The sequence below is a fragment of the Choloepus didactylus genome, chromosome 8, assembly GCF_015220235.1.
Source record: "Choloepus didactylus isolate mChoDid1 chromosome 8, mChoDid1.pri, whole genome shotgun sequence".
Classification (NCBI taxonomy): domain Eukaryota; kingdom Metazoa; phylum Chordata; class Mammalia; order Pilosa; family Megalonychidae; genus Choloepus; species Choloepus didactylus.
Window position 1 is genome coordinate 75,485,372 of NC_051314.1, and position 272,819 is coordinate 75,758,190.

At 41.0% G+C, this 272,819-nt stretch overlaps 7 protein-coding genes, 2 non-coding genes and 5 pseudogenes across 22 annotated transcripts; 8 read left to right on the top strand and 6 right to left on the bottom strand.

Annotated features, from left to right (window-relative positions):
• Positions 1-7,768: 7,768 nt before the first annotated feature.
• Positions 7,769-15,285, bottom strand: LOC119542691 (annotated as a pseudogene).
• Positions 15,286-23,784: 8,499 nt separating this feature from the next.
• LOC119541799 (PRELI domain containing protein 3B-like) lies at positions 23,785-30,681 on the bottom strand. Of its 2 annotated transcripts, XM_037846065.1 has the most exons (3): positions 30,187-30,681; positions 28,336-28,393; positions 23,785-25,534 (listed from the first exon to the last, which is right to left on the bottom strand). In XM_037846065.1, the coding sequence occupies exon 3, from the start codon at positions 25,469-25,471 to the stop codon at positions 24,887-24,889; it is 585 nt and encodes a 194-aa protein (XP_037701993.1). In that variant the 5' UTR covers positions 25,472-25,534; positions 28,336-28,393; positions 30,187-30,681; the 3' UTR covers positions 23,785-24,886. The 2 variants fall into 2 exon arrangements, with proteins under 2 accessions (XP_037701993.1, XP_037701994.1); XM_037846066.1 differs by lacking the exon at positions 30,187-30,681 and having other exon boundaries at positions 28,336-28,820.
• PTGES3 (prostaglandin E synthase 3) lies at positions 30,231-56,136 on the top strand. Its single transcript, XM_037847388.1, has 8 exons — positions 30,231-31,021; positions 50,041-50,154; positions 50,271-50,340; positions 50,836-50,934; positions 51,677-51,766; positions 53,799-53,861; positions 54,693-54,717; positions 54,982-56,136. Exons 1-8 carry the CDS (start codon positions 30,231-30,233, stop codon positions 54,999-55,001), a joined length of 1,272 nt encoding a protein of 423 aa, XP_037703316.1. The 3' UTR covers positions 55,002-56,136.
• A 6,611-nt stretch (positions 56,137-62,747) lies between these two features.
• ATP5F1B (ATP synthase F1 subunit beta) lies at positions 62,748-68,389 on the top strand. The gene is made up of 10 exons (XM_037847975.1): positions 62,748-62,909; positions 63,327-63,512; positions 63,740-63,914; positions 64,475-64,596; positions 64,838-65,022; positions 65,567-65,725; positions 65,868-65,990; positions 66,667-66,879; positions 67,296-67,497; positions 68,125-68,389. Exons 1-10 carry the CDS (start codon positions 62,783-62,785, stop codon positions 68,220-68,222), a joined length of 1,590 nt encoding a protein of 529 aa, XP_037703903.1. The 5' UTR covers positions 62,748-62,782; the 3' UTR covers positions 68,223-68,389.
• On the top strand, positions 63,573-63,647 carry LOC119543541. Its single transcript, XR_005218610.1, has one exon. It is a non-coding gene; the product is annotated as a small nucleolar RNA SNORD59 (small nucleolar RNA).
• On the top strand, positions 64,670-64,740 carry LOC119543540. The gene has a single exon (XR_005218609.1). It is a non-coding gene; the product is annotated as a small nucleolar RNA SNORD59 (small nucleolar RNA).
• A 1,702-nt stretch (positions 68,390-70,091) lies between the features above and the next one.
• On the top strand, positions 70,092-102,741 carry BAZ2A (bromodomain adjacent to zinc finger domain 2A). 8 transcript variants are annotated; one of them, XM_037848390.1, is made up of 30 exons: positions 70,092-70,252; positions 74,795-74,879; positions 83,469-83,606; positions 85,146-85,736; positions 86,611-86,796; positions 87,458-87,676; positions 88,147-88,587; positions 88,730-88,790; positions 89,862-89,970; positions 90,139-90,240; positions 90,399-90,609; positions 92,120-92,220; positions 92,524-92,589; positions 92,778-93,011; positions 93,145-93,399; positions 93,800-94,014; positions 94,337-94,411; positions 94,629-94,809; positions 94,919-94,978; positions 95,172-95,316; positions 95,790-96,511; positions 96,621-96,843; positions 96,943-97,098; positions 97,211-97,362; positions 97,535-97,824; positions 97,931-98,063; positions 98,186-98,332; positions 99,320-99,546; positions 99,659-99,802; positions 99,891-100,056. In XM_037848390.1, exons 3-30 carry the CDS (start codon positions 83,471-83,473, stop codon positions 100,054-100,056), a joined length of 5,748 nt encoding a protein of 1,915 aa, XP_037704318.1. In that variant the 5' UTR covers positions 70,092-70,252; positions 74,795-74,879; positions 83,469-83,470. The 8 variants fall into 8 exon arrangements, 7 of the variants coding, with proteins under 7 accessions (XP_037704318.1, XP_037704321.1, XP_037704316.1 ...); XM_037848391.1 differs by lacking the exon at positions 70,092-70,252 and adding an exon at positions 71,390-71,495; XM_037848388.1 differs by lacking the exon at positions 74,795-74,879 and having other exon boundaries at positions 70,093-70,252; positions 99,891-102,741.
• Positions 102,742-103,101: 360 nt separating this feature from the next.
• RBMS2 (RNA binding motif single stranded interacting protein 2) lies at positions 103,102-188,122 on the bottom strand. 5 transcript variants are annotated; one of them, XM_037848395.1, is made up of 16 exons: positions 187,854-188,121; positions 187,667-187,734; positions 186,790-186,976; positions 132,607-132,773; positions 128,456-128,514; positions 127,516-127,607; positions 125,983-126,140; positions 121,832-121,911; positions 121,586-121,695; positions 121,264-121,310; positions 120,994-121,087; positions 109,393-109,482; positions 108,970-109,080; positions 108,233-108,313; positions 107,726-107,812; positions 103,102-106,985 (listed from the first exon to the last, which is right to left on the bottom strand). In XM_037848395.1, the coding sequence occupies exons 3-15, from the start codon at positions 186,853-186,855 to the stop codon at positions 107,732-107,734; spliced, it is 1,236 nt and encodes a 411-aa protein (XP_037704323.1). In that variant the 5' UTR covers positions 186,856-186,976; positions 187,667-187,734; positions 187,854-188,121; the 3' UTR covers positions 103,102-106,985; positions 107,726-107,731. The 5 variants fall into 5 exon arrangements, with proteins under 5 accessions (XP_037704323.1, XP_037704326.1, XP_037704328.1 ...); XM_037848398.1 differs by having other exon boundaries at positions 109,405-109,482; positions 187,854-188,120; XM_037848396.1 differs by lacking the exon at positions 103,102-106,985 and adding an exon at positions 106,992-107,480.
• On the top strand, positions 110,365-111,287 carry LOC119541565 (annotated as a pseudogene).
• On the top strand, positions 160,590-161,382 carry LOC119543519 (annotated as a pseudogene).
• A 6,036-nt stretch (positions 188,123-194,158) lies between the features above and the next one.
• On the bottom strand, positions 194,159-195,178 carry LOC119542693 (annotated as a pseudogene).
• Positions 195,179-224,041: 28,863 nt separating this feature from the next.
• Positions 224,042-230,121, bottom strand: LOC119542694 (annotated as a pseudogene).
• A 1,815-nt stretch (positions 230,122-231,936) lies between these two features.
• Positions 231,937-245,475, top strand: GLS2 (glutaminase 2). Of its 2 annotated transcripts, none has more exons than XM_037847192.1 (18): positions 231,937-232,118; positions 236,582-236,681; positions 237,125-237,246; positions 237,864-237,993; positions 238,534-238,613; positions 238,700-238,863; positions 239,086-239,144; positions 240,443-240,475; positions 240,768-240,826; positions 241,321-241,387; positions 241,523-241,573; positions 241,793-241,969; positions 242,648-242,779; positions 242,896-242,988; positions 243,156-243,217; positions 243,730-243,806; positions 244,132-244,195; positions 244,323-245,475. In XM_037847192.1, the coding sequence occupies exons 1-18, from the start codon at positions 231,937-231,939 to the stop codon at positions 244,477-244,479; spliced, it is 1,809 nt and encodes a 602-aa protein (XP_037703120.1). In that variant the 3' UTR covers positions 244,480-245,475. The 2 variants fall into 2 exon arrangements, with proteins under 2 accessions (XP_037703120.1, XP_037703121.1); XM_037847193.1 differs by lacking the exon at positions 231,937-232,118 and adding an exon at positions 232,125-232,365 and having other exon boundaries at positions 244,323-244,479.
• On the bottom strand, positions 244,980-246,993 carry SPRYD4 (SPRY domain containing 4). Its single transcript, XM_037847194.1, has 2 exons — positions 246,902-246,993; positions 244,980-246,538 (listed from the first exon to the last, which is right to left on the bottom strand). The coding sequence occupies exons 1-2, from the start codon at positions 246,984-246,986 to the stop codon at positions 246,000-246,002; spliced, it is 624 nt and encodes a 207-aa protein (XP_037703122.1). The 5' UTR covers positions 246,987-246,993; the 3' UTR covers positions 244,980-245,999.
• Positions 246,994-272,819: the final 25,826 nt, after the last annotated feature.

Consider the following 272,819-nt stretch of genomic DNA (forward strand, 5'->3'; position numbering starts at 1 on the left):
ACTTAGGTTCTATTTAGTTGATCAGAATTTTTCCCCTCTTGTTTTTTCTGTTTCTTGCTCTGCCTCTATGTAACCTTTTTGTGAGTGGGTCTCCTCAGATATGGTCGACCCTAGTCAGATTTTCCCAGTCTAGTGAGGCCCAGGTCTCATTGGGAGGGTATGGAGTTTTCCTGAGAATGAGACCCTCCTATGAGGCCTTTAGAATTGGTGCTTTTCCTCTCCTGTCCAGCAGGTGGCGCTGGCCAGCCCGCAGCTCCCCCACCAGTGTAAGGAGGTGTGGAGCCTTTAGTTCTCCTGGTGACTCTGATCCTGTCGGGGGCGTGGCTGACTGAAGCAATGTTCGCTGCGATCTCAGCTTTTCCTCCAATTCCAAACTTGTGTCCAATGTGTGACTGGTTACTGGAGACCCCGAAAACACTGTTTCATATAGTTCTTGGGTAATTGCCAGCTGCTCTAGGGGAGAGACGAAATTCTGCTCCTCACCACTCCGCCATCTTGCCCCACCTCCCATATATGCTCTTTATCATATTGAGGAAGTTTCCTTCAATTCCTACCTTTTGAAGTATTTTTATCAAAAACAGATGTTGGATTTTGTCAAATGCTTTTTCAACATCTATTGAGATGATCATTTGATTTTTCCCTTTCGAATTGTTAATGTGTTGTAATACACTGATTGATTTTCTTATGTTGAACCATCCTTGCATGCCTGGAATGAACCCCACTTGGTCATGGTGTATGATTTTTTTAATGTGTCTTTGGATTCGATTTGCAAGTATTTTGTTGAGGATTTTTGCATCTATATTCATTAGGGAGATTGGCCGGTAGTTTTCCTTTTTTGTAGCATCTTTGCCTGGTTTTGGTATTAGATTGAAGTTAGCTTCATAAAATGAGTTAGGTAGTGTTCCAATTTCTTCAATGTTTTGAAAGAATTTAAGTAAGATTAGTGTCAGTTCTTTTTGGAAAGTTTGGTAGAATTCCCCTGTGAAGCCATCTGGCCCTGGGCATTTATTTGTGGGAAGATTTTTGATGACTGTTTGGATCTCTTTGCTTGTGATGGGTTGGTTGAGGTCTTCTATTTCTTCTCTGGTCAGTCTAGGTTGTTCATATGTTTCCAGGAAATTGTCCATTTCCTCTACATTATCCAGTTTGTTGGCATACAGTTGTTCATAGTATCCTCTTATAATTTTTTTAATTTCTTCGGGATCTGCAGTTATGTCACCTTTTTCATTCATTATTTTGTTTATATGGATCTTCTCTCTTTGATTTGTTCAGTCTAGCTAGGGGCTTGTCAATCTTGTTGATCTTCTCAAAGAACCAACTTTTGGTGATATTTATCCTCTCTATTGTTTTTTTGTTCTCTATGTCATTTATTTCTGCTTTAATCCTTGTTATTTCTTTTCTTCTTCTTGGTTTAGGATTGGTTTGCTGTTCATTTTGTAGCTTCTTCAGTTGATCCATTAGTTCTTTGATTTTGGGTCTTTCTTCCTTTTTAATAAATGCATTTAGTGCTATAAATTTCTCCCTCAGTACTGCTTTTGCTGCATCTCATAGGTTTTGGTATGTTGTGTTCTCATTTTCATTCGTCTCTATATATTTAGCAATTTCTCTTGCTATTTCTTCTTTAACCCACTGATTGTTTAGGAGTGTGTTGTTTAACCTCCAGGTATTTGTGAATTTTCTAAGTCTCTGATGGTTTTTGACTTCTAATTGTATTCCATTGTGGTCAGAGAATGTGCTTTGAATAATTTCAATCTTTTTAAGTTTATTGAGCCTTGTTTTATGTCCCAGCATATGATCTATTCTGGAGAAAGTTCCATGAGCACTAGAGAAGTATGTGTATCCTGGTGATTTGGGATGTAATATTCTATATATGTCTATTAAATGTAATTAATTTATCAGATTGTTTAGGTTTTCAATTTCCTTACTGGTCTTCTGTCTGGTTGATCTATCTGTAGGAGAGAGTGATTATTGTGGAAACATCAGTTGCTTCCTTTAGTTTTGCCAGTGTTTCTCTCATGTATTTTGTGGCACCTTGATTGGGTGCATAAACATTCATGATTGTTATTTCTTCTTGTTGAATTGCCCCTTTTATTAGTATGTAGTGGCCTTCTTTGTCTCTCAAAACATCCCTGCATTTAAAGTCTATTTTATCTGAGATTAATATTGCTACACCTGCTTACTTTTGGCTGTAGCTTGCATGAAATATTTTTTCCATCCTTTCACTTTCAATTTCTTTGTGTCCCTGTGTCAAAGATGAGTCTCTTGTATGCAACATACTGATGGTTCATTTTTTCTAATCCATTCTGTGAATCTATATCTTTTAATTGGGGAGTTTAATCCATTTACATTCAGTGTTATAACCATGAAGGCATTTCTTGAATCAGCCATCTTATCCTTTGGTTTATGTTTGTCATATATATTTTTCCCTCTCTCTATTAATATCCTTTAATGTACCCATACCGAATCTCTTTAGTATAACCTTTCTCGAAGTCTCTCTGTCCTTTCTTTGTTTCTCTGTCTGTAGGGCTCCCTTTAGTATCTCCAGTAGGGCAAGTCTCTTGTTAGCAAATTCTCTCAGCATTTGTTTGTCTGTGAAACATTTAAGCTCTCCCTCAAATTTGAAGGAGAGCTTTGCTGGATAAAGTATTCTTGGCTGGAAATTTTTCTCACTCAGAATTTTAAATATATTGTGCCACTGCCTTCTCGCCTCCATGGTGGCCACTGAGTAGTCGCTACTTAGTCTTATGCTGTTTCCTTTGTATGTGGTGAATTGCTTTTCTCTTGCTGCTTTCAGAACTTGCTCCTTCTCTTCCGTGTGTGACAGTGTGATCAGAATATGTCTCAGAGTGGGTTTATTTGGATTTATTCTATTTGGAGTTCGCTGGGCATTTATGATTTGTGTATTTGTGTTGTTTAGAAGATTTGGGAAGTTTTCCCCAACAATTTCTTTGAATACTCTTTCTAGACCTTTACCCTTTTCTTCCCCTTCTGGAACACCAATGAGTCTTATATTTGGACGTTTCATATTATCTATCATATCTCTGAGGTCCAGTTCGATTTTTTTTATTTTTTCCCCCATTCTTTCTTTTGTGCTTTCATTTTCCATTCTGTCATCTTCCAGGTCACTGATTCATTGCTCAGCTTCCTCTAGTCTTGTACTATGAGTATCCAGACTCTTTTTAATTTGGTCAACAGTTTCTTTAATTACCATAAGATCATCTATTTTTTTATTTAGTCTTGCAATGTCTTCTTTATGCTCTTCTAGGGTCTTCTTGATATCTTTTGTATCCCGTACTGTGGTCTCATTGTTCATCTTTAGTTCTTTGATTAGTTGCTCTAGGTACTGTGTCTCTTCTGGTCTTTTGATTTGGGTGCTTGGTCTTGGGTTATCCATAGCGTCTGTTTTTTTCATATGCTTTATAATTTTCTGTTGTTTTTGGCCTCTTGGCATTTGCTTAACTTGATAGGGTTCTTTTAGGATTTGTAGACCAATTGAAATCCTTATCTCTAATTTATCAGATCTATAGCTTCATGGAGTACACTTTCTCTGACTAACCAGCAGGTGGCATCCACGAGCCACCTGTTCTCCACAAGCCAGTTCTCCCCTGCTTTGCCTTTGTGGTAAGTGGGGGAGTGAGTCTTGTGGGGTCCAATTGGTGTACCAAGCTTGTGTGTGTACTTGGTGTTGCCTGTCCTGTATATGGGGCATATGTCTGGGCGGTCAGGGAGGGGGGGTGGCTCTAACAATCAAATCTCCCTGGTGTTCCTGGAGTTTTAAAGCTGCTGCAATAGTCTAATCCTTCAGTTCAGTCCTGCCACAGTTTGTCTCTGTCCCTGACCCACAAGTCCTTGGTATTGGCATATGGCCCCTGAGACTTGCAGGTGGGTCCCTCTTCCAGGCCGTGCACCCCCTGGTCCTCTGTTGAGGGATGACTGTGCTATGTCACAGGTGAGTGCCATCCCCCCAGGGTGGTTCTGGGCTGCTGGGCTGTGTAGGGAGGCTCCCAGTCTGCTGAAATGATGGCTGAATGGGGCTTTGTTATTCACACTGCTTCACCTTCCCAACTCTGGGACAACCAGCTGAGGGTGCAGGGAAGGCTAATGTCCACGCCCAGTTTTGTGGTGTGTGTGTGTTATTTGAAGCACTTGCGTCACACTTGGTTGTCTGGGGCAGCTCTGGGCTATGGGTTGGCGACAGGCAGGAGTGTTTCCTGTCCACCAGGATGATGGCTGTGAGCAGACACCCCCATTTTCTTGGGAAGTTGTGGTGTTTAGTGAATTTTCTCAGCCACTGGATTATTGCCTTTTGTTTCAGAGCTCTCTTTGTTCTGCTCTTGTCTTGACCTGCCCAAATTGCAAGTCTTTGAGGCTTTCTGTATTGGGCTTCTCAGAGTAATTGTTTTAGAAACAGAAAAAAAAAAAAAAAAGATTAAAAAAAAAGATAAAAAAAAAAAAAAGGCCCTCCTCACAGATCTAATGGGTTATTGAAATGCTAAGAGACAAAGCAATTAGGGCCATTAAGGAAAGATCCAGGGGGCAGAGAGATCAGTTTTTCTTTGGGATTTGCATATTAGCCTCAGGGCCTGAGCTCTGCCCTTCCCCTTTCTATGTTCACCAGAACTCCAAAAAGCCTCCGCTTTTATTTTGGAGTTTTTCTTTGCTTTTTTTTTTGCTATGCCTGTCTCCTCTCTGCTGGGCTGACTGCTCTCAGATTCTCTGGTGTCTGGTCTCAGTCTATCTACGGTTGGAGTTTGGATCAGTAGAATGAGTTTCTGATAAGAGCCGACACTGCAGTTCTCCCTTCTCCTTCCCAGAGCTGACAGCCCCTCCTCCCATGGGACTGAGCCTGGCAGGGAGGGGCACGGGTCCCCTGGCCACAAAAACTCACAGATTTCGCTGATCTCAGCAGTTTGACATGTTCATGAGTGTTGTATGAAGTATGCCCAAAGTCAAATTGCTCTGCGGTGTCCAGTCCACGCAGTTCCTGGCTTTCTACCTACTTTCCTGGAGGAGTAACTAAAACATACAGCTCACCAATCTGCCATCTTCTCCCCTACTAGATTTTGAGGCTGGACTGGATGTCCCCATTGTGCCTACTGCGAGTGTATTGTGGGAATCGGCCATGTTCTTTTAATTGAATTTTATGGGAACAGACCTATTGTGGGTGGGACCTTTTAATTAGATTGTTACCATGGAGATGTGACCCCACCTATTCAGGGTGGGTCTTCATTAGTTTACTGGAGTCCTTAAGAGAGCTCACGGAGAGAGAGATTGCTGAGAGCCAACAGAGACCAAGAGGCTTGGAAATGCAGACAGAAAGATGTTTGGAGATGCTAAGCTAAGAGATGAAACCCAGAGTTTGCCCTGGAAAAGTTTAGTGAGAACCCACAGATGCTTAAAGAGAAAGCCACTGGAATCAGAATGTGAAAGAAATGCAACCTGGGAGCAAAGTCAACAGACACCAACCCCGTGCCTTCCCAGCTGACAGAGATGTTCCAGATGCCATTGGTCTTTCTTTAGTGAAGGTATCCTCTTTTGATGCCTTAGTTTGGACACTTTTATGGCCTTAGAACCTAATGAATTTGTAACCTAATAAATCCCCTTTATAAAATTCAATCCCTTTTTGGTATAATGCATTGCAGCAGCCTTAGCAAACCAAAACAGGGTATATAGTTTGAAGTGGGATTGCCGGTTCGTATGACAATTGTATATTTAATTTTCTGAGGAACCACCAGACTGTCTTCCACAGTGGCTGCATCATTGTACATTCCCACCAACAATGCCCAAGAGTTCCTATTTCTCCACATCTTCTCCAACACTTATTTTCTGGTTTGTTTGTTTGTTTTAACAGTTTGTAACCATTCTCATGGTGTGTGTGGTAGTAGCTCATTGTGGTTTTCATTTGCGTTTTCCTAAAAGCTATTGATGTTGACAATTTTTTCATGTGCTTATTGACCATTTGTATATCTTCTTTGGTGGAATGTCTACTCAAGTTGTTTGCCCATTTTTTTTTCCTTTTGTTTCTGGTTTGTTTCGCTTAACATAATGTCCTCAAGTTTCACTCACGTGGTTGCATGCATCACGATTTCATTCCTTTCTGCAGCCACATAACATTCCATTGTATGTATACACCACAGTTCACCCTTCCACACAGCAATGGATAGACCCTTGGGCTGCCTCCTTCCATTGGCAATTGTGAAAAATGCTGCCATAAACATCAGTGTGCAAATGTCTATTCATGTCCCTGCTTTCAGTTCTTCCAAATATATACCACATAATGGGATTGCTGGATCATATGGCAAATTTATCCTTGCTTTCTGAGGAACCACCACACTGCCCTCCAGAGCACTTTGCCCATTTTTTAATTAGATTGCTTGTCTTTTTGTGTTGAGTTGTAGGAATCCTTTATATATTCTGGATATTAAATCCTTATCAGATATAGTTATAAATCAAATTCTTATACATACTCAGATTTTTCAAAATTGCCCTTCTGTTCCACTGACTTAATTGCTTATTACTAAATTAAGTCTATATTGATTTAATTACTAGAGTTTTATACTTTTGATATTTGGTTAGGCAAGTCCTTTAAAACTCATTTTTTATTTTTCATTCTTTCCTATTCCATATAGTTTTTAATCATTTCATCCAATTCCATCCCCCCAAAAAATTCTATTGGAATGTTAATCCAAATTTCCTGAATTGATGTATTATTTGGGTTGGAGGTTAACATTTTAATAATATTAAGTCTTCTCAACCCAAGAATGTGGCTTGTTTCTCCATTTTTTCAGATCTTATTTTATGTCCTTCAATAATATTTCCCTATTTTCTTTATTTGGTTTCTGTAAACTTTCTTGTTAATTTCTAAATATTTTATATGTTTGGCACTATTGGGAATGGAATATTTCTATTTGTTTTCCAGATACTTATTGCTAAAATACAGAAAAGCTATTGGTTTTTGTATGTTTTCCTTTATAATAGGTAATCCCTGAGAAAGGGAAAGAGGGTGTTCTAGTTTGCTAATGCTGCTAGAATGCAAAACACAAGAAATGGATTGGCTTTTATAAAAGGGGGTTTATTTGGTTACACAGTTACAGTCTCAAGGCCATAAAGTGTCCATGGTAACGCATCGGCAATTGGGTACCTTCACTGGAAGATGGCCAATGGCATCCAGAAAACCTCTGTTAGCTGGGAAGGCACATGGCTGGTATCTGCTTGTTCCCAGGTTGTGTTTCAAAATGGTGTTCTCCAAAATGTCTGCATCAGCTTCCAATGGCATCTTCAAAATATCTGTCTCAGCTACCACTACTCTCTCAGCTACTGTGCTTTCTTCAAACTGTCTGTCTTGACTGTAGCAAGCTCGCACCTTCTGTCTAAGCTTATATAATGCCCTAGGAAACCAATCAAGGCCCATGCTGAATGGGCGGGGCCACACCTCCATGGAAACCATTCAACCAGAGTTATCACTCACAGTTAGGTGGGGTGCATCTCCATGAAACAACCCAATCCAAACATTCCAACCTAATCAACACCAATATGTCTGACAAGACTGCAACAAGGAACATGGCTTTTTCTGGGGGACACAATACATACAAACCAGCAGAGAGGGGAATAAGGGGGACTGCTTTCTACATAACAAACTATTTAGAATTACTTGACACTTTAAACCATGTGCCTGTGTATTTTTTTTTTTTTTTTTTGACGTTCGCAAATTCTTTATATTTCCAGCTGTTAGCTGTGAGGCAAATATTTTTGAAAGCTGAATTTACCTCTAGCAGAGAAACCAGAGCCAATTATTAAGCAGCCAAAATTCTACAGTATTTGAATACATGACTCTTTCTCTTTTAGCACATTCTTTGTTCTCCTCTTCTAGAAATTGTAGATGTCTTTAGTTTGATTATCTGTCACCTTAACACAGCGGCATCTGCAACAGTCATGTCATCTGAAGTTCCTTCAATTGACATATCTATATTTGAAATGTCACACCTGATGCCAACTTGATGGGGATTACAAATGGCAGCAGCAGACCCACTGGCAACACACATATGGAATTTTTTCTGACCAGCTGTCCATTTTGGCTAACAGCATTTTCAGTCCTAGAGTGCTCTCTTCTTAGCCTGCCAGCTGCATGGATTTCTTCATTTTGAGAGACTGGAAGAGATTTTTCTAAATCCAGAAAATCTATAGGTCTTTCACTTAGCCTAAGTACAGGAGGTGGTGTTTTTGGTGTCAGAGGTTTAAAGACAGTTGACTGAATAAGGTCAAGACCTTGAAAATGGAATCTCTTCATTATTTCCTGCTCCAACAATCCCCTCTGGAATCTGCATTCTTACACACTAGCATTTGGAACTCCTTCTTGGAATCTTGTTCCAAGTCAGCATTTGGTGTTGCTACCTTCAGTTTTTCCAGGACCCTCATTTGCTAATACCTTCTGCGAATTCCTTTTCATACTGAATTTGACAAATTTCTGCCCTCTCAGCAGCAGTGGAAGAAGGAAATGCCTCACTCACCAAATGTATACCAACTACTGCTTGTTATTTGGCATCATCTGCTTCTGTGCTTCATATTAGTACTCTTAACTTGCTTCAACGTGTATGCGATGGATTTAGAGACATTTTCCTCTCCCTGGGTCACTAGAGGGTCCCAGGTGACAGCCACTAACCACCAGCTGCCGGCTCGCAGATGCTTCCGAAGGCAGTTGACTTACCGCTCCAAGGAACCCGAGCAAAGCACTGGCTGGAGCAGCTGCAGCAGCGCGTGTGTAATAGTAATGAAAATTTAAAAATATATATATATAATAATAAATGGTAAATAGGGAACATTCTATTTAGTTTCTGATTTTAACTGAACTGCTTTAGTGTACCATTTAGGATATTTGCTATTTGTTTAGATATATAGTCTTTGTTATATTTAAGTCATTTCCTTGAATTCTTATTTACTTAGCTATTGTTTATTATTATTATCATTATCTGTAGATGCTGACTTTTATCACAAGTTTTTCAGCATTTATTAATATAATCTCAATATGATTGTTTAAATTATAGTGATTTATTTTCCTAATATTTAACCATCCTTGCATTCCCAAAATAAATTTTACTTAGTCATAGAGTATCATTCTTTTGAAACATTGCTGGATTCTCCCTGCTAATATTCTGTTTAGAATTTTTGCATCTATATTTATAAATGAGATTGGTCTATGTATTTCTTCTTATACAAGGAAAAAACACTTAAGCAAGCTGTAGTAAAGGAGCTGGTATAGCTATGATGTAATAAAAAGAACATAAGTTTATAAGTCAGAAGATGGCATTTATTTATTAAACAAATATTTTTATTTAAATAATCTAGTCCATAAGCACTATATTCTATGATCCCACCACATTTAGCATGAACCTTCTCTCAAGATAGATGCAATAACATTACAGAATTGGGATTTTATTACCCTTAAGGTTGATATCCAGCAACCAGAAATCCTCTACCCCAATGGCAAGACAATGGACCTTTTAGATATCAAGTCTTAGAAACCATCCCCCTAAGGATAAAGGCTATAGGCTTTGCTAGATTTGTAGACCCAATTCATGTAAACATGGGGGGCATTTAAAATATTTTAGTCAATCCACAATACCACTATTTTCAATGAAAGCCCATTTCTAACATCCACTATTAAAATTAATGATCCATAATCTTTCCACTATAAACCCATTTCTGATATTCTTTAGTTTAATAAGCAAAGTATCTAGCATTGATCAGAGTAAAAGACAGTTGGAGTGCTTATGGTAATCCTTCTGAAGTGTGAATTCTTGACTACAATGCTAGCTGCATGGGTGATATCATTTTAATTCACATACTCATAATATCACACTGCCCTGAAATATTTTTAACTAAGTTGTAGTATCGTAACACCTGGATTAACATACCAGTTCTGTCACTTAATTGCTGTGTGGTACTGGATATGGTTGTAATTTGATTCCTCTGAGACTCAAGTGTCCCTTACTGTAAAATTAATACAGTGAGAATTAAATAATGCCTATGAAAAGGCTTTTAAACTCTAAAATAGTCTACAAATATTAGGCACTATTATTGGATAATAATACCTCAAATAGAGGCTAGGTTCTGTCAGAATTCTCTGAGGATTTGTCCATGGTTGTATTGAATCATGCCCCCCACAAAAGGCATGTTCGGGTCCCAACCCCTGGACCTGGGAGTGTGAACCCATCTGTAAATAGGACCTTTGAAAACGTGCCCAAAGTGAATGACGGTGGGCCTTAATGGCTTAAGTTCTTACAAGCAAAGGAAATTGAACACAGAAGGAGAAGCCACAGGGAGAAGCCAGAATCTGGAATCAACGGAACCTGGAAGAGAAAGGAAGAGACAATGCCATGTGCACTGCCATGTGCACTGCCATGTGACAGAAAAGCCAAGGAACCCAAAGATTACCAGGCAGCCAGAAGATACCGGCCCTGGGAGGAAGCAAGCCTTTTTAGCCTTTGAAACTGTGAGCCAATAAATTCCTGTTGTTAAGCCCACCCATTTTATGGTATTTGTTTTAGCAGCCAGTAAGCTAAAACAGTCCCATTGCATGAAAGTTTAGGTGACCTCTGATGTTCATTCCTATTCTAAATATTACAGTTTTAATATTCTTTTTGCTTGTCAATAAAGACAGGAAAAAAAGCAAAATAAGTAAATTATGGGCTACTTATCTCAAAAGGCAAAGATGATTACTTTAAACGTGCACTGGGACCCCTAACCCTCACCTACCAGTGGTAGAGTCTCTATCAAATGAGAACAGGTTTAATAGATTTAATAATAATGACTAACATTTATGCAGTGTTTACTCTGCCAGGCAGTGAACTATGTACATTATCCTATTTAATCCCCACAATAAACCAATAATGTAGATATTGCTTTTAACCCCATTTTAAAAAGAGGAAACTGAAGCTTAGAGAAATTAGGTAACTGTGTAAATGATGGTATTAGGATTCAAACTTAAGCAGTTTTAGAGTCTATATTCTAAATACAACAGTATGACTTAATATATGAATTTGTTTTCACATCCTTGACTTAAGGGCAAAGAAGCAGACAAAATGCATGATGTCTTCTGCATTTATTAAGACAAAGAAACACACATACACCTTCAGCTAATTTTCCTGGGGGAAATTCAAGAGTAGTCACTCACAAAAGCATTGTGGGAGCACAGGTATATTTTTTCCCCTATCGCTCATCTCATGTTTCTCCTCTTTTCTGAACTTCAACTACTTGGTCCTCTTTTCAGTTTTCTCTTTCCCTATATATAGATTTTTTTTGCAAAGATGGCTACCAACAGTCCCTCCCATCTCTGTATATGCAGGCATGATCCTCCTGTCATCAAGAGGTGGCATCTATTTCCCCAACCCTTGAATCTGCACTGGCTTTGTTACTTGATTTAACCATATGGTGGAAATAAAGCAGTGACAGTTCAAGGCCTAGGACTCAAGAAACCTGGTAGCTTCCACTTTCACTTTCTTGGAGCCTTGTGAAGAAGTCCAGCTGCCCTGCTAGAGAAGTTGTGTGGAAAGAGAAGCTCCAGCCAATAGCAGGCACCAACTGCCAAATATGTGAGGCGATCTTGAATCACCATCTCCAATGACTGTGCCACATGAAGGACTCCACCTGATGGAGTAGAAGAACCATCCAGCTAAAGCCAGCCAACCCACAGGATAGTTAGAAATAATAAATCGTTTTAAGCCACTAGGTTTTGGAGTGGTTTGGGGTAGTTTATGCAGCAAAGGCTAACTGCAACACCATGGGCCATAAACATTTAGATAGAGGGACAACATTCTTGGGAGGTCTCTTTGGGTACAGAGATTCCTTGACATCTCTACAGAAGAGTTTGAGGCAGTGTTTTGGTTTGCTAACTGTTCTAGTTTGCTAATGCTGCTGGAATGCAGAACACCAGAAATGGATTGGCTTTTATAAAAGGAGGTTTATTTGGTTACACAGTTACAGTCTTAAGGCCATAAAGTGTCCAAGATAACGCATCAACAATCAGGTACCTTCACTGGAGGATGGCCAATGGCATCCAGAAAACCTCTATTAGCTGTGAAGGCACATGGCTGGCGTCTGTTCTGGAGTTCTGGTTTCAAAACGGCTTTCTCGCAGGACGTTCATCTCTAGGCATCAGCTTCTCTCCAAAATGTCACTCTCAGTTGCTCTTGGGGTGTTTGTCCTCTCTTAGCTTCTCTGGAGCAAAAGTCTGCTTTCAATGGCCATCTTCAAACTGTCTCTCATCTGCAGCTACTCTCTCAGCTTCTGTACATTCTTCAAAGTGTCCCTCTTGGCTGTAGCTCCTCTTCGAAATGTCACTCTCAGCTGCACTGAGTTCCTTCTGTTTGTCAGCTCATTTATATGGCTCCAGTGATTTAATTTAGACCTACCCTGCATGGGTGGGGTAACACCTCCATGGCAATTATCCAATCAGAGTCATCACCCACAGTTGGGTGGGGTGGATCTCCATGGAAACACTCAAAGAATTACAATCTAATCAACACTGATAACTCTGCCCACACAAGATTACATCAAAGATAATGGAGTTTTGGAGGACATAATACACTCAAACCGGCACACTAACTGACGAAATGCAACATACCAGAAATGGACTGGCTGTTAACAATGGGGATTTATTAGCTTACAAATTTACAGTGCTAAGGCCATGAAAATGTTCCAGTTAAGGCATCAAGAGGACAATACCTTTTCTGAAGACAGAGGAACTTGGGCTCCTCTGTCAGATACTGCCAGGCACATGGTGATGTCTGTTGGTCCTTCTCTCCCAGGTTTTGTTACTCCAGCTTCTGGATTCTCCAATCTGCTGCTTTTTCTCTAAACTTTTCTGGGTGTTTTTGTCTATGTGTTTTATCTTCTTATAAAGGATTCCAGTAAGAGGATTAAGACCCACCATGAATGAGGTGGGTCACATCTCAATTGAAATAACCTAATCAAAAGGCCCTACCCACAATAGATCTACACCCACAGTAATGGACTAAAAGAACATGGCCTTTTCTGGGGTACATACAACTTCAAACTACCACAGGCAATAAAGCAAAATACGTGGCTGAGATGTGGAAAACTGTTTGGCGGTTCCTCAGAAAGTTAAACAGAATTACCATGCGACCTAGTAATCCCACTTCTAGGTATATACTGAAAAGAATTGAAAGCAGCTCAGATAGTTATCTGTACAACCATGTTCACTGATTATTCACAAATGCCAAAAGATGGAAAGAACCTAAGTTTCCATCAATGGATAAATAGATAAACAAAATGTGATATACATATATAAAGGAATATTGTTCAGCCATTAAAAAGAATGAAGTCCTTGGTGGTTTGATGGGTTGAGCCCTCTACCATAGGTTTTACCCTTGGGAAGATGGTTGCTGCAAAGGAAAGGCTAGGCCTCACTATAATTGTGCCTAAGAGCCTCCTCCCGAATGCCTCTTTGTTGCTCAGATGTGGCCCTCTCTCTCTAGCTAAGCCAACTTGAAAGGTGAAATCACTGCCCTCCCCACTACGTGGGATCAGACACCCAGGGTAGTGAATCTCTCTGGCAACGTGGAATATGACTCCCAGGGAGGAATGTAGACCCGGCATCATGGGATGGAGAACATCTTCTTGACCAAAAAGGGGATGTGAAAGGAAATGAAATAAGCTTCAGTGGCAGAGAGATTCCAAAAGCTGCCGAGAGGTCACTCTGGTGTGCACTCTTACACACAATTTAGACAACCCTCTTTAGGTTCTAAAGAATTGGGGTAGCTGGTGGTGGATACCTGACACGATCAAACTACAACCCAGAACCCATGAATCTCGAAGACAATTGTATAAAAATGTAGCTTATGAGGGGTGACAATGGAATTGGGAAAGCCATAAGGACCACACTCCACTTTGTCTAGTTTATGGATGGATGAGTAGAAAAATAGGGGAAGGAAACAAACAAACAAACAGACAAAGGTACCCAGTGTTCTTTTTTACTTTAATTGCTCTTTTTCACTTTAATTATTATTCTTGTTATTTTTGTGTGTGTGCTAATGAAGGTGTCAGGGATTGATTTAGGTGATGAATGTACAACTATGGGTACTGTGAACAATCGAATGTACGATTTGTTTTGTATGACTGTGTGGTATGTGAATATATCTCAATAAAATGAAGATAAAAAAAAAAAAGAATGAAGTCCTGATACATGCTACAATATAGATGAACCTTAAAGACATCATGCTGAGTGAAATAAGCCAGACATAAAAGGACAAAAATTATATGATCTCATTTATATGAAATAACTAGAATATGCAAATTTAGAGAGTCAGAAACTAGAATACAGGTTACCAAGAGCTGGAGTGGGGGTAGGAAAAGTGGAGTCAATGGTTAACTAGTACAGAATTTCTATTTGGGATGATGGAAAAGTTTTGGTGATGGATGTTGGTGACTGAATATAACTAACACTAATGAATTGTATATTTGAATGTGGATAAAAGTGGAAATTTTCAGTTTATATATGTTACCAGAATAAAAATTTTAAAAAAAACCATAAAAAAAACATGTGGCTGATTTGGATTAGTCTTATCCAGTGGTTTCTTATCACAGTGGTTTATATTTTTAGAAAAATCTTGGTATAGATTTTTCTACCAAGAACCAGCATAAAGAAAAAGAAAACTATTAAGATTTTTTTAAGCACAAATAATACAAGAAAACATTATTTCTCATTTTATCCAATACCCCATCTGTTAATTCTGAGCCAAACAGAACAGGTTCTCTGACAAAAACATCTTACTTATAGAATTCGTCTTCAAGGTTCAAAAAGCCTGCTTTCCTCCCCTGAGACTCAGAAACCTACATTTCCTGAATGGAGAATAATACCAAAAGAAAATCAAACTTCTTAGGAGCTGTTGAAGCTGCCAAATCCCTCATCCATGTGATGGAAGTTCGAGTCAGTAAGTTGAACAGGATGCATGTCTAAAATTAAAAAAAAAAAATTTTTTTTTAGTTAAAAAAAAAGTGATTTCTTACAAAATCAAATTAACATTATCACACCTAACACAATTAGTAATAATTCACTAATATCACTGAATACTAAATGTTAAAATTTCCCCAGTAGTCCCAAAGATGTGATTTATAGTTGATTTTTTTCAAACAGGGATCCAATCAGTCATGAGGATTTTGATCCACAGGATTCTTATTTCTGAATTAAGCACAAAGATTCCTGACCTGTGTCTCAAAGAGCTGCCTCTTCAGTTCCACCAATTTATGAATACTGATCTTAGAAATCATTAAGTCAGACCTTTCTCTGCATTTCCATTTTGGTGTAATTATGGGTTAAAGAGACAGCTGCAGCCTAGTTACAGTTAGTGACCCCAACCGAGAATGCAGCAGCTCCTAAAGGGTACAAATTAGGAATGAAAGGAGCCAGCTGCTCTTGGCCAACTATAAGATGCAGAAAGTTGTCATGGAGTGAAGAAATTTCAAGTTTTATTATTTAAAATAAAGACTAAGAGGCTGTGGTTAGCAACACAATAGCCTGCAACTCCATCAAAGAGACAAGCCCTTAAGAGTTACTTGGGACCTAATAATCAGGACACTTAACTCCCCCAGTGAGCATTGCTAGAAATTTCTGTGTTGCTCAAACAGTTCAGGAAAGCCTCCACAGCAACCCAGGGAGAAACCACTATGCTGGGAAATGAACAGATCCATTAAAATGGTGATTGTTTTAATTGGGCACAACTCCTGTTTCTCTACTCTGGAGACCGTAGCCAGATGCTAATACCAGGCAATCATTTTTACCCCTTCTATCCTATTCACAATCTTTCTTCCTTCCCATCCTCATCCCAGAAACTATAAAAAACACCATATCAATTTCCAGGAAGATAGTGGATTAGGAGAGACAGAGCAAAATTCTCTTCTGTGAAAAACACTAGATAAAGGACAGAAAGTGCTCCAGAACAGCAGTTCCAGGGTGTGACCAGCTGGGCAGGGACTTCTATACCATATAGTGAGGACATAGCTGGAAAGGCCAAAGGACCACATTTAGGATGGATGAGTGTTTGCCCTGGAACGCTCCTGAGCTGGCAGATGAGCGCAGAAGGAGCAGCTTTCTAAGCCCCGTGCACCCATCTCAGCAGTTGGCTGGGGAGATAAACCTTCTCAGCCTCACAGCTGAGAGCTCCATGAAGGAACTCAGGATTCAGCAGTCTTGTGATCACAACCACTCTACCTCTACAGAAGCCTGCAGTGTGCACAGCTGAAAGGCAAGGGCACTGCATGGAAGTGCTAGGAGCCCCTCCCAAATCACAGGGAATCGCAGGTGCATAACAGATAGGGACTGTGGGGCATATGAGCTGGAAAGTGAGACACACAGCTCTGCAGCTGCAGAGTAGTCCACCCCCAGCCCCAGGAACTTCCAGAACCACTGTGCCCTGGAGTGCACTCTCTGCAGAACTGGGGGCAGTCCCCAGAGCACATGGAAAATTGGTGTGCTGACTGGATTTCCACTCAGTTTGGACCCTGCTCAATGCATAGACGACGTTGATGGAGAACTGGCTTGAGGGTAAGAGGTGTCTCAAGAGTGCCATCTGCTGGTAGGACAGGGAAAGTGAGTCCCACCAAGTGGTAGCTCTGCCAAATTACAGATAAATGTTCAAATAATCCTGCATATCCTAAAATAACACTATCAAGATAAGAAAATGCCACAAGACCAAAAACAACACAAAATTATAAAGCATATGGAGAAACCAGAAGACATGGACAACCCAAATGACCAAATTAAAAAACCAGAGGAGACACAAAATTTGGAGAAATTAATTAAAGTACAAACAAATCTCCAAAACAACTTCAATATGATGGCTAAGGACATAAAGAACATCAAGAAGACCCTAGAAGACCATAAAGAATTTGAAAAAGTAAATTTTAAAAATAGCAGATCTTATGGAAATAAAAGATACTGTTGGTCAAATTAAAAATATACTTGAAACACACAACAGCAGATTTGAAGAGGCAGAGGAAACAATTAGTGAATTAGGGGACAGGGCAATTGAATGCAAAAGCACCAAAAAACAAATGGTGAAAAAAATAAAAAAATTTGAAATGGATCTCAGGGAAATGATGGACAATATGAAGTGAACAAATATAAGAATCATTGGTGTTCCAGTAGGTGAAGAGAAGAGTAAAGGGCTAGGAAGAGTATTCAAAGACATTTTTGGGGAAAACTTCCCAACTTAGGCATGCAAAGGTGGTTCAACATAAGAAAATCAATGAATGTAATACAACACATTACCAAATCAAAAGGGAAAAATTAAATGATCATTTCAATAGATACTAAAAAAGCATTCAACAAAATTCAGCATCCTTTTTTGAATAAAAACACTTCTATGCCAGTTTGGATATATTATTTCCCCCTAAAAGAAATATTCTTATGCAATCTTATGGGGGCAGACTGATTAATTTTTTGATTGGGGTGTGACTTCTTGATTGAATGTTTCCATGGAGATTTGACACCACCCATTCAGGGTAGGTCTTGATTAGTTTACTGGAGTCCTTTAAAGGGAGCTCACACAGACAGAAGAGAGAAGAAAATGTCTTGGAATATGCTAAGCCAGGACACACAGGCATTAGAGGCTTGGAAGCTGACAACACTGCTTGCTGATGATTTGAGATTCTAGCCCAGAGTTTTCTCTGGAGAAGCTAAGAGAGGAAAGAATGCCCCAAGAGATTCATGCTGACACTTAGAGATTCTTGGAGATGCAGACACAAGCACATTTGAAGATGTTAAGCTAAGAGAAACCCAGAGACATTTTGGAGAAAGCCATTTTGAAACCAGAACCTGGGAGCAAAGAATCAGCATAGGCCAGCCATGTGCCTTCCCAAATAACAAAGATTTTCCAAATGCCATTGCCATTCTTCAGTAAAGGTACACTCATGTTGATGACTTAGTTTGGACATCCTTCGGACTGTAAATTTGTTACCAAATAAGCCCCCCTTATAAAAGCCAATCCATTTCTAGTATTTTTTTAAAGTATTCAGCATTCTTTATTTGGTGTTATACATAAACCACATCAAAATGCTTTTTGTTAATTAAAATGCAACATTTCAGATACAGGGAATTTTAATTAGATTTACACAGTTAAGACCAGAAAGATAAAGTGAAATAGCTAGCTTATTTTCAGCACCTGCCTTTAAACAGGCTGATGAATACCAAGTGAGTCTTGCTCTGTTCTATGAAACAGTGAAAGAATTTCCTTAGTATTTAAATATATTCATAAAACCAGTTATATAACTCTAAATATAAAACCAATCTCCAATAGGTTGTGATTTGACATTCACCATCTTTGTGAAAAGTTGAACATTACTAATTCAACCCAGCCTCAAGTCAAATTAAACCTTTAGAAGGGGGAAATAGTGATAGCATTGGTCAAACCAGAATTACTATTAAAATTCAAAAAGCATGATCATATTCATTTAACTATAGTTAACCTTATTTAATTAAGGACTGTCCAACAAAAATGATGTCATTCATTATCTGAATTCTGGTGTATGAGATCAATTTAAATATGGTACAGGTAAAAAAGCCACAAGATATTTGTTTTGTAATAACACAGTGGCCAACTATTACTCATTAGTAACTTTTTTGAGATAAGCTACCAAGTCTTCCCTTCCTGTCTTCTTCTTAAGGCCAGGAAAGATCATATTTGTTCCAGGGATCATTTCTAGTATTTTGCGTAATGGCAGCATTAGCAAACTGGAACACTTCCAAAGGTAGGAATTGAAGGAAACTTCCTCAATACGATAAAGGGAATATATGAAAAACCCACAGCCAGCATAGTACTCAGTGGTGAAAGACTGAAAGCCTTCCCCCTAAGATCAGGAACAAGATAAGGATGCTCACGGCCACCATTATTTTTCAACATTGTGCTAGAAGTTCTAGCCAGAATAATCTGGCAAGACAAAGAAATAAAAGGCATCCAAACTGGAAAGGAAGAAGTAAAACTGTCATTATTTGCAGATGATATGATCTTATATTTGGAAAACCCTGAGAAATCAATGACACAGCTACTTGAGCTAATAAACAAATTCAGCAAAGTGGTGGGATACAAGATTAATGCACATAAGTCGGTAATGTTCCTATACACTAGAAATGACCTAACTGAAGAGACACTCAAGAAAAAGATTCCATTCACAATAGCAACTAAAAAACTCAAGTACATAGGAATACTCTTAACCAAGGATGTAAAAGTCCTCTACACAGAAAATTACATAACTTTACTAAAAGAAACAAAAGGGGACCTAAAGAGATGGAAAACTATTCTGTGTTCATAGATAGGAAGGCTAAACATCATTAAGATGCCAATCCTACCCAAATTGATGTACAGATTCAATGCAATTCCAATCAAAATTCCAACAACTTACTTTGCAGATTTTGAAAAGCTAGTTATAAAATTTATTTGGAAGGGAAAGGTGCTCAAATTGCTTAAAACATTCTAAAAAAGAAAAACAAAGTGGGAGGACTCCCTGACTTTGAAGCCTACTATAAAGCCACAGTAATCAAAACAGCATGGTATTGGCACAAAGATAGATATATTGATCAATGGAATCGAATTGAGAGTTTGGAAATAAACATCCAGATGTATGGTCAACTGATTTTTCATAAAATCCCCAAATCTACTGAACTGGGACAAAACAGTCTCTTCAACAAGTGGGGCTGGGAGAACTGAATATCCATATCCAAAAGAATGAAAGAGGACCCCTACCTCACACCCCATACAAAAATTAACTCAAAGTGGAACAAAGACCTTAATATAAGAGACAGTACCATAAAACTCCTAGAAGATAATGCAGGGAAACATCTTCAAGACCTAGTATTAGTTACTTCCTTAGACCTTACACCCAAAGCACAAGCAACAAAAGGAAAAATAGATATATGGGAACTACTCAAAATCAAAAGCTTCTGTACCCCAAAGGAATTTGCCAAAAAGGTGAAGAGGCAGCCAATGCAATTGGAGAAAATATTTGGGAACCATGTATCTGATAAGACTGATATCTTGCATATATAAAGAAATCCTACAACTCAATGACAATAATACAAACAACCCAATTATAAAATGGGCAAAAGATATGAAAAGACATTTGGCTAAATGGCTAAAAAACACATGAAAAAAATGTTCATCTTCACTAGCTATTAGGGAGCTACAAATTTAGACCACAATGAGATATCATCTCACACCAGTTAGAATGGCTGCCATTAAACAAACAGGAAACTACAAATGCTGGAGAGGATGTGGAGAAATTGGAACTCTTATTCATTGCTGGCAGGACTATATAATGGTACAGCCATTGTGGAAGCCAGTTTGGAAGTTCCTCAGAAAACTAGATATCAATTTACCCTATGATCCAGAAATTTCACTTCTCAGTATATACCCAGAATATCTGAAAGCAGTGACATGAACAGACATTTTCACACTGATGTTCATAGAGGCATTGTTCACAATTGCCAAGAAATGGAAACAATCCAAGTGTCCTTCAGAGGACGAGAGTATAAACAAACTGTGGTATATACATATGATGGAATACTACGCAACAAAGTAAGAAGGAACAAGGTCTTGAAACATATGACAACATGGATGAACCTTGAAGACATAATGCTGAGTGAAATAAACCAGACACAAAAGGAGAGATATTTTACATTACCACTAATGTGAACTCCATGAACAATGTAAAATACGTGTCTTATAATGTAGAATATAGGGGACCTACAGAAAGACAGAAGCTAGTGAAGGGGGAATGATAATCTAATATGTAAAGATATGATAATGAGTGTGAACTTAATGGTATGGGAATGGATGGGTGTGATTATGGTTTGTTAATGGGATTATAAGTTTCAGTGCCATATTGAAGGTGAACATGTTCAAAAAGTGGTTGTTTAAAGGCATGTAACCCACAGAGTAGCACTACAAGCAAAAATAAATGTTAGCATGATATACTTATAAGGTATGACACTGGTACAAAGAATTAACAACAGAGTGGTATATGGAAAAACTACCCATTACATATTATAGACTATATTTAATAGGAATATTTTACCAGCACTACACTAATACTAGGGATGAATAATTAGTGACTGATAAGAGCTCTGGGATGTTTTACATTATGATAATTGTTTAAAATTGAGAGTGATGATGATTGTACAACTAAGTGAAGATAATGTGAGAAACTGTTTATCTTGGGACAGAATATATGTTACGTGAAATTAGGAACCCAATACTTAATAAATCAGCCCCTTGATCTTGAGGCTTGCTCTTGTGAAACTTAGGGCTGAAAATGGGAGACTAAGCCTTCCTATAATTATGCCTAAGAGGCACCTCCAGGGAACCTCTTTTGTTGCTCAGATGTGGCCTTTCTCTCTCAAAGCCCAACTTGGCAAATATATTTGTCAACCTCTCCCACTCACACACCCGGGACATGACATCCAGGAGAGTGAATCTCCCTGGTGACATGGGACATGACTCCCAGGAATGAACCTGGCCCTGGAAGTGAGGGATTTAAGACATCTACTTGGCCAAAAGGGGGAAAAAGAAAGATAACAAAATAAGGTTACAGTGGCTAAGAGATCTTGAGTAGAGTAGAGAAGCTATCCTGGAGCTTTCTCTTATGCAAGCTCCAGCTAAATATTCAAAATGGCCACAGTATGCCATGCCCTTACCAACAGCAGTCCCAAAATATTTTGTTCCCTATCTGAGATTCTATAAAAGATTTACTCACCAAGTTTTATCTCCCAGAAACTTAAATCCACCAGAGTGTTCCTATGCAAGACAAGTCCCAAAACTCAGAGGCAACAGCCTCTTTAAGAACAACAATCAGTTGCAACCCCCTTCCCCAAAATGTCAACACCCCCTGTATTAGTTAGGGTTTTTTAGTGAAACAGAATCAAAAAGAGATATCTATAAGATTTATAAAAGTGTCTCATGCAACTGTGGGTATGCACAAGTCCAAATTCTGTAGGGCAAGCAGCAAACTGGCAACTCCAATGAAGATGTTTGATGAACTCTGCAGGCAACAAACTGGCAATTTCAATGAATGTGTTCGATGAACTCCTGAGGAAATGAACCGGCAACTTCGACAAACTCCTCAGGAAATGCTTCACAGGTCAGCCAAAGAAGAAGTGAAGGTCCTCTATCTGTCTCACTTAAAAGTCTTCAACTGATTGGATTAAATCCAGCTGACTGCATTCTCTCATTGCAGAAGACACGCCCTTCGTTGACATCATCAGTCACAGCTGCAGCCAATTGACTGATGATTTAATAAACCAGCCTACTGGTTATTAACCAGCCACAAACATCCTCACAGCAAAGGTTAGGCCAGTGCTTGCTTGACCAGACAGCTGGGTACCATCACCTGGCCAAGTTGACACATGAACCTAACCATCACACCCCCTTTCATTATGAACAAGTTAGGGTGGTCACTGTCTGAACACCCCTGAAGATCAAGAAAGTGATTAAATGAGAGGAAGGGGCAGCAACAGACAAGATAGGATTTAACAAAGGATTAAGAATACTGAAACCTTATATAAATATATATTTATATATTTTTAGATGCTAGGGATTAGAGTAACTAGAAGGAAATAACTGAAATGGTGGTATTGTATAACATTCTTTGAAATTTGCTCTATAGCTCTTCATTGAATTGTGCTTTGAAAGTTTTCACCTTTCTGTATAGATCATATATTTCACAATAAGGAAAGAACTGAAACTGTGGAACTGTAACCCATAACATTTTTTGAAATTACCTATATAACTGCATTTTGAGCTGTACTTTGAAAGTTAACACTTTTCTGTATATATGCTATATTTTACAATAATGGAAATAACTGAAATTGTGGAAATGTAACCCATAACATTCTTTGAAATTTTCTCTCTAACTACTTGCTAAATCATACATTGAAAGTTATCACTGTTATGTATATATGTTAAAGTTCACAATAAAAAATGCACAAAAAATTTTAAATGCATAAAAAAAACCATATTATAAAAACTAACACAAACAACAACAAAACTATCTCAAAAACCTAGGCACACAGGAAGCTGTCAAAGGAGAATGGAGGACCTTAAAAAAGCCCTAAAGGGAGGACCTAGAGAAGAAGTGGATGGAGTTTACAGAAGCCTCTGCTCCCACAAAGCCCCTCCTGCTACTCCTTCCCTCCCTGCTTGAAGACAAGAAAGATAATCAAGTGTTGAGTTTGTAAAGTAGTTCTCCCAACCTACATCTTAAGGTGGGTCCATGGCAACCATTCAAAAATTACAACATATTTTGTATTAAAGCTACCACAGAAATGCAGAAAACTATTGATAGGGTGTAACATAAAACAATGAGAAACAAAATACTGCCCCCTACCCCAGCATTCTCTAGCTAGGCAAGCAGAGAATGACAATACCTCTAAGGGACTCTGAGGCAGTATATAGTTTGATATACTATTTCTGTGGTTTATGTACATACATTAACTCGTCTCTTTTATAGGAAACCTGACTGGATGTTTATCACTTGTAATGTAAAGCACTGGAAAATAAAGGCTAGAGCTAATCACTTTGAATAAAAATACTTGGTATGCAACAAATAAGTATTAAAGATATCATTTACTGGTTAATAATTACCTGATACAAAATATAAAACAAAATACATTTACTAGATTGTTTTTCAGTTGCAGCTGCCCACTGGTATCCCAAATAAGGATTTCCCATAAACAAAAGCTGCAGCGAAATTCACTCAGTGATTAGTTTAGGTCAATCCTTTTTTTTTTTTTTTTTTTTCCTTACCCACCACCCCCCATGCCCTGCAGTGGCACCATATTATTAAAAACATTAAGTACCAGGGATTTATGCTTCAGATCAAGACATCATTTGAGTAATTTCAAGTGACGTACAGCTCTTCATGTAAAAAAGATGTTTTGTGGTCACAATTACTTCAAAAAGTAATTATATTGAAATAACCTGACATATCATGCTTTAGCAATTACAGAACCATGATTTTGACACATGGCAATTTATAAGTTAGGCAAATGTTAAATGCTAAAAGATGTGAACAGCTGTTCTTCTGTTTAATGTTTAATGCTGCAAAATTCAGGTAATGACTTTATTTTTTCAGTTAACCAGCCCATAGTACAGCATACTAAATCATAAAGACTTTTAGAAGTACAAATCCAAGGAAGGTAATATCTTTACTAAGTTACAAAAATTTGGCAAATCAATACAGTACTCTTTTAATACAATAAATTCGTATTTTTGCTGGAGTCATACATTACTTCAGTGATAATTTTCACTCCAAAAATATCACTTACGTACCAAATCAAAATACTGTGGTTTTTAATGGTGGTTTAGAGCAGAGCAAGTTTTTTGTTTTTTTTTTTTTTTAAACAAATTAACATGCTTTTGGAAGTTACAATTTCTCCTTTTAAAGTGAGTTCTCATGTCAACTGTTGAAGTTTAATGCAGTAGGGCAATCATGGTTGTATATGAAAAGGTGGCTCTGCTTTGCTCTGGGGTTGGTCCAAAGCCAGGTAGAGTTCCAGTGCATGAAAAGCTTCAAAATTCTACCTTAAGGAGATTCATCACTATGCCAATACCAATTTTCAAAAATTGTAAAATTTTAACATAAATACTGGAATCCTTACAATTAGATGGTCATTTCAAATAACACAAATTTCTTCTGGTCTCTTTTACTTAGAAGCCCTGCATCTCCTCTTTGTTTTCAACAAAAATCACATACTTGTTCTCCAGCTTATTACAAAAAAGTCCACCTAAAATATAGTTTTTTTTTTTTTTTTAAATAACAAATAAATATAGCCAGCTTGGAAAGACCCAGGGGATCTGATGTTATACACCGATTTTCACTGTCATTTCTCTACAAATGCTGCTGCCGCCATCGGTGTCCTTATGCTTCCTCTTGCTGAAGCCGTCAATTCTTCAATCTCAGCATTTAATTTATGTATTACCCATTCCATTGCTTCTCGGCCTTTATTAGCATTTGAAGAAATTGTACTTGCCATCAGCCCTTCCAGGTAACTGCTGAGGCTGACTCCTTTCACAGTGATTATGGCTTCTTGAGTCAAAACAGTTTTTTCCGGGTCTTGAGAATGTGGTTTGTATATAAGTCTCTCATCTACTGAAACCATATTTGTAAATGAAATATTAGTAGATTTAAGTTCCATTGTTCTCTCTACAGGATCAACTACTGAATGTTCCTGAACATATGTTTTGGTTCTTGCTGCACCAATAATAGATCTCACAATGGAAGGCAGTCCCCACTCTGTGCTGAGAAGCCTGTGGCTGTGCAACTTTCCAGAGGGATCTATATGTCTGTCCAATACATCAACTCCAACCACACTTGGGTTCATAGGATTTGGGTATTTCTGCATTGCACCTGTTGTAACAGTTTCCCATGGGTGGTCAAAGACGTGCTCTGAAGTCCATATCTTCATGGTGCCGGCGACGGGTGCGATGTCCGGCCCCTGAATTGGTTTTGTATTATGTTTGCAACTGTCCTGTAAGTTTGAAATTATTTCAACATAAAAAGTTTTTTTTTTTTTTTTTTTTAAATAGCAAGAAACCCACACACACAAAAAAAGTGAAAACAAAAAAAAGGTTCTGGCTTTTTGCTACCTATAGAACAAAGTTCAAACACCTTATGTAGACATATAGGGCCCTTTGCAACTTGTCCTGAACCCACCTTTCCAGCCTGATCTCCTCCCTCACCAACACACCCTCCTTTACCTACAGTATTTCCTAAGCTCCAGCCATGTTGAACTTTGCACAGAATCCTGAAAATATGAGCACTTCGCTTTACATATGCTATATTCTCTGCCTTTAATGCCTTCTTCTGCTTCTCACCATTGGCCTGGGAAAATTTATTCAGTCTTTGACACTCAGCTCTTAAATATTACCTATTCTTTGATGCTTTCGCAGACTTCCCTAGTTAGGTATTCTTCAGGTTGCTGTACTTTATATATAGCTCTAATATACTACTTATTGCAATACATTATAAATATCTATTTACTTTCCTTCTCTACCAGACTCAATTCCTGAAAGTCAGGAACAATATTGCTTTGCAGTATTAGGCACACAGCAGACCCTAAATTCCAAATATTTGCTTAAATGAATCTCTAGCACTTGGTCTCTTATTTTCCCCCAAAATAGCATTACGTAGACCTTAATTTCTAGAACAGGGAACATTTAAAAATGATTTCAAGTGAATTACTAAAAAATCAGAAACAAAGTCCCCCTTAACTTTGAAATTAGTTCTACTTCTCTGTTATCCCATCATATACTCAGTTATCCTGTAAGGTACTGAACAAAATGGTATTGTTAGCATTCCTCCAAAATCTAATGTCTGAATGTACATATAACCTTCTCCTGGCTACTTCCTACTGTATTCAATTGAAAGAACACAATGAAGTATTTACTTATCCATACAGAGTTATGCAAGAATTGCAATACATTTCATGGAGAACACAAAATTAAAAGAAAATTTCCCTATTACCTGATTTCTTCTGATGTCAAAGATTTTTGCTAATTTATACCAAGATAGCATATATCACTCTTTCTATAGTCTTTATTTTTTAATGATTTGAACTACAGGTATATATACTGTAGGGTGATGTTTGGGACAGATCATTTTTAGTTTTCAATACATATCATTTTTAAATGTACACTAACTTTTTAAAGACTTTTCCTTCCCCTAGAGCTGTTCATGCTGATGCCAGCCCACAATTAGAAAGCTTGGTAGCACCAAATCAAACCTCAGGATGTGAAAAAGCTTAACAAAAGACACAGCAGTTTTTAAACCTTTCCATTATTGCCAAACCAGACTGATAGGATACGCTTCTAAATTGTGGACAGAGAACGATGGCATCAGAGAATAAAAAGAAATTTAAGTGGCTGTATGTGGTCATGATGTCTCCTTTAAGCTTCACGGCTGATTTCTTTCTTCCTATATCCAGAAGAGATTCTTACCACTTTGCCCCTTTCCTCTTTATATGACATAAATATATAGTAAACAAACTTCCAAGGTCTTATTAGAAAACTTCCTCATAAAACTGATCTTTGCTCACCATCTGATATAATTTTTAAATGTTTAATTGATCATATCAATCTACAAAATTTTCTTTTACTACTAGGGACTCTGGGCACATATTTAAATTCAGTCCTTAGAAACGTATCAGGGAGAACTTGGATGCTATGATAATTTACAAAATGTTTCTGCAATCCTTTGATACATTTTAAAAACTGACCTGGAAATTTTTCTTAGGAGACTGTTAAAATTTATGAAATGGCATCTACTACTCACCAAATTATTTTCTAGTTTCTGCAAATCCAGATAGATTTCTCTACCACTCTGACACTAACTATACATGTTGAACCTAGATTTTGCCCCCTACTAGAATCAGAACTATTAGTGAATTTGAAAAAAAACCCTGTGTAACTTAGGTTCCCATCAACTAACATCTAAAGGCATGGATAAAACTGATTACAAAGTATTTGTGAAACTTCTGGGACAAAAGCCATTTCCAGAGCTACACTAACATGAAATCTCTTGAAATATGTTTAGTAAAGAATGACAAAGTAAATAAACCAATGGGGGAAGACGGCAGCAGTAAATAAACTATGAATTAGGATGCAAGGGGTCTGTAATTTCAAAATTTCTTGTTAAGATAGTTTTTCCCACAGCACTTCTTTTGGTAAGGGAAATTACCAGTAATTCGGGATTGGAGTCTTCTATTTTCAATTCAGTTCCTCCATTTTCAGTTCACCTTATACTTTGTTACCAAATTAATCTTTCCAAATCTTTCTAGGACACAAGAATGTTGCTCTCCTATTCAAAAAACTTTTAATAGCTTCCCATTGTCAGAGAGACAAGTTGCAAACAATTAGCCTGATATTCAGTGCCACCTTATTTGATTATTTGGTCGTGACCAATCTTTTTAACCTTATCTTGAACTATTTTCCTATGCTGTCAACTACCTAGGCCAGGGGTTGGCAAACTACAGCCTGCACACCACCAGACTTTGTAAGGCCTGTGAGCTAAGAATGGCATTTACATTTTCAATCAGCTGACAAAACGAAAAGAATATCCTATGACGTGAAAATCATAAGAAATTCAAATTTCAGCATTTTAAAATAGTCTTATTGGAACACAGCCACGCTGATTTGTTTACATATTGTCTATGGTTTTTTTTTTTCACACTATAATACCAGAGTTGAGAAGGTGCAACAGAGACAACCAGCAGGATCTCATCTGGCCATTTACAAAATAAAAGTTTACTTCTGTTTCTATTGCTTCACTTACCAAGACTCCTGCCTGGAATATACTAACTCCACTTATTCCTGTTGTCACCTCCACGAGGCTGTCAAAATAGAATTTTCAAAAACTTAAAAAAACATGATTCTCCCACCAACATAAAATTAATATAAGCCAAACATTTCACTCACAGATGGAACCAGTAAAATGGTAAAGCTGGTTTCAGGAGCATTTGGGTGTTTATAGGCATAAAAATAAAAATTAGAATAAGAACTCTGGGTTGAACAAACTTGGTCAGTGTCCTTCCGAGCAATAAAACCATTAATTCTGGGGTTAGCTTTTCTATCACAAATCTACAAGTTAATAAATAGCTTCACAATGTCTGAGTTCTAATCATATAATAAATAGCAAAGACAAACACAGGTACACTCTTCTAGAGAATTAAATCATCCTTGGGCAGACAGGTTAAACAACGTCCCAGTGTAAATTGAAAGGCTAACCCTCTGCCCAATGCCTTATTTCCAAATTCTGGATAATTTTTCTGAACAAGTTCTGCCCTAATTCTTAAAGCCCAACAACCTCTCCTCCTTTTAGGCTCCCACACTTTCATTTTTAAAAAAATTTTAAACTGCAATTTTATTGAGGTATATTCACACACTATACAATCCATCCAAAGTATATAATCAGTGGCTCACAGTATCATCATATAGTTGTGCATTAATTGCCACATTCAATTTTAAAACATTTTCATTACTCCAATACAGAAAAAATAAAAAAGAACACCCCAAACATCCCATACCCTTTATCCCCAGTATTTATATATATTCATATAATTTATATATATCTTTATTACTCATCTGCCCATACACTGGCTAAAGGGAGTGTCAGTCACAAGGTTTTCATAATCACATGGTCACACAACGAAAGCTGTTAAGTTATACATCATTATCAAGAACCAGGTCTACTGGATTACAGTTCAACAGATTCAGGTATTTCCTTCCAGCTATTCTAATACACTGGAAACTAAAAAGAAATATCTATATAATGCATAATAACCTCCAGAATGACCTCTCCACTCTATTTGAAATCTCTTAGCCACTGAAACTTTATTTTGTTTCATTTCTTTTCCCCCTTTTGGTCAAGAAAGCATTTTCAATCCCATGATGCCAGGGTCAGGATCAGCCCCTGAAGTCATGTCTCACGCTGCCAGGGAGACTTACACCCCTGGGAGTCATGTCCCACGTAGCGGAGAGGGTAGTGACTTTATCTGCTGGTTGGCAGATGGGGGGGGGGGCACTACATCTGAGGCTCCCCCACTTTATAGTATTCAGTTATACTATTTTGTCTTTCCAAACAGGTAGTAGGCTCCTTAGAATCAGAGTAAGAGCTGGGATTTAACCACCTTTTTAAATGGGATTTGATAGGGTTCAACGTCCACAGTACATAATATCTATCTTATACAAAAATAGACACTAAATACCTTATTGCTGAATATGAAGCCCCCAAACACTCTCTCTGGACATCTCACAGCACTTTCCCTAAACCTACTTCGTGTTCTAAGTAGCGGCTTATTGCTTTTATTTCTCCCTCATTCCACCATTTAAGTGGCCTCCTAGTAGGCAGGGACCATTTTTTGATTCTCTTGGTTTTCCCCATTACAGCCTAACCCAGTGCCTAGCACAAAGCAGCAGATCAAGAGATAACGGTTGAAACAGATGGAACCCCTCCCATGCCAGCCCCAAACACACACTGATGTGTCTGGAGACACCGACTGTCCTAGTCTCTCCATTCTCAGACACCTAGACTCTCCCCTGAAAGATCCCTTCTGTCTGACCTACACAACTAGTATCCCAAAGTAGGGGAAAATCCCCACCCCAAATGGCAAATGCTACTCCTCACCCAAACACCGAATTTCCAAGCTACTCCTGCACCCCTTCAGAAAAATGGTGTGGTGCTCCCAGGCCCTTGATTCGCAAGTTAGCCCTTTTCCGCCAAGTATCAACAGCACCACCAGCACAGACTTTCCACATATCTCTTTTTATGGTGGAATGTTTCTTCAGTGGGTTGGTTACTCCCTCATGAATAACCAATCCCCCATTTTACTTTTCAAGCCTCCAGAATCTCTGCGTCTCTGCGCCTCAGTTTTCCACTACCCAAAGCTGCCGTTTCTCAGGTCAAGGAGCCCAAGGTGCCCAAGGCGCCCAAGACGCAAGGCCGAACCGTCACCCAGCCAACGGTTCTCCACCGCGCGGGGGGAGTGTGGAAGGAGAGGCGGGAACTCGTCGGCGCAGGCCGGGAAACAACGAAGGGCGGGGCCAGCCTCGGGAAGGATCGCGAAAGTCCTGGGAGGCTCCGCCCTTTCCGTAGATATCTCTAGAAAGCCGCGCGGGAGACCCAAAACAAAGATTGCGCACGCGCGGCGGCTGGGCCCGGGCATTTTGCTGCGTCACCAGCCGCTGCCTGGGCTCACCACCCCTCGCTCTCACGCACGCACGTTCATTCTCCGTCCTCGCGCTCCTTTTCCTACGCTTTCCTCTTCTCTCCGACCCGAGCAGCCGCTCTCTCCGCGCGGTGCATTCTGGGAGATCCCGGCCGAGCCCGCCGCCGCCACCGTCGCCCGAGGGAAGCGTGAAGAGGCCACGACCGGGGAGAAAACGCCGGAGTTGCCGCCGGAGAGGAGTCGACTCCCCAGCAGTTGCCGCCGGAGAGGCCCGCCCCCTGTCCCGTTCACAATGTGAGTGCGACACGCCGCCGCAGGGAAGTCGGCCAGGAGGGAGGCCGAGGCCGCACTGGGGGTTCCCGGGCTGCGGGAAAGCCTTGCCCTCTTCTCCCCTCCCCCCGCCTTTGCTCCTCTCGGCCTTCTCCCCTCACTGGTGGCGGTTGTTACTGTCTGGTGGTGGGACGTTTAGTGTCCTTGTTCCGGTTACCGTTGGCGGGTGGAGGACATTTTTTCTCCACATGCCCGCTTCCCCCACCTCTAAACCGTTCCTCAGCTTCCCTGTGTTGGAAATCCCACTTTCATCCCTTTGGCCCTCTGGGTGAACTCATAAGTCTAAGTAACTTAGCTTTAGGCCTTAATCTCCTTTGAGTCTTTTGCCCTGCGTGCGCCCTGGAGGCGTCGGACCCTCGTCGATTGCCAGTTCGCTTCTCGGGCAGTCTGGTTTTGCCTCTCTGTGATGTCGGGACCAGGCCCTGGGCCAAGTGCACCTGTGGTGGGTGCCACCAGAAGACTGCTGGTGCTCGATCCTAGAGCATGGCGCGGCCCGAGGCCGTGATCGACAGGTACTGCTAGGCGACTAGAGGGAGGCCATGCCGTCACCACAACTTGATTTTGTCACGGCTCCGCAGTGCCCTGATTTCTTGAGTATCGGTCCTTCCAGGCCTCCTCTAAACTCAAGTTTCTAAAGGGAATGAAGATTACTGAAATTCAGCCGTGTCCCTGGCAGCGAGGAGTTACCTTTGAGCAGGTAGTTTTGCACGTGTCGAACTGAAAGATACTTGTGGACATTTTCTGTGTTCCACATTAAACTTTACGTAAGGCATTCATTCTCCCATCTTAATTTACAATAAAATAGGTACGTAATTGTCTTCTTGTGGTCTTAAAATGTTCAAATTGTGTTTATGTGGTGGCGGTGACTACAGATTCAATCGCCGTCTTATTTTTCTTTTATATATAGTAAAGGAAAACCTTGGTGATTTTTAACCGAATAAAAATTCTTGGCCCTGCCACTTTAAATCTATATAAAATAGCTTTTGTTTGTTCTGTGAAATTTCTATTCTGAATAATTGTCAGAATGTAATGTAGGATTAATGCTAAATTTAATGTGGACTTTTATCTATCTTAATGGGATTCAGGGGAGTATATTAACTGCCCAAAATGTTTATTCATAATTGACAACGGTAGGTTTTATATTGTTGAAATTTTCCCATCCCTTTAAGTTTCCCCATTTAATAGTTGTTAGGTGAAGAGGTTTTTGCCTTTTATACTTTGAAAACCTACTCTTGAAGTAGAGGAAAAAATGAATTGTTAGATAAAGCAGTACCAACTTTTAATGTGGTGTATTAGAGTAATGTAGAGTATTCATGTAAAGTACCGTGCTTAAAATGGTTTGAAACAGGAACACTTTTTAGAGGTCACATAAAACAGTTGAAATGGGTATGAAATGTTAAGCTAAGTAAAGAGATAAAACTGGGATGGAAAGTGTAGCAATGGCTATTCCAAAAAGCAGTCTTGACTACGTTTAAAGAATGCTGCCTTCAAAATGAGTTTTTTGAAGAAACCAGATAAATCTCATCCTCTTTTAAAGTGTTCATGTGCCACCTTTTAAATTCTGATCTAATGATTATAAAGTCATTATAATGACTTTAAGTAAATTTATAAAACGGATGTTATGAGTCATTTATTTGAGTTGGAAGAGACCTTTAATGGGTCTAGTCCTGGAAAGAATTGGCTGGTAAGGATACCTCTTGGTGATACTTGTTTGTTGTAAACTTTTTTCTTTTTTTTTAAAATATTTTTTCTTTATGCTGCATGTCTTAATGGTTGGGGTTGTGTTTTTTCGAGTTTGGAAACTCTTTATTAGTGATTCCTTAGTTAAGTTTAAGTTTTGTCTAGTAGCCTACATAGGAAGTTTCCGTTTCTCATCTATCTTGGAGAAGGCTGGGATCTTAGGACCTCCTTACCCCATTTAAGATCTGCACAAACCTAAACTTGGATTCTGTGATATTTTGCATTCTCTTTTGAACTAGCTGTTATAGTTGGTTCTAATTTTAAATGGGACTTTAACAAGAGGAACAAAGTAAAAAGTTTTATTTAGTTTTAGTTGAGGTATTTGAAGGGTCATTCTTTTTGTGCCGTAGGTCTTCTATTTAAATTAATAAATTGTCTAGAAACGTATGACTGTCTTGGACATTGGTTAAAATCTTACTTTGCCATCCCTTAAGCTTTGTAGGGTTGAGTCTCCAAAACAGATTGTCACAGTAAGTATATGGTTTACCAATAATTTCTATTTAAAGTGAGTAATTGATAAGTTAGGCTATTGAATCTGGCCTTTGTTCAGTGTTGATCTTCTAACCACTGTGACCTGGCAACTGAATTTTCTTTTTTTTTTTTCTTTGTTCAGTTAGACTTTAACTAGAAGGCATTAGAATCTGGAAGTGACAAATCACTTGAGTACAGGCCAGTATTACATTCTAAATTAACTGTCTCCTATTAAATTGTATTATCTCAGTTATAAAATTCTTCGATGCTGTATTATTTTAGGGCCTTATGTAGTTAGTGATTGTTCCCTTTGGGGGTGGGGGGGGTGGGGGATGCTTTTGTAATACTGCTTAGAATCAACCTAATTCTTAAAAACTTCAGGTCATGTTCTGGCTTCTTAAATTGGGGATTGTTGGATCTAGTGTGTTTTGCTATTGAAATACAGAGTGTGTTATATAAAACTTTTTATTATTTACTATATGGATTGACAATGGTAGACTTTAAATTGAGGCTAATTTCCCTGCTTCCCCAGGACACCCTTGAATTTTTGGTTTCCCAGGAATGTGCCAAATTATTTTTAACCTAATCTTCAGCAGTATGCTCTCCCCCCCAGCCATATATTCCAAAACTAAATAAAATACACTAGTGTGAATTTTCTGTGTCACGGTTGCTCTCAACGTGTAGGCATACTTTATTGATAGAGTATTTTTGTAAGGGCCTTTTTCCAACTCAGAACATGTTTAATTATCCTTTTATATCTAGTTCTTAAAATACTAATTCATGCAGGGGTTTGCCCAAATAGAATTGGAATCCAGGATTTCTGACAGAGGTTTATTTTTTCTACTTCACAAAAGGAAAAAAAATAAATTTCTAGGTAGTCTTTATATTTCCAAATAGTTAACCAGATCTCTGTAGTTCAGTTTTGTTTATTACATAATCTATACTGCTTTCTTTTGCCACTCTCTGACATAAATGGAACCCTGAGGCCCTGAAATGTGTTTGTAGTGGAGGTAGTGAATGAATGACTGTTGATTTTGTTAGTTTTTCTTCATACAAATAAGATTCAGTCTGCTTTGGGACTATTCAAAGGAAGAATGCCTAAAAATGGGAATGTGGGAAGGTAATAGAGTTGCTTGGAAAAAAGGCACTAGGTTTTGGGGGGAATATCATCTTTGAGAACATCTTTTACCTTAACATCTTATATTGTGAATTGTCAAATAAGCACAGAGGCTCACAAACTGTTCTTGGTTCATGGTGCCCTTGGTGTCTCAGTAATTTTTTTCACAGTGTTGCTAGGCCAAAAGAAATAACCTAGCCATTCTGTTTCTTAGGTTGTGTGGCCCAAACAACTTGATAAATATTTCATCCTAACAACCTAGTAGCTACTTGAAAAAATAATACAAATAAATTAAAAGAAGAAAATAGTTTCTTAAATAACCACAGTTACAATGGGATATGTATGCCTTTTGAGCACTGTGTGTCTTCTCAAACCTTGAAATCAGATTGGATGCTTCTATCTCATTTCCTGTTCCTTATTGATTTCTGTGAGTGCTTGGTTATTTTGTTTTTGTTTTTTTTTTTAATCACAGCAGCCACCAGAAATCCAGCTTTGCAATGATGGAACTTAATGGAGAGGGATGTAGGGCAGTCGAACATTGAAACTGTGAACTATCTGAAGCTCACAGATTGCTTGGTGTCTTGACAGATGTTGAGTATGGCTGAATTCCCCTCAAATTTGAAATATATTGCATGGCATCTCTATAAGTTCCTCCTTGGTGCCCAGATGAACTTTGTCTCATGATTTGGGAACCCCAGGTGGCCATTAATGTGTTATTTGTATCACATTTCCAGGGACTTTTCTATAGTAGCACAGTTGATGTACAGCAGATCTGAAAATAGGAAAGACATTTTAGGGTTTCTTTGAGCAAAGAGTATGTATGTGAGAGTTTGTTTTCAGACATTTATAGGCAGAGCTTTTTCATAACTATTAAAAGGAAAAAACTGCTTCGGTCTATGAACCCAGGACTGTTTTCCTTTCTATAGCATCATTTTCATGTCTCCACATCATTCCTCACTACAAACTGAAATAGATTTACCAGTTTTTTACAGTTCAAAGTGGTCTTCAATTCAAACATTAAAAATAAACTCCTAAGGGTGTGATCAGTACTTCTTAGTAGTATATGAGGCTGTGTACTGTTAAAGAATTTGCTCTTCAGAAGCTTACATTTTTAAATATTGGAGTAAATGATAAATTACTTTCCAAAGTACTAACAACCAAGGAAGGTTATCCTTTGATGTACTGTACTGCTTATCTGTGCTTCAAGAAAGATAAGCCAAAACTAGTAATGGATTTGATTCTCTCTTTTCCCTTCCCTGTATTTCTTAGAAGAAGGTTTTTGACTGAATTTCATTTAACTTGAATGTAAGCTTCTTATGGGCAGCGATTTTTGTCTGTTGCTGACACAGTGCCCACTAAATATGTTTAACACATAATGTTCAAACTCTCCGTGCATTATCTGAACTCAAAATATATCTAGCTGTGTAGCGTGGCTACGTGAAGTACCCGACAGTGAGGGTTCAGCCTAACTGTCTACTATATAGGACCCTACTATTGGTCCTACATTCGCCACATCATATCTTCAGATTTAACTAGGTCCCATATTTTGTATGTCAGAAAGTAGGTAGGCGATCAATAGTTAAAGCATAAAGAGAGATTGTGAGAGAGCCATCAAATATCTGATTTTATTTTCTGTTAATTGAGTCTTTACTATAATTTGGGATGTCTGGAAAAGAAATACAACTGAGTTATATATGGCTTCAAAGTGCATTTGACTTGTTCATGACCCCTTTCCCCCCTCCACTTTTATTAATCTAAAGAAGTTAGCTTTTCAGGCAAAATGAATCTGTTTCAACTTTCATCTTTTTCTGTGTTTCTGATTAATTTCTGTATAAGGTCTTTAGTTGAAGATAAAAACAATAGGTTTTAAAATATTTTTCCATATGATTATAAATATTGTTAGTTAGCATATCCTTGTACCACATTTTGTAGTCCCTTAATAAATACTCTTAGGAAAGTAGAGCACTTGAATTAAATGGCCATTATTAATTTCTCCAGTATATTTTTCTGTATGTTAAAGAGTCTAATACTTTTGGGAATAGGTGATAATATCCTAAGTTCTTCCTAGTGATTTAGAGTAAGAGTTCAAATATCAACTATTAATAATTATTTCATTTGCATATGGTAGAAACTTTGATTTTTTAAAAGAAACCCATCCAGTTGGACACTGTCATGAGACAAAAGTATTAAAATTGCTGGGGTAAATAAAACCAGACTTACGTGGAGTTCTATGTAGTATGTGGGAAATTAAGAGCCTCTGTGTGTTTGTTTCCAAATGGGGTTAATCTTGTTAAATCTGGCTCAAGGAGCCAGATTTGAATTATGGTGTTAACTAAGATTTGTAGGCCTATCTTTTGCATTCTAAAATTTTATTTTTCACTGAATTTTGGGGTACATAACTCAATATTTTTCAGGCTTGCTACCTGATGTTCTGGAGTACTTGCTTATAAGAACTTGTGGACACTGGGAATTCTGAGAGAAAAAGGAAATAAAGATATTGGACCTTGCTTTGACTATAGTGTTGGATGTAAAGACAGGTCATATACTGTAGAAAATTCTTTTGTGTTTGGTGTTCTTTGGATTTACCTGTTCTTAATTCTTTTGCCAGCATGTTTCTTGTTGGGATTTTTCGAAGTTCTAAAATGGTAATGATAGCTGCAATTAAGGGTGTCCTGCCACCCCATTTGAAACTTATTAACTATCCAGTTACATAATAAAATGTAAACTCCCTACAGTTGTCTGCAGGGACACCAGTGACCCAGTCCTGACTTGGCTTTTCAACCTTAAGCTTCATGAATATCCTCCACATTAGGTATACTATGTCGGTCTTACCAGTTCATAAAAGGCTTGAGATGTTTAACTACGTTTTATAATTCAGTATGCCTTCCACATAGTAAACTATTAAAATAATTGGCATAACTGGGAAGTTTTCCTCAGTAACATTTTTTTCCCGTCTAGCTTTGCTGGTATATTTCTCTTTCAAGTGAGGGTTGAGGGGGTGCTTGTAATTTTCCGCAAATTAGAATTAAAACTCACTGGATTCTAGAATATTAAAATTTGTGGCATTTTGGAACAAACATAATTTCCTTTCTGGTCTTCAGGACAAACTTAAGAGTAACTTGGAACTATAGAGGAGAATTTTAGGTTATACAAAATTTAATTGCTTGAATTGGCATATAGCCTAGCCTTAGTTCTTGTCAGAGGGGATGGTATGTCCCATAATGGGTTTGTTTTTCTTTAAGTAGTGGGTTATTTATGTAATATATGCAGAGGCAAAAATGAATTGTTAGAATTGTACAGTGTTTGCAAATTTGCAAATTTTGCCAATGTTAGTTGTGTAAAGGCTGGAGACAAACCCAATATAATTAGTTTAGGAGCTAGAATTAAAGGTAAATCATTACCTGTCTGTCAGTTAATAGGAGAAAAAGAAGTCAGTGACCCTCATGGGAAGACAAAAGGGGAGTTCATAAACATTTGATTCCCCTTGAAAATGAATGAATATGTGTTTGTTACTAGTTTAGGTGAAATAACTGGGGCTTTTTTTCCCCCAGAAATATGTTTTTAATGGTTTTGATCAGCAAACTTTTTCTGTTAAGGATCAACTAGTAAATATTAGGCTTTGTAGTCCACAAATATCTCTGCCTCACATTGGTTTTTAACCCTTTAAAAGTGTAAACACCATTCTTAGTTCCTGGGCCCAACATCTGGTTTAAGATAATTTAAATTTGTTCTATCTGGAAAGCGATATAACTAGATTTTTTAATGTGAATTTGAGGCAAGAAATACTATTCTCCCCTGGTTCCAATATCCTTAATTGAACAGAAACTGAAGAGCTGATAATACTGTACTTGGTTTGTGATTTAGCTCTTGTAATAACCAGGTCACCATTAGTGTGTTCCTGTCCACTACTGTATGCAAAATATAGTATTGATTTAACTGAAATCACAAGTTAATTAGGAAGCCTGTAGAAAACTTACTGGATATGCTCTTAATACCCAATCTGACTTTTCCAAGGTAAGTAGTATCTTCAGATTTTGATGTAAAATATGACTAAAAGCATTTTATTTACAGATTTTTTTTTTTGAAATTTAGCTATTTGTGAACCATATTGTGAGAAGAATTCTCTCGTTAACCAGGTTATTTTTAACCTTAGTATGTAATTTTCAAATAAAAAAGGAAGAACAGTACAGTGAATCCAGTCAGGCCAGAATCAGTCTTATTTCTCTATCTGTATCACCCTTTTCCCCCACTTGATTGTTTTAAATAAATTCCAGCCCTAATTTTTTTTTTTATTAGATTCAGTTTTATTGAAATACATTCACACACCATACAATCATCCATGATATACAATCCACTGTCCACAGTATGATAACATAGTTATGCGTTCATCACCACAATCTATCTCTGAACATTTTCCTTACATCAGAAAGAACCAGAACAAGCATAAAAAATAAAAGTGAAAAAAAACTCCCAAATCATCTCCCCATCCCACCCCATTTGTCCTTTAGTTTTTATCCCCATTCCTCCACTCATCCATACACTAGATAAAGGGGGTGTGATCCACAAGGTCTTCACAATCACACTGTTACCCCTTGTAATCTACATTATTATATAATTGTCTTCAGGAGTCCAGACTGTCCAGCCCTAATTTTTAAGAATAAGGGACATGTGCAATCTGGATATCTATAGCAAAAGGTGCTTTTTAGCAAAGCAACAATTTCTGAAATTTTAGAATAAATATAGTCAGATATTGTGAACTGTGGTTATTGCAGTCTTCATTTTCTTAACTGAATGAAAAAAAGGTTTTCCTTGCCTTTTTAATTTATAGTAGGTTGCTCAAAAGGAAGAAAAGTATTCTTCCCCAAAATAATTGATACATCTTTATAATAAATATTTTCAGTCATTTGGATTTGATGCCTAGCAGGCTTTTTGCTACATTGCTTCATCCATTCCTTTTTTCCTTTCCCAAAGTATTTTAAAGCAAAGCACATATACTTCAATTTTCATCTCTAATGGACATTTCTTTTTTCCATTAAAAACAAGGCCTTTCACACCTAACAAAACTAACAGTCCCTGTATCACTTAACACCCTGACCATAACAAGATCTTTGTGGTTGCTTCATTGATGTTTTTTTTTTTTTTTTTTTTTTTAAGTATTAATCAGTTTATTTCAAAACAGATACAGGAAACACATAGTCAATAAGTAAGAGCAAACCGCAACTCTGCCTGTTTCCTTATCCTTAAAATGGAGATTGTAATGGTGCCTACTTTGTAGGGTTTGGGAAAGTATTCCGCTTTGCTAAAGCTACCAGAATGCAAAATGCCAGATATATGGATTTGCCTTTTTTTTTTTAATTGTCGAATATAACATATTTACATAGAAATGATAACTTTCCAAGTGCAATTTAACAGGTAGAGAGCACATTTCACAGATGGTTATGGGTTACGGTTCCACAGTTTCAGTTATTTCCTTATTGTGAAATATAACATATGCAAAAAGGTGATCATTTTCAAATAACAATTTTTTTATCATCATTTTATTGAGATATATTCACATACCACACAGTCATACAAAACAAATTGTACTTTCGATTGTTTACAGTACCATTACATAGTTGTACATTCATCACCTAAATCAATCCCTGACACCTTCATTAGCACACACACAAAAATAACAAGAATAATAATTAGAGTGAAAAAGAGCAATTGAAGTAAACAAGAACACTGGGTACCTTTGTCTGTTTGTTTCCTTCCCCTATTTTTCTACACATCCATCCATAAACTAGACAAAGTGGAGTTTGGTCCTTATGGCTTTCCCAATCCCTTTGTCACCCCTCATAAGCTACATTTTTATACAACTGTCTTCGAGATTCATGGGTTCTGGGTTGTAGTTGGATAGTTTCAGGTATCCACCACCAGCCACCCCAATTCTTTAGAACCTAAAAAGGGTTGTCTAAAGTGTGCGTAAGAGTGCCCACCAGAGTGATCTCTCGGCTCGTTTTGGAATCTCTCTGCCACTGAAGCTTATTTCATGTCCTTTCACATCCCCCTTTTGATCAAGAAGATGTTCTCCGTCCCACGATGCCGGGTCTACATTCCTCCCCGGGAGTCATATTCCACGTTGCCAGGGAGATTCACTCCCCTGGGTGTCTGATCCCACGTAGGGGGGAGGGCAGTGATTTCACCTTTCAAGTTGGCTTAGCCAGAGAGAGAGGGCCACATCTGAGCAACAATGAGGCATTCAGGAGGAGACTCTTAGGCACAAATATAGGGAGGCCTAGCCTCTCCTTTGCAGCAACCGTCTTCCCAAGGGTAAAACTTATGGTAGAGGGCTCAACCCATCAAACCACCAGTCCCCTATGTCTGTGGTCATGTTAGCAACCATGGAGGTGGGGTAGGCGAATACCCCTGCATTCTCCACAGGCTCCTCAAGGGGGCACTACATCTTTTTTTTTTTTTTTTTTAACTTTCCCTTCTTTTTTAAATCAACTGTATGAAAAAAAAAGTTAAAAAGAAAACAAACATACAATAAAAGAACATTTCAAAGAGACCGTAACAAGGGAGTAAGAAAAAGACAACTAACCTAAGATAACTGCTTAACTTCCAACATGTTCCTACTTTACCCCAAGAAAGTTACATAATATAGCAACATTTCTGTGAACTTGTTCCTACTATATCCATCAGAAATTAACAGACCATAGTCATTTCTGGGCATCCCCAGAACGTTAAATAGCTTATCTGTTCTTCTTGGATTATTGTTCCCCCTTCCTTAATTGCTCTCTACTGCTAGTTCCCCTACATTCTACATTATAAACCATTTGTTTTACATTTTTCAAAGTTCACATTAGTGGTAGCATATAATATTTCTCTTTTTGTGCCTGGCTTATTTCGCTCAGCATTATGTCTTCAAGGTTCATCCATGTTGTCGTATGTTTCACCAGATCGTTCCTTCTTACTGCCGCGTAGTATTCCATCGTGTGTATATACCACATTTTATTTATCCACTCATCTGTTGAAGGACATTTGGGTTGTTTCCATCTCTTGGCAATTGTGAATAATGCTGCTATGAACATTGGCGTGCAGATATCTGTTCGTGTCACTGCTTTCCGATCTTCCGGGTATATACCGAGAAGTGCAATTGCTGGATCGAATGGTAGCTCTATAGCTAGTTTTCTAAGGAACTGCCAGACTGACTTCCAGAGTGACTGAACCATTATACAGTCCCACCAACAATGAATAAGAGTTCCAATTTCTCCACATCCCCTCCAGCATTTGTAGTTTCCTGTTTGTTTAATGGCAGCCATTCTAACCGGTGTTAGATGGTATCTCATTGTGGTCTTAATTTGCATCTCTAATAGCTAGTGAAGCTGAACATTTTTTCATGTGTTTCTTGGCCATTTGTATTTCCTCTTCAGAGAACTGTCTTTTCATATCTTTTGCCCATTTTATAGTTGGGCTGTCTGTACTATTGTCATTGAGTTGTAGGATTTCTTTGTATATGCAAGATATCAGTCTTTTGTCAGATACATGTTTTCCAAAAATTTTTTCCCATTGAGTTGGCTGCCTCTTTACCTTTTTGAGAAATTCCTTTGAGGTGCAGAAACTTCTAAGCTTGAGGAGTTCCCATTTATCTATTTTCTCTTTTGTTGCTTGTGCTTTGGGTGTAAAGTCTAGGAAGTGGCCGCCTAATACAAGGTCTTGAAGATGTTTTCCTACATTATCTTCTAGGAGTTTTATGGTACTTTCTTTTATATTGAGATCTTTGGTCCATTTTGAGTTAATTTTTGTGTAGGGTGTGAGGTAGGGGTCCTCTTTCATTCTTTTGGATATGGCTATCCAACTCTCCCAGCCCCATTTGTTGAAAAGACCTTTATGGCTCAGTTCAGTGACTTTGGGGGCCTTATCAAAGATCAGTCGGCCATAGATCTGAGGGTCTGTCTCTGAATTCTCAATTCGATTCCGTTGATCTATATGTCTATCTTTGTGCCAGTACCATGCTGTTTTGGCAACTGTGGCTTTATAATAAGCTTCAAAGTCAGGGAGTGTAAGTCCTCCCACTTTGTTTTTCTTTTTTAGAGTGTCTTTAGCAATTCGAGGCATCTTCCCTTTCCAAATAAATTTGTTAACTAGCTTTTCCAAGTCTGCAAAGTAGGTTGTTGGAATTTTGATTGGGATTGCATTGAATCTGTAGATGAGTTTGGGTAGAATTGACATCTTAATGACATTTAGCCTTCCTATCCATGAACATGGGATATTTTTCCATCTTTTAAGGTCCCCTTCTATTTCTTTTAGTAGAGTTATGTAGTTTTCTTTATATAGGTCTTTTACATCTTTGGTTAAGTTTATTCCTAGGTACTTGATTTTTTTAGTTGCTATTGAAAATGGTATCTTTTTCTTGAGTGTCTCTTCAGTTTGTTCATTTCTAGCATATAGAAACATTACTGACTTATGTGCATTAATCTTGTATCCCGCTACTTTGCTAAATTTATTAGCTCTAGTAGGTGTATCATCGATTTCTCAGGGTTTTCTAGGTATAAGATCATATCATCTGCAAACAATGACAGTTTTACTTCTTCTTTTCCAATTTGGATGCCTTTTATTTCTTTGTCTTGCCGGATTGCCCTGGCTAGCACTTCCAGCACAATGTTGAATAACAGTGGTGACAGCGGACATCCTTGTCTTGTTCCTGATCTTAGAGGGAAGGCTTTCAGTCTCTCACCATTGAGTAGTATGCTGGCTGTGGGTTTTTCATATATGCTCTTTATCATGTTGAGGAAGTTTCCTTCAATTCCTACCTTTTGAAGTGTTTTTATCAAAAAGGGATGTTGGATTTTGTCAAATGCTTTTTCAGCATCTATTGAGATGATCAATTGATTTTTCCCTTTCGAGTTTTTAATGTGTTGTAATACATTGATTGTTTTTCTTATGTTGAACCATCCTTGCATGCCTGGAATGAACCCCACTTGGTCATGGTGTATGATTTTTTTAATGTGTCTTTGGATTCGATTTGCAAGTATTTTGTTGAGGATTTTTGCATCTATATTCATTAGGGAGATTGGCCGGTAGTTTTCCTTTTTTGTAGCATCTTTGCCTGGTTTTGGTATTAGATTGATGTTAGCTTCATAAAATGAGTTAGGTAGTGTTCCATTTTTTTCAATGTTTTGAAAGAGTTTGAGTAAGATTGGTGTCAGTTCTTTCTGGAAAGTTTGGTAGAATTCCCCTGTGGAGCCGTCTGGCCCTGGGCATTTATTTGTGGGAAGATTTTTGATGACTGATTGGATCTCTTTGCTTGTGATGGGTTGGTTGAGGTCTTCTATTTCTTCTCTGGTCAGTCTAGGTTGTTCATATGTTTCCAGGAAATTGTCCATTTCCTCTACATTATCCAGTTTGTTGCCATACAGTTGTTCATAGTATCCTATTATAATTTTTTTAATTTCTTCAGGATCTGCAGTTATGTCACCTTTTTCATTCATTATTTTGTTTATATGGGTCTTCTCTCTTTTTGATTTTGTCAGTCTAGCTAGGGGCTTGTCAATCTTGTTGATCTTCTCAAAGAACCAACTTTTGGTGATATTTATCCTCTATTGTTTTTTTGTTCTCTATGTCATTTATTTCTGCTTTAATCCTTGTTATTTCTTTTCTTCTACTTGGTTTAGGATTGGTTTGCTGTTCATTTTCTAGCTTCTTCAGTTGATCCATTAGTTCTTTGATTTTGGCTCTTTCTTCCTTTTTAATATATGCGTTTAGTGCTATAAATTTCCCTCTTAGCACTGCTTTTGCTGCATCCCATAGGTTTTGGTATGTTGTGTTCTCATTTTCATTCGTCTCTATATATTTAGCAATTTCTCTTGCTATTTCTTCTTTAACCCACTGATTGTTTAGGAGTGTGTTGTTTAACCTCCAGGTATTTGTGAATTTTCTAAGTCTCTGATGGTTATTGACTTCTAATTGTATTCCATTGTGGTCAGAGAATGTGCTTTGAATAATTTCAATCTTTTTAAATTTATTGAGGCTTGTTTTATGTCCCAGCATATGATCTATTCTGGAGAAAGTTCCATGAGCACTAGAAAAGTATGTGTATCCTGGTGATTTGGGATGTAATGTCCTGTATATGTCTGTTAAATCTAATTCATTTATCAGATTGTTTAGGTTTTCAATTTCCTTATTGGTCTTCTGTCTGGTTGATCTATCTATAGGAGAGAGTGATGTGTTGAAGTCTCCCACAATTATTTTGGAAACATCAATTGCTTCCTTTAGTTTTTCCAGTGTTTCTCTCATGTATTTTGTGGCACTTTGATTGGGTGCATAGACATTTACGATTGTTATTTCTTCTTGCTGAATTGCCCCTTTTATTAGTATGTAGTGGCCTTCTTTGTCTCTCAAAACATGCCTGCATTTGAAGTCTATTTTATCTGAGATTAATATTGCTACACCTGCTTTCTTTTGGCTGTAGCTTGCATGAAATATTTTTTTCCATCCTTTCACTTTCAGTTTCTTTGTGTCCCTGTGTCTAAGATGAGTCTCTTGTATGCAACATATTGACGGTTCATTTTTTTTGTTCCATTCTGCGAATCTATCTTTTAGTTGGGGAGTTTAATCCATTTACATTCAACGTTAAAACCGTGAAGGCATTTCTTGAATCGGCCATCTTATCCTTTGGTTTATGTTTGCCATATTTTTCCCTCTCTCTATTAATATCCTTTATTGTACCCATACCGAATCTCTTTAGTACTGAACCTTTCTCCAGGTCTCTCTGTCCTGTCTTTGTTTCTCTGTCTGTAGGGCTCCCTTTAGTATCTCCAGTAGGGCAGGTCTCTTGTTAGCAAATTCTCTCAGCATTTGTTTGTCTGTGAAAAATTTAAGCTCTCCCTCAAATTTGAAGGAGAGCTTTGCTGGATAAAGTATTCTTGGCTGGAAATTTTTCTCACTCAGAATTTTAAATATATGGTGCCACTGCCTTCTTGCCTCCATGGTGGCTGCTGAGTAGTCACTACTTAGTCTTATGCTGTTTCCTTTGTATGTGGTGAATTGCTTTTCTCTTGCTGCTTTCAGAACTTGCTCCTTCTCTTCTGTGTTTGACAGTGTGATCAGTATATGTCTCGGAGTGGGTTTATTTGGATTTATTCTATTTGGAGTTCGCTGAGCATTTATGATTTGTGTATTTATGTTGTTTAGAAGATTTGGGAAGTTTTCCCCAACAATTTCTTTGAATACTCTTCCTAGACCTTTATCCTTTTCTTCCCCTTCTGGGACACCAACGAGTCTTATATTTGGACGTTTCATATTATCTATCATATCCCTGAGGTCCATTTCGATTTTTTCAATTTTTTTCCCCATTCTTTCTTTTATGCTTTCATTTTCCATTCTGTCATCTTCCAGGTCACTGATTCGTTGTTCAGCTTCCTCTAGTCTTGTACTGTGAGTGTCCAGAATCTTTTTAATTTGGTCAACAGTTTCTTTAATTTCCATAAGATCATCCATTTTTTTTATTTAGTCTTACAGTGTCTTCTTTATGCTCTTCTAGAGTCTTCTTGATTTCCTTCATATCCCGTACTATGGTCTCATTGTTCATCTTTAGTTCTTTGAGTAGCTGCTCTAGGTGCTGTGTCTCTTCTGGTCTTTTGATTTGGGTGCTTGGGCTTGGGTTATCCATATCGTCTGGTTTTTTCATATGCTTTATAATTTTCTGTTGTTTTTGGCCTCGTGGCATTTGCTGAACTTGATAGGGTTCTTTTAGGGTTTGTAGACCTATTGAAGTCCTTATCTCTAATTTATCAGATCTACAGCTTCGTGGAGTACACTTTCTCTAACTAACCAGCAGGTGGCGTCCACGAGCCACCTGTTCTCCACAAGCCAGTTCTCCCCTGCTTAGCCTTTTTGGTGAGTGGGGGAGTGAGTCTTGTGGGGCCCAATTGGTGTACCAAGCTTGCGTGTGTAGTTGGTGTTGCCTGCCCTGTATGTAGGGCGTGTTTCTGGGCAGTCGGGGAGGGGGGGTGGCCCTAACAATCAAATCTCCCTGATGATGCTAGAATTTTAAAGGTGCTGCAATAGTGTAATCCTTCAGTTCAGTCCTGCCACAGTTTGTCTCTGCCACTGACCCACAAGTCTTTGGTATTGGCGTATGGCTCCTGAGACTTGCAAGTGGGCCCCTCTTCCAGGCTGTGCACCCCGGGTCCTCTGTTGAGGGATGACTGTGCTATGTCACAGGTGAGTGCCGTCCCCCCAGGGCAGTTCTGGGCTGCTGGTCTGTGTAGGGAGGTCCCAGTCTGCTCAAATGATGGCTGAATGGGGCTTTGTTAATTCACACTGCTCCACCTTCCCAGCTCTGGGACAATCAGCTGAGGTTGCAGGGAAGGCTAATGTCCACGCCCAGTATTGTGGTGTGTGCCTGTTATTTGAAGCACTTCCGTCACACTGGGTTGTCTGGGGCAGCTCTGGGCTATGGGGCTGGTGATGGGCAGGAGTGTTTCCTGTCCACCAGGATGGTGGCTGTGAGCGGACACCCCCCTTTTCTTGGGAAGTTGTGGTGTTTAGTGAATTTTCTCAGCCACTGGATTATTGCCTTTTGTCTCAGAGCTCTCTTAGTTCTGCTCTTGACTTGACGTGCCCAAATTGCAATTCTTTGAAGCTTTCTGTATTGGGCTTCTTAGAGTAATTGTTTTAGAAAAAGAAAAAAGGATTAAAAAAAAAAAACAAAAACAAAAACAAAAACAGGGCCCTCCTCAGAGATCTAATGGGTTATTGAAATGCTAATAGACAAAGCAACCAGGGCCATTAAGGAAAGGTCCACAGGGCAGAGAGATCAGCTTTTCTTTGGGATTTGCATATGCGCCTAAAGGCCTGAGCTCTGCCCTTCCCCTTTCTGTGTTCACCAGAACTCCAAAAATCCTCTGCTTTTATTTTGGAGTTTTTCGTGTTATTTTTTTTTTTTTCTATGCCTGTCTCCTCTCTGCTGGGCTGGCAGCTCTCAGATTCTCTGGTGTCTAGTCTCAGTCTATCTATGGTTGGAGTATGGATCAGTAGAATGAGTTTCCGAGAAGGGCTACCACTGCAGTTCTCCCTTCTCCTTCCCGGAGCTGACAGCCCCTCCTCCCCTGGGACTGAGCCTGGCAGGGAGGGGCGCGGGTCCCCTGGCCGCGAAAACTTACAGATTTCGCTGATCTCAGCAGTTCGACATTTTCATGAGTGTTGTATGAAATATGCCCAAAGACAGATTGCTCTGTGGTGTCCAGTCCACGCAGTTCCTGGCTTTTTACCTACTTTCCTGGAGGAGTAACTAAAACTTACAGCTCACCAGTCTGCCTTCTTGCCCCGCCTCTCATTGATCTTTTTATGTTTACTTTGTTTGACTCAAGATGTAGGCCAGGTTCACAAATTGCACGTCTTTGATAAATCTCTTAGGTCTCTTAATCTAGAACAGGTTTCTCTTTTTTTCCATCATGCTATTTGATTTGTTCTGGATTTGGCATTTACTTCCTTGTGGTATCATTTAACTTGTTCCTTTTCCTCATATTTCATGTAGCCTGGAATTAAGCTTTAATGGTTTGATTGAGGTTAAGCTTTTTGTTTTTTAAACAAAATTATATAGGTTGTGCTGTGGACTACTTTATCTTGTGTCAAATCAGGCGGTATATGTCTGGTTGTTCTGCTTTTATTGATGCTGATGTTGATCTTAAGTTCTCATCAACTGCTCATATAATCCTATTTGATAGTTTCATTGACTGATGATCACTGCTGTATCAAAGAGCTAGTTAAAGGGTTACAAAATGGTAATTTTTATAGTTTTCTTCCACATTAGTTAGCTGGAGTTTTTCTTTGAAGAAATTTCCCTTATGAACTGGTACTATTTGGTATAATGAATAAAGAGAAGGAAGGAAAATTGCTCAATTCTTCTTTAATTGCCAGTTTTAAAGAGTTGGTACTGTTTTCTGGTGACCAAGAATTGTGGGTAATCATTACAAACTCAGTATATTTGAATCAATTTGGAGTCACTCTTTTGGATGTTCAGATTGTACTGTTTTGGGCCAAAGGGAGACCCTTATTGTTGCCCCTGCTTGGGCTGACCTCTGATGTCTTTATGGCAGTATTTGCACAGGATGTCCCAGACTCATCTGAATTTCCCACGTCAGGAGTGGGGCTCAGCTGTTTTCTCTAAAGGGGGAATCCTTATTCCTTTTAAGTTGGAATGGTATTCTGGCACTGGGGTTATTAATGCCTCTGGGTTATTAATGCTATTTTAGAAATAGCATTACAATTGAAAATCTGTGAAACTGGTTGTTTAAAGTTTTAATTAAGTTAGCAAATGTTTTCAGTTTAAAACGTTTTTATTAAGAATACTGATTTCAGGAAGAAAATGAGCTAAAAATGTGTGGCCTGTTGTGACCTATTCATAAAAGCCGCTAACTTGTTGATTGGATATATTATTGTGCTAAGTTTAGAAGTTGTGATTCCGTAGTCCACAGAAATTTGAGAGATTTTAAATTTCTACTCGTTGGGGATGGCGATTTCAGAGCTTGCAAACAAGAGGATCCCTTTTGGTTGTGTTGTTGTATGAATAGTGTTTGAAGATGTAGTGACTAATTTTTTAAATTTTTTATTTTGAAATAATTTGGTACCTAACAGAAAAACTGCAAGGAGAATACCAACAATTCCAGTATGTCCAGTAACAATTTTTAGATTATGAAAGCAGTACATGCTTATTTGAAACAGTTGGCAATGATTTAGAGAGTGATGTAGGTTTACCTCCCCTTCCTTCATTATCTGTCTGGCTCATTCTTTAGAGGCAAACTTGAATTTTATGTGTTACACCTGTAGAAATTTTTAGATTTTTTATTGTGGTGACGTGTATACAACACAAATTTTTCCATTTCAAAGACTTGCATGTGTACACTTCAGTGATATTGATTACATTCACAGTATTGTGTTTCCATCACCACCATCCTTTACCAAAATTTTAAGAAACTGTATGCAGTAAGCTTTAGTTTCCCATTCCCTCCTGCCGCCTGGTAATCTGTCTTAGTTTCTGATTCTATCACTTAGCTTGTTCTAATTATTTCATATCATTGAAATCATACCATATTTGTACATTTGTGTCTGGCTTATTTCACTCAACATATCTTCAGGGGTCATCCATGTTGTTGTATATAGAACTTCATTCCTTTTAAAGGCTGCATAATATTACATTGTACACGTGTATCACATTTTATTTATCTGTTGATGGACAGACACTTGGATTGCCTACTAGCATAATAAATAGAGGGATTGAAAGATATATTTCACTTGACAGTGGATTAGTTCTCTGGTTTATTAATTTTGTAAGTTTGAATTTTAGGAGCAGGGCTCTAAAGGAGTAGCACATAAGTTTTGACATTGCTAGGTAAGTGTGCTTAGCTATTAAGCATTGTTTCTGTTTTGATATTTAATCCCTCTTATGAAATTGATATCATTCTAGAACTACACTGAGCTCTATTATAACTTAGATTGTAGCTGTTAGTGTAAGAACATGGTTTCTGTTTGAAATGGTAATAAACTGTCTCAAAATTATCAATGGTGTAATGGAGTAAGGAAATACATTACTATGTGGTAAACTTTGGAGGTTATGTCAATATTCGATTAATGAATTCCAGCTTGACTTTGTGTAATTTTCTCTTTCTAGGCAGCCTGCTTCTGCAAAGTGGTACGATCGAAGGGACTATGTCTTTATTGAATTTTGCGTTGAAGACAGTAAAGATGTTAATGTAAATTTTGAAAAATCCAAACTTACATTCAGGTAAGTTAGTGGTAAAAAGCTTGTTTCAGACAACTGAATAATTTTGGCTTGCTTGTTTTGTTACTAATCTTCACCTCTTTGAAGAAGCTCATTCTTTTTTTTTTTTTTTTATACAGTTGTCTTGGAGGAAGTGATAATTTTAAGCATTTAAATGAAATTGATCTTTTCCATTGTATTGATCCAAATGTAAGTAGTCTTGATATTTTAATCCCCATTTAACTCATGAGGAGAAAAGACATAACCGTGTTTAGCAGTAAGCTGTAATTCTGTTTTTCTTAACAGTTCACAGGCTAAGGGTATATTTATATTGCGCAATATTTTTTCTCTTTAAGCTACTTCTCTGCATATTCTTTCTTGCTGTCACTCTGGACTCAGGGTAGTATTCTTGAGACTTAAGACTTAACTAAGAATAGAATATAACCTATATTTAGTTAATTATATTTTTTAGGTTTTATTCAGTTTACCTTGTGCAGGGCAGAAAAAAATATCAGGTTAAACTTGGAACTTTTTGGCCTTGTTTTGCAGTAGGATAGTTTGAGAAATTTTCAGTAGTCTTTCAGACTAGAGAAAGTGCAGGCAAATAAATTAGAAAGGTGAGGTGGGGAATGACAAGCTACTTCCTATCCTTTACTAATACTGGAGAGACAAATGGTGTGATGATGCTTTTGTGCTTGTTTCTAGGATTCCAAGCATAAAAGAACGGACAGATCAATCTTATGTTGTTTACGAAAAGGAGAATCTGGCCAGTCATGGCCAAGGTTAACAAAAGAAAGGGCAAAGGTAATTTTCTTTTCCTTATTTCTTTTAAGTAGTGAAAGGTACATTTGCTTGGTTTCATTTCAAAGCTAAATACTATTAAAGCCTCCTGTTCTGTATATTTTTCTTTGAGATTTGCTGGTTTTAACTTAATAACAAGTATGGTCAGAATAAGATCAATTGCTCCTTGATGCAGAATCTCTTGCATTCAAGAGGCAAACTTTGCTTAGAATCCTTTATAAGTTATTCAGATATCACATGAAAGCACATCTTGGTGTCACTGAAAAAAATAAATTACAGCACAAACCTGCTTTCCTGTATTCAAGTGCCTGAAAACTAGATCTGATCAGTGAATTTTTTTTTTTAAGGTAAGTTTGTTTGCAAAAGTTTATCAGAAATGTCTTATATCAAAGAACTGCATAAAATAGTGCTTACCAACTTTTATGATGTATAATTTGTAGATATACTTATTTCCCAAGGCATGACTGTCAAAATTTGACAGTGACCCATGGTAAGAAATCACATGTTATATTGCAATCTGGTACACAAAAATACAATTATAAAAATTGTGGAAGAAGTTTCGTGAAACTGTATTTACCATTACTGCATTGAGTTTGCTCTGATTTTTTAGTCTGTCCTTTTTTTATGTTGATTCCATGCCCCACTAATGCATGTGAACTCACAGTTCAAAAAACATAGTCTTAAGGTATATGTCATTGAGTACAAGTTAACCTAATCATGAGGTGATGTTTGTATTGGTCTGTAGCTTAATTGGCTTAGTGTGGACTTTAATAATTGGAAAGACTGGGAAGATGATTCAGATGAAGACATGTCTAATTTTGACCGTTTCTCTGAGGTAAGTTCTTATAAATGCATTCCTACCCTTTCCACTCCCACCCCCTACTACCTTTATATATAGTCAATTTAATTTGGTTTTAAGCACCTACTGTTATGTAAGAAATGTGTTGTATTTTTAAGGCTATTCTGCAATAACAGCAAATAAGAATTTTGATGGTCATTTAATCCTGAAGTTTAGCATTGTTTCATGATTTAAACAAAATTAGAATTGGGTTCTAAAGTTGATGTATAAAGGTGAAAAATAAACCGTACAGTTGGTCAGTCCAACGTAGCTGGTTTTTGTTCAGGAATTGGAAGATTGCCTTGTTGGAGCCACAGATGCAGTAATTGGCTTGCATTCTGGGGGCCATGTAATATGAGAATAAACCTTAAAACCCTGACCAGAATCAAAATAATGGTGTGCAGGGGTAATTTTAGTTGTCAGAACAGTTTCGGCAAGCCTGTTTTCTAGGATATTTACCCCAGTACATTGTGCCATAGCCAGAGAAAAAGGCAGAATAAACCTTGTCAGATGTACCAGTGTAAAACTCATTAGAAAACAATAGATTGCAAATTGAAAATATACCCATGAAATCCATTTCTGATTGCAGTTTGAAATTTTTAACTGGGATTTATTTGTATTTCTCCTTCCAAAACTAAAAGAATTAAAGAACTAAGTTACTAGCTCCCTGTGTGCAACTGCTTATTTAACATCTCTCCTCACATGGCTCAGGCACGTTGATTTTAACAGGACTAAGGAGAGGATACTGTATTTGTGTGATTCTTCTCAAATGCACTTTTCCTTACTTTTACTGAAGTCACAGTACTGTACTTCCTATTCAGTGTGGCATTGACTACTGTCTTCGTTGTTGTGTTGTTTTTATCACCTGAATAGCTCTTGATTATGTTTGATTCTTTTATTTCTTCGCCGTTGTATCCTTAGCAGGTAGCATGGTGCTTTTGGCATCTTTTGAGCACATTTTTTCCTACTCAAAAATATTTTTTCAAAAAGGGTCAACAGTGTCTTTGGAGATAGGGAAACCTTTTTACTAGTTACTCATATTATTCATGATTAAATTGCTCAGATTTTTATACTGAGACATTTGACCTCGGTATCTTTTTAGGTCCCTTCTGCTTGTAAAATCTGGTAAGCTTATAATTTTGAAATCTTTGAATTTTTTAAAAAAACTCTATTTTGAAATAATTTTAAACTTACAGGACAATTGTGAAAAGAAGTCTTTGGATTTTGTTTGCAAAGTTGTACATGGTTCTGTAAAAAATTTTTTTCTAAGATTTAAGTATCACAGAAAAGTTTTAACTTAGAAGATAAGCCCCCTCCCCCCACCTGATAATAGTAGTTTAGTCTTTGGTTCTGTGTCTCTTCAAATAATACACTACTTACTTTATGATTAGAAACAACTAAATATGGGAAATTACTTACTTTATGGATGTGCTCTGAGTTGTTAGTCCCAGTTTATTGTAAGTATACAATGTATTAATGTATACATGGGTATTTTCCACTGTGTGTACTTCTTCTTTCAAGAATTATTTCCTGTTTTTAACTTAGATCCTGATGTTCAGCCTTCAATTCAATATTTAGACCGCGTATACGAACTAATTATCCCTAACGTCTTTATCATTTGTCAGTTCTTAGTATTTAAAACAATGATGAAAATAACATAATACACATACCACTTAGCTTACGATATAAAACTTGACAGCTACAAATGAATCCCATTCTTTACCTTAGCCATTAGAGGTAACTACTATTCAGAATTTTTAAAATTTCTTCATCATGCATAGATATTGGATGGATTTTAATAACTTCACTTTTTTTTGGTGAGAACTTAGTTTTAACTTCATTACAACTTTTCAGGATTTTATTGTAATTACCTATCATCTACTTTTTCCAGAAAGGAAGATGCTCAAGTTTATGCATTTTTCATTGGTGGAAATCTATGACAGTCTTAAGGTTTATTCTGGGACTTGCAACCTGATAATTAGGGCTTAATTTAACACCATTTTTAAACTAATTTTTACACTTCAAATAGATGATGAACAACATGGGTGGTGATGAGGATGTAGATTTACCAGAAGTAGATGGAGCAGATGATGTAAGTTTATAAATTCTTTTCTCTGTTTACATTAATAGTAAGAAACTGTATTTATAGGTTGTTATATTTAGGTTCAAGATTGCTTCCCCCCCCCCTTTGTTGTGTTTTTCCCCCTGAATTTAATAAGGAAAAGCAATTTTTAAAATGTGTTCATGGGCTATTCTTAAAGGGACCAGATTTCAAAAGAATCAGTACATAGACATATCACATACTCAATTGATTAACTCTTTAGGGGTTATTTAGACTTTCTCATTTAGACTAAGAATGAAAGTTAAATAGGTTATACAGCAGGACTAGATTATAATAAACAGATGAACATTGTGAATCTCTGAGAGGAGGATATACTAGACTATTTTTCTGAACATTTCCCTGACATCCTGGTTAATTTAACATCTTCCAAAAAATTGTTCAATACGGTTTGGAGAATACTTGGACTACTAACTCAATCTCTAGGGAATTAGAGTTCAGTGTTTTCTGTCAGTCTAGTGGTATTCATATTGAGCCATTTTTCCTCTTCCATTGACTGTCAAGAGAAGAGGGGGGGCCGTTTTGTACCAAGGTTCAATATGCTTGCTAGGGAAGGATTCCTCAAAGCATAAGCTAAATTCTTACCAAAGGCACACACCAGTTTTTACAGGAAGAGGGATCCTCAACTGTACATCCGTTTGTTTGCCTTAAGTAAACTTGACTCTTAAATCCAATGATTATCATCTTAGGCTACCACATGCTTTTGCTACTTTGTCAAAAGTAGTGTTTCTGCTTTACAAGGTAAACTGTTCACTTAGCAGAGGAATGTTTGATCAACCTTGTAACTTTTTTTCCCCTCTGCAGGATTCGCAAGACAGTGATGATGAAAGTAAGTGCCTTTATAAAAGTATATTTTCATAGTACTGTTTCATATGAAAAAAAATGACTTTCTTGGAGAGTCAACTTTGTCATTCTTGGAAGAAAAATGATATCTTTATGGCCTCTTAATAGCCAAAGCCAAAATTTTATTGGCTACATAAATAAGACAATTAATTTGCTAGAAAACTGTTTTTGGCTGCTTTTCCTATAATGCTTGGAAGGTTGGTAGATTCATTCTCTTGTATTTCCTACTAACTTTTTAAAATCCTTTCAGAAATGCCAGATCTGGAGTAAGGAATATTGTCATCGGGATTTTGAGAAAGAAAAATAACTTCTGCAAGATTTCATGATTGAGAGAATTCCTGAGTTTATAGCTCTAAAGGCAGATGCTGTATTTGCCTCCTTTAACCCATTTTTTCAACCTGTTTGTTTTTTTAAAGGCTTCACTAAGGGTTGATATGTACCATTGTATGGGGCAATTTTAAGTCGGCTAAGGCAATAACCTTATGCATGAATATTTCCCAGACTTCCATGAAGCTGTTGAGGTCCTAGGCAGTTGATACAGCAATTGTAATAAATAAAAACATTTCACCTGTCTCCTTTCTTCATAACATAGATACTGACACGTTAGGAAGCTCTCAGCTAAGAGAAAGATAACTAAATTTTAGATTTTAGAACATGGACTCAAAGTGGCTGAAACAAATTGTCTGATACCTTGAACTGTTAACCTAGTGTTCCTCTGGTGTATCCTTCAGGACTGTTCCATTAAAAATTTTATTTTTCAAAAAATGACTTCACATTGTATGTAAGTGATCACTTGTCAGTGTTCCAAGATGTATCTTAGCTAAAACTAGTGAATGCCCTAACTTAGATGGTTTCTGAAGCCTGTACATTTGGTATTGTTTAACCCTTAGGCTTTTACATCTCTTAGCACGGAGGACGAAGAAAGGCTGTACATTGTTGCTTGAGAGTCTGTACATTTAGACCAAATTTGTATTTGCAGTGTCAGTATGGCAAATGAGTGAAAAAATGTTTAATACACTATTGGGTTTTTTTATTTCTTTTTTTTGATTCAGCTTATACCAGGGCTGAAAAGCCTCAATTTGTGTTCTTGACAGTGGGAATTTTTTTTAATGTCTACATTCTTTCTAATAAACTGTTGGAAGACTTCTTGGCTGTCTTTCTAAGTGTCTGGTTTACTGTAATTTCATGTATTATTACCATTTACTGGAATGGAGTTTTTATTTTTACTTGAGGAAGAATTTGGGAATACTCGTGTTTGAAAAGAGGCTTGCTGTAATGTTCACAGGAAGTCTTTCTAAAGTGGATCTGTACTAGGAAATTGTAGATGCACTTTGCAGCAGTTGGAAAAGAAAGTGTTGTGATTTGACTGAAATAAAAGTAAATGTGTTTGTTGTCCTCCACTAAATCTTTGAGCTTCTACATTTTCATGGTTTTTGTTCCCTGCAGCTTCTATATTTTGTCATAGCATAGAAATGCTTTGTATTTCAACCCTTCTTTATTTCAGATGTTTAAGGACCTGTATTCCAAGCAGGTGATGGCTGTTGGCCTAGAGAGCTCATAGAGTAAGGCTGAGGTGGGTTGGGGTGGGGTGGGGAGTGGCTAACATTAAAAAGCAAAAAACTGTATAGGAGGTGCAGTAATAGATGTGCAGAGTATTATGGGGATTTAGAGAGAAAAACAAAACTTTCCTTCCCCTGCTTGGTGTATCGCTGGCATTCAAAACCATTTTCTTGAAATGCTCCAACTGGAAACTCTAGGCAGTCATCATTTGCTATTTATGTTATGTTACAGAAATAGTTTGGGGTCTGATCCTACTAAAGGAATACAATTTCTTCAAATCCCTAGATTTTTCCATATTTGAAGGTACACTTAAACTGCTACACTTTTTTAAACTCTGTCTCCCTTGCAGCATGACTGATGTGTAATGTCTAACTTAGCTTTAGAGGAAAAACATTGCAAAACCCTTGTTTCATTCTCTTGGAAAGAAAAAATTTTTTATGTCAGTTTCTGGAAATTAAGATTTGTTATGGACTCATGGCTTACTGACAGTTAAGCTTATGGCATTAAAAGTATTTTATTCTAAGATTTCTTAAATATTTTAAAAAATCTGTTTGGTTTCAAATATTTAAATGGGATTTATTTCATTAGCTCTTATTGCTGTCAGTCACTTACCAAGCTTTGTACATGGTCTCTGACTCTTAACTTAAGCTTCTTTTCACATTTCCTGCCAAAAGATGAATTCACAGGCCAAAACTTCAGGAGACATTTGTCCTTGTATCTCAGATTTGAAGCATGATTTTACTATTGCTTTAAAAGAACTTAATTATTGAGGAGATCATCACTTTGGGTGGTTTTGTAGTTCAAATTAATGGAGACAGCATTTGGTAGTCCTTAAAGGTTGTCTTATTTTGAGATGTGATGTGGAAATGTGGTATATCAGTTTCTAAATTCTGAAGCTAACTCTTAAGGGATGGGGAGAGTAGAAAGTAGTAACAGCTCAAAGATTTCATCTGCCATTTTATTTGTGGACTAGATAGTTTTTTTCTGTTCAGCAAAAATTATTTTGACAGATTAAAAAAGTAATAATGAACTTTATGTGTATCCTAGGATCATCAACCAAATTACCATACTCTTATGGTTGGCCCACCCAGCATTGTAGGAGAGGAGAGAGGAGAGAGGAGCAGGCCACCCACGAACCTTGAGAACATCTGGTAGCTGTGGTGGAGGGAATTTGGAGAGATACAAAACTAGGGTGGTTTGGGAAGACTTAACAGTTGTATCTTAAGTTCAAGCTAGCAAGCCTGTGCAAATGAGAGGATGTGTCTTACAGTGCAATTAAAATGGAGCTTTAGGGGGTTGGGAAAGTCAGCCATAGGAGGAAGACTGAATTTTGAATACTTAAGATTAGTTCTAGGCTTTACTTTCTAAGGTCTCCTTTTAAAACAGTAAATTACTTTTTCATATATATTTAATTAACCACATATTATATGTTGAATATCTTCATACTGGAGGAGTGCAAGGTGATCTGTCACCATTAAATCTGTATCCCTTAGCACAGTACCTGATATGTAGTACCTGCCTTGTTGAATGAATGCATTTCAGAAATTATTGTCATATTGTGGGTAATGTTTTGGGGGTGGGTCTGGAGGTAAGGCAGCAAGGAGTGAACTGTAAAGCTGCTTCCTGTACAACTAACAGCTTTCAACCATTGTTCTTTATCTGTCCTCACAACTAGCCTTCTAACTAGTTCCTTTCTTAATTTGGATGGCTCAGAGGTTCTCAAACTATCAGAATCATGGGGTTCTTTGTGATAATGTGGATTTCTATGTCCCAACACTGAGAATAGAGCTTTAGTAGGTTTATGTGGGGCTGAGGGATTTGCAGTGTGGTTTCTGGACTAGCAGCATCTGTTTAAAGGCTATTCAGGTAATTCTCATGTGTGCTCAAGTTTGACTACCACACTTTCAGACTTAAAAAGCAAAATTCTGATTCAGTTGGTAGTTTTGCAAAATTAGTGTCAACCAGTAGAAATTGGTGAAGGAAATGTACCGGCTGTAATGGTAGCTGCTAGCCACATTAGGGCAATATTGAGCTTGTGAAATCTTGGCTAGTGCAATTGACAAATTATTGAATTAAAACAACCTCTGAAGGCTACTGGCTACAATATTGAAACAATGAAACAATTCATTAATCAAATTCTTACCAGCTTAAGGTGACATGGGGAAAACTAAGCATGATATAAAACTACAAAGGAAAAGATTAACAAATTTGACATTAAAATTTACACATTAGACAAAATAGAAAAAATGTTTACAGCGTATTTAACAAAACATTTGAAGAGCACTTTGGCAAACCAATAGAAAAATATGGCAGAAGATAGAAATAGGCAATATATGAAAGGAATAAGTGGGCAATAAGCATGAAAATATTCCGTCTTGGTAACGATTAGGGAAATGCAAATCAATAATGAAATTTCATATATTAGCTGCATTAAAAACTTGGCAAATGTTTTGAGAACCTGGTAAAGTAGCAAGATGTTTTTAGAAGGCAATTTAGCAAAATCTCATACAATTGAGCAAATATTTCTAGGAACCTATGTTGAAATACTGGAAGATGCACACTATGTTGCATACAAGGGATTTCTTTTTCATTTGGCATTACACATAATAGCCATTCAAAGCAACCTAAGTTGTACGTTTTTATGGCATAATATGCTGTCGTAATAAAGTAGACAAATGTGGACAGTTCTCCAAAGCATATTAAATAAAACTTTTTTAAGTGCTCTATAATGTGCTTCCATTGAATTTTTTAAAATGGGAATGTATACATTAAATGTATATGAAACGGTTAGTGAATGGGATACATGCAAAACGATTCTCAGGGAGAGGGTCTCGGGGGGTAGTGGTGAAAAGATTGATAATCCTGTACATCTAGAATGTATTCATGCATGTATAATAAAGGGGAGAGGAACAAAAACACCCCAAGATTGTCAGAAAAGTACTGGATTTTTTAGGTAGAATAATTGAGGGTGGTAAAGTTGGGAATGACTGGGAGTAGGATGCTTAAATGAAATGTGAATGTGAAAGTATTTGGAATTGAGGTGGAAGAACTCTGAAGTTGGAGTATTAAATAGATTATATTCATGGAATTTAAAATCACCCAAGATGATTGTCAAGAAATGTGGAGACAGACATTGCCCCAATTACCAGAGTACTGGGAAAATGTGGGGCTAAAGTAGATGACATTTGTTTGGAAGGACCCTTAAGGCCTATCTTAACCCAAGGCAATCATGTTTTGTTTGTTTTATTTTAGACAGTGTTATAAAGTTAACAACTTATCTGATTTCAGAAGACAAGAGAAAGGACTTGGCTGAGGGCAAACAATGTTAGCAAAGGAAAAAGCTCATAATGTCAGCATAACCTCGTCGTGGAGGAGTAGCTCTGTATACCCATTTCAGTGACATTGAAAACATTTAGTATTGCAATGCATTTAGTATTGCAGTGTTATTCAACAATTTGATGAATAACCCAGGTGTCTGAGAAAAGTTAAATTATTTGATAGTTTACTAACGGCAAAGAAATATGTGATACATTTTAAAAGGTGACAAAGCTTCTGTTACCTAGAAACTGAAAATCTTATCTTTGCAATCTTGATTAAATGGTCAGTTGTAAATGTGTTTGATGATTAATGAAACTAATTTGACCAAGAACAAGAGATACAAAACCAAAATTGTCAAGTGTTTCTTGAAAAGGGGGAAAGCGCCTTTGTTTCAATATAAAATTTTGCTTTTCCTTCAAGTCAGAAACAATTTGGGCTTCAGTTAGGGGTAACTGGCTCACAAATGATTACTTAAGGCTGAATGCTTTTTCTTTACTTTGGTTCCTCCACCCCACCCCCTTTTATGCAACTGTTGCTTTCTAGAATTAATTTAAAATAATCCAAAACAGTATTTGCCCTTTATTAATTTTTTGAGGGCCTTATATCAGACACTGCCCACCCAGTGTATGAGATGCACAAACTGATGAGTGAATTGGAAGGATCTTAACACTAGGTTAATAGTAAAAATTACAGTATGTATGTGTGTGTGTGTATATGTATATGGATATGTGCCAGACCAGGCATCATTCTAAATGCTTCTTTCATACATTAATCTACTTAATCCTCAGAACGACCTTTTGAGATTATCTCCATTTTATTATCCCCATTTTATAGATGAGGAAACTTATGTACAAAGAGATAAAATAATTCCCCAGTGACACAACCTAGTAAGTGGCAAAGACAAGATTTTTTAACGCTGACTAGCTCCAGTGTTGATGCTTAAGGAGTATTAGTCCTATAGAAACTTGAGCTCTAGTAGCTGAGGGAGGTAAGTGAAATACATGGGGTTTCCTAACTAGGATGTTGCAGTATAATATTGGAAAGAGCATAGTCGGGGAGTCAAAAATTGTATATCCTGTGTTTTGAGTCAGCCCCCTGAAATTTCTCTTAAATCCAGTTTTATTGAGATACATTCACGTGCCATACAATCATCAAAGTGTACAATCAGTTCACAGTACCATCATATAATGATGCATTCATCAAATTTTTGAATATTTTCATTACTCCAAGAAAATAAGAATAAAAACAAAAGTAAAAAAGAACACCCAAAACATCCCATCCTCTCCTTGTATTCATTTAATTTTTGTCCCCATTTTTCTACTAATCTGTCCATACACTGGATAAAGGGAATGTGAGCCACAAGGTTTTCATAATCATGGTCACACCATGTAAGCTATAGTTTATTCAATCGTCTTCAAGAGTCAAGGCTTCAGGGTCGCAGTTGAACAGTTTCAGGTACTTCCTTCGAGCTATTCCAATACACTAAAAACTAAAAAGAACTATGTAACGCATAAGAATAACCTCCAGAATGACCTCTCAACACAATTTGTGGCTGAAATCTCTCAGCCACAAACTATTTTGTTTCATTTCTCTTCTCCCTTTTGGTCAAGAAGGGTTTCTCAGTTTGAAATTACTTTTAACCCACCCCACCACTGAATGAATACCTAGTTGCTAAACTCAATTGGTTCATTTCAGCCCTTATTTTATAGGATTTTTATGTGATACACACTGGCGACTACTTTCTCTTTGACATTGTCTTCCTTTGGTTCTTAGCACTCATTTCTTGCTTCTCATTCCTCTGCTCCTTACTTAAACGGTTTCTTTTTCTCTACCCTGCTCCTTACATGTTGGTGTTTTCTTGGGTTCTTCCCTTTTTAAAGGCAAAATTACAGCTGCATGTTTTGGGGTTTTCTTTTTTTTTCTTTTGCCACTTATAGCTTTAATATCAAACACAGATGTCATAGTTCACAAACTTGGCATTCTCTTCCCATCTTAAGCCTCTGATAGCTCCCCACTGCCAAACAGGCGTTTCATACTTTTTCACAACCGTGGGGAAAATTATGGGAAACTGATTGCTGGTGGGAGAAAGTCTAAGGACATATTCCCAAGCTGCACTACTCCATATATCCGTTTGTTCTAATAGGAAAATTAAGGGTCCCTCCTCCAAATCTCTCATGGTAAAAAATATAGAAAAAGATGCCCTCTTTATTCTGTGATTTTCCATACTCAAGGAACATACGCACACATGTACCCCTGCTAGCACTCTGAGATCTGCCTCCTGCTTCTCACTCTACACCCTTTAACCCCCTCTCCCTTTCTCACTTCCATCCAGATTACCTGAAGCTCCACAAAAGAACGTGCTGTTTCATGCAAACGAGTGCTTGGAATAAACGCTTTCTACTTTACCCTAGGAATTTCTACTCACACCTTCTAACTGAAGTCAATCAGCCTCCTCGTGTGGCAATTCCCTCACACCTCTAGGTGATGCAAATCATCTCTTTCTTTGTGCCCTCACTTTACCCTACACTAATTACCTTTGTCTCCTCAATGTCTAGCACACATCTACTAAATGACTGGCTCCATTAATTTCCTTAATTTACAGAGTTAAATGATAAAGATCCTGCCTGGGTTCCTAACCTGCTAAGCAGCCTGGAAAATTCCAATCTCATTCCTGAGAAAGGGAGAAGGTGGTTTGACTCTAGAAAAGTCTCCGGACTTCGCCAAGGTCACCCTCAGTGGGGCTTCACAACGATATCACTTCCTTCACCGCCACCCCTGTGACTGTCACCAGCTCAAGCTCCTATCCAAGGAGAGTACAAGGACACCCAAAGACAGCTCACGTGCTTCCCAGCAGGAACCCCGCCCCTTACTAAACGTAGTTCCGCCCAGTACGCTCTCCAACTGACATCCCTAAGGTCCAATTATGTTTCGTAGCTCCGAGGGTTGCACCTGACCTGAGAAAGTCCAATGAAAAAAAGGAATTTCAGATTAGCACCAGTTTTGCCCAATGGGTGAGAAGATGAGCGTTTATTCCCCTATGGAAGCAGTGCTGAGAGTGATGAGCAGCAACTTCATCCAATGGACATGCCTACGGCAGAATCGGCCTCGCCCTAACTGCACGGGAGTTGGCGGCGAGGAAAACTGCGGCGCTCAGTCTCCATCCATACTGCGCCATGTTGGGGCTTGTGGGTCGTGTGGCCTCTGCCTCGGCCTCGGGGGCGTTGCGGGGACTCAGCCCTTCCACATCCCTACCCCAAGCCCAGCTCTTGGTGCGGGCCGCCCCGACAGCGCTCCAGCCTGGTAAGTGCCTCCCTGTAGGAGCTGGGCTTATTTTTGCCGCCTCATGACCTTGAGCTGGGGGCCGATTGTCACTGGGGCCTAAGGAATCCGTGGCGTTAGAAGGACGCCGGGGGCACCACTCTGCCGCCTTAACAGTTGCTCTAGAAGGCTTTCCGCCATCTAACTCCGTCCCGTTTTGAGAAAGGGGAGGCTCGTTGACATTTCCATAGAATGGGGGCACCGAGCTCTAGAATAGTGGGTTTTGTGCATGAGGATGGGAGGGCAGTACGGGCGCTTTCTCTGGATACGCCTTCCGTGCAAGCGGAAGGAGGCCCGGCTTGGGCCGAATCCGCCTCTTCTCGTGGCATAAGAATCAGTCTTCTGATGACCCTTAACCGTACTGACCCCCGCTCTTTCCAATATCTTTTTGACTGTTAGCGAGAGACTATGCGGCGCAAACATCCCCTTCGCCAAAGGCAGGCGCGGCCTCCGCCGGGCGCATTGTGGCGGTCATTGGTGCAGTGGTGGACGTCCAGTTTGATGAGGGCCTGCCACCCATTCTAAATGCCCTGGAAGTTCAAGGCAGGGAGACCAGGCTGGTTTTGGAGGTGGCCCAGCATTTGGGTAAGTAGAACTTGTCAGGAATAGTAAAAAACTTATTCGGTTCTTAAATCAGACTGTCTCCTTTCAATGATGATTTTATTAAAATGACTTTCGTTCTTCTGAGTTTGCTGAAGCCACGAGTAGTTTCTGAGAAGGAGTCTTGGCTGACTTAGGTCAACCATGCCAGCCACTCTTGATTAAATATAATGAAGCCAGTTTGTTCTTATGTCAGTGCTTTCATCTGACAGGTGAGAGCACAGTGAGGACCATTGCCATGGATGGTACTGAAGGCTTGGTTAGAGGTCAGAAAGTCCTGGATTCTGGTGCACCAATCAAAATTCCTGTTGGTCCTGAGACCTTGGGCAGAATCATGAATGTCATTGGAGAACCTATTGATGAGAGAGGTCCCATCAAAACCAAACAGTAAGTATCTCTGCTGCACCTACAAAGGGACTGCTTTTTCTTGCAGTTTTATATATTAAGGTGACACTTTGTAGTATAACAGAATTTTTCTGCAGAGAATACTGACAAGACCAATACATTCAGGTATTATAATCACACAGTGCTGCTTCTTCCAAGGAAGTTAAGGATGTGGGAAGTTCTAATTTAACAGAAACTTGCTACTTAGGACTCCAGTTGATTATGTAAGTGGGCTATAGTACCAAATGGTCAGATTGTGAGGTCTACAAAACTTGCAGGTTTTTGTATTTTCCTTTGGTATGTGAAAAAATAGGTTAGGGCTCAGTAAAAGGGGAAACTTAGTGACAGTTAAGCTTGTCAGGGAGTGGGAGTTTTGTTTCCTGAGATAATGGAGTCCCCTTATTGCAGAAAGTCAGATTAAAAGCTGGGTGACAACTTGTTTTGAATGTTATATGAAAGGGGAGGTGAGAGTGTGAGGTGAGAGGCTTGGGACTTGAGAGCATTTGAGTTTAAGACTATTCAGTTGCTTTCAACAAAGTGAAGAGACACATCTACCTTTACAGATTTGCTGCTATTCATGCTGAGGCTCCTGAGTTCGTGGAGATGAGTGTTGAGCAGGAAATTCTGGTTACTGGCATCAAGGTTGTGGATCTGCTAGCTCCCTATGCCAAGGGTGGCAAGATTGGTAAGTTTAGTGGTGGGTACATATTTTCCAAACCTAATGTGGGAAAAAATTATATCTTGGGTATTGAGACTTCCCTTGCTGATGAGTAGCTTCTGACTTTCGTTCTTTTGAGTTTGCTGAAGCCAGATGCCATTCCTGAGAAGGAAAAAGTTGGGGGGGGGGCAACATATATATATATTTTAAGCTTGCTTCTTTGGGAATGTAGAAGTCCTACATATTCTTTCTTCTCAATCTCGGGCAGGACTCTTTGGTGGTGCTGGAGTTGGTAAGACAGTACTGATCATGGAGTTAATCAACAACGTTGCCAAAGCCCATGGTGGCTACTCTGTGTTTGCTGGTGTTGGTGAGAGGACCCGGGAGGGCAATGACTTGTACCATGAAATGATTGAGTCTGGTGTTATCAACTTAAAAGATGCTACCTCCAAGGTGAGCACTGAGCTGATGCACACATAATAGTTCTGCCAGGAAATTGTTGCAGTTGTTAGTAGTGCCAGTCAGGAAGTGATGTTTTGTTTCAGCAATGTTTAGTGTCCCAGAAGCTACAAAGGAAATTCCTGTCAGTATTGCTTACCCTCCCCGAGTTTTTACATTAATGCACATTTTCTTTGCTTTTTGATGTTAGATTACATTTCCAGACTTTCTTTTTGGTAGATAGTCCCATCATTTGAAAGCTAATTTTTGGGGGGAAGGTTGAAGTGGTTCATATGTCTCAGGTAACCCTATTTTGTGCCTTTTTCACTTACAGATACTTATTTCTTTACTACTGTAGGAATTTTGCGTCAGTAATATAAGAAATTATCTTTTGCGTTATTTTGAACTGTGTCACTAATAGGGAAAATAAATTTGAGACCAAAAACGGTGGCATTTTCTGAGAAGGAGAGTTGGTGGCGGTTTCTCTTTGATTTGGGGATCTTGGGCATGTGGCTTCTGTACTCTGCTGGGTTGTCTGAGTTGTGTATTGCTACCACAGGTAGCACTGGTGTATGGTCAAATGAATGAACCACCTGGTGCCCGTGCCCGGGTAGCTCTGACTGGACTGACTGTAGCTGAATACTTCAGAGATCAAGAAGGTCAAGATGTACTGCTGTTCATTGATAACATCTTTCGCTTCACCCAGGCTGGCTCAGAGGTAAGAGGGAAGTCTTGAGAGGACATGGTTCAGTTGATTTTTCAATGGAATGACACGATTAAGGCTAAAGATACAACATTTAAAGATCTTTGTCCTTTTTTTTATTATTTTTATTTTTATTTTTTTTAATTTTTATTTTTAGGTGTCTGCCTTATTGGGCAGAATCCCCTCTGCTGTGGGCTATCAGCCTACCCTGGCCACTGACATGGGTACCATGCAGGAAAGAATTACCACCACCAAGAAGGGATCTATCACCTCTGTACAGGTAAGAAAAGTGAGATGGATGAAGGTCTGAGGTGTATAAAGACATGTAAAGAGACATAAAACCTAGTTGCTTGAATCTCAAATTTTTTTTTTAATGTGGGGTTCATGAGCTTCCTGAACTAATGTGCAGCATTCTGTATATGTGTATCAAAGATCTTAAAAGTAAAACACTCTTCTAAAGCAATTGAAGGTATACATGTAAATATAGGTCATAAAAGCAGTGGCTTCTAGCCTGAAGGGAGTCTGTCTGGAGCTGTGTGGAAACAGCATTAAATGTATACTGGATTAATGTATTGCACATTTTCAAATGTTTATAGACAGTGTAGATAGTAAAATTATCTTTAAAATGAGACTAAATTTTTCATAATCAACTATTATTCTGGTGGTACAAGAGGTTTTTTGCTTTTTAACTTTAGAAGAGAGTGCTATTTGTTATAGAGTTAAAATATAGGATGGCTAAAAGGAGTGACTGATAATTCTTCCATCATAGTTTAGAGAGGCCAGATAATATACCAGTTCACTCAGCAGGTGGTAGGGGCCGTGAGAAGGCTCCTTTGAGGTGGATTCTTGAATGCTAAGAAGATGGACTGAGATGATGGAGTTACCAGAAAGAGGGATGGCTTAAGTAGAATTATTTTGGTTCCTGCTGCTGTTCATAGGTTCTTGACTCACTTTAGGCTATCTATGTGCCTGCGGATGACTTGACTGACCCTGCACCTGCCACTACCTTTGCCCATTTGGATGCTACCACTGTACTGTCCCGTGCTATTGCTGAGCTGGGCATCTATCCAGCTGTGGATCCTCTAGACTCCACCTCTCGCATCATGGATCCCAACATTGTTGGCAGTGAACATTATGATGTTGCCCGTGGGGTGCAAAAGATCTTACAGGTGAGTATTTCTATGTGAGATCAGTGTCCATAAAGTCATAAAGGAGGGAATTGAGGGGCTGTATTAGTACCAGATCTTTGCTCGTGATTTCTGTGATTTGCTTGGGGCAAGGAAAGATGAGACTAACAGTTACTAGTGAGCGCTAATGAGGTCTCTTGGGTTTCCTGGGGATTAGTGTTTGGAATCCAGGTTTTTCTAATAGTACCAGACATAGGAATAGAGAGAACTGAGGGCCCTCATGACCCTGAGAATTTAACTTCTCTGTTAACTTGTGCCACAAGCAGTGAGGTGTAAGGTACTAAAATGCTTTGTACAGAGCTCAGTGGCGAATGTAAAATGGCATATTAACTCCATAATTTTTGTCCATATTGAAAGTGAATATTGCCTCAAGCCTCTTTTATCTTGTTTTTCCATAGGACTACAAATCCCTTCAGGACATCATTGCAATCTTGGGTATGGATGAACTTTCTGAGGAAGACAAGTTGACTGTGTCCCGTGCACGGAAAATACAGCGTTTCTTGTCTCAGCCATTCCAGGTTGCTGAGGTTTTCACTGGTCATTTGGGGAAGCTGGTACCTCTGAAAGAGACCATCAAAGGATTCCAGCAGATTTTGGCAGGTGAGATTTCGAATACAAAGCTTTATATACAGTGGAAGAGATGCTGAAATCTCTTGAATGCTCTCTGTGCTGTGCTCCCATTCTAACATTCATTAAGCAATATATAAGTATACTGTACCCAGATAACAGGTTTTTTTTTATTTAAAAAAGAAGCTGTTTCCCATCAATTTTGTTTGAAAATACTCATCATTTCTGATACTCTTTTACATTATTTGATTCCCTAGCTCCCTTTAATATATCATCTGACATTTAATGAGTGCTTTCAGTGCTACTTACTCTTCTAAATGAATTGCAACAGCCTTATAAGGAAGATAGGGAAGGCACTATTCTGTTTTACACATGAGGAAACACCGAAGCTAGATGTTTAAAATAACCTGTTCCAGTGTCAGCTCGCTAAAGTGGAAAGCAAGAATTTGGACCCAGGTCATTTGACTCTAGACCATCTGTTCTTAATACCCACTATGTCATGCCTCCTTGTGAATTTGATTTGTGAGCAAATTTATGAAAAGATTTCTTAGGTGACATGAATTCACTCATTCTGACTGGTGGCCTCAAGGGCTGAGGTTAATATATATACTACAGAAAGCTGATATCCTACTCACTAGCTGGATTTTCCCCCCTATTTAGGTGACTATGACCATCTCCCGGAACAGGCCTTCTATATGGTGGGCCCCATTGAAGAGGCTGTGGCAAAAGCGGATAAACTGGCTGAAGAGCATTCGTGAGGGGTCCTTTTGGCAAATTAAACACTTGTCCACCTTGCTGTACCATCTCCTTGCCCCAAATCCAGAAGGCTTCAGTTTTCTGTGTAGGCCACACAAGAGCCTTGATTGAAGATGTGTTCTGTCTGAAGAGTATTTAAGATTTTCAATAAAATATACATCCCTAAGGATTTGTCTGCTTTTCTGGGAGATACATAGACTAAACACTCAACTATTTCCTTTTCTTTGATTCTGACAACAAAGCCAACACTGAAGTTTTTGAGAATGGGAGTGGTCACAAGAAACAGTTTAGCATAGACTAGGCCATGTATGTTTGAACTGGGTTCACCAGGAGAGAATAACCATTTCCATGGATTGATGGACAACTGAGTTTTGTGAGGGATTTCCTGTGGGTAATGTGATTTTAATAGTAGGGACTTAGTTTTGTCCCTTTATAGCATTTGTTCAAAGCAAATTGATTTTTTTGTCTGAAATATTCCATTGTCCCTGTTTGGTAAGCAAAGATTGATGGGATTTTTGAGAAGAAATGAGTGTTTAGAGGTTACTACTATTCCAAAACAAGTTTGGGGTTAGTGAGTTAAATGAATTAAACTTACTATACGGTGAGGCACGTTTTGAGAGTAGTACTGATCTGTTTAAAAATGAGTCGAGCTTCCCACTTTTTACCTAATCTTAATTTCTTCAAAAAGTCTTATTACTACCTCTTGATTTATATTTTAAGCATGCCTAAACTTGTATGTTTGTGATTCCTTGAGGCTGTGTAAAGGGGTACAAAATATCTTGAGGCCTAGCCTGAGCTTTGCTAAGATCCCCTATTAAAGTTCTAGAAAGAGACAGTAATCTATTACAGGGAAAAAGCAATTTTCAGGGTTACCGGGCTTGGGATTCTGAACTAAATAATGGGATTAGGTCTGTTCCCCTTCACTTTAGTCCACTGAGAGGTGCAGGCTCGGAAGGAACACACCCACCATTTCAATTTATAACAAGTGCTTGCTGTGTGGTAAGGTCAAATTTGGGACCCTCCCAGTGTTCTTTGGCGTTCAAAGACTTCTTACTGCCCTCTGGTGGGAGGAGTGGAGATTAGCAAGTGCTGATCTCACCATTTTGAAATCCATGAAGGCCATTTGCTGGGATGTCCTCAGCTAATGACTGTTTACAAACCAGCTGGGGCTTTTGTCCTGAGGAGGAGCCTACAGATATAAGCTCCACCCCCTGAGGTATTCAAGCTCTGCCTGGATGGGAACAGGGCGGGGACAAGCCAAGCTCCCAATTCAGAGGCCCCTGGGGGCTGAAGGTTGGGGAGGGGCCTTGGAAGGGGTGCCAGGGGTGGAGTTAGGGCCTCCAAGCTTCCTCCTGTCTGCCTATGACGTGCTTGGCACCAGTCTCTCCTGTGTCATGATCTGGACAGAAGGTGGAGCCCCTGAGTCGCCTGTGCCTGGGTGTTTGCTCCTGGAAAAGTATGGATTTTATGAAATGCTGAGTTATGGAGGTGGGGGCACTTCCTCTAGGTCCTGACTCTGGACTCAGGGTATGGGTCAGCCCTTTCTGCTTTGTTTTCCCAAATCACCCAGAAGCAGACAAGGGAACTGTGATCCTAAAGGTCATTTGCATCCCTTCACCACTTCCCCCTACACGTTCACATCCCTCTGCACTTATCAAGAACGTTCACTATGGCTGCAACTATTTATTTCCTTCCCCCTTTACCTCCCTTTTTTTCAGCCACACCACTGGAGTGTCAACACAGTTCTAACCCTCCTCCATATTTCTCCTGGTTGGCCCTGTCCTCGCCTCCTCCTCCCTCCTCCACCCAGAGAAAGCCCCGCCCCCCGCCCCCCCCCCCCAGTCTGTCACAGGGACATCACCCTACAGCAGTTCAGGCTGTGGTTCGCAGGAAGCACACATTGGCTTTTTTATTCTTGCTAGTTCTCAGCTCAGTTTGGGAGGATCTAACGCCAGCCTTCACGTGAAGAGGGGCCCAAGGACAGTGAGGAGCAGGGTGGTCTCAGTCCTGGAGCCGGACCAGCCTGACATGGGTGAGTATGGGGACCAGCCCCTGGGAAGTCCTGAGGGATGCCTAGCTCCCTCCCTGGCTGACTCAGCAGGGGTGGGGCCTAACTTTTGCTCTTTTCGGGGGTGAAGGAGGGGAAACGGGGCTATAGGGGACAGAGGGCTCAGCTAGCAAGGCTGCCAACCATGGGATACTCCGTGTAGGCAAGCTTGAGCTCCAAGGAAAGGGCTCAGAGGACTGCCCCTTGCTCCTCTGCATTTATGCTGCTGAGATTCTAAGTAATATTTTACTGTATTCACTGCTAGCTTCCTCCCCAAAAGTAAAGCCCATTTTCGGTCTTGTCCCAAGGTGTCTAAGGTGCCTCCCCTTCCCCCAATTTTCTCCAGGGCCTTTTAAGTCCCTGACTTCTCTCCTCCCCCACCAGACCGCGCCAGGTGGGGGCTGCACTGAGCAGCTGCTTCCTGTTGCCCCAGAGGTTGCAGCAAAGGTGGTGGTGGTTGGAGGAAAATCGAACTAGTATAAAGCCGATTCTCACGGTCTCCAATCAGCCTCACTAGGGCTGCTTTTGGTGGCTCCTCACACTCCTATCTGCGAAGTCACTGAGTGAGAGGTAGGACTGAGGCTGAGAGGACTCGGAGGTCTTTGTCCTCGTGGCTTCCTGATTCCAGAGGCTTTTAAACTTGGGAAGTGTTGGGGGAAGGCGGCTATGCCTTTCCACACTGCAGAGTTGGGACTCTGAGGAGCTGAAACACGGGAAACCTGTTCACCTAGTAGAAGGCTGTGCCTGGCCTACAACAGGCTCGGCCTCGAGTTCCCTCTCCGGCACACATGTCCTCGCCGGCGTCCTTGTGGCACTCACCGCCTCTACGGCCCTCCTTTGGGAAGAGGTCTTTGCTGGTGCTCCGGAAGCTCAGGCACAGCCCTCCCATGTCCAGTCCGGACTAACCTCCACTCCCCCACCCCACCGGAGAAGTTTCTGTTTCTTCCTGGGATCTGTTCTCTTCCTCCATCTGGGATCCTTCCTGGTTCTGGCCTCTAGGAGACGCCACCCGCTTCCCCCTCCCCCAGCGGATCCTACACGATAGTCCTTCCCGAGCGCCCGTCCTCACCCCAGAAGCTCCTGCCCCTTTAAGCGCCACCTCTTCCCCCCGCCCCCTCCACCGCCGCCGCCGCCGGCCCGGGGCTGGGGGAGGAGGCGCCGCCGCCGCCCGGCTCGGCCACCTGCGCCGTCACTACCGCCGCCCGCTGGCGGCCCGGCTCTGCTCCAGGTGAGGCCCAGCACCCACCTCCGGCCCCGAAGTGCCCGAGCGGGCCGCCTCCGCGGTCCCCTGCCCCGGCATTGACCATCTGATCCTCTCTTCGCTGAAGCTGCCCCTCCTCTCTCCCCCTCACTATCTGTTTGATCATTTCTCCTCAGTCCTCCGCGACCGGAATTCAGAGGCTTCTCACGCCGCTCCGCCGTCCTCTCTCGGTACCCCCTCCTTTTCTCCTCCCTGGATCTCCCCTCCCCCTCTCCAGAAAAATCTCCCGCGGTCTAGGTTTCGCCTCCTCCCCTCTGGAACCAGCTCTTTCCCACGCCATCCTAACCTCCAATGGGAGGAGTAGTAACCGCCACCCCAACTCCCCTCCTACCGCGTAGTAAGGGGGGCCCTGCGTAAACTACAATCACTTTCGAGTCGCGCTCCGCACAGCCCAAGTTCAGCTAAGTCCCATCTAAAGCTTTCCCGTAGCCCTCATTCCACGCCACCTCTCCCGGAATTTGGGGGTCTGACTTCTGCACTCGCCAACCGAGCCCAGCTGGAAAAGGCCCACTTCTCAGGCTCGGGGTGGTCCAGTCCTTCTTAGGAACGCTTCTTCCGCAGAGTGGGGGTTGTGTGTCTCTGCCAGATTCTTGTGATTCTGGGTTTAAGGGACTATTGGAGGAGATAGTGTTGTAGAGCTGGGGCTAAGTCTTTATGGGAGCTGGGGGTGGAAATTTGGGTCTTTCTCCATTCTTTCCTTGGGCCACCATGGAGAAGCCCATTGGGGGAGTGCAGAAACAGACTGGGTGTGAATCCAAGGGAGCACATATCCCCTTGGGAAGGAGGGGAAGAAGAGGTTAGGGTCCTTTAGATAGGAGAATCTAGCCTACCGAAAATGTGGAGAGGGAGGAGACTGTTTTGCATTAACCTGGGGAGGGAAGGGAACTAGTTGGAATGGTTACAAGACTGAGGGTAATCTCTCTAATAAACCTTATTAATAGTGTGATCTATTCAGGCAGGTGTGTGTGTGTGGGGGGGGGGTTAGGGTTAGAGGGGAAAGAGAGGGCTTTAATAATAACCCTACCTCCATTGGGGATTTCTTTCCCTTTCCCTGAGTCCAGCTGCACCCCTAACTCTGTTCTTTCTCTTCTTGAGCTTTCATTTTCTACCCTCCACCTTCAGAATTGGGGGACAGATTGTCGGGTTTTGGTTAAGACTCTTCTGAGTCTTGTTTGATGGGGGCTGGGGAGGAGAGGGTGGTCAGCAGTGGTGTTGGGGATTGTATGCCAGGAGTGTCTGGAGGGGGAGAAGGAGGGACGTAGGGCGAGGCAGATGAATCTCCTTTCTCCCTCTCTCTTCCCCTTCCTAGCCCCTGCCATCTGGCTCCAGAGTGGAGCCAGGCACTGTGGCAGCTGACCCCAGAGTCAGGATGGTGCAGCAGGAACACAGGGAGGGTGAGAAAGGGGAGCAGGTGCTAATTTCTCCCTCCTTGTTCTGCTCATTACCCGCCCACTGGCCTGGCTTGAAAGAGGTTGATTCTATTCCCTAGACATCCTTCTTACAAGTTGCTGAAAAATGACCATTTGCCCCTTTCCCTTTCTAGTAGCTTCCTGGTGGGAAGCTTACTGATGGGATTGAGGAATGTTTGGGGACATACGGGGTCAGTCTGTCCTCTGTTGTCTGGATAGAGGGAGAAGCGTAGCTGCTGTCTGAGGTGGCTTCTGGCAAGTAAACACCCAGCTGTTGGGCATATTGGCACCCCACTCTCATCTTTTCTCAAAGATCAGGGAAGATCCCTGTTTAGCTGCTATGAGGAGGGGTTTAAGGGATGAAGATGATACTGCTGCATATGAGAAGAACAGATACAAGCCCAATTTTTTTTCTAATCCCAGGTGACCCTCCTCTGGCTGGAAAAGGCCTAGGGGTTGCCCTGGAGACAAGGCCTGGGGCTCGGAAGGGGTGGGGGCAGTCTGTGGGGCACAGGAGTAACCGGCTCTTCCGGAGCAGAGTGGAGTCAGCCAGCCGGTGGGTGTGTGTGCGTGGGGGCGGGGCGGGGGCAAGGGGCGGGGCTACGCCCGTCTGACTGGCACAAGCTCCTCCCCTGCCTGCCCAGTATCCCACCCGCCGGCCCTATGATTGGGGGCGGGAGATAGGAAGATACTCCCTCCTGTGAGACGGAAAAGGAAGAGAAAACCATTGGATATCAGCTCTCTCCGTCTGCCCTTCAGGAACCAGTTCTATGTCCTGAACTCTCTTCTCCATCTGCCTTTATTTTTTATTTTGGGGATGAGAGAAGGCCTTCCTTGGCAGAGGTTTGCTGGATCCCTCCTTTCTCCAGAAGGAAGACCCTACTTCCCCTGAGTGTGGTCCCTACCCACCCAGGGACTTGAGGCCAGCAGGCTGTTGAAGGTCTATATTTTTTCTCCAAGGTGACCTATCTTTTTTCTGACAGGGAGAAAGGTTTTGGTTTCTCTACCTGTATACTTCCCCTCGAATTCTTATCTTAGTAGAGGGCAAGAAAGCCCCCTTCCCCTTGTCTCTCTGGCCCACACCTTTTGTGAGGTTTTGCTGAAGATACTGCAAACTTATAGTAGGGGAATGAAGTCTGTCCCCCAAACACAGGAAGAACCCATCCCTCTGTGGAGTAATCCACTCTACCTTGTCTCCACCCAGTCTTCAGATCTCTTTCCTTCCCGAACCTCCAGAGGAAAAGGTATTTGTTGATCATCTCCACCACCACCCCCAAACCCCCGTCTGCCTGAGATTCTCATCCTGGCTTTGTTGCTCTTCCAGAATATTCACCCCGAGCTTTGCACAGTTTAGGAAGTGGTTTGTAGCACTGCATTGCATTGAATTGAATGGGAATTATATTGAGGTCTGTTGAGTTGCAAGGAATGGAAACCTGGTTTCTAGTCACATTTTTATCCACTGTTTGACCTTGAACAGGTCAGTCACTCTGCACTTAATTTCGTCATCTGATAAACAAGAGAAGGTTGACTTAGAAATTCTCGAGGCTCTAATATATGGCACTTCCATCCTGGAGCTCTGAATGTAATAGACATCGTAGGAGATAGTGAAACTCTGATCCTCTGCCTGATTTTCCTCTCCTGTTTTCAGAAGGTTTCACAGAGTCATATGATCCTATCTTATATAATCCTATCAGAAAAATTATTGCAACTAAAGCGTTTAGAAGAATAGGTGGACATTTGGGGCATCTTAATGCTGGTCAGATTTCCTTTTATCTCCTGTCCCTCTAACTGTGTTTAGGCTCAACTTGAGTCTTCGCCGTTTGGTCCCAGAGCCAAGTCTCCTCTCCCCACTCACAGGAATCTTCCCAACGCCCAGGGTCCTGCAGATGTCCCCGGGAAAGTGGTGATCCAGGCAGGACCAGGCTGCTCCCACGGGACAGAGGTGAGTGAGCAGCAAATACTGCAGGCTTGCTGCCTTGCTCTCCCGTTAGCAGAACTGAATCGCGTCCTGACTAACTTTCCCACTTACACACTTCTGCTTTTACACTTTCCCAGCCTGGGGAATTTCTGCCCCCAAATTATCTCTCCTCCCCTATCCCCACCTCCCGCTGATTAGAGAAATGACATATGCCTTTGGTCCCAGAAATTTGGCCTAATCTTTTAGGTTAACCTCGGGACCATGCATGGCTTTCAGCTTGCTCTGTGTGAAGCAGGCCCACCGCCCGCAATGAAAGGCAGGTGCAGAGAGAGCTGCCAGGTGGACAAGGGGCCAGGGTGGAACAGACGCAGTGGCGCTAGGACCCAGATCCGGGTCGAGGAGCCAGAATGTTGGGCTCTAGGACCCGGAGGCGGCGGCAGCAGAGGGCGGCTCTCTGGGCCGCAGCTTCCCCGCCCCCCCGGCTCCAGCTCCCTCCTCCCCGCCGGCCATGTTGGCTCCGCTCGGGCCCCGCGGTTGAGCCGCGTCCCCCTCCCCCTTCCCGGGCCCTAGCCCCCTCCCCCGCGAGCGTCCCCTCCCCTCCTGGCGCCCAGAGCTTGGCCATGTGAACCGACCGCCCCCTGGGGAGAGACGAGCCCCGAGCCGGACTGTAGCCGCCACCTCAGGTCTGTGGGGTCTATCCCGGGGGCCTGAGGGGAGGGAGCCCCGCTTTCATCGGTGGCTTCCCTCTGGGAACGGAGGCTCCCGAGCTGGCTTGAGTCCCGCCTGCGTCTTAATTTCAGTTAAGACCCAGCCGCGGGCGGGATTCTCCCTGCCCCCAAGAGCTGGGACGCGGAGGATGGGGGGCTGGTGGGTCTGCTGAGGACCCGTGACGGGGCGGCGGGGGCGGGAGGAGCTGTGGGGGCGCGTGGTGGCGGCGGCGGCGATGAGGAGGAGGAGAAGCTGCCCGGCTGGAGGAGACGACTCCTGTGGAGGACTCGGGGTGGAATCCCCGGGAGGGGCTCCACCTCCTCGGGTGGGGGTGGGGAATGCCCGAATGCCAGGGGTTCCCTGCGAGGGTTAAACACACGGTTTGTGGGGAGTGGGGCGTCTGGGGGTGTCTCCCGCGACGGGCGCGCACGTTTTCTCCCGCGTGCTGAGCCGGACACAGGCCTTGCTGCGATGGTGGTGCACTTGGCTAGAGAGCCGGCGCGTCCGCGGAGAATCCCACACTCTTGGGATGGGGGTTGAGAGGGCTGATGCTGAGGCTTTCGGATTGGCAACTAGGTTTAGGGACTGAAGGGAAGAATAAAGAGAGGTCCCTTTCCAAGGGGATTCCTCACTAAGGGGATCCCCATTTCCGTGACAGAAAAGATGATCTCACATTATCCCTCTCTTTCCTGGTGTTCCCAGTTTTCAGAGAAGTGCAACGCCAATAGCCATCATCCTTCGTAGGGTTTATTGGAGTGAGGGATTTGCATCCTTCGGGGGGCTATGGGGGGATAGCTTCCCTCTCCATCTGTACACAAACAGCCCCTCCCCCAGCCTCCCGCAGGAAGTGGCCGGGAAATGGCAGCTGTGCGTTCGCTGCTGCGTCTCTTGTTGTTTTGAAATGTCCATTTTAATTAGATTTAGTTTCATTTTCTGAGGCCTTCTGGGCAAGCTTCGATCCTGCTCACCGTGTAGTGTGACAGTCCTTTCGTTGGACTTGTTTTTTGTAAACTTAATTCGTCAGCTGAAGTAGTCACTGCAGTTGACTCACTGATCCTGATTCCCTTCCAAGCATCTCTGTCTCCCTGTCTGGATTTTTTTTTCCTCTGAGCTAGAGGTCATAGAGAAGCAAACTCAGTTATCACCAGCAGGGCTACACTCTCAATACAAGTGATGAAAATTCCCTCAACATACATGGCTGCTGGGAAGATTTGGGATCTTTTGTGGTATGCGAATGGCTTCTGAAGAGCCTGCTTAGAATATTCTTAAGCACAGCAATTTCTGTATTGAAGAGCACCTGAGCAAGTGAGCTTGTGAAGTAAAGAAGGGTGGATTCTGAGAGATGGAAGAAGAGAAGGGGATGGAGAAGATTTAGTGAGTTAATGTGAGGGTGGTGGGATTGTTCCTCAATGGTGATTCTAATGTTACGGGCAGTCCCTCTGGGATGCCTGTTAGTTGACTTGGGTAGAAGGTTCTGAAGAACCAACTAATTAGAATAGGAGAATTTGCTATCATATAACATCCTTCAGTCCGTAAAAGACATCGTTCCTCTGTTAGTCTTCTAATAAAAGTGTTAAGCTTTTCCTGTGTTCTTTGTAAAATCATGTATTGGGATTTTCTTTCTCCCTCCTGATAACTCTAGGGGATTTCTATTAGAACATTCATTGATGGTGTGTGTACTATATCTCAAGGTATTTTGGTTGGGGACAAGAGTTGGCTGCAGGATTTTAGATTTTGAGAGATGAGGTAGTGATTTCATTTGGACCAGCTTGAAAACTGCTGAAGCCTAGCATGTAAATCATCCTTTCAGTATTTTCCAACCACAAATATCTCCTGGATGGAGATCCCTAGATTAAAGGTCCAGGATAAGAACAGACAAATATGATTAATAGTGACATCCTCACTATTAAGATAACAACACTGCTCTTTGGAGTGGGGATGTTGAAGTTGTTAATATTCTGGAAACAGTAAAAACAAGTCTGATATCAACTGTCTTTTTCCTCTCCTCTGCTTGGCTGGTTGGTTCTTTTGAATTGCTTTCTGATAGGTTGATTCCATGCTTATTGTAAGTTCTCCTTTCTTCCTTAACCTTTGCTTACCTAAGTTGGGATGAGAAAGAATAGTAACTTGTTTTTCCCTGTTACGGGTTAAAAGATTGAGTTTCGAAAGGAGAATGGACCACCCTTTTTTCTTCAAACTCTTTAAAAGAAATAGAAGCTGATTTTGAGAAAGTAGATATTCACTTCATTTGATACATGAATGAAGCAGATCTTTCATGGTCTTCTTGTAAATGTCTGCATTTTTATGTCAGAGAAGCGGATTTCTTGATCTTTTTTTTTTTAACTCCCTGAAGGAGAAAATTTGAGGCACAGGGAGAACTGTGGGTTGACCTCAGAGCTAGTCAGAAATCTAGAACACCCTGAGAGGCTCCTCTTGCAGTCTTGTGGTTCTGGAATCAGGTGTTGCCAAGAGAGAAGCAGTTTGTTAGGGTTACTGACTGTGTCTTGGCTGCTTGACCTTTCTTGTCACCCCTGAAGAGGTCAAGTGTTAAACTGCTATTTTCTTTTTACTGTCAGAACAATATGGAAGTTAGTAATTTGTGTGAGTTTTGGCATTGTGTGAGATGTGTAAATGAGGCAATAATGCCCAAGTTCTATGTCCTAGGACATAGAGTGGAGCATGAAACTTTTTTTTTTTTAATATATTTTTTCTTATTTGACTATGAAATGCATGAGGTATTTCCTGGGACAAATAATCTTCCTGATTTTTTTTTTCATGAGATATTGGTGTCCTCAGATGAGATGAGAAAGATGAATACTTTCTCAGCATTGTTGCACATGGGTCAGAAGGGCATGTTCCACCAGCTTGTCAGCCTGCATAATTCTGAAATTTATAAAATTCTGCAAAACAAAAAATCTGTCTCCTTTGAAGAGTTACAGAAATTTTTCTAGGACTGGTTCACTGGCTGTAAAAGTAGCATTGGCTTGGTGTTTTGGGCTTCCCCTAGTTATAAAGAATAATTACTGAAGGGATTTTACAGACTGGAAAGATAATGTAACCTTACAAAAATTCATCAAAAAAAAGGTAAAACGAAGATTCTTAAGAGACAGGTGGTCTCACTACCTTTGGTCTTCTGGAATTGGACTCTCCATAACCTGCCTCACTAACAGGGTCCTTGCTCAGCTCAGCTTTTGGGGGATGGGGGTGGAAATAGGTATCTTCTTGGAGGGAAAGGTAGCATCCTTAACTGTTAGACTTGAAATTCTGAGAAACAGCTGAAAGAAGGAAATAACCTTGTTATAACCTCTGGAGTGTGGCTTTTAGTGTCTTGCAGTTTCAGAAGTATTCCCAGTGATCTGGCAGTAAAGTGACCAGAACTGTGGCAGAAAACCTAGCCTATGGTTAGGTTTGTTATATGGTTCCTTTACTCAGTCAACAAATATTTAAAACTTACTGTGTACTTCAGTTCAGTTGAGTTAAGCAGAACATTTTACTAATTCAGAGCTTAAATTTTTTGCCAGTTCCATTCTCAGTACTTCTTTGTTTCCAGCATTTACTTTCTGCAAAATCTGGGGCCTTTCTTTCCTCTAAGAATTTTCATGTCAGTGAATGAGGATGAATTTTGTTTCTCTGAGGATAGGTGAGTAAGCTGGTAGTGACAGAAGAGGTAGATTTACTCAATTTATTTAGTCCATGGGGTCAACAAATATTTCCTTTGGTTCTTATATGTGGATAGCACTAAATTAGATGCTGGATATATAGTAGTGGAACTTAATATTCTAAAGATGCTATAGAACTGTACTACAGAAGAAATAAGGACAGGAGAGAATCATTTTGCGTTCTTCTGATCAGCCTGGACAAAGGCAGTTGTCTCCCTTAGTATAATCTTCCTTCTTTCATTATCTTCCTCCTGCCTGACTTGGAATCCTGACCAGGGAAGAGTAAGGAAAGGACATTTTAGAGAGAAGGAGCTTCAGTCATTACATGCTGTAGTTAGCCTGAGTCAGACTTCCACAGGAAGCTTGTTACTGGGGCTATTAGAATAAACTATCCTGACTGAGGAAGAGGGCATCTCAATTTTGTGGCTTGGCCCTTAGAACCGTACATTGGTGGAGGAAGAGATTTTAGCCAGGGAAGGGGATTTTAGGTATAAAGTCAAAGTGTCCTTGCTTGCAGTATCAGGAACTGGGGGTAGTGAAAACTTTGGGAACTTTCCCAGTTTGTGGGGCAGGAATGAGGCAGCTTTTGTATTGGTGCAAGTTTTTTTTCAACCTTGGCACTATTGACATTTTGGACCAGATAATTCTTTGTTGTGGTGGGCTGTCCTGTGCATTGTAGGATGTTTGGTAGCATACCTAACCTCTACTCACTAGACACCATAAGCATATATCTTCAGACATTTACCAAGTGTCACTGGGGAGCAAAATCACCCCGGTTGAGAACCACTATATTAGAGTATGCTCGGTGAATCCAGAGTTCGTGAGGAGTTGAGAAATATCCTTCATAACCTTCACAATTATAAAGCTAAAATGTAGTGGTATGTTTTATTTACTATACAGAAAAGTTGTCTTTGCTGTCTAGTGAAGATAAACATTTGTAAATTTTTCCCCACCTCTTCCAAAAAAAATAAAAGAACCTCTCCATTTGTGGAATTTTGGTGTACTATATGGAATGAAAGCCAAGGAGCTACCAAGGTGTCCTGCTGGAAGGCGTTAATGTATCTTGTCTTTCTGGGGGTAACCTTGGAGGCCTGAGTATTAGTATTGGTCAGGGCAACTGCAACAGTGTTGAAATCTATAATATTTTTTTCAACACTTTGTGCATTGTCAACCTTTTTCGGTAAAACCATGTCACAGGTCTACAGGGTAGTAACTCTTTGATTATGACTAAGAGAAAAATGCCCTATTTATTTGGCCTTGTAGCCAGGGCTTTGCTGCTTGGATCTGAAGGGACTTAGGGGCTGTTAAGAGATCTATTTACATACAACTGGGCCTGGGCTCGGTACTTGCCTCTTTGTACTAGTCAGGAGAGCTGTCTTCTCTTCTGGGGGATTGGACACTGACTAATTTCTTTTTTCATTTGGCCAAAATCCAATTAGTTCAAAGGGAGACACCCTCCTTTGCTTTACTCTTCTTACTGGCTCTGGATGGGAGGGCAGAATTTACATTTTGGATAGGAAAGTTAAAATGACATTAACCCTAGGTTTATTGCTGAGAAGAGCTGTTCATATCATCTTTGCATTCCTATTCTGTGATCCCATATTTGTATATAAAGTCTGACTAGGGAATCATCCCTAATTCTGTAGTGTCTTATATTGATTATCTGTCTCATTGAATTCTCACAGGCCCTAGAGGTGAGTACTAAAATTTGTGCAAATGACGAAACTGTGGCTCAGCAAGATTAAATAACTTGTCCAAGGTCACCCTGCTAGTAAGCACTAGAGCTGTATTTGAACCTGAAGCCCACTACATTGTGCTGAGGTCACACTGCACAGCACAAAGAGTATTTTATGTGTTTGGGAAGCATCTTGTAAATGAAGTGATTGTGATACTGATGACCCTTCAGTAGAGGCTGGTGGGGAATCAGACCTCGGGCACCAGATAATTTCCCATTCCTTTTACTTAATGGATTTCTGTGAGCCATCCATGTATTTTTATTAGTTTGTAATTTATGAAACAGGAAATGCTGCGCTTTCCCAGAGTAGCAGAGAGAAGAAGGTCACTACTTCCTCATGGATTCAAATAGAGAATGGAGAAAAGAACTGTGGTGTATCACCGAGTGGGAGGATACAGTCAAGTGCTCATAGGAGGGAAGATGTGTGTGCATGCCAGGGAGATGTGTCTGCTTAAAACTCTGGGGGTAAGGGCATGTGGTGTGGTGGGGGTGGGGGTTCTCTATGCTCTGTGATGTTCTCTGTGCTCTGGGATGAACATAGAATGTTCTCTTTGCTCTGGGATGTTTGCTTTGGAAGGAACCTAACCTAGAGATGAATGAATTTTCATCCTTGATATCTCTTTCATTTCAGAAGAATCACTTATCTCATAATGCTAAATTTTTCATCCCTTACTGCTGAGGAGTGGTCCTTAACTATAGGGAAATCCTGGAGGACCCTAAGTTCTTTTCTCTATAGAGACTGCATTTCTTTATCTAAACATAACAGATTTAAATCTGCCACTTATTTTAGAGTGAAGATGAAAAATCCTCTATGGAAGATAAGTCAGTTTCTTAAACTGTGTTTTTCCCATAAAACAACAAAATACAAACTGCTTTTTTTCCCCTTGGTTTTAATTAAAATGTATTATAGTAGAGTCAGTCATGGTATTTATCCTGGAAAATTTTTATAGCTGTCATGCCATGTACCATGGTTTATATTTCATGTGCAGAAGTATTTTAGGTTCACATATGTACCTAATCGTGTTTAATTTGCAATGTGTAGACTCCTTGGGAACATAACACGGGCAAATCTTGGTCAGTGTTCATAGGTGTTCTCAATCTTCATATCTGGTTCTTTTTTAAAAGAAGTTATTTAAAACATTACCTAGGTCTGCTTATTGCCTCTTCTTGGGAACTTGACAGAGAAACCTTTATATCTTAATTCTTCTACCCTTTTTTTTTTATTAATTTTTATTGAGATATATTCACATACCATGCAGTCATACAAAACAAAGCGTACATTCAGTTGTTTACAGTACCATTATATAGTTGTGCATTCATCACCAAAATTAATTTTTGACATTTTCATTACCACACATGCAATCTTCTGCCCTTTTTAAAGCATAGGAAACCAAGGATTTGCTTTTCCTTTATCAAGACAGATATGACTTTCACACATCAAGTTAGTATGTATTGGTATATTACAAGTATCTGATCGATGCATTGGACTTTACAGATAATTCTGGCGTCTGTTTCCTGTCTTTCTTCTCTCTGCTCTATCGAAGTAAAATTTATTCTAATAAAGGGCTTCTCATCATTCCTAATAGTTTATCACCTCATAGTAAGAAGAGGGTGAAAAGCTTTTTAACCATACCATCCTCAGTGAACTACCACCACATTTATAAACATAAGTATCTCCTTTATAGTGTTCTCTCCATGACGTTTAAACCACAAAACCAAAACATTAAGAAGTGCCATTGTAGATCTGACACGTTAATATTCCTTGGGACAGCCTCTCATTCATTTTCATTGCTGACGTTTTTCTGAGCTATGTTCTTGAAGAGCATGTTGTTTCCCATAAATGAGGAGTAGAAGTGTTGCTGGATGATTTGGGTTTTGCTATCATGGTAATCTTTTCTAAAATGTATCCTCCTTTTCAAATTCCTTTACTAATATAACTGTACTCTCTTCTTCAGTTGTTTAGGGCTATGGATAGGATAACATGGAAATTCTGCTTAGCTGAAATTGGTACAATAACAAAACAAAACAGAATATATCAGATATGCTTTTACTGCCAATACCCTCCTCCATGGCTTCCCATCAAAAAAAAAAAGATGCTTTGAGAACTGTCCATGGATCCTGGGATTTGGGGCTTACCTTGTGAAAAAAAAATAAAAGGAAAGAGAATGTTAAATGTTACAGTAGAGAGCTAATACCTAACATAGAGGTAACCTGGGCTGGTGGGGGGCTTACACAGAGGGGCGGGCTCCTCCATACTTTCACCTTGGTTTTTCTCACTATCTCTACAAGGGCCAGGTTGGCTTTGAAAGACTATATCTATTGGGTCATTACCCAAGTTATGGGTATATTTCCTCCTTCTCTTTTCTCAACTTCCACCCTCCCCCAATACTTAGGTAAGAGAAGGGTAAGTAGATGGATGGGAGGGGGCATTTGTTCCCTCTAGAAGATTCCAGATGACATAACCTTGTTTAACCGCCAGTATTTTTCCCCCCTCTCTCTCCCCTCCTACAGAAATGGAGGCAAACGACCATTTTAACTTTACTGGCCTTCCCCCTGCACCTGCTGCCTCAGGACTGAAACCCTCTCCTTCCTCAGGGGAGGGCCTCTACACTAACGGGTCTCCCATGAACTTCCCCCAGCAAGGGAAAAGTGAGTGTGAGGGCCACATGGCCTGGGGAGGGAATGGGTATCATTCTTTTAGAGCAGGTTGATGGGAGATTTATTTCCCCTCTGTCTAGTTACCCCACAACAGCTCTGTTTTTTGCCAGGTGGAGAGGGAGGAAGTTAATCTACAGAACTTTAGCTGCAGGAGAGAAATCAGTCTTCTTACTAAGAACAAGTTTAGGAGTTTATGGAAGCAACACTTTTAGTCTTGACTCAAGGTTTAAGGTTGGAAGGAATTAAAAAACATACTGGCTTTTTCCATCTTAGTCTGCTCTTCTGTCAGCCCCCATTCCCTGGCTACTGCCAGAGAGTGGTGAAGCGGTTACTACTGCTGATAACCAGGTTGTACCCGTGAGAGAAAGAGAGAGAGAGGGGAGTAGCCCTCTGAGACATTGCATTGGGCTAGGACTAGGGCTGGGGGTTGGGTGAAAGTTGGGATATATTTGGTTTTTAGCTTGTGTAGCAGAGGTCAGATGCTAGAAATGTCTGTGATACCTCCTGTCCTTGAGGATAGAAGGTAGGGTCAGGGAGGGTTTTAGTACCCCAGAGAAAAACATTTATAATTCCAGATGGAAGTGTTGCTTCCAGGATTGGGTCTTTTCCTAGATTTAGCTTATCACTTGTTCTCTGCCATAGCTCTGCCAAGTACCTCTCTATTCTTGCCTGAATTTCAGGTCCTTCATGCTTGGAAGTAGAGAGAAGCCACACGCTTCCCTCCTTTCCTACAGTAAAAAAATATACTGCCTCAGGCTTATACTTTCTACTTCTCCCTCCTGTCCTCCATAAGAGAGTCATATATAGATAGATAGAATATTGCACTGGAGTATTTTTCCCCTCAGCTTCCTTAGTATCCTGACTCCTTTTATTTGATTGTCCTCTAACCCAGAGGTTGCCATTGGTATTGAGAGCTGAAGTCTGCCGCACTGGTCATGCAAAGATTTCCCCCCTATAAATTACCCTCCAGTGCCTATGGGGAGGGGCCAGGCCCAGCCTTCCAGCTGGGATCATGTCACTGTGGTGACTGCAAATTCTATTTTTAGCCTAGCACAAAGTGCTGGATCTGCATGTGCCAGTGAGGTGAGGCTGTCCCATCTGGTGCCACTGTGGGGCCAAACAGAAAGGGGGGGACCTGAAGAATTCACTAATCCCTTTCCAAGGGAAAAATTCCCTTAGGGAATGAAGGTGGGGAAGAATGCAGGTGACTGTGGGGAATCTGCAAATTGTTTCATTGAAGAAAAAAAAAAAGCCCTGAGCATCAATAGCAGCCAGCTTTCAGGGTGGCTCCCATGGTAGGCCTGCAGAGCTCCCATCCCCCTACTCAGCAGCCTCAGCAGCAGTTGCTAAGCTTATATCCAGGAGCATCTGGGTTTGGTGTTCCCTGGAGACCAAAAAGCCAAATATAGCAGAAAGGGAATCCCCTCCCCTTCACCTTCCCTTTTTCTAGTCAGGGTTGTTACTTTGGGGTTCTGTTGGTAGTTACTTACAGACATGTCTATAACTGACTCTTCCCTCCTTCTCTGCCAGGTTTGAATGGGGATGTGAATGTTAATGGCTTATCTACTGTATCTCACACTACTACTTCAGGGATTTTGAACTCTGCTCCTCACTCCTCCAGCACTTCACACCTCCATCACCCCAACGTGGCCTACGACTGTCTCTGGAACTACTCACAGTACCCATCTGCCAATCCTGGCAGCAACCTCAAGGACCCACCCCTTCTCTCCCAGTTTTCGGGGGGACAGTACCCACTCAACGGCATCCTTGGGGGCAGCCGGCAACCTTCATCCCCAAGTCACAACACTAACCTTCGGGCTGGGAGCCAAGAGTTCTGGGCCAATGGTACCCAGAGTCCCATGGGGCTTAACTTTGACTCACAGGAACTGTATGATTCCTTTCCTGATCAGAATTTTGAGGTGATGCCCAATGGACCCCCTAGTTTTTTCACCTCCCCACAGTCTTCTCCTATGTTGGGATCCAGCATCCAGACCTTTGCACCCTCCCAGGAAATAGGCAGTGGCATCCATCATGATGAGGCAGCAGAAAAGGAACTGACTTCAGTTGTAGCAGAGAATGGCACTGGCTTGGTAGGCAGCCTGGAGCTGGAAGAGCAGCCAGGTATAACTGTGGGCCCTATGAGCTGGGTGGGGAGAGGGAAAGTGGGGCTGTGGGGGGCAGTGGCTTTTTGAGGTGAGGAAAACTTGTCTTTCCAGCTCTCTGCAGTGGAGGCTGATTTGCATGTTGGTGATTAGCAGAGCCAAGTGGCTGGTGTTTTTGTGGCAGCAGCACCAGCTCGCGAGTGGGAGTGCAAATTATTTCAAGCTCGTGCAGAGCTGCTGGCCTGGAGAGGGCAGGTGGGCGAGCCTGAAACAGCCCCAACAGACACCCTGCATCAAGAAGGGCTTCTTCCAAAATAGAGGAGGGGGTTGGGGCATTATCTAGTAGGCACTGAGGCAGTTTTGACTGACTGTGGCAGGGTCACACTGGCTGCTGTACTGGGCTGAGCCCTAGTAGTGATGGGTACATGAAGGACAGAAAAAGCAGGCAGAGCATAACATTGTTTGTCTCCTCAGTGTCCTTTATTGTTGTTGTTAGTATTGATACATGTGACCAGCCCTTTCATTTTTTTCCCTCAATATATAAAAGCTTAGCTTACAATTGATTCCAAGTACAAGAGTGACTACCCTGTGATATCACAGGATGTTTTCTCTTTTTACCACCTGTTCTCACAGGATAGGGGATACCTGAGAGCATGATGGGGCTCTTGTCTCAGACCCTGCTCTCCTTTCCCCTCTCTTTGCCTGCAGTAGGATTTTTCCAGCACTTAAGAGTAAATTGGTATGATCGGTACCCAACATAGAATTGGCACTCTGGCAGCAATAAATGTTGAATAAATGAACATCCCTCTAGCAAAGATTGACCACCTGCTATAGCTAAATGAACTAGTTGAAGACACTGATGTTGACTTTTACCCCATTCTGGGATTTCTCAGAATTGAAGATATGTGGCTACAATGGCTCTGTCCCCTCTGTGGAGTCATTGCACCAAGAGGTCTCAGTCCTGGTCCCTGACCCCACAGTGAGCTGCTTAGATGATCCTTCACACCTTCCTGATCAACTGGAAGACACACCAATCCTTAGTGAAGACTCTCTGGAGCCCTTCAACCCTCTGGCACCAGGTGAGCTTGGAGGCTGGATCCCTCCGACTTACCCATGCAGAGGGTAGCCAGTTGTCTACTTCTTGGAAAAGACAGTAAACTAGGGAAAGTTCCAGGGATTCTGGGGCATTAGGGCCTCCAGATAATCTTGGCAGACCCACAGTTAAATGCCCCTAGCCTGGCTGGGTCAACTGCACTCTGAACTGAATTGGTTCATTTCCCAGGTTCTCTCCCAATATCCCTTTTGGCCAAGAGCCTTGGGCTGTAAAAATTCACTGGATGGGGACTTATTACTACATAGTTGGGCTATTTGGGTTCTCACTAACTAGAGAGAAAACATTTGAAAACATTTGTCAGTGAACAATTAAACCTTTTTCCCAAGCAAAGTATTAAAAAGGCCTCTTTTACCATAGATACTAGAATTTTGCCTGGGTCTGTGGGTTCATATAGGGCCAATGCCTTTCCCTTCATTTTCATCTCAAGCTTTAATGATCTCTACAGTCTGGTGACTTTACTCTTTCAGGGAGAGGGTTGCAAATTTCCCCTAATTTAATATTAGAAAAAACATTCACACTGTAAAAACTAAGTTAGGTATTTTCTAGACCAATATTCCTAAAAGGAATCTTGCTTTCTACCTTTTCCTCAGTATCCTGCTTTTTTATTTTTCCACCCCCATGAACAGAGCCAGTGAGTGGAGGCCTCTATGGCATAGATGACACAGAGCTGATGGGTGCAGAGGACAAGCTGCCTCTCGGGGACAGCCCTGTGATCTCTGCTCTCGATTGTCCTTCCCTCAATAATGCCACTGCCTTCAGTCTTCTGGCAGATGATAGTCAAACTTCAGCCTCTATCTTTGCCAGCCCCACCTCTCCACCAGTCCTAGGGGAATCTGTCCTGCAAGGTAAGTGAGGAGAGGTAGGACAAAGAACACGGCACTTGACTTTGGAAAGATGAGAGAATAGGTCTCACAGTTAGGACCTCATGGTGGGAAATCTGCAAGCACCTTGCTGGGGCTTGAGGGGAATATGGGATAGTATATGATGGTGCTCAAAAAGGCACAGGTCACTACACTCTGAATTTGTGAATTTGTGAGTAGAATCTGTGAGACTTGGAATTTGCAGGAAAAAGGAGGCCAGAGGCCTTACTGGCTTCAGGTAAAAGACATTTCTTCACATGATGACAGAAGCAGCAGCTTTGCCCTTTAGCCTTCATGAATGGTTGGGGAGGAAAACCAGAAGCTACTTCTTTTGTTTCCAACCCTAGAGAAAAGCCCTCAAAGTAATCTTCATTACCTTAGTCCAGGTTTGACTGAGTAGATTCTCTTGTGTGACACGGTTTTTCTTTTACCCATCCTGTCCCTTTGGATTCTAGATAACAGCTTTGATCTGAATAATGGTAGTGATGCAGAACAGGAGGAAATGGAGACTCAGGATTCAGACTTCCCACCACCCCTGCCCCAGCCAGCCTCTGATCAGGCATCTGCTGTTCACCTATGCCCAGCAGCCTCACCAGCAGTCTCGCCTACAGCCTCTCCGGAAATTTCTCCAGAAGTGTCCACAGAAATCTCCCCAGTTGTCTCCCCAGCAGCCTTCCCAACAGTCTCTCCAGCCTCCCCAGGAGCCCTCCCAGCAGTTTCCTCGGAAGTCTCCCTGACAGCTTCCCCAGTGACCTCCCTAAAAGTCTCCCCTGCAGCTTCCCCAGCAGCTGCCTTCCCAACAGCCTCCCCAGCAAATAAGGATGTCAGCATCTTTCCTGCAACCACTGCTGACCTGGAAGAGATCACTGGAGAAGGAGTCACTACATCTGGTAGTGGTTAGTAACCAGATTCTATTCTACCCCTAGAATAATTCCAGGAAAAATTTCTGTCCCATGTTACATTTAGCCCTTCTCTCCTGGCCTATTTCAGTACTTTGCTTGAATTCTCAACTTGGGTATTCCCTGTCTTCCTCCCAAGGTGATGTCTTGAGGAGACGTATTGCCACCCCAGAAGAAGTCCGTCTTCCCCTCCAGCATGGGTAAATGCTCTAGTTTGCTACATGCATTGACCTTGACAAGTTTAATATATGACTCTCCTTGTGTGAGCTGGGGGAGGGATGGACTAGACAAAAGTGGATAAAGGGACAGTTATCTGCAATGATAATGTTTTTGGCTTTCCTTCTTCCTCTTTCAGGGTCTTTTTCCCCTCACCTATTTTTTCCTTATTCTGTGGTGACTTTCTTTTGCTCAAGGGGCTCCAGCTATTATCTTTTCAAACCCACCTGGTGACCCTAGGACTCCGATAATCAAACTATCTGGCTTGTTCTGTTTGTTTGGTTAAGAGATAGCAATGAGTGGGGAGTGGCATAGTACCAATGAGTGGGGTTTTTTGTTGTGTTTTTTCTTTATTATTTTCGTTGTTATTGTTAATGCTTTTGGGAGGAGTAAGGACAGGAACAATGAACAGTACATGCCCAGAATGAGCAAGCCAGCTGACAGCAAGGGCCTTGTGGGACAAACTACCTTCCTGGATCTTCCCCACCTCTACTCCTTTTGGCTACTTGTGGTCACCAAGTGTTAGTGCTGCTAAAAGTTTTGAGGGCAAGATAAAGCTTGGTCTTAGAATAATCTGTTGGTAGGAACACATAGTTCCTAGCAAAACTCTGGCCTACTGAGTCATTTCACGGGGTCAGCAGTGAGTTTAACCATGGGGCTAACAACGAGTTTGCCAACTTCTCTTGCCTCCCCACCTTCTTGTCTTTTCTGCTTTCATTCCCTTAGGTCTTCATCCTCTTTACTAGCGATCCAGTAATTGCCCTGAATGGCATCAGGGAGGGATTTTTGGCTACTCATCTCACTGACTTTGTAAAAGGAAGGGTGGATGTCTTTCTGGGCTTGTGCAGTTTGCTTTCTTACTGAGGGCCTGAGAGGTTAGCTGGAACTCAACTTGCTGTCTAGCCAAGCTTGTCTCATGCTGCTTTTGCATCTAAATGCAGTTCTAGTGAGACAGGTTATGAGAGAGTCATTTGCTTAGTGGGTCTGACTCCTGGGTGGCATGGGAATGGGTGGGGGTGTGACCTGGTGGCAGGGCCCGTGTGCTTCTCTGGCAGATGGCGGAGAGAGGTGCGCATCAAGAAGGGCAGCCACCGATGGCAGGGGGAGACGTGGTATTATGGCCCCTGTGGGAAGAGGATGAAACAGTTCCCAGAAGTGATCAAGGTAACATAGCTTTCATGGCCTTTCTTAGAAACGCACCAGCTCCTTTCTCAGGCCCAGTGGCAGCAGGCTGGCATTGTCTGCTGTGGGCCTGTTGTGCTTGTGCCATTGCTAGCCAAAGTTGTGGTAGGGCCACAACTTCATTAATGCCGCTTTACCTTCTCCTCTTAGTACCTGAGCCGTAATGTGGTACACAGTGTCCGCCGTGAACACTTCAGCTTCAGTCCTCGTATGCCTGTTGGAGATTTCTTTGAAGAAAGAGACACACCAGAGGTGCAGTACCAAGGGTTAAATATGCTTTTGTTCCTGAGAAAGCGTTAATGAACAGCTTTTGTGGGGTTTGGAGGTTTGGGGGCATTGAGTGATTCAGAGGGCCTGGTAGCCTGCACTGACTCCCTTGCATTGTAACACAGTCTTCCTCATTACCTTAGGGCTTGCAGTGGGTACAGCTCTCAGCAGAGGAGATCCCATCCAGGATTCAGGCAATCACTGGCAAACGGGGCCGACCTCGAAACACTGAGAAGGCCAAGACCAAGGAAATCCCCAAAGTGAAACGGGGCCGAGGTCGGCCACCCAAAGTAAAAATCACTGAGCTATTGAATAAGACCGACAACCGCCTCCAAAAGAAACCAGAGGCCCAAGGTACAATGGTGTTTCTTACTTTGGGATTCTGCTCACCCCTCAGGGTATCTGAAATGCTGATGAATTGCTCATTCCTGGGTTTCCCAGGAGTGTTAACTGACATCATCTGGACAGAATGAATCTGAATCAACTTCTTCTCCCTGGAATGCAGCACTGGGGTCCCAGTACTTTTGGGGTACTTCTTTTCCAGCATTGGCCCAGAAGAGAGGGCTTTCACAATCTTTCTTACCCATCTTTCAGCTTCTTGCTTATCACATCGGATTCAGTAGTACACCTCTTAGCTTAGTCATTACCGCCATCACAGAGATTCAGAATTCACTTCTGAATTTAAATGATAATTGGCTCTATTTTAGTAAGATAGCTAGGTAGGCAGTATCTCTTATTTCAGTAAATTTCACATTTATCCTGAAAAAGAATTGTGAGAAAATGTAGTCTCCTGAGTTAACTTTAGAATTTCATCTCTGCCGTGTACTGACTATAGCTTAGAACAAGTTACTTGCTTCGTTTACAGATAATATCTAATTTACAGATGTGGTGGTGGTAGTGTTTTCATACTAGAAACAAAAAAAATAGGTACTGTCATATTAACAGTAATTCTAAAATACTCTATTGTTTGCAGAATTATATGTCAATATTCAGTCTTCTAAAAGGAAGAAATTCCTTTTTAGTGGGACAAGACATGGGAACTGAGCATAAGCAAAAGCTATGTCAGTGTCAGCCAGATGCTACTGAGGTGTCCATTATCTGGGCCTTTTCTTTCAGGCACTCTCTTTGCTCTCATGTCTCTCTCTCTCTGGGTTGCTGCCCATGTCAGGTAGCATGGGAGAGAGAAAGAGTTACAGGGTTACTCTGCCATTGTAACCTCTTTTCCGTCAGCCAAATCCCTTCTAAAGGAGTCAGATTGGCTCCAGGGGCTAGTGCCTTTGGGCAGGAACTGCCATTTGAGTTCTTTGTGCTACTCCCAGAGCAGCACAGTTTTATTGAGATGCATTCACATACCATACAGTCATCCATGGTGTACAATCAACTGTTCACAATACCATCATATAGTTATGCATTCATCGCCCCAATCTATTTTTGAACATTTTCCGTACACCAGAAAGAATCAGAATAAGAATAAGAAATAAAAGTTAAAAAGAACACCCAAATCATCCCCCCCATCCCACCCTATTTTTCATTTAGTTTTTGTCCCCATTTTTCTACTCATCCATCCATACACTGGATAAAGGGAGTACGATCCACAAGGCTTTCACAATCACACTGTCACCCTTTGTAAGCTACATTGTTATACACTCATCTTCAAGAGTTAAGGCTACTGGGTTGGAGTTTTATAGTTTCAGGTATTTACTTCTAGCTATTCCACCCCCCAAATTTTATTATATATACTTAAAAAAAAAACAAGTTCTAGATTGTTCAGGGAGCTGTTTGGGGACCAGCTTTGTGACAGGCATGCATCACCCTGAATGGCAGGGATCAGTCTTTCAGCCTCACTCTTTTTCTGCCCTCACAGAAACACTGAATGAAGACGATAAAGCAAAGATGAATAAAATCAAGAAGAAGATGAGGCGGAAGGTACAACGGGGAGAGTGTCAGACCACTGTCCAAGGGCAGGTGAGAAGCATTGGAGATATTACATAGTAGGTTAACTTTCCCCATAACCTACTTCATCTTTTCTTCCGTCTCCCACATCTGTCACCTGTGTGTAGCAGCACATGTTCATTACCCTGAAACCTCTTGGGCTTGATTTAGAGAATATTGTGGTCATCAACAGAGTGAGAGAATTGATCTATTGCCAACCCCTCATCCCATCTCTGACCTCTCCTCCCCAGCACCCTTGTCTGTGTTTTTTAACCCTCACCCAAGCAGAGATACTATCAAAGTTTGAAGAGAAATGACTTCCTTTATGGTTTACAGGCCAGAAACAAGCGGAAACAAGAGACTAAGGGCTTAAAACAGAAGGAAGCTAAAAAGAAATCCAAGGTAAGTGCATGTATACACTCACCAAATATGGCTTTGAAGCCCCCAAACTGATTTTGCAAGACGTGTGCATCGATTTTGTTTTATAGTGCTTTTTCTGGTCTCTGAGGTTGGAAGGGACTGGAACCATGAAAGGATGGTAACTGGTATCTTTATGGGACTCTTGGTTCCTCTCTCCATTGGCTGGGTAGGTTGAGAAGGAGAAGGTAAAAGCAAAGCAGGAAAAACTGAAGGAAAAAGTCAAGAGGGAAAAGAAGGAGAAGGTAAAAATGAAGGAAAAGGAGGAGGTAGCCAAAGCCAAGACAGCTTTTAAAGCAGATAAGACTTTGGCCACACAGAGACGCTTGGAAGAACGGCAGAGGCAGCAGATGATCTTGGAGGAGATGAAGAAGCCCACAGAGGATATGTGTCTGGCTGACCACCAGGTAGTGAGGGGCAAGTAATGGGTTCTGGGTCATGGAGGGGGCCAGATGTGAAGACATTGCTATTAAAGGAAGAGCCTCATAGATACCCAAACTGTGTTTTTGACAGGACCTCCCTTCACTTTTATCCCTACAGCCTCTACCTGATTTCTCACGCATCCCTGGTCTGATACTGCCCAGTGGGGCCTTCTCAGACTGCTTGACCATTGTGGAGTTCCTTCATAGTTTTGGCAAGGTGCTGGGCTTTGACCCTGCCAAAGATGTGCCTAGCCTGGGGGTCCTACAAGAGGGACTCCTGTGTCAAGGCGACAGCACAGGCGAGGTGCAAGATCTGCTGGTGCGGCTCCTGAAGGCTGCACTCTGTGATCCTGGCTTGCCCTCCTGCTGTCAGGTGAGGCCCTTCTCAGGGGAGATTGGGAGCACCTGGGATCCAGTGCTTTGTGTCAGCTTTGCTTTTTCTCTTTAAGCACATATGAAAGGCCCTCCCTAAAGTGATCAGGACTAGTAAAGGCAGATATAACTTCTTTCTACTTGTGTTCTCCTCATATTACTCCTTCTGTTCCTCTTTCTTCTTGACTCCCCTCTGCTTATTTTGATAATTTCCCTTTTTTTTTGTTCCTTTTCTTTTGCATCTTTCCTTTTTCTCCCATCTTTTCTTAGCAGCTTTCATTCTTTTCCTCTTGTCCTATTGTAACCCACTAGTTCTCTCTTGCTATATTTTCCCCTTCCTGGCTCAGCTGACTGGAGTTGTTCCTCTTTCCCACCTCACTTCCGTTATGTTCTTTAAACAGTCCCTAAAGATCCTGGGGGAGAAGGTATCCGAGATCCCACTGACAAGAGACAATGTGTCTGAGATCTTGCGCTGTTTCCTCATGGCATATGGAGTGGAGCCAGCCCTCTGTGACAACCTGCGGACCCAGCCTTTTCAGGCCCAGCCACCCCAACAGAAGGCTGCTGTCTTGGCCTTCCTTGTGCATGAGCTCAACGGCTCCACCCTCATCATCAAGTGAGGAGCTGGGAGTGGGGATGGTTATTGTATGCTTTGTGTCTTATCTCAAAGTCAGAATGGGAGGGAGGAGGGGTTTAGCCATACTGAAATCCTGGGGTGATATGTGTCCACTGCCATGCTGTGGAGATGCTAGAGTGACTTGGGCCTGAATCTCAGTGCCCTCCCGGAGAGAACTTGAGCTATCTTCTGCCATTCATCCAATGTAGGTTCTAGTCTAAAATCCTCCATTCTGCTGCAGCCCCTTTAGCCCTGAGCCTCTCTTCTTTTGCTTTGTGCTGCCACTTTTACCTCCAAAATCCCATTCCCTATTCCCCTGCAGTGAGATTGACAAGACTCTGGAGAATATGTCCAGCTACAGGAAAAACAAGTGGATTGTTGAAGGCCGGCTTCGGAGGTAGGGACAGGACAGAAGGTCGAACCCCAAGAGAGGAGAGAAAGGGGAAAGGGTGAAGCATAGCCAGGACTTTTGCCTGAAACTTGATGCCTTAGCCCCTTCCCTGGGGTTGGGACCTCACCAGGGTTCAGGATGGTAGAGATTCCATGTGTTCCTGTTGTGGCAGTATCACATTCCTCACAACAGTTTCCTTTAATCTCTCCCTGTCTGTTTCAAGACTGAAAACTGCTCTGGCCAAGCGAACTGGGCGGCCTGAGGTAGAGATGCAAGGGCCAGAGGAAGGCCTGGGGCGGAGACGCAGTTCTCGGATCATGGAGGAGACCAGTGGCATAGAAGAGGAAGAAGAAGAGGAGACTATGGCATCTGTCCATAGCCGTAGGGCTCGAAGAGATGGAGAGGTAGGTACTGGCTCAGGACTGAGGAGAGTGGGAGCTGAAAAATAGATTCTCTCTCTTTCTTGAATCTGATAGCTCCCTTTCTTTCTGTATCCACTTGTTTCTTTTCCAGGTTGATGCCCCTACATCCAGCATCCCGGAGCTAGAGCGTCAGATAGAAAAACTCAGCAAGGTATCGTGCGTCTAACCTCCCAGGAACTGGACACATAGTCTGGGCAAGAGTCACCTTCTGAGTTGGGCCATATGGTACCAATTGTACAGGGAAACTGAAAGCCATTACCTGTCTTCCACATACTGAATGAATTCATCACTGTCACTCTGGAAATGTGTTTTTTATTCATCTTTCTTTTCCACCGCCTACCCAGCGTCAGCTCTTCTTTCGGAAAAAGCTGCTTCACTCATCCCATATGCTTCGGGCAGTTTCCATGGGTCAAGACCGCTACAGACGCCGCTACTGGGTACTGCCATATTTGGCTGGTATCTTTGTGGAAGGAACAGAGGGGAGCTTAGGTAGGTGTGCCTGTGGTGAGCCTAAATTCTAAATTCTGAGTCCTATCTAACAAAAGGTAAACAACTCCTTTTCGTCTACTAGCAGTCTTGAGTTTCTTTCATTTTAAGGGAATCAGTAACATAGTAGTTAAGAGCACAGGCTCTGGAGTGAACTATCTACCTGCCTACCTACTCTGCCATTTACAGCTGTGTGCTTCAGTTTCTTTCCTTGTAAGAAGTGTTAACGTTCTTAGAATAGTGTTTAACGTATAGTTGGTTCTCAATAAATGTTAGCTGCCGCTGCTGATGTTGATGATAATGATGTTTACTTGGGGGAGCAATGTTTCCTCCCCAGACACCAACTTCATTGGCTTATAAGCTTTTGCCACTAGAATCTCAAAAGGGGGCTAAGACCAAGGGAAAAAGAATATATATAATATTTCTTTCCCCTTATGTATTAGTGTATATCCTAAGTTCTTCTCTTTTCTTTATAGTTCCTGAGGATATGATAAAGCAGGAGACTCACAACTTAAAAGTGGCACCCCATCCAGCACCCAACGCACACCTCTTCTCTGGGAAGAGAGAGTTAGCTGACTCCAGTACCTCTACCAATTCTGCCCGGGCCCGAGGCCGACCTCGAAAAACTAAGCCTAGGTCTCTGCGACCTAGGCACCTTAAGTCGCCTGTCATGGGTCAAGATTCAGAAGATCTCCAGACCCAGCCTCAGCCTGAGGCCCAGCCCCAGCCTCAGTTTCAGGCCCATCCCCTTCCCCAGTCTCAGCTTCAACCTCCGGCCCAGCCCCAGCCCCAGCCCCAGCCCCAGCCTCAGCCTCAGCCTCAGCCTCAGCTTCAGCCCCACCCCCAGTTCCATAATGGATTCCTGGAGCCAGAAGGCTCCCCTTTGTCTCTGGGTCAGAGCCAGCATGACCTCAGCCAGTCAGCCTTCCTCTCTTGGCTGAGCCAGACCCAGAGCCATGGTTCCCTGTTGAGCAGCTCTGTCCTCACACCTGATAGCAGCCCAGGAAAACTGGACTCAGCCCCATCACAGCCTCTGGAGGAACCAGAGCCTGATGAGGCAGAATCCAGCCCTGATCCTCAGGCTTCCTGGTTTAACTTCTCAGCCCAGATGCCCTGCATTGCTGCCCCTACACCACCCCCAGCAGTTTCTGAGGACCAGTCTTCTCCCTCCCCTCAGCTACCTGCCTCTTCTAAGCCAGTAAGTATGAGCTTGTGCTTCATCTTGCTACAGGCTGAGGGAAAGGATGGGGCCACTAGGATCCTATAAACATGAAAACACCCTTACCCCTGTCTCATCTCATTCACAGGTGAATAGACCCAGTGCTGCCAACCCCTGTTCTCCAGCCCAGCTCTCTTCCACCCCCTTGCCTGGGATAGCCCCCAAGAGGCGAGCAGGAGACTCTGGAGAAATGCCACAGAGTCCCACAGGGCTGGGACAGCCAAAACGGAGAGGGAGGCCCCCCAGTAAGTTCTTCAAACAGATGGAGCAGTGTTACCTAACCCAGCTGACTGCCCAGCCTGTTCCCCCTGGTGAGTGACTTGGGCTGGAACAGGGTAAGAGTATAGATAGGAGTGACATCAGATGGGGGAGTTGTAATTTAAAGCTCGGCACACATACTCTGTTCACAGAGATGCGCTCAGGCTGGTGGTGGATCCAAGATCCTGAGATGTTAGATGCCATGCTCAAGGCGCTGCACCCCCGAGGCATCCGAGAGAAGGCACTTCACAAACACCTTAGCAAGCACAAGGACTTCTTACAGGAAGTCTGCCTACGGCCCTCAGCTGGTAAGATAAAGATCTTGATCCTGCCTGAGCTGGAGAGCCCAAGGTAAATGTTGAGCTACTGCTGTGAACAGTGGCCTCATGGGCCTTTCGCACTCTCTTTTCCTCTTCCCAGATCCCATCTTTGAGTCCAGTCAGTTCCTTGCCTTTCAAGAAGGGCTTAAGAGCTGGTCCCCAAAAGAGAGGACATATGAAACAGACCTGGCTGTGCTTCAGTGGGTAGAGGAGCTGGAACAGAGGGTTATCCTGTCTGATCTGCAGATTCGGGTACATTGGGGAAGGCTGGGACTGCATAGGGGGTTTATGGAGAGGGCATTAATCTCTTGTACACTGTTAGGAAAAACCTTAGGGTCACAAACTTTAAATGGGTCACATTTTTTTTCTATGCTAATTTTCCTCCTGTTCAATGAGGAATTTTATTTTTCTCTTCCACCTGCAGGGCTGGACATGTCCTCACCCAGATTCTACACGTGAAGACTTGACCTACTGTGAGCATCTTCCTGACTCCCAGGAGGACATCACCTGGAGAGGTCGGGGCAGGGAAGGACTGGTCCCCCAGCGTAAAACTACCAACCCTCTGGACCTGGCTGTGATGCGATTGGCTGCACTGGAGCAGAATGTGGAGCGGCGGTACCTAAGGGAGCCCCTCTGGCCAGCTCATGAGGTCGTGCTGGAGAAGGCCCTGCTCAGCACACCCAATGGTGCCCCCCAGTGCACCACCACGGAGATGTGAGTGCTCTCCTTCCCCCTCCCTTTCTTGATCCTGAAGAGAAGAAATAAGTTCCCTCTAACAGATCCTGTTCCTCATCAAAAGATCATCACATTCTCCCTCCAGATCATATGAGATCACCCCTCGCATTCGGACCTGGCGCCAGACACTTGAGCGGTGCCGGAGTGCTGCCCAGGTGTGCTTATGCCTGGGCCAGCTGGAGAGGTCCATTGCTTGGGAGAAGTCTGTCAACAAAGTGGTAAGAGGCTGGGAGAACCTCAGAAGGCTAAGGAGCCATTGCCAGCCAGCTGGAGGGTGGGTGGTGCAACTGGCAGGTAGAGGCTTGAGGGTTCACCTTGCTTCCTCACAACCTTGGTCTAGACCTGTCTAGTCTGCCGGAAGGGTGACAATGATGAGTTTCTTCTGCTTTGTGATGGATGTGACCGTGGCTGCCACATTTACTGCCATCGGCCCAAGATGGAGACTGTCCCAGAAGGAGATTGGTTCTGTGCTGTCTGTTTGGCCCAGGTAAGACTTCTGCCCTCCCTTTACTTCTCCCAAGCAGATCTTTCTTCATTCCACTTACCACCAATTCTGCCTTGTATCCCTTATTGTGCCTTTAGTCTCCTTGAGGAGAGCTCCAGACTGGGTGTTGAGAGACCTGGGTTCTGGTCCTTCTTTGGACAAGTCACAAGTAAATTCTACAACTTCAACTGTTTCCTCTGTAAATGGAAATTATACCTTCCCTTTTACCTGTCTTAATGGGTTTTGTGAATAAATTCACATGCTGGCTTAATAGATGAAAGTTTTTTGTTTTTTTGTTTTAATTGTGGTATGATAAATATAAAATAAACTTTGCCATTTTAACCATTTTTAAGTGTACAGTTCAGTGGCATTAGTTATATTCCCAGTGTTGTGCAACTGTCACCACCCATTGCCAAAACTTTTCCATCATCCCAAACAGAAACCTGTACCCACTAAGCAATAACTTCCGATTCCCCTACCCCCCAGCTGCTGATAACCTGTAAACTTACTTTGTCTCTATGAATTTGCCTGTTCTAGATATTTCATATAATTTTCTCTTCTTAGCTTTATTTCACTTAGCATAATGCCTAAAAGATTCCTCCCTGTTGTAGCATGTATCAGAATGTCATTCCTTTTTATGGATGAAAACAATTCCATTATTTGTGTATACCACACTTTATCCATTCATCTGTTGACTGACACTTGGGTTGTCCCATCCCTTCCCACCCCCCACCCCCCACCCCCCCAGCTTTTGACTATTGTGAATATGCTGCTATGAATATTGGAGTACAAATATCTTTCAGTTTGGGGGGATATATACCTAGAAGTGGGATTGCCAGGTCATCTGGTAGTTTTATGTCTAATTTTTTGAGGAGCCTGTATGAGAACATTTTGAAGCTGTAATCTTACTTAGGTAGGGATTATAATGAACTGGAGGGCAAGCAGACTATATCACCAGCTGTTGCTGACCTTGTCTTCCTTCTATCTCAGCAGGTAGAGGGAGAGCTCACTCAGAAGCCTGGTTTCCCAAAGCGAGGCCAGAAGCGGAAAAGTAGTTATGTACTGAACTTCCCAGAGGGTGACAGCTGCCGACGCCGGGTACTGTTGAGGAGCCGAGAGAGCCCAGCAGTGCCTCGGTATTCGGAAGAAGGGCTCTCCCCCTCCAAGCGGCGGCGACTCTCTATGCGGAGCCACCACAGTGATCTCACATTTTGCGAGTGAGTTGAGTGAAATTTGGGGGACAACTAGCCCTATTTTCGCCAGAGGAAAGACCTGTGGGTAGTGTATTTGCTTCCTGAGGGCTAGCTACCATTGTCTCTGTAATGATAGGATTATTCTGATGGAGATGGAGTCCCATGATGCAGCCTGGCCTTTTCTGGAGCCAGTGAACCCACGGGTGGTGAGCGGCTACCGGCGTATCATCAAAAACCCCATGGATTTTTCCACCATGCGGGAGCGGCTGCTCCGGGGAGGGTAAGTAGATAGAGAGTAGCTTCCCCGGCAACTCTCCGTTCCTGCTGTAACTCCTGTGCCTCACAGCTCTGCTTCCACCCTTGCCCAGGTATACCAGCTCAGAGGAGTTTGCAGCTGATGCCCTCCTGGTCTTTGACAACTGCCAGACCTTCAACGAGGATGACTCTGAAGTAGGCAAGGCTGGGCACATCATGCGCCGCTTCTTCGAGAGCCGCTGGGAGGAATTTTATCAGGGAAAACAGGCCAATCTGTGAGGCACGGGAGCTGAGGAATCAGCTTGTGGGATTCCTCCTCCTCCCTCCAAACAAAACAAAAACCTGCCATTCTCACCTGCTGATGCTGCCTTGGGTCCCGACTCAAGAGTCAGAGATTAAACCCTGATTTTTGAACCCTACCCTTGGCAGTACCCCACATCCTCTTATTCTTACACCCCTTTCTCCCTTTTCCTCTTCTTGCTTCTCAAATAAGAGGGGAAGAGATGAGGTCCTTCTGGACTGAAAGCCAAAAAAAGAAAGAAAAATTTTTTCCTTTCTGTTTTATTTCTTAATTAAAAATGGGGAGGGAGGAAGAAGTCCCTACTTCCTCCTCCCAGCTTCCTCTCTCCTTCCCTGTACGTGCCCCAGCATTCTGGGGCTATTTAACAATAGCAATAGTTCTAGTGAATGTGTGAAACCGAGAAACACTCTGTACTGTGTGTGGACCCGCAGTGACGGCCAGTAAAGTGGACTTAACTCCCAAGTGTGTCGAGCCGGACACCGGGCCCTGGACATGCTGCTTCCATGTTCAGTCCCTCCCCTCCTTCTCACTTCTCTCTCTCAAGGTTTTCCTTTTCTTCCCTTACCCCTATTTCTCAGATTTTCCCTCATCCAATAATGTAAAACTATTGTGTACGGGTTCTTCCTTCCTTTTCTCTTAGCCCAAATCTTTTTTTCCCTTCCCTTCAAAGGAAAAAAAAATGTTCAGAGGTCCCTGTCTTCTCTCTGATCCCATCTTCCTGCCACTAGCTATCCCCTCTCTTAATGTCAGATGCTCCTCACATGCTGAGTTTCCAGCCTTTTCTGAAACTCGGTAGCTGAGGAGAGGGCAGGGAGGCATCCTGGGCCTTCCAGCCTCCCTCCCCACCTCTTACCCAAACTTCCCTCTTGGGAACTCCTCAGGGACAACTACTGCTGAGTTTGGGTGCACCCCCAAAATGGAGGCCAGGTAGCAATTGACTGGCCTCAGAGAGAGAGTGTGTGTGTGTTTGAGTGTGAGTGTGTGAGAGAGAAGATGCTGTGATTATGCCCCTGTATTGTTTGATGGGATCCATTCAGTTTCCCCAAATATCTGTTTTTATTCCCACTTTTCCCATTGTTTCAAACCATCACTTTTTTGTCTTTGGGAAACCACAAGGAACAGTTTCTCTGGGGACAAGGCTGTGTTGCTCTCCTCTCTCCTGGTCATTTCTGTTCCAGCCTCTTCAAACTGTGCAATCTTTTAGCAGGAACTCCCTCCCTCCTCAGTAGCTTTGAGTCTTAAGCTTTTGCAGGGAGAAGGGTAGAACTGGATCTTTTCCTAATCCTGTGAGCTTCTGTGGGTTTAGTTGTACCTTCCTTCCCTTATCTACTCAATACCCTAGGACTCCTTCCCCAGCAGCAGAGACCCTAGAGCACAGGAAAGTAGGGAGAAGGGGTTCTGGGTCCACCACTGCCCTACATGTGACTGTGCCCAAGTTAAGCCCCCAACATGTGAGAGGAAAGCTGCTAACTCCCAGCTACAGCCATGGGCCCCTGGCCCCCTGCTCTCCTGCTCAGCAGAGCCCCTCCCATCAGAGATTACGGGTACTTGCACTGGGGAGGTGGCCGCTGGCTGGCCCAAGCAGAGAGCTGAGGCATCCAAGAAATGTTCCGTTGGTGGGGATTGGTAAGGGATGGGGTGCCAGGTGAAGTGGATCATTCCTTGTACTTCTGGCAGCACTGAATTAGCCACTGAAGGGGGTGGGGCGGCAGTGTAGGTCCTGGGGCAACTCCTCTCTTATTCCGTTGTGCCCCTTTTCTCCCATAGCCTATTTCTAAAGTCGCCTTTTCTGTCAGATAAACCTCAAAACTTTTAATTTTATTTGAGATTTTTTTTTTCTTTTAAATAAGAGGTGGATTGAAGAATATTTGAATTGACTTTATATTATGCATAAATATTTATATTTTATCTAAATAACTGCACTGTAACAAATTTTGTGTTAGTTAAACGTTTGGAACTGTTATAGTTGGGGGCTCCTCCTTTTTCCCCATGGCAGTTTTCCCCTGGTATAAAATGTACTAGACTAACTTTATTGTTGGAGGTGAGGTGGATAGGGAGAGTGAAATCTCAGTTGTTCCTGCTTTGGGTGCCTCTCCCAGCTCCATCTCTCCCTAGGGACCAGGCACTCTTAAGGTGGATTGGGGTCCTCAGTTTGAGGAAGTAGAGGTTGAAGGGTGGGTGGGGGCAGGGCTTGATCAAAGGGGCCATTTCTCACTTTTCTTTCCTAATCTTCCCTGCCCCTTGAGCTAGGTGGATTTTTTCTTCTTGACAAGAGTGTTTTGGCAGGGAAGGCAGGTTAAAAAAAACAACACAAAAACAAAAACCCACTCACCGCCCCTTCGCCCCTACCCCATCAGTCTGGTAACAGGAAGAAACCACACCATCAACACCTACAAGTTTCCATGTTCCTTTTATAACAAAAGGGACTGACTTTTATATAACCAAATGTGGTGTTTTAGTGACTTTTTGATAATGTACAGTTTTTTGTGAATTTAAATTTATTTCTTTCTATATTTTTAGGACCAATCTCATTTTTAATAAGGTTAAAAAAAAAGGAAAAAATGTCTAGAGAAAAACTGTTTTTGCCATGTGATGTTCCACAAGTGCAGCTGTAGAAAAGTGCTTGTCAGTTGAATAAAAAGCCACATTTGATAGATTCAAAAGACTCTGTGTATTTATCTTCCCTTCACTGTTGGTTCTCACACATGCCTAAGGGATACTTGTGTTAGGGTGGTTTGACTGGCTTGATACAGGAGATAGCGGGCAGGGGGACAGTGTGCCCCCAAACCTCCAAGTTTGGCCCCTCCTGTGCAAGAAGGAATTCTGCATCACACCCTCTGCTTATGGATGTGGAACAGGGTCTTAGTGCTCCTGCCTGGAAGCCTGGCTGAAGTGCTGAAGCAAAGTCGGATTCAATGTGCCTCGTTCCTTGGCGTCCTAAGCTGCTACCTGTGTTCCTGTAGTAAGTAAGTATGGGCCCATCACCAACTTCCCACCTCCCACCCAGAGAGAAGACACCAGGAAACAGACTTTTGTGTTTTATTTCAAAACAAAAGTTGAAATAAGACAAAACGGAGCGCTACCAAATTATAGGGAAGAAATATGGGAAGACCAAGGGTCAGAAGAGGAAGAATAAGCTGGAAGAATGGTATTGTTATAGACATAGGAGGAGTAAACCTCTGAATGAGGAAATACAAACGTGTCCGAGTTTGTAAATTAAACTTATTTCCTGTCCCAGGTGATAAATGCATGCAAGTGAGCATTCACCCACCCCAAAAGACCAAAAAAGCTGTGTATTGGGGTGAGGACTTAGTTCAGCTGGGAAGCCTCAACACCCTCCAGGCTGGAAGCTTTGGGCAAATAGTCTAAATTACTACCTGGATGATAAGGTGGAGCTTCCCAACCCTCTCAAAGAGAAGGACAGAATAAAGGAAAGATAGACCAGACGCCTTGTGCCCTTGTTGAACTGTGAGATTGTGAGGTAGATGTGTAACAAGGACAAAGAAGTTTGGGGATGTGCTTGGAGAATAGATGTGGACAGGCCAGGCAGTAAGAGCAGTAATAACTAGGGTAAGAGGATGCCTAGCTTCTGAATACTACAGTCAGGTGGGAACCACCCCTAAGGAGGGGCAGGAAAATTCATCAAAGACCAGCATAGGCTGGTCTTAGCTGCTGAAGGAAGATTTGTAGGGAGGGCAGGGATAAAAACTGGGAGTGAATTTTAGGGCTCTGTTAATGCTTGGAAGGACCTAAAGTGCAGGTAGCACAGAAACAGGCAGAGTAGCTGGTTTTTGGAAGAGGTAATCAGGAAGAATCAGTGTGACAAGGCACAAAATTTAAGCTCTACCCTACCCCCTTACTGGCTGGTTTTGCTAACACCTGCCCCTCTTAGAAGCCTGCTGGCAGAGCCTGGGGGCAAGTTTGGAAGTTTATTGCCTTTGGTTGGGAAGACAAAGTAGCCCCTCTTGAGTGCAATGCTGCCATTCTCCCAGAAGGTGGGGCACTTGGACTAGACAGCAGCGGTGGTTCTTTTTCTAGAAGTCTAGTAGCCACTGTCTGGGATCCCGCAACATTTCATCAAGGCTCCTCACTGCACCTTTATGGTGCTAAGGAACAACCTATCCATCAAAGGGTCCAGTGGGTTGACATTGGAGCAGCAGGGAGTGAGCATTGGAGACACCAAGGGAAGTAAATGAATTCACTGATGGGCTATTACCTCTCAGGAGCCATCAGGCTTCCTGGGCAGCTCTTTGAATTCTTCTTTGGTTTAAAAGACTCTGAAAAGAATCCACCACCACCACCACCACCACCACCACCCCCATCATGGCCACATCCTCCCTAACCTCTACACACAGCCCCCTCCACAGAGCCCAGTCAGCTCTAGGGTCATCTTAGCGCCTGAGGGGAACACTAATAACATGGCATGAGATGGGATTGGCAGACTCTGAGCCTAGAGAGGATGGGATTCTGGTCTGATCTACTTAACTGAAAACAGAAGAACACAAATTACTAAAAGATTATGCTGTAATCCATAATGGGTGGGGGTGGGATGTGAAGTGCAGGGAGTATATGATCTGGGTCCCATGAAGACAAGATTCAGAAAACACTAGGTAGAAGATACTCTAACTGTGGTATCCTCCAACCCTGACAAAGAGGAATAGTGTTTAAAGGCCCAATTCAAGGCTGTGGAGCTGGAAGGCTCCTCTACAATTCTTGAGTCCTGAGCCTATTGCCACCCCCACCAATAGGCTATTTCATGGAAGAAAAAGTAGGCCTCGATCCTTCTCCCTCCTTTCTCTAATCACCAATCCGCTGTTAGAAAAGAACTAACAACAAGGGAAAAAATACATTATGAGTGTAACCCTAAAGCATCAAAAATAACTTCAGGCTCCCCAGCCCGTGCCCAGACCTGCCCAAACCATAAACATTAATAGGATCCAACAAAAAGAATCACATGAGGAGAACACACAAACAGTAACTTCAGAATTTAAAACAAAAACAAAATTCATGGCCATTTGAACATTTTTTAAATACAGAGAAAGTAGGTGGCAGAGCAGGGGGCAGCAGTAACAACAGCAGTTTCTATATGTGAAAGGCCCCCACGGCACTAAACCTCCTATCAGCAACTAAAGACTGAGGAATGGGGACTCAGGAGTAAGAGCTACCTGCCCAGCCAAACCCTTCTGGAAGGTTACTGGGCTTGGGGCTGTTTTCCATTGGATAAGCCCATCCTGAGGTTAGAAGCACCCATAAGAAACTTAATAGTGGCAATTTTGTCATTTACTTTATATCCTATCCACTGTCTCCCAATCCCTTACCCCTAGAACATACAAAGGGACAGTCTAGGGGTAGCAAGCACTGGGACTCTTCGAGTCTGGTGTGGGTGGTAGGGGAGGGAATGCTGGGCCCAAGTTCTAAAACCAATGACTGATACTACAGCTACTTTTCCCTCTACCATCTCCTTCCTCTCCATGCAGCTGGCCTAATGAACACCTGTTTCTCCATTTGCCAGCATTTGGCTTTCTATCCTGATTGTCTGGTGGAAAGGCACCTGACCTCAAAGTGAAGGCCAGAGAATTCCTCTTTCAGTGGGTAAGGAAATTACTGGGGGAAGACAGGTGCGGGATCATATCTCCTAGAAAGCAAAGGCTTTCTACCCATCTGTCTCCACGTGCATAGTCAGGTCTTGCAGAAGGAGACCAAGTTAAGAGCAAGATACAGGCTTTTTTTAAGGACCTTGCAAATAATCAGATGGGATTTATTGCCCTTTTCTATCCTAGCTCCCTGTTGTCCTTCCACAAGAAGGAAAATTATTTCTGATGCCCTGACTCCCTGGGAAAGGAACTCACACACCAGGACAGGGCAGGTCACTCGGGACAGTTACAGAGAGCTTTGTCCTTTCCCACCTCTGCACAGCACAGGCACAGAGTAGCCTGGGGCAGGTACGCACATGGCCAAAAGCCTTTAAAAGTCAGCTCTTGCTATATGCAGAGGTGTCAAAGTCAAAGCCTGGGGAGAATTCAAGGACCCCAGTTCTGTCTCTCCAACTAGTTGCATGAGTGTCAAAAGGCACTGTGTGTCCAGGGTGGGGGTGGGGAATCTACCAAGTCTTACAGTCCTATGGAGGCAGAGACAACACTGTCTATACCAAGGTTTCTCAACCTCAGCACTACTGATATCTTTTGGACCAGATAATTCTTTGTTGCGTGTGGAGGGGGCCATCCTGTACACGGTAGGACATTTAGAAGCATCTCTACCCACTAGACCCCAGTAGCACTCCCCGAGGTGTGACAATCAAAAACGTCTTCAGATATTGCCAAATGTCTCTGGGGGACAAAACTGCCCCCAGCTGAGAAACACTAGTCTCTAGGTGACGCCACTGTCCTTTCACAGTGGGAAGGAACCAAAGAGGATTCAGCAAGGTCACAGCTTTGAAGGCTCTGAGCACAGAAATGTGCAATGGGAAGAGACCGGCCAGGGGACCCAGGCAGAAAAGAAAATCCTCCAGGAGGCAGGAAAGCAGGTTATTTCCTACAGCTGGGAAAGACACTTCCTCAGATGGTGTTGGCCCCAGCAGTGAGAAGAGTTAGAAGTCATTAAGTTCATCCTTCTGGAACTTGCCAAGGAAGACCTAATCTTCATCCAAATTTGACTCAGAGGTGGCTTCCAAAGACTGTGGTTTTGTCTGTTTAATGAGCCTACATCACATCTCAACTTCCTGAAGCCAAAGTCTAGTCTTTTCTCCGGGATGTAGCAGGGCAGAGGGAGGAAAAGCCAGTTCCACATTGCCTGTTTAATGTTCTACCTTGTTCCTTGCCCAGTCCCCAAAAAATTCCTTATGAAATTTCATTCAAAAAAGAAATTGACAAAATTAAAAACTGTAAAAAGGCGAAGCAGGCAGACTTTGCTGTATGAAAAAGAGAAAAAGAACAATTGGGTGAGATTCACAATAAAATGTGTGAAGAGATGAGGTATGTTTGCATAATTTTCTTAAACACACACACACACACACCACAAGAAGTCCATAACTAAACTCATTTAAGAAAGGTCCAAAGTAGGACTCCTTCATCAATGTTCTAGCACCACATTTTTCTGTTTTCTTTTTAAAGAATAACTAACAAATTGCTTAAAAAGTTCCCCAAATAATTCTAATACATCAAAAAATGTTTTTCTTACAGGTGAGCAGAGGCTCCAGCTACCATGTTTCTTTGGGGTAGGGAAACAGTATACTGTAGTTCAAAACAAAACAACTTTCTTTGTAAAGCAAAGAAAAAAAGGTTTTTTGGATTTCCTTGAATGCAGCACACAAAAAAAGTGATGGTTCCCCCAGGCTCCATCAGCAACGGAAGAAAAACAGAAGGCACGAGTATAGAGATGTTCTTTTTCCCAGGCCCAGGCCTGTCTGTGAAAAATGATGGCCAAGTGTTAGTCCTTAGGGGGGCCACAGACGTCTGTACCCCTCCTTAACCCTCACAAGTCTGGGAGGATCAGCATCGCCAATAATTGCTCTTCAACAAAGATGGGGAGGCATAAGCCCAACGGGGTGGGAAGGAGAATGGCAAACGCGAGAACCTGTCTGACTTCCGGCCGGGCCGAGCCGCTGGCTCCCCGGTCAGCAGGCCCCGCCCCTGAGCATGTGAGTCTTACCCACTGTTACTTGTTGAACTGGAAAGAATAGACCCCATGGTCTGAGGAAGTGTCCACCGTCACTTGATTCTGCTGGCCGCTGCTCTCCTGTACCACAGCCAAGGCAGGAGAGTCACCTGGTGCTATCCTTTCCTCACCTCCCACTAAAGCAGCCTAGCTGACACCCACCCGAAGCCGCGGGCCCTGGCTCACTACCCGCTCTCCCACCACACACACACACAGCGCCACCTTCACCACATTTACTGCAACTTATCCTTTTCCCAAGGCACAGGTCAACACAAATACAACCCAACACCCTGGAAATTAACTACCGGCTGGCAAAATGTGAGGAAGGGCCTCATTCAGGAGCACAGACTAGCTAGGTCTTCCCTTCCTATGTTCTACACACACCTACCAGCTAGCTGCGAACATGCAATCACATCACTGTGAGAGGGAGACCTGACCAGGGGAAAATCTGCCTCTGTTCGTTTTCCTGTCCTCAATCCGAAGAGATGATAAAGCTCTTACCTCAACTGAAACACTGGAAGAAGGCACAGGGGTGTACTGGGAAATGTAAGCTCCTTGCATAGCTGCAGCTGGCGGCATATACTAGAATGAAAAATATCAACAGCAGTGATTCTGGGCTACATTTACAGTAGTTTACAGTAGTTTGGGGAGTTTTAAAAAATACTGATGCCTGTGTTCCACCTCCAGAGATTCTGACTGCATTGGTCTGGCCATTGGCTTCTTAAAAGTATTCCAAGTGGTGCTCAGTACAGCCAAGGTTAGAAACACTGGCCTAGAGAGACTTCTACACCCAAGGCTTGCTTTCCTCCTCTCTCCCACTCTTCCACTTTTCCTCATTACACTGCCATCTTGGCCCCTAAGCTCTCCTGTGCAAATAAGAATGCAGCCAGCCTTAAAAAAAATAAAAAAAAAGTAATGCTCTTCATCCATTCTTCCTGTAACTATTTTGATAAGGATTTCTAGATGTGTATGAAGTCCTACATAAGCTAATCTGTAGATAGAAACACTACTGGTTTAGTTTCAGGAGTAGGAATCACATAAAAGGAGTGGGTTGGGGAGCAGAATGGCTATAATACTGGCTCATCGATTATGAGCTTTTCAGTTTATCTTCTATTCTGAGCGTGCCCTCAACTGCACTGATGTGACCCCCAACATCATAAGCATTTATGCTGAAGAGAACTTCATAAGTCGTCCTGGCTCTGTAGGAGTTTATAATCTAACAAAGTCCCCCATTTTACCGTGCCCGTGCTACTGAGGGAGAGGTGGCCCAGTTGCTGGGTGAGGGGTCCCATCATGGACGCAGGCTGGAGAGAAATAGGGTGATCCACCCCTGGTGTCAGAACTGATCCCTAGAGGCAGAAACAAAGGACAGGGTTAGTGGGCAGCGGCCTGTGAGGCTGCATAAAGTAGTGACTGATGGATTTTAAATGATTTTAAAACTCTGGGAAATGACAGGTGAGCAGCAACCCAGCTATGCCACAGCAACAGGCTCCCTGACCCTCAGTCTGAGGGGACCCTTCTCTAAGAATGACCCAGTCACAGGATTTTAGGTCATTTAGCTGGGCTGCACAAGGGACTGAGCCAGAACTCATACCCACATCTGTCATCAAATTCCACTGTTTTCCTACACACCAAATTGCCCTTTTGGGTTCTGCCCACACCTGAACACTCACTGAAGGCTGCATGAGGTATGACTGGTGGTGCATCCAAGCCGGGTTAGGTACTTGTAGAGGAGATGTCTGAGTCACTCTCTAATGCAAGCAAAAACAAACAAAAATTTTAATTGCCTAGGAACTACTGATATGAAAATGTTTAGCAAAGCCCCCCAAAAAGTTTGAGCGCCTCCTCATAAAATAGAAACATTAAGAATAAATTATTTTTAAAGTATTAGAAATTTCTACTACTCAACAAATAATACAAAATGGGCAAAGGACTTGAACAGATATTTCTCCAAAGAAGATAAACCAATGGCTAATATACACAGGAAAAGATGGTTAACATCATTAGTCACTTGGAAATACAAATTAAAAACACAGTGAGATACCACGTCACACCCACTAGGATGGCTATAATCAAAAAGACAGACAATAAAAAGTGTTGACAAGGATATGGAGAAACTGGAACCCTCATACACTGCTAGTGGGAATGTGAAATGGTGCAGCTGCTTTGGAAAACAGTTTGGTGGCTCCTCAAAAAGTTAAACACAGAGTTAGCATGTGACCCAGCAATTCCCCTCTTAGGTCTGTACTCAAGAAAAATGAAAACATATGTCTATGCAAAAACCTGTGCACACATGTTCAGAGCACCATTATTCCTAATAGCCAAAAACTGAAAACCCAAATGTCCAAAACAAAAGGTGGTATATTCATACAATGGAATATTATTCAGTCATAAAAATGAATGAAGGGGGTTGGGTACATTTTTGCATGGCCACTTCACCTCCCCTGCATTCCAGGGAGCGCCAGGTGAGGGGGACGAGGGAGAAGGGCTTGTGGCCCCCACCTCACGACCCACTGAGCTGGAGCCAATAAGGCAGGACAGGAAGGACAAAGAGCCCACCAGCCCCAGCTGCAGGGAGGGTGGTGCATTCAGCCAGAGGAGGGGGCAGCCGCAGACCCCCCCCCTCTGCTCCCATGTTCCCGGGCACCATCTTCCCAACTCCCAAGGCCAGATCCGCGGGTGCTGTTCCCCAAGCCACCTCAACCCCAGCCCCACAGCAGTTTCCCCAGTTCCACCTCAAGCCGAGACCCGCAGATCAAGAGGAGAGCCATCACTGATGACTGCAAGGCCACCACCCAGGTCCTGTCCCAAGGCCCAGGGAGCGTGGCGCTGCACGGCAGGCCTCCCAGTGCCCACACGTCCTCCAGATCGGGATATCTATGAAATCTGTATGCCAGGAGGAAGTGCCTGCGGTTGTGATGGAGTGTGTTGGATGGCGGAGAACTCTTTAGCTGAATCCAGGATGGGGGAGACCAAGTATTCACAGAAAGAGAAGCATCAGAAACCATGAAGAACATGGTGAAACCACACCAGTATTTGCACTAATCAACATTGTCCCTGGGGATGTCAAGCCCGAGGATCTTTTATAACCTCTAGAAGGCCCAACACCACTCGAAACTCACTGACTTGGCTTGTTAAGGAAACCACCAATCACAACTCTTTGACCATTCCTTGTTATTCTGTACTATGTGGCTCCATAAGTGCTGGCCCAGAGGTGTATAACAAGCTTTTGGCATGTGGTCTCTGGGTGTCACATGTATATCTTGCTGGTGGGTACCCCCCCCTTCTAACTTCAACCATGGCCTCACCAGCTCTCCGGGCACGAAGAGTCACATCTAAAAAAATGGCCAATATGAATTCCCAACCCAGAATGGTCGAAGTATCACAGAAAGTGAAGATGCTCAGTTGGAACCTGCTGAAAACAGAGCCTACCCAGAGAATGACCAGCACAGAGTCTATGAGCACCCCGGATCATGCAATCAAAAGTGTCCCTCACTTACCCTATGAAGCTCGTTACCGACAAAGGAAATCTAACTTGCATGTAGTTTGTGCCTAAGAGTCTCCCCCTGAGTACCTCTTTGTTGCTCAGATGTGGCCCTCTCTCTCTCTAACTGAGCCATCTCAACAGGTGAACTCGCTGCCCTCCCCCCTATCTGGGACCCAACTCCCAGGGTTGTAAATCTCCCTGGCAATGCAGAATATGACTCCCGGCGATGAATGTGGACCCGGCACCGTGGGACTGAGAGTATCTTCTTGACCAAAAGGGGGATGCAAAATGAGATGAAATAGTTTCAGTGGCTGAGAGATTTCAAATGGAGTCGAGAGGTCACTCTGGTGGACATTCTTATGCACTATATAGATAACACCTCTTAGGTTTTAATGTATTGGAATAGCTAGAAGTAAATACCTGAAACTACCAAACTCCAACCCAGCAGTCTGAACTCCTGAAGACAATTATATAATAATATAGATTACAAGGGGTGACAGTGTGATTGTGAAGACCTTATGGATCACACCCCCTTTATCTAGTGTATGGATGAGTAGAAAAATGGGGATAAAAACTAAAGGACAAATGGGGTGGGATGGGGGGATGATTTGGGTGTTCTTTTTTCACTTTTATTTTTTATTCTTGTTCTGGTTCTTTCTTATGTAAGGAAAATGTTCAGAGATAGATTGTGGTGATGAACGCATAACTATGTTATCATACTGTGGACAGTGGATTGTATACCATGGATGATTGTATGGTGTGCGAATGTATTTCAATGAAACTGAATTTAATTTAAAAAAAAAATGTCCCTCAAACCCCACTGCACGCCAACCAGGTCCTAAAGAAGGACAAGGAGTGGTAGGAGGATGCCAAGGAGGAGATGACCAGTGCCTTGGCCACAACGCACGTGGACTCTGAGCAAAACGAGATAAAAAAGATTGAAGACGCATCCAACCCTCTGCTTCTGAAGAGGTGGAAGAAAGCTTGGGCCCTGGAGCTGCAGCTCCTGCTCACTGAGAACCCTCTGGCCCCACTGGAGGAAAAGCAATAACTCTCTACATGAATATAATTTTTAAAACAAGAGACACAGACCTGTCCCCTTATGCCTCCCTCCCTCCTTTGCTGTGTGGAGCCCACAACCTTGCCAGCAGCAGAATTCTGACCCTTTGGCCAGCACCTGCCTTCATTCTGGCCAACCCCGGAGAGGCTGGGAGGGTGGGAGGGTGAGGAGAGAAGGGAGCAAGATGCTCTTGAACCTGTGCTCATTTTGCAGTTTTATCAGTAACTAGACCTTGAATTTTTATGGAGAAAGAAAAAAAAAAGAATTGAAGTACTTATACAAGCATGCTACAACATGGAAAACCTTGTAAAAAATGCTATGAGAGAAGATATTCATAAAACATCACATAGTCTGATTCCATTTACATGAAATGTCCAGGAGAGGCAAATCTGTAGAGATAGAAAGTAGGTTAGTAGTTGCCAGGGGCTGGGGGGAAAATGGAGTGAGGTGTGACTATTAATGGGTAGAGGGTTTCTTTCTGAGGTGATGAAAATCTTCTGGAATTAATGACGATGGTTGCACGACTTTGTAAATATACTAAAAACCACTGAATTATGCACTTTGAGAGGGTGAATTTTATGGTATGTGAATTATACCTCAATTTTTTAAATGCAAGAAATATAAATATTAGCAATGCAAATCCAGAAGTGCATCAAAATAACCAAGTAGGGTTTATTTTTTTTAAATGTAAGGATTGTTCAAGACCAGAAACTCTATAAACATAAATCAAAATTGAAGGAGATAAACCATACTGTAATATTAAACACTGAAAAGACCTTTGATAAAATTCACATGCCATTTATTAAAAAAAAAAACTCAAAGTAAAACTGGGACAAGAAAGAAACTTCTTAAACATAGTAAAAAGATAGTAAATAGCTATATAAAAATATAGTAAAAAACTAGCCACTAGAATTAACTTAAACAGAGAAATGTTAAAACCATTATAATTACACTGCAATTAAAGCAATTTATCATAGGATAGGGTCAATCAAATAAATACATAGTTGGTTTAAAACTGGAAAAAAAAGAAAAAAAAGATAAAAATATTATTATTTGCTGATGATACAACTGTACACCTAGAAAACCCCAGACAAGCGAGGAAAAAAAAAAAAACACTATTAGGAATAAGAGGATATGTTAAGTTAGCAGCATACAAGAGAGATGAACATAAATCAATAGCTTTCCTTCAGTCTATCAATAACTACCAGACATGCTTATAAAAATTATAAAACACTTAGGAATATATTTAACAAGAAAAGCATAAGACCTAGATTAAAAAAAACAAAAATCTTAATGAAGGACATAAAATAAGATTTGAAAACATGAAAATGATAGAATATCCTGGGTGAAAAGACTTAGTGTTTTTAAAAAGTCAATTTTCTTAAGCTAATATATGGATTCAATGTAATTCCAATTAAAACCTTCACAGATTTTTAAATTTGATAAACTATTATAAACTTTATATACAGGAGAACCTAAGATGGTGGCTAGGTGAGACAGGGCAAAAAAACACCTCCGTGAAAAATACTAGTTAAAAACCAGAAAGTGACCCAGAACACCAGTTCCAGAGTAGCACCAGCCAGACAAGGTCTGCTAAATCTACAGGGACCGTGCATTTGGTGAAACCAGGAGTCTGCATTCTGAAACGAGTGAGTGAGTCGGCTGAAAGTCCCCCAACCATGCTGCAGTGTGGGCAAATGGTGGGTTGGTGTTTGGAGACGGACTAGTTCTTTAAAAAAAAAAAAAAAGCCTGGGAGCAGCTGCAGATATGACGGGGAGAGCCCCGCAGTGAAGCACAGCAGGAGCGGGCTGGGCTAACGCCTAGGCATCTGGCATGGAGGATACCCCTTCCCACACCCACTGCTGACTATCTCAGGCCCAGGGGAGCAAAGGGGAGCCAAAGGGAGAAAGGACCACACAACTTGCAGCATCTTCCCAAGAGGGGAGTCTTTCCTGCAGCACCGTGCACATGCCACAGAGTCGGCCGTGGACAGTGGCCTTTAATACACCCACAGCTGATTGTCCCGGAGCTGGGAGGGTGGAGCTGTGCAGAAAGGGGGAAGTTAACGCATCCCATTCAACCATCTTTGAAGCGGGCTGGGAACGTCCCTGCACGGCCCGGTGTCCCAGGGCTTTCCTGGAGGCCAGCGCACACTTGTGACGCGGCGTGGCCCTCCCTCAGCAGAGGTCCTGGAAGAACACAGCAGGGAAGGGGGAGCCACTCGGAAATCCCAGGGAACCTATGCCAATACCAAGGACTTGTGGGTCAGGGGCAGAGAACAGCCTTAAGTCTCCGGGAACACCTGGGAGGTTTGATTATCAAAGCTGCCCCATCTCCCTAACCACCCAACCACACGCCCCACATTCAGGGAGGACAGCACCAACAACCCACCCAAATTAAGTGCACCAATTGGACCCCACAAGAGTCGGATCCCCACACACCACAAAGTTGGGGAGAACTGACTTGAGGGGAATAGGTGACTCACGGATGCCATCTGCTGGTTAGATAGAGAAAGTGTACGCCACCAAGCTGCAGTTCTGACAAATTAGAGATCAAGTAAAGCAAATGCCAAAGAGGCCAAAAACAACAGAAAATCATAAAGCATATGATAAAACCAGACGACATGGAGAACCCAAACCCAAACACCCAAATCAAAAGATCAGAAGACACACAGTACTTGGCACAATTAATCAAAGAACTACAGACAGGCAATGAGAGCATGGCACAGGATATAAAGGACATGAAGAAGAGCATGGCACAGGATATAAAAGACATAAAGAAGACCCTAGAAGAGCATAAAGAAGAAATTGCAAGAGTAAATTAAAAAATAGAAGATCTTATGGAAATTAAAGAAAATGTAGGCCAAATTAAAAAGACTCTGGATACTCGTAATACAAGATAAGAGGAAGCTGGACAACAACTCAGCCTCCTCGAGGACCACAGAACAGAAAATGAAAGAACAAAAGAAAGAATGGGGAAAAAATTGAAATGGATCTCAGGGATATGACAGATAAAATAAAACGTCCAAATTTAAGACTCATTGGTATCTCAGAAGGGGAAGAGAAGGGTAAAGGTCTAGAAAAAGTATTCAAAGAAATTGTTGGGGAAAACTTCCCAAATCTTCTACACAATATAAATACACAAAGCATAAATGCTCAGCGAACTCCAAATAGAATAAATCCAAATAAACCCACTCCGAGACATATTCTGATCAGACTCTCAAATACTGAAGAGAAGGAGCAAGTTCTGAAAGCAGCAAGAGAAAAGCAATTCACCACATACAAAGGAAACAACATAAGACTAAGTAGTGACTACTCAGCAGCCACCATGGAGGCGAGAAGGCAGTGGCATGACATATTTAAAATTCTGAGAGAGAAAAATTTCCAACCAAGAATACTTTATCCAGCAAAACTCTCCTTCAAATTTGAGGGAGAGCTTAAATTTTTCACAGACAAACAAATGCTGAGAGATTTTGCTAATTAAAGACGTGCCCCACTTCAGATACTAAAGGAAGCCCTACTGACAGAGAAACAAAGAAAGGAGAGAGAGAAATGGAAAATTTAAACAGACATATATAGAATATTACATCCCAGGTCACCGGGACACACATTCTTCTCTAGTTATCACAGATCTTTCTCCAGAATGGACCATATACTGGGACATAAAAACAAGCCTCAATAAATTAAAAAAAAAAAATGTATTTGTTCAAAGCACATTCTCTGACCACAATGGAATACAAATAGAAGTCAATAACCATCAGAGACTTGGAGAATTCACAAACACCTGGAGGATAAAAATGAGGGGGAGATAAAAACATTCCCGGATAATCAAAAGCTGAGGGACTTCATCACCAGTAATCAGTCCTATAAGAAATGCTAAAGGGAGTTGAGCAGGCTGAAAGGAAGGGACACTAAACAATTGACTGAAACTACATGAAGAAATAAAGATTTCCAGTAAAGATCACATGGTAAATATAGATACCAATACTACTGTATTGTTGATTTATAACTCCACTATTTACTTCCTACAGGATCTAAAATACATAAACTGTAATGATAAATCAGTGGTTTTGGACTCAATGCAAAATATGTAATTTTTGACAAGAACTACATAAAGGGGGGGAATGATGGAGTATAGGAACATAGTTTATGTGTCATATTGAAGTTAAGTTGGTATCAGAGAAAAACAAGATTGTTATAGATTTAAGATGTTAAATTTAAGCCCCACGGTAAACACAAATAAAGTATCAGAGAATATGACCAAAGAGATGAAAAGTACAGTAGGGGTTCCAAGAAGTGGGGGAAGGGGCAATGGGGAATTAAGAAATGAGAGTAGGGTTTCTGTTTGGGGTGAAGGGAAACTTCTAGAAATGGATGGTGGGAAGGTGATAGCATTGCAACATTCTAAATGTGATTAATCCCACTAATGGAATGCTAGGGAGGGGGTGGAATGGGAAGATTTAGGCTATACATATGTTTCCACAATTGGAAAAAAAAAAAAAAAGTCTAAATAGATGACAATTAAATGCTAAGGATGATCCTGGATGGGATCTGAGGATGGAGGAGAGGAGGCTCAAAGGGACATAGATGGGACACACACACACACAAAAGGAAATATAGAATGTAAGCTTTGTATCAATGTTGAATTTCTTGAACTTCTTAGCTCTGCTTAAGATTGCATAAAACAATGTTCTTGTCCATGGGAAAGGTATATGTGAATTATATTGTTTGATCAAAGATATGTGCAGCTTGCTCTCATATGTTCAGAGGACAGAGCAATAGATGATGGATGATAGATAGGGAGGGAGAGAGGGAAAGAAAAGAAATGGTGATGTGACAGGATGTTAAAGGTGGTAGATCGCGGTATTGGGGGAGGGGGTCGGGGTATGATGGAGTTCTATGTATGGGGTTTGTACTGTTTTTGCAACTCTTCCTGTAAGATTGAATCTATTTCAAAATAAAATTTATTAAATTAAAAAAAAAAAACTTTACGTAGAAGAATAAATACCCAAGAATAGCAAAGAAAAGTATGAAAAAGAGTGGAGAAGAGAGTTTTGTCTAATATATACTTTTATAATTGGAACATATTATGGAAAAACTGCTGTAAGCAAATCAATATATTATTGGAATAGGAATAGACACAAAGATCATTGGAATGGAATAGAGAAGACAGAAATAAATCTCATTATTTATTATATGATAAAGGTAGCACTTTGATTTCATAGGAAAAGGATGGATTATTTAATAATTTGGTGCTAGGAAAACTGGTTAACATTCTGAAAGAAACTACAATAGGACCTCTATCTTACGCTCTATGCAAAAATAAATTCCCAATGATTACAGTTGAGTGTAAAAACAAATAAAATCTTGGAGACCATATGTACACAATCTAGGGCCTGGGGAGTTCTTTTTAATTAAGGCAGGAAATTCAAAAGCTATAAAAGAGAAACTAGGCCTATGTAACTATATAAAATTTTAAACTTTTGTGTGGCAAAAACCAATGATTCCCCTAAGTATGGTTCTCTGGACCAGCAGCAGCAGCCCTGGAAACTTGCTAGAAATGCATCGTCTGGCCTGGCACCCTAGACCTACTGAATTGGAATTCTCGGCATGGTGCCTGAGCAACCTAAGCTTTCAACAAGCTTTCCAAGTGATACCAATGTACAGGTAAAGATTGAGGACCACAAAGTCAATAGATAAAATTAAAATTTGGAAAAAAAAAATCTGTAACAACTGTAACATTCAGAGGATTAATACTTATAATATACAAAGAATTCTTATAAGTTGATAGAAAAGGAACAAATAACCAGAGAAAAATGAGCAAAGCATATGAAGAAGCAATCAGAGAAGAGCAACTCAAAATATGACAACATAAAAAAATGCGAAATTCACCTGCAGTCAGGGAAATGGAAATTAAAGTAACAATGCACTTTATACTCATCAAGCTAGGAAACATTTTAAAAGAGCCATGACATATCTGGCTGGAGGGAAATAGGTACTTTCATACATTGCTAGTGGACATGTGAATCAACACAACCTTTGTGGAAAGCAATCTGGAAACATCGGTAAAACTGAAAATCCCTATATTTTTCAACCTAGCAATCCCACTTCTGGGACTCCAGCTCCCCAAAATAAAAGCACTCAAATGTAAGGATATAGGTACAAGGATGTTTACTGGAGCATTACTTGTAGCAGCAAAAAACTGAAATCCAAGTGAATGCCCTTCACTGGAGTATTGATGAAGAATTCAGGGATATCTGCAGCATGAAATTCAAGGCAACCATCAAAAAGGAAATAATGAGAGCAAAGGTTCTCCAGGTGGAGAACCACATGAAGGACTTGTTAAACCCCAGATTGCTGGGTTACCCAGAGTTTCAAATTCACTGTATCTGGGGTGGGTTCCAAGATTTTGTGTTTCTAACAAATTCTCAGGTGATGCTGACACCACCGGTTCAAGGAACAAATTTTGAGAACTCCTGGTCTAAGTTACCATTACGCGAGAAGGGGGAGATGTAAAAAATATATTTGATATGATTTCATTTTTGGAAAACAAACCCATACAGGTATGTATATGCAAATGAATAAAAATTTTCAAGAAGCTACATACTAGGTAATTAGACTGGATTTTCATGCGGGGATGGTGGGAGGAGAGGAAGGGGATGGCTAAACAAAAAAGGGTAAATGAGAGAGACCACCAAACCAGTCTCTCTGTATATAATGGGATCACAGTTTACATTTTTTTAAAAACAGATAAATTTTATTGTATCTTTCAAAATATCACAAAAAGGTTTAGCATATTATTTCCTTCCATAGCTGGACAACTCTTAGATCTTACTCATCAGCCTGCTGCACTGTTCCTTTTTCAGAGACACAGATACCATCCAAACATTTTCTGATATCCTTGTTTTTAACCATTGCTTGCTGAATCAAAGTAGCTGAATTTAACACAAGTTCAATCTCATTTCCTTAAAAAATTAACTCATCTTTCTGAATTTGAGATACTGAAAAAGCAACGCCTGGCCTCATCCGACCTTACAGATTTATTTTTCACCCAAGAAATTCTGGATTTCAACAAGAGACCTACTCTTCTGAATATTGACACTGATGGGGAAGTGAGCATACACAGATCTCATCTTGTAATGGAAGCCCAGAGTAACACCTCTGACCACGTTCTGTCCATGACTACAGATAGTGTGACTACAGCCAGTTCTTTTCTATGACCACACAACTTGTCAACCCTAAGCCTCTTCTTTTTCTTTCCAAGGAGATTGATGTGATTGATGTCCCTCCACAGGGTTCCACTGAGGCCCTTCCCAATAACTGTGTCTCTTCAGCATGTCGACACCTCCTAGAATGTCAACAGTCTGGCTGCTGAGAATGGTCTTCATTCTCACCGTAGATGCAGCAAAAAGAGCACGTTTAAACTGTTCAATAAGGCTTACTGTAAAGGTTCCTAGATTGTAAGCTCTTACAGCAGTCACATCTATTCCTGAGTTTAAACTGTTATTTAAGAGACATTCATTTGGTGTAAGATTTATATTCTCTGTAGCACGCTATCTAATTTAACCTGTCTGGTCAGTTTATTTATACAATTTAATTACGTGGAACCCAGAATAGAGAATGAGATCCTGTTATTCTGTACAGGTTAATGAAATACCCCGATACACCCCAGACTATTTTGGGCAGAAAATAAAAAAGTATTTGCAAAGTCCCCTTGAGGGACTGGGAAAAAATGTGGAAATATTAAACTTACCCACCTAGGGAATTCCCGATATTATCACAAGCATTAGGGCCTCCCAATTTAATAAGTCAAGCCCTCAATCTTGGGGCTTGCCCTTATGTAACTTATCCCTGAAAAGGAGAAGCTAAGCCTACCTATAATTATGCCTAAGGGTTACCCCCAGACAACGTCTTTTATTGCTCAGATGTGGCCTGTCTCTCCCAGCCAACTCTGCAAATAAACTTACTACCCTCCCGCCTACATGGGACATGACTCCCAGGGATGAGCCTGGCCCTGGAATCACAGGATTGAGAAAGCCTTCTTGACCAAAAGGGGGAAAAGAAACAAAATAATGCTTCATTGGCTAAGAGATTTCGCGTAGAGTCAAGAGGTCATTCTGGAGGTTATTCTTATGCATTACATAGATATTTCTTTTTTTAGTTTCTAGTGTATTAGAATAGCTAGAAGGAAATACCTGAATCTGTTGACTGTAATCCAGTAGAGTTGATTCTTGATAATGATTGTGTAACTATATAGCTTTTATTGTGTGACCATGTGATTGTGAAAACCTTGCGACTGCTACTCCCTTTACCCAGTGTATGGGCAGATGAGTAATAAAGACAAAAATATATATAAATAATAAGGGGAATAAGGGATATGGGATATTTTGGGTGTTCTTTTTTATTTTTATTATTTTCTTTATTTAGGAGTAATGAAAATGTTCTAAAATTGAGTGTGGCGATGAATACATAACTATATGATGATAGTGTGGGCCATTGATTGTGTACTTCGGATGGATTATATGGTATGTGAATATATCTCAATAAAATTGCATTTTAAAAAAAGAGGACATTTTATGCTTTCATGTAAAATTATTTGCGTGTAACATGAATAAAGGAAAACCAAAAAAACAAGCTTTTTCCAGCTTTATATTCCTTCACCTGAAACAACATGGTGGGGGAAACCACCTCACCCTCCTTGGGGCATTAACATACCTGATATGAAGACACAGGAGATGGAAGATACGGGGACAGTGCAGACTGAGCAAGCATCCTGTTGGGGGTGATGCTATAAGGGGCTGGGTAAAACCTGCAGGAGGGAACCTCAATCAGTTAAGAGTCACAGGGAGCCGCAAGGTAAATTTCCCCACCGACAGGCACAGCTGGTTCCCACTAAATGCTGCTTGAAAATCAAACTGAACATCCAAGTGCCTGGACTGATGCTGTTGTCATTTTCAGGTGGCCTATTACATAAAACACCCTTACCCGTTCTGAAGAGCTGTGGTGGGGTCATAGGTCAAGGCCATACCACCCTATAAAGAAAGAACATAGTGTTCATATTGTCAGCCCTTGGGTGAGAGCAGGAGCAAGCCCAGAATGCCGAGGGTGTACTTAGTTCAACTGATTAAGGTGAAGTCTGGTCAAGTCCCACAATAGCTGTTCTTATTGTGCAGGCTGCAAAATCCGATTTGTGACTCACACTGAGGAGTCTCAAGCTTGCCCTGTAAGCTCACAGACATCAAGCCATGGTAATTTCCATTCTACTTTAAAACCCTCAATACTCTTGTCTCTTCAGGGGTCCTCTTACCATGTCTCCATTCCTTGGCCAGGCCCGTCCATTTTGTACAAATTTTCCTTGATTCTGTCGTTTCTTTGGCCCACCATCAGCAAATTTGCAAAGCAAGGGATCAGATGGGGCTGCCAAGAGAGAAAGCAGACAGGCACGCTGAGTCCCATCTCACTTAGCCAACTCTCACTCATGCAACACTCCTCCAGAATCGTCACTGGAAGTAACAACCTGTGGCCCTCTCAGCCTGATTCCCAGATGCCTCACCTGGTACTCCAGGGGGTGTCTTAATATATTTTCCATTAAAGTGGGTGATGATGGCTTCACACTTCTCTGTGGACTCCATCCTAAGGAGCACAAGAGGGGTTAGGCTCTAGCTTCTCCAGGATCTGTGTTCTCCCTACATTCAAAGAGAAATCTCTAAGTCCCCAGCCCCACAAATGCTCCAAAAGTTGTTCCTACAGAAACACAAGAGTTCCCTCCATACAAGTTCAAGGAATCTTGAAGAGGCAACCCCAACCCTCTAATGAAGGTCTGAGCTGGCTCCTGTAGGAGTGCTCAAAGGAATAATGGCGGTCTTCAAGCTCTGAATATTCCAAAGAAGATGTTGATGGACAGGCCTAATATTATATCTGGTAATAAATAAGAATATAAGAAATAATGGCTGTTACTATTACTTTTTATTAAAAAAAAAGTCCTAACGGAAATTGTTCCCTTACTCTGACAAAACTGTACAAGCTAATAATTTGCCAGTATTTATTTTCTGCTTCTGGATATAATTATCGAAGTCTGATTCACACTGGTAACATCATTAGGAATTCATGCATCTCTAGGAGGTACAATTAATTAAGAAAGGGTCCATGGTACATGGTGATAGGAAAAAAAAAACAGTTGGAAACTAATAAGTTAAAGTATCTTGTGAAGGGAAAGAGTACTTACTGAGTAAGGAATCTAGATTTCAGAGCCAGTTCACCACCCAATACCTTTGTGAGCTGGGATACTCACGAAAACCCTCTGGATCCATTCCTCATTTGTACTTTATAGATAACACCCAGCTACTTTATCACATAGGGTTGTATAGTTCAAATGCAATAATGTATGTAAATGTGTTTTGAAAATTATAATGATCTATATAATACGAGGTACAGTATCTTCCCCTCTCTCCATATTTAAAGCAAGTCTCAGTATACTTTATATACCCATAACCACTAAAATATGAACAATTCCTATGAAGGAGGTAACTTTTAAAAGGCCTCAAATGGAACTTTTTAGAGAAAACCACACATTAGCTATCCTAGTCTTCAATTGGGCTACTCCTACTATTTACAGTCTTTCCAAAGAATCTTAAGAAAATCACTTTCAGAGCCTCAACTTCCTCACAAACTCCTCCCTAAAAATGATCTGCCTGAGGGAGAGCTCATGATTGAGAGTGATCAAGGCTGAAGGTCCTCCCACAATTATGCCTCTCAATTTACTTCTCACTCATCCCAGATCTCAACACGAGGCACTGATGACTGAGTTACAAGTCCTTTTGTAAGTCGGGTGTTTCTTTCCTACCAACAAAGTTGGAGGGCTTCAGCAAATTGTCAGTTGACACATAAAAAATCAATTTTGATGACAGATCACCTTGGATCTTGGCATATAATTCAGAGGGAATTCAAAGAATTCTCATTTTAATAAAACTCTTTCCACTTACTTATGTGCACAAAATTTCTCAGCATGAAAACAAAAAACAGGATCAGACTGATATTAAATCTGTCCTGCTGTAGTAATAAACAATATTCATTGATGGCTACATGACCTAATTAGAAAAATCTAAACAAAATAAAACATCCATGTCATAGAAGCAGCATTTTCAATAAAATTTACTTTACGTAAAATAATTTTGTGTCAATATTTTAATGTATTTATGTTGTTTTGAGCAACTGTGAACTAATAATTGTAAAGATACATTTCTTATGGATTAATACTTAGGGCCCTACGGCCACAGGGAAAAAAATCTATTTCTATATATTTTTGTTGCAGAGAAGCATGAAAGAATAATCCACTTCCAACTATAAAAATATCTTACTCTAGAATAAAATTCTGTAGGGAAATGGAATGGAACTACAAGATCAAGAAGAAAAAAGGAATGCTCTAAGTATGATGTAAGATTTATGACTGTTAAAAAAGAAATGGTCCATGTATATTTAAAATGGACGATTTGTGTACCAGACTGCTATGACAGTTAGATCTCATCTGGATACATTAAAAAATGATGTAACAGTTTATTTTAAAATGTCAACATTTCTAATTTGCTGGAAACTATACCTCTTAAAAGAATCTAAAAGTAAGAAGAAAAATTTTAGATATTAATATAGAAACATGCAGGATATGTAATAGTTTTTCAAAAGTCTTTAGAGCCATGGTTCCCAAACAGCAAACTCGCAAAGACACGGTGTGGAATATTTTCACTTTTTGAAGAAAATACAGCAACATCTGTTGGATACTGAGTGAACTACTAACTCAAAGTAATTTACCATTTCAACATTAGATAACTCTACCTTCCTTCCGAAAACAATGTTAATAATGTCATATCTAGACGAAATAGTTTCAGTGGCTGAGAGATTCCAAATGGAGTCGAGAGGTCACTCTGGTGGACATTCTTATGCACTATATAGATAACACCTCTAAGGCTTTAATGTATTGGAATAGCTAGAAGTAAATACCTGAAACTACCAAACTCCAACACAGCAGTCTGGACCCCTGAAGACAATTATATAATAATGTAGATTACAAGGGGTGACAGTGTGATTGCGAAGACCTTGTGGATCACACCCCCTTTAGCTAGTGTATGGATGAGTGGAGGAATGGGGATAAAAACTAAAGGACAAATGGGGTGGGATGGGGGGATGATTTGGGTGATCTTTTTTCACTTTTATTTTTTATTCTTGTTCTGGTTCTTTCTGATGTAAGGAAAATGTTCAGAGATAGATTGTGGTGATGAACGCATAACTATGTTATCATACTGTGGACAGTGGATTGTATATCATGGATGATTGTATGGTGTGTGAATGTATTTCAATAAAACTGAATTTAATAATAAAAAAAAATAATGTCATATCTTTGCAAACCTGGGTTTACAACAGTTGCTGTGACAAAAGCAAGTATCCTAAGAAAATAGAAGTGTAACAGGGAATGAGGGTGGAGGAATCCAATCTGATTCCAACATTTGAGAAGCTGTGCAGTGCCTACCAGGTACATACATCCCATTAGTAAGTATAGTTATTTAAGAAAGAAATTAAAATATTTTCTCTTCCACTGTAGGTGTATTATTTGTCCAAACTGCTACAAAGTTGCTAAGACACAAATATTTATTAAGTTGTTTAGATCATTTAATTACTTAATAAATAGAGCTGTTACATATTTCTTTTTGTCTAGGGAGCTGTGGAAAAACTACTGTGACTATTAAGAGTGCCATGAACTGAGAAAGTTTGAGAACCTCTGCTTCAAGGTTTGGGAGCAAGTCAAGTCTGATGGCCACAAGCCTAGGAACGCCCGTTGAGTTATACTCGGGATGGCCAGCAGGTGGCGCTATCAGGAGTCTGGAACTGATCATGGACCAGACCGGCTACTACAAAACAAAAAGCAATCTTCAGCTCCGTAGTTTTCAAACATTTCAAAAAAGCAACCACTCCCCCTTCAAACTAAATACTTAAAATAAATAAAAGCAGAATCATTTCTTAAGTGAGCTAGAAGAGGCTGAAAACCCTATAAACAAGGACCCCTGAGCCCTGACAGAGGGTACCCTGGAGACCTCCATAGCTCCAGGGAACAGCTTATAAAAATCACTCACCTAAATCAATTTCTTCCACCTCAAGGCTCATAAAGGTCTGAGATCACACAGCCAGATCACATAGTGGCAGAGGTGCTTCTAGAATCTAGGCCTCCTAACAGATCTGAAAGGGTAGATCAAACCTTCTATTTTATCCTACTGATTCTGAAGCCAGAAGGACTAGGGCTCTGCTCTGCCACCTACTCCAGTGAGAACCAGGGCAAGTCACTTCATACTGGGGCTTCAGTTTCCTCATTGGTAAAATGTATTCACCTCACAGGTTGTTGTAACAATTAAATGAGATAATAGGATGATATCGGACTCAATAAACTGAAAGAATATGTGGGATTATTTTATTCTGGTTGGATCAGGACCAAAGAAACAAAGGTTAGAGTAGCAGGAAGTACTGGGACAAAGAATAAAGATTTGGAGGCAAATGGAGTTTTGAGTATTGTTACCTCTAATGATAAACTGGACTTTGGGTTCACTATCAGGTGCTTTTGTCTGACAGTTTGGTCCCTTGGGATGAGGTGGCACAGATTTTTTAGTTACTTCCTAAGTGACGTTCATAACCTCATCATTTCCCACCCCTGGCACCCCTCACCTTGCAAAGCCAACCCCTCTGCTGGTCCCACTGATGTCTCGAAGGATTCGGGTGGAGATAACCTGGCCAAAGGGCTTCAGCATCCCCTCCAGTTCTTGCTCATCCATTGATAATGGAAGGTTTGAGATGTATAAATTTGTGGGGTCCTGCTCCTGTTGCTATGGAAATAAAAGAGAAAATGAAGCTCACATCTCTTACCCTTTCTGCACCCTCAGCCCTCATCCACCAAATGACCTCTCAGAAAAGAGACAGTAAGAGGAGCCCCATAAAATCAAAAAGAATTTCCTCAACTATCTGTAATACCCAGTCCCTCTACCTTGGGATATATATTAAGTCCAGGAAAAAAAAAGCAGCTTTAATATTTCTATCACAAACCCGTAATTTGTAATTAGATCATTTCTGTACAAACTCATAATACAAATCATCAACTAGCTGTCTCTTTAAGAACCAGGCCGAGAAACGCACCCCCAACTCCCCCCACCCCAGCCCTCCCCAGCAGTGGGTCCCAGAGGCTGGATTCTCTTGGACCGCCTTGCTCCTTGGCCGGATTGTTTTGAGTCACTCCCCCTCCCCCACTTCCGGTCACAGCAGAATCCTCTAAGTAGGAATTCCTGTTCTCTCCCTGATGGAGGGAAAGCAGGAAGAGGGGAGAAGGAGAAAGGGAAGGACAATGTGCTGGAGCTGCACTAAGGGACAATGTGCAGCTCCCTGGGTCAGCACGGAGCCCTGAAGGTTCTAGTCTGCTAGGAACCCCTAAGGCTCCTAAGCACCACGGTCAGTGGGCTTCTCTCCAGAAAGAAGAGGGGGAGCCTCTCAGAGGGCAGGGCAGTCATCCCGCGCTGGACACTGGGTCACCAGCAACCTTCACTGCCTCTTCTGCCGTTCCCTTCAGAGCTTCCTTTTTCTTTAACCATCACAGAAGTGTGCCTGGCAGGCCTGCCTCATCAGCGCCACACAAATAATCATTCCTAACTGCTTCAGAAAGGCAAAGGGAGAGAAAAGCCTCTAGTTTTCTAGTAGTCTAGATGGAAACAGTAACTCCAGACAGATCTGAGAAAGAGGGACAGTTTCCTTCTCTGCTGTGACTTCCCTCCCCCATCGTTACTCCTCCCCGCGGGGAACGGTATTGGGAGGTGGAGAGCATTGCTCTGTTTCTGAGTTGCACAACTGGCTTCTAAGGGGAATATTACAAAATCACCACAAGCTGTCTGGTAGGCAAGTGGCCGAATGGAGATGGAGAAGCAGCAGGAGGAAGGAAAGAAGCCCCCGCAGCCCCCGGCCTGCTTCCAGTCACTTGGGGAGAGGAACAGAGTTGGCAGAGCCACCTGCCACAGGCTCTGTCCCATAGCAGCCCAGGGGGTGCTCCGTGAGCCCCTGGCCCAGGCTCGCTTGGCTAGACAGAGACCAAAAGCACTGCGGGTAGCCCTTGCCTATCAACTTCCCGACTCTGAAGCCGTCTGGAAGCCTTGGAACAGGAACTCTGGGGCTAACCCCAAAGCCCTTGGAGGAATGGCTATGGGGTCGTGCCCTTACCTTTGCCATCTGTGCCTGTACACCGCTGGCTTTCAGGGCCGTTACAGCTTTCTGTGCTGCTGAAGGACTGTCAAAGTCCACAAAGCCATAGCCTGGAACAAGGAAGCAGGGTCACTGGGAGGTGGAGGAGTAAGGGAGGTAGGAGGTTCAGGGCTTTCAGGAGATGGACAAACAGTTATGATGCCATGAAATAGAAGTGGTAGGGGCCAGAAATTACAAGGTTTCAGGTGGTCACATGCTTCGAAAATTCTGTGAGATATGGTCTACTTTATGGCTAACAGTGCCACGGGCAGTGAGATCCTTGTGTCATCCCTGCCTTTCCCCCTCCCACCTCACTCCCCTTCCCCTTTAGATTTAAGGTTTCAGGAACTAGGTTCTTCTAATAACCCACAGCCAACCTCTCCTCTTTTCCAGTCATACGTCAGAAATGCTAGGCACGCAGGGAATGCAACCTCTCTGAGCAGATAACCAGTCACCTCCTCACCCCAACCTACAGCCCTTTCCCTTCCTCTCTTCCAGCCCCATCTAGACTTGCTCAAAACCCCAATAACACTGTTCATCCTCAGAAAATAACATCTACCAAGTTACCCTCTCCCCACCCCCACCCCCCAAAAAGGCATTTACATTGCTTTTCCAGAAGAAACAATCTCACCTCCCCATCTCTACCACCCAATCCAGGGAGACATGAGGTCCAGAATAAGCCCAAAGGACTCAAAGGAGCTGTGGGCCGTCACTTGGTCTTGGGTCCCCAAAACAGCCATTTTGACTCTTAGCTGCCTGCTCACCAAGGAATATGAATATCTATTAGTCCTTTAAGTCTGAAAACCTCAGAGACTCCTCCCTGGCACTGGGTACTTGGAACACTCAGCAGTAAAGGGCAGAGGCCAGGGATGGCCTGGCTCATCGCTGCTCTCCACCCCACGGACAGCTGTCCTCTCACCTTTGCACTTGTTGGTTGCCTTGTCCAGTATGGCCTTAGTGGAGACAATCTTGCCATATCTAAGGGAGAGGGAAAAGCAAAGACCAGGTACAACAGCAGTATTAAGAAACAATATCGAAAACTTGATAATAAGGCAAAAGGAGGACTGCATGTGCATTCAATGTCATTCTGGAACACTGTCTCAAAGGCCAATCCAAGGAATATTTCAGGAGGAAGTATTCTTTGCTTGACTTACTATTTATTACTGTTAGGGTGCAGACATTGAAGATACATATCAATGTATAGATATTTTACAGTAGAAATGCAAATTATTTCTGTCCAGTAGTAAAGACAACCACAAAGATTATTGGTTTCATTGTCCTGTATGACATAAAGCAGTCTTGTATCTAACCTAGCATTCTTACTCCAACATTCTTCCTTCAGTTCCTCAAATGTTCTTTGAACCCATTTCCCATCCTACTGGTTTCTTCATTAATGAGTTAAACACATCTTTGACATGTGTTCATTCTGTATTTGTACAAGTCATGTTTTCTAACTTAAAAAAAAAATTATACTTTGGCAGCAGTCATGTGGGACCTCCCAAAACCCGAGCAGTGGAGTATCACAGGTCAGAGATTATATTAGAGGTATTCCTCTAGAAGAAAGCCTCTATGTCCCACTCCAGGAGGGTGAAAATATTAAGGACACAGAACAGAAGTCACTACAGTCATAAGGATAAGATCTAATCGAGGACAATTGGCAGCAACTGAATTTAAGACCAATACCCTAAATAAGCAATTTTTCCCACCTCTCTTTTCATCCCAAAAGAACACATTATTTATTTGTTTTACTCCTTGGTGGCCCCTCGCTGATTTTTTCAGTGGAGCTTTTGTGACCCAATGGGCAAGACAGAATAAGTCAAGCAATGCCCTGGAGGCTGGGAAAGAACAGTTGAAACTGGGGTGGGAATGGATGCGGTGAGACTAGCCCTTCAGGGATCTGTCCTTGGATTCTTTCTCAAACAGGCCAGGGGAGGAGCCCGTGAGAAGTCTTGACTATAGGCCAGAGGACACACATGCTGCTATCCCTATCAAGGCCCCAGGGTGGAGCTTGCTGTGGTCAGAGCAGCCTGAGACTTGCGCTCAGAATTTCCACTGCAGCTGGCAACAGCTGGGTCGTGGCTGCTTCCTCCAAGGAAGAAGGAGCCGTTGAAGAGAACCAGGAGTTCTAGGCCCAGACTCCATACCTCTCCTTTCTGCCCAATGGGGCTTAGGATCCAGCAACATTTACTTTCCTAAAACTCCGGGAGAGACAACTGGGACAAAGGCAGGAAGTCCTTCTCTGCGTGGGAAACACCCTTCCTAGAGAGGTTTAACTCCTGCTGGCAGCATCCAGGAGGGTTCCACCCCCCACCCCCACCCCCAGCTCTTCTCGGCCCTCCCCTGGTCCTAACTCTTCAGGATGGATTCCCTCCCTGCCTCACTCCTACTTCTCCACAGCTCCCTTCTGGGTCCCTTACTTCCATCCTACCTGCTGGCCCTGCCTATTCTCATCCTTTCAGACACAGCAAAAGATAGGGCAACTGTTGGGAAGGGCAAAATAAAGGTCTAAAAGTACAGTAAAATAGAATCGAGGTTCCTCTCTACCTTTGTGGTGTGAAAGGATCTTTGCAGCACATTGTATTTGTGTACAAGAAACTCAGGGTGCAGGAGGACCTAGACTGCAATAAGTTTCTCCCTAATAAACCAACATTTCTGCCAATTCCCATCCCCTCACCCCCAATTACTAGTCCTAGATCAAGTCAGTCCCCTAAATTCTACTTAAATGCCTTTCTAGCAAGTTAAGCTGAGGTTAAGGAAGGAACAGTTTTATACATACACATAGTCTTTAAAGATTGAGTCCCTGAGGCCTGTTGCTAGTACGGCCACACCAAATGGACCAAATCACTACCTCAGAAGAGTAAGGGATTTACAGACTATTTCTTTCTTTCTTTTTTAATTAGAGAAACTGTGGGTTTACAGAACAATCATGAATAAAATACAGGATTCTCATACTCCACCTCATCACCAACACTTCGCATTGGTATGGAACATTTGTTCCAATTTATGATAGCACATTTTTATAATTGTACTATTAATTCAAGTCCATGGTTTAACTTACGGTTCACTGTATAGTGTAGTTTCATGGATTTTTTAAAAAATATTTTTGTTCCGTTACCATTTATACATTTCCCCCTTTTAATCATATTCAGATATATATTTCAGTGCTGTTAATTGTGTTCACAATGTTGTGCTACCATCACCATCATCCATTACCAAAACATTTTCATCATTACAAAAAGGGACCCTGTACATTTTAAGTCTTAACTTCCCATTCCCAACCCCACCCTGTCCCCTGGTAACCTATATTCAGGATTCTGACTCTATGAGTTTGCTTATTCTAATTGTTCCAAATAGTGAGATTATACATTTGTCATTTTGTGTCTAGCTTATTTCACTCAACACGATGTCTTCAAAGTTCAAGCAGGTTGTCGCATGTATCAGGACTTCATTCCTTTTTACGGCTGAATAATATTCCACTGTATGTATATACCACATTTTGTTTATCCATTCATCAGCTGATGGACACTTGGGTTGCTTCCCTTCCAGACTATTTCTGATGCCTCATATAACTGCATCTTGGGGGCAAAATTTTCTGCCTCTCTAGGATTTGGAGCAACTGTCATGGGACTATGAATTAGTTTCATCACTTCAGAAAATTGTTTAGTAGTATCTACAAAGGTTGAACAGATGTATATCCTATGACCCAAAAATTTTACTCCTAGGTGTATATCCAACAGAAATGGGTACACACATGCACCAAAAGACACATATAAGTTCATGGCAGCACTATTTATTCATGATAATCACAAAGTGAAAACAATCCAATGTGTAGCATCAGTAGAATGGATAAACAAACTGTAGTGTAGTTCTATGGTGGTACAATCCTATAAAACAAGGAGAATGAACAAAATTTTGCTACTCCTAACAATGTGGATGACTCTCACAAACAACATTTAGCAAAAGAAGACAGATACAAAGAGGGAATGAACTGTATGATTATATTTACATGAAGTTCAAACAAGCCATAATGATCTATTATTTAGAAGTCAGTTGATAACCCTGTGGGGGAGATAGTAAAGGTAGTGAAGAAATTCTATCTACTACTGAGAGGTGGGCTTCTGAAGACTTTTATTTCTTGACCTGGGGACTGGTTACAAGGGTGTGTTCACTTTGTGAAAATTTATGGTGCTATACACACATAGAATTTGTACATTTTTCTGTATGATTGTTATACTTTAATAAAAAGTTTTAAAAGACAGAAAATGTACACAGTCTAAGGTCCTTATTTCTAGCTCTTTCTACCATTCATTTAACCAAACTCAATTCTTTCCCCCTCCCTACCCCCAGACTCTCCTCTAATCATCCTCCCAAATATGGGATTTGAAACATGTGCTTTTCTACCCAATGGAATTGAGCTAGGCATCTTTGTACTCCTGAAATTTTTCCAGCATTCCTAACTGCACTAATTCTACAGTAGCCACAGTCTACCTCTTTACTCAAATCTACTCTGAAGAACACCAAATGGTCTTCAGGAGAAAGTTGCAGAGTGGCAGCCTCTTTCTTTCTCTTTTTATTCCCTTTTCTTCCCCTTCTTCTACCTTCTTCTTTATCCACTGATTTGAGGACTCCTCTAATTCACTAGGAAAATCTCCAGTAGCAGAGACACTCCAAAATGTGGAAATCAATTGGTTAGTCCCACTTTATTCTATCCCCATGGCTAGTTCTCAGCGCCTTCTAATCAGTATCTGTGGAGATTCTGAGCATTTCTACTTCAGGTGTAAGGACAGGAATCTTTTCACTAAGATCATTAGTTCAGGGGAGATATTGGAAAGAAACCCAGACACCAGGCTTCAAAGATCAGCCCCATCTTGGCTTCCTTCAGAGAAACACAAAAAGGTTTTATATATTAGTGGTGGATAGATTTCCTTAAGAAGGGCTGCTGGGAAACCCTGTGACTATGAGGTAGAAGCAAAATACTACTGCATTTCAAGATAAGAGTATCTGACAAGAAGCCAGTATTGCCAAATCTGTACTGTCCCCAGAAGCCTACCCGCGAGTACCCCAACTTACGGCTGACACAGCTTGACGAGGTCCTGGTCAGTAGTGCCTGGCTGCAATCCCCGGATGTACAGGTTGGTTTTGCTCAGCTGGTCATTTCCATTGCTTCCACTGCTGCTGCTAGGGGTACTGTTGCTTGGACTAGGTGGGGCCATCTGCTGAGCCAATGACACATATGGCTACAGGAAGACATGAAGAACACAAGGTCAGATGTTGGAGAGTGAGGGATCCTGGCTCCCTGGGAAGGGTGATTGCAAACTTCAACAGTAACAAACTCAAGAGAAGGAAAAAAAACAAACCTAAACTCAACTAATTCCTCTCTGCTATAGAGTAAGTAAATAAACAATTGTCCTACTATCTTTCAGGAATAACGAGAGGCCAGAACAAGTTTGTCAAAGGTTTTGAATAAAGGTACTTTATATTATAGCTGTATGTTTTTATCATACAGATGCTGCAGAACAGGATTAATGTCTGCCTTTCAAGTAAACTGTGTATTGAGATGAGACTAATAAAATCTATGTTCCATTCTAGAATGACAAAGAGGAAATAATAAAAATTTATCAAATCATGAAGAATATAAATAATTGAACATAAGTTATTCACAAAACTGTACAATATGAGAACTGCGGAATACCTACAGGAACCTTACAATTATTATAAACAAAGGGAAATATTAATTATCACATCAGGCAGAAAAAATGAAATTTGTTACCATCATAATTGGGGTTTAGTCAAAAACTATTTATAAGTTTTAAAAAGTTTAAATGAATGAACAGAAATCCAGGATTTGCGGCGAAACATCTCTAACCTTTTTTTAATGCACTTTATAAAATTGTGAACTTTAGCATACAAACATAACAGTGATAACTTTCAATGTATGATTTAACAAGTAGTTAGAAAGCAAATTTCAAAGAATGTTATGGGTTACAGTCCCACAATTTCAGTTATTGTAAAGTATAACATATATACAGAAAGGTGTTAACTTTCAAAGTAAGGCTCAACAAACAGTTACATAGGTAATTTCAAAAACGTCATGGGTTATAGTTCCACAGTTTCAGTTGTTTCCTTATTGTGAAATATAGGATACATACAGAAAGGTAATAACTTTCAAAGCACAATTCAACAAATAGCTATAGAGCAAATTTCAAAGAATGTTATAGGTTACATAGGCATTGTTTTTTTTCACACAACTTCAGCTACTTCCATTATTGTAAAATATAACATACAAACAGAATGGTGTTAACTATCAATGTACAGCTCAACAAGCAGTCATATAGGTAATTTCACAAACTGTTATGGGTTACAATTCCAGAGTTTCAGTTCTTTCCTTATTATGCAATATAGGGTATATACAGAAGGGCGAAGATTTTCAAAGCACAATTCAATGAGTAGCTACAGAGTAAATTTCAAAGGATGTTATAGGTTACAGTTGCACCATGTCATTTACGTCCATCCAGCTATTCCACCACCCCAGCATCTAAAAATATATATATATTTATATAAAGTATCAGTATTCGTAGACCTTTGTTAAATCTTATCTTGTTTATTGCTACCCCTTCCTCTAACTTGATCTCTTTCTCCGTCTTCAGGGGTGTCTAGGCAGTGAGCACCCTAAATTGTTCATATTAAAAGGGGGTGTCGACAATATGGGGAAGGGGGCTGCATCTGATTGTTGTTCTTAAAGAGGCTGTTGCCTCTGGGTTTTAGGACTTGTCTGGCATAGAACACTCTGGTGGATTTAAGTTTCTGAGAGATAAAACTTAGTGAGTGACTCTTTTACAGAATCTCAGGTAGGGACCTAGGTATTTGGGGACTACTTTTGGTAAGGGTATGGCGTACTGGGCCATTTGGGAAATCTCTAGCCTTTTGCATCTGATACCAGGATGGCAACCAGATTCTGCTGCAACACTTTCTAAGTACTTCCGTTAGAGACAAAATACCAGGCTGGCTAGAACATGGATCCATCCCTATGTGACATATTTTACATTATTATGCTCCAATCAGGCTTTTAGCATTTATTTACACTTAGTTCATAATACTCTATCTAAATTAACATACTCACCTATAATGTAGTACATTTTACTATATCACACACATATTTCACTTCTTCCCTTGGCTTACACACTTTATAAGTCTATTTGGTATTGCTTCCCTCTAAAATGCTAATTTCATCTCCAGTTTTATTTCTCTGTCTCTCTCTTTGGTGGTGATGGCGAGGGATTGGAGTGGTAAAAGAAAAAGAGAAACATGAATATCAAAGATGGGAAATTTCTCCCCAAAGAATCTTAATTAATGGGAAATGTCCCATTTATATGTCATGCCTCTGGCCCTTAGCAAACTTCAAAATAAAACTCTTTGCTTGAGCTAAAATATGTCGAAGCAAGTATTTCCCTATCTTTATCACTACACACAGTCACAAATGTGCACCCACTTTGGACACAGTTTGCTCCTTAGCTCTCATATTTCAGCAGAGGAAGAAATCCAGTGTCACATTCTGAAATGGCCCAAAGACTCTCGATCCTAGTGCAGCTCTTAACACACCCTTTATATTTCCTGTCCCTGTCTTCCCTTTTCTGCCAGCACTTGCACTAGGATTATGCAGACAGAACACTCCATGTGCCCAAGAGTGTTGATTATTCCTCTGTGATAACACGATAGTCTTGTGATGTAGTCAACAAGAGCCCTGTAGTGCGTGTGGCACGTGTATGTCTTTAAGCAGCCTTCAGAGGACAAGACAATGATGAGGCAAAGAAACCTAATTAGAGTCATATTGCCAGTGCTAGAAGAGACAGTACTTACTTTCAGACCCACATTGAAATGTCCACTGAATTACCAAACCTGCAATAATAATCAAACACTAGTGGGTCTACGCCCCTTCCACTGTCACTACTAACATAATTACACCAACTGATTTAAAATAGAGTCAAGAATGGCGGTTTGGTGTGCTGAGCCCTCTGTCTTGGGGCTGGCCCCTATGAAGCTCATTACTGCAAAGGAGAGGCTAAACCTGCTTGTAGTTGTTGTGCCTGAGAATCTCCCCGAGTGCCTCTTTGTTGCTCAGATGTGGCCCTCTCTCTCTCTAGCTAAGCCACCTTGGCGGGTGATCTTGCTGCCCTCCCCCCTTAGTGGGACCTGACTCCCAGGGGTGGAAATCTCCTGGTAACGCAGGATATTGACTCCCAGGGATGAATCTGGACCCTGCATCATGGAATTGAGAACATCTTCTTGACCAAAAGGGGGATGAGAAATGAAATGAAATAAAGCTTCAGTGGCTGAGAGATTCCAAATGGATCGAGAGGTCACTCTGGTGGACATTCTTACACACTATATAGATAACCCTTTTTAGGTTTTAATGCACTGGAATAGCTAGAAGTAACTACCTGAAACTATCAAACTGCAACCCAGTAGCCTTGACTATTAAAGACGATCGTATAACAATGTAGCTTACAAGGGGTGACAGTGTGATTGTGAAAACCTTGTGGATCATAGTCCCTTTATCCAGTGTATGGATGGATGAGTAGAAAAATGGGGACAAAAACTGGGTGAAAAATAGGGTAGGATGGGGGGATGATTTGGGGGTTCTTTTTTATTTTATTTTTTATTTTTATTCTTGCTTTTTCTGGTATAAGGGAAATGTTTAAAAAATAGATTGGGGTGATGAATGCACAACTCTATGATGGTACTGTGAACAGCTGATTGTGCACCACAGATGACTGTATGGTATGTGAACATATCTCAACAAAACTGAATTTAAAAAATATAGAGAGAGTCAAGAAGATTGTGACCTATATTCTAATCATGGTTCCTGAGTTCAGAATGAACTACTGGAGTGCAATCAACAAGATGTGCCCCTCCTCATCTCTAGGAGTTGCTGTTATTAATCCTTAGCTGAGAAAGCCAACTGGCTTCTCCTGAATCTGAGATTTTAGGCCTAGGGGTGGTGACGATGTTAGTGATGAGGTCAATAGCAATAACGGCAAGAAAAGCAACTCTAGGAGCAGTCTGCTGTGTGCTGTGAGGAGCCACCTGACGCAAAGTCTATCTATCACCTTTTCCCAATGTGAGAGGATTTTTTTAGAAGGAAAATATCAGTGAGGCCAGGACTGCCCAAACAACAGTACAAGGGTTACTGGGGAAGGAAACAAATTGAAAAGAAGCTACTGGCTTGCTACTCTGATTATAACCTTGGTGTTAATAGTAGAGTCTTAGCTATAATCTAAAAATGTGGCTTAACCAATAATAAAATCGCTTCAAGGCCAGAAAGTTTCCAAGAAAAAAAGCCATGGCTCAGAGAAAACCCCCTTCATCTCTTGTTAATCCCAAGCACCTCCTGAAGTTGCTGCATAGTTTTGGCATCAAAGAGAAATGTTAGACAAATATTTGCTTTGAGGGGTAAGAGAATCCAAGAAAGAACAAAAAAAAAAGTTGAGAAAGTCCCTAAGTAAAGTTTGTCCAGCTCCCCCAGAAATACTATTTGGAGAGACAGACCCTATAAACTATTAATCCATGTTTTTCTTTGTAAGGGAGAAAAGAGCATCCAGGGGACTGAGATAAAGAATAAAAAGAAGCTATGGTTTCTCTAGTGCCCTACATTTGCATTCCTTCTGTTTACGCAGCTGTAGAAGTTCCAACTGTTTAACAAGACAGCATCATAAAATGCATTTATATCCAAATTGAAGGATGGGTGAAAGCTTCAGCAGACCATGGCTAAGAGAACAAAAGGCCTAAAGGATTTACCTCTCTCTGATTTCACCAGTCCCAGAGTGATTTTGCTGACTGTCAACCCATGAAGGCAGGCAATTGCCTGACTTGCCTATCTGGATCGCTAGTGACTAGCACATAGCAGGCATTCAATAAATATTTAACCATTGCCTACTCAGCCCTGTTCATTCACTTACAATGTGAACCAAGGGAGCAGTTTCACCTGTTTGCTGGGGAGATCACGGACACAGGCTCAGCGGCCATCTCCCAGCCCTCGCCCACCACCGCACCCCACTCTCCTATTGTGCACCAACATTTCAGTCTGTTTCCATCCCACAACCTGAAGGAGACTGTGCCAGTTTGTATACATTATGTCCCCCAGAAAAAGCCATATTCTTTTTTTTCATTCATTTTATTGAGATATATTCATATACCATGCAGTCATACAAAACAAAGCGTACATTCAATTGTTTACAGTACCATTATATAGTTGTGCCTTCATCACCAAAATTAATTTTCACATTTTCATTACCACACACACAAAAATAATAAGAATAAAACTTAAAGTGAAAAAGAGCAATTAAAGTGAAAAAGAACACTGGGTGCCTTTTTGTTTGTTTGTTTTCCTTCCCCCAGTTTTCTACTCATCCATCCATAAACTGGACAAAGGGGAGTGTGGTCCATATGGCTTTCCCAACCACACTGTCACCCCTCATAAGCTACATTTTTATGCAATCGTCTTCAAGATTCATGGGTTCTGGGTTGTAGCTTGATAGTTTCAGGTGTCTACTGCTAGCTATTCCAATTCATTAGAACCTAAAAAGGTTGTCTATATTGTGCGTAAGAGTCCCCACCAGAGTGACCTCTCAGCTCCTTTTGGAATCTCTCTGCCACTGAAGCTTATTTCATTTCCTTTCACATCGCCCTTTTGGAAAGTCATATTCTTTAATGCAACCCTGTGTGGGCAGCAAACGTATTACCGTTGATCAGGTTGGAAACTTTTGATTGGATGTTTCCATGGAGATGTGACTCAATCAGCTGTTGGTGAGACCTTTCATTGGATTATTTCCTTGGAGGTGTTGCCCCACTTATTCAGGGCAGGTCTGAATTAAGTCACTGGAGTCCTATAAAAAGAGTTGCAAACAGAGGGACCTCAGAGCAACTGAGAGTGACATTTTGAAGAGCAGCTGCAGCTAAGAGAGGACAAAATGTCCCAAGAGCAATATTTTGGAGAATGCCATTTTGAAACACAACCTGGGAGCAAGCAGATGCCAGCCACGAGCCTTCCCAGCTAACAGAGGTTTTCTGGATGCCAATGGCCCTTCTCCAGTGGAGGTACCCTAGTGTTGAACACTTTATGGCCTTAAGACTGTAACTTTGTAACCAAATAAACCCCCTTTATAAAAGCCAATCCATTTCTGGTGTTTTGCAAAAGGGCAGCATTAGCAAACCAGAACAGAGACGTTAAGTCTAAGGAAAAGGCCTGACCAGACCTCAGCCCTTAAACCCGGAAACCGGGAGCAAGCAGCCCCAGATGCTAATCAAGGCAGGAATTCTCAGTGGCAGGGTCCTCTCCTCCCAGGGTGGATAAATACCACATTCAAACAGCATAGATGTCTGTCTGTCTGTCTGTCTGTCTGTCTGTCTCTCTTTAAATTATTAAAGCAGTTTTATTCCCACTGTCTCTTCTCTGACGCCAAGCAGGACATGCAGGGCTGCCATCCACCAACCCTGACCCAAGCATTTGGCCTCCCCAGAAAACAGGCCATGATAGTATCTCTTTCCCTGCTCTTTTGGCCCCTCTGTGCTATGTAAGTAATAAGGTGGTCATTTGTTTCTGTTGTGCCCTAAGTTTGTGTTCCCATGGCACAACTCACTCCACAGATTTTGGTGCAGCGAGCAGGGTACATGGGAAGTATGGTGCGGGTTGGTTTTTTGGCTGTCCTTTTTGTCACTCTTGCATTCCTTTTGTACAGGAGCATCTTGGGCAACACAGGACTCGTGGTTTGTGGGCTAAGCTGAAGGGTTGCCCTCACCCACCCTACCAGCAGCTGGGGAACATAGGGCATGATGAGCTCCATCCTCTGGGGGAGAGGCAGGGATAAATGGGACTTTGAAAATCCCTCCCATCCCCCTGTGAATGCCAGAGAGTTGGCTCCAGGCTGATGTCAATGAGGTTGGGGCTTCCATGGCCCGGCATACACTTCCTTTGCTCATGGCTTCTTATTATCCACTTTCATTCTGGAATCCAGCACACCCGCACTCAGGGCACCAGCCTGATCGGAGGTTAGTGTGAGGCAAGCTTTTTCAGAGAAGGAGATACAGGATATGAAAGACAGATACGGGCAGATGCCAGGAGAAGATCTCTCGTGGCTGTCCTGGCTTTACAATGAGGGCGTGATGACAACCCGATCACACAGGCAGAGTAGCAAAGTCTCTGCGCTTTGCAACCAACCCTGTCCTCCAACAGACTCAGTCAACTAGAGCTGAGAGAGGAGGAAGTGGGGGTGGGGGGAGCTGTGGCCGTGCGGCTGAGCCACAGACGGACCCAGCATCACCACCACGTTTGTTTGACTGGTCCTTGAAGAGAGTCACACGAGCATATCTCATTCTGATTAACCTCTCCCAAATTCCAACCGAGGCTTGGAGCAACGAGGAGGAAGCCACGGTCACCGGTGACAGCTGGGTGTTGGCCCGTGGATATTCTACCCCCACTGGAGGGATTTAGCCCCTCACCAGACTCCCATTTTGTGACTGGACATTGATGATTTCATTAGAAAGGGTCCCCCTGAAGTAAACTGAAACAAAGTTTCAGTGGCTGAAAGATTTCAAATGGAATCGAGAGGTCACTCTGGAGGGCATTCTTATGTGCTATATAGAGAACTCTTTTTAGTTTTTAGTGTATTGGAATAGCTAGAAGGAAATACCTGAAACTGCCAAACTGCAACCCAGTAGCCCTGATTCTTGAAGACGATTGTGTAACTATGTAGCTTACACGGTGTGATTACGTGATTGTGAAAACCTCGTGGCTCACACTTCCTTTGCCCAGTGTATGGACCAATGAGTAGAAAAATGGGGACAAAAATTAAATGAAAACTAGGGTGGGATAGGGGGTATGGAACACTTTGGGTGTTCTTTTTTACTTTTATTTTTAATTATTTTAATTTTTTTTTTTTTTTGGAGTAAGGAAAATGTTCAAAAATGGATTGAGGTGATGAATGCACAAATACATGATGGTACTGTGAACAGCTGATTGTACACTGTGCATGACTGTATGGTATGTGAATATATCTCAATAAAACTGGATTTAAGGGGGGAAAAAAAGGGCCCCCCTGAGTGGGGCAACAAGTTGCTTTTGCTCCTCCCTCTAGGGTTTCCCCTGGGAGTGTCTCATTACTCCCTTATGAGGGAGGGGCTCCCATATAAGGGATGTGGCCACTGTGATGACCAGCAGGGGAGCTGGGCTAGTGGGTGATGGGCACCCACCTCTTAATCCAGAGGTTCCTATAACCTGTGGGTCAGCTCAGCAGCAGCCCATTCCTCCCGGGGTCCCCACTTGCAGAGAGGCTTATGGCTACTAGAGCCAGGGGTCCCAAAGGTCAGCAAAGAAGGGATCTTCACTGGAGAACTTTGGGGAAAATGTAAACTAGAAGGAAGGCCACAGGCTCGACAGGGACAATTGGCCCCTGTCCAACCTCCTTCTCACAATCCCCAGATATGGGCAACAGAGGAAGAGGAGGAGTTCACAGGTCCCCCGCCTCTCCCTTTAGTCCTAACAAGGAGTCCAGCTCCCAGAAGGGGCCTCTCTCCCCGAACGTGACTAAATTAAAAATGGCCTAGGGTGGAGCCAAGGGTCTCATCCACCCCTGGGATAAGAGGCCTCGTACCCTACTGTGTGTGCAATTTGGCGGCAACAAACAACCCTTTATGGAGCTTTTGGATACAAGCTCCCAGGTCACTGTCATTCAGGGAGACACAGAGAGGAGGGGGCAAAGAATAGTATTGGGTGGGGACGGGGGGTTACTGTTATCTTATAGGTTGGTTCCCACAGCTTTTTAGCTGCCACTGTTTCCCTTCCTTCTAGTTTACATTTTCTCCAGAGTTCCCCAAAGTTTCCCACCGGGGACTGCCTTATAGGAGCTGATGTCCTGTACTGTTGCATCTCTCAGCAGCAACTGCAGAGATGCACACCCCAATCGCAGCAAATTCTGGCCATCATGTTAGGGCGAGTGACTGGCCATGCACCCCCCGTGCTCCCATCTCCTGGCCACATTGTCCAGCAGTGGCAACATCACCTCCCTAGTAGGAGAAAGGACATTACTGAACTCATAAAGGACCTTCTATCTGCAGGTGTCTCCTACTCCACTATCTCTGCCTATAATAGCCTGATGTTGTCAGTGAAAAAGGCGAGTGGAGCATGGCAGCTGACTGTAGACTATCGGCGTTTGAATGAAGAAATGCGTTTCTTGCCACCTGCAGTGCCAGACAGTGCCAGCGTCTTCCTCATTTTGGTATCCTCCTGGCACCCCTATACTGGGTGACAGAGAAAGCAGGTATTTTCCTGGGGAATAGAGAAGGTAAAAGTGGCTGTTTCAGCCGCCCCGCCTCTGGGAACTTTAGAGCCTGGCTCTCCATTCGAGTGACAGTTTTCTGCCATCAGGACTCACATCAACAGGCAGAAGGTGAGAGCAACAGGAATCCGCAGACCCCTGGGTTTCTGGACCAAGAGGTTCCCAGATGCAGCCCAGTGCTGCCCCTCCTTCCTGAGGCAGCTTCAGGCACGCTGTTGAGCCTTGGTGGAAGCGAAGGGGACTGCCGACAGCTCTCAGGTGCTCCTGAAGCCAGAAATCTCCATCATGTCCTGGGTCCTGGTAATCAGAGCATTCACCCAGGCAGGGCCCAACAACAGAGCATCAGCAAATGGAAGTGGTACATTCAGGATCACACTCCTCTGGGCCCACAGGAAGGGACACACTTGCGTGAGAGGGTGGCGAAGGTCCCCCTCAATAATGATCTTGCGAAAACAAATGAGAGCCCTTCCATCCCTGCATTTGCAACCTGGGGACCCCAACTCAAGGATGCCCCACCAGATGCTCTGCTCTCGTTCACTGATGGGTCAGCCAGGGGGAAGCCATCTGGCAGCCATTGTTGTTTCCCTTGTCCAATTTTCCTATGGCACCAGGAAATGTGCCCAACGGGCTGATCTGTGAGCAGTCCTCTTAGCCCTGGAACACCAGGACCCAGGTGCCTCCATGTACCTGTTTACTGACTCATGGGCTGTCGCCAATGGCTTAGCAGTCTAGTCAGGTTCATGGAGGGAGTGTGATTAGAGAATTAAAGGTTCCCCAGTGTGGGGAAGGGACCTTTGGAAACACTTGGTAGTGTAAAAAGGCACTGTCTATGTTACCCATGTTGACGTGAATGGCAAGGGCCTACCTCACGGTGAACATCATTGGAATGACCTAGCTGATCAAGGTTGTACTAAGCTGCTTTTTGTAGCTGATGAGGCTAGAGATCCTCCTGGGAGAGAGCAGAGGATAAACCCTGTCTGGAGGATGAGAACCATGAACTTAAACCCTCAGTGACATCCCTGAAATAGCTGAATATCCTATGGATGTTTCCACTGCTGAATGGATTCACCACTTAACCGGACATGGAAATTCTGACACCAGGAAATCATGGGCTCAGGAACACAGAATACCTCTTTTGCTTAAAAAAGGCCCAATTTGCCATTCAGCAATGTGAGAGATGTCAGCCACAAGCCAGAACCCAAAAAAATGCATTAAGGGCTATTCCCAGAGGAGCCACACCGGGCTGCTCATGGAAAGTAGACTACATTGGCCTCTCTCACCAATCCAAGGAATGTCCTAACCTTGGTTGTGACATACACCTAGTCAGGCTAGGTCTTGCTTTTCCAGTTTGTTGTGCAGATGCAATACATACATGGGGTACCTTGGAAAGTGGCTTTGCGACCCCTTTCGGTACCCAGATGACATCTCCTCTGACCAAGGACCTTACTTCACTGAACAATCCTCAATGATAGGTCCAGACGCATGGAATTAGATGGACCTTCTTTGTCACCCACCACCCACAGGCAGCCAGCATTGTGGAATACTTTAACGGCCACCTGGAAAAGGAGCTTCGTTGTCTACTCCCTGACAACTCTCTTACTGGATGGACTGTCTGCCTTACTCAGGTCCTCTGGAAGTTGAACTCAGCAGTTCCCTAGAAGGGAAACATGGCCTTATCCTGCTTCCTAGCCCAGAGAGGGGACAAGGGAGGAACCAAGGCTTTGCTTCATGTCTGTCCTTACACTTATGAGGATGAGGATTGGCCTTGAAAGGGGGAACAAGGATACACCATTTGGGACTTTCCTTTCTAGCCTCTGTAAGGGGATGATTCCACTTTTTACCCCATTATATCCTCCACATGATTCCCCGGATGTTGAGAGTTTAGGACCACCAGGTGGAAGGGTGGTATGACAGAAGCAGGACTAGAAGTGCTTAATACACATGGGGTGACAATCCAGTGGGCTGGACCCATGGGGCATGACACACATATACTGGAGGTTAGTGCACAACACCTACCCCAGGTTGGGCCATGCATCCCCTTGGGAGCAGTCATGGAATACTTTTTTTTTTTTTTTTTTTTTTAAATTAAATTCAGTTTTATTGAAATACATTCACACACCATACAATCATCCATGATATACAATCCACTGTCCACAGTATGATAACATAGTTATGCATTCATCACCACAGTCTATCTCTGAACATTTTCCTTACATCAGAAAGAACCAGAACAAGAATAAAAAATAAAAGTGAAAAAAAACACCCAAATCATCCCCCCATCCCACCCCATTTGTCCTTTAGTTTTTATCCCCATTCCTCCACTCATCCATACACTAGATAAAGGGGGTGTGATCCACAAGGTCTTCACAATCACACTGTCACCCCTTGTAATCTACATTATTATATAATTGTCTTCAGGAGTCCAGACTGCTGGGTTGGAGTTTGGTAGTTTCAGGTATTTACTTCTAGCTATTCCAATACATTAAAGCCTAAGAGGTGTTATCTATATAGTGCATAAGAATGTCCACCAGAGTGACCTCTCAACTCCATTTGGAATCTCTCAGCCACTGAAACTATTTCGTCTCATTTTTCATCCCCCTTTTGGTCAAGAAGATACTCTCAGTCCCACAATGCCGGGTCCACATTCATCCCTGGGAGTCATACTCTGCGTTGCCAGGGAGATTTACAACCCTGGGAGTTGGGTCCCACGTAGGGGGGAGGGCAGCGAGTTCACCTGTCGAGATGGCTCAGTTAGAGAGAGAGAGGGCCACATCTGAGCAACAAAGAGGTACTCAGGGGGAGACTCTTAGGCACCATTACATACAACTTTAGACTTTCCTTTGTGGTAATGAGCTTCATAAGGGCAAGTCCCATGCTTGAGGGCTCAGCACATCAAACTGCCAGTCCCAATGTTTGTGACAACATACGCTAGGGGATCAGCATCTTAAAGTTTAGAGATAGGCCTTACAATTCAGGGATAGAGTTAACTGCTGTAAGAGCTTACAATCTAGGGACTATTACTATTATTGTGTCCACGTTAGGCTATGTTCTAAGATTCCATTCTGAGTTTACACATTGTAGTTAGTCCATATTGGTGAGGCATCATCCCTCTCACCAAGTCATGGAATACTTTTGAGGAGTCCTGACAATTCCATCTATCAGGAAGGGGTGGAAGTGGACTGAAGATATGGGTAATGCACTCGGATCAAAGAGAAACACGTGAGGTTATAGCTCAAGGAAAGGGACAGACAAACCAGGTGGCCTTTGAAGGAAAAAATAAGTTACCGCAAATAGGCTGAGGCAAGTGTCTCCCATGGGAAGTGGTTGCACGGCCCGACCACCCTGTCAGGAGTAGTTACTGCTCCCTTCTGTTTTTCTACAGATTTGAACTGGAATGAAGACATCTTCGTCCAGCTGATCAGGCCATCTTGATAACAGGAAACCTGACCAAATGGCTGGATCTGCCATCTGATCCCTTGTTCTTTCTCTCGTCTTTGCTGAATTCAGATTGACACTCGAGGAGCTGATCTTCCTTGCCTCACATTTGAACTAACACCAGGAAATCCGTCAATCACACCTTGTGACAAAGATAATGGCACAGCTGTTGGCTATGCACTCTTCTTCTCTATACCCCTGGACAACCCGTCAGGATACAAATCCTGATGTAATGTAACTGGCAAATGACTCAGTCATCTTTCCAATTTATTCACCAATGAATACATGAAACACAATCTGTCAGCCACCTTGGCCGACATTGCTGAGTTCACAGCTTTCATCAGACTCTCTGGCTTGCAGGCTCAGCAAAAATCGTTAGACGCTGATAACCGTATTGCCTTAGATTCCCTCCTAGCCCAACAAGGAGGCATATATTCTATTGCTAACACCTCCTGCTATATGCAGGTTAATACCTTACGGTGGGTAGGAGGGAGAGCAGGAGGTGACTAAAATCCAAAGGCAAGTCCACTGGCTGCAAAGTGTGCAAACAGATTCTATGTGGGACCTCCTCACCTGTCTTCCGGGGGGTTAGGGAGGCACAGATGCAACTATTACTCCAGACAGGCCTAATCACCCTGCTTGGAGCCAGGGTATCCATAGGTAAAGTCCTCCTAAGGGGCAGCAGCCACTGGGGTTCCCAACATGGTTGAGAGCCATGGGCTGGCAGGCCCGATCCATCTCCTCCTTCATGTCCGAGGTGGAAGGTGGGCGTATGACGTGGAAGCTAATGTGGAGGAGTAGGCTAGGCCTGATTGAGAGGCCCAAGGGTGGACTGCTGGGGAAGTCACAGATACTTAGCAGCCATCTCCCAGCCCTTGCCTACCACCCACCTCCCCTTCTATTGTGAAGACGTTTCAGTGTGTTTCCGTTTCACAAGCTGGGGAAGAGGTTAAGTCTAATGAAAAGGCCCCATCAGACCTTAAACCTGGAAACCAGGAACAAGCAGCCCCAGATGCTAATCAAGGCAGGAATTCTCAGAGGCAGGGCTCTGCCCCCATGGTGGATAAATCCACGCTCAAACAGCATAGATTTGTGTCTCTTCTCTGACACAAAGTGGGGCATGCAGAGCTGCCATCTACCAATCCCATCCCGAGCACTTTGGGGCCACCTTGGGAGACTGGCCATGACAGGATGTCTTCCCTTGCACTTTTGGACACTTTGTGCTGTGTAAGTAATAAAGCAGTCATTTGCTGAAAATGTCTGTTGTGCCCTGAGCCTGTGTTCCTACAGTGCACTGCATAGCAACTTGCTCCACACTCTTCTTCCTTCATTTTATTTTGGCCTTAGATATAGTTCAGAATAGCCAAGATAACTAGCAGTGACACTTAGTTGACCTTAAGCCTGATCCCTTAATGTGGTATTAGCACTCAGCAACTGCCTAAGAGCTAGAAGACAAAGTAATTTTACTATGAGAAGTGACTATAGTATATGCTTTTGCATTAAATAACTAAAAAATATACCCCCAAGGGCTTCTCCTGAGGTGTCATACAGTGTAATTCTCTGCCCATTCTTTAAGTTCCACCCCACCAAACTTTAGGGATTAGAGTCCCTTTAATATTATTTCTTGAAAATCTCAGTCCTGGACAATAAAAGAACAAAACAGAAGAAATAACTTTCTAAGTGAGTTCCACAGAGAGAGAGAGCAGCCCTGAAGATGCTGAGTAGGTATCTAAGTATTTTGCTGCCTGCTCACAGCCTCAAATCTCTTCATGTGCTTTCCATAAAAGCATCTCTCCAGAGTTCTGGATTCTTCAGAGCTGCTTGTGGAAACCTCAAGCCTCTGCAGAAAAATGACAGCTTCACATTGGTGAAGTCTCCATATTGTAAAAAAGGAAGGAGAATTTTGTCCTTCACTCTGAGCAGGACTCCTAATTTCAAAAGAGTGATCATAATTGGCATTTGGCACTTGCTGTATGCCATGTATTTTACAGCCATTATCTCATTTATCCCATCTCTCTTTGCTTCCTCCTGCTTTTACGTGTGGCTGGTGACTCTGGGAGGGGAGTGGCAGTTCTGGTAAACAGCAAAGTCCTACTCACAGTGGTGTCCTCACACACCCCATGTGCTAGATGCTAGTCCTCCAACCAAAACTAAATCTGCTGTTTCCTGGCACCCTGCTTTGAATCAATGTCTCCTATTCACTCAAGGTAACCAGTTCCCCACAGGCATCTGGGTTTCACCGGCAGATCCGATGCCAGAAAGCTCTATGCCTGAGACTGCTTCCCACCTTCAAGGATCACAACTGAAATTCCTCCATTTCCCAAAGAATTAATGAACTACTAGAACTTCCTAAAAACATTAATATCTCTCTTACAAGCCTACATCTTTAAGGAGTTTCCACTTTCTAAGGAGTTCAATAAATCAAACTTCAAGGCTCTTCATCATGCTATCATGCTTTTCATACCTTTCCTGCATAGTACTTTTTTTTAAGGTACTCAAATGTTTACTGAATGAATGAATTAACCAATATTTTTTCTGAAAGCATCCAACATATATCCATCAAGCAGATAACTTCAAATTCTGAAAGCCCAAAATTAACTTCTGTACCTTTTTCTGAACTCCCTTCATGTCTAACATCTCCTAACTAGTCTCGCTGCCTCTGGTCTCCTACCCATCAGAACCACCCTTGATAAGGCAGCTAGCGTTAGCTTTCTCAAAGATACGTGATCATGTTATTTCTCTGTTTATTAATTCATTAATGTTTCCCAATCACTTCCAGAATTAAGTCTCCCTCATGAGAAGACTCATAACTTTTCTGCTGGATAACCTTGCATAATTCCTTCTCTATATGATCATATGCTTCCATCCTTTATTTCTAATGGCAAATCTAATATTACCCCAGGTGTCTGAGACTTAGGGCAAATGTGAGGGCCCTTGTTTTATTTTTATTTATTTATTTTTTAAATTCATTTTTATTGAGATATATTCACATGCCATGCAGTCACACAAAGCATACATTCAATTGTTCACAGTACCATTATATAGTTGTGCATTCATCACCAAAATTAATTTTTGAACATTTTCATTACCACACAAACAAAAATAATAAGAATAAAAATTAAAGTGAAAAAGAACAATTAAAGTAAAAAAGAACACTGGGTGCCTTTTTTTTTTTTTTGCCCCCATTTTTCTACTCTTCCATCCATACACTGGACAAAGGGGAGTATGATCCATGTGGCTTTCCCAATCACATTGTCACCCCTCATAAGCTACATTTTTATACAATCATCTTCAAGATTCAAGGGTTCTGGGTTGTAGTTTGATAGTTTCAGGTATTTACCGCTAGCTATTCCAATTCTTTAGAACCTAAAAAGGGTTGTCTATATTGTGCATAAGAGTACCCACCAGAGCGACCTCTCGGCTCCTTTTGGAATCTCTCTGCCACTGAAGCTTATTTCATTTCCTTTCACATCCCCCTTTTGGTCAAGATGTTCTCCATCCCACGATGCCAGGTCTAGATTCCTCCCCGGGAGTCATACTTCACATTGCCAGGGAGATTCACTCCCCCGGATGTCAGATCCCACGTAGTGGGGAGGGCAGTGATTTTACCTGCCAAGTTGGCTTAGCTAGAGAGACAGGGCCACCTGTGAGCAACAAAGAGGCATTCGGGAGGAGGCTCTTAGGCACAACTATAGGCAGGCCTAGCCTCTCCTTGGGCCCTTGTTTTAAAGAGTTCAAATCTTGGAATCCTAAGGAGCATAGTACAGTTCTGTGTCCTTTTCTAAATAGCCACTAATCCAATCAACTTTAGGAGTTCCACCTACATGATTATAAGCAAAAGTCATAAGTAAAAATCTGCAAGACTTCTTTTACTTTCAGGAGCCAAACAACTGTATGTCATTCAAAGGAGTAAAGCAAACTGGTGGATACTATAGCAGAGGTCTATCCCTTCTTTGAGAGACCTGGAGTATAGAAAATTCAGCCAGTTCAGCTCCTTTAACAGTCGAGAAGTTGATCCTCATGTGAAAATGACATATTTTTTTCTTTTTTAGGACATAGCAATCAATAGCAAATTAGCTGCAATACTTACAGTCTGGGGCAGCTTATGATATATATCATAGTGCAGCAGGATTAAGGAAAACATCTTGCTCTTCAGTTTCTAGCTTAGGTCCTGGCAGAGGGCCTATGGCCTCAGAGAACCATTTCAGACCAGTAGGAGCCAAGAGAAAGAATACAGTTCTATTCTTCCCTCGCCCAGAATATCCATTAATTGGGGGGAGGGCCTGGTAGGATGGGGATATAGAAATATATAACTCCATCTTTCTCTCAGAAAAAGAAAAATCAAACTTCCCTCTTCCTGTAGCAGGAACTTTATATTTCCTGTCCTGCTGAGTTACAGGAAACTAGGAGATAAGAGAGTGTCCTTCCCTTTTCTCTCGTTTTCAAAAGATCATAATGGTAGGGCTGGTAAAATGCCTACTTCCCAATCACTAAGTTTTCATCAGATCTTCAAGGCAATGATTCAGTCAGATGAATGTCTTTAATTGAAATCTAGTATAGGTAGTAGAAAAATGGGGGAAGGAAACAAACAAACAGACAAAGGCACCCAGTGTTCTTTTTTACTTTAATTGCTCTTTTTCACTTTAATTATTATTCTTGTTATTTGTGTGTGTGTGGTAATGAAGGTGTCAGGGATTGATTTTGGTGATGAATGTACAACTATGTAATGGTACTGTGAACAATCGAATGTACGATTTGTTTTGTAGGACTGCATGGTATGTGAATATATCTCAATGAAATGAATATTAAAAAAAAAAATCTAGTATAGGTAAAACACTGTCTTTAAAAAAGTTTTATTTCTGAAAATTAGCTTCTCTGCTTGAATGTTCATTTTGCCTGGTTTAATAAAATCCACAAATCCCATATCCATTCATTTGTCATCAAAGGTATTCCTACCCTGGGCCCTTAACTTTACTAACTGCCTGAGCAAGAGAAAAGCTCATCCCACATTTGGTTTCTAGCTGAATTCCTGGCACAGAATGGGCATGGATTTTTGTTAAAAGAGGAAAACAGACTTAGGGGATTTGCTAACTGTGCATCATCTTAATCAACTCCTAAAAAAGTCTCACAGATACACAAGCCAGTGGTTTGATATCGAAATTCCTATTGCAGTCCGGACATGGATGACCCACAAGACATGTGCCAGGAGCCAGTGGTCTCTAGGACATATACATATCTGAACATCATTTCTAAAATTAATTATCTCCTGGGTTCCAAGTCATAATATCTCCTAATAAGAGGACACCCACTTTCCTGCACTATTTTTTTAAAATTCATTTTTATTGAGATATATTCACATACCACGCAGTCATACAAAACAAAGCATACATTCAATTGTTTACAGTACAATTATATAGCTGTACATTCATCACCAAAATTAATTTTTGACATTTTCATTACCACAATCACACAAATAATAATAAAATTAAAGTGAAAAAGAACAATTAAAGTAAAAAAGAACACTGGGTGCCTTTTTTTTTTTTTTCTTTCCCCATTTTTCTACTCTTCCATCCATAAACAAGACAAAGGGGAGTGTGGTCCATATGGCTTTCCCAATCACATTGTCACCCCACATAAGCTATATTTTTATACAATTGTCTTCAAGATTCATAGGTTCTGGGTTGTAGTTTGATAGTTTCAGGTATTTACTGCTAGCTATTTCAATTCTTTAAACCTAAAAAGGGTGTCTATGTTATGCGTAAGAGTGCCCACCAGAGTGACCTCATGGCTCCTTTTGGAATCTCTCTGCCACTGAAGCTTATTTCATTTCCTTTCACATTCCCCTTTTGGTCAAGAAGATGTTCCCCATCCCACAATGCCAGGTCTAGATTCCTCCCCGGGAGTCATATCCCATGTTGCCAGGGAGATTCAGTCCCCTGGGTGTCAGATCCCATGTAGGGGGGAGGGCAGTGATTTCACCTGCCCAGTTCGCTTAGCTAAAGAGAGGGCCACATCTGAGCAACAAAGAGGCATTCAGGAGGAGGCTCTTAGGCACAATTATAGGGAGGCCTAGCCTCTCCTTTGCAGCAAGTCTTCCCAAGGGTAAGTCCTGTGTAGAGGGCTCAGCCCATCAAACCACCAGCCCCCTATGTCTGTGAGCACATCAGCAACCATCGTGGTGGGGAAGCCCAACACCCCTGCATTCTCCACCAGCTCCTCATTGCCTGCACTATTATATTTCATAATGTTCTAGTTTGCTAATGCTGCCAGAATGCAAAACACCAGAAATGGATTGGCTTTTATAAAAGGGGGTTTATTTGGTTACAAAATTACAGTCTTAAGGCCATAAAGTGTCCATCAACAAAGGGTACCTTCACTGGAGGACAGTCAATGGCGTCCGGAAAATCTCTGTTAACTGGGAAGGCACCTAGCTAGCATCTGCTCCAAAGTTCTGGTTTCAAAATGGCATTCTCCCAGGACGTTCCTCTCTAGGCTGCAGTTCCTCAAAAATGTCACTCTTAATTGTTCTTGGGGTGTTTTGTCCTCTCTTAGCTTCTCTGGAGTAAGAGTCTGCTTTCAAAGGCCATCTTCAAACTGTCTCTCATCTGCAGCTATTCTCTCAGCTTCTGTGCATTCTTCAAAGTGTCCCTCTTGGCTGTAGCTCCTCTTCAAAATGTCACTCTCAGTTGCTCTTCAAAATTTCACTCTCAGCTGCACTGAGTTTCTTCTGTTTATCAGCTCATTTATATGGCTCCAGTGATTTAATTTAGACCCACCCTGAATGGGTGGGGCCACACATCCATGGAAATTATGCAATCAGAGTCATCACCCACAGTTGGGTGGGGCACATCTCCATGGAAACACTCAAAGAATTACAATCTAATCAACACTGAAACATCTGCCCACACAAGATTACGTCAAAGAAAATGGCATTTTGGGGGACATAATACATTCAAACCAGCACACATAATAAATTTAAACACATAGGCACAAGACCAATCAAGGAATTTATAACCTAGAACTTAACAATCTAGAAAACTGGCAGAATGAACAATGTGCACTAATAGGGCTCCAAGCAAAGTGGTATAAGAGCATGAAAGAAGGAGCAATTAATTCCTGAGGGAAACATTTCTTGAAGAAGACTTTAGGTTGTACCTTGAAGGATGAGTAGGCTAGCAAAATTTTAGTTGGGAGGCATCAAGAAAATGCAAGTAAAAATCACAATGAGCCACTACTTCATACCTTCTCCGTTAGCTGTCATTAAAAAGAGACAGATAACCACAAGGTGTTGGTGTGGATGTAGAGAAATTGGAATCCTTATGCACTGTTGCTGAGTATGTAAAATAGTGCAGCCACTTTAGAAAACAGTCTGGTACTTCCTCAAATGGCTAAACATAATTACCATATGAACCCCCAATTCCATTCCTAGTTCTGTACCCAAAAGAAATAAAAACATATGTCCCACATAAAAGCCTGTACATGAATATGCATAGAAGCATTATTCATAAAAGCTAAAAAGTGGAAAAAACCCACATATCCATCAACTAAATGAATGGATAAATAAAATGTGTTATAGTCATACAATGGACTATTATTCAGCCATAAAAAGGAATGAAGTACTGATACATGTGATAACATGGATGAACCTTGAAAACATTATGCTCAGTGAAAGAAACCAGTCAAAAAGAACAGCATATTTTATGATTCCATGTATATGAAATGCCCAGAATAGGCAGATCTATAGAGACAGAAAATAAGATTAGTAGTTGCCTCGGACCGGCGGGTGGGGATCATGAGAGGATTGAAGGAGTGGTAGCTAAGTAGATGAGGTTTCTTTTTGGGGTAATGAAAATGTTCTAAAATTGATTTTGGTAATAGATACACAACTCTGTGAATATACTAAAAGCCACTGAATTGTATACTTTAAGAGGCTGAATTATATGGTATGTGATTATATCTCAATAAAACTATATCTCTGTAAAAATGTACTGGGGATGGGCTCGAGAATAGAGAACATCCTGACACTCCAAGTCACATGTTTGATCAACTAGGAATCTCTTTCAACATGGCCCAGAAGAACTCCATAAACAAGATCATCGTTACACATCGAAGGCGCAGTCACGCCAAATTCACAGCAGATCAGTTGAAAATCCTTATTGACACCTTCAACAAAAAACCTTACCCGAGTTATGCTACCAAACAAAAACTTGTTTTAGAAATTAACACTGAAGAGTCAAGAATCCAGATTTGGTTTCAGAATCAAAGAGCTAGACACTCACTCCGGAGAAGCACAGAACCTGAGCATGTCTTGGAATCAAGCCAAACCCACAGGCAAGATTCCCTGCAGAGATTCAAGATAAAGAAGCCAGATGGTGCCATATCCTCTTCCCAATTATGGACTCTCATCAAGGTGTTCAAGATCAACCCCTCCCCAGGGACTGATTCCAGAGAAAGACTTGCCTAAGAAATTGGTGTTCCAGAGTCAAGAGTCCAAATTTGGTTTCAAAATTGAAGATCTAGATTCCATGTCCAGAGAAAAAGAAAACTTGGTGAGATCTTAGAACAAATACAAGAAAAGGAATAAAATCACTGAGATGAGAGAGTTTAAGGCATTGAAGCAACAAAAAATATCACCAACCTCATTAGCAAACTGTTTTATTTCTCTGGAAACAGAATGAGGAGGCACAGAAACTAGTTCAGTGTATCTGATATTATCATCCTGAGCCCCAAATCTCTCTCATTCTTCCTGGGAATGCTCCCTTCCTCCGAGACTGCAAGTTGAGCATTCTGGAAATGGTAAGCAAGGCTTCAGAAGGCAGAGACAGGTCCAAGAGGCTCTCCACAGCTCTACTGACCCAGGCTGGATCTAGAGTTCAGTAGAGCTTGAGGATAGTGAAAATAAAATGAATACATATCATTTCATAATCATCACAGTAATAATTGATTCAGGCAGAAATCACCAGTGTATGCAAAAATCTCAAACTGAATGTTTTATGAAGAACATGATATATATTCTCAAAGAATCTACCCATGGATTACTTATAAATCACAGAAGGAAAACTGGTAAATAGGCAATGGAGAAACCTGACAGCCTCCACCTTAACTAAGTGCTCAAAATTCACTTTACCCACAATAAGACAGACTGATGTGAGGAGCCTCCTGATTTGAAGCATCTAAGAAAGACACAATATCCCTTCTGTGGTATTACCACCAAAAGCACTCATGCTTAATTTAATCATAAGTAAACACCAGACAAGCAAAACTGAGTGACATTTTACAAAGTAACAGATCTGTATTCTTCAACAATGGATTGAATAATTGCAACAAGGCTGGAGAGAAAGTATGCTAACACAGGAAGCCTCCTGAAGAGTTATCTTCTATAAGTAGCATGTGCTACTGATTATGTGGGGAAAGGACACAAATTCAGAGACCTGTTTATGTCAAAAATTTCTCTCCAAAGATGCTTCAGAAACTAGTAACATTTGTTATCTCTTAGGAAGAGTGATGGAAAATTGGGGTGGGAGATAGCACTGTTTTTTCACTTTAATATATATTTTTTACCTGTAGTACCAAATAGTCAACTCAAAAATTTTCATTTTAACCATTTTCAAGTACACAATTCATCGACATTAATTCTATTCACAATATTGTGCTACCATCACTAACATCCATTACCTCAACTTCTTCATCACCTCAAACAGAAAATCTACACCCATGAAGCAATAACTCCCCCTTCCATACACCCTCTACCCACCCCTTCCTGCTGCCATGGCTGCTGGTAACCTGTAATCTACTATCTGTCTCTTTGAAGTTTGCTTATTATAGGTATTTCATAGAAATGAGATCATACAATCTTGGAGGTTGGGGGGAGAGCGAGAACATCCCAATCATTGAAACCAGCTTGAGACAGTTGGCTACCACAAGTTAGTGTGAACTAGCACAGGATTTACACTAGCATGATATCACCTTACCTCACTTTCAGGTAGAAAAAATACAAGATTATTTTATTGGATTTGAAATGGAAATATGAATTAGAGATTAAATCATTTTAAAGCAAGATAGGGATATTTCCTGCAGACAACCCTCCATCTTGCCCTCCCGACCAGCAAAACAACAACAACAAGAATAAGAAAGGCATCTCTGAAAATGCAGGGCACAAGGCATAGAACCCATCCGATAAATCTGCCCACCACAGCTGGTTTTAAAAGCTGACTCTCAGTACTTTCTACTATTTCCTCTTAGCACAAGTAAACCTGACACCATATCCAGCTCATCACCTCTTCTCCCCTTCTCTTTCATGGCTCTTACCACTGTAAGAGCAATTTGTTTCTCTCATCTCTTGAATATCAAGATAACAAAAAGGCAGACCAACCACATGGGCTCTAGGAAGATGCTTATGTTCATACCAGGTGGTACTCAAACCGGATCTCTAGAAAAAAATTTGACATTTTAAAATCCTAAGCCAAAATAACTATGGAATCCTCAGTTAAGCATTTAGCCACACGTTGCCCAAGAATCCTTTTGTGCTGGATATCTTCTATTTGCTCGTCCATATCCACTTGCCATCCTTGTCCGTCCTGCTGTGTGCCCCAGGAAGCTGACCGTATGGGGTACACGAACAGGCTCCTTTGTCCTCTGCCTTCAATTGGATTTGACCAACCAAATGTATACCAGAATCAGGAGATTAAAGGGCAGGAGAAGAACGAGAACAGAGTATTTACTTCCCTACCTCTTACCCATGACAAAATACTGTGGTCTGGCTGCACACCTCAGCTGAAGCCCAATCCCTCTGGAGACAGCTACTCTCAGATTCAGGGAACCTCGTTCAATCATCTTGACGCTTTGGACCTAGAAATAACACAGGCTATGCAGCTGCTGGCCTTAAGGTGCTCTGCTATCTCTTGCTGGTTTCCCTAAATCCCTTTGTAAATATGCCCTTTTTTCTCAAATTACTCAGTTTGGGTGTACCATTGTAAACAGATCTCAGGACCCTGACTCATGAACTAAACTTTCTACACTAGAGACTCAGATGGAAGAGGATTTGTACCAGAAGCTCTCAGTGAAACACTGCTTTTCTTCAAGGTTGGATAAAGAACCACCTTGCTGTGCAAAAATCCTTAAGGTACAACTTAATGCAGAATTCTCTTCTATATTATTTATCTAACACTTTAATAGTGTCTTAAGTCCTACCATATAATGATTTCATTTGATCTTCCCAACGACACTGTGACGTGAAGTAGGGAATTATTGTTGTTCCCCTTTTATTAAAAAGTGTTTTTCCCATTTTAAAGCTTGAAAACTGAGGCTCAGACTTATCTCAACATTCCCTCAATATTACATCGTCTTAATTTTGTTAAGCAGAACCATGTAATAGATAAATTCTGACAGCATCCAAACTAGGGCAGATAGCTGAGTAAACACATAAAGCAGCCCCTTACATGACCCTACATCCTTTGTTCCTCTCCCCACTGGAGAGAGAACAGCTCTAAGTTCCCTGGGAAAAGGTAGAATATTTAAGGAAAAAAAAGCATCTGAACTATAAATCAGATGAGAAGTTAGAGAAAAATCTCTTACATAAGACTGATGCTTACATAAACTGACTAGAGCAAGAGCCTTTGTCTGTAGTATATAGGCAATTCTCTGGTGGGCAAAGTCCTTTTAGGCACAGTGATTTTAGGCAGCACAAGTCCATGCCTGCAAGCAAACCCAAGGAATAACCAACCGCACCATGTTTTATGGGTATCTATCAGGGCAACAATACCTCATATGTACCAGGAAACATATACACTTAGCAAAAAGCTTAATAACTTCTTAGGACAGACGGAGGATCTTTGATCTTTGAAAGTTAAGCAGCTGAAATATGAACAAGACAGCCAGCTGCTTGGGGAAAATGTGGGTAGGGCGCCATTGAGTGTTACTTTGCATTAAGTGTTTCTCAGCCTGGCTGGTGGATCATCTGGTTCAGGAGGATATATGGCCTGGGAAGGCACTGCAAAGTGAAACAGAACAGCAGCATAATTAAAGCTTCAAGGCTTACATAACTACTGACTGTGAGAAGTACATTTGCCTTTCTTCCACATAGTTGCTTCAGATAGAAAAAAGATAGAGGATAATGCCTGACTGTAGTTTATTTTACCCTACCTTGTTATTTACTCTGTTTTCATCATTTAATACTGTGCTGGTTTAGATGTATTATGTCCCTCAAAACACCATGTTCTTTCACGCAATCTTTGTGGGGGGCAGACGTATTAGTGTCGATTAGGTTGGAATATTTGGATTAAGTTATTTCCATGGAGGTGTGGCCTCACTCATTCAGCAAGGGTCTTGATTTAATCACTGGGGTCCACACGAGCCCTCTATCTTACAGCTTGCCTTTATGAAACTCATTACTGCAAAGGTGTTCTAGTTTACTAATGCTGCTGGAATGCAAAACACCGGAGATGGACTGGCTTTTATAAAAGGGGGTTTATTTGGTTACACAGTTACAGTTTTAAGGCCACAAAGTGTCTAAGGTAACACATCAGCAATTGGGTACCTTCATTGGAGGATGGCCAATGGTGTCCGGAAAACCTCGGTTAGCTGGGAAGGCACGTGGCTGGCGTCTGCTCCAAAGTTCTGGTTTCAAAATGGCTTTCTCCCAGGACGTTCCTCTCTAGGCCGCAGTTCCTCAAAAATGTCACTCTTAATTGCACTTGGGGTATTTGTCCTCTGTTAGCTTCTCCGGAGCAAGAGTCTGCTTTCAATGGCCATCTTCAAACTGTCTCTCATCTGCAGCTCCTGTGCTTTCTTCAAAGTGTCCCTCTTGGCTGTAGCTCCTCTTCAAAATGTCACTCTCAGCTGCACTGAGTTCCCCTTGTCTGTCAGCTCATTTATATGGCTCCAGTGACTCAACTTAGACCCACCCTGAATGGGTGGGCCAACACCTCCACAGAAATTATCCAATCAGAGTCATCACCCACAGCTGGGTGGGGCACATCTCCAAAGAAACACTCAAAGAATTACAGTCTAATCAACACTGATAACATCTGCCCACACAAGATTACATCAAAGATAATGGCGTTTGGGGGACACAATATATTCAAACCGGCACAAAAGGAGAGGCTAAACCTGCTTATAATTGTGCCTAAGAGTCTCCCCCTGAGTGCCTCTGTTGCGCAGGTGTGGCCCTCTCTCTCTTTAGCTAAGCCACCTTGGTGGGTGATCTCGCTGCCCTCCCCCCTACATGGAACCTGACTCCCAGGGGTGTAAATCTCCCTGGCAATGCAGGATATGACTCCCAGGGATGAATCTGGACCTGGCATCATGGGATTGAGAACATCTTCTTGACAAAAAGGGGGATACGAAATGAAACAAAATAAACTTTCAGTGGCTGAGAGATTCCAAATGGAGTCAAGAGGTCACTCTGGTGGGCACTCTTACGTACTATATAGGTAACACTTTTTAGGTTTTAATGTACTGGAATAGCTAGAAGTAAATACCTGAAACTATCAAACTGCAACCCAGTAGCCTTGACTCTTGACGACAATTGTATAACAATGTAGCTTACAAGGGGTGACAGTGTGATTGTGAAAGCCTTGTGGATCGCACTCCCTTTATCCAGTGCATGGACGGATGAGTAGAAAAATGGAGACAAAAATTAAATGAAAAATAGGGTGGGATGGGAGGGATGATTCGGGTGTTCTTTTTTCTTTTATTTATTATTCTTATTCTGATTCTTTCTGGTATAAGGAAAATGTTCAAAAAATAGATTGGGGTGATGAATGCACCACTATATGATGGTACTGTGAACAGCTGATTGTACATCATGGATGATTGTATGGTATGTGAATATATCTCAATAAAACTGAATTAAAAAAAAAAAAATGCTGGCACAGACCCAGATGCTAGCTGGCTTAGCTCAGAGATGCTTGGAGTTGTAGACCCCTGACATTGGCCGCAGCTTAGAGTGACACTTTGAGGACGGCCATTCAAGGCTGACACTGACATTTTGGAGAATGCCATTTTGAATCGCAACCTGGGAGCCAGCAGACGCCAGCCACATGCCTTCCCACCTAAAGAGGTTTTCCAGATGCCAATGGTCTTTCTCCAGTGAAGTTACCCTATTGTTGATGACTTACCTTGGACACTTTACGGCCTTAAGACTATAACTTTGTAACCAAATAAATCTCCTTTATAAAAGCCAATCCACTTCTAGTATTTTGCATTCTGGCAGCATTAGCAAATCAGAACAAATACCATTTCAGTTTGGTCAGAAATACAGAGATCACAAACCCACAGGAAGTCAGGCAGCCCGCACTCTTCTTCCTCCCCTTCACTCTACTCATTCAAAGACTATCCTGATTAGATCAGGAAGATGGTCTTATTAAGGCCCCCAAACACTCAAAGTCATTTAAAGACTCTGCTCCTTTGGTCATTATAGAAATATTTTTGATTCACAAACAAACACTGGCCATACGACTCACCTGAAGGAAGTGGCCTAACCAAAGGATATAAAGGTGTGTCTGTTCCGTCTACTTCCAGATCAAAATAACATGTATCTATGCAACCACCCAACAATACATCAGGTACAGAAAATTTAATCCTTGCTCTGCCCGCTTTTTACAAGTAACAAAGAATTTTTAAAACATATTTTTAGAAGTCTGATATAACATGCATAAAAATATCTCTAGAACGACACACAAAAAACAGCTAAGTGGAGGCCACAAGGAAGGGGAACTAGGTATATGGAGAACAGGGGTGGAAAGAAAGACGTTTTATTTGTTTCACTTATACCTGTTTGAATCTTTCATATTTTCTCCTTAGTACATAATCTATCATCTATTTAAAAACAAGCAGAAGTCTTTTTAAAGTCTGATATGCCATTTTTTTTAACTAGGATAGAAAACTGAAACACTTGCGTCTACACTGCCCAAACTCTTGACCCATGTTCTTCTAATTTGTAACATACCTTGAATCTCAAAAAGATGGTGATCTGAACAGAACTAGTCCTTGGGAAAGCATAAACCTCGTTTATCAAACTCATCATTTTAAATTAAGTTTGGGAATTGGGTGGAGGTTGGAGGTAAGAGGTTGAGGTGAGGCCTGGTTGCCAAAGTGAGAACTGAATTTAAAAAGCCAATTATAAACAAACAGATAAGGTCCCCAAAAAAGGAGGGGATCTTCTATCCACTTCCTGGCCAGTGAGGTGGAAGATGATTTAAGACTTTCCAAAGGGTCTCAGTGTCCACGGTCATATAAAGATATACTATTGGCTTTGCTGGAGGCCGCAGCCAGTCCCACGCGGGAACCATGTTTTGCAACCAGTATGACAATGATGTCACTATTTGGAGCCCTCAGGGCAGAATTCATCAAATTGAATATGCAATAGAAGCTGTCAAGCAAGGTTTAGCCACAGTTGGGCTGAAATCGAAAACCCATACAGTGTTGGTTGCACTGAAGAGGGCACAATCAGAGCTTGCAGCCCATCAAAAAAAAAATTCTCCATGTTGACAACCATATTGGAATCTCAATTACGGGGCTTACTGCTGATGCTAGACTGTTATGTAATTTCATGCGCCAGGAGTGTTTGGATTCCAGATTTGTATTTGACATACTTCTTCCCATGTCTCGTATTATATCACTAATTGGAAACAAGACCCAGATACCAACCCAATGATATGGCCGAAGACCACGTGGTGTGGGGCTGCTCATTGCTGGTTATGATGATATGGGCCCTCATATTTTCCAAACCTGTCCATCTGCTAACTATTTTTACTGCAGAGCTATGTCTATTGGAGCCTGTTCTCAGACAGCACATACTTACTTGGAGAGACATATGTCTGAGTTTATGGAGTGTAATTTGAATGAACTGGTTAAACATAGTATGTGTGCCTTAAGAGAGACACTTCCTGCAGAGCAGGACCTAACTACAAAGAATGTTTCCATTGGAATTGTTGATAAAGAATTGGAGTTTATGATCTATGATGATGTTGACATGTCTCCATTCCTGGAAGGTCTTGAAGAAAGACCACAGAGAAAGACACAGCCTGCTCAACCTTCTGATGAACCTACAGAAAAGGCTGATGAACCAATGGAACATTAAGTGATAAACCAGACTGTATGTGTATTATCAAGTATGGAACAATGCAGGAACATGTACCAGAATAACAATAATCTATACTTTGAACCAAAAGATGCTGAGTGGTGGAATGGTTTGTTTTAGGAAGTGAGTTTTTTCCAAGTAACCTAACTGAAACCATATAATGGGGTGCTTTTTTTCTATATAATAATTTTCTAGAAAGTATAGGGTATCTGCACTACTGTTTTTATATGAAGAACCTAGTGTCTTTGTGGTTTTAAATTCAACTATGAAATAAAATTGTTTCACCTGCAAAAAAAAAAAAGATACACTATTTACAGAACAGCTACAATATGGTAGAACTATAAAGAATATAGAAAAAGGGGAAATTCTTACTCTTTTAGGGAGCTATATTAAGAAAAATCATCTGTTTTTCTTTTTCCTTATTACAAAATAATTTTGACAGGATGTATACAGCAGAATTTCAGGTTCCTACCTACCTCATCAGGTACCCTTAGGAGATGAAATTGGAAAAAAAAAAAATTGGAATGGGAGTAAGAGACTCCTTTCCTTTATTTCCTTCATTTCTCCCCTCTTTATCTTTGCTTAGGTGTACTCCTGACAGTAGCAATCAGTGGGTAGTACCCTAAGATACTAACTAGCCTGGCTGTGGTATTAAGGTTGCTGACATACTATTTAAAAAAAAAAAAAAAAAAAAAAGAGTACTGGGAAAAGTAAAGTTTAATTTTTCTTTTTTTTTTTTAACTTTTTAGTATGGAAAACATACAAAAGTGAACAGAAGAGTACAATGAATCGCTACATCCCTACATCCCTACATATCACTTAGCTTCAGCTATTATTCAACAATTATTCATGGACAAACATATTTTATCCGTATATCTACCCATTTCCCTATCTCCCAAGCTATTTCACAGCAAGTTGCAGATATTATTTCACCCCAAAAATTTCAGTATGCAACTCTTTTATAAAAAATAAACCATATCATTATCATACCTAAAAAAACTAATATATCTAGTGAAGTAAAATTTCCAGTTGTCTTATAAATGCCATAAATTTTTGTTTTGTTTTGTTTTGCTTACAGTTTGTTTGAAACAATCTCCAAATAAGGTCCACACGTTGAGACTGGTTGCTATGTCTGACATCTCTTTTAAAATCAATAGGTTCCCGTTTATTGTAATGGTCCCTAGATTGTAAGCTCTTACAGCAGTCACATCTGTTCCTGAGTTGTAATGGTTATCTCTAAATCCTGAGATGCTGGGCTCCTTTGTATAATCCTGGTCAGTCTCTGGAACTTTGGCTATCTGTGTGACTCCTGAGACTTGGAGCTAGAGCTTGGCAGCTATGAATGTCAGTATTACCCTATAAAGCAACTGTTAAAAGAGCTGAAAAAGAGTTCAGACTTCAATTAGAGATATGAATGAAGCGGATCTGGTTAGGACTAAGGCAAATCAGGCCCAAGGGTAAAGGATGATACTAACTGGGTTTTAAAACTACAACTCTTATGTGAGACCAAGGGAGGAAATATTTATTTGGTGGAGGATCTATATTTTCTGTAGCACGCCAGATAATTTAACTTGTACTATCAGTTTGTTTGAACAACATAGGTGCATAGATCTTGAACGGGAAGTGGGATTTGGAAGTTTGTACGGGCTGAGGTGAAATCCCGATATATCCCAGAGTGATATGGGCAGAGAGTAAAAGTGTGTTTGCGAGGTCCTGCAAGGAACTGGGGAGAAATGCGGAAATGTTGGACATCCCCACCTGGATTATTGCTGATATTCCTGCAAACATTGAGGACTGTCCATTTAGTGGGCCAAGCCCTCGATCTGGGGGCTTTCCCTTGTGAGGCTAGTTGCTGCAAGGGAGAGGCTAAGTCCACTTACGGTTGTGCCTAGGTGTCCCCCCCAGAGAGCCTCTTTGTTGCTCAGATGTGGCCCCCTCTCTCTCTAAGCCCACTCGGCAGGTGAACTCACTACCTTCCCCTACGTGGGAGATGACACCCAGGGGTGTGAATCCCCCTGGCAACATGGGAAACGACTCCTGGGGCTGAGCCTGGACCCAGCACTGTGGGACTAACAAAATCTTATTGACCAAAAGGGGGAGGAGAGATGAAACAAAATAAGGTTCCAGTGGCTGAGAGATTTCAAATGGAGTCCAGAGGTCCCTCTGGAGGGTATTCTTATGTGCTATATAGATACCACTTTTTAGTCTTTAGTGTGTTGGAATGGCTAGAGGGAAATAACTGAAGCTGTTGAACTGCAACCCAGTGACCTTGATTCTTGAAGACGATTGTATAACTATGTAGCTTGCACAGTGTGACTGCGTGATTGTGAAAACTTTGTGACTCACAGTCCCTTTATCCAGTGTATGGACAGATGAGTGGAAAAATGGGGACAAAAATTAGGTGAAGAATAGGTGGGATGGAGGGAATGGAAAGATTTGGGTGTTCTTTTTTACGTTTATTTTTATTTTGGAGTAAGGAAAAGGTTCAAAAATTGATTCTGGTGATGAATGCACAACTGTATGATAGTGCTGTGAAAAACTGATTGTATGCTGGATGACTGTAGGGTGTGTGAATATATCTCAATAAAACTGTATTTAAAAAAAGTAAATGAACAATGAGGGGGAGGAGGGGAATGGGATGTTTTGGATGTTCTTTTGTATTTTAATTTTTATTTTGCTTTTCTGAGTAATGAAAATGTTCAAAGATTGATTGTGGTGATGAATGAACAACTATATGATGATACTGTGAACAACTGATTGTACAATTTGGATGATTATAAGTTATGTGAATATATCTCAATATTATCTCATTAAAAATCAATAGGTTCCCTATCTATATCTTTTTTTTTCCTTGGAATTTATTTGTTGAAGAAATTGGGTTGGTTGACTTATAGCAGTATAAGTATTAACCCATGCAACAAATGTTTATTAAGTGCCTACATATGGAGAATAGAAGAATCTATAACTAAACAATTATTTGTTGTACCTTATGTACAGTATGTGGAGACGCTGTGAAGAAATACAAAAAGGAAGAAAAGGTTGGTCTTCAAAAGACATAAAATGTAATGCAAAAATAGAACAATGACATAAATATATACCCCCAAATCAAAACAAAATGTCATAGTAACAACATAAAAGTACCCCTGGCCTAGCCTCTCAAACGTGACTACTGATGTTAGTCTCAAGAAAACAAAACTGAAGAAGTCATTGCAAGAAAGTGACAATTGACCCATTATTTTACTATTAACCTTTTCATTGCTGTCTATCATAGTCTAGGTACTGAAGGATTTTGTTATCTAATACAATCCTTACAAGAAGATAATGAGGCAGGTATTATTTTTTTTTTTGGCTTTTATAGAGGAGGAAACTGAGGTTCAGAGGAGTAAGTTACTTTTCCAAGTTTAAATAATTAGTAAGTAACAGTCTTATTTTTAACCCAGGTTTGTCTGGCTCCTAAGTCCATTGCTATTTCTCTAAACACAAGGAGCAGCTGAGCTTTCATTAACTGTAAGCAAGGTCAACAGGTAGCCCCAATTACTTAAAAAACAAAAACAAACAAACAAACAGGTAAAGAGATTTCTTAACATTTTACCTGTATCATTGAAAACTCTATTAGATTTAAGCACTGGTCTGATATGTGAAAATGAAACCAAATCAAAAGAAACATCATTTTCATAGAGGGAAAAATGTACTCCCCACTCCAGATGTTTCTTTCAGTGTGGAGGGACAGACATCTTATCACCCTTCCCCAGGTGGTGACTTTGGCAGAAGCAGCACCGGAGACCCAGGATATGGAGAGACCCTCCTCTCTTTTTGGGAGCCAGGTGCCTGCAGGGAGTATGCATTCAGCTTTGCTCCTCTGCACTAGTGCACAAATGGGGAAGTTCATAGTTTTTCATTTTTTGTTTTATTTTGATTACTGCCTGTATCTAGGTAGATAAATCTGTTTAATTCTGGGTTCGGTATTAGAAAGTCTGCTGGATCAGATATAAGCTTCCTCCTTGAATATTAATTTTATTAGTAATAAAGGTGGTATTTTGGTTTCCATCCATCCTACATTTTTCTCATTTCTCAAGTGGAGAGAAAGAAGAGGAGTAATTCGAATTAAAACTTCAAACCCCAACAATGTTTAAAGGCTTGGCAAGTATTATCTTTGGTAGTTGAATGGTAGCGTAAAGGTTAGGATACTGCCTAGCCCTACAAGTTTGGAAATCTTCATAATTATAAAATAATGATTTAATAATCATTCATTTTGGGTTAACAAAGTAAATAGTTTTCATTTGTAATGTAAGGTCCTTATTTTACAAATGAGAATCCTAGGGCAAAATCAGATTTACTTTTTATATAATAGTACATTTATTCACTTATTCATTCAGCAATTGAGTAGGTAATGAATCAATATTTACTGATTTTTTTTTCAAAATTATATTTATTTAGTTTAGATCCCATTAACTAGCAGAAAGTGGTTAACATATAGGGTCAGAGTAGCCTTGACTCTTGAAGACTATTGTATAGCAATGTAGCTTACAAGAGATAACAGTGTGATTGTGAAAGCCTTATGGATCACACTCCCTTTATCCAGTGTATGGATGGATGAGTAGAAAAATGGGGACAAAAAACTAAATGAAAAATAGGGTGGGAGAGGGGGGGTGTTTTGGGGTGTTTTTCTTTACTTTTATTTTTTATCTTATTTTCACTTTTTCTGGTACAAGGAAAATGTTCAAAAAATAGATTGGGGTGATGGATGCACAACTATATGATGGTACTGTGAACAAGTGATTGTACACTTTGGATGAGTGTATGGTATGTGAATATATCTCAATAAAATTGAATTTTAAAAAAAATACAGGGTCTGAAGCCACCAAGATTTAGGCTCGATTCTAGCATTTTCATTTATTGTAAAATAGGGACAGTAACAGTATCTATCTAATAGGACTGTTGAAAAGATTAAAGTAAATAATACACATAAAGCTCTTAGCAGGGTGCCCGAAATATCAAAGGAAGTCACATTTAATCATTCAACAAATATTGAATGCCCACCTTAGAGGACCAGACACTATGTTAAGTATCAAGGACAAAATGCTGAGTAAACCAGACATGATCTTGACCCTAAAGGAATTCAGGGTTTAGTGGAGAGAGAGACATTAATCAAATTATCACAAAATAATTGTTTAATTACCCACTGGGATAAATGGGCTAGAGAGAATAAAGAAGGCTGTGACCTATTTTGGTTGAGCTTGTCACAGAGGTGACATTTAAGTGAGACTTAAAGAATGAGAAGAAACCAGCCATTCATAGAATGAAAGAAAAGATCATTCTAGAAAGAGGGAACAACATGGGCAAATGACATAAGGTAGGGCCTTCAATTTTTTCAGAAAGAAAGAGGCCAGTGAAGCTAGAGCATAAAGAAGGGAGAGGCAGGCAACATGTTCTAGGCCACGGTAAGGTGCTTGGCTTTCATTCTCAACTCAATGAACAGTCATAATTTTTAAGTAGGAGAGAATTTATAAGACCTGATTTACGTTTTGAAAATATTATTCTGACTTCTATGAGAAGAACAAATTAGAGTGAGGCAGAAGTGGAGCTATTTGAGATTTAATCTCTACGTAGAATCAACAGGACTTGCTTATAGATTGGATGTAGGATGGATGGCGTCTGGCTTGGGTAGCTGGATCAATAGTGGTTGTCATTCACTGATACTGCAGAGGTGGGGGAGAGCCAGTTGCAAAACTGGAAAGTAATGAAACATTTTGAATGTGTTAAATTTGAATAACCTGTAAGATTTACAGGAGAAAATATCAAGTTGGCAGTTGGATACACAGAAAAGAAGTCTGGTCTAGCAATTATAATCTGTAAACCTGTTAGCATAGTAATAAGTGAAATCAAGGAAGAACATATATTTAGAGAGAAGGCAAAAAGGCCTAAGAACTCTACACTTTCAGAGACTGAGGAGAGTAACTGACAAGGAAACCAAAATAGAGGGGGCAGGACCACAAAGGATTGGTGTTAACAAAGCCAAAGAAAGAGAACATTTCAAGAAATGGAAAAAGTCAACCCTAACAAATGCCACTAAGAGGTTGAGTAAGATAAAAAATTTAAAAAGCCAGTTGAGTTTGGCATCATAGAAGTGCCTGATGATTATGATGGCCTGTTTCACTGGGACAGTTGAATGCAGAATCCAGATTGGCGGGGGTTGAAAAGTAAGTAGGAGATTTTGAATTGAATATATATAATTATCTCTATAGTTTCCCAAATCCCACTAAAATGATATAAAGGTACACAAAAAGGCACAGACTTCCAATGACAGAAAGAACAAGTAGTAGATGCTGACAACATTTTAGAAACTGGACATCAGATGGATAAATGATATGAATGAAAGAACAAAGAAAGCTAAAACATAATAGAAAGGAAACAAGGAGAAAGCAGATTCTCCTGTAAAATTCTAGAAAGGCTCAGAAATTGGAGGGACCGGATACCTAAAAAGACAGAGGTATTAGCTATGTAGCCAGGCTATCACTACCTCGCCTCCACCTCCTCTTCAGAAGAAAACTAATTTATTTTTGGGGGTGATAACACTAAAGGGACTCGATTCACAACCACCAAGCACAGCTCCAGTGGGAATGAGCCCTAAACTGAAAATATTAAGTAAGTCTACTTATTGAAGTGGTAACATTCCCAGCCATTTTCCCAGCCCAGTTTCTCCTAGGAGATTGGAGGATTTCTAGGGAGTCCTCCAGTCTCCTAGGAAAATTGCCCAGTGCAATAGAAAACAGACCAGCTAGGAAACTTGACCAGTGTGATAGAACAGTCTTGTAAATAATGGCATTCAAGGTCTCCTTATGCAACAGCCTGATCACCCTACAGTGAAATCCACCACTTGGTAAGGTCTTCCCATGCCAACATGGCATGCATTTAACGTCTTCAATTTAAATATAAATGAACAGACAAAAATCATGAGACATTCGTGAAAAACCTCTAACATGAAGTCAGAGACCAAAACAAACAGAAATCAGAAAAAGGATCTCAAAAGAAAAAGAGACAATGCAGGAGAAAAAAAAAAAAAACTTAAGAAATGTATAGAGCCCAAAAAAAAGAACTCTTGGATATTAAAATACCAGATATCAATTTAAAATATCAATAGAAGGGCTAGACCAGAGCTGCCCCAGACAAACCAGTGTGACGGAAGTGCTTCAAATAACAGGCACACACCACAAAACTGGGTGTGGACATTAGCCTTCCCTGCAACCTCAGCTGAATGTCCCAGAGTTGGGAAGGTGGAGCAGTGTGAATTAACAAAGCCCCATTCAGCCATCATTTGAGCAGACTGGGAGCCTCCCTACACAGCCCAGAAGCCCAGAACTGCCCTGGGGGGACGGCACTCACCTGTGACATAGCACAGTCATCCCTCAACAGAGGACCCGGGGTGCACAGCCTGGAAGAGGGGCCCACTTGCAAGTCTCAGGAGCCATACGCCAATACCAAAGACTTGTGGGTCAGTGGCAGAGACAAACTGTGGCAGGACTGAACTGAAGGATTAGACTATTGCAGCAGCTTTAAAACTCTAGGATCATCAGGGAGATTTGATTGTTAGGGCCACCACCCCTCCCCGACTGCCCAGAAACATGCCCCACATACAGGGCAGGCAACACCAACTACACACGCAAGCTTGGTACACCAATTGAGCCCCACAAGACTCACTCCCCCACTCACCAAAAAGGCTAAGCAGGGGAGAACTGGCTTGTGGAGAACAGGTGGCTCGTGGACGCCACCTGCTGGTTAGTTAGAGAAAGTACTCCACGAAGCTGTAGATCTGATAAATTAGAGATAAGGACTTCAATAGGTCTACAAACCCTAAAAGAACCCTATCAAGTTCAGCAAATGCCACGAGGCCAAAAACAACAGAAAATTATAAAGCATATGAAAAAACCAGACGATATGGATAACCCAAGCCCAAGCACCCAAATCAAAAGATCAGAAGAGACACAGCACCTAGAGCAGCTACTCAAAGAACTAAAGATGAACAATGAGACCATAGTACGGGATATGAAGGAAATCAAGAAGACTCTAGAAGAGCATAAAGAAGACATTGCAAGACTAAATTAAAAAATGGATGATCTTATGGAAATTAAAGAAACTGTTGACCAATTAAAAAGATTCTGGACACTCATAGTACAAGACTAGAGGAAGTTGAACAACGAATCAGTGACCTGGAAGATGACAGAATGGAAAATGAAAGCATAAAAGAAAGAATGGGGAAAAAAAATTGAAAAATCTAAATGGACCTCAGGGATATGATAGATAATATGAAACGTCCAAATATAAGACTCATTGGTGTCCCAGAAGGGGAAGAAAAGGGTAAAGGTCTAGGAAGAGTATTCAAAGAAATTGTTGGGGAAAACTTCCCAAATCTTCAAAACAACATAAATACACAAATCATAAATGCTCAGCGAACCCCAAATAGAATAAATCCAAATAAACCCACTCCGAGACATATACTGATCACACTGTCAAACACAGAAGAGAAGGAGCAAGTTCTGAAAGCAGCAAGAGAAAAGCAATTCACCACATACAAAGGAAACAGCATAAGACTAAGTAGTGACTACTCAGCAGCCACCATGGAGGCGAGAAGGCAGTGGCACGATATATTTAAAATTCTGACTGAGAAAAATTTCCAGCCAAGAATACTTTATCCAGCAAAGCTCTCCTTCAAATTTGAGGGAGAGCTTAAATTTTTCACAGACAAACAAATGCTGAGAGAATTTGCTAACAAGAGACCTGCCCTACTGGAGATACTAAAGGAAGCCCTACAGACAGAGAAACAAAGACAGGACAGAGAGACTTGGAGAAAGGTTCAGTACTAAAGAGATTCGGTATGGGTACAATAAAGGATATTAATAGAGAGAGGGGAAAAATATGGCAAACATAAACCAAAGGATAAGATGGCCGATTCAAGAAATGCCTTCACGGTTATAACGTTGAATGTAAATGGATTAAAATCCCCAATTAAAAGATATAGATTCGCAGAATGGATCAAAAAAAATGAACCATCAATATGTTGCATACAAGAGACTCATCTTAGACACAGGGACACAAAGAAACTGAAAGTGAAAGGATGGAAAAAAATATTTCATGCAAGCTACAGCCAAAAGAAAGCAGGTGTAGCAATATTAATCTCAGATAAAATAGACTTCAAATGCAGGGATGTTTTGAGAGAGAAAGAAGGCCACTACATACTAATAAAAGGGGCAATTCAGCAAGAAGAAATAACAATTGTAAATGTCTATGCACCCAATCAAGGTGCCACAAAATACATGAGAGAAACACTGGCAAAACTAAAGGAAGCAATTGATGTTTCCACAATAATTGTGGGAGACTTCAACACATCACTCTCTCCTATAGATAGATCAACCAGACAGAAGACCAATAAGGAAATTGAAAACCTAAACAATCTGATAAATGAATTAGATTTAACAGACATATACAGGACATTACATCCCAAATCACCAGGATACACATACTTTTCTAGTGCTCACGGAACTTTCTCCAGAATAGATCATATGCTGGGACATAAAACAAGCCTCAATAAATTTAAAAAGATTTAAATTATTCAAAGCACATTCTCTGACCACAATGGAATACAATTAGAAGTCAATAACCATCAGAGACTTAGAAAATTCACAAATACCTGGAGGTTAAACAACACACTCCTAAACAATCAGTGGGTTAAAGAAGAAATAGCAAGAGAAATTGCTAAATATATAGAGACGAATGAAAATGAGAACACAACATACCAAAACCTATGGGATGCAGCAAAAGCAGTGCTAAGGGGGAAATTTATAGCACTAAACGCATATATTAAAAAGGAAGAAAGAGCCAAAATCAAAGAACTAATGGATCAACTGAAGAAGCTAGAAAACGAACAGCAAACCAATCCTAAACCAAGTAGAAGAAAAGAAATAACAAGGATTAAAGCAGAAATAAATGACATCGAGAACAAAAAAAACAATAGAGAGGATAAATATCACCAAAAGTTGGTTCTTTGAGAAGATCAACAAGATTGACAAGCCCCTAGCTAGAATGACAAAATCAAAAAGAGAGAAGACCCATATAAACAAAATAATGAATGAAAAAGGTGACATAACTGCAGATCCTGAAGAAATTAAAAAAATTATAAGAGGATACTATGAACAACTGTATGCCAACAAACTGGATAATGTAGAGGAAATGGACAATTTCCTGGAAACATATGAACAACCTAGACTGACCAGAGAAGAAATAGAAGACCTCAACCAACCCATCACAAGCAAAGAGATCCAATCAGTCATCAAAAATCTTCCCACAAATAAATGCCCAGGGCAAGATGGCTTCACAGGGGAATTCTACCAAACTTTCCAGAAAGAACTGACACCAATCTTACTCAGACTCTTTCAAAACATTGAAGTAAATGGAACACTACCTAACTCATTTTATGAAGCTAACATCAATCTCATACCAAAACCAGGCAAAGATGCTACAAAAAAGGAAAACTACCGGCCAATCTCCCTAATGAATATAGATGCAAAAATCCTCAACAAAATACTAGCAAATCGAATCCAAAGACACATTAAAAAAATCATACACCATGACCAAGTGGGGTTCATTCCAGGCATGCAAGGATGGTTCAACATAAGAAAATCAATCAATGTATTACAACACATTAAAAACTCGAAAGGGAAAAATCAATTGATCATCTCAATAGATGCTGAAAAAGCATTTGACAAAATCCAACATCCCTTTTTGATAAAAACACTTCAAAAGGTAGAAATTGAAGGAAACTTCCTCAACATGATAAAGAGCATATATGAAAAACCCACAGCCAGCATAGTACTCAATGGTGAGAGACTGAAAGCCTTCCCTCTAAGATCAGGAACAAGACAAGGATGCCCGCTGTCACCACTGTTATTCAACATTGTGCTGGAAGTGCTAGCCAGGGCAATCCGGCAAGACAAAGAAATAAAAGGCATCCAAATTGGAAAAGAAGAAGTAAAACTGTCATTGTTTGCAGATGATATGATCTTATATCTAGAAAACCCTGAGAAATCAACGATACACCTACTAGAGCTAATAAACAAATTTAGCAAAGTAGCGGGATACAAGATTAATGCACATAAGTCAGTAATCTTTCTATATGCTAGAAATGAACAAACTGAAGAGACACTCAAGAAAAAGATACCATTTTCAATAGCAACTAAAAAAATCAAGTACCTAGGAATCAACTTAACCAAAGATGTAAAAGACCTATACAAAGAAAACTACATAACTCTACTAAAAGAAATAGAAGGGGACCTTAAAAGATGGAAAAATATTCCATGTTCATGGATAGGAAGGCTAAATGTCATTAAGATGTCAATTCTACCCAAACTCATCTACAGATTCAATGCAATCCCAATCAAAATTCCAACAACCTACTTTGCAGACTTGGAAAAGCTAGTTATCAAATTTATTTGGAAAGGGAAGATGCCTCGAATTGCTAAGGACACTCTAAAAAAGAAAAACGAAGTCGGAGGACTTACACTCCCTGACATTGAAGCTTATTATAAAGCCACAGTTGCCAAAACAGCATGGTACTGGCACAAAGATAGACATATAGATCAATGGAATCGAATTGAGAATTCAGAGATAGACCCTCAGATCTATGGCCGACTGATCTTTGATAAGGCCCCCAAAGTCACTGAACTGAGCCATAAAGGTCTTTTCAACAAATGGGGCTGGGAGAGTTGGATATCCATATCCAAAAGAATGAAAGAGGACCCCTACCTCACCCCCTACACAAAAATTAACTCAAAATGGACCAAAGATCTCAATATAAAAGAAAGTACCATAAAACTCCTAGAAGATAATGTAGGAAAACATCTTCAAGACCTTGTATTAGGCGGCCACTTCCTAGACTTTACACCCAAAGCACAAGCAACAAAAGAGAAAATAGATAAATGGGAACTCCTCAAGCTTAGAAGTTTCTGCACCTCAAAGGAATTTCTCAAAAAGGTAAAGAGGCAGCCAACTCAATGGGAAAAAATTTTTGGAAACCATGTATCTGACAAAAGACTGATATCTTGCATATACAAAGAAATCCTACAACTCAATGACAATAGTACAGACAGCCCAATTATAAAATGGGCAAAAGATATGAAAAGACAGTTCTCTGAAGAGGAAATACAAATGGCCAAGAAACACATGAAAAAATGTTCAGCTTCACTAGCTATTAGAGAGATGCAAATTAAGACCACAATGAGATACCATCTAACACCAGTTAGAATGGTTGCCATTAAACAAACAGGAAACTACAAATGCTGGAGGGGATGTGGAGAAATTGGAACTCTTATTCATTGTTGGTGGGACTGTATAATGGTTCAGCCACTCTGGAAGTCAGTCTGGCAGTTCCTTAGAAAACTAGATATAGAGCTACCATTCGATCCAGCGATTGCACTTCTCGGTATATACCCGGAAGATCGGAAAGCAGTGACACGAACAGATATCTGCACGCCAATGTTCATAGCAGCATTATTCACAATTGCCAAGAGATGGAAACAACCCAAATGTCCTTCAACAGATGAGTGGATAAATAAAATGTGGTATATACACACGATGGAATACTACACGGCAGTAAGAAGGAACGATCTCGTGAAACATATGACAACATGGATGAACCTTGAAGACATAATGCTGAGCGAAATAAGCCAGGCACAAAAAGAGAAATATTATATGCTACCACTAATGTGAACTCTGAAAAATGTAAAACAAATGGTTTATAATGTAGAATGTAGGGGAACTAGCAGTAGAGAGCAATTAAGGAAGGGGGAACAATAATCCAAGAAGAACAGATAAGCTATTTAATGTTCTGGGGATGCCCAGAAATGACTATGGTCTGTTAATTTCTGATGGATATAGTAGGAACAAGTTCACAGATATGTTGCTATATTATGTAACTTTCTTGGGGTAAAGTAGGAACATGTTGGAAGTTAAGCAGTTATCTTAGGTTAGTTGTCTTTTTCTTACTCCCTTGTTATGGTCTCTTTGAAATGTTCTTTTATTGTATGTTTGTTTTCTTTTTAACTTTTTTTTTTCATACAGTTGATTTAAAAAAGAAGGGAAAGTTAAAAAAAAAAAAAAGAAAGAAAAACAAGGGAAAAAAAAAAAAGATGTAGTGCCCCCTTGAGGAGCCTGTGGAGAATGCAGGGGTATTCGCCTACCCCACCTCCATGGTTGCTAACATCACCACAGACATAGGGGACTGGTGTTTTGATGGGTTGAGCCCTCTACCATAAGTTTTACCCTTGGGAAAACGGTTGCTGCAAAGGAGAGGCTAGGTCTCCCTATATTTGTGCCTAAGAGTCTCCTACTGAATGCCTCTTTGTTGCTCAGATGTGGCCCTCTCTCTCTGGCTAAGCCAACCTGAAAGGTGAAATCACTGCCCTCCCCCCTACGTGGGATCAGACACCCAGGGGAGTGAATCTCCCTGGCAACGTGGAATATGACTCCCGGGGAGGAATGTAGACCCGGCATCGTGGGACGGAGAACATCTTCTTGACCAAAAGGGGGATGTGAAAGGAAATGAAATAAGCTTCAGTGGCAGAGAGATTCCAAAACGAGCCGAGAGATCACTCTGGTGGGCACTCTTACGCACACTTTAGACAACCCTTTTTAGGTTCTAAAGAATTGGGGTAGCTGGTGGTGGATACCTGGAACTATCAAACTACAACCCAGAACCCATTAATCTCAAAGACAGTTGTATAAAAATGTAGCTTATGAGGGGTGACAATGGGATTGGGAAAGCCATAAGGACCAAACTCCACTTTGTCTAGTTTATGGATGGATGTGTAGAAAAGTAGGGGAAGGAAACAAACAGACAAAGGTACCCAGTGTTCTTTTTTACTTCAATTGCTCTTTTTCACTCTAATTATTATTCTTGTTATTTTTGTGTGTGTGCTAATGAAGGTATCAGGGATTGATTTAGGTGATGAATGTACAACTATGTAATGGTACTGTAAACAATCGAAAGTACAATTTGTTTTGTATGACTGCGTGGTATGTGAATATATCTCAATAAAATGATTATAAAAAAAAAAAAAAAAAAAAAAAGAAGGGCTAGAAGAATAAACAGAAGATAAAGTAAAGGAAAAGTAAAGATAAAAGTTTAAAAAATGAAAAATAGAGAAAATATAAGAAAATGATAATCTGGAAGCTCCTATATACGAACAAGACTTCAAAATGAAACAGAGAAAATGAAGAGAGCAAATAAAAACAACAAAAATCCCATGACAACCAAAGGATACAAATTTCTAGGTTGAAATGAGTATCCAACTCTAAATGAATAAGAAAAAACCCAAACCAAGAAAGATCAATCATGAAATTTTTCAACACTGGGATAAAGATAAGATCCTAAAACCCTTGCAGGGAAGAGGGAAAAGGCAGGTTTCTAACAAACGACCAGGAATCAAAATGGCATCAGTCAGCCCAACAGCAATACTGGAAATTAGAGGTCAATGGAGTTATACCTTCAAAATTCTGAGAGAAAATTATTTCTAACCAATAATTACATATTCAGCTAAACTATCAATTAAGTGTTAAGGTAGATGAAACATATTCTCAGACTTGCAAGTTATCAAAAACTTTATCACCTACCTTAGGAAGCTACTAAAGGGCACACTCCACCATAATGAGGGAGTAAAGCAACAAAGAGGATGAACTGAAATTCAGGAAACAGAGCATCCAAAGTAGATAAGAGGCAAAGAAGATCCCCAGGATGTGGATGAAAGGAGATTTAAATAACAGCTGTGCAGTAGACTTAGAGAACAAATTAGAGCTCAAATTAGAGCAGGAACTCAGGAGCTCCAGGATAGAAGTCTCCAATTTTACAAAATTAAAATGACCAATTTACCGATTGATTTAAACATGCTGAGAGATTCACACTTGTCAGAAAGTTTGATGAGAATGAGAAGTACAGTTATCCCTTCCACATCACGACTTTCCCCACTGTGGTTTCGATATTTCATGAGTCAGCACAAGAAATTAAATGGGGATTTTTGGGGAGTTTTGTGGACCCTGCAGACAATATGTGAAGGGCAACAGATGACACAGAAAAAGTTCAGGAACTCAGAAATACATAAAATATATGTACAGTATTGTATAATATCAACATATCTCCTATTACCATAAATATATACAATTTCTTTTTTTAAGTTAAAGTAAAATTTGTGAAAAGTACATGAAAGCCAGCAGACACACAAAGGCTAGAAATGTAGAGATATCTTAAAAAGTTTAGTAAATCATAAATGCATAAAATGTATATTTTTCCTAAAAATTTTTCCAAGGCAAAAAGCACTTTTCACTCTCTTTGCAAACTGGCTCTACTTTGGCCAGTGGGCTCCTTCAGAGTTTAGCCTGCCCATCAGTCTGAGTAGCCTGAGGCAAATGGGAAGCGCAGGGTCCTCTGTCTTAGGAGCCTGCATGTGTCACCGCCTGGAAGCCTGCTTCTTCTCCTGGACCTGTGCTCCCTAGAGGACCCAGGGATTCCACATTTACAGTCCCCGGAGTTTGAGTGAATGTCCCCGCTACTCCCTTTGGAACAGATGCTCCCACCCCCCAACCCCCAGCCTGGTTGTTCTTTATGTGACGTAATGCAGATAGTCCTTTGCCACAGGGTGTTTCAAATTAATTATTTCTCACTGTCCCAGCAGTTTGCACGTGGCTTCTCTTCCCTCAAGGCAAACTCCGGGAGGGCTGAAAAATTTTATAGGGATTTTCCAGATGGCAGGGACACCGTACCCCTAAACACCCCCCCCCCACACACACACACAGTGTGGAAAGGATAACTGTACACAGAAAGGCAACGTAGTGTAATGATCAGGAGTACAACTCTGGAGCCAGGCTGGCTGTGTTTGGTCACTGGCTGTATTACTTACTATGCTTTGTGAACCTGAGCAAGTTACTTAACTCTCTGTGCCTCAACATCCCCGAATATAAAATGGGGCTGATAATTGTACTTACTTCATAGGGTTGTTATGATGCTTATGTGAGTTAAATTTTGTAAAGGGCTTAGAACAGCACCCGGCATGTATAAATGCTATGTATTTGTTAAACAAAATAAAACTAAGAAAATAAGGTAATTATTAACTCCAGGGGAAAAAAATTAAACAAGAAAGGAATTATAATCAGACTATACTATACAGTTTAGCTGGGAATAATATTTACAAAGTCATATTAATGTAAATACTGAATATTGATTTAACTAAAAATTGTGATTCAATTTACACTGGGAAGGTGGGAGGAAAGGGAAAGTTGGGGGATGAGTGGACAGGGTGTCCAAAGCAGAAAGTTGATATATATCAAAAATTGAAAAACCAAGAAATAACCGTATAACCATGTTAGTTAGAAATATGCAGGTAAATACTATTTTTAAAACATCTAGAAGAATTGAAAAGTGGTTGCTTCAGGGCAGTGAGAATTAAGAAGGGTGTGGTAATGGATGGATAGTGGTGATGGTAGCACAACATTGTGAACAGAATTAACAATGTTAGTTAAGTTGTTGAAAGGGATCTCTTCATTTGTATAATGGTTAAGTATTCCTGCCTGTCACACAGGAGACAAAGCACTGAATTACATATTTGAATGTGATTAAAAGGAAATTTTAGATTGCATATATGTTCCTAGAATAAAAATAGAAAACAGACAAACATAGGACTGTACAACAAGTGAACCCTATTATAAACAGTGGACTATAGTTAACAGTACAATTACAAAATGTTCTTTCATGAATTATAACATGTACCACTCTAATGAAAGGTGTTAATAATACAGCGGTATATGGGGACTCTGTATTTTATATGATTTTTTTCTAAACCTACAACTTCTCTAATCAAAAAAAGAAGAAGGGATGAGGTCTGGGGACTCCTTTTGCTATAAACCTTGTCAAACAATGACTTTTTTAAATCGGGTATGTCTTACTTGATAGCAATAAGCATTAAATTAAAAAATGAAATACAGTGATAAGAAAAAGAGAGTGGGAGGAAAGGAAGAAGAGAGTCTACATGGATTACATTTCCAAGAAGTCTGATTATAAAAGGGATAAGAGAAATGGGGCAGTAACTGGAAGGAGACATGAGATCATGCAGGATCTTTTCTTTTCATTTCTTTTTTAAGATGAGAGAAACTACAACCTTGTTTATATGCACACAGGAATAGAGAGTATGGAATCCTGTTTCTCACGAGTATTTTTACTTATAATTAGTAACCTTAGTGATAATTTACCATGTGCCAAGCTTACTTACTAACAGTCCAATAAGGCAGGTTCTACAATTATGCCATTTGAGATGGGCTGTGAGAGAAAGAGAAGAGTCAAGGAAAACTTCAAGGTTTTTGGCTTGTATACCTGGAAGCATGAAGTTGCCATTTACTGAGAGGGAGAAGGCAGTGAAAAGGACAGTTGCAGGGAACGGGGGAGTAGAAAGCAGGGGCTCTGTTTTAAACACATTAAGTTTGAAATGTCTAATAAACATCTACGTGGAACGTCAAGTGCGATGATAAATATATGAGCCTGGAATGCAGGAGGACAGTCCAGATGGGAAATATAATTTGAGAGTTGCCATCATATGGGTGATATTTAAAGATACGAGATTGGATAAAATTATGAAGAGACAAGTGTAGACAGAAAAGAGGCTCAAGATCAGGAAATAAGGAGGAAACAGAAAAGGAATCTGAAGGGGAGGCCATAGATAGGAGAAGAAAACCGGGAGAGTATGGTGTTCTGGAAGTGAAAAAAGTTTTTCAAGAATAAAGGGATCTCTTCATTTGTATAACGGTTAAGTATTCCTGCCTGTCACACAGGAGACAAGAGTTTGGCTGGGAGCCAAAAATTAAAAAAAAAAAGAAGGATCAAGTGTTGCCAATCAGTTAAATAAGATGAGGGCTAAGAACTGACCATTTAATAACATGAAGGTCATTGCAGACCTTGATGGAGCGGTGGGAATAAAAGAGATGAGAGAAGTCTAACATTACCAGCAATGGGAGAAGATGTGAATCTACAGGAAATTTTTTAAGTTGTTGAAAGGAACAAATGTGCTATAACACTATGGAAAGGAATTCAGCATTATCTCTTAAAGCTGTACATTCATATTACTTATGACTCAGCAACCCTACTCACCCAAGAATTTCCCCCAAGAAACTCTTGCACAAGTGTGCCACATTTACGAGAATATTCAGAACAGCAAATCTAGGAATCAGAAAAAAAAACAAAAAACAAACCCAGAAACAAAACAAAACAACTGGAAAGAATCCAAAAGTCCATTGGCAGGAAAATAGGTAAATTATGGTATATTCCCCAAATTAAACATTATACACCATTGAAAAATGATCCATAGCTACATGTAACATGAATGAATTGTGAAAGTATAATATTAAATAAAAAAAAAAAAATCCCAGAAGATTATGTACTACAATAAGGCAATACGGTAACGGTTGAGAGTGCAGACTGGGAGCCAGACTCCCTGGGTCCAAATCCCAGCTGGGCCATTCACCAGTAGTGTGACCTTGAGCAAGTTATTAAACTCTGCACCTCATTTTTCTCATCTGTAAAATGAGGATAATAATGAAGTTGTTATAAGGATTAAACCAGATTATACACAGAGAGAGAAAGAGTACACACGTAAGTCAGCACTTACAACAACAAAAGTAAATTAAACAATTTTATTGCCTAAACATACATATATTTATGATTTTAAAACTTTTTAAAAAGCAATAAAATGATAAACATAAAATTTAGGATAATGGTTACCTGTAGGGGAAGATAGGGGATAGGATGCAAGTTATAACTAATGATTCTAGTTCAGGAATTGGAAGATGGGTTCAGGGTTGCTCCTTTATTATGCTTTATAACTACATGCAATCAATTGTATTATCAAATAATATATTAAAGATAATACAAGAAAAGGAGAATGAGAGGAAATAAATTGGAGACAGCAAATATATACAACTCTTGAATAAACAGTTCTTTGGCGGTATTTTACTATAAAGGGAAGAAGAAAAATGGGGCTTCAGCTGGACAAAAATGTGGCATCAAGATAAAAGTTTCTTTCTTTTTTTGATAAGAGAAATGACAGTCTCTTTTTATGCTGATATGTAATTATAAATATTAGCTGTCCTCAAAAGGATCCAATAAAGTTTATCACTACATTAAGATGAAGAACTCAAGGTCAGAGAGCCTAAGAAACTTGCCACTAGGTCACACAGCTAATAAGTGACAAAAGCAACATTTCAATTCATTATCTACGACACAGTGCTGCTTTCCCTTGCTTCACCTTGATTTAGGGCCTAACGTTAGCTTAATCACACATTTATTAGTTTATATTTTTTGAGTATCTACTAGATAGGCTTAAGAGGCTGTACTAGGTGTTTTGAAAAATACACTAAATAACACTGCCTCTACACTTACAGAGTTTACCCTGCAGCAATAAAAATAAGTCAGTTATCTAAATGATTCCAACACAATGCAAAATCATACATACACCATATATGAAGTACAAAATATTATGGTTGTTCAAGAAAAAAGTCCCCTTTGGGGCTGGGAAGTGGAAGCATTAGAGGAGACTTTATAGAAGTGGTAACATTTCCTCTGAACTTGAAGGGACGGATAGCATTTTGAAAGACAAAGTTTAGACTGAGCACTCCTCAAAGGACACAGTCATGTCTTGACCCCAGAGCCTAGAATGCTGAGGTGTTTAATGAATGTGGGTGGAGTGAACAAATGAATAGGAAGGGCATTCTATTAGGAAGCAAAAGCAAAAAGGATCAGAGGCAGAATACATGAGGCTCAAAAATGAAACGTATCAGAGAACAGGAAGACTATGAAAATGAATGCGTATACATATATATATATGTGTGTATGTATTTAATTTTTTTGAGAGTATCAAGTAATTGGTCATGCTTCTCTTTATATTCTGACTCTTATATTGACCATCTTTGACACCACCCTCATCCTCTTCCAGATTTTATCTCATTTCTCTGCTCCCTATCTCTTTTTTAACAACACTTTTTATTGAGTTATAATTCACATACCAGGCAATTCACTCCTTTAAAGTATAAATTCAATGGTTTTTAGAACATTCAGAGTTGTGCAACCATGACCACAATAAATTTTAGAACATTTTCATCATCAGTTACCTCAGCCCTAGGCAACCACTAATCTACTTTCTATCTCTACAGATTTGTCTATTCTGTACCATTCATATAAATGGAATCATACAACATGTAGTCTTTTGTGTCTGACTTCTTTCGTTGAGGATGTTTTCAACCATTTTGTTCATCCACTTTGTAGTATCAAATACTTCCTTCTTTTTTATTACCTGATAACATTCCATTGCATGGGTGTTCCAACCCAGCTCTTGAAGGGCTTGGGTCAGCACAGCACTAAGACCAAAGAACACACCAGGCAGGGAGTCAGACATGAGTTTCACAGGACTTACTGATGGGAGAAGACTCTCTCGGTGGCAGCCTGCCAAGAAAAGGTGGAAGTTAGCGCCCCCCACAAAGAGTGGGGAAGCCAGAGGGTGGTTTATAAGGACATTCCATAGGGTGTGAGAACAGGGTTTCAGCAGGGTCTTGTGACACAGGGGTGTGGAGATTTGTTATCAACAGTGATCAGGGGAGGGAAGTTTCAATGCTCTGTTTAGGACACATTCTTTCTCCCCCTGGGGAAGTCTGATGACTTTTAACATCCGTCTGTCCTGGTCAAGTAGGTCAAGTAGGCAGCTATGTGAAATAACTCACTTTCACTATGGAGGGTAGGGGGCCAGGGCCCTGGATCCACACAGTGGATATATCACAGTTTTATTTGTTGGTAGACACCTGGGCTGTTGCAACTTTTTGGCTATTACAGATAATGCCACTGTGAATATTCATGCACACGTTTTTGTGTGGACATGTTTTCATTTCTCTTGCATATAGTCCTAGGAGTAGAATTGTTGGGTCATATGGTAACTCTGTATTTAACCTTTTAAGGAACTGCCAAACTGTTTTCAAAAGCAGCTATTCCATTTTACATTCCACCAGGAGTGTATGAGTCTTCCAATTATTCCACATTAATATCCACCTTTTTGAATATAGCCATCCTAGTGGGTATGAAGTAGTATCTCATTGTGGTTTTGATTTGTATTTTCTTGTTGACTAATGATATTGATTATCTTTTCATGGACATTTGCATATCTTTTTTTTTTCCTTTTGCAAACATTTTCAATCTTTTTTTTAAATTAGAGAAATTGTAGGTTTACAGAAAAATCATACTGTATATCTTTGGAGAAATAACTATTCAGATCGTTTGCCTATTTTTTAGTTGGATTCTGCTCCCCACCTTAATCAAAGTTCTTAAAAGATTAGTCTATACCCACAACCTATAATTCCTAACCTTCTCTTTACTCCCTTTCCCGCTTCAGCTCTCACTCCGTGCTTTTGCTCTCCACTCCTCAGAGACTGCTTGTCAAAGTCACCAACCACCTCTCTACTGCCAAAATCAATGGCTATTCTTCAGTCCTTATCTTCCAGCACATAACTCTATGGTTTGCACATATGCATTTAAATTCCTACCGACCTCTCATGCTAATTTATATTTTCCCTTGTCCTGGTTTTTGTCTATATTTTTCTGTTTTACTGCATATATTCCTATGGAATGAAAAATGTCAACAAATAATCAAAGGGTATATCCAAGGAACTGCAGATAATACAACTAGGCTAGAGCAAAATGAATGTAATAGAATCATAAGGGGGTAAAGTAGGTCATATGTTGAAAGGATGGATAGATAATGGATATTAGGTTAGAGATATGGAATTTTTTCTGTAGGGAATATGGAGCCATTAAAAGTTTTAATACAGGAAACGCTCAGCGCTAGACTGCTGGATTATTGGAAGATTGTTCTGGCAGCAGATATAAAATTACTTAGGGGCAGGGGGTACGGGATGTAGAAACAGGAGGCAAAGAAAATCATGCGGAGGGGGGGGGAGATGATTGTTATAATAAGGTAATCAGTAATGAGGGCATAAATTAGGGTACTGGTGGTAAACAGGGAAAAGAGGGATCACTGGAAAGAGATTACCACTCAAATTTAACCAACTGAGTTAACTTTGTTACTGATAACAAAACTAACAGCTGCCACCAGTCAAGAGTTGTTATATCTAAACATTCTTAGTTCTCAGTTCTATCAAATTTAATTTGATGGAAACTACATGGAAATGTAGTAAACACACACATTCACATACACAGAAAAATGATCTCTTCTGGTTAGAAGAATTATAGTAATGCTTCCCACATTCTTCTCTCCACTGAGTAAACACTTTTGAAAATTTTGGATAACTCCAGCTTCTCAAAAAGTGAGGATCTGGCAATAGGCACCAGTCAGTCGGGCTCTCATCGTAGCAGCCCGCCCCTCACTGGTATTCAATATGCTAACAGCAAGAAAAAATAGAATTTAAGCAAAATCATTTGGAGAAGGCAAAATATCCTAAGTTAAACTGAGTTCTTATTCTTTTTTTCCAAAGAAATGGTTGTTGATGTTATAAGGAGTTAAATTATAACACATGCCAGGGAGATGACGTCAGTGAGGGCGTGGCTAGGCCCTTTACAAGTCTGAAATTCCTTTAGTCCCAAACATGTCCTCTTTCAGTCTCACCTAAACTCAAATCTCTCAACTGACGCAACTCCTCCAAACACTGAAGAAACAATGTTGAGACCCTAGAACCCTAATCTTTTTACTTCAGCCTTTTTTTTGGCGTTTTTTTTAAACAAAACAAACCAAGAGTAAATTGAAGTGCATTAAAACAGATGCTTTAAAAAAGTAACCACATTAAATTATTTTGCAAAATCCCTGTTTGAAATCCACATTTTCCCCCTTCTGCAACTGTTTTAAATCCAAAGGAATGGAAATGCAATATTACACCTGGAGAAAGAATCTGACTTTCGTAGGCATTTTACATTTTGTTGATTGTATTCCTATATTCACCACGAGCCAAAAAAGAAGAAAGAAACTATGATTGTCACGGGGTCCTTAAGAAACACAGCTCACAAGTGAGGTATGTAAATATTTCTCAAAATAAAATATACCTACATTTTAAAGTCAAATCAATAAAATGAATACCGTACTATTTCAAAAAGCAAATCAAAACTCCAGTGGTATACAAATAGCAGCTTTTCTAACTGAGATCACTGACAATTATTTTTATTCTACAAACTAGAGGTGATGAATACAATAACAGTAAATTACGATGTAACAATTCTCCTTGTTTAAATATAGCAGCAGATATTTATAATTTGTACTTTTTCATAAGTTTAGAATTTGATTGATCATTTCCGTTTTTATACATTTTGTACAAATCCAGGAACTTTATTACATAGACTCAGTCTACTTGAGAAGTTGAGTTCTTAATAGAAACGATACATGAACCACTGTCAAAATTAAAACTTTGCCTTGGCATAGAAAAGGTCTAGAAAGGTACATACACCAAACTGCTCCCAGTTATTTTCCTTGAAGGAGTGGAATGTGGGTCAGGAACTATGGGATATGAAAGGAAGACTTCACCTTGTATTTCATATAGTTCCTTATGTTTAATTGTTTTAAATGGTCATGTCTTACATTTATTATTAAAAACCAATAAAGTTACTTTAAAATTTTAACCTTGACTAAAAAAAAGTACAAATTACATGAACACATGCATATGAAACACTCTTCCTAGAGAAAGGAACACATTAAGTCTCACATGTCAATACCTGCATAAAGACCAAGAGTTTTCGTTTAAATATATCAATATTGAGATTCACAAGCCTTATATACACACTCAAGGACTCAGATTCATAGTCACAAAGTGATGCACTTAAACAGCATCCTTAGATGCCATCATGACAGTGACCTGAAGTAACCCAAAGAAATCTTGACAAATTTGTTAGTAATTCCGTATCACCCCTCCCCCTTGAAACAAATGTCCCCTGAATTGTTTTCCAAACCTTACAAATTATTGGGAGGAAACAGGAGGTTTGAATCCAAAGCCACAACCATACCTCCTGTTCCCTATACTTTCCTATATTTAGAGGCGTGTTATATGTTTCCTGTACCCCGAGGTGGGGAAGTGGGTGGAAAGCTGAGAAAAGGGAAGGTTTCAGAGAGCTTCAAATACATACAGAAAAAAATTAATTTTGGGAATTCATTTTACTTTATTTTAATGGGTTCTGAGTAACCTGAGAGACTTGAGGGAAGTGGGGAATCAGGAAGGAAACTTTTATTTAATACTAAGATTTGAAGAGAATATAAACTATATTATTATATATATTAAACTTATATCTTTATCTATATCTCAAAACTATTAATAATCAACAAATATGTATGGATCCACATTTCTAAAGGATGTAAACAGAATGAATACCACATAAGCTAACACCCACAAACTAACACTAAATGTTGGGGTCTAACCATTTGCCCAATGCCTTGATCCAAACCTACCTGTAACAGTCCCTTCAGGTATCTGACAAAGCAGCTGGAATCCTTCCCCACCCCAGCACCACATTAGATGAGTAATAAGATATCCCTAAATGTCTATGACTCTATTTTTCTTCAAAGAACAGCTACAAAGCCAAGAGAGGGTAAAGGGTCTTCCTGCTACAGCAAAAGGCTCTTCCTCACCAGCACTGGGTGCCTGGAAGATACTCCCTCTCTCCAGACTGCCCATGTGCCCCAGCATAGCACAACTCTCTGGCAGCTGCGGGTTAATCATGACTCCAAGCTCTGGGCTGAGCCTGGCTATCTGCAGAGCTGAAGAATCACCAGCTCAGCAGCAAGACCCAAAGACTAGCCGGGCTTTCGGTTTTATCCTCAAGGAATGTCCTCCCTCAAGACTCCTCCACAGGCTGGGTGGGATAGAGTCTCTCTCTAGTGTGGCAGAGTATACCTGGTTCTTGATGAAACGGTTGTGATTTCACTGGCTGTATCTCAGCTATTTGTCATTGCTGGTGGTACGGGAAGGAGGAGGGGTTGGGGAAGAATGGAAACAGTTAACCAAAAGGATAAAATAACCTGGGGCAGTGGAGCTGGGGTCCAGGGTCTGAGATGACAAACAGCAGGAAGTCAAACTAACTTCATTTCACAAAGGTACAAACTTGCAAGCCTGATCGGATTTTAATTCCTCTGCTTTCTCAGGCTTCATATACAGGGGACTGTAAATTCCTGGACCTCCAGAACCAGGTGAGAAAAGATGTAGAAAAAAAGTGGTGGAAAAGGGAGAGGAGCTGTGAGGAGAGAGGAATCCGTTCCACTATTAAAGGAGAATGTTAAAGCCAAGGGCACTCCCGGATTCCCAGAAAAGGAAGTCACTGGATTCCAAAAAAGCGCTTTTCCCTACCTTCTTGTTGTTCTTGTTATAGCCAAAAGTCGGAATCCCAGGCCTGGAAGTCACTGATAGCAGCATTTTCTCTTTAATGTTAGGGAGCTGAGAGAAAGAAGAGGGAGAGGGAAAGGGAGGGGGAAGAGAGAGAGAGGGAGAGGGGAGAGGGAGAAGGGAGGGGGAGGAGAAAAGGAGAGAAAAGGAGCTGGAGGGAGAGAGATGAGGGGGCGGGTTAAAGAACAGCTTTGGCTGCTTGTTTACGTCACTGAGCGAAGTTAACCCAGAGTCTGAATGAGGCATTTCCACTGGGTCCTAATGCCCAAGATGTTTTTTGTTGTTGTTTTTCACAGGCTTTGCAAGAAGAGGCTTTAAAGGTCTTGGGTCTAACCAAAGACCTGACTTTTCAAATCTTTCCCCTTTCCTCTACCAACAAGTTCTGATTCTTGAAAGACAATGAGAATTTTTTTGTTTAGATCTCAGAAGAGGATTTCAAGCTTGATTTTAAAGGGGCCACTGGCAGGCAACCTTGGAAAACGTGAAGAAAACCATACTGAGATGGAGTGTGTGAGAGAGCTCAGGGCTTCTCCCACTTCACATTTGCAGTGAACTTAATATGTGCAGAAAGAGCAGACAGAGGAGCACCCCAAAGAGCAGAGACAAGCAAAACAGAAAACTCATTTCAGATCCTTCAGGATAGTTCTGTTCCTCTTGGTCACACAGAGGGGCTAATGCCCCTAACCCCTATTTCAGATCCCCCCCAGGTACGATGTCATACTTAAGAAGGAATTATCAGAAATTTGGTGCCTAGTGGTTTCTTTGACAATGTGAAGTTATCTTAACCCACTCTTTTCTAGCCTTCAAAGTCCTTGAAGCTGAAACAATTACAGTAACTCACCAAACCTGGAATCTATGCCCCAACTGAAGTTCACGAAGCTGGGATGTTGGCTCCAAGTTGTCTCTGAGCTGTAGAGAAAAATAACTGTTTAAAAAGCATATGATTCACAGAGAAGAAAAATAACAGTTCTTAGGAAAGAAGAACATAAATGTAGGAGTCAAAAACCTAACACAGGTTAGAAACTCACCTCTAATAGTTTCAAAGGAACGTCCTTGTAGGTGAAGCCTTAACAAGAAAAGGGACTTGTAGGAAACCAACAATTGAACCCAGTAACCGCTACCAATCCAAGTGGCACAGGGATATAGAACAGAAGTCTGGGCCACCTTTCTGCCATCACAGCTATTCTCTTGACACATAAATTAACCTGTCTGCTTTGCCACAACAAACATTAAACCCAAACTCTCCCTAAAATGAAGTCCTAGTCTCTATTCTAGTTTTCCTGTCACCTTTTTGCCATGATAGTGGAACAGACAGTACCACATATGCATAAACACATATGCATACCCCACCCCCAAACTCAACTTTCATTTCCAACAGGACAGGAAGTGCCTGCTAAGCTCAAGGGACACAGGAAGGGTGGGAACAGCCTCACTTTGGGAATAGGAACACAACAGCCAAATAGAATAAAAATAAAGAAATAAAGGCACCTTTCAGTGATACCATATTTTTAAAAAGTCACTTTTCTGCCCTCAAAGATTCTCCTTTGTTATATGCCAAGTTATCCTTACTCTTCAGGTCCTTGGTTGATGTCTTCTCCCTTAGCCTAAAAATGGACCTTACTCTTGAAGGCCTGATTCAAAAGCGCAGTCAATCTAATTTAATTTTTTTTTAATTATAATATTCTTAATGTATTGTGTTCTCCATTCCTTAATGCTTAATATTTTAGAATTTAAAGTAATTAAGAGAGGGGCTTTAGAGAGAGATAGATCTGAGTTCAAATCCTAACACCACTGTTAGATACTATTTATGTGACCTTAGGCCAAAGTTACCAAACAACTCTAATTCACTCATTTGCAAAATGGAGATAATGACTACTCTATTAGCCTTTGGAACCAGACCTCAGATCTGGTCTCTTGTTCTGTAACTCACAAGCTGAGTGACACTGGGAAAATTATCTCACATGTCTGAACTTTACTTTTCTCATCTACAAAACAGAGAAAATAAATAGTATCTACTTCCTAAAAGTATAGTGAAACGAAATAAGGCAACGCACATAAAGTCCTTAGGGAGGTGCCTGGCACTCGGTAAACACTCAGTAGATGTTAGTTCCAATTATGAGGAATTACTCTACTGTCTCCCAGGGTATATCCTTCTGTCTGTCACATAACCCAGATTTGATGATCTAAAGTGACCATTTCCAAAGACTAGCAGCATTTAAAAGATTGTACTAGGACTAGGCCAGCTAAACCACATAACTGGAAAACACTGAATAAGAAGTTTCAGGGATCACCCAATCCATTCCAGTTTCCTCTCTCTCTCTCTCTCTCTCTCTCTCTCTCTCTCTCTCTCTCTCTCTCTCTCTCTCTCCCCCCCCCCCCATCTCCCCCTCCCCTCCTCTCCTCTCTCTCTCTTTCTCTCTGCCAGCCATAAGCAAACAACCTGATTATTCAGAAATACCTTTCATAACTCTCAATTGCCTGGAAATTGGTGGAACATCTCTTATCTTAAGAAAAAAAGAAACAACACAGAATCAAAGAGCACTAGATACAAGGCACCCCAGCCCCAATTTGTCTTCAAGTCCTGTTAGTCTAAGAAATAGAAATAGAACTAGAAAAAAAAAAAGTAGGACATTCACACATCCTAAGATGTAACCCCATTTCTTTACTCTGAGAGCAGGTAGTACCAGATAAAAAGAAGATAAAGATCCTATTAAACAAACTATATTATATGAATTAATAGAAAAACCTAGGTTTTATGGTCTAATAAGTTTAAGGCCATAGAAATAAAATGACCTAGATTTGTGAACTGATTGTCAAAGAGCACCAACAAGGCTGGCAACCACCTCCTTCATTCTGGTGAGTATATTTGTAAAGGGATGTGGTAGTTTGAAGCTGTTATGTACTTCAGAAAAAGCCATGTTCTTTTCATTCATTCCTGTGGGTTCAGACCTATTGTGGAATGGGACTTTTTGATTAGGTTATTTCATCTGAGATGTGACTCAGCCCATTCAAGATGGGACTTAATCCTTTTACTGGAGGATAAAGGACACAGAAAAAGCCCAGAGAGCTCAGAAAGAAACACCCAGAGAAGTCTGGAGAGAAAAAGCCCCCGGAGGACCTAAGAGGGGAAACCACTGAAGCCAGAAGCTGGAAGCAATGAAACCCGGGAGAGAAGGACCAGCAGATGCTGGCCATGAGCCCTCCCATGCGACAGAGGTGTCCCAGATGCCGGTGGCCTTTCTTCAGGGAAGGTATTGTCCTGTTGATGCCTTAATTTGGACATTTTCATGACCTTAGAACTGTAGATTTGTAAGCTAATAAATCCCCATCGTAGAGTATTAGAATCAGAGCTGTACTGAAGGTGAATAGGATTGAAAGGGGTTGTTTAAAGGCATGTTTCCCACAGATCAGCACCACAAATATAGATAGGGGCTTGCATGATATACTTCTAAGGTATGAGACTGGCACTGAGAGCTGACAACAGAAGGGTATATGGGAAAAATGTACATATTGCATACTAGGGACTATAATTAATAGGAATACTATACTAGTACCACACAAATACTAGAGACAAATAATTAAGGGCTGACAAGTGCTGTGAGATGTTTTGGGTCATGAGAATTGTTTAAAATGGAGAGTAATGAAGATTGTACAAGTAAGTGATGATAATGTGAGATATGGATGGATTTTTGTGGACATAACATATGCTATGTGAACTTAGGAACTCCCTAGTTTTTAAATCAAGCCTTCAATCTTGAGGCTTGCTTACGTGAAACTTATGGTTGTAAAGGGGAGGCTAAGCCCACCTATAAGTATGCCTAGAAGTCACTCCAGAGAACCTCTTCTGTTGCTCAAATGTGGACTTCCTCTCTCTAAGCCTAACTCTGCAAATAAATTCATCACCCTCCCCCCAATGTGGGACAAGACCTCCCAGATGAATGAGCCTTCCTTGTGACATGGGACATGGATTCTGTGAATGAGACTGACCCTGGCATCGAGGGATTGAGAATGCCTTTTTGACCAAAAGGGGGAAAACAAAGGCAACAAAATAAGGTTTCAGTGGCTAAGAGAATTCAAATAGAGTCAAGAGGCTGTCCTGGAGGTTACACCTATGCAAGCTTCACCTAGATATGCTAGATGACTACAGTAAAATAAGCCCAAGTCAACAGGAGTCCTGAAAACAAAGAATACCCAGATCCCTTTCTGAGACTCTATAGAAGTTTCACTCACTAAGTTTATTCTTCAGAGACTTAAATCCTTTAGAGTGCTCCTATGCCAGCTAAGTCCCAAAACTCAGAGGCAACAGCCTCTTCAAGAACATCAAGTAGATGTGTTCCCTTTTCTCATAAAGTTGACACCCCTTTTTAACATGAGCAACTTAGGATGGTCACTGCCTAGACATTCCTGAAGTTCAGGAAAGTGATTAAACTAGAGGAAGGGGTAGCAACAGACAAGATGGAATTTAACAAAGTATTATGAATACTGAATCTTTATATAACTCTCTTTTTCTTAGTTTGGATACATTATGTCCCCCAAAATGCCATGTTCTTTAATGCAATCTTGTGGGGGTCGATGTAATAGTGTTGATTAGGTTGGAATCCTTTGACTGAGTGTTTCCATGGAGATGTGACTCAATCAGCTGTGGGTGAGGCCTTTGATTAGATAATTTCCATAGAGGTGTTACCCCACCCATTCAGGGTGGGTCTTGATTAAATCACTGGAGTCATATAAAAGAGTTCACAGATGGAAGGAGCTCAGAGCAGCTGAGAGTGACATTTTGGGATGTAGCCAAGAGAAACATTTTGAAGATGGCCATTGAAAGTAGACTTTTGCTATTCCAGAGTTTGCCTGGGAGAAACTAAGAGAATACCTCCAGACACCTAGAGAGAAATGTCCTGGGAGAAAGCCATTTTGAAACACAACCTGGGAGCAAAGGAAGAAAACGCTAGCCACGTGGCTTCCCAGACCTCAGAGGTGTTCCAGACACCATTGGCCTTCCTTCAGTGAAGGTATAGTCATGTTGATGTTTTAATTTGGTCATTTTCAAGGCCTTCATACTGTATATTTGTAGCCAAATAAATCCCCTTTATAAAAGCCAATCCATTTCTGGTGTTTTGCATAACAGCAGCAATAGCAAACCAGAACACTTGGTTATTAGAACAGCTAGAAGGAAAGAATTGAAATGGTGGATCTGTAACTGTGCCAGTTTGAATGTATTATGTCCCCCAAAACACCATTATCTTTGATGCAGTCTTGTGTGGGCAGACGTATTAGTGTTGATTAGATTGTAATTCTTTGAGTGTTTCCATGGAGATGTGACCCACTCAACTGCAGGTGATAACTGTGATTAGATAATTTCCATGGAAGTGTGGCCCTGCCCATTCAATGTGGGCCTTGATTAGTTTACTAGAACACTATATAAGCTCAGACAGAAGGAGTGAGCTTGCTACAGCCAAGAGGGACACTTTGAAGAACACACATGAGCTGAGAGAGGAACTGCAACTTACAGAAACATTTTGGAGATGGCCTTTGAAAGCTGACTTTTGCTCCAGAGAAGGAAAGAGAGGACAAATGCCCCAAGAGCAACTGAGAGTGACACTTTGAAGAGAAGCTGCAGCCTAGAAAGGAACATCCTGGGAGAAAGCCATTTTGAAACCAGAACTCTGGAGCAGATGCCAGCCATGTACCTTTCCAGCTAACATAGGTTTTCTGGACACCATTGGCCATCCTCCAGTGAAGGTACCCGATTGTTGATGCATTACCTTGGATACCTTATGGCCTCAAGACGGTAACTGTGTAACCAAATAAACCCGCTTTTATAAAAGCCAATCCATTTCTGGTATTTTGCATCCCAGCAGCATTAGCAAACTGGAACAGTAACACACAGCATTTTTTGAAATTTGTTCTATAGCTACTTGTTAAATTGTAATTTGAAGACTATCATCTTTTGTATATATGTTATATTTCACAATAAGGAAATAGCTGAAACTGTGGAACTGTAACCTATAATATTCTTTGAAATTTGTTCTCTACTTGTTAAATATCATTTGGAAAGATATCACTTCTATGTATATATGTTATATTCTACAATAAAAAAAGATGATAAAAAGCCCCCATTGTAAAAGCCAATACATTTCTGGTATATTGCATTCCAGCAGCTTTAGCAAACTGAAACAAAGGGGTTATGTAATTTTTTTAAAAGGGATGGGGAAGCAAATGGGGTTCTATTGTTAGATTCAGGAAGTGTGTGGCAAGGAAGAATCCTATATCCTCCAGTATATTTAATTTGACCATCCTCTCTGCTTTGCCCATTATATTTTCCACATTTTTCTTAGATTTAGTCAATGCCCCTCAATTTCTTGGTCCTCATGGGCCCAGCATTCAAGAGTTGTTTTCAGGAGAAGTAAAATTAGAGTTATTTGGAACTTCTCTTGGGAAAAGAGATATTTGTATCTCTGATTCACTATAGACTGGTTTATGATTTCTCCAGAAAAACAACATTTTTAAACAAGTGTCCCAAGTGAAGAAGTTGGAGGCTAGATTAACACTGATCTGTATGCTGAAGGTGGTTACATGCCACCGCTGGCAGCTCCCCATCAGGACGGAGAACTCAGAAGAATGTTTTACCTGCAGATGTGTTTGACCCTAGCCAGACATTCAGCTGGCACCAGGCTTATGTGGCACATGTGGCTGAAAGCAGTGAGATAGGGCAGGTTTGCTAATGAAGCTCTGAATGTGGTTCAGAGATCTTTACAATGAGTATTAAGGCCAACAATGCTTTTTCTTCATCTATAAACACCCCCTGTGAATTATCTTTCCTCTCACTGATTAACTTTTGTGCCCAAAAGGCTAGGAATGGAAATAGTCCAAAATGGTGAATGTATTTCCTGGTGCAGGGATGAGGTTATGCCTTAGGAAGAATGGAAAGAGTTTATTTAACACATCTGCTTCCTTGGACAGCAAAACTTATAGAGCTGCATCAAACAACAAAGCAAAGCTTAGCCCCGTCCCTTCTGATGTACCATGGAATAACAAACTTGGTCTAAAAACTAGAGATTGGGAAATTTTGGCCTCTCAACAGCTTGACTTACCTCACTGGAAAACAGAGAAAGAAAAGACAGACAACTCTGGAGAGTTATTTGTCTCTACTTTGTGAAATTTCTTATTACCCTACTCAGTTTTACACAACGGACAATTATACAAACTTCAGTATAGTCACATGTTTTATGCATTAGATAAAAGTAACATTCTAATTTATGAAAGAAAATGAATAGGCAATAAAATATTGATGACTGGACTGTGAAAGTAATAAAACATATATATGAAAATTATTTTAGAACTTGTTTTTCATAGATGTTGACGCATTGGTACAAGGGGAAACCTGCTTTAGATTAGTGCCATAAGTTTCTCCAGAAGTTGGTGTCCAATAATGTTTTTAAAGGCCATTAGAGACTTCTGTAAGATATACACAGTCATCCACCACAAATGGCTCCACATCGGGATTGTCTGGTTGTAGATGGCCCATTTGGATTAAGTCTGAATACGCCACATCAAATTTGTTTCCCCAGAAGTAAATGTTAGCAAGTGTGGGATTTGTTTCCATTGATTATGAAAATGCAACAAAACTTTCTCCCTCTATGTTGTTGCTAACTACTTTAAGACTCCTGTTATGTGAAGCAACACTTTCACTGAGATAGTTTGCTTCTGCATTTTCTATTCTGTTGGAAGAAAATATGTTACTTCCAGGATAATACTGCTTTTCAGAACATCAGCCATCACAAGTTATTTTATTGCAGCTGACATCAAGGTAGCATGGGCTAGTGTTCAGGCACACTGGATCATATATCTGTTTTATAATATAATTTTCTACATCATGCTTACACTGTAGTACAACAAGGCAGTGATTTTCTTTTAACATGTGGTATATGGACTGTGTACTCTTCCTGTTCACCATACAGTATAGGACAATTTAGGTTTATTTCCCTAATTGCTTGGTTTTTAGTTAATACTGTAGCAAATGCTATCACACTTTGCATTTGAAGTTCAGTTTCTCTAAGGATGAATTAATTTGCAGCATCGGGCCCACTATCATTAAATATAAGGTTTAAATAAATGAGATTAAGTTGTTTCTAAAGCAGTTTCGCAGCATAGTCTGTGCCCACTTCACTGAGCAGGTTATATCTAACATCTAAACTAATAATAGATGGATTTTTTTCTTTAAAATTCTGGAAAGAACCCAAAAATCTTCACCTGTTATTCTTTCTACTGGCATAGGGTGACTGTTACCAGCAAAGTTTAACATGATTCCTTTTTCCATTCCCTTTTTCCTTTCTTCATCCTCTTGCTGGAGTACATTCAATTTAAAGGATTAATTTTCTGGGACATTTCCATACAGAGATTACAAAAATCTGTAATCAATCCAGAGTCTGGTATAGATGCTGGGATGTGCTCCTCGGCCAACGTCAGGACCGGAGTGAGCCCTGGGGCTGGTGAGGGAGGTCTTCTCCGGCTTTGCCACAGTTTTTCTACCCCACCGGCCCTCAACAGGCACTGGCCTCCTGTAAATATATATTTTATATAATATTATAAATAAATATATAATATTATAAATATAATATATATCTGAATTAATAAAAGTAAAATCCTAGAATTCCTGAGGTGAAAGTTCAAAGTACAACTATTTTCCTCAAACCACCGCTTTATTTAAAGTAGCGGGAATACCCAATATTTTGCCTATTCTTGAATCGCACACTGGGTGATCTTTCTAGAGATAAACTTACAATGCAAACAGCAAAGGGATTTGTAGAAAACTATAGTTGCTGGGAAGTGCTGCTTTTTAGGTGTTCAAGATTCTCAGTTTTTGATTCACTATATATTTATAAGGCAATTTGCTTGAATTCTGCATCATCTCTGGGGATAATTTGTTTCACATCCTGAAACTCTCAAACAAAACATAAGGTTTGAGTATAAGAAATGGCTTCTAAAATATCAATACACATTATTTATAAGGCCAGTAATCACTAGTAGGCCTCATCAGAAGATAAGCTTGATAAGGAGAGAGACCATGAGTATTTTGTATATCATTATATCCCAAGCGTCTAGCAGGATCTGGCTAATTTAAAATTTAAAAATATTTGTTAAATGAATGAATGAATGGAGTATTCCAGAACACTAAATTTACATCTGAAAAGAGGCTACTCACTAAAAACACTGAAAGTAGTGATGATAGTGATAGAATGGCACACTAGCACATTTAGGGGCTTTCCCCTTTATATTTAAAATACATATTATTTATTTTTATTGCTTATTTTTGTGTCATAAGGAAATGAGAGAAGTTGAATTTGCTTGTCTCCTAATAGGAGAGTAAACCCAATCTCACCTGTGTGTTAGATAAAGCTACACTGCTACTATCACATTAAAAAGACATCACCTTGTAAATAAAAACTTAAAAAAATAAACAGAAAACTACAAGTCCTGGAGAAGTGGGGAGAAAGAGGTATACCTATTCACTGTTGGTGGGGATGTTGAATTGTGCAGCCACTCTGGAGGGCAGTGTGGTGGTTCCTCAGGAAGCAAAGTGTAGGGTTGCCATATGATCCAGCAATCCCATTAAAAGGTATGTACTTGAAGAACTGAAAGCAGGGACATGAAGAGACACCTGCACACTGATGTATATGGCGGCATTATTCACAACTGCCAATGGATGGAGGCGACCCAAGGGTCCATCAACTAATGAATGGAATGGCGTACTGTGGTGTATACATATGATGGAATATTGTGTGGCTGCAGGAACGAATGAAGTTGTGATGCATGCAACGATGTGAATAAACCTTGAGAACATTATATTGAGTGAAATAAGGCGGAAACAAAAAGACAAATATTGTATGGTCTCACTAATATGAACTAACTATAATGAGCAAACTGACAGTTAAATTCAAGTGCATAGGTTATCAGGAGATAGAAAGAGGGCAAAGATTGGGCAATTGATGCTTAAGGAATACAAGAATGTTTAATAAAGTTAATCGTAAAGGTTTGGAAACGGATGGCACAATACTATCTGATGGTTGCACAATCCTGTAGGTGTAATTAACGAAGCTGAGTGTGAGTATGGTTGAAAGAGGAAGATTAGGGTCATGTATGACACCAGAAGGAAAGCTGGAGGATAAAAACTGGGACTGTATAACATAGTGAAACCAAGAGTGACAATGATGGTGCTAAATTGTACAAATATAAGAAAGTTTTTACATGAACAAGAACAAATGTATGTCACTATTACAAGGTGTTAATAATGCAGTGGTATATGGGAAAAAATATAATTAATGCAAACTAAGGTGTGTAGTTAATTATTCTTTCATTAATTGTAACAAAGGCAGTACCAAAGCTAAATGTCAATAAGCGAGAGGTATGGGATTTTTTGTTTCTTTCTTTTTAGAAGAAATGGGAATGTTCTCATATAGATAATGGTGGTGAATGCATAACTATGTGATTATACCAGGAGTCATTAACTATACACTTAGGATGGAGTGTAAAATAAACTGTTAAAAAAAAAAAAAAAAAAAAAAAAAAACAAGGAAAGGACGTTTGCTCATTATTTATTGAAAAATCTCCTCTGCATAAGACATTGAGTAGTGCTGGACTGACAACAGTGTGTAAAATAAGCATGGGCCCTGCCTTCATAATGCTTAGAGTTTGGTGGGAGAGACTAAGTATGGATTGTCGGTAATGAAATAACTACAAACACACAAGACATCACCTCAAAAGGTTCACTACAAATTTGTATTCCCATAACATTTTGCTCATAATTTTTGTTGGCTTTTTATCTCATTCTTCATATGGTTATTTATATATCTAACTCAGCTTGACCTCCTCACCTCTTACTCTCAGATTGTGAACTTTTAGGAAATAGGCACCTACCTTACTCATCTTTTTACTTTAACACCTAAACATAATTTATGTTTAAGAAGAAAATTTTCATCTGTTTCTTAGTATCTCCAATGGCAAAGTGAATACCCACGACTTCTAAGAGAAACACTGCCACCTCCTGGGTAAAATAGGTCTTGCCTCTTCTAGCAAACACTGGGAAAAGCATAAAATTTTGTACATAGGTAGAACAGAAGTTTGAAATCTAAACCCAGTTCTACCACTTAATTACTGTGTTATAGTGTGCAAATCTCAATATTCTAAAACATCAGTTTCCTCTTCTACAAAATGGGATAGTATCTGCCTATCTGTCTGTGCCGGTTTGGATATATTATGTCCCCCAAAAGCCATGTTCTTTAATGCCGTCTTGTGGAGGCAGACTGATTAATCTGTTGATTAAGGTAGATCTTGATTAGTTTACTGGAGATCTGGACCCCACCCATTCAGGGTGGGTCTTAATTAAGTCACTGGAGTCCTATAAGGAGCTCAGAGCAGAGCAGCTGAGAGAGACTTTTGGAGAGACACTTGGAAGCTGATGCTTGGAGACACTTGGAGATGCAAGCAGAAGGATGTTTGGAGATGCTAATCTAAGACATGCTAGCCCAGAGTCTGATCTGGAAAAGCTATGAGAAACCCAGAGACATTTTGGAGAAAGCCATTTTGAAACACAACCCAAGAACAAGGGGCCAGCAGACACCAGCCACGTGCCTTCTCAGCTGACGGAGGTGTTCCGGGGCCCAATGGCCTTCCTTCAGTGAAGCTATCCTCTTGTTGATGCCTTAATTTGACATTTTTATGGCCTTCAGACTGTAAATTTGTAACTTAATAAATTCCCTTTTTAAAGCCAATCCATTTCTGGTATTTTGCATAATGGCAGCATTAGCAAACCAGAACACTGTCTCTCAGGGATTATCATGGCAGTCAAATCAGATGATTTTAAAAGTTGTCAATTATATAGCATTTTTCAAGTGTGAGATGTATTTTTTCACCCACACATAATATTTACCATACCATGTTGGGTATAAACCCATTTTATTTCTTACTATAAACCTAGGTAAGCAACCTTCAGCTACAGGGTCAAAGATGATCCATTAAATTTTAGATGGCTAATGGCAAATTTCTTTCTCTATATATTAATTCATGCTCACCATCAACTTATTAAAATGTTCAATATGATTAAACATATGACTATGCTCAAATTAAAACTACATGAAGATACCATTACTCACCTATCAGACTGGCAAAAAGCCAAAGTTTGACAATAAACTCTTGGTGAGACTATGGTTAAAAAGGCCCTTTCATACATTGTTTATGGAATTGAAAAAATGGCATAACTCCTTTCCTACTATCTAGCTAAATTACTTTGCATTTATGCTTCAACCAAACAGTTCCACTTCTAGGAATATATTCTAAAGATACCCTGGCAAAAATAAGAAAAGACAATATGCATAAGTCATTTTCATAACAGTAAGCAAGGAAGCTATCAAAAACTAATGGATGTATTTACAGGTGAGTAGAAAAATGGGGACAAAAATTAAATGAAAAAATAGGGTGTGGGGGGATGTAATGCTTTGGGTGTTCTTTTTTTACTTTTATTTTTATTCTTATTTTTATTTTTTTGTAGTAAGGGAAAATATGTTCAAAAATTGATTGTGGTGATGAATGCACAACTATGTGATGGTACTATGAACAGTTGATTTGTACACTGTGGATGATTGTATGGTATATGAATATATCTCAATAAAAAAAAACTACTGGAGTTGTGTCAAAAGGATTCAAGAGTCAACTTGAAAAACCATGAGATACCATTTCATACTTACTAGAATGGCTATTATTTTTTAAATGGAAAATAACAAGTGTTGGCAAGAATGCAGAGAAATAGGAACACTCTACATTGTGGGTGAGAATGTAAAATGGTACAACTGCTAAGAAAAAAAGTTTGATGGTTCCTCAGTAAGATGAGTATAGAATTACCACATGGCCCTGGCAATCCCCACTCCTAGGAACCCAAAAGAATTGAAAGCAGGGACTCAAACAGATATTTGTACACTAATGTTCACAGCAACATTATTCACAATTGCCAAAAGGTAGAAGCAACCCAAGTATCCATCAAACAATGAATGGATAAATAAAATGTGGTATGTGCATACAATGGAATATTATTAAGCCATAAAAAGGAATGAAGTTCTGATACATGCGACAACCTGGATGAACCTTGAGGACATCATGCCAAGTGAAACATGCCAGACATAAAAGGACAAATATTATATGACTCGCTTATGTGAAATATTAAAATATGAAACTTAATAATCAGAAATTACAATACAGGTTACCAGGGACCAGGGTGGGCATAGGAAATGGGAAGTTAATGCTTATTTGGTAGTTTCTGTTTGATGTCATGGAAAAATTTTGGTAATGAATGGTAGTGTTGACAGCACATAGTAAATGTAATTAATACCACTGAATTGTATACTAGAAAGTGGTTAAAATGGGAAATTTTATGTTGCATATATGTTATACTGTACAACAAAAAGATTGAACCCTAATGTAAACTATGGATTATAGCTAATAATATAATTAAAATAATATTGTTTCATCAATCGTGAAAAAAGTACCACACTAAGGCAAAATGTTAATAATAGGGAAAACTGTGTGGGGGAAGGGTGTATGGGAATTCTGTACTTTCTACATGGTTTTTTGGTAAACCTACAACTGCTCTAATAAAAATAAACAAACAGAAAAAAAAGAAAGTGGCTGGACAGAAGATGGCAGACTGGTGAGCTGTATGTTTTAGTTACTCCTCCAGGAAAGTAGGTAAAAAGCCAGGAACTGCGTGGACTGGACACCACAGAGCAATCTGTCTTTGGGCATACTTCATACAACACTCATGAAAACGTGGAACTGCTGAGATCAGCGAAATCTGTAAGTTTTTGCGGCCAGGGGACCCGCGCCCCACCCTGCCAGGCTCGGTCCCGGGGGAGGAGGGGCTGTCGGCTCCAGGAAGGAGAAGGGAGAATTGCAGTGGCTGCTCTTACCGGAAACTCATTCTACTGATTCAAACTCCAACCATAGATAGACTGAGGCCAGACACCAGAGACTCTGAGAGCAGCCACCCCAGCAGAGAGGAGACAGGCATAGAAAAAAAACAACACGAAAAACTCCAAAATAAAAGCAGAGGATTTTTGGAGTTCTGGTGAACACAGAAAGGGGAAGGGCGGAGATCAGGCCTTGAGGCGCATATGCAAATCCCGAAGCAAGGCTTATCTCTCTGCCCTGGGCACTTTTCCTTAATGGCCCTGGTTGCTTTGTCTATTAGCATTTCAATAACCCATTAGATCTCTGAGGAGGGCCGTTTTTTTTTTTTTTTTTAAATCCTTTTTGCTTTTTCTAAAACAATTACTCTAAGAAGCTCAATACAGAAAGCTTCAAAGAATTGAAATTTGGGCACGTCAAGTCAAGAGCAGAACTAAGAGAGCTCTGAGACAAAAGGCAATAATCCAGTGGCTGAGAAAATTCACTAAACAACACAACTTCCCAAGAAAAGGGGGGTGTCCGCTCACAGCCACCATCCTGGTGGACAGGAAACACTCCTGCCCATCGCCAGCCCCATAGCCCAGAGCTGCCCCAGACAACCCAGTGTGACGGAAGTGCTTCAAATAACAGGCACACACCACAAAACTGGGCGTGGACATTAGCCTTCCCTGCAACCTCAGCTGAATGTCCCAGAGCTGGGAAGGGGGAGCAGTGTGAATTAACAGAGCCCCATTCAGCCATCATTTGAGCAGACTGGGAGCCTCCCAACACAGCCCAGCAGCCCAGAACTGCCCTGGGGGGACGGCACTCACCTGCGACATAGCACAGTCATCCCTCAACAGAGGACCCGGGGTGCACAGCCTGGAAGAGGGGCCCACTTGCAAGTCTCAGGAGCCATACGCCAATACCAAAGACTTGTGGGTCAGTGGCAGAGACAAACTGTGGCAGGACTGAACTGAAGGATTAGACTATTGCAGTAGCTTTAAAACTCTAGGATCATCAGGGAGATTTGATTGTTAGGGCCACCCCCCCTCCCCGACTGCCCAGAAACACGCCCCACATACAGGGCAGGCAACACCAACTACACACGCAAGCTTGGGACACCAATTGGGCCCCACAAGACTCACTCCCCCACTCACCAAAAAGGCTGAGCAGGGGAGATCTGGCTTGTGGAGAACAGGTGGCTCGTGGACGCCACCTGCTGGTTACTTAGAGAAAGTGTACTCCACGAAGCTGTAGATCTGATAAATTAGAGATAAGGACTTCAACTGGTCTACAAACCCTAAAAGAACCCTATCAAGGTCAGCAAATGCCACGAGGCCAAAAACAACAGAAAATTATAAAGCATATGAAAAAACCAGACGATATGGATAACCCAAGCCCAAGCACCCAAATCAAAAGACCAGAAGAGACACACCTAGAGCAGCTACTCAAAGAACTAAAGATGAACAATGAGACCCTAGTACGGGATATGAAGGAAATCAAGAAGACCCTAGAAGAGCATAAAGAAGACATTGCAAGACTAAATAAAAAAATGGATGATCTTATGGAAATTAAAGAAACTGTTGACCAAATTAAAAAGATTCTGGACACTCATAGTACAAGACTAGAGGAAGTTGAACAACGAATCAGTGACCTGGAAGATGACAGAATGGAAAATGAAAACATAAAAGAAAGAATGGGGAAAAAAATTGAAAAACTCGAAATGGACCTCAGGGATATGATAGATAATATGAAACGTCCGAATATAAGACTCATTGGTGTCCCAGAAGGGGAAGAAAAGGGTAAAGGTCTAGGAAGAGTATTCAAAGAAATTGTTGGGGAAAACTTCCCAAATCTTCTAAACAACATAAATACACAAATCATAAATGCTCAGCGAACTCCAAATAGAATAAATCCAAAAAAACCCACTCCGAGACATATACTGATCACACTGTCAAACATAGAAGAGAAGGAGCAAGTTCTGAAGGCAGCAAGAGAAAAGCAATTCACCACATACAAAGGAAACAGCATAAGACTAAGTAGTGACTACTCAGCAGCCACCATGGAGGCGAGAAGGCAGTGGCACGATATATTTAAAATTCTGAGTGAGAGGAATTTCCAGCCAAGAATACTTTATCCAGCAAAGCTCTCCTTCAAATTTGAGGGAGAGCTTAAATTTTTCACAGACAAAGAAATGCTGAGAGAATTTGCTAACAAGAGACCTGCCCTACTGGAGATACTAAAGGGAGCCCTACAGACAGACAAACAAAGACAGGACAGAGAGACTTGGAGAAAGGTTCAGTACTAAAGAGATTCGGTATGGGTACAATAAAGGATATTAATAGAGAGAGGGAAAAATATGGCAAACATAATCCAAAGGATAAGATGGCCGATTCAAGAAATGCCTTCACGGTTTTAACGTTGAATGTAAATGGATTAAACTCCCCAATTAAAAGATATAGATTCGCAGAATGGATCAAAAAAAATGAACCATCAATATGTTGCATACAAGAGACTCATCTTAGACACAGGGACACAAAGAAACTGAAAGTGAAAGGATGGAAAAAAATATTTCATGCAAGCTACAGCCAAAAGAAAGCAGGTGTAGCAATATTAATCTCAGATAAAATAGACTTCAAATGCAGGGATGTTTTGAGAGACAAAGAAGGCCACTACATACTAATAAAAGGGGCAATTCAGCAAGAAGAAATAACAATCGTAAATGTCTATGCACCCAATCAAGGTGCCACAAAATACATGAGAGAAACTTTGGCAAAACTAAAGGAAGCAATTGATGTTTCCACAATAATTGTGGGAGACTTCAACACATCACTCTCTCCTATAGATAGATCAACCAGACAGAAGACCAATAAGGAAATTGAAAACCTAAACAATCTGATAAATGAATTAGATTTAACAGACATCTACAGGACATTACATCCCAAATCAACAGGATACACATACTTTTCTAGTGCTCACGGAACTTTCTCCAGAATAGATCATATGCTGGGACATAAAACAAGCCTCAATAAATTTAAAAAGATTGAAATTATTCAAAGCACATTCTCTGACCACAATGGAATACAATTAGAAGTCAATAACCATCAGAGACTTAGAAAATTCACAAATACCTGGAGGTTAAACAACACACTCCTAAACAATCAGTGGGTTAAAGAAGAAATAGCAAGAGAAATTGCTAAATATATAGAAACGAATGAAAATGAGAACACAACATACCAAAACCTATGGGATGCAGCAAAAGCAGTGCTAAGGGGGAAATTTATAGCACTAAACGCATATATTAAAAAGGAAGAAAGAGCCAAAATCAAAGAACTAATGGATCAACTGAAGAAGCTAGAAAATGAACAGCAAACCAATCCTAAACCAAGTACAAGAAAAGAAATAACAAGGATTAAAGCAGAAATAAATGACATAGAGAACAAAAAAACAATAGAAAGGATAAATATCACCAAAAGTTGGTTCTTTGAGAAGATCAACAAGATTGACAAGCCCCTAGCTAGACTGACAAAATCAAAAAGAGAGAAGACCCATATAAACAAAATAATGAATGAAAAAGGTGACATAACTGCAGATCCTGAAGAAATTAAAAAAATTATAAGAGGATATTATGAACAACTGTATGGCAACAAACTGGATAATGTAGAAGAAATGGACAATTTCCTGGAAACATATGAACAACCTAGACTGACCAGAGAAGAAATAGAAGACCTCAACCAACCCATCACAAGCAAAGAGATCCAATCAGTCATCAAAAATCTTCCCACAAATAAATGCCCAGGGCCAGATGGCTTCACAGGGGAATTCTACCAAACTTTCCAGAAAGAACTGACACCAATCTTACTCAAACTCTTTCAAAACATTGAAAAAAATGGAACACTACCTAATTCATTTTATGAAGCTAACATCAATCTAATACCAAAACCAGGCAAAGATGCTACAAAAAAGGAAAACTACCGGCCAATCTCCCTAATGAATATAGATGCAAAAATCCTCAACAAAATACTTGCAAATCGAATCCAAAGACACATTAAAAAAATCATACACCATGACCAAGTGGGGTTCATTCCAGGCATGCAAGGATGGTTCAACATAAGAAAAACAATCAATGTATTACAACACATTAAAAACTCGAAGGGGAAAAATCAATTGATCATCTCAATAGATGCTGAAAAAGCATTTGACAAAATCCAACATCCGTTTTTGATAAAAACACTTCAAAAGGTAGGAATTGAAGGAAACTTCCTCAACATGATAAAGAGCATATATGAAAAACCCACAGCCAGCATAGTACTCAATGGTGAGAGACTGAAAGCCTTCCCTCTAAGATCAGGAACAAGACAAGGTTGCCCACTGTCACCACTGTTATTCAACATTGTGCTGGAAGTGCTAGCCAGGGCAATCCGGCAAGAGAAAGAAATAAAAGGCATCCAAATTGGAAAAGAAGAAGTAAAACTGTCATTGTTTGCAGATGATATGATCTTATATCTAGAAAACCCTGAGAAATCAACGATACACCTACTAGAGCTAATAAACAAATTTAGCAAAGTAGCGGGATACAAGATTAATGCACATAAGTCAGTAATGTTTCTATATGCTAGAAATGAACAAACTGAAGAGACACTCAAGAAAAAGATACCATTTTCAATAGCAACTAAAAAAATCAAGTACCTAGGAATAAACTTAACCAAAGATGTAAAAGACCTATACAAAGAAAACTACATAACTCTACTAAAAGAAATAGAAGGGGACCTTAAAAGATGGAAAAATATTCCATGTTCATGGATAGGAAGGCTAAATGTCATTAAGATGTCAATTCTACCCAAACTCATCTACAGATTCAATGCAATCCCAATCAAAATTCCAACAACCTACTTTGCAGACTTGGAAAAGCTAGTTATCAAATTTATTTGGAAAGGGAAGATGCCTCGAATTGCTAAAGACACTTTAAAAAAGAAAAACGAAGTGGGAGGACTTACACTCCCTGACTTTGAAGCTTATTATAAAGCCACAGTTGCCAAAACAGCATGGTACTGGCACAAAGATAGACATATAGATCAATGGAATCGAATTGAGAATTCAGAGATAGACCCTCAGATCTATGGCCGACTGATCTTTGATAAGGCCCCCAAAGTCACCGAACTGAGCCATAATGGTCTTTTCAACAAATGGGGCTGGGAGAGTTGGATATCCATATCCAAAAGAATGAAAGAGGACCCCTACCTCACCCCCTACACAAAAATTAACTCAAAATGGACCAAAGATCTCAATATAAAAGAAAGTACCATTAAACTCCTAGAAGATAATGTAGGAAAACATCTTCAAGACCTTGTATTAGGAGGCCACTTCCTAGACTTTACACCCAAAGCACAAGCAACAAAAGAGAAAATAGATAAATGGGAACTCCTCAAGCTTAGAAGTTTCTGCACCTCAAAGGAATTTCTCAAAAAGGTAAAGAGGCAGCCAACTCAATGGGAAAAAATTTTTGGAAACCATGTATCTGACAAAAGACTGATATCTTGCATATACAAAGAAATCCTACAACTCAATGACAATAGTACAGACAGCCCAATTATAAAATGGGCAAAAGATATGAAAAGACAGTTCTCTGAAGAGGAAATACAAATGGCCAAGAAACACATGAAAAAATGTTCAGCTTCACTAGCTATTAGAGAGATGCAAATTAAGACCACAATGAGATACCATCTAACACCGGTTAGAATGGCTGCCATTAAACAAACAGGAAACTACAAATGCTGGAGGGGATGTGGAGAAATTGGAACTCTTATTCATTGTTGGTGGGACTGTATAATGGTTCAGCCACTCTGGAAGTCAGTCTGGCAGTTCCTTAGAAAACTAGATATAGAGCTACCATTCGATCCAGCGATTGCACTTCTCGGGATATACCCGGAAGATCGGAAAGCAGTGACACGAACAGATATCTGCACGCCAATGTTCATAGCAGCATTATTCACAATTGCCAAGAGTTGGAAACAACCCAAATGTCCATCAACAGATGAGTGGATAAATAAAATGTGGTATATACACACGATGGAATACTACGCGGCAGTAAGAAGGAACGATCTCGTGAAACATATGACAACATGGATGAACCTTGAAGACATAATGCTGAGCGAAATAAGCCAGGCACAAAAAGAGAAATATTATATGCTTCCACTAATGTGAACTTTGAAAAATGTAAAACAAATGGTTTATAATGTAGAATGTAGGGGATCTAGCAGTAGAGAGCAATTAAGGAAGGGGGAACAATAATCCAAGAAGAACAGATAAGCTATTTAACGTTCTGGGGATGCCCAGAAATGACTATGGTCTGTTAATTTCTGATGGATGTAGTAGGAACAAGTTCACTGAAATGTTGCTATAGTATGTAACTTTCTTGGGGTAAAGTAGGAACATGTTGGAAGTTAAGCAGTTATCTTAGGTTAGTTGTCTTTTTCTTACTCCCTTGCTATGGTCTCTTTGAAATGTTCTTTTATTGTATGTTTGTTTTCTTTTTAACTTTTTTTTTCATACAGTTGATTTGAAAAAAGAAGGGAAAGTTAAAAAAAAAAAAAAAGAAAAAAGACAAACAAGGAAAAAAAAAAAAAAAAAAAAAAAAAAACGATGTAGTGCCCCCTTGAGGAGCCTGTGGAGAATGCAGGGGTATTCGCCTACCCCACCTCCATGGTTGCTAACATGACCACAGACATAGGGGACTGGTGGTTTGATGGGTTGAGCCCTCTACCATAAGTTTCACCCTTGGGAAGACGGTTGCTGCAAAGGAGAGGCTAGGCCTCCCTGTATTTGTGCCTAAGAGTCTCCTCCTGAATGCCTCTTTGTTGCTCAGATGTGGCCCTCTCTCTCTGGCTAAGCCAACTTGAAAGGTGAAATCACTGCCCTCCCCCCTACGTGGGATCAGACACCCAGGGAAGTGAATCTCCCTGGCAACGTGGAATATGACTCCCGGGGAGGAATGTAGACCCGGCATCGTGGGATGGAGAACATCTTCTTGACCAAAAGGGGGATGTGAAAGGAAATGAAATAAGCTTCAGTGGCAGAGAGATTCCAAAACGAGCCGAGAGATCACTCTGGTGGGCACTCTTACGCACACTTTAGACAACCTTTTTTAGGTTCTAAAGAATTGGGGTAGCTGGTGGTGGATACCTGAAACTATTAAACTACAACCCAGAACCCATGAATCTCGAAGACAGTTGTATAAAAATGTAGCTTATGAGGGGTGACAGTGGGATTGGGAATGCCATAAGGACCAAACTCCACTTTGTCTAGTTTATGGATCGATGTGTAGAAAAGTAGGGGAAGCAAACAAACAGACAAAGGTACCTAGTGTTCTTTTTTACTTCAATTGCTCTTTTTCACTCTAATTATTATTCTTGTTATTTTTGTGTGTGTGCTAATGAAGGTGTCAGGGATTGATTTAGGTGATGAATGTACAACTATGTAATGGTACTGTAAACAATCGAAAGTACAATTTGTTTTGTATGACTGCGTGGTATGTGAATATATCTCAATAAAATGATGATAAAAAAAAAAAAAAAAAAAAAAGAAAAAAAAAAAATAAACAAACAAACAAATAAATAAATACATAAAAGAACATCCCTGGGTGGAAAATGCTAAAAAAAAAAAAAAAAGTCAACTTGAAAGGACTCCCACTGTACAAAGATGGAACAATTTGAACATTAAAAAGAATAACAGCAAAGAATGCAAACACATAAAATTTATTAAAGCCTGTAAGTTAATACTAATTTTTAAAACTCTAACTGACCTTTAGAGGGTATTAGGGAACCAACTCAATATTCTGAAAAATGGCAAACAAAGGGAAACAAATTGAGTATACAGCCTATCTTTTCTGTATAAACTGTAACTCAGAATAACCAAATAATTGAAGCAAAGTTCTTCTTTATAGAAGAATTCAAAATAATAAGAAATAAGGAATAACAGAATAGCATCACTTTGCAACCCCTAATGAAACAGTTGATATAGGCAATGATTATCAAAGGCTGCTAAAACCATTAGGTTAAAATCTGACTGGCGTAATTTGAAAGTTTTCACCCTTCTGTATTTATGTTATACTTCACAATAAGGATATAACTAAAATGGTGGGACTGTAACCCATAACATTCTTTGAAATTGGCTCTATATCTGCTAGTTAAATTGTTCTTCGAAAATTAACACCTATCTGTATATATCTTACATTTCACAATAAGGAAAGAACTGAAACTGTGGAACTGTAATCCATAGCATTCTTTGAAATCATCTATATAACTTCTTGTTAAATTGTACTTTGAAAGTTATTACTGTTCTGTATATCTGTTAAAGTTCACAATAAAAAATGCCTTAAAAAACTGATTAGCATACTTCGGAAGTTATCACCTTTTGTTATGTATGTTATACTTCACAATAAGGAAATAAATGAAATGGTCGAACTGTAACCCATACCATTCTTTGAAATTTGCTCTCTACTTGTTAAATTGTATTTTGAAAGTTATCACTCTTCTGTATACATGTTTCACAATTTAAAACATGCAAAAAAACTGATTGGGTATGATAAGAAAAGAAAGGTACATACCAATATCTCTCATGAATATAGACATAAAAATCCTTAGCAAAATATTAGCAAATTGAATTCAGCAACATATGAAAAAGGTTTATATAACAAGACAATGTCGAATTTTATTCCAGGAATTCAAGGCTAATTAAACATCCCAAACTCAGGAAATAAAAAATTAAGTAACATTCATAGTTTTTAATAGACTAAAGTACAAAACCTACAAGATCCCTCTCAATAGATACAGAACAAGCATTTGACAAAATCCAGCACCAGTTCATGATAAAATCTCTCAACTAAGTAACATTTGAAGGTAATTTCCTCAGTTTTTTAAAGAGTATCTATGAAAAACCTCAAGGCAAGGATGTCTACTCTTACCACTTCTATTCAACATTACCTTAGAAGTACTAAACAGTACACTAAGGAAAACAAAACAAAACAAAACAAAACAAAACAAAACAAAAACCCAAAGAGCTTAAAGGCAATCAGATTGGAAAGGAAGAGATAAAACTGTCTTTATGAACACATGGCATGATTGTCTATATAAAAAATCTGAAGAATCCACACTAAAAGTACCAGAACCAATAAATGAATTCAGCAAGGTTGCTGGATACAAGAGCAATATACAAAACTCAATTGCGTTTCTGTACACTAACAATGAACATTCTGAAATGAAATTAAGAAAACAACTCCATTCATAATAACATCAAAAGGAATTAAATACTTTGGAATAAATTAAACAAAGCATAGTAGTTATAGAGTTATACACTGAACACTATAAAACACTGCTGAGAGAAATTAAAGAAGTAATTTTCATGAATCTTGAAGACAATTGTATAAAAATATACCTTATGAGGGGGGACAATGTGATTGAGAAAGCCATATGGTCCACACTCCCCTTTGTCTAGTTTATGGATGGATGAGTAGAAAAATTGGGGGTGGGGGGAGGCACCCAGTGTTCTTTTTTACTTTAATTGTTCTTTGTCACTTTAATTTTTATTCTTATTATTTGTGAGTGTGTGGTAATAAAAATGTCAAAAATTAATTTTGGTGATGAATGCACAACTATATAATGGTACTGTAAACAACTGAATGTACACTTTCTTTTGTATGACTGCATGGTATGTGAATATATCTAAAAAAAAAGAATTAAAAAAAAAAAGTAATTGCAAGTAATTGTTAACTGGAAATTCTCCCAAAATTGATCTACAGTTTCAATGCAATTGCTTTCAAAATCTATATCAATGGAAAAGAATTGAGAGTCCGGAGACAAACCCTTACATTTACGGTCAACTGATTTTTAACTAATGTGCCAAGACAATTCAATGAGGAAAGAATAGTATTTTCAACAAATGGTGCTAGGATAATTGAATATCTACACACACACACACACACACACACACACACACACACACACAATGAACTTAAACTCTTACCTCATACCATACACAAAAGCTAACTCAAAATGGATCACAAAACTAAAAGTAAAAGCTAAGACTATAAATCTTCTAGAAGAAAACATAGGAGAAAATCTTCATGACTCAGGGTTAGGCAGAGTTCTTAGACATATCATCAAAAGCATGAGCCATAAAATAAAAAAACTAACAAATTGGATTTCATAAAATTAAAAAAATTTAAGCATTTAAAAAAAATACACAAGAAAACAAAAGACACAGAGGCGGGGCAAGATGGCGGACTGGTGAGCTGTATGTTTTACTTACTCCTCCAGGAAAGTAGGTAGAAAGCCAGGAACTGCGTGGACTGGACACCACAGAGCAATCTGACTTTGGGCATACTTCATACAACACTCATGAAAACGTGGAACTGCTGAGATCAGCGAAATCTGTAAGTTTTTGCGGCCAGGGGACCCGCACCCCTCCCTGCCAGGCTCAGTCCCGTGGGAGGAGGGGCTGTCAGCTCCAGGAAGGAGAAGGGAGAACTGCAGTGTCAGCCCTTATCAGAAACTCATTCTACTCATCGAAACTCCAACCATAGATAGACTGTGACCAGACACCAGAGAATCTGAGAGCAGCCAGCCCAGCAGAGGAGACAGGCATAGAAAAAAACAACACGAAAAACTCCAAAATAAAAGCGGAGGATTTTTGGAGTTCTGGTGAACATAGAAAGGGGAAGGGCAGAGCTCAGGCCCTGAGGCTCATATGCAAATCCCGAAGAAAAGCTGATCTCTCTGCCCTGTGGACCTTTCCTTAATGGCCCTAATTGCTTTGTCTCTTAGCATTTCAATAACCCATTAGATCTCTGAGGTGGGCCCTTTTTTTTTAATCCTTTTTTCTTTTTCTACAAAAATTACTCTAAGAAGCCCAATACAGAAAGCTTCAAAGACTTGCAATTTGGGCAGGTCAAGACAAGAGCAGAACTAAGAGAGCTCTGAGACAAAAGGCAATAATCCAGTGGCTGAGAAAATTCACTTAACACCACAACTTCCCAAGAAAAGGGGGGTGTCTGCTCACAGCCATCATCCTGGTGGACAGGAAACACTCCTGCCCGTCGCCAGCCCCATAGCCCAGACCTGCCCCAGACAACCCAGTGTGACGGAAGCGCTTCAAATAACAGGCACACACCACAAAACTGGGCATGGACATTAGCCTTCCCTGCAACCTCAGCTGATTGTCCCAGAGTTGGGAAGCTGGAGCAGTGTGAATTAACAAAGCCCCATTCAGCCATCATTTCAGCAGACTGGGAGCCTCCCTACACAGCCCAGCAGCCCAGAACTGCCCTGAGGGGATGGCACTCACCTGTGACACAGCACAGTCATCCCTCAACAGAGGACCCGGGGTGCACAGCCTGGAAGAGGGGCCCACTTGCAAGTCTCAGGAGCCATACTCCAATACCAAGGACTTGTGGGTCAGTGGCAGAGACAAACTGCGGCAGGACTGAACTGAAGGATTAGACTATTGCAGTAGCTTTAAAACTCTAGGATCACCAGGGAGATTTGATTGTTAGAGCCACCCCTCCTCCCTGACTGCCCAGAAACACGCCCCATATGCAGGGCAGGCAACATCAACTACACACGCAAGCTTGGTACACCAATTGGACCCCACAAGACTCACTCCCCCACTCACCAAAAAGGCTAAGCAGGGGAGAACTGGCTTGTGGAGAACAGGTGGCTCGTGGACGCCACCTGCTGGTTAGTTAGAGAAAGTGTACTCCACGAAGCTGTAGATCTGATAAATTAGAGGTAAGGACTTCAATTGGTCTACAAATCCTAAAAGAACCCTATCAAGTTCAGCAAATGCCAAGAGGCCAAAAACAACAGAAAATTATAAAGCATATGAAAAAAACAGACGCTATGGATAACCCAAGCCCAAGCACCCAAATCAAAAGATCAGAAGAGACACACCACCTAGAGCAGCTACTCAAAGAACTAAAGATGAACAATGAGACCATAGTACGGGATACAAAGGAGATCAAGAAGATCCTAGAAGAGCATAAAGAAGACATTGCAGGACTAAATAAAAAAATGGATGATCTTATGGAAATTAAAGAAACTGTTGACCACATTAAAAAGATTCTGGACACTCATAGTACAAGACTAGAGGAAGTTGAACAACGAATCAGTGACCTGGAAGATGACAGAATGGAAAATGAAAGCATAAAAGAAAGAATGGGGAAAAAAATTGAAAAAATCGAAATGGACTTCAGGGATATGATAGATAATATGAAACGTCCGAATATAAGACTCATTGGTGTTCCAGAAGGGGAAGAAAAGGGTAAAGGTCTAGGAAGAGTATTCAAAGAAATTGTTGGGGAAAACTTCCCAAATCCTCTAAACAACATAAATACACAAATCATAATGCTCAGCGAACTCCAAATAGAATAAATCCAAATAAACCCACTCCGAGACATATTCTGATCACACTGTCAAACACAGAAGAGAAGGAGCAAGTTCTGAAAGCAGCAAGAGAAAAGCAATTCACCACATACAAAGGAAACAGCATAAGACTAAGTAGTGACTACTCAGCAGCCACCATGGAGGCGAGAAGGCAGTGGCACGATATATTTAAAATTCTGAGTGAGAAAAATTTCCAACCAAGAATACTTTATCCAGCAAAGCTCTCCTTCAAATTTGAGGGAGAGCTTAAATTCTTCACAGACAAACAAATGCTGAGAGAATTTGCTAACAAGAGACCTGCCCTACTGGAGATACTAAAGGGAGCCCTACAGACAGAGAAACAAAGACAGGACAGAGAGACTTGGAGAAAGGTTCAGTACTAAAGAGATTCGGTATGGATACAATAAAGGACACTAATAGAGAGAGGGGAAAAATATGACAAACATAAACCAAAGGATAAGATGGCTGATTCAAGAAATGCCTTCACGGTTATAACGTTGAATGTAAATGGATTAAACTCCCCAATTAAAAGATATAGTTTCGCAGAATGGATCAAAAACAATGAACCATCAATATGTTGCATACAAGAGACTCATCTTAGACACAGGGGCACAAAGAAACTGAAAATGAAAGGATGGAAAAAAATATTTCATGCAAGCTACAGCCAAAAGAAAGCAGGTGTAGCAATATTAATCTCAGATAAAATAGACTTCAAATGCAGGGATGTTTTGAGAGACAAAGAAGGCCACTACATACTAATAAAAGGGGCAATTCAACAAGAAGAAATAACAATCGTAAATGTCTATGCACCCAATCAAGGTGCCACAAAATACATGAGAGAAACACTGGCAAAACTAGAGGAAGCAATTGATGTTTCCACAATAATTGTGGGAGACTTCAACACATCACTCTCTCCTATAGATAGATCAACCAGACAGAAGACCAATAAGGAAATTGAAAACCTAAACAATCTGATAAATGAATTAGATTTAACAGACATATACAGGACATTACATCCCAAATCACCAGGATACACATACTTTTCTAGTGCTCACGGAACTTTCTCCAGAATAGATCATATGCAGGGACATAAAACAAGCCTCAATAAATTTAAAAAGATTGAAATTATTCAAAGCACATTCTCTGACCACAATGGAATACAATTAGAAGTCAATAACCATCAGAGACTTAGAAAATTCACAAATACCTGGAGGTTAAACAACACACTCCTAAACAATCAGTGGGTTAAAGAAGAAATAGCAAGAGAAATTGCTAAATATATAGAGACGAATGAAAATGAGAACACAACATACCAAAACCTATGGGATGCAGCAAAAGCAGTGCTAAGGGGGAAATTTATAGCACTAAATGCATATATTAAACAGGAAGAAAGAGCCAAAAATCAAAGAACTAATGGATCAACTAAAGAAGCTAGAAAATGAACAGGAAACCAATCCTAAACCAAGTAGAAGAAAAGAAATAACAAGGATTAAAGCAGAAATAAATGACATACAGAACAAAAAAACAACAGAGAGGATAAATATCACCAAAAGTTGGTTCTTTGAGAAGATCAACAAGATTGACAAGCCCCTAGCTAGACTGACAAAATCAAAAAGAGAGAAGACCCATATAAACAAAATAATGAATGAAAAAGGTGACATAACTGCAGATCCTGAAGAAATTAAAAAAATTATAAGAGGATACTATGAACAACTGTATGGCAACAAACTGGATAATGTAGAGGAAATGGACAATTTCCTGGAAACATATGAACAACCTAGACTGACCAGAGAAGAAATAGAAGACCTCAACCAACCCATCACAAGCAAAGAGATGCAATCAGTCATCAAAAATCTTCCCACAAATAAATGCCCAGGGCCAGATGGCTTCACAGGGGAATTCTACCAAACTTTCCAGAAAGAACTGACACCAATCTTACTCAAACTCTTTCAAAACATTGAAGAAAATGGAACACTACCTAACTCATTTTATGAAGCTAACATCAATCTCATACCAAAACCAGGCAAAGATGCTACAAAAAAGGAAGACTACCGGCCAATCTCCCTAATGAATATAGATGCAAAAATCCTCAACAAAATACTTGCAAATCGAATCCAAAGACACATTAAAAAAATCATACACCATGACCAAGTGGGGTTCATTCCAGGCATGCAAAGATCGTTCAACATAAGAAAATCAATCAATGTATTAAAACATATTAACAAGTCAAAAGGGAAAAATCAATTGCTCATCTCAATAGATGCTGAAAAAGCATTTGACAAAATCCAACATCCGTTTTTGATAAAAACACTTCAAAAGGTAGGAATTGAAGGAAACTTCCTCAACATGATAAAGAGCATATATGAAAAACCCACAGCCAGCATAGTACTCAATGGTGAGAGACTGAAAGCCTTCCCTCTAAGATCAGGAACAAGACAAGGATGCCCGCTGTCACCACTGTTATTCAACATTGTGCTGGAAGTGCTAGCCAGGGCAATCCGGCAAGACAAAGAAATAAAAGGCATCCAAATTGGAAAAGAAGAAGTAAAACTGTCATTGCAGATGACATGATCTTATATCTAGAAAACCCTGAGAAATCGACGATACAGCTACTAGAGCTAATAAACAAATTTAGCAAAGTAGCGGGATACAAGATTAATGCACATAAGTCAGTAATGTTTCTATATGCTAGAAATGAACAAACTGAAGAGACACTCAAGAAAAAGATACCATTTTCAATAGCAACTAAAAAAATCAAGTACCTAGGAATCAACTTAACCAAAGATGTAAAAGACCTATACAAAGAAAACTACATAACTCTACTAAAAGAAATAGAAGGGGACCTTAAAAGATGGAAAAATATTCCATGTTCATGGATAGGAAGACTAAATGTCATTAAGATGTCAATTCTACCCAAACTCATCTACAGATTCAATGCAATCCCAATCAAAATTCCAACAACCTACTTTGCAGACTTGGAAAGCTAGTTATCAAATTTATTTGGAAAGGGAAGATGCCTCAAATTGCTAAAGACACTCTAAAAAAGAAAAATGAAGTGGGAGGACTTACACTCCCTGACTTTGAAGCTTATTATAAAGCCACAGTTGCCAGAACAGCATGGTACTGGCACAAAGATAGACATATAGATCAATGGAATCGAATTGAGAATTCGGAGATAGACCCTCAGATCTATGGCCGACTGATCTTTGATAAGGCCCCCAAAGTCACTGAACTGAGTCATAATGGTCTTTTCAACAAATGGGGCTGGGAGAGTTGGATATCCATATCCAAAAGAATGAAAGAGGACCCCTACCTCACCCCCTACACAAAAATTAACTCAAAATGGACCAAAGATCTCAATATAAAAGAAAGTACCATAAAACTCCTAGAAGATAATGTAGGAAAACATCTTCAAGACCTTGTATTAGGCGGCCACTTCCTAGACTTTACACCCAAAGCACAAGCAACAAAAGAAAAAATAGATAAATGGAAACTCCTCAAGCTTAGAAATTTCTGCACCTCAAAGGAATTTCTCAAAAAGGTAAAGAGGCAGCCAACTCAATGGGAAAAATTTTTTGGAAACCATGTATCTGACAAAAGACTGATATCTTGCATATATAAAGAAATCCTACAACTCAATGATAATAGTACAGACAGCCCAATTATAAAATGGGCAAAAGATATGAAAAGACAGTTCTCTGAAGAGGAAATACAAATGGCCAAGAAACACATGAAAAAATGTTCAGCTTCACTAGCTATTAGAGAGATGCAAATTAAGACCACAATGAGATACCATCTAACACCGATTAGAATGGCTGCCATTAAACAAACAGGAGACTACAAATGCTGGAGGGGATGTGGAGAAATTGGAACTCTTATTCATTGTTGGTGGGACTGTATAATGGTTCAGCCACTCTGGAAGTCAGTCTGGCAGTTCCTTAGAAAACTAGAAATAAAGTTACCATTCGATCCAGCAATTGCACTTCTCGGTATATACCCGGAAGATCGGAAAGCAGTGACACGAACAGATATCTGCACGCCAATGTTCATAGCAGCATTATTCACAATTGCCAAGAGATGGAAACAACCCAAATGTCCTTCAACAGATGAGTGGATAAATAAAATGTGGTACATACACACGATGGAATGCTACGCGGCAGTAAGAAGGAGCGATCTCGTGAAACATATGACAACATGGATGAACCTTGAAGACATAATGCTGAGCGAAATAAGCCAGGCACGAAAAGAGAAATATTATATGCTACCACTAATGTGAACTTTGAAAAATGTAAAACAAATGGTTTATAATGTAGAATGTAGGGGAACTAGCAATAGAGAGCAATTAAGGAAGGGGGAACAATAATCCAAGAAGAACAGATAAGCTATTTAACATTCTGGGGATGCCCAGGAATGACTATGGTCTGTTGATTTCTGATGGATATAGTAGGAACAAGTTCACAGAAATGTTGCTATATTAGGTAACTTTCTTGGGGTAAAGTAGGAACATGTTGGAAGTTAAGCAGTTATCTTAGGTTAGTTGTCTTTTTCTTACTCCGTTGTTATGGTCTCTTTGAAATGTTCTTTTATTGTATGTTTGTTTTCTTTTTAACTTTTTTTTCATACAGTTGATTTAAAAAAGAAGGGAAAGTTAAAAAAAAAAAAAAGAAAAACAAGGAAAAAAAGATGTAGTGCCCCCTTGAGGAGCCTGTGGAGAATGCAGGGGTATTCGCCTACCCCACCTCGATGGTTGCTAACATGACCACAGACATAGAGGACTGGTGGTTTGATGGGTTGAGCCCTCTACCATAGGTTTTACCCTTGGGAAGACGGTTGCTGCAAAGGAGAGGCTAGGCCTCCCTATGGTTGTGCCTAAGAGCCTCCTCCCGAATGCCTCTTTGTTGCTCAGATGTGGCCCTCTCTCTCTGGCTAAGCCAACTTGAAAGGTGAAATCACTGCCCTCCCCCCTACGTGGGATCAGACACCCAGGGTAGTGAATCTCCCTGGCAACGTGGAATAAGACTCCCGGGGAGGAATGTAGACCCAGCATCATGGGATGGAGAACATCTTCTTGACCAAAAGGGGGATGTGAAAGGAAATGAAATAAGCTTCAGTGGCAGAGAGATTCCAAAAGGAGCCGAGAGGTCACTCTGGTGTGCACTGTTGCACACAATTTAGACAACCCTTTTTAGGTTCTAAAGAATTGGGGTAGCTGGTGGTGGATACCTGAAACTATCAAACTACAACCCAGAACCCATGAATCTCGAAGACAGTTGTATAAAAATGTAGCTTATGAGGGGTGACAATGGGATTGGGAAAGCCATAAGGACCACACTCCACTTTGTCTAGTTTATGGATGGATGAGTAGAAAAATAGGGGAAGGAAACAAACAGACAAAGGTACCCACTGTTCTTTTTTACTTCAATTGCTCTTTTTCACTCTAATTATTATTCTTGTTATTTTTGTGTGTGTGCTAATGAAGGTGTTAGGGATTGATTTAGGTGATGAATGTACAACTATGTAATGGTACTGTGAACAATCGAATGTACGATTTGTTTTGTATGACTGTGTGGTATGTGAATATATCTCAATAAAATGAAGATTTAAAAAAAAAATGGTATAGCCAGCCACTTTGGAAAATAGTGTGGCAGTTTCTTAAAAAAAATTAATTGTATTTTTACTATACAGCTTTATAAAAAGTTTTGACATTCAGTAAGGGGGAGGGAAGTCCAGCCCCCTTATCATCCTTTTTCAAAATTATCTTGGTTTCTCTTGGCCCTTTAATCTTCCACAAAATTTTTAGCATTTGTTGAATTCTGTGCAAAATCCTGTGAAGATTTTGACTGGAATTGGGTTGAATTTATAAATTACTTTGAGGAGAGCGTCCATCTTTTTTATATGCAACATGGTATACTGGTTTTGTATTGCTCATAACAATATTATCACAAATTTAGCAGTGTAAAACAACACACGTTTTTCATCTCACAGTTTCTAAGAGTCTGGGCACAGCCTAACAGGGTCCACTCAAGACTGCAGTTAAGGTATTAGCCAGGGCTGGGTTCTCACTTGGGCTCAACCAGGGATAGATCCATTTCCAAGCTAAGGTGATTTGGGGCAGCATTTCCGTTCCTTGCATGATGCTGGACTGAGGGCCTCAGTTTCTTGTTGGCTCTTGGCTGGGGACTGCCCTCAGTTCTCTGCCACTAGACCCTTTCCCAAGAACAGCTCACACATGGCAGCTTACTTCTTCAAAGCCAGCAAGGGAGAGTCACCTTTGCCATATTGTATTTGTTAGAAACAAGTCACAGGTCCTGACTACATTCAAGGGAAGGGCATTTTGCAAGGGTGTGAATACCAAGAGATGAGGATCATGGGGACCACCTTAGAGTTTGCCATACAGGGTGTATCTTTTCTACTTAGAAGTTTCTCCATAAAGCCCTTATGTATCTTCTCTTAAGTTTATTCATATGTACCGCTTAATTTTTAATGCTATCATAAGTAGAAGCTTTTAAAAAGTAGGCATACATTGTAATTGTAACATAGTATAGGAACACAACTGAATTTTAGATACTGGACTTTTCTCTAGCAACCTTGTAGAGCTCTCTTATTAGCTCTAACAAGTTACCTGTAGATTCACCTGGATTTTCTTCATATCATTTGTGAATAATGACAATGTTGTTTCTTTCTTCTAATCCTTATACCATTTATTTATTTATTTATTTATTTATTTATTTATTTATTTTTAAATTAAATTCAGTTTTATTGAGATATATTCACATACCATACAGTCATCCATGGTGTACAATCAACTGTTCACAGTACCATCATATAGTTTTGCATTCATCACCCCAATCTATTTTTGAACATTTTCCTTACACCAGAAAGAATAAGAACAAAAAATAAAAGTAAAAAAAGAACACCCAGATCATCCCCCCCTTGCCACCCTATTTTTCATTTAGTTTTTTTGTTTTTTTTTTTTTTCATTTTTATTGAGATTGTTCGGATACCATACAATTATCCAAAGATCCAAAGTGTGCAATCACTTGCCCCTAGGTACCCTCATACAGCTGTGCATCCATCACACTTAATTTTTGTTCAATTTTTAGAAACTTTTCATTACTCCAGACAAGAAATAAAGTGAAAGATGAAAAAAGAAAAAAAGAAAAGGAAACTCTAAACCTCCCCTATCCCTAACCAACCCCCCTCAGTTGTTGACTCCTAGTATTGATATAGTACATTTGTTACTGTTTATGAAAAAATGTTGAAATACTACTAACTGTAGTATATAGTTTGTAATAGGTATATAGATCTTCCCTATATGCCCCTCTATTATTAACTTCTAATTGTATTGTCATACATTTGTTCTGGTTCATGAAGTGATTTCTAGTATTTGTACAGTTGATCATGGACATTGCCCACCACAGGATTCAGTTTTATACATTTCCATCTTTTGACCTCCAACTTTCCTTCTGGTGACATATATGACTCTGAGCTTCCCCTTTCCACCTCATTCACACACCATTCGGCGCTGTTAGTTATTCTCACATTTTGCTACCAACACCCCTGTTCATTTCCAAACATTTAAGTTCATCTTAATTGAACATTCTGCTCATACTAAGCAAGAGCATCTACATTTCTTCCACAAGGTAGGAGGGAGAGTCAAAGAAGGTAGAGAGGCAAAAGAAAAAGGAAACAAAAAAAAAATGACAGCTAGGAAGCAGCAAAAGGAAAAATAACCTTAAATCAAAGTAGAATAAAGAATCAGGCAATACCACCAATGTCAAGTGTCTAACATGCCTCCCCTATCCCCCCCTCTTATCTGCATTCACCTTGGTATATCACCTTTGTTACATTAAAGGAAGCATAATACAATGATTCTATTAGTTACAGTCTCTAGTTTATGCTGATTGCATCCCTCCCCCAATGCCTCCCCATTTTTAACACCTTGCAAGGTTGACATTTGCTTGTTCTCCCTCGTAAAAGAACATATTTGTACATTTTATCACAATTGTTGAATACTCTAGATTTCACCAAGTTACACAGTCCCAGTCGTTATCTTTCTTCCTTTCTTGTGGTGTCTCACATGCTCCCCATCTTTCTCTCTCAACTGTATTCATAGTTACCTTTGTTCAGTGTACTTACATTGTTGTGCTACCATCTCCCAAAATTGTGTTCCAAACCACGCACTCCTGTCTTCTATCACCCTGTAGTGCTCCCTTTAGTATTTCCTGTAGGGCACAAAGTCTTATTCACAAAGTCTCTCATTGTCTGTTTGTCAGAAAATATTTTGAGCTCTCCCTCATATTTGAAGGACAGCTTTGCTGGATACAGGATTCTTGGTTGGTGGTTTTTCTCTTTCAGTATCTTAAATATATCACACCACTTCCTTCTTGCCTCCATGGTTTCTGCTGAGAGATCCGCACATAGTTTTATTAAGCTTCCTTTGTATGTAATGGATCGCTTTTCTCTTGCTGCTTTCAGGATTCTCTCTTTGTCTTTGACATTTGATAATCTGATTATTAAGTGTCTTGGTGTAGGCCTCTTCATATCTCTTCTGTTTGGAGTACGCTGCGCTTCTTGGATCTGTAATTTTATGTCTTTCATAAGAGATGGGAATTTTTCATTAATTATTTCCTCTATTATTGCTTCTGCCCCCTTTCCCTTCTCTTCTCCTTCTGGGACACCAATGATACGTACATTATTGTACTTTGTTTCATCCTTGAGTTCCCGGAGACGTTGCTCATATTTTTTCATTCTTTTCTCCATCTGCTCCTTTGTGTGTAGGCTTTAAGGTGTTTTGTTCTCCAGTTCCTGAGTGTTTTCTTCTGCCTCTTGAGATCTGCTGTTGTATGTTTCCATTGTGTCTTTCATCTCTTGTGTTGTGCCTTTCATTTCCATAGATTCTACTAGTAGGTTTTTTGAACTTTTGATTTCTGCCGTATACATGTCCAGTGCTTCCTTTACAGCCTCTATCTCTTTCGCAATATCTTCTCTAAACTTTTTGAATTGATTTAGCATTCGTTGTTTAAATTCCTGTATCTCAGTTGAAGTGTACGTTTGTTCCTTTGACTGGGCCATAACTTTGTTTTTCTTAGTGTAAGTTGTAATTTTCTGTTGTCTAGGCATGGTTTCCTTGGTTATCCAAATCAGGTTTTCCCAGACCAGAACAGGCTCAGGTCCCAGAGGGAAGAAATATTCAGTTTCTGGTTTCCTTGCGGGTGTGTCTTAGAAAATTGCTCTACCCTTTGATGCCTCGGGTCACTGTGCTTTTCTGCCCAGCAGGTGATGCCTGTTAGCCTATAATTCTTGACTGGTGTGAGGAGGTGTGGCTGTGTTCCCCCAGGCTCTGGGGTCTGGTTCTGAATGGAAAGGGCCCCACCCCTTTCCTCCTAGAGATGACAGACCCCTCAGGTGGAGGTCATTAGCATTTCAATGGTCTTGCTCTCTGCTTGTGGTGTCTCCACCCTTCCCAGAGTCACAGCCCTGGAAACTGAAAATGACTGGGGCTTTCTCCACTGAGCCAAAAAAGAAACAGACAGTCCCCTTCAGACCCAGTCCAAGGCAACCCTCCGGCTCTCCCAGGTCAGTCGTCACCCAAAGCCTCTGTCTGTTTTTTGGGGCTGCGTACCTGTAGTGAGCAGTTCACACTCGCTACTTAAAACTGCAGTTGGAGCTCAGCTGAGTTGTATTCGCTTGCTGGGAGAGAGCTTCTCTCTGGCACCATGCGGCTCCGCAGCTCGGGCTATGGGGGATGGGGTCTCCTGACCTGGTTCCGCAGGTTTTACTTACAGATTTTATGCTGTGTTCTCGGGCATTCCTCACAATTCAGGCTGGTGTATGATGAGTGGATGGTCTCATTTGTCAACCCCGCAGTTATTCTGGATTATTTACTAGTTGTTTCTGGTTTTTTGTAGTTGTTCCAGGGGGACTACTTAGCTTCCACTCCTCTCTATGCCGCCATCTTGCCCGAGTCCCCCATTTATTTATTTTTCTTGTCTTGATGGACAATAAGACCTCCAATAAAATATTTAACAGAAGCTGTGATATCAGGCCTGTTCCCTGATAAACTTTATCAGATTTTGGATGTTCCTTCATTTGTCTAGTCTGCTAAAAGCTTTTAAGATGAATACATATTTAATTTCATCAAATAACTTTTCTTGCATTGGTTGGGAGGATCATATAGACTTTCTCTTCCAATCTATTGATATACTAAATTATTATTTTCTAATGTTAATGTTAACCCTTTCTAGAATCCCTAGGATAAACACTACGTGGTCACAGATATATTTAAAAGCTTTGCTAGATTCAGTTTTCTAATATTTTATTACTTTTGCTTTTGTGTCTTTATATAAAATTGGCCAATAATTTACTTTATTATACCATCCTTGTCTGGTTTTGTGTTCACAGTTTACAATAGCTTCACAAAACAATTTGTGGAGTTTTCCTTCTTTTTCTATTCCTTGGAACAAAGCGAATAAAACAGGGATTATCTGTTCTTTGAAGAGTTCACAGAACCCTCACATAAAACTATCTGGATCCAGTGGATTTTTTTCTTTTTCCATGTACAGATGTTTAAACTTCAAAACTTCTAATCTCGGTTGGCTCTTGATATTTCCCAGCATTCCTAGGCAACTTTTGTTAGTACCTTCGCCTACTCTGAACAACAGCTGTTCCAAATACTTTACCACTCTCAAGCTTTCTACCTCACTATTTCCCCCTACATTCTTTTTTTCCTCTTTCTGTAAATATATTAGAAAGAAGTTTCTCATGGAGGCTGCTCCTGTCACGACGGAGTTTCTTTGAAGGCGAGGGTGGAGTGGCCAGGCAGGGGCCCCCCAACATGTGTCCTAGATGACATTCTGGAAGAGCTGCTTGGAGCTCATGATGTTCTCGCTCTTCTGACAGGTCTCCAGAAACTCATCACTTGTCACCACCCCATCCTGATTCCGATCCATTTTCTGGAAGAATCTCTCATCGTGCTCCAGGGTCACGTCCTCCCGCAGGATGGGGTGGGTGCGGTGGCCCACCATGTCATGGATGGACTTGAGGAAGGCCAGCACCTCTTCCTTGGTGATGAAGCCATCCTTGTTGATATCATAGCGATTGAAGGCCCACTTGAGCTTCTCATGGACCATTCCCGCAGTGAGATGGAGAGGCTGACCACAAGGCCTCAAAGCGGATGGCCCCGTTCTGGTTGGCATCGAAGGCGTTAAGGAGGAAGTGCCCCGCTACATTCTTAACACATAATACTCTTCTGCTATCGTCAACCTTTTCATCTCTACTGGTTTTCCTCCTCAGTATATTGATATGATGATCTTTAAAAATGACAAAACAAAAGAAAAACACACAAACACATAAAACAAACAAAAGCATCCTCCCTGAACTCTAGGTTCTTCTCTAGATATTCTTGTTTTAATTTTCCCAATAGTCAAGAGTAATCTACATTTGCTGACTACATGTTTCATCTCTCAATTCTCACCATTCATTTTTTTAATTTTTAATTTTTTTTTAATTTCTTGTTTATTCCCATTCATTTTTCATTGTATTTTAAATTATGTTAGATTTGGGAAGTCATTGGTGAGTTAAAACAACATGATCAGATTTGCATTTCTGATGATCACTTGTGGCTACACTATAAAGAAAAGATCTCAAGTGAGTGAAACTGATGGGAGGAAGATCTAAAATAGAAACTTAAAACTAGAATAGTAGCAATGGGAGTGGGGAGAAGTAGATGAATTCTAGACCTATTAAAGGATGTGAAAAATGAAGCAGCAGGAGAAAGCAAAGATTATGCATTAGTTTCCAGCTGAGCAATGGATTTGATGCCATTCACCAAAATAAGAAACACAAATTAAGAAATTTGACCACATGAAGATTAAAAATTTCTACATGGCAAAAACCACAAAAAGGAAAATAAAAAATTAAATGCTAAACCAGGTGTGGGGGTGGATGGCTGTATGCAACTCTTTTCACAAAGGGCTAATTTCCAACATATATGAAGAGTTCCTACAAATCAATATCAAAAGTCTAAAAGTCTAACACTGAACAGAAAAATGGACAAAATATATGAATAAACAATTCATAAAAAAGGAAAAACAAATGGCTCTTAAACATAAGAAAAGATGTTCAACCTGTGAAAAACAAGCACCATTCCTAAAAAAGGATAAACGCTCACCCAGTTGTGGAGAAGAAAAGAATTTACTCACAAGCTTGCAAGAATGGGCGCATAACCAAAATGTGATGGGTTGGTGCACAGAACAATAGACCCAGCGTATTTATTCCCTATGCCTAACCTGCAAGTCCCTCCCCTGTTTCTCCAGTGGCTGGATACTTCAGAGGTTACATTCTACTCCACAGGCCTAACTAGCCTGTGCAAATTTGAAACATGCAGCCCACACAAATTGGAAACATTTGAAAAAAGTGTCTGTTGTGGACTTGAAACATTTGAAACAAGGAACATTTGAAACAAGTCTCCAACCCTCTTTCCTTTGTTCTTTAACTGCAGAGCCAGTCTGAGCTAGTTTGGTAACAAGTTATGAAGCTTTTTTAGGAACTTCTACCCAGAGTCTCTACCTGGAAAGGACAGTGGGTGGATAAACAGGAGGACTGGCCACTGGTTACAGCTTGGCTTCTTGACCCTCTGCCATCCCCCCGAGCTGCCCCCACCCTGTGTTAAAGCTAAACTTAATTTCTCACAAACCTCACTCATAATTTTAAAAAGTACAATAAAAACAACATAAGTGCCATTTTATATCTATTGGAATAGCAAATATTAAAAAAAAAAAATGATAACCAACTGAGATGAGGGTAGGAAAACAGGCACTCTCCTAAACTGCTGATGGGATTGTAAAATGGTTTGCCCACTATGGAGGGCAATTTGGCAACATGTATCCAAATTACAAATGCATATATCTTATGACCCAGAAATTTTACTTTTAGGAATTTATCCTACAGTTATATTTGTGAACCTGCAAAATGACAGTATGTACAAGTTAACTCATGCAGCATGGTTGTAATAGATAAGAGTGAGCATAAAATGTATTACCCAAATTGGGACACTTTTACAAGAGAAAAAGGGCATTATCAATATTTAAGACAACTGGCATAAGCTAAGACTGTCTCAAGCAAAGCAAGAAATTTGGTCATTCCAGTAATAGCAAAAGATGGAAAATAACATAAATGTTCACCATTAGAGGGACTTGTTAAATAACAATGATATGGCTAGATGGTGGAATGCTATGTAGCCATAAAAAGGAAGCAATTCATGTATTGATTTAGAAGGTTCTCCAAGACATACGGTAAAATTTTAAAAATAGGCAAAATACAAAACAGTGCTTATTGTATAGTATCATTTATGTGAAAAAGGGAATGATATAAATGTTCAGAGATAGATTGTGGTGATGAACGCATGACTATGTTTTCATACTGTGGACAGTTGATTGTATACTATGGATGATTGTATGGTGAGTGAATGTATTTCAATAAAACTGAATTTAATTAAAAAAATTTAAAAAAGGGGATGATATAATTGCTTAGACATTAATCAAATATATCTGGAACGATATATAGAAAACCAATAACACTGCTTCTGGAGAGAGAAACTAGAGAGCTGGGAGACAGAAGCAGGAGGGTGACTTTTCACTGTATGCCCTCAGTATTTTTTGAATTTTGAACCAGTTGAATAAATACTGTAAAAGTAAATGGTCTTAGTAAACGAGTTGGCTAATTGTAGGTTTTATGACCTTTATTTTCCCCCTGCTTGTGCTTTATGCTGAATAATAATAATTCTGTTAAACACTGTGATTCTATAGTTTGTTAAACAGTTTTAAAATCATTTTAATTCTACTATAGGTACAGGCATAAGAACTGTCTAAAACAAAACTGAATAATACTTCCAAGAAACTTGAAATCAAGTACCAGTATTCAGTTAACAGGCATAGAAAGTTTATATGTAATATTACTTTTTTCCAATTTCTCTATTTAGTAATTTTCACAAAGCAGCTTACATTAGCTATAATTCTCAGAGATCAGAAATTTATTTGGCACATTCTCTAGTTTTTACTTTGATTTTTTACATCTAATCAAATTAACTGGATTGGAATAAGAAATGCAAACAAGGGAGTAAACATACTTAGCCATGAAATCTCTCATCTAAGTGATAGATACTATATAAATAACCTGATGATCTAAAATTGTTTTATCTAAAAGTTTCCCAAAGATTAGAAAGCTACAACAACTGCTTCTAGTAAATTGACAAGTCAAAGCAGGTAATGTAACAATATTTCAAATTACATAAGATCTTGAGAAATTATGGCTTATGGAGTGATTCAATTAGGTAAATCTGGTTAAAAATTACTTTTACCTGGTTTTTAAGAGAATGATTTTGTCCATTACATGTTAACACAAGATTCTGACATTTTCCATATTCTTTAGATTAAAAAAACCAAGTGTCAGAATGCTATCAACCACAATCTGAAGGTTTTTTCTTTTCACAGTTTCAACAAAGACTTTCAAATTCTTTCAAATTAATTTTACCCTAAAAATAGCTTAAAAATATCTTTTTTAGGGACCCTGGCAAAATCTACATTCTCTTAGCATATTTTCATGATCCAGACATACATCATGTCCATCAAAAAAAACTAGATTATAGGAGACATTATTTGGCAAAACAGAGAAAATATGTAATATTAGGCATTGTAAATCTGATTATTGTGATGCTATATTGTGATTTTTTTTACATGTTCATGTTTATATTTTTTCAGTCCTATATAATTTGATTTTGTAACTGCTAAACCAAAGAGGAATTAAGAGAGCACATTGGAATAGATTTTAGATATATCTGAACTTACATGAAATTTCATTTACACCATGAAGGTCTAGTATCTAGTTAAAATACGCACACCAGCACCACAGCTCTAGCCAGGAACTAAATTCTACTCAAATACATATGCTTACTAAGAATATCTTAGCGATGTTTACATATATGACTATAGTCAGTTGATTAATATTATTTAAATTTCAACTCCAATAAATTCTTTAAAGCCCATGAACCCAAAGCAACACAAAGGCAATATCAACTTGGTTGGTTTCACCACTGTTGAGACAAGGATGAGAAATGCAATGATTTTTTCAAAAAAATTTGGTGGTGAAATCAGGAATATAGAGTCAAAATAGAGTGCTTGTTTTTTAAGATGTCAGAGACTTGATATTTAAATGCTACAGGATGGAACAGGTAGAGAGGATGAAGTTGAGAAACAGAGAAAAGTAAGTGGAGAAATTAACCTGAGAGTGGAGAAAGGATTTCTCTTCAATACTATCTAGAGGGATAGATATGGTTTATAAATTTAAGGGCAGGAAATTGAGAGTTTCTTTCTGAAATAACAGGATGATGAGTTTAAAGAAAGTGGAGAAGCTTTGAAAGAAGGTTGACAAAGGCGGTTCCCTTTAGGATGTAGTTCAATATTCTCTCCATAGTATTCAAAATTCTTTATAATGGAGTCTCCACCTACATCCTCATTTCATTTCATTCACACTCTGACACTCACTTTTCACTCCAACCAAGCTGTTCTAGAGTCCCTCAAATGTCCCTTTCATGCTGTGTTTGTTCTTGCAGAGCCCCTCTGTCTGAAACACCTTTCTCCTCCTCTCCCTGCAAACACCTCTCAACCTTTAAGAGCTGGCTCCTGTCATCAATTCCTTGAGAACCCTTCCTCTCTATCTTGGCTGCCCTTCACCCCAGCCCAGTTAGGTGTCCCTTCTTTATACTTTCTTCTACATATCTTCACAGCTTTTATCACTAGGAATTTTAAACACTGGCTTCCTCATTTCTCCCAATAGTCAGAAACCTTTTTTTTTTTTTTTTTGCCCTATATTCCCCAGCACTAGGCCTGGCACACTGTAGGGTCAACAAATAAATGCTGAGTGAATGGAAGCTTATTATATTTTAACCAGATTATCTTTTACTAATGGAGAAATTAAAGCTGGGAGGAGTTTGCACTAATAGGTACATTAACAGAGCAAACATAAGTGGGAAAAAAAATTGTTATGCAAAATAATCTTTCAATGGGACTAATTAACATCCCAGCTACAGTTTAAAGAGTCGAACCAATAAGAGCCTCTAAATCTTAACAAATAAACATTCTCCAAACACAAACATCATTGCCAACTTTGTACCACAGAGAATTAGCTTTTCTTATTTCAGGATTCAAAATCATTAAGACCAACCTTCTCCCTATTCACAAAACTCTGGCACAGCGAGGGACTGACTTAAATACCCACTATTAGAGTTATAGGAAAGAGTTTTCTTTTACTTACGAAAACCCTGTTTTCTAGCTGGCCAAGCCAAAGGTGACAATACTTTAGCACAGATTTAATTAGATGGGTCCTCCTAAAATCAGAAACAAAAGGACATGACTCTGCCAAGCTTTAGCCAACTGGGATGACAAGCTTGCCCTTCTTTGATATCTTACAGTTTACACAATGCTGTGGGCCTCCCAAGTCATGGTTCATGCTCCATTCCCACGCAAAAGCAGCAATCTTGTGGAGGCAGAATCAGTCCAAAGGTGAAAGTGCAGTTGGAGCTAGATCTCAATGCAAAGAACACTGGCTTCCACAGGTAGTTTTCTTCACTGCCCAATCAGTTCCCGTTAGTGGAAGAGTAAAGGAGAGTGTGAGGAACTCATTACTAATTAAAATGTAAAGCCATTTCAAGGAAGCAGGGGTGGGAAATAAAGGAAGTGAATAATTTCTGGGTAATGCTTAGAAATTCCCTAAAACATGGTGTCTTTCTCTTGAACAGCTTTGAAAGTTTCAGAGAAATAACTTTCCTCTGAAACAAGGATAAGATTAGTCCCTTACATGTGGAAAAATTAATGCTAATTGACTTTATACTAAGTATTAAGACTCATGACTTTCTTACAGAAGTCATGGGCAAAGCCAAGCATAAGGCAGCCCAGGGCAAACTGGCATCTGAATTAGAGGGAGTCCCATTGACAGGAGAACAGAGCAGAGAGGATATAACTATAGAAGGGAAAAACAAACAAAAACAAAAGAAAGGTCACTCTATCTGGTTTCAAGCCAAGTAAACGTTCCAACTCTAATCAAAGCAAAAGACCTACTTTCCACAGAACACCCAACAGTATGGTTTTAATATTTATTTTCCCACGGTTATCCTTGATGCTCATTTTAATCAAAAAAATGAAAAGGAAACTAAGTGGTATTTTGTGACATGGACAGAGCTGCCTCAACAGACAACTCCCAGTGCTGTATCATAATATTTCCACATAAAAAGCCTACTTTAGGGATGGAATCATTTCTGGGGATAATTCCTTTCAATGGTTAAACTTTGGGAAAGGGCTGCATAATGCAGAGTGAGCTTGTAGCTATAAAGACTTGGGTCTGATTTCTGGCTCTGGTACTTAGTAGCTTGGTAATATTATTCAAGAAGTCCTTAATTTCTGAGTCCTAATTTCTGAGTCCTCAAAATGGACTAATTATAACTACTTTGCAGGACTCTGGTAAGAGGGAGGAGATAGATGTATTCTGTAAGTGGTTGGCATAGTGTAGGCACTGTCCAATAACTGAATTATTTACATAATTAATTTCCACCAAATACAATGCTGCGTTAGGCGCTATGGAAATACAAGGTGAATGTTCGCCTGGCAGCAAATGATACAATTCCTGAATGTCTTAGTTTTCAAAATCCTTTTTGTTCATCACCTCTCCTCTGCCCTGGGGAATGCAAAGCAAGTAATTAAAACAACCAAAATTTGGCGAGCTCTTGGTTTCTAAAACGTTTTCACAACCAATGCCTTGTTTTAAGGCCCGCACTTTACAGATAAGAAAAGGGGGCTCAGGGTTAAGACCCCCAAGTCATACAGCCACCAAATAAATGGTAAAAATCAAACTAGAACCCGGGCATCCTGACAACGAGCACGATGACCTTTTCGCCTCGCTGAAGTTCACGGGACTGTTCCTGGTCGGAGCATTCCCGGGTCAAAACGACTCCTCACCACCACTGCGGCGTGTCGAAGACAAGGTGTGCGCTGCGCTGTGGGTGACTGGGGACAGGTTCTGGCCTTCGAACGTCAAAGGTCAATTACTGGCCTCCCGAACAGGGTTCACTCTTATCCTTCGCTCCTGAAGTACCGCTCTCCTCTCCACCCAAGAAGTCCATCTTTCCTAACCCCCGCCGCGTCCCGGCGGAGCCTCCCGGGCTACACGGCCACTCAGCCTCGGCTTTCCCGCCCTCAGCGTCCGCGCGCTCTGCGCACCGAAGGGGGCAAGCGCGTCTGAGAACCCGAGGCTTTTAGCAGGCGGCCCACTGCCTTGTTCTTATTGGGCGTTTCTCATCTTTTCCCCGCCTCCAAGGTTTTTGCTTCCTAATTGATGGGACTTTGGCATTGTCCATTCTAACTCCCAGATACCGCCCTCTCCTCTCCAACCTTTCGCCGCCCCCCACACCCCCCCGCTTTTCCTCCAAAGCCTTGCACACACACACACACACACACACACACACACACACACACACCCTTTAGGGGAATAAGTGCACCTACCAGAGATCCAAGTCCTGAAGGAACCGGCCCCTCCTCTTGCTCCAACCCCACCCACCAGGCCCCTCCTCTCCATCTCATCTCTCCATCACAGAGCTCCCCCCACCTTGAATGGTCTCCGCCTTCTCCTCCCCCTAACCAACGCTCAGACGTCCCGGGCGCTCAGGCAGAGCCGGCGGCGCGCTGGGGGGATGCGCTCCATGAGGGTTCTGCAGAATGCCCTGAGCAGGGCCGGCAGTCACTGCGGGCGGGGAGGCTGGGGTCACCTGAGTCGGAGCCCCCTCCTTGGCGGGGGCGTTCGGCATCGCCTCAGTGAGGCCGTGGTGCAGGGCAGGGAGACGCCGCACAGCCACCAGCCGCAGCACCAGGATCAGTAAGGCTCCGGGGACCGGGGCAGGGGCCAGGCTCGCTCCCACTCCCGCTGTCGTTCTCGCTAGCTCCTGAGTCTCCTTCCACCCGGAGCGCACTTGTCCCCTCTCCTCTCCGCTCCTCGCTCACTAGCCTGCGATGCCCTTTCCTTTAGATTTGGGGCTTTGGGTCCGCCACGCTCGGGCTGTAATGTGCCATCCGCCCGGGAGGGCGTTTGGGCAGGTCGGTCCTCGGGATGGTGCCTGTCCAAGGTGCGTATTTAATGGGGAACGCAGATGGGCGCGGAATGTTGCTTGGTGCACGTGTCTGAGTGCAGGGCCGAGTGCCCGTCCGCCCATCCTCACCCTCCCACTCCTTCCCGGTCCTCGAGTGTATTTTAGGGGATGCCTGGGTATGGAACAGCCTTCTGCCTCGGGTCTAGTTGTACCTGGCTCTGTTTCTGCTTGTAATGTGTGATGCGCGTGTATTACTGGTGCGCAGGTACGTGCGTGTGTCAGATGTGTTGGGTGTGTGCGTAGGGCTCAGTAATCTGTAGAATAAAGGTGGTTTTCCAGTTGGTTGTTCAATGAGGAGAATATTTGTAATGGGGATAAGAAAATCATTAAGACGCAGATTCCCAAACCAGAGCCAGTAAGAACCGTTATTTGGGCAACAACGCAGTCTCCCTGATTTAAAAGGTTCCCTTCCCTTGGGTGTTTCTTCCTCCGGAGAAGCCAGATTTCTTTCTCCCGCACTGCTTGGGAACACTTGGTGACTGAGCCTCTTTTCAGCAAGACGGAGAAGGAGCTGAAAAGGAAATCTTGTCTTTCTCAGAACGCCAACATAGACACTGTCCAAGTAGCCCTGCCCTATTATAGCAGGAACAGGAAATGGACCATCTGCCCTGTCATTGACTTCTACCTGAGAGCACTCAGAAAGGCGTGCACATCATAATCAAAGTAGCCAGACAGACCCAAATGCTGCCTCACCACCACTGGAGTCCCTGTCCTGAGGGTTAACAGACTAATAAGGTGTTATTTGTTATTAATAATTATACTGTACTTTTCCATCAGCCTCTTCTCAAGGAGACAGCAAACATTTAAACTTTAAAAAATAAGCCTCTCCTTCCTGTTCTCTCCACTCCAAGTTCCTCCCAAATAATCACTATGGGAGAGAGATAGTGGTGGATTAGAGCAGAGATTTAACCTCCTTCCTCCCTTGGCCTCCATAGTGGGATGGGGAGCTAAAGGTGTCTTGGTAACCACCCCCCACCCCCATCCTCACCGCCATCCCACCCCCACCCCACCCACCTCACACACACACCCTCCCCTGCAACCTCCTTATTCAGTGGAGTCAGGTGATGGAGTGGAGTCAGGTGGTGAAGGTGTTTTGAGGGAACCTGGTTCCCTCTTCTGCCTTTGCCTACCTGTGCTCCAAAGAACCTTGGTAATGGCCTTGGACTGGTGCTCTCTAGGCAGAAGGGGTTGAGAGCACTGGGGGGGGATTGGCTCAAGGAGTGTGACACCATGGGGGAGGGGTGAAGGGGATGGGTTCCTGTGTTTGGAGGGGAAGGAGGGCAGCAAAGAGAAAATTCCATGTTATTCAGGTTAATTTTTTTTTAATATTTAGCATTATTTGTCTGATCATAAAAAAAAAAACACAAAATACAGAAGAGCATCAAGAAAATAAAGATGTCAATATTAGAGATAACCAGTTAATATTGTGATATATATCTATATATGGATATATATAATTTAACAAGAATGGGATCATAGTATTCATATTTTTATTAACGTATCTTTTCCATTTATGAACAACTTTAATATCATTGAACGTGTGTATGTGTGTTTGTCATTGTCATTTGTAATGGCCACCGTTTTGGCATTTTAAAAGATTTCTTTGTATGAAGTGTCATAATTTATTTAATCAGTCTTCAGTTTGGTTACTGCATACTCTTTATTGTGTATTTGTTTAATTTTTTCTTAGGATAAATTCCTAGGAAATTTTTCTCCCCAAACATCTGATGTCATTGATGTGTGGCATAACCTTCTAGAGATATTTTATGCATATATCAACAAATACATGTTGATATTTTCTTTTTTTATACAAACAGCATCATACTACACACATTGTTATGCATGTTGCTTCCCCCTACCCCCCGCCCTTAACACTATACTGTAGATCAATCCATATTTGGGTCCATATTTGCAATTTTTAAAGGTTGATGATACACTCAGTGGTGTAGTATTATATCCTACCTTCTTTCAGCTCCCAGGCCTTCAAAGTCTTCTTGCATACTTTCTTTCTTGACTTTTCCCTCAGAATGGATATTAACTAGCTTTTTCCCTGCTCTCCTCTGTCACTACATGGCTCCTCTCCTCCCTGTAGGTACTATCCTATTGGATTTCTCCAGAAATGAGAGACTCTCCGCTCTCCTGGTTGTTCCTTCTGGCCCAAAACACACACATGGCTAGTCTATACCATGGTTCTTGAGAGTCTTTTTATTTTTTAATGTACTGTTTCAATAGAGAACATATTCATACACTTCAAAATTCAAAATATACAAAAAGATACATAAAGTATCCCTCTCACCCCTTTTGCCCAGTACCTACTTCCTCTCCCTAGAGGAAGTCTTATCAGTTTCTTATATATCCTTGCAGAAATGTTTTGTGCCTGAATAAGAAAACACATATTTTTCCCTTTTAAACATAAATAGTACTATGGTATATGCACTGTTTCACAACTTGCTTCTTTTAGTTAATATTACATCTTCAAGGTCATTCTATGTCAATACTTAAAGCACTTCCTCATTCTTTTTTTATACTGCATAATATATTATCTGAATATACCATAATTCACCTAACCAGTCCCCTACTGATGAACCTTTAAGTAGTTTCCAGCCTTTTGCTATTACTAGCCATGCAATGAATAACTGTGAATGTTACTTTGGGGGTGTAAGTACTCCTGAAGGATAAATTCCTGGAAGTCAAATTGTAGGGTCAAAGGGTTTTGAAGGGTCTTAATCTCAACTAGCTGTCATATTTGGAAATGATCTGATACAATAATTCCTCAAAGTTTGTTAACTCTTGCAGACCAAGAAGTCCTCAGTATCTGGAACTTTAGGTACTATGACAAGCCAGTGATGGAGATGTTTTGGGTCATAGGCACCTTCCTAGCAATGCAACTTAATAATTGTTTATTGACGATCCACTGCACAGAAAGGATTTTGCTCAGTGCTAGGAAGACAAAGGTATATAAAACATAAAGACTTAGCAGTGGAGCAAGGGAGATACCTCTGACATTAAGCTGGTGCACTGTGTCATACCAACATAAGCAAAATCTGGAGGTTTGGAGAAGACTTCATAGAGATGATGGCATTTGATCTGAACTTGGAAGGATAAGCAAGACTGTGTCAGGGGAAAGAGAAAAAGGTCATTCCACACAGAAGTTGCACCATAGGCAAAGTCCAGGAGGTCTGACAGTGTCTGGCCCATTTGGGAAACTGTCTATTACCTGGCAGAACTACAGAGTCTGGGCATGGCAGGAAATAGGAAAAGAAAGTTGGAGCCACGTTTCAAAAAGCCAAAAATTAAGAACTTTATTCTGTAGGCACTGGGGAGCCACGAAAGTTTTGGGGTGTAGAAATGATATTTGAGTTTTAGAAAGATAACCAGCTCATTGTGGAAGATGGACTGGAAATCAAGAGAGAGAGCCAATTAGGGTAACAGATGATAGGGATCTTTGAAGAAAGAAACATGATTTACTGAGCATCTAATATGTATCAGATGGTTTTTCACAGAATGTCTTTTTTTTATTCATTTTATTGAGATATATTCACATACCATGCAGTCATACAAAACAAAGCGTACACTCAGTTGTTCACAGGACCACCACATAGTTGTGCCAGAATGTCTTCTTAATGTGAGCATCACCCAGGTGAAGCAGATATTACAACCCTTATTTTACAGATGAGCAAACAGGTTCAGCGATATTAAGTGACCTGCCCAAGATCAGGCAGCTATTAAGAACAAACTTTGGTTCTTTCCACTACACCCTGCTGGCATGGGGATAAAGTAGAAGAGAGGGGGGATTTTGAGAGACATTATTGAGGTAGATTCATCTAATCTTGAGGAACAACTGAACATGGGCTTGAAGTTGGGGAGATACCACATGCTTCCACTTTTCCAGGTTGGACTCTGGATGAGTGGTAACACTGTTAACCAGATGGGAAACACAAGAGGAGGAACAAAGGGAGTTGAGATGACCTCAGGTTTGGACACATTGAATTTGCAGACATCAAGAAAGCAAAAGAAGGCTAGAAAGTAAGATTTAGGACTTCTCAGGACAGATGTGAAAGTTCAAGTTATAAATTGTAGAGATGGATCTCATGGTTCAGTAAAGTGAGGACTTATAACCCATGTCCTAAAAGGAGGTGCCAAGATCAGTTCTCAGGCTGCTGCCTCCTGACCTATCTCTGCTCCCAAACAGTGATTCATCAGAGAGTGGCATGCTGTCCCGCTTGGGGGACCTGCTCTTCTACACTGTCGCTGAAGGACAGGAACGAATCCCTATCCACAAGTTCACTACTGTAAGTTGTTCTCTGCCTGCTCAGAACCCTAATCCCTTGGGATCGCTGGAAAGTGGGAAAAGGAGGGTAGGACAAGTGCAGAGCAGCTGACAGGTTGCTACATGAGGATGGAGAATAGCAGATGATAGCAGATGAGACGATCTCTAGGCTGATGAGACAGTCTCATCCCTGCCCCAGATTGGGAAGATTGAACTCTCCAACTCAACCCATCTTCTTGGTTTGTAGTTCAGAAATCAGCTGCCTTTATGAGAAAGGGCAGGATATCCTTCTTAGCCTTCAATGCTACTTACTCCATTTCCTCCTTTCTTAGTCTCTACACCCATTTGTTCCACTTATCTGGAGTAGTTGGGGTTGAGCTAATGGGGTATCAGTCGGGACAGATTATTAGGAAAAGATTACTGTCCTTGTAGCTGAACTTACCTGGCTCTTCTTTTCCCCCAAAGGCACTGAAGGCCACTGGACTGCAAACATCAGACCCACGGCTCCGGGACTGCATGAACCAGATGCGCCGCATGGTTCGAGAGTCCAGCAGTGGCGGCCTCTTGGACCGAGACCTCTTCCGAAAGTGAGGGCCCCAGGAGCAAGGGTACCACTCTCAAAACTGATCTGTGGAAACACAGAGCATAATAGCAGGGAGAATCTTGGGGATGGTATAGTCCAGCCCCTTGTTTTATTTTATTATTACACAAATAATATATGAATATTGCATATATGCATATAATCATCATAAAAGTCCAAATAATCATCATAAAAGTCCAAATAATATAGAAATACATGTTTCCTTTTCCCTCCCTCCCCAATCCTAGTCTGCTTTCCCAGCAGTAACCATTGTTAACAGATTAGTGGGTATTATCTAGATAATATCCTATGTATTTATGTACATATATGAATATATGTAAATATACATATATGGTTTATAATTTTTAAAATATAAAGGTGACATACTGTAAGTATTATTCTGGTATTTTTTTCTTGGGATATCTTTCCATGTTTTTACAATCCCTCATTTTAGAGGTGAGGAAACGAAGACTCAGAAAGATAAGGTGACTTGCTGAAGGTCACACTGCAGGTCCCAAACCTGATGACCACTCACAGCCTGCTTTATTTCCAACTTCTGTGGCTCCAGAATGAGTCACAGCTGCATCTCTCCAGCCCCCTAACCCAATCATGTCTGGGATCCAGGTGTGTGAGCAGCAACATTGTACTCCTGACCCAGGCATTCCGAAAGAAGTTTGTCATTCCTGATTTTGAGGAGTTCACTGCCCATGTGGATCGCATCTTTGAGGATACCAAAGAGCTCACAGGAGGCAAAGTGAGGGCCAGGGGACTAAGGGAGGGGTGTGAGGGCTCTGGGTCAGGCATACCTTGCTCCTCGGAGATTTCTTGGGACTGGGATTCCAAAGAATGAGAAATGAGAAGCAGAATATGTGAAAATGGGGACAAGGGTTTTATATGTTTCTAGGCTTCTATACATGTGATTCATAGAATAAGCGGGGGAATCTGAGGTTTTTATGGGGACAATTGGCATAGGGATTCGATAGAGCCTTGAAAGAGACCTATAGGATATTTTAGCCTAAGAACCAAAAAGGGAAGGGGACCCCAGAATTCGCCTTTTAACATTCCATGGGCTTCACTGATGTCCCTACAGGATTGGAGCCACAGGAGTTCCTCTAGGATGTAAGGCTTGGGCATCTCTGGCAGCATCGGGCTAGAGGGGGTCCTATGCCCTGCAGGAGCCAGAATTTTAGCTTTTATCTAAAAAATCCTGCTGACCCTGAACCTAAGCTCTGTTCCCCTTCTCCACATCTGTATCTCCATTCTGAATCTGTTCTCTCTACATACTCATGCCCAGGTGGCAGCTTACATCCCTCAGCTGGCCAAGTCAAACCCGGAGCTGTGGGGCGTCTCCCTGTGCACTGTGGATGGTCAGCGGTGAGATGCTGGGTGAGAGGGAGGGGAGGCAGGGCACAGGTGCAGAAGAAAGGCCGACCCCTTTCATGGCACCTGTCTGCCTCCAGGCATTCCGTGGGCCACACAAAGATCCCCTTCTGCCTGCAGTCCTGTGTGAAGCCCCTTACCTATGCCATCTCCATAAGCACCCTGGGCACTGACTACGTGCACAAGTTTGTGGGCAAGGAGCCCAGTGGCCTGCGCTACAACAAGCTCTCCCTCAACGAGGAAGGTGGGCGCCACCAGGGCTCAGACCACACTCATGGCTGCCTTCCTCTCCCCACTCCACGCCATCCCAGCCTGCTGTTTGGGTTTCTCTGCCCTTTGTGTTTAGCCCTGTCATTCCTTCCTCCCAGCAAAGAAATCTTTCTCTTCTAACCTGCAGAGAGGGCAGGCTGGAAAAGAGACTTGGCTCAGTGGCTGATAAGACTGTGGGTGGTTTGTATTTCCCCAGGAATCCCTCATAACCCCATGGTTAACGCTGGTGCCATTGTCGTGAGCTCCCTGATCAAGGTCAGTGCCGCTCTAGCCTTCTGGAAGGTATTGTTCTTTAAGTCTCCTTGTTCCTATATCCTTCATATCTGTTCGGCTCTCCAGGGAGACCACTGTGGGCCCCAATTCCTTTGAAGGTCTCAGGAGGCGTGTGAAAGCATAGCAGGGACCCACCTGCCATGCTGAGACTATTAGTAAAAGGAACAGCACGCTTTCCCCCCTCTTCCCAGCAATGTTCCCTGCCCCCACCGATGAGTGGAGCCCTGAGCTTCCTGGCCCTTAGAGAAGTGAGCAGGTCCTGACCCCTGCCTAGGATCAAGGGCCAAATGCCAGAGACGGGGGAGGACAGCCTCGTTAGGCGCTGATTGGCCACTTTTCTGGGTGAGGGACACGAGGAAGGAAGGGTGAATGGCCACGCTAGGGCAGCTATTCACGTCACCTGCAACTGAGTTGGCCTTGAGCAAGGGTGTCAGGCTCGCCCGTCTGCTGTAGGTCTCCCAGGGCTTGAGCAAGAACCCGGGAACAGCGTAAGCAGCCACACTCTGGAGCCAATCACAGCCCCTCCTGGGGAAGGTGGTGTCAGAAACCCTCCCCCCAGGGCCTTAGGTGTCAGAGCCGTTGTGGGTTGTGGTGTTTACTCTGTAGCTGCCACGTGCAGGAAGCAACGAGCCTGGGGGAGGAGACCAGACAGAGTCAGTCTTCTTGCACTGTGATGCTCTATCCCTGTATCTGGGATCTGCCTCATCCCATCTCCGTCTAAGCAGCTCCCATTGGACTTGACTCTCAGCTTTATTTCAATTATCAATATAACTGAATATTAGAATATATTTAACAGACATCTCATTCCTGTTACTCCAGTCTTGTAGATGGGTATGGGAGTCAGGGATAGGGTAGAGTAACGCTCTAGCATGGGGTATAAGGAATAGGGCTAGGGATCAGGGATGCGGTGCGGCTCAGGGATAGGGGTGGCGCTTAGGGACAGGATTAGAGGTCAGGAAGGTGAAGGTGGAGGTCAGCGCTGAGGGTTGGAATTGAGAATGAGTGAGAGTGAGGCTTAGGGATGGGTGAGGCTCATAGATGGGGGGAGGTTACCAGCTCACTCATTACTTGATAATAAAATCTAAACGGTTTGGGTTTTAAGATCACCATATACATATAAGGTCTCAGTTGTTTAAAAAAAAAAAGGCTTTGTAAAATGTGACACAATTCCAGTAGAAAGACCAGTACTAACACTTGAACTCCCCAAGGCCCTTCTGACCCTCCCCTCTGGCCATCCTTCTTGGCTCCAAGTGCTGACATTTCTCTTTCTCTCTCTGCAGATGGACTGTAATAAAGCAGAGAAATTTGATTTTGTAAGTTCCCTTGTTCTCTTCAGCCCCTGGCTGCTTTTCTTCCTGGTAGGCTGTCTTCTCCCACTGCCCAGTATCTGGCTGTAACTCACTATCCAGTGTACCAGCCCATACCAGGAGCCTTATGTCCAAAGGTGTGGTGATCTCCTGGCTTCACGGAGCAAAGCCTCCTGAAGACCCTGTCCTCTCAGGGAAAAATGGGATAAGGACTGAGGGGTTCGGAAGGCTGGCCTGGCATGTGTGGGGCAGGGGTCCTCAGTCTGTGGTGCCTCCCATGCCCCTTCTTCTCTTCCAGGTGTTGCAGTATCTAAACAAAATGGCTGGCAATGAATTCATGGGTTTCAGCAATGCCACGTAAGGCCCTTTGGAGGACTGGCTGAGTGTATGGGGAGGGTAGTCAGGGTAGCGGGAGGTGAGAGAGAATCTTGAGGAAGAAATCCTAGGGGAACTTTGGCCTCCTGGCTTCCTCTGAGCCCTTTCATTGACATTTGTTTACTTTGAAATAATTTGTTCCATTTCTATTTAGTAGGTAATGAGAAGGGCCATGCAATGGCTTGTGCCTAGGCTCTTTCTTGCTAAGACTCTCAAAGCCAAAAACCTCATCAGTTTTCTCACGCTAGATGAAGATGGTTTTTGTTTTTTATCTTTTTTCGCTTTACAATAAAGCTATGTTTGGTGTTTGCTCAAGTTCAGACGTTTCCTCCAGTATTATTGTGAGAATTCATAAAGGGGCTGGTTTAGTTTGACATGTGTGACGTAGTTCTGTGTTTCTCAAGGGAGGTATTTTTACCCCTTCTCCTCACACCCATCCCTCCAACCTCAAGTACTAAATTGGGTGTTTGCTTCAGATTCCAGTCAGAGAAGGAAACCGGGGATCGGAATTATGCCATTGGCTATTATCTCAAGGAAAAGAAGGTAACTAAGAGAGGCTGGGAATTCTGCTGTTGGTGGAGGGGCAACAAGGGTTGGGAGGCCTTGGCTGAGATCCTGGCAGTGTGAAAGGGGCTACTGATGGCCTGAGGAGAAATGTTCTCCCCTCTTTTCCCTTAGTGCTTTCCTAAGGGGGTGGACATGATGGCTGCCCTGGATCTCTACTTCCAGGTAAGCAAACACTGCCGTTTTGCTCATGGCCAAGGGAACAGGACAGCCTTCTCTCCTTGCTCTGACCCACAAAGGAATGCCCCTCTCCAGTAGTTCTGGTAACCTTCAGAAACACCAGGGGAACTTGTTAAAAAATCAAGGTGCCAAGAACTTTGCTCTGCACCCAAGAGCATGGTGTTCAGGTCATACCACACCCTCACCTTTCCCTTTTCTCCACAGCTGTGCTCTGTGGAGGTCACCTGTGAATCAGGCAGTGTCATGGCAGCCACCCTGGCCAATGGCGGGATCTGCCCCATCACAGGCGAAAGTGTGTTGAGCGCGGAGGCAGTGCGCAACACCCTCAGCCTCATGCATTCCTGTGGCATGTACGACTTCTCTGGCCAGTTTGCCTTCCATGTGAGTGTTTGTGGCCCTGCCATATGTTTTCCATGAGTCAGTGCCAAGAAAAGAGAACAGGGAATCTCTGCAGGTGGAGGGGTAGAAGCTTGTGCCTGCCTTTTTTTATTAACTTCCAGCCAGGTGATTAGGTGGAAAATCCTTAGGGGAGTTTGTCAAACACACCAAGTTCCTCAATATATAAATACCTGATGTTCCAGCTTCTGAACCGCTCTCCTGCTGTCCTTCACGTGGTTGGCTCTTCTTGTTCAGGTCTCCACTTAGATGTCACTTCCTCGGGGAAGCTTCTCTGATGCACCCATTTAAAGTGGGCTCCTCCATCCCTATTCTGTATCACAGCACCCTACTTCTTTTCTTCTCAGTGTTTATCATTAGCTGTAATTAGTTTTGTCTATTTGTTTTCCTGTTTATTGTCTATCTTCCACCACCATAATGTAAGTTAAACGAGGGGCTTTGCCTTAGTTCTACAGAGAGTAGATATTCAATAAATATTTCCTGACTGGATCAATGAATTTAAAGGAGGGGAGGGAAGGAAGGAATAGAGTAAGAAAAGAAGCTAATGAACCAGCGAGAAGGTCGAGGTGGGTTGTACGGTTGCCCATGAGGTCATCTGGAACACCCTAACTTATTCATCCCGATTTTGGGCACCCCCAGCTCATCCTCAATTTTATCCCCCAGGTGGGCCTGCCAGCCAAGTCAGCTGTGTCAGGAGCCATTCTCCTGGTGGTACCTAATGTAATGGGAATGATGTGTCTATCACCTCCACTGGACAAGCTGGGAAACAGTCATAGGGGCATCAGCTTCTGTCAGGTGAGTTGCTTTGCATATAGTAGGTATTAATATTTTTAAATAAATAAATAAAGCAATTCTGAACTTCTGCTAGATGCAAGGAGTAAATAAGCAATATCTTTGGCTTACAATTCTAGAAATTGGTGTCTCTTTTCAATTTCCACAACTATGACAACCTCCGGCACTGTGCTCGGAAGTTAGACCCACGGCGTGAAGGCGGAGAAGTTCGGGTAAGGAAAACCCCAGGTGACTTATTAAGAATATTTCAGAATAGAACATTCCATAATCCTTCAGCAGTACACCTGGCTAAGCATCCAATGAGGGTCACAGGGCAGAGCTGGGCATGGGAGGGTTCAAAGCCACAATGTACCTCAGGTGGGTATACTTTGTATTCCAGAACAAGACTGTTGTGAACCTGCTATTTGCTGCTTACAGTGGAGATGTCTCAGCTCTTCGAAGGTACTGCTACTGTAACCAAATAAACACTATAAAATACTACTAGTCAAAGATCTCATTAGGTGGCAAAATAGCAAAATAGTACTTCGGCTTACAGTCAGATAGAATGGACATAGATTGCATTTAAGTGAGTTTTTTTAAAAGTACAGTGTTGCAATGTGGTAAGAACTTAATTAATAGTAGCCACTGGTATTATTTACCTGGGCCTTAAAAGCCGAGTCCTAGGAGGGTAGGGATCCTGCCTCAAAAGAATTACAAATCTCAACAAATACAATTGGGCACCTACTGTAGGTAGGCAGTGATGTTTTTGGAAGTATATCATACTACCACCTCTCTGATGTGGGAGTATCAGTCTCATCTGGGTATAGAACTTGGATTGTGCAGGGCCTACAGTTCTTGACATAAGCTCTGTTTTTACTCTTTCTGGAGCCCATCCAGACTGACTCCACTTCAGAGAGGACACTAGTGATTCTAGGCTGATCTGGGTAACTTCAGTTGCTTTCCACTGCCCTCAGGTTTGCCTTGTCAGCCATGGACATGGAACAGAAAGACTATGACTCCCGCACAGCCCTGCACATTGCTGCGGCTGAAGGTATCTGAAGGGTTAAATAAGAGGGGAAGCAGATTGTCTATAAGACCCTTACATATTCTATATACCCTAAGCTGGCTTGGCCTTTCTTCTCTATGGTAACCCCCACTGCATGTGCCTTCAAGGCTCCAGGGGCAGCAACTAGTTATATCCAGATTCCCTTCAGTTTGCAGCCAGACCATTGTTGGGTGCTGCAGGAAGCAAAATGGAAAGGCCTTTTCTCTTCCCTTTTAGATACAAATCCCAACTGCCAATAGTCTGCACCAATGTTAACAACAAAGGTTTCAGGACCTGTACCTTCTCATTTTCCCTCTGCTTGTGTTCCTAGGACACATTGAAGTTGTTAAATTCCTGATTGAGGCTTGCAAAGTGAACCCTTTTGCCAAGGACAGGTGAGTAGATTAAACTGAAAAAGGGAGGAGCATCTCCCAACACTGCCCTCCAGCCACCGTGTGCAAGTCTATAGCCACGGCACTCTGAATGTCTTCTTTGCCTGATTATGGTCTCTGTTCCTCTCAGATGGGGCAACATTCCCCTGGATGATGCTGTGCAGTTCAACCACCTGGAGGTGGTCAAATTGCTTCAAGATTATCAGGACTCCTACACACTCTCCGAGACTCAGGCTGAGGCAGCAGCCGAGGCCCTGTCCAAAGAAAACTTAGAGAGCATGGTGTGAGCACAGGCCATAGACACAGTCCCTGCTCAAGAAAAAGCACAAGTTGGCTGCACACTTAACCTAGAACCACCAAAAAATGCTATGGAGAGCGACACTGCTTCAGTGAGGACCAAGGAAGTAATTTGGTGACTTAGACCCATGTTTTCTTTGAGAGTCAAAATACCCAGCATCCTTGGCAGACCGAGTGCAGAGAAGGGCCTCAGAGGACACCTGGAGGAAAGCTTTCCAAGGAGACTGTGGGCTTCTTCGGGGTATAGCCTAATGGTTTGGCCCAAATCAAAACCATCCCAGGACTTCACCCAGGTCCCCTCTTCCCCCTCCCGAAGAAACCACTGAGAGACAGAGATATTCTGGTAGACGGGCTTCAGCCACCATACACGTGTATATATCTAGAGGGAGACAGGGCACTATGCACCTGGCTTTAGTAGTTGGATTGTTGCTCCCCCTTGGCCAGAACATGCTGCTTTTACCGCTGACAGTAATTTTATAGACAGAGAAAGTATTTTGTGCTCAAATAAACTTTAATTACACAAATAATTATTTTTGCTAAACCCAGCCCTTCTATTTCTCCCTTAGGGGTATCCAGCTGTAACACCATCATAGAAGGTAGCATTAAGATGGAACCACAGGGTCAGACAGGGCCCAAACAATACATAGTTCATATACATACTCAGTTACCCACAAAGTTTTCCTTAACCCCAAATACTGCTTTAAGTGTATTTTGCTGCCAAGAGACAGGAGTTTGGGTCTAAACAGGACCAAAAGTGGACTACGCAAGACCTCAGGCCTCCCTCCTCCCTCTAGAAGTTCCAACTGTGGCAGAAATAAAGATGGAACTTCTCAAGAATAAACAGTTTCAATCACTAATCCCTGAGATATCCCCCAAATGTCTCTTCTCTTGTGGTCATGTTTGTAACTAGCACAATGATTGTAAGCGACTCGCCGGGTGTCAGAGGTGTGCAGATTAAGGCGGATGGACTCAGGGTGAGAATAGCTGCAGCTGTGAGGGGCTGAAGGGCTATGGCCTTGAGGTACTGGGGAAGGAGGGCTCTGATCTCACTCTGTAACACTGAGTCAATAAAGTACTTACTGAGGGAGCCAGAGCCCAGACTCTATATGTTGTAGAGAAAGGGCTAAATCACTATACCACTCCTCCAGCCAGAGGTAGAAAGGATTTACTTTGGAGATTCAGTAGAGCCCCCCAAAATAAACATAAGTTACATGTGGGCAAAGGGAGGGAGAGGAGTCACAGTGATGAATAAATTCAAACAAAGCTGCAAGACAAGACCTCAGAACTGAATAGTATGAGAAAGGCCTTGGCACAAAGAGGCAGAGGGGTTGAAGGAATCAAGTCAGAGAAAGTACACCCATGGTAGCCTTGGGAAAAAATTAACTAAGATATTGCACAGAGGACCTGATACCGAATTGTGGGAGCTAGAGGTTGCTTGGGGCAAAGTAAAAAGACACCCTTAGCAAGAAAATGATCAAGAGCATGATTAGCGACTCTAGTAATGGGCATACTAGAGGCCCTCGGGCACCTCAAGTCCTGAGTGGGTCAGCAGCTCTCCATCCCAAAGGGCAAAGGCAGGTACCACTGGACCCCGGAAATCTGTCTGTAGTGTGTGGACCACAGCAACCTGGCTCACATCCACCAGGCTCAACTTCTGGGCCTCATACTCCAGCAGCAGCCCCACCTTCTCTGGCAGCCCAATGCCCTCAATTGGGGCTTTCTCATTGGCCAACATGGTGTGCCACTTGCGCTGGGCATAGGTGAACACCCAGGAACGATCATCAACACCGATGCAGCTATCCCGGGACATGTCCACATCTGCCACCCCTATCCGGAATTGCTGGGAGCGCTTCACTGTCACCTCCCAGTAGTGCTTGCCACTGGTAACCGCTGTGTCTGCCAGCACCACGGCCCAGTCCAGGAAGCGCTCCACATTCAGGCCCAACTTGGTGGGTTCCAATCCCACTATGCCATATTTGACACCTGTGTCACCTTTAAAGAGTGCCAAGCTGCTGTGGGCGGTTTTTTCTTCCAGTTTGAAAGTGATACCTGCAGGAAGAACAAAGAGACTGGATGCTGACAGGGGCCCGAACTCTACGGCTGGCGATATACTCCGATCCGACGCAGCCGTTCGCGAGATGACAAGAAGGGAAGGAGGAGGCAGACTACCAAGCGGATAAGAGTGGGGGTCGTTTTAATAAGAGCAGTCTTCCAGGCCCTAAAGGCTCAGATTAGGGAAGCCCAGGGATTTAAAGGAACCAGATGGTGTTCCAGGTTTGGAATCTCGAGACCAAAGAGAATATGGGGGAGGGGGAATGGATCGGGGGCTGGGGTAGAGGGGTCTGGAGTTGTTCCGGAACAAGAGACGGAAACCATTCTGGAGGCAAAAGACGTTAAAGGAGATAGCCCTACCTCTCCGGGCTTCAGCGGCGGCAATCCCCAATCGTTTGGCTCCCCAATGGCAAAGGAGCAAGGAACGTGCAAACAGCAGCGCCATCTTGCGCCACGTATGAACAGGGCACGCCCCCACAGGCAGTGACGCTACCGTTGTCGGGCCTGCTCCCCTTGCACACGGTCCGCAAGAGGCGACCGCGCACTATGATGACGTAAGAGATACCCTCCCCCTTCCCCTCAGGGAGCCGCCATTTTACTGGCTTCTGCACTTGCCGTGTTTTGTTTTGTATTGTTTTTCAGCCCAGGGTACTGTTCGAGGATGCTCGCATTTGAGTAAGATAAGACTTCTGGAAAGTTGTAGCAAGATACTTAAAAGTATAGATTTTAGAATTAAACAATAATTGGATTCAACCCGGCTCCTCTATGTGACTTCGGGCAAATCTCTTAATTCCTCCGAGCCTTGGATTTCTGATATGTAAAATAGAAATAATATCCAGCCCCTAGGCCTTAGTAAAAATTAAATGATAGAATAATCTAGAAAACAGCTTGACAACCACTGGGTAAGTGGCAGTTGTTTATAATAAATATTGAATACATAAATACCGTAAATGTTGATTTTGTTTTTTCAGGGCTAGGAATGGAGGGTTTAACACAATACTTGGTTTTCCCAGATTAACCAAAATTATCAGCATTTTGGTTAAGAGTGCAACAAGTTTGGGGTAGATGAGTAAGGAGGGCCCCTACATCTAAACTTTTGATCTGCCTGAGACTCTATATCCCTGCTTTTTTAATCTATTCACTTCTCAAGCCTCTCCTGGCCAGCCAATATCAATATCCCACCATCCTCCCCCATCCCCCCTCCCAAAAAAGCAATTTCAGTTCTTTAAGAGCCTAAAAATTAAGCATGAATTCTAACTCTCCCAGAGTTTTAACCACAATTCCAGTTCATCCCTGGCCTCCGCTGGGTCTCCAGGCTTCCATCTGTCTGCTTCTAACCCAATGTCCATGCCACAGTGTGTTATTTCTAAGTTTCATATCTGGGATCCTGCCACACCCCTGTTTAAACCCTTTAATTTGCCTGCATTTCTCCCAGGATGAATACCAAATTCCCTTACATGGCCGTAGGCTTTACGTGAGACGGCTGCTGTTTATCTTTTCTTTCTCGCAAGGCTGGGGAGATGGATGATAATATGGGCAGTTAGAATACAGTGTGTTAGGTGCCAAGATTGGAGTAATTACAAGATATTCAGGAGGTAAAGGAGGGGGCTCTGATGTAGTAAATGGAAGAGTATTGAAGAAAGTAGCCAGACCTATGGCTCAAAAGCAGAAATGGTTAAGCAGGTGAAGGAACAGCATGTACTGAGGCCTACAGATGAGAGAAAACAAGGCTTCATTTCCTACCTCCCAAACCTTGCACCCTGACTTTTAGTTATCTATAAGGATATGTTCTTTCTTAACTCTGCCTGAAAAATAGTATTCTGAAATACTACTCCTTTCTGCCCATCCTGCTCAAGATTTCAGCCAATGTCTTCTCCCCATATATGTATATGTACTTTCTGAGTCTTCTCATCTATTCTGGTGATCTCCACTACCGCCTACCTAGAGAAAGACTCTCAAAATCTCTACTCCGTATTTCTCTCCTGGCTTCTAGGTCTATATATCCAACAGTCTATTGGATGTTTCTACTTGGATTTCCCCCAGTCACCTCAAGCTCAACATGTCCAAATGTAACCTGCATCTTCATAGATAAACTTCCTCTTCCTTCTAGATTCCCTGACTCAGTTCACTGCAACCCTGTATACAACCAATTGCCCAGGCCAGAAACCTGGGGGTCCTTGACTTCTTTGTCTCTATCATCTCCCATTTCTGATTGTCTTTGAATCCGTGTCACATCATTTCTCCCCTGGGCTACTGCATCAGCCTTCTAACTAGTCTCCCATTCTCTCCATTACTATGGAGGGAACATTTTAAAAGGCAGCACATATAGCTACCTATCTCACCCATTATATAGTGAAATCTTAAAAATGGAGATTAAGTCATTTGTTCTCCATGACCCACACTCATAGAGTATGTGCTCATTGTTTTTGAATGAGTAAATAAGTATAAAGGAAGAGGGTTTTGTGCCCTCATCCTTGGGATGTTAGTGGCTCATTCTCTCCACCAGAGGTCAGCTTGGCCCATCCAAATTTGTGAGAAGAGGTTTCTAATCCTGTTAAACCTAGAAGCAAAGTGTGTGGAGATTTCCTTGAGAAAAGTCCTGTTCTGTCAATATTATGCATTTTGGTAATAATGAGAGGGAGTTCCAGAATCGTGTTTTTGTAAGAGTTCTTCTTTGATTCCATACTGGCTGCAAGGATTTAAGCCCTCACACTGTTACTTAGTCACATCTCCTTTACTGTATTCCCTATTCAGACCACCAAATTCTTATCTGTCATCTCTTGTATTATTTCCGTCTTACAGGCTGACCATCTGATAAACTCACCCTCTACATTCAGATGATTTGCCTGCCTTGTTGCTAACAACCAAGTAATTAATTCTTTATGTTTCTGTGCATAATAATTAGGAAGTGATAGTTTTACTTAACAGGAGGTGAGAAGACATTCTAGCCAGACGGAACAGTTTAGGCTAAAGCACTGGGCTATGAAATAGAATGGGATGTTTAAGGAACTACAAGGAGTGCAGTGTTGCTAGAGTCATGTGTTGAGGAGATAAGGGGAGCAACTGGAAGAGTTAAGTCTGGATTATGAAGGTCCAAGTGTAACCGGGGCCCTGCTGACAAAAGTGCCAGGTAGAACCCTGTTCCAGGTTCAGGACTGGCTACAGAAAGAATTCAGAGATGAGAGGGGCCAGTAGGAAAAAGTAGTAAAGTTTATTAAAGAAAAAGAGAAAGAAGACATGCTAAAGAGATAGTGTTGGCATGTTCAAAGAGAAGCGTGCACTGAATGGGAATGGATTGCCTTGTTTAGATAGGAAAGTTTTGCTGGTGGCAGGTTTCCATAGTAACTTTTGAACACTAGCGGCTTAAAAGGTTTGTATTAACCATGTTTTGCATTAACTAGTTGTCTTTTTTGTTCTAGAAGGAGATAGCCATCACAGTTCTCAGAACTGTGATCTACTCTTTGCATATCTAAAATTTGTCTTTGGACAGATATTTAACAACCTTTATGACCCCATGCTTTTTGTCCTTAACTGAGAATTTGCTTTGGGCCCATGATTTTACAAGTGTGTATGGTTTGGGGAGGCTTCAGAGTTTTAGGGGAAGTTTTGGCTCCGTGAAGTGTGCAGTTGAAGCTTTGCAAGTTTGCATTAACTCTTTTGAAGCTGACTAGAAGACAAGGGCCACAGCCTTGATGCCCTGTTCCATCCTGCCTCACAAGTATGCCATGATAGGAAGTTTAGACTTAGTCTTTCAGGCATTTAGGAGCTATGGGAGCTGGAGCAGGAGACAAGGCTTTAAAAGAGGGAAATGACAAATTATAGGTACTTTTAAAGCAATAAACTGGCAGCAACTTAGAGAATGAATTGGAGAGGATGAAACTAGAAAAAGGAACAAGGAGTTGGAGGCCACTGGGGTTCTCAGGTGAGATATGGTATAGGCTCAACTACCTAAGAGGTAGAATTGAAGAAGTTTTGGTGACTGATTAGATGGGAGTGGGAAGATGGGGAAGTGAGTCCAAGCTGATTCTTAGGTTTATAACTCAATGAGAGGACACAGAAGGAGAAGTATGTTAGTGGGGACAGGAGGGCAATAATTAGCTCAATTTCAGACAGGCTGAATTTGAGGTGTCTATGGGAAACCCAAGTGAAAATGTTCTATAGCTCTATGGATATAAAATTCAAGGAGAGGAGGATGTAGATGAGATCATCCAAGGAGAGGGTGTAGATAAAGTAAACAGAGAAGAAACTGAAGATGCAATCCTAGGGAATACCAATAAATGAAATCAAACATAAAAAGTGCCTAGAACAGGACCTGAGCCATAGTGAACATCCATTTGCCTGGCTTGGGGTTGTTTCTGACTCCCAAGGAAAGGAAGAGGAGGAGGAGGCAAAAAGAGTATGGCCCAGTTGCTTTATTACTTTATTTCTTGGATTACCCTATTTCTAATTTGTTGGGGCCCTGGCCTGTTCCCAGTGCTAATTTGAGCCCTTAACTATGGATGGGAGAGGGATGATGCACTCAGAGCTTGGTGATTGTTCTGGATTTTGCCAGGAGTCAGCAAAGCACAACCAGAGAAAGGGAGAGAAGGGGGAGGGGAGGCCTCAGGCGCTAGCCAAAGGGGCTGCTGGGCTGGCTTGTGCAACTCTGGGGCCTTTGTCCTTCTGAAACTGTCCATACAATGGAGCTGGGTTGCATGCTGACCTGGCATTATAAGTATGGGGCTGGGATAGATATTTCAGGTCTGGAAGCAGAGATGGTCACCCAGCCCCTCAGGACCATATCTCTCTTCACCCACATTGAAATTGCTGGAGGGGATATTCAATACTTCATAATAATAAATTGTTTGTATCTGATTAATTCATTAATCAATTCATTTACATTTTGGTTTAAGGCAGCTAACTTAACACATGTATATTGCATGAGCATATCTCATTTGATCCTCATACAACCTTGTAAAATCAGAGTAGTTATTTTTATGGAACTCAAACCTGGGTTATTCTTTAGGTCGTGATGATATTGGCTGGCTAGGGAGTAGCTTCTGATAGGTGGTGAGCCAGTTCTGGACAACCTCTGAGGTGGCTATGGTAATCTCAAGGGACCAACTGCAGAAAAATGAAGCAAGACAAACAGTTCTGCCTTGGAGGTTCCTTGAGCTTTATAGACCCACTTGCTCCCTATTAGTATGGGTTATCCTCCCTCTGGTGCCTCTCTGGGACTGAGAAACAGGGCCTTATTTATTGTAGGAGAAACTAAACTTATGATCGTTGGCTCTAGGAATATAAAGAAATTGGCAGCTTAAATCATCAAGAGGTTACTTAATCAAGCAGAGAGATGAGACTCCATCCAGGATAACTACTACTATAAGTTGTTAAGATTTACAACTATGTTACTGACCCAAGTTTATTACTTTGTGAACCCTTTCTCCACTTCTATAGTCCCTAGTAGAAAAAACTTTTTAAATCTTTATATGCTTACTTAAAGCCAGAAGGACAAAAAGGTGGAGAATTTAAAGGTAGGGTTTTGTTTGTTTGTTTTGTTTTGTTATTTTTTATTTTTTTTATTTTGAAATAAATTCAAAGTTGTAGGAACAGTTGCAAGAACAATACTAACCCCATACACAGAATTCCATCATACCCTGACCCCCCTCCCCTGATAGCCCAATCCACCAACTTTAACGTGCTGTCACATCACTATTTCTTTCCTTCCCTCCCGCCCTCCCTATCTATCATCCATTATCTATTGCTCTGCCTTCTGAACATATGAGAGCTAGCTGCACACATCCTTGAACAAACACTATAATTCACATATACACTTCCCATGAATAAGAACATTCTTTTATGCAATCCCATTAAGTGCAGTTAAGAAGTACAAGAGATTCAACAATGATACAAAGCTTACATTCTATATTTCCTTTTCTTTATGTCTCAACTGTGTCCCTCTGAGCCTCCTGTCCTCCATCCTCCAATCCCATCCAGGTTCATCCTTGGCATTCAATTGTCATCTATTTAGACTGTCTTTTTGTGGAAACATATATACAGCCTAAATCTTCCCATTGCACCCCCTCCCTAGCCTTCCATTAGTGGGATTAATCACATTTAGAATGTTGTAATGCTCTTTCCCACCATCCATTACTAGAAATTTCCCTTCACCTCAAACAGCAATCCTATGCTCATTTCTTAACTCCCCATTGCCCCTTCCCCCATTTCTCTTAACCTATACTCTACTTTTCATCTCTACGGTTATATTCTCTGATAATTTCTTTGTGTTTACTGTGGGGCTTAAAATTAACCTCTTAAAGCCATAACAATCTTGCTTTTCTTTGATACCACCTTCACTTCAATAGGACACATAAACTATGTTCCTATACTCCTCCATTCCCCCACCTTTATATAGTTGTCTAAAATTACATATTTTACGTTGAGTTCAAAACCACTGATTTGTCATTAGAGTTTATATATTTTATATAATGTAGGAAGTAAATAGTGGAGTTACAGTTAAAAAATTATTGACTTCTATTTGTATTCCATTGTGGTTGGAGAATGTGCTTTGAGTATATTCATTTTTTTTTTCTTAATTTATTGAGGCTTGTTTTATGTCCCAGCTTATGGTCCCTTCTGGGGAAAGATCCGTGATCACTAGAGAAAAATGAGTGTCTTGGTGATTTGGGATGTAAGGTACTATATTTGTCTGTTAAAATTCTCTGTATCTCTTTCTCCTTTCTTTGTTTCTCTGTTGGTAGGGCTCCTTTTAGTATCTGAAGTTGGGCAGGTCTTTTATTGGCAAACTCTCTCAGCATTTGTTTGTCTGTGAAAAATTTAAGCTCTCCCTCAAATCTGAAGGAGAGTTTTGCTAGATAAAGTATTCTTGGTTGGAAATTTTTCTCTCTCAGAATTTTAAATATGTCGTGCCACTGCATTCTTGCCTCCATGGTGGCCGCCGAGTAGTCACAACTTAGTTTTACGTTGTTTCCTTTGTGTGTGGTGAATTCCTTTTCTCTTGCTGCTTTCAGAACTTGCTCCTTCTCTTCAGTATTTGAGAGTCTGAAGAGAATATGTCTTGGAGTGGATTTTTTTGGATTTATTCTATTTTGAGTTTGCTGGGCATTTATGCTTTGTGTATTTATATTGCGTAGAAGGTTGGGGTAATTTTCCCCAACAATTTCTTTGAATACTCTTTCTAGACCTTTACCCTTCTCTTCCCCTTCTGGGACACCAATGAGTCTTAAGTTTGGACGTTTTATTTTATCTATCGTATCCCTGAGATCCATTTCGATTTTTTCAATTTTTTTCTCCATTCTTTCTTTTGTTCTTTCATTTTCTGTTCTGTGGACTTCTAGGACACTGAGACGTTGTTCAGCTTCCTCTGATCTTGTATTGTGAATATCCAGAGTCTTTTTAATTTAGCCAACAGTTTCTTTTATTTCCATAAGATCTTCTATTTTTTTATTTATTCTTGCAATGTCTTCTTTATGCTCTTCTAGGGTCTTCTTTATGTCACTTATATCCTGGGCCATGGTCTTCTTGATGCCCTTTAAATCCTTTGCCATGTTTTTGTTCCTTGATTGTAGTTCTTTGATTAATTGTGCCAGGTATTGTGTCTCTTCTGATATCGTGATTTGTGTGTTTGGAGTTGGATTCTCCATATCGTCTGGTTTTATCATATGCATTAAGATTTTCTGTTGTTTTTGGCCTCTTGGCATTTGTTTTGCTTGATAGGGTTCTTTCAAGTTGTAAAAAAAAGATACCAATCTAATTTTTCAGAAACACAGTTTGGTGGCATACACTTTCTCTAACTAACCAGCAGATGGCATCTGTGAATCACCTATACCCCTCAAGTCGTTTCTCAACCTTGTTCCCGTGGTGTGTGGGAAATGATTCTTGTGGGGTTCAGCTGGAGAACTCAGTCTGGGTGTGTTGTTGGAGCCGTCTGCCCTGAATGTGGGGCATGTGTACGGGTGGCCAGGGAGGAAGGGCAGCTTTAATATTCAAATCCCCCAGGTTCCCGGAGATTCAAGTCCGCCACAAGAGTCTAAGCCTTCATTTCATTTCAGCCCCAGACCCTCTCTCTCGCTGTCCCACAAACCACTGGACTTGGCATAGTGTCCCTGGATTCTCCGAGCTGGTCCCCCCTCTCAACTGTGATCCTCCAGGACCTTTGCCGAGGGAATGCTGTGCTACGTCACCAGTGCGTGCTGTCCTTCAAGGGAAGCCCTGGGCCGCCAGGCCGTGCAGGGGCGCTCTCAGCTTGATGCAAAGATGGCTGAACGGGGCGTCTCAACCCCCCCTCCTCACAGAGTTCCTCCTTCCCAGCTCTGGGACAACTGGCAGGGCTCTGGGCTGTGGGTACAGCCCCGGGCAGGAGTTTATCCAGCCCTCCGGGGAACCAGCTGCTAGCCGTGGGGTTTCTTTCTGCTTCCAGCTCTCCCCTCTGTTCCCCAAGCCCCGAGGGTGTCTGCAGCAGGCTATCTTCCACGCCAGACACCAAGAGGCCGGCCCAGCCCCCTCTTGCTGTGTTTTACTGCGTGGTTCCCACTATCGTAACTGCAGCCATTCCTGGCCCCCCCCCCCCCTTTTTTTAAAAGAGCCAGTCGGTCTCCAAATGCCAAACCCTGGCTTCCCCACAACGCTGCGTGGCTGTGGGTCTTCCAGCCAGTTTACTCACTCGTTTCAGAATGCAGACGCCCGGGTTCACCAAGTATATGGACCCTGTGGTACTAGGAGACCTTGTCCAGCTGGCGCATCGCTGTAACCGGTATTCTGGGTCACTTTCTGGTTTTTATCTAGTGTTTTTCATGGAGGTGTTTTTTTGCCCTGTCTCACCTAGCCGCCATCTTAGTTTCTCCTCAAAGGTAGAGTTTTAATGCAGTTTTATTGAGATATATTCACATACCATACAGTCATCCAAAGTGTACAATCAGTTGTTCACAGTATCATCACTTAGCTTTACATTCATCACCACAATCAATTTTTTAAACATTTTCATTACTCCAAAATATAAGAATAAGAACAAAAATTAAAATAAAAGTAAAAAAGAACACACAAAACATCTCATCCTCTCCCCTCCCCATTATTCATTTATTTTTTGTCCCCCTTTTTTCTACTCAGTTGTCCATACACTGGATAAAGGGAGTGTGAGTCACAAGGTTTTCACAATCACACAGTCACACTGTCTAAGCTGTTATGTGATCATCTTCAAGAATCAAGGATACTGGATTGCAGTTCAAAAGTTTCAGGTATTTCCTTCTAGCTGTTCTAGTACACTAAAAATTAAAAAGGCATATCTGTAAAATGCATAAGAATAACCTCCAGAATGACCTCTCAACTCCTTTGAGATCTCTCAGACACTGAAACTTTATTTTGTTTAATTTCTCTTCCCCATTCTGGTCAGAAAGGTTTTCTCAATCCCACAATGCTGGGTCCAGGCTCATCCCTGGGAGTCATGTCCCACATAGCGGGGAAGGCAGTGAGTTTACCTGGTGAATGGGCTTAGAGAGAGACAGACCACATCTGAGCAATAAAATAGGTTCTCTGGAGATGACTCTTAGGCACCATTATAACTAGGGTTAACCTCTCCTTTGTGGTAACAAGCTTCATAAGGGCAAGCTCCAAGATCAAGGACTTGGCCTACTACAATGGTAGTCCCCAAGGCTTGTGAGAATATCAGGAATTCCCCAGGTGGGGAAGTTTAATGTTTCCACATTTTTCCCCAGGTCCTCAAGGGGGTTTTGCAAATACTTTCTATTCCCTGCAGACCTTATGCAAATAAATGACACTGTGTATCAAATTAAAAATATACTAGAGACACACAATAGCAGATTTGAAGAGGCAGAAGAAAGGATAAGTGAACTTGAGGACAGATTAATTAAATGAGGGCACACAAAAGAACAAATGGGACAAAAAATAAAAAAAATTCGAAATGGAGCTCAGAGAAATCATGGGCAACATGAAGCAAACATGTATAAGAATCATTGTTGTCCCAGAAGAAAAGAGTAAAGGGCTAGGAAGAGTGTTTCAAGAAATAGTTGAGGAAGCTTCCCAAACCTTCTGAATGACATAAATATGCAAATCAAAGGTACCAAACAAACTCCAAATAGAATAAATCCAAATAAAACTACTCTGAGACATATACTGATTAGACTGTCGAATGCTGAAGTCAGTAACATTCCTAGATGCTAGAAATGACCTAACTGAAGAAATGATAAAAAAAAATTCATTCACAATACCAACTAAAAAAAATCAAGTACCTAGGAATAAACTTAGACAAGGACGTTAAAAACCTCTACACATAAAATGAGAAAATTTTACTAAAAGAAATAAAAAACAACCTAAATAAGTGGAAAAATATACTGTGCTCATGGATAGGAAGACTAAACATTGCTAGGATGTCAGTTCTACCCAAACTGATCTACAGATTGAACACAATTCCAATCAAAATTCCAACAACCTACTTTGCAGACTTGGAAAAGCTAGTTATCAAATTTATTTGGAAGGAAAAGGGGACTCAAATTTCCAAAAACATAGTAAAAAAGAAGAACAAATTGGAATGCCTTACACTTCCAGACTTTGAAGACTACTATAAAGCTACAGTGGTCAAAACAGCATGGTATTAGCATAAAGATAGACATGTTGATCAATGGAATCAACTTGAGAGTTTGGAAATAGACCCCCAGATCTATGGTCAACTGATTTTTGATAAGGCCCCTAAATCCACTGAACTGGGACAGAACAATCTGTTCAACAAATGGGGCTGGGAGAATTGGATATCCATATCCAAAAGAATGAAAGAGGATCCCAACCTCACACCATATACAAAAATTAACTCAAAGTGGATCAAAGACCTCAATATAAGAGACAGTACCATAAAACTCCTAGAAGATAATGTAGGGAAACATCTTCCAGACCTAATATTAGGAAGTCACTTCTTAGACCTTACACCCAAAGCACAAGCAATGAAAGAAAAAATAGATAAATGGGAACTCCTCAAAATCAAAAGTTTCTGTACCTCAAAGGAATTTGTCAAAAAGGTGAAGAGGCAGCCAACTCAATGGGAGAAAAATATTTGGAAACCATATATCTGATAAGAGACTGATATCCTGTTTATTTAAAGAAATGTGGCAACTCAACAACAGTAGTACAAACAGCCCAATTGTAAAATGGGCAAAAGATATGAAAAAGTATTTTTCCAAAGAGGAAATACAAATTGCTAAAAAACACATGAAAAAAATGTTCATCTTCACTAGGTATTAAGGAAATGCAAATCAAAACCACAATGAGATAGCATCTCCCACCAATACAAATGCTACCATTAAACAAACAGGAAACAGTAAATGCTGGAGAGGATGTGGAGAAATTGGAACTCTTATTCATTGCTGGTGGGAATTTATAATAGTGCAGCCACTGTGGAAGACAGTTTGGTGGTTTCTCAGAAAACTAGATATTGAATTACTCTACAATCCAGCAATTCCACTTCTCAGTATACATCCAGATGATTTGAAAGCAGTGACATGAACAGATATTTACACCAATGTTCATAGCAGCATTGTTCATAATTGCCAAGAGATGGAAACAACCTAAGTGTCCTTCAAAGATGAGTGGATAAACAAAATGCAATATATACATATGATGGAATACTATGCAGTATTTCAAGGTCCTGAAACATATGGCAACATGGATGAACCTTGAAGATATAATTCTGAGTGAAATAAGTCAGACACAGAAGGAGAGATACTGTATGTTACCACATCTATGAACTATCTGAACAATGTAAAATCAATGTTTTAATATAGTATATTGGGGACCTAGTGATAGACAATAGCTAATGAGGGGGAATGAAAAGTTAATATGTTCAGATATATTAATGATGGTGAATTCAAAGGTATGGTAATGTGTGGGGGTGATGACTGTTCGTTAATGGGATTCTAAGTACCAGAGCTGTATTGAAGGTGAATAGGATTGAAAGGGGTTGTTTAAAAGCATGTTTCCCACAGATTAGCACCACAAATATAGATTAGGGCTTGCATAATATACTTCGAAGGTATAACACTAGCACAGAGTTGACAACAGAAGGGTATACGGGAAAATATACCTATTGCATACTAGTGACTATAATTAATAGGAATACCATTCTAGTACCACACAAATACTAGGGACAAATAATTGAGGGCTGACAAGAGCTACAAGATGTTTTTAGGTCATGAGAATTGTTTAAAATGGAGTGATGAGGATTGTACAACTAAGTGATGATAATGTGAGATACGGATGGATTATCATGGACATAAAATATGCTATGTGAATTTAGGAACCCCCTTCTTTATAAGTTAAGCCCTCAATCTTGAGGCTTGCTTGGGTGAAACTTATGGTTGTAAAAGGGAGGCTAAGCCTAGGAGTCACCTTCAGAGAACCTCTTTGGTTGCTCAAATGTGGAATTTCTCCCTCTAAGCCTAACTCTGCAAATAAATTCATCACCTTCCCCCAATGTAGGACAGGACCCACCCAGATGAATGAGCCTTCCTGGCGATGTGGGACACGGATTCCATGAATGAGCCTGAACCTGGCATTGAGGGATTGAGAATGCTTTTTGACCAAAAAGGGGGAAAGAAAGGCAACAAAATAAGGTTTCAGTGGCTAAGAGAATTCAAATAGAGTCAAGAGGCTGTCCAGGAGGTTACTCCTCTGTAAGCTTCAACTAGATATGCCAAGTGACCACAGTATGATAAGCCCAAGTCGACAATAATCCTGAAAACCTTAATGAATACCAAGATCCCTATCTGAGACTCTATAAATGTTTCACTCACTAAGTGTATTCTTCAGAAAGTTAAATTCTTCAGAGAACTGCTATACCAGCTAAGTCCCAAAATCCAGAGGCAATAACCTCTTCAAGAACACCCTTTTCTAAAATTCAATTTTGTTGAGATATATTCACGTGCCATACAGTCATCCATGGTGTAGAATCAGTTGTTCACAGTACCATTATACAATTGGTGCATTCATCACCACAATCAGTTTTTGAACATTTTCATTACCACACACAAAAAAGAATAAGAATAAAAGTTAACATAAAAAAGAACATCCAAAACATCCCATACCCCATGCCTCCCTATTATTCATTTACTTTTTGCTCTCATTTTTCTATTCATCTTGACAGCTGTTTTTAACATGAACAACTTAGGGTGGTCACTGCCTAGACATCCCTGAAGATCAGGAAAGTGATTAAGCTAGAGGAAGTGGTAGCAACAGACAAGATGGAATTTAACAAAGGATTATGAATACTGAATCTTTATATAATTTTCTTTTTCTCAGTTCCTGGGGTATTGAAAAAGCTAGAAGGAAAGAATTGAAATGGTGGAACTGTAACACATAGCATCCTTTGAAATTTGTTGTGTCGCTACTTGTTAAATTGTAATTTGAAAGTTATCACCTTTTTGTATATATGTTATATTTCACAGTAAAGAAATAACTGAAACTGGAACTTTAACCTACAATATTATTTGAAATTCATTCTCTAACTACTTGTTAAATTTTACTTGGAAAGTTATCACTCCTATGTGTATATGTTATATTTTACAATGAAAAATATGATAAAAATTTTAAAAAAATCAATTAGCTATAGATGTATGGCTCTATTCCCAGACTTTCAATTCCACTAATCTATTTGTCTCTCTCTGTGCCAGTACTACACTGTCAAGTGAGCTTTTAGGAGTTCATGTCTAGTTTTGTTTGAAAGAGGTTGGCATTCAGCTAAACTGGAAGGCTAATGTTAAGGGAAGTGGGCTGGGATTCAGTTCTTAGCCCATGGAGTCTTGTTGAGGAATAAAGGTGTGCCAGTTTGAATGTATTATGTCCCCCTAAACAACATTATCTTTGATGGAATCTGTGTGGGCAGACCTATTAGTGTTGATTAGATTGCAGTTCTTTGGGTGTTCCCATGGAGATGTGACTCAATCAACTGTGGTCAAGACCTTGATTGGATAATATCCATGGAGGTGTGACCCCACCCATTCAGGGTGTGTCTGAATTAGTTCACTGGAGCACTATATGAGCTCAGACAGAAGGAGCAAGCTTGCTACAGCCAAGAGGGACACTTTGAAAAATGCACAGAAGCTGAAAGAGTAGCCGCAGATGAGAGACAGTTTGAAGACGGATGTTGAAAGCAGACTCTTGCTCCAGAGAAGCTAAGAGAGGACAAACACCCTAAGAGCAACTGAGAGTGACATTTTTGAGGAACTGCAGCTTAGAGAGGAACATCCTGGGAGAAGGCCATTTTGAAACCAGCCACGTGCCTTCCCAGCTAACAGAAGTTTTCTGGATGCCATTGGTCATCCTCCAGTGAAGGTACCTGATTGTTGATGCATTACCTTGGACACTTTATGGACTTAAGACTGTAACTGTGTAACCAAATAAGCCCCCTTTTGTAAAAGCCAATCCATTTCTGGTGTTTTGCGTCCCGGCAGCATTAGCAAACCAGAACAAAAGGGAAGAAGTTGGTAGCTTGAAGTAAGAAAAGCTAGCCATTTTATTTGAAATCTACAAGAGATTGCATTAGCTGCCCTTTGCCCTTCTGTTCCTTATTATAAGAGGCTGTAGGGGTGGTGGGAAGAGTTAACCCCTTCCTATTAATAAAACCCTCATTGAATAGCTCCTATTTATTTAGTGCTTGCCTCCAAGCTAGGCACTATGCTAGGCTCTTTACCTATCTTAATTATCTCATTTGATCTTCGTCTTAGTCCTAGAAGGTATGTACAGTTATTGTCTCTGTTTCATAGAAGGGTAAACTGGGGCTCAGAGAGCTTATATGAATTCATTCAACAAATATTTATTGACTGTCTACTATGTATCAAGCATGGGGTTTGCAGTGGTGAACAAATCAGACATGGTCCCATGGTCCTTACCCTCCTGGACTAGCAGGGATAATGCGGCCACCTAGCAAGTGGTAAAGCCAGGATTTTTGTTGCTGGATGATGTTCTTTATGGATATTAGATGCAGAGTTTACTCCTTTGTTCTTTTTTTTATTTTTTTTTATTGAGATTGTTCAGATACCATACAAGCATCCAAAGATCCAAAGTGTACAATCAACTGCCCACAGCACCACCATACAGCTGTACATCCATCAACACAATTATTTTTTTTTTCAATTTTTAGAACATTTTCACTACTCCAGAAAAGAAACAAAGACAAAAAAAAGGAAACACACATCCTCCCATACCCCTAACCATGCCGCCCCTCCATTATTCATTCATAGTTTTGGTATAGTACATTTGTTACTGTTGATGAAAGAATGTTAAAATACTACTATCTGTAGTATATAGTTTGCAAAAGGTATGTATTATTTCCCTATATGCCTCTCTATTATTAACCTCTAGTTATAGTGACATACATTTGTTCTAGTTCATGAGAGATACTCCTTTGATCTTGACGTCCTCTCATCATTGGCCTATACATGGCTCTCACTTATTTTTTTTTTTATTTTCCATTTTTTATTGAGATTGTTCAGATACCATACAATTATCCAAAGATCCAAAGTGTACAATCACTTGCCCCTGGGTACCCTCATACAGCTGTGCATCCATCACACTTAATTTTTGTTCAATTTTTAGGAACTTTTCATTACTCGAGACAAGAAATAAAGTGAAAGATGAAAAAAGAAAAAAAGAAAAGGAAACTCTAAACCTCCCCTATCCCTAACCAACCCCCCTCAATTGTTGACTCCTAGTATTGATATAGTACGTTTGTTACTGTTTATGAAAAAATGTTGAAATACTACTAACTGTAGTATATAGTTTGTAATAGGTATATAGTTCTTCCCTATATGCCCCTCTATTATTAACTTCTAATTGTATTGTCATACATTTGTTCCGGTTCATGAAGTGATTTCTAGTATTTGTACAGTTGATCATGGACATTGCCCACCATAGGATTCAGTTTTATACATTTCCATCTTTTGACCTCCAACTTTCCTTCTGGTGACATATGCGACTCTGAGCTTCCCCTTTCCACCTCATTCACACACCATTCGGCACTGTTAGTTATTCTCACATCTTGCTACCAACACCCCTGTTCATTTCCAAACATTTAAGTTCATCCTAATTGAACATTCTGCTCATACTAAGCAAGAGCATCTACATTTCTTCCACAAGGTAGGAGGGAGAGTCAAAGAAGGTAGAGAGGCAAAAGAAAGAGGAAACAAACAAAAAAAAAAAATGACAGCTAGGAAGCAGCAAAAGGAAAAATAACCTTAAATCAAAGTAGAATAAAGAATCAGGCAATACCACCAATGTCGTGTCTAACATGCCTCCCCTATCCTCCCCTCTTATCTGCATTCACCTTGGTATATCACCTTTGTTACATTAAGGGACGAATAATACAATGATTCTATTAGTTACAGTCTCTAGTTTATGCTGATTGCATCCCTCCCCCAATGCCTCTCCATTTTTAACACCTTGCAAGGTTGACATTTAATTGTTCTCCCTCGTAAAAGAACATATTTGTACATTTTATCACAATTGTTGAATACTCTAGATTTCACCAAGTTACACAGTCCCAGTCGTTATCTTTCCTCCTTTCTTGTGGTGTCTCACATGCTCCCCATCTTTCTCTCTCAACCGTATTCATAGTTACCTTTGTTCAGTGTACTTACATTGTTGTGCTACCATCTCCCAAAATTGTGTTCCAAACCACACACTCCTGTCTTCTATCACCCTGTAGTGCTCCCTTTAGTATTTCCTGTAGGGCAGGTGTCTTGTTCACAAAGTCTCTCATTGTCTGTTTGTCAGAAAATATTTTGAGCTCTCCCTCATATCTGAAGGACAGCTTTGCTGGATACAGGATTCTTGGTTGGTGGTTTTTCTCTTTCAGTATCTTAAATATATCACACCACTTCCTTCTTGCCTCCATGGTTTCCGCTGAGAGATCCACACATAATCTTATTAAGCTTCCTTTGTATGTAATGGATCGCTTTTCTCTTGCTGCTTTCAGGATTCTCTCTTTGTCTTTGACATTTGATAATCTGATTAAGTGTCTTGGCGTAGGCCTCTTCACATCTCTTCTGTTTGGAGTAAGCTGCGCTTCTTGGATCTGTAATTTTATGTCTTTCATAAGAGATGGGAAATTTTCATTAATTATTTCCTCTATTATTGCTTCTGCCCCCTTTCCCTTCTCTTTTCCTTCTGGGACACCAATGATACGTACATTATTGTACTTTGTTTCATCCTTGAGTTCCCGGAGATGTTGCTCATATTTTTTCATTCTTTTTTCTCCATCTGCTCCTTTGCGTGTAGGCTTTCAGGTGTTTTGTTCTCCAGTTCCTGAGTGTTTTCTTCTGCCTCTTGAGATCTGCTGTTGTATGTTTCCATTGTGTCTTTCATCTCTTTTGTTGTGCCTTTCATTTCCATAGATTCTATTAGTAGGTTTTTTGAACTTTTGATTTCTGCCGTATACATGTCCAGTGCTTCCTTTACAGCCTCTATCTCTTTTGCAATATCTTCTTTAAACTTTTTGAATTGATTTAGCATTAGTTGTTTAAAATTCCTGTATCTCAGTTGAAGTGTACGTTTGTTCCTTTGACTGGGCCATAACTTTGTTTTTCTTAGTGTAGGTTTTAATTTTCTGTTGTCTAGGCATGGTTTCCTTGGTTATCCAAATCGGGTTTTCTCAGACCAGAACAGGCTCAGGTCCCAGAGGGAAGAAGTATTCAGTATCTGGTTTCCCTGTGGGTGTGTCTTAGAAAATTGCTCCACCTTGTGATGCCTCAGGCCACTGTGCTTTTCTGCCCAGCAGGTGATGCCTGTTAGCCTATAATTCTTGACTGGTGTGAGGAGGTATGGCCATGTTCCCCCAGGCTCTGGGGTCTGGTTCTGAATGGAAAGGGCCCCACCCCTTTCCTCCTAGAGAAGACAGACCCCTCAGGTGGAGGTCATTAGCATTTCAATGGTCTCGCTCTCTGCTTGTGGTGTCTCCACCCTTCCCAGAGTCACAGCCCTGGAAACTGAAAATGACTGGGGCTTTCTCCACTGAGCCAAAAAAGAAACAGATAGTCCCTTTCAGACCCAGTCCAAGGCAACCCTCTGGCTCTCCCAGGTCAGTCATCACCCAAAGCCTCTGTCTGTATTTTGGGGCTGCGTACCTGTAGTGAGCAGTTCATACTCGCTACTTATAACCCCAGTTGGAGCTCAGCTGAGCTGTATTCGCTTGCTGGGAGAGAGCTTCTCTGTGGCACCACGGGGCTCCGCAGCTTGGGCTATGGGGGAGGGAGTCTCCTGACCTGGTTCCGCAGGTTTTACTTACAGATTTTATGCTGTGTTCTCGGGCATTCCTCCCAATTCAGGTTGGTGTATGATGAATGGATGGTCTCGTTTGTCCCCCGCAGTTATTCTGGATTATTTACTAGTTGTTTCTGGTTTTTTGTAGTTGTTCCAGGGGGACTACTTAGCTTCCACTCCTCTCTATGCCACCATCTTGCCTGACTCCCTCTCACTTATTTACTTGTTTGTTTTTAATAATGATTAAGCATCAATATTAACCATCCACCACATAGAAAAGCTGGAACCTTAACAATAACTAACATAAATCTACATGTATACACATTAATATCCCATCCCGTCCCCTTGCCTCCCCGAACACAAAGTAAACACATCCTGAGTTTTGTGTTCATCATTCCTTTGTTTCCTTTTAGTGTAATTTTATCTTATCTATATGTATTCTGAAAGGAATATTTAAATTTTTATGCAATTTTATTGAGATACATTCACATAACAAACAATCATTCAAAGTGTACAATCAATTGCTCATGTTATCGTGATATAATTGTGCATTCATCACCACAATCAATCTTTGGACATTTTCATTACTCCAAAAAATAAAATTAAAATTAAAATAAAAAGAACATCCAAAACATCCACTTCTCCAGCCCCCCATTGTTCATTTACTTTTTTTAATACAGTTTTATTAAGATATATTCACATACCCTACGGTCATCCACAGTGTACAATCAATTATTCATAGCACCATCATACATTTGTGTGTTCATCAGCAGAATCAATTTTTGAACCTTTTCCCTACTCCAAAATAAAAATAAAAGCAAAAAAGAACACCTAGATATTTCTATCCTGTCCATCCCACCCTGTTCTTCATCTAATTTTTGTCCCCATTTTTCCACTCATCTGTCCATACACTGGATAAAGGGAGTGCAAGCCACAATGTTTTCACAATCACACAGTCACACTATGCAAGCTACAAAGTTATATAATCATCTTCAAGAATCAAAGTCACTGGGTTGCAGTTCAACAGCTTCATGTATTTCCCTCTAGCCATTTCAACACACTAAAAACTAAAAGGTGATATCTATACAGCTCATAAGAATACCCTCCAGAGTGACCTCTTGACTCCATTTGAAATCTCTTAGCCACTGGAACCTTATTTTGTTTCACCTCTCTTCCCCCTTTTGATCAAGAAGATCCTCTCAATCCCACAGTGCTGGGTCCAGGCTCATTCCCAGGAGTCATTTCCCATGTTGCCAGGGGGATTCACACCCCTGAGTGTTATGTCCCACGTAGAGGGGAGGGTAGTGAGTTCACCTGACAAGTGGGCTTAGCGAGAGAGGGGGCCACATCTGAGCAACAAAGAGACTCTCTGGGTGTGTGTGTGGGGGGGGGTCCTAGGCACAATTAAAAGTAGGCTTAGCCTCTCCCTTGCAGCAACTAGCCTCACAAGGGAGAGCCCCCAGATCAAGGGCTCGACCCCGTAAATTGGCAGTCCTCAATGTTTGTGTTAAAATCAGCAATAACCCAGGTGGGGAGGTCCAACATTTTTGCATTTCTCCTCAGTTCCTCAGGGGGCCCTGCAACTACCCTTTTACTCTCTGGGATGTATCAGGATTTCGCCCCAGCCATACAAACTCATCAAGGCTCACTTCCCTTTAACAGCTCCATGCACGTATGGTGTTCAAACAAACTGATCATACAGATTAAATTATCTGCTGTGCTACAGAAAATATAGATCCTGCACCAAATAAACATCTCCCCTCTTGGTCTCGCACAAAAGTTGTAGTTTTAAAACCCCAGTCAGTATCGTCCTTTACCCTTGGGCCTGACTTGCCTTAGTCCTAACCAGATCTGCTTCATTCATATCTCTAATTAAAGTCGGAACTCTTTTTCAGCATTTTCAGCAACAGTTGCCTTATGGGGTAATACTGATATTCATAGCTGCCAAGCTCTAGCTCCAAGTCTCAGATGTCACACAGATACTTATAGTTCCAGAGACTGACCAGGTTTTACAGAAGAGCTCAGCATCTCAGGATTTAGAGATAATCATTACAACTCGAGAATAGATGTGACTGCTGTAAGAGCTTACAATCTAGGGACCATTACAATACGCATTCCCCTGATAAGCTGTGCCCTAAGGTTCAGTTCTGAGTTTACACATTATTGTTAGTCCATTTTAGTGAGGCATTATAATGATTGTCCTCTCATTTCTGGCGTGCTTCACTCAGAATGCTATACTCAAGATTCATTCATCTAGTTGTGTGTCTCACAGTTTCATTCCTTCTTGTAGCCACTCAATATTCTATTGTATGGATACACCACAGTTCACCATTCTGTTCATCAGTCAATATACCCTTAGATGACTTCCATCCATTGCAAATTGTGAATACTGCCGCCATAAACACCAGTGTGCAAATGTCCATTTGTGTCCCTGCTCTCAGATCTTCCAAGTATATACCCCATAGTGGGGTTGCAGGACCTTTTGACGCCCACATACATAGTTTCTTGTGGAACCACCACACTGTCCTCAGATAGGCTACACCATTCTGCTTCTCCACTGTGATGATTAGGTTCATGTGTCAACTTGGCCAGGTGATGGTACCCAGGTGTCTGGTCAAACAAGCACTGACCTGACTGTTACTGCAAGGACGTTTGTGGCTGGTTAATAAACAAGAAGGCTGGTTTATTAAATCATCAATCAGTTGGCTACAGCTGTGACTGATTACATCAATGAAGGGAATGTCTTCCACAACGAGAGAATGCAATCAGCTGGATTTAATCCAATTAGTTGAAGACTTTTAAGCAAGACAGATAGAGAACCTTCAATTCTTTGGCTAACCAGCAAAGCGTTTCCTGAGGAGTTCATTGAACATGTTCATTGAAGTTGCCAGTTCACAGCCTGAGGAGTTCGTCGAACATCTTCATTGAAGTTGCCAGTTTGCTGCCTGCCCTACAGAATTTGGACTCATGTATACCCACAGTTGTGTGAGACACTTTTATAAATCTTATATCTATAGATATCTCTTGTTGATTCTGTTTCGTTAGAGAACCCTAACTCATACAACTTGGTACTGGGAGTGGTTCTTGAAAAACAGAATCTTAAAATGGGCTCTTACTGTTGGTTTTCTACTCTGGTTAGAGTCAAAGGCCCTAATGACTCCATTTCCAATGATCAAGATGGCACTGACACCCATGGCATGACGTGGCGATGGAGATAACAAAATATCACCGTTAGATTCTCCTACTCATACTCTTGTACAAAGCAAGGCCCTAGGTGACAGTGTTTTTGACACCTTAACAGAGTTTTGCAGAGTTAAGAGGTACAATGATGTTGGCTGGTTGCACTTAGATATGCTGAATAAAGTTATAACAGAAAGGGATGAGCTAAAAGCTTCAAATTTAAAACTTAAGTGCCGTATGACAGACGTAAAGGTTTCTATATGTGCCCTGAAAGAAAATCTTATTTCCTGTGTCTGCAGACTTGAGACATCTGAAAACCAGACCCAGAGTCTCATTGTGCGAGTAGCAGATTTATAACGTAAACTAAAATCTCAACCTCACGGGGTGTCTGCTGTTAAATAAAGGTATTGATTGGAAAAGAATGGGATCCAGAAACTTGGGATGGGGACATATGGATTGATAATAATGGCAGTGAGGACATTGGAACCCTGGATTCTACTGAGTCCTTGTTGGATATACCTGTAGTGATCTGTCCTGAGGAAACAGCCCCCCCACCTCCAGTCTGCCCTGAGGAAACAGCTACCAAACCTCCAGCTTGCTTTGAGGAAACAGCTTCCCAACCTTCAGTCTGCCCTGGGAGCCTACCATCAAACCTCCACCTAAAGAGATTAACCCTTCAGTGCCTGTTAAACCTGTAATCATCTCCTCCGAAGAAACAACCTTCACTCCTCTGTCTGGAGAAATTAATGGTGTTTCATGAGATGGAACTGCAACAGAATGTCCTGAGGTAAATGGCTTAAGGGATACTTCTAATTCTTTTTGTGACCCACTTCCACCACCAGTCTTTGCTTCAAGACCTGTAACTAGACTAAAGTCCCAACAGGCCCCAAAGGGTGAGGTACAAAGTGTGACCCATGAGGAAGTTTGCTATACACCCAAAGAAGTGTATGAAATTTCCAACTTGTACACAGAGAGAAATCAGGGGAATATGTGTGGGAATGGATATTAATGGTGTGGGATAATGGTGGAAGGAATATAAAGTTGGGTCAGGCTGAATTTACTGATATGGGCCAACTAAGCAGAAATTCTGCATTCAGTGTTGTAGCGTGAGGGATTAGAAAGAGCGTTAACAGTTTGGGTGATCGGCTGAAACATGGATCAAAAGGTGGCCAACATTACCTGAGGTCAAAATGCCAGAATTGCTCTGATATAATGTAAAGGAGGGGATTCAAAGGCTTAGGGAAATTGGAATGTTAGAATGGATTTGTCATGGAAGACCTGCTCTCACACCCCTGGAATGTCCACAGGATGCACCTTTTACCAGGACTGTGAGGAATAAATTTGTGAGACTAGCTCCATCATCCCTGAAGAGCTCTGTAGTCACCTTTCTCTGCAGGTAAGATATTACTGTAGGAACTGCTGTCACTGAGCTGGAATCCTTAAACACAATGGGATAATCAGATACTGAGTTGGCAGAATGGCAGCAGCTAATCATCAAAGACAAGGTGGGAGTGGCTACCATAATGGAAAACAGGCTCAAGGCAGCAGTCACAATAATCTGACTCACAGAGACTTACGGTGTTGTCTAGTAGATCATGGAGTACCTAGCAGTAAAATAGATGGGTAGTCTACCAAATTCCTGTTTGAGCTGTATAAGCAGAATCCTAGGGTCAAGTGAAGAAAAGTCTACCTTGAATTTCAAAAACAGAGTCACGGCACCTTAAGCAATTCCTGGACTTGAGACAGTTTACAGATCCAGAGCCCCTTGAATGAGGGGAAGGCCGGGTACCTTTGGGGAGGGACCCTGTTACACTGCCAAAAATTTATACTGTTAATCTTCCTTTCAGCCTTCCCCAGGGGGACCTATGGCCTTTTACCAGGGTAACTGTGCATTGGGGAAAAGGAAATGAACAGATATTTTGGGGATTATTAGACACTGGTTCAGGAGTGACATTAATTCCAGGAGACCCAAAACATCACTCTGGTCCACCAGTCACAGTTGAGGCTTATGGAGGTGAGATGATCAATGGAGTTTTAGCTCAGGTTCATCTCACAGTGGGTCCATTGGGTCCCCAGGCCCATTCTGTGGTTATTTCCCTGGTGCTGGAATGCATAATTGGAATAGACATACTCAGCAACTGGTAGAATCCTCACATTCGTTCCCTGACTGATGGAGTGAGGGCTGTTATGGTGGGAAAGGCCAAGTGGAAGCCACTAGAACTGCCCCTGCCTAGCAAAATAATAAACCAGAGATTAATGCCACTGGAGGGATTACAGAGATTAATGCCACTCTTAAGGACTTGAAGGATGCAGGGGTGGTGATTCCCACCACATCCCCATTCAACACTCCTGTTTGGCCTGTGCAGAAAACAGATGGGTCTTGGAGGATGACAATGGATTATAATAAGCTTAACCAGGTGGTGACTCCAATTGCAGCTGCTGTTCCAGATGTGGTATCATTGCTTGAGCAAATCAACACATCCCCTGGTACCTGGTATGCAGCTATTGAGCTGGCAAATGCTTTTTTCTCAATAGCTGTTAGTAAGGACCACCAGAAACAGTTTGCATTCAGCTGGCAAGGCCCGCAGTTTACATTCACTGTGCTACCTCAGTGGTATATCAACTCTCCAGCCCTATGTCATAACATTGTCTGCAGAGATCTTGATTGTTTCTCCCTCCCACAAGACATCACACTGGTCCATTATATTGATGACATCATGTTGATTCAACCTAGTGAGCAAGAAATGGCAACTACCCTAGATTTGTTGGTAAGGTATTTGTGTGGCAGAGGATGGGAGATAAAGCCAACAAAAATATAGGGGACTTCCACCTCAGTAAAATTTCTAGGTGTCCAGTGGTGTGGGGCATGTCAAGATATCCCTTCTAAGGTGAAGGATAAGCTGTTGCATCTGGCCCCTCCTATGACCAAAAAGAGGAACAATGCTTAGTTGGCCTCTTTGGATTTTGGAGACAACTTATTTCTTATTTGGGTGTGCTACTCCGGCCATTTACCAAGTAACAAGAAACGCTTATAGTTTTGAGTGGGGACTGGAACAAGATGAGGCTCTGCGACAGGTCCAGGCTGCTGTGCAAGCTGTTCTGCCACTTGGACCCTATGATCCAGCTGATCCAATGGTGCTGGAAGTGTCAGTGCAAATAGAAATGCTATTTGGAGCCTTTGGCCTCCTATAGGAGAATCACAATGCAGGCCTTTAGGATTTTGGTGTAAAGCTTTACCATCCTTTGCCTATAACTACTCTCCATTTGAGAAACAGCTTTTGGCCTGCTATTGGGCCTTAGCAGAGACAGAATGCTTAACGATGGGCCACCAAGTTACCATGAGACCTGAGTTACCTATCAAAAGCTGGGTGTTGTCTGAGCCCCCCAGTCGTAAACTTAGTCATGCATAGCAGCACACCATCATAAAATGGAAATGGTATATACGAGATAGAGCTCAAGCGGGTCCTGAAAGCACAAGTAATTTACATGAGGAAGTGGCCCCAATGCCCATGCCCCCCACTCCTTCCACCTTACCTTCTCTTTCCCAGCCCACAGCTATGGCATCTTGGCAAGTTCCTTACAATCAGTTGCTTGAGGAAGAGAAAACTCAGGCCTGGTTTACAGATGGTTCTGCACGGTATGCAGGCACCACCTGAAAGTGAGGGGAAATCCTCCCAGTGGGCAGAACTATGAGCCATGCACCTGGTTGTTTGCTTTGCTTGGAAGGAGAACTGGCCAGAGGTGCATTTGTATACTGATTCCTAGGCTGTTGCTAATGGTTTGGCTGAATGGTCAGGGACTTGGAAGGAACATGATTGGAAGATTGGTGACAAAGAAGTTTGGGGAAGGGGTATGTGGATAGACCTTTCTGAGTGGGCAAAAACATGAAGATATTTGTGTCCCATGTGAATGCTCACCAGAGAGTGACTTCAGCAGAAGAAGATTATAATAAGCAAGTGGATAATATGACCCCTTTGTTGAATACCAATCAGCCTCCTTCATGACTCCTGTCATTGCCCAATGGGCTCACAAACAAAGTCATCATGGGGGTAGGGATGGAGGCTATGCATGGGCTTAGCAACATGGACTTCTACTCACCAAGTCTGACCTGGCCACAGCCACTTCTGAGTGCCCAATCTGCCAACAGCAGAGACCTACACTTAGGCCCCAATATGGCACCATTCCCTGAGGTGATCAGCCTGCTGCCTGGTGACAGGTTGATTACATTGGACCACTTCCGTCTTGGAAGGGGCAGTGATTTGTTCTTACTGGAATAAGCACATACTCCAGATATGGGTTTGCCTTACCTGCACAAAATGCTTCTGCCAAAACTATCATCCATGGACTTAGATTGCCTTATCCACTATCATAGTATTCCACACAGCATTGCTTCTGACCAAGGAACCCACTTCACAGCAAATGAAGTGAGGGAATGGGCACATGCTCATGGAATTCTCCAGCCTTACCATGTTTCCCAACATCCAGAGGCAGCTGGGTTGATAGTACTGTGGAATGGCCTGTTGAACACTCAAGTATGGCACCAACTAGGTGGCAATACCTTCCAGGGCTGGGGCAGTGTTCTCCAGGAGGCTGTGTATGCTCTGAATCAGTGTCCCCTCTATGGTGCTGTTTCTCCCATAACCAGGATTCGTGGGTCCAGGAATCAAGGGGTGGAAACAGGAGTGGCAACACTCACTATCACTCCTAGTGATTGACTAGGAAAATTTTTGCTTCCTGTCCCTGCATGGTTAAGCTCTGCTTGTCTACAAGTCTTTGTTCCAAAAGGAGGTATGCTTTCACCAGGAAACACAATAATTCCATTGAACTGAAAGTTAAGACTGCC

Excerpts from the sequence above, each read along its gene's own strand:
- LOC119541799 (XM_037846065.1), bottom strand. The coding sequence starts at position 25,471 with ATGAAGATATGGACTTCAGAGCACGTCTTTGACCACCCATGGGAAACT.
- PTGES3 (XM_037847388.1), top strand. The coding sequence starts at position 30,231 with ATGGTGTGGTGCTCCCAGGCCCTTGATTCGCAAGTTAGCCCTTTTCCG. Across the intron at positions 50,155-50,270 it reads AAATCCAAACTTACATTCAG|TTGTCTTGGAGGAAGTGATA; the intron begins GTAAGTTAGTGG and ends TTTTTTATACAG. Across the intron at positions 50,341-50,835 it reads TCCATTGTATTGATCCAAAT|GATTCCAAGCATAAAAGAAC; the intron begins GTAAGTAGTCTT and ends GCTTGTTTCTAG.
- ATP5F1B (XM_037847975.1), top strand. The coding sequence starts at position 62,783 with ATGTTGGGGCTTGTGGGTCGTGTGGCCTCTGCCTCGGCCTCGGGGGCG. Across the intron at positions 63,915-64,474 it reads GGTCCCATCAAAACCAAACA|ATTTGCTGCTATTCATGCTG; the intron begins GTAAGTATCTCT and ends CTACCTTTACAG. Across the intron at positions 65,726-65,867 it reads TCACCCAGGCTGGCTCAGAG|GTGTCTGCCTTATTGGGCAG; the intron begins GTAAGAGGGAAG and ends TTTTATTTTTAG.
- BAZ2A (XM_037848388.1), top strand. Across the intron at positions 85,737-86,610 it reads GGAGCTGGAAGAGCAGCCAG|AATTGAAGATATGTGGCTAC; the intron begins GTATAACTGTGG and ends GGGATTTCTCAG. Across the intron at positions 90,610-92,119 it reads AAAGAAACCAGAGGCCCAAG|AAACACTGAATGAAGACGAT; the intron begins GTACAATGGTGT and ends CTGCCCTCACAG.
- RBMS2 (XM_037848395.1), bottom strand. The coding sequence starts at position 186,855 with ATGCTGCTATCAGTGACTTCCAGGCCTGGGATTCCGACTTTTGGCTAT. Across the intron at positions 127,608-128,455 it reads GGCAACCAACAAGTGCAAAG|GCTATGGCTTTGTGGACTTT; the intron begins GTGAGAGGACAG and ends TCCTTGTTCCAG. Across the intron at positions 109,483-120,993 it reads CTCCTGTGTCTTCATATCAG|AGAGTGACTCAGACATCTCC; the intron begins GTATGTTAATGC and ends TGCTTGCATTAG.
- GLS2 (XM_037847192.1), top strand. The coding sequence starts at position 231,937 with ATGCGCTCCATGAGGGTTCTGCAGAATGCCCTGAGCAGGGCCGGCAGT. Across the intron at positions 236,682-237,124 it reads CTATCCACAAGTTCACTACT|GCACTGAAGGCCACTGGACT; the intron begins GTAAGTTGTTCT and ends TTTCCCCCAAAG. Across the intron at positions 240,827-241,320 it reads ATGGGTTTCAGCAATGCCAC|ATTCCAGTCAGAGAAGGAAA; the intron begins GTAAGGCCCTTT and ends TGTTTGCTTCAG.
- SPRYD4 (XM_037847194.1), bottom strand. The coding sequence starts at position 246,986 with ATGGCGCTGCTGTTTGCACGTTCCTTGCTCCTTTGCCATTGGGGAGCC. Across the intron at positions 246,539-246,901 it reads CGCCGCTGAAGCCCGGAGAG|GTATCACTTTCAAACTGGAA; the intron begins GTAGGGCTATCT and ends TTCTTCCTGCAG.